We start from the raw sequence: 211,119 nt of genomic DNA, 5'->3' as shown, positions 1-211,119 counted from the left end.
ATGTATGGTTTGGGAGTATGTATCTTTTTGTGTATATGGAATGAAATTTGTGTGTACATTATGGTTGTCTCTCTGGTGTGTGTCCCTGTGTGTGTAGTTATGGTTGTCTCTCTGGTATATATCCCTCTCTGTGTGTGAGATGTGTGTGTCATTACGGTTATCTCCCTGGTGTGTGGTTGTGTTTCTCGGTGTGCGAGAAGTGTATGTTGTTATAGTTGTCTCTCTGGTGTAAATCTGTGTGTGGTTGTGTGTCCAACGGTGTCATTACAGCTGTCTCCCTGGTGTATCTCCATGTGTGTGAGAAGTGTATGTTGTCATAGTTGTCTCTCTGGTGTATATCTGTGTGTATGGTTGTGTGTCTGGGAGTGTGGCATTACAGCTGTCTCCCTTGTATGTCCATGTATGTGTGTAGTTGTGTGGGGTGTGTATGTGTGTGTGTGAGATGTGTAGTTGTCTCCCTGGTGCATAGCTGTGTGTGGGGTTCTGCGTCCAGGTTTGTGGCACTACAGCTGTCTCCCTGGTGTATGTCTGTGTCTGTGTGTAGTTGTGTGGTGTGTATGATGTGTAGTTGTCTCCTTGGTGTATAGCTGTGTGTGTGTTTCTGTGTCTAGGTGTGTGGTATTAGGCCTGTCTCCCTTGTGTATGTTGGTATATGTGTATATTTGTGTGGTGTGTGTGTGAGAGAGATGTGTATGCTGGTATAGTTGTCTCCCTGGCATGTAGCTGTGTGTGGTTGTGTGTCCGGGTGTGTGGCATTCGGGCTGTCTCCTTGGTTTGTGTCCGTGATAGTTGTGTGGTGTGTGTGTGAGAGAGAGATGTGGATGTTGTGTGGTGTGGTGTGTGTGTGTGAGAGAGATTTGGATGCTGGTATCGTTGTCTCCCTGTGTGCCTCTCATTACGGCCGTCTCCCTGCAGTGCTCCGCTGGGTCCCCTCTCGGGGGCGAGGGAAGTGGAGGCTCCGGCTCCCGGCCCCGGGCCCGTGTCGCGACCGGCGAGTGCGGCAGGCTCCCCGCTCCCCCGCCCCGCCGGCGGTGCCGCAGTGCCGTGCGCTGCCTCTGGGGCCGGCCAGGGGGCGCTGGCTGCTGCTCGCCGAGGCGGCCTCGGCCGCGGAGAGAGCTCGCCCGGGCTGGCTTGGCGTGAGGGCGGGCGCCGGCCTCTCCAGCGCTCGCTCGCTGTGTGTGCGGGGCCCGCCCAGGAGCGGCGGCGAGCGGAGCCGGGCCCGGGGGATCCCTTCAGCCATGCAGACCCGGCGGCGCCTGCTGCCTCCCGAGGTGAGTGAGCCGGCCCGCGCCCTCCACCCCGAAGGCCCGGGCATCCCGCTCCCCAGGCCCCTGCTGCCCGATGTCAGGCCCTGGCGGCCGCCCAGGGCGGGGGCTGGCTACCGGGGGCAGCCCCCTCACCTCGCGGGAGCGGCGCGGTCCCTAGCGTGTCGTGAACGGGGACCAGGGCTGGGGACTCGACGGAGCCAGGAGACCCCCTCCACCTGGGGCAGCCAGAGGGGAGAGACCCCCCCACCCACCGAGGAAGAGGTCAGGGACGACTCCTCAGCGACCCCCCAGCCCCGGGTCCCCCCTCCCCAGCCTGCGGCTGAGGGTGCTCGAGCCCCCCAGCCCCGGGACCCCCGCCTGCGGCTGAGGGTGCTCGAGTCCCCCAGCCCCGGGACCCCCCTCCCCCGCCTGCGGCTGAGGGTGCTCGAGCCCCCCACTCCCCTTTTCTGAGCACCCAGCCTTCGGATCCCAGAGAGGAGGGAAAGAGCCCTCTAGAGTGCAGTTAGGCTCCCTCTAGAGTGCTGCTTGTGCCTTCTAGTATGTTGTTCCTCCCTGAACCCCCAGCCCTGGGATCCCTGCATCTCTTTGCTCTGTATCTGGCATGGTAGCAGCCCCACTTGTAAGGGATGCTGTTTATGTGACTCAGTTTTTTTGTGAAACCCCAGAATTGGGGGGGGGGTGAAACAAACCCCTGTTTGCCCCTAAGGTGCCTCTCTCAGACCCTAGACCTAAATCCTAAAGGGGAGGTTTGTAACTAGTATCTTTAGTACTATGCTTGAGATGTCTTTATTGGTTGTGAACATTATTATTTCATGGTGGTGATGTGAAGCATGTCACTTCTGCTAGGGCAGTGGTGATGGGGAGGAAAGGGTATGTTTTATAACATCTACAGTTATATTAAACCATAGACTCATAGGACTGCAAGGGACCTCGAGAGGTCATCTAGTCCAGTCCCCTGCACTCAAGGCAGGACTAAGTATTATCTAGACCATCCGTGACAGGTGTTTGTCCAACCTGCTCTTAAAAATCCCCAATGATGGAGATTATACAACCTCCCTAGGTAATTTATTCCAGTGCTTAATCACTCTGACAGGAAGTCTTTCCTAATGTCCAACCTAAACCGCCCTTGCTGTAATTTAAGCCCATTGCTTCTTGTCCTATCCTCAGAGGTTAAGAAGAACAATTTTTCTCCCTCCTCCTTGTAACAGCCTTTTATGTACTTGAAAACAGTTATCATGTCCCCTCTCAGTCTTCTCTTTTCCAGACTAAACAAACCCAATTTTTTCAATCTTCCCTCATAGGTCATGTTTTCTAGACCTTTAATCATTTTTGTTGCTCTTCTCTGGACTTTCTCCAATTTGTTCACATCTTTCCTGAAATGTGGTGCCCAGAACTGGACACAGTACTCTAGCTGAGGCCTAATCAGTGCGGAGTAGAGCGGAAGAATTACTTCTCGTGTCTTGCTTACAATACACCTGCTAATACATTCCAGAATGATGTTTGCTTTTTTTGCATTTAGTTTGTAATCCACTATGACACCCAGATCCCTTTCTGCAGTACTCCTTCCTAGGCAGTGATTTCCCATTTTGTATGTGTGCAACTGATTGTTCCTTCCTAAGTGGAGTACTTCGCATTTGTCCTTATTGAGTTTCATTCTGTTTACTTCAAACCATTTCTCCAGTTTGTCCAGATCATTTTGAATTTTAATCCTATCCTCCAAAGCATTTGCAACCCCTCTCAGCTTGGTATACTCCGCAAACTTTATAAGTGTACTCTCTATGCCATTATCTAAATCAGTGGTTCTCAAACTTTTGTACTGGTGACCCCTTTCGCATATCAAGCCTCTGAGTGTGACCCCCCTTATAAAAGAAAAACACTTCTAAATATATTTAACACCATTATAAATGCTGATGGCAAAGTGGGGTTTGGAGTGAAGGCTGACAGCTCGCGACCCCCCATGTAATAACCTCGTGACCCCCTGAGGGGGTTGACCCCCAGTTGGAGAACCCCTGATCTAAATAATTGATGAAGATATTGAACAGAACCGGACCCTGCGGGACCCCACTCGTTATGCCCTTCCAGCATGACTGTGAACCACTGATAACTACTCTCTGGGAACGATTTTCCAACCAATTATGCACCCACATTATAGTAGCTCCATCTAGATTGCATTTCCCTAGTTTGTTTATGAGAAGGTCCTGAGAGACAGTATCAAAAGCCTTACTAAAGTCAAGATATGACCACATCTACCGCTCCCCCCAATCACCCCCATCCATGATTGTGTCCAACAATAAAAATAATCAGCTCCCCAATATTTCAGGTTTTGTCAGTTGTGTACTAATCCTTTGGTCATAAACAGGTCTAGATGATGCATTGTGTCTGAAGGACTGTTTTTAACATGCTAGCCAGCTTGGAAACGAGTACCAGATGGGAATTAATAGACGTTCAATTTTAGAGTTAACTCTCTTGTTTATCTCTTTATTTAAAAAGTTTTACAATTATTTTTTAACAAATCTGAGCCTTCCAGGGATTTCATTATTAGGTATACTTTTATTCAAATGTTTCTGTTAGAGATGGACCAAAATGTGAAACTTCAAATCCAACCACCTTCCAATTTGGGTGGTTGTAGTGCTTGTTTAGAATTCTTAGATGAACCTTCCTTCCCCTAAGATTTTGATTCCAGATTGGATTCAAAACAGGAAGGGGCCTACTCGAGTGAGTAGGGGAGAGATGTAAGTTATGCTGTAATAAAAGCTGTTCTGATGGTTGGGAAAGTTTTATTGTTTAGAAAGTGTTTTTAGACATAGTAATTGAATTTTAGTGACAGGTTGTTTTCGGTTGTGTGGAATGCACCTAGGCTGTAGGTATGCCTGACAGATAATTCAGTGATCAAAAGAGTATGAAAAATGTATAGATACATAAAAATGTAAATGTTTATAAGTTCTGGTTCACATGTGTCGATTTTATGAGATATCAGCCCAAGATAGAGGAAATGGTATCCAATCCAAACCTGGACCCAGATTCAATCTCCAAACCAAGCCCTCATCTAAATCTAATACATAACTAGCTCTAAACACTGCCTGGCTCTCTAATTTCCATATTTTAGATTGGCAGATTCAACTTCTTTAAACCTATGTTGTAGGGTTCAGTACTATGTCAGGTACAAATTAAATACATTTGTTTTTAATTTGGCACAATTTAATTTGGCACAAGAGCTCTCCGGCCAGCAAAAAACTTCCACCCTGCATCAAGTGGCAGTGGTTTTGTCGGCAGGAAAGCGCTCCTGCCGACAAAGCGCTGTTCACACTGGTGCTTTTCATCAGTAAAACTTTCCTCATTCGGGGGTGTGTATTTTTTTTTTAACACCCCTGAACGACAAAAGTTTTGCTGATGAAGTGCCAGTGTAGGCAAACCCTTAGCAAATACTGATTTCTGTCTTTCTAATGGGTCTTGTTGATTTCTGTCTTTCTATTAGGTCTTATTTATTTACTTATTAATGCTCCAGTATCTTCAAAGATGCTAGCACAGCTCTGGGTCTGCACAAAAGGGCAAAGCATTTAATGTATACGCTAACTATACATTATTGTTTTTTCAGTGAAGTGGCAGATAGGGACACCCATCCCTCCAACATCCCTGGATACGTGGTCATTTCCCATCAGATAACTTTGTTAGGTCAGATTTGTGCCAATGATGCTTGTGAGTTCTTGTATTAAAAGAAGTGCACTTACTGCACCAATTAAACTTTGCAGCATTATTTGTGTTTCACATTTTCCTGGTCTTAACGTGGCATTCAAGAAGTATCACCACTTTATGTTTCAGTGTTTTGAGTTAATATAGAATAATGAAAGTGTTTCTGTATGACTTACTTGAAACATTTAATGGAAACATGAAATGAACCCTTTATTCATTTTGCAAATGTTCTTTCAAAGTACAGTATTTATATTTGCTCTAAATTTTAAATGTTTCTTTTGGTGAATAATAAAAAATGAATTTACATTACAGAATTCATAGCAAGATTATCAGTGGAGGTCTGGTGATGATTTATTTATTTTTCTACAAGTAGTATGATATACTTACACTGAACATTACCAACTCTTTTAAGAAGCAGATCAAAGAGCTTTTCAGATCCCATAATAGCAGTTCTGTCCATGAATGACTCTGTAACTATTAGAGAGGCTTTCCGTTTTGCAGATTTAGTGTTGTCATGTCGAAACTGCTTTGAACTCAATACACATGTTCACCTACCTGTTTTTGCTTTAAGTACTGTATGATCTAACAATTGATTTGGGGTCGGTAGGATAAAAGCTAATTCAGATGTAGTTATGAATCCAGAATGTGGGTATACACAGTGATTGCAAATATAAGGTGAAATAACAAGTTTGTATGTTCACCAAGAAATATATTAAACAAAATCAGTTGGCCAATCTGATTGCTAGATGGCTCAGAGGTGTCAATAAACAAAAATTTAAATTAAGACTTAATGGCACTGTCAGGTTAAAAATAGTTCACAAAAATATATTTCCTTAAATATTAGTAACAAAGCTCAGATTCTAAAAAGTAAAAATTTTAATCAGCTAATTTTATGTTTGCTACTGTTTACTTTTTACATTCCACTCAGCAATTTAAACCGGTCTATCTCACTTTTGTTTCTACTCAGTTTCACTTTTCTGGTTCTCATGTGCTCATTGTTCCATTAGCAGGGTTGCAAATACTACTGGGGAATGTTTAAGGAAGATACAGAGCTGGGGGTCTTCTATTCCAGCCTCTGCCCAGACTTTTTCTTGCCATGGGCAAGTCACTTAACTTTTGAGTGTCTTAAATTTGCCTGTCACAGGTTCAGGTTATCTGCACCTTTTTGGTCCCACCTTTTTGGCCTGCTCAAGGAATGCTCTAGCTTTCACCCCTGTCTGGGTAGGGACCCTTGTCCTATTCCCAATTCCTTCTGACTAGAGATTTTAGGCTGCAGCCTCCTGCTCCTTCATGTGATTCTCCCCAAGCATATCACACAAACATCCAGCCCCCTGCTCCTTTATTTCTTTCCAAAGACAATGGCGTGGTCTTTACAAATGACCAGACAGTCTTTGTAAGCAGACTGTATGTATTCAGGGATGAAGAGCATACAGAGAAAATGTATACACACTGCAAATGTACATGCACAGCAAATATACCATAAACCACGCATTTTCCACATAGGCAATCTGGCAGGCCAATGCCCTTCAAACCTTTTGTCCAGGGTTGGGTCCCTTTCGTAGTCAAAAGGTCATGTCTGTTTGTTGGATCAGAAAGAAGATCCCTAAATCTAGTTAAACTCAACCTTTTATACCAAAAACCTTTCTTTGTTTCCTTGGGCCTCTGGAATCTGTTTGGCTCAGAAATGCAAACCACCTTAGGGTAGTACTACTTCGGAGTTATTTACAATCTCAGAAACTGTAGTGATCACCCCCAACTGTTTTTAGTTCCAGGAGCAGTTGTGGTAACCCTCCTCCCATAGAGCTGAATACAATTCCTACTCCACAATGATAGACAGAACATTCCCAAAATTAATACTGTGTGGTCCCCAAAAATGCTGTATGTAGTTGCAATATCTGTGACAGTCGCTATCGGTTAAATAGGGATAATACTAAACTTACCCTTTTTGGGACTGTCACAAGTGCTGGTCTCATATGATGACGACCCGTTGCTGGGGGGTGTGTGTGCAAAGGGTCACATGACACTCCCCAAAGTGCCTGGGCGGGGCCAGAGCTGGAAGGGAAGAGGCGGGTCCAGAGCCACACTGCATGGTGCAGCTGTCAGCAGCTGCATTCTCCCAGGCAGCCTCCAGCCTCAGCAGGCTGTGTGGCCAGAGGCTGCTTGGGAGATGCCAGGGGACTGGAGCAGAGCACCCCTCCCCCCACGCCAGGTAATGTGGGATGGGAAGAGGACGGGGAGCGCGCAGGGCCGCTGGGCTGGGGGTGGAGTGGGGGACGAGTCATGTGGGGGGTGGGGTGGAGTCACATGAAGGGGTCACGTGGGGGTGGGGATGAGTCATGTGGGGGTCATGTGGGGAGGTCACGTGCCCCCCTTTAGCTGGTGCCCCCTTTGTGTCCCTCCTACTAGTCACCTGCTAAATTAACTAGTGTTTCTAATTTTTAGTGGCTTTTGGATAGATGACAATGTACAGTCTTGCCTACACTGGAGAATTGACAAAGAAATCCCCACTACTTCCGCTGGACTAGTGGTGGAACGAGTGGGAGCCCCGATGTAGACAAGGCTCTGGTGGTTCGACCTGTAAACCACCATTTTAGTTCTAATCAAATGGTGGTAAAAATGGGTCTGGTTGCTGGAGCCTTACCTATGCTAGGACTCCTACTAGTTCTAACCCCAGCTCTGCTGAATTGGTAGGATTTTTTGTCAACAATTTCCCCAGTGTTGACAAAGCCTTGAAATGGCAGTACTGTTTTAATCTAATTTAATCTAATCTGATTTTTAAGAAATCATTACATTTCTATTAATAGTTTGTAAAATCATTTTTAAACAATCTAAATATTGTCTAAAGTACCTGAGTGTGCCTTTGAAGTAATTTATTCATAAAATGTACAATATTTGATGTATGATACTATTAAACACACTTTAATCCAGTACATAAACCCTCTTTTAATTCATTGATTTGATGTCACAACTATAAATACTGAAATTTTCAGGAGAAGAAAAAAAATCACATTAAACAATTTAACTTTTAAAAACTGGTGCAATTTAAAAAGTATTCTAGGAACTAATTGTTATAGTGCAATGATTTATTTTTTTAAATGCCTGTTTTATCACACAACAGCATATGCATTACGGCCGCTAAATGGACATTTCATCTGTACTGTGATCGAGTGAGTGACAGCTTTACTCTTCACATATTAATCTTTATCTGGTTTTGGTGTCTAATTTATACACAGCCTTAGCACATCAGAACAGAAATGCTGTTCCCTAATACAACAAAAATAGGTACTATATCATAGTTTTCAGACTTTGTTTTGTATTTGGGCTGGTCTTAACTATGGGGAGATCCACCTGCTGGCTGCTGCAATTGTTGCAGCAGGGATCGATTTAGCGGGTCTAGTGAAGACCCGCTAAATCAACAGCAGAGCGCTCTCCAGTCGACCCCTGGTAATCCAGCTCTCTGAAAAGAGTAAGGGAAGTTGACAGGAGAGTGTCTCCCGTCGACGCAGTGCAATGAAGACACCGGGGTAAGTTGATCTAAGCTACGTCGATTCCAGCTACGTTATTCATGTAGCTTGAGTAGCATAAGTTAGGTTGACTTACCCCCATAGTGAAGACAAGCCCTCAGTCGTTCCAAACCATGCCATATAATAAATTGCCACTGCTCCCACTTTTAGGCCAGCTTGATAATCCAGCAGGGCACAGTAGCTGGTCTTGTATCACAAAATTACACTGTGGATGGGATGGAGCTTAATTCATCATTAGTGTATATTGGATGCTTCTTCGCTGTTTGGTGCACTCAGCATATAAAAATACACTTACACAAATATAAAAATGCACATCTGTTAAACTACAGTATTTGCAGGTCACTTTAAATAGCACGTACGGAAATGGGCTAAATGTCAGATTGTAATTCTGAAATTCTTATCAATGCGTTTGTTTTTGTATAAGTGGTGAAAGGTGAATGAAAAGTCAGTTTGCTTTACACATTGTACTGTACTTTTTTGACGCTATAACTGTTTTTAAATGTAAAGTGTCGCTTAATATTGAACATCAATATACACATGTATTTGTAATTAATAATACATGACTATCGTTGATATTTGAATAACATACTTTTCTATGTATCATACTTTCCTAGCTTGCAAAGTCTTCAATTAATTTGTTACCTGTAAAATATATTTGCAGTTTTCTTCCTCAGTTGATATAGTTCCCCCCCCCACCCCTTTTTGGAAAAGATCTATATTAATGCACAAGGAATAGAAACTGATTTTGGAGACTGATGTAGAAGAAACTGGTATAAATTAAATGTCCCTTGTTCACTGAATTTTTTTTCTTGCTAGTCCTTTGTTTTTCCGTAGCTGTATTTTCATCTCTGCTGGTCAGCGTCACTTCTCTACAGATGCATTTGTACATCCTTTTTTGCCTTTTAAGTGAACATGTAAAGAAGATCTTTTTTTGTTGCTTACAAAACTTGTATTAAGTAGAGGTCATGAGTACTCGGTTGCTTGAGTGAAGTGTAAGATATGTGAGTGTCAGACCTGGGCCTTTCTGGATACTGTGTGTGAGTGATTAAATGTTGTAAATCCTATTACCCAGAGTAATGTGCATGGTTAATGTAATGCTCCTCATCTGATACCTTAATGATCAACTAGGAACCCAGATTGAAGATTGTAGTTGAAGTGGCTTGAAGAATTGGCTTCTCTTATCACTTGGAAGTGTGGTAGGCACACTGTGTTGACAATTTCATCTGTGTTAGCTGTAATGTTTTGATTGGGATCTTACCAGGAGTGTTTGAGGCACAGAACTTCACATGCCCTGGAAAGCAGGGGCAAGAAAATAGGTGAGTGTTGGAGAAATGAATACGGGAAAAAGGGAGCGAGACTGGGAAATCGATAAGGAGATTAGTCCTTTTTTTTTTTTTATACAATGCCTAAAGTCTGCAAAGTACTTTACAGACAGATAATATAGATACAGTCTCTGCTCTGAGTAGGTTAAAATCTAAGGTCCTGATCCTATGAAGGGAACTGCCATTGTCTGGAGCCCTAATTATTTTGGGGGGAATCTGAAAGAGGAAATCACTTTGCAGGATCGGGACCTAATTGTATTCATGAAGCAGCAAAAGAGAGCAAACAGTGATAGGAAGCACGTGGGTTAAAATAATCTCTCCCACCTTGACCTGCTTGTTTGGTTCACCTATTATGTCTTGTCTCTTAGATTGTAAGCGCTTTGGAGCAAAGCCTTTTGTATAAGTTTGTACAGTGTTTATCACAGTGGGCTCCAGCCTGCTTAGTCCCAGAGCTGCCACAAATGATAAATAAATAATTAGGTCATGCAATTACTCAGGTTTGTTACAATCTTGACTTTATTATTCTACTGCCTTTATGCGTGTACATAAATATATAATGTTCAAACGATTATATCTAAACATATAAGTTTATTTATTTACTTGAGTTTTGGTTTAGAGGGAGACTTGAGAAAAGGGCACAGATAGAAGTGGAGTAAGAAAATGCAGACTGGAAGAAGCAACAAAGGAAGGAAAGATATGGGCATTAACAGACATGGATGAAAATGTTTGAGAAGGAAAACTGGACAAAGATACTGAGAGAAAGTAGTTCAGAAATTGACTACTATTGCATCTGAAATTCAAAGGTTTTGATAGTGATTGTGAAAACTCAGTAGTAAAGGGGGATTTCAACTATCCCCATATTGACTGGGTACATGTCACCTCAGGACGGGATGCAGAGATAAAGTTTCTTGACACCTTAAATGACTGCTTCTTGGAGCAGCTAGTCCTGGAACCCATAAGAGGAAAGGCAATTCTTGATTTAGTCCTAACTGCAGCACAGGACCTGGGCCAAGATTTGAATATAGCTGGACCACTTGGTAATAGAGACCATAATATAATTAAATTTAACATCCCTGTGGTGGGGAAAACTCCACAGCAGCCCAACACCATAGCATTTAATTTCAGAAAGGGGAACGACACAAAAATGAGGAGGTTAGTTAAACAGAAATTAAAAGGTACAGTGCCAAAAGTGAAATCCCTGCAAGGTGCATGGAAACTTTTTAAAGGCACCATAATAGAGCCTCAACTTAAATGTATACCCCAAAATTAAAAAACATATTAAGAGAACCAAAAAACTGCCATCGTGGCTAAACAACAAAGTAAAAGAAGCAGTGAGAGGCAAAAAGGCATCCTTTAAAAAGTGGAAGTTAAATCCTAGTGAGGAAAATAGAAAGCAGCATAAATTCTGGCAAATGAAGTATAATAATATAACTAGGAAGGCTAGAAAAGCATTTGAAAAACAGCTAGCCAAAGACTCAAAAAGTAATAGCAAAAATTTTTTTAAGTACATCAGAAGCAGGAAGCCTGCTAAACAACCAGTGGGGCCACTGGATGATTGAGATGCTAAATGAGCACTCAAGGGTGATAAGGCCATGGCGGAGAAACTAATGAATTCTTTGTGTTGGTCTTCACAGCTGAGGATGTGAGAGAGAGACCCAAACCTGAGCCATTCTTTTTAGGTGACAAATCTGACTGTCCCAGATTGAGGTGTCATTAGAGGAGGTTTTGGAACAACTTGATAAACTAAACAGTAATAAGTCACCAGGACCGGATGGTATCACCCAAGAGTTCTGAAGGAACTCAAATGTGAAATTGCAGAACTACTAACAGTATTCTGTAACCTATCATTTAAATCAGCTTCTGTACCAAATGACTAGAGGATAGCTAATGTGATGCAATTTTTAAAAAGGGCTCCAGAGGTGATCCCATCAATTACAGGCCAGTAAGTCTGACTTCAGTACCGGGCAAACTGGTTGAAACTATAGTAAAGAACAGAATTGTCAGACACATTAGATGAGCATAATTTGTTGAGGAAGAGTCAACATGGTTTTTATAAAGTGAAATCATGCCTCACCAATCTACTAGAATTCTTTGAGGGGATCAACAAGCATGTGGACAAGAGGGATCCTGTGTATATAGTGTACTTAGATTTTCAGACAGCCTTTGACCGGGTCCCTCACCAAAAGCTCTTAAGTAAAGTAAGCTGTCATGGGATAAGAGGGGAGGTCCTCTCTTGTATAGGTAACTGGTTAAAAGACAGGAAACAAAGGGTAGGAATAAGTGGTCAGTTTTCAGAATGGAGAGAGGTAAATAGTGGGGTCCACCAGTTGTCTGTACTGGGACCAGTCCTATTCAACATATTCATAAATGATCTGGAAAAACGGGTAAACAGTGAGGTGGCAAAATTTGCAGATGATACAAAACTACTCAAGATAGTTAAGTCCAAAGCAGATTGTGAATAGCTGTAAAGGGATCTCACAAAACTGGGCGACTGGGCAACAAAATGGCAGATGAAATTCAACGTTGATAAATGCAAAGTAATGCACATATAAAAAAATGATGGAATCTAAATTAGCTGTTATCACTCGAGAGAGATCTTGGAGTCATTATGGATAGTTCTCTGAAAACGTCCACTCAATGTGCAGCGGCAGTCAAAAAAGCAAACAGAACGTTGGGACTCATTTAGAAAGGGATAGATGATAAGACAGAAAATATCATATTGCCTCTATATAAATTCATGGTATGCCCACATCTTGAATACTGCAGATGTGGTTGCCCCAGCTCAAAAAAGATGTATTGGAATTGGAAAAGGTTCAGAAAAGGGCAACAAAAATGATATAGGGGTATAGAATGGCTTCCATATGAGGAGAGATTAATAAGACTGGGACTTTTCAGCTTGGAAAAGAGACGGCTAAGGGGGGATATGTTAGAGGTCTATAAAATCATGACAGGTGTGGAAAAAGTAAATAAGGAAGTGTTATTAACACAAGAACTAGGGGTCACCAAATGATATTAATAGGCAGCAGGTTTAAAACAAACAATAGGAAGTATTTCTTCACACAGCACACAGTCAACCTGTGGAACTCTTTGCCAGAAGATGTTGTGAAGGCCAAGACTATAACAGTGTTCAAAAAAGAACTAGATAAATTCATGGAGGATAGGTCCATCAATGGCTATTAGCCAAGATGAGCAGGGGTGGTGTCCAGAACCTCTGTTTGCAAGAAGCTGGGAGTGAGTGACAGGGAATGGATCACTAGATGATTACCTACTCTGTTCGTTCCCTGTGGGGCACCTGGCATTGGCCACTGTTGGAAGACAGGATACTGGGCTAGATTGACCTTTGGTCTGACCCAGTATGGCTGTTTTAATGTTCTTATTAGAATCTTCACTATAATATAGAGAGCTGCCAAAAATAGGCACATTTTTGGACAACCTGGTTTTTGATAATTACTATTTTTTTTCAGAATTTTTAAATAGCTCGTTCTTGTCAACTGCTGGAAATGGCCTACCTTGATTATCACTACAAAAGGTCCCCCCCCGCCCCCGCTCTCCTGCTGGTATTAGCTCATCTTAAGTGATCACTCTCCTTACATTGTGTATGGTAACACCCATTGTTTCATGTTCTCTGTGTATATAAATCTCCCCATTGTATTTTCCACTGAATGCATCCGATGAAGTGAGCTGTAGCTCACGAAAGCTTATGCTAAAATAAATTTGTTAGTCTCTAAAGTGCCACAAGTACTCCTTTTCTTTTTGCGAATACAGACTAACATGGCTGCTACTCTGAAAGAAGTATCTTGATTCTCACTTACACTTGGGTGCCTTTACACCACTCTAGCAGTGAGAAGGAGCCTTAAAATGAATCTAAATGTAATTTACTCAACTCTAAGGCCTCTTAACACTGCCAAGCTGGTGTAAAGGTAAATGAGAGTCAAGTATACAGAAATAGCAGTGGAGTCAATTCCAGCCCATAACAGTAGAACATTACAGTTCTTGTACTGAGTTGCTAATTGCTGAAGACATATTACACAGCAGGACTTAATAATGCAGTTAGATAAAGAACATGTACGTTTAGTAATGAACTTCATAAAAACTGACAAGAAACAACAGTGACTAACATTCATGATATCATGCAGGTGAACATAAATCAATATAATGTAAATATGATAAAAGTACAAAGACTGCCATATAAGGGCAAATACCATTGTCACGGGATAGTAAGTTCTTCCTGATCCTTCCAAGGATATTTTAGGTCAAAAGGTATTATGAGAGAAATCTCCATAGGTACCTTATTTACTTTTGGTGTCTGATATGAAAATACCAGATTTCAGTAGTTTTAACTATTTGATCATCTATAATTCATAGATTATATAGCACTAACAGAGAGGGGAAGTGGATAGGGTGATCAAGATAGTAATAAATGATTGTTGTACAGATACACATTTAGCAAAGGTGACCACAGTATTGTTCAAAAGTGAAAATAGCTAAGTGTGGTGATGAAAATGATTTTAATATTTGATAGACTACTATTCAGCATACTTAAATGGAATGTAGATGTGAAGGCTTACCTTCTGTACAGAATTTTCTTTTTCTGAAAACTCTATAAAGAGCAGTTAGGTGGCTAATTAAATAGAATTGAGGTGATTTTCCTCTGTGGTTAATACATCTTGAAACTTGGTGGACCTATAAATAAGTAATAGCAAGTGATCTTTTTTTCTTCAAGTTGCATGTTGTTCACATTTGACTTTTACTATAAGATACATTATCAGGTCTTCATGGGTTTTATAATGGGGATTGTTCTTTGGCAGTCCCCAAAGCTTAGTCAGTGAATCTAGTGGACCAGTCTTCATGAGGTAGTTTCCAGTTTTGCACTTATTTCCCCAAATATAAGGGATACCTGTGAATTTCTGAATGGCCTTTGCCATATTTTTGAGGAGTCATTCTCTTTTCCTTTACATAGAAGCTGAGAGAGCTAATTATAATCAATTACAGGAGTTGTCACAGTAGATGATTGATTCCTATTGAGATGTGGGGCATTGTGCTTGATATAAATTTACTCTTCAAGCCTGTTAGGCTTTAGGCTTTCTTCCACAGTGACGTATTCTAATAGTCAATCACTTGCCTTTCCGAAGAACAGACAAACATGCAAAATAAATTGTCCCATCTTAAAACAATTTGTCCCAAACTCTTATTTGATATGTTTTATTCTAGCCTTTATTAGGGAAATGTGGTCTATGTGAAATTGCTATAAGGTGGGTGCACAACCGGTTGAAAGACCATACTCAAAGAGTAGTTATCAATGGTTTGCTGTCAAACTGGAAGGATGTATCTGGTGGGGTCTCATAGGGGTCAGTCCTGGATCTGGTACTATTCAAGATTTCCATTAATGATTTGGATAATGGAGTGGAGAGTATGCTTATGAAATTTGCAGATTACACCGAGAGGGGAGGGTTTGCAAGCACATTGGAGGACAGGATTAAAATTCAAAATGGCCTCAATAAATTGGAGAACTGGTGTGAAATCAACAAGATGAAATTCAATATAGAGAAGTGCAAAGTACTTCAGAAGGAAAAATCAGATGCACAGCTGTAAAATGGGGAATAACTGGCTAGGTGGTAGCACTGCTAAAGAGGATCTGGGAGTTACTGTGGAGCATGATTGAATGTGAGTCAACAAGGTGATGCAGTTGTAGAAAAGGCTAATATAATTCTGGGGTTTGTTAACAGGGTTGTCAGATGTAAGATATGGGATGTAACTGTTCTGCTCTGCTTGGCACTAGTGAGGTCTCAGCTGGAGGGCTATGTCCGGTTCTGGGCATCACACTTTAGGAAAGATGTGGATAAATTGGAGAAAGTCCAGAGGAGAGCAACAAAAAGGATAAAAGGTTTAGAAAACTTGATCTATGAGGAAAGGTTAAAAAAAACGGGGCATGTTTATTCTTGAGGAAAGAAGGTGTGTGTGTGGGGGGGGGGGTTCTGATAATCTTTAAATATGTTAACATATACTGTGATAAAGAGGATGGTGATCAATTGTTCTTTATGTCCACTGTAGGTAGGGCAAGAAGTCATGAGCTTAATCTGTAGCAAAGGAGATTTAGGTTAGAGATTAAGAAAAACTTTCTAACTATAAGCGTAGTTAAACTCTGGAATAGGGCTCCAAGGCAGGTTGTGGAATCCATATCACTGGAGGTTTTGAAGAGCCAGTTTTACTGTCAGGGATGGTCTAGATTTTCTTGATCCTGTCTCAGCCCAGGGGGGTGGACATGATGACTTTCAGAAGTACGTTTTTGTAATTCTGTGATTAGTGTCAAATTTGAAATAATTACTGTCAATTATATTATGCTCTAATTGCTGATTTAAAAAACAAACCAAATATAACTTATATTAATTACATGTTCTATGGAATGGGTCCATGACTAAATTCAGAAGAATGAATCAAGTTTAAATTAGAAAAGCATGAAATATAGAATACATGAGATTTCTGTGTTACAGTATTTCAAACTGGGACATGTGAAATGCTAGCTTGAATTTAGACTGCATAACGTATTTGGAGAGAGCTTTATCACATCATATCAAGGCCTATAGGTTGGGTTTCAGCGCCAACCAAAACTGCTCTTTTGTCAGCCAAAAGAGGTTGCATAAGAACGGCATGTAGTTTTCCCCTCCCGCTGCGTTTTGAAGGCCCTGTCTCCACAGCATTCTGAACATGTGTAGGTTTTTTGACCTGAGTATTTTCTGTGTCAAGAAAATAAATTTTCCTCCCTCTAAAGTAGAAAAGGGGTTTGTCTGCAGTGTTGGGCAATAGGATTTGTCCACTACTGTAAGCATTGCCATAGAGTAGGTGTCTTTTACCATCGGACAAGGATTGATAGTGTTGTTTTATTTTTCTTCTGCCCTTGCTGGTTTGACTGGGAAGCCATATACAATGTTTCTTTGAGGCGGCTGTTGTTAGGTATACTCTGCTGCTGCTCTGACATGAGTGAATGTCTTTCCCTATTGGAGACTCAGCAGGAGACAAGAATGAAAATAACAGCCTAAAAACAGCATGGGGGAAAAAAATCTACAGGAAAAATGCAAATATCAGTGGAAAAGCTAGAGGTTCTTTCATTCCTTCTTAGTGAGAATTCATCTTTCCTTTGCAAAATCACTTAGACAAAGATAGAACTAAACAGAACGAACAGAAGTTCATTGGCTAATCTTTTATAGGCAAAGAGAAGAAAGAATACAAGTTACAGTGGCTACTGCACACGGTCAGTGGAAAACCTGAAACACAACTATCTAATCTTGGGTTACTCCACACTGAGTAGCAGGAGTAATGGAGAATTTTAGAAGATGAAAAATCCAAGGATACTTGGTATTTCTGATGCTGTTGATGGGGAGGAACCATTAGAAAAGTTTTCATCTCTTTTTTAAATTAACTGAATTTAATCCCCTACTTACTGCTCTTAATAAAGTATTTCATAACCCAAATAAAAGATGAAACCATGGGCTCAACTCTTCTGATATTGACTCCAGCCTAATCTGTGGAGGGGGGGGGAATATCTGATAAACAAAGTCTGACAGATGAAAGGGATCATAGACTTTTTTTTCCCTCAGGCACTTCCAGATCAACACACAACATTGCTATCCCAATTTTCTACATTGTTTTCCAACAGATTAAGACTGGAAAAGGTTAAAAAATTGTTGGGGGTTTTGAAATGTAAAGGTTAAAAAATAATTGTATTTTGATGATGTGAGGGTGTTTTTAGTGTCTCAGTTGTGTGCTAAGGCTGTTATGTCTAGTATAGAGGTATGTGGTTCCAATGATGTTACAGAAAATTTTTTACATCCAGAACACACACACCAATTTCTTCTTAAAATACAGAGCTATGGTAGGTGCTTTTGGAGGTTTAATACGGCAATACTAATATTTTACCTGATGGGTTTTTTTAGGCTAAGTATTTTTTTCTCTTACTTTAATAAGTACCAGTGTTGTTTTTGTTTGGGAGTGTGTGTGTGTGTATGTGTGTGGGGAGGGGGAGAGGTTTGTGTAATAGACAGAATTTTAAAAGTATTTCTTTTCCTTTCTGTCTAATCGCATGATTACAGTTTTGCAATGACAATAAAAATATTTTTAAAATGCCAACCCATGTTCAGGATGTAGTTTTAAAGTCCCTCGCCACAGCAGAGATTTTAATGCGTATGGTGCAGCTATTACTGCTGTCACATGTCTCAGACATTTTGTCAGACCTGCCGTTACTTTTGTTTGGCATACACTAGATAGCAACAGCCCTGTTCTTTATCTCTGCAACGGATTAATAACTCTCTGATTGTGAATTTTACTCATGAAAGACAACAGACTGACAGCATTGAAAACTGAAGTCTTCTATTTATCCACAGAGCATAGATAGAGCCTGTGTACCATCAATACAAGTTTCACCATGCAGTTATATCAAGGCTGGATTGGGGATACCAAATATAGAGGGAGACTCCATTCATTAATTTGCTTTTCCACTGAGACTGACAGTTTTGGATTTTTTCGTAATATAGACACATGTCCACTTGAAATGGGGCTAAGACATCTAGTTCATAGGCTACCAAAGAACCATAATGAAGTAGTAACTCCTTGTCTTTAGCAACCTTGAACTGGTGACCTAAAGGTAAAACACTCTGATTCCAATTATTAGCCTTCTTGGCCATCAGTTATCTGAATGCCGGTACCACAGATCAAACCAACTCTCACTAAGTGTTTATAATTATCATTCAGGTGAACCGTTCAAGTGATTGGCATAATTGATATCATTTATTTGAAATGTCTGGCCTGAAATTCATTACCCTGGTTATAGTATTGTTTAATTTTAAGATTTCTAATTATGTCCTGTGACAGGGTCAAGCCAGATGGCTACAAGAGAGTGCTAGAAGGCAGATATATTAGCCCCAGGTTAAGTAGGTCCGTTTTCCCTGGGTAAGGTAACAGGGAAGGTTCCAGAACAATCAGGAACTTTCTGGAAACAATTAAGGCAGACAGGCTGATTAGAACACCTGCAGCCAATTTAGGGATCTGGAGCAAAAAAAATTGGGGATTGGTCCTGCTTTGAGCAGGGGGTTGGACTAGATGATCTCCTGAGGTCCCTTCCAACTCTGATATTCTGTGATTGGATAAAGAAGCAGCCAGAATCAGTTAAGACAGGCAGGCTAAGCAGGGCACCTGGGTTTTTAAAAAAGGAGCTCACTTCAGTTTGTGGTGTGTGTGTGAGGAGCTGGGAGCAAGAGGAGCAAGAAGCTGAGAGTGAGAAGGCATACTACTAGAAGACTGAGATGTACAAGCATTACCAGACATCAGGAGGAAGACATCATCTCTCCTGTGGTGAGAATAAAGAAAGTGTTGGGAGGAGGCCATGGGGAAGTAGCCCAGGGAGTTGTAGCTGTCATGCAGCTGTTACAGGAGCCACTGTAGACAACAGCAATCCACAGGGCCCTGGGCTGGAACCCGGAGTAGAGGGCGGGCCCGGGTTCCCCCCATCCCTCCAGCCCCCCAACTCCCTACTTGATACTGGAGGAGTTGACCCGGACTGTGGGTTCCACCAGAGGGGGAGGTCTCTGGCCTGTTCCCCGATCCACTAGGTGGATCAGCAAAGACTGCGGGGCTTGTTCTTCTTCCTTTTCCCCATGCTGGCCGGTGATGAGGCTAACTGAGTGCACGGCAGATTTGAGCCATGAAAGTGGCCAAACTGAGGGCTGCCGTGAACCTCTGAGGCGAGCAAATCCGCCAATAAGCACAGGACCCACCTAGGCAGAGGAGGAACTTTGTCACAGTCCCTATTAAGCAAAACCATCCATTTTTATTATAACATCTGTGACTCATGTAACTGATAAAGCTTTAAGTGTTTTAATCACTGATCGTTGATAAACTGTGCATTGCATGTTGGTTAGTCTCTCTAGTATTTTCAACCAGTGGTTCCAGAATGAGGAGAGAAGGAAATTAAGACACCAGAATTACAAAGTATGGAAAGGCTGGCAGAATTTTTTTTTAAATTTTTTTTTATTTCAACAAATATTTATCATTTTAAAGCATTTTAAAATATTTTTATTGGGTTTAAATTTTCACAGTTGTGTGCAATTAATGGCTGTAAGCAATTTTTTTTCCAATTTTTGTCAATTTAAAATTTCACAGTTATGGGAAATTGTGTGGGTAAGACAATTATTTAATGAAGTAGATGCTGAAGTTCAAAAAGGTAAAGCTTTGTAACCATTAAAATACAAACTGTCAACGTCACATGTCAAAATATACAAACTAGATATCCTTAATTCAAACAGTTAGTTCTCAAGCAGCATTTTTCTTTCTTTGCCTATCTGTAAATTTCAATAATTATCAATGGAAATATTTTTTCATTGATCTGTGTGTGTACGGTGAAATTGACATGTACTGATTAAAAATTGAATCCTTCCAAGCCTACGTATGGTTTTTATCTATACTAACACCACTTTAGTAGATAGTATACTGTAGATAGTATACTATAGATAGTATACTTATCTATACTAACACCACTTTATACTGATCTAGCAGTGTACAGGTGCCTTGAAGTGGATGCACATGTAATTCATGTCCATTTTAAGACATCTTTACACTGTCAGAACAGCATGAAGGGGACTTAGGCCTTGTGTATACTATGCAGTTTTGTCGACAAGTCAGGATTCGTCAACAAAACAGCAGATGTGTACACACTACTATGCTCCTCCTGCTGATTTAACTCTCGTGGTACGCCGACATAATAAAACCACCTTGATGAATGGTATGGAGCTTTTTGCAACGAAGTTAGAGTGACACTGTGTCAGTGTAGACACTGCACTTGTTTATGTCGCCCCAAGTGTCCCACAATGCCCATCATGACCGCTCTGGTAAGCAGTTTCTACTCTGCTACCCTGCAGGCAGGTACGCAGGCATGGGCCCCTCTCCCTTTAAAGCCCTGGGAATTTAACTCCTGTTTACTTGGTGTGAACAGCTCACGTTGCATCTTCCCAGTTGACTGTGCCGGCTTTCCAGAGCAAAAAGTCTCCCAAGTGGAGTACAATGGACTTGCTGGATCTGTGGGGAGAGGAGGCTGTGCAGTCGCAGCTCCGATTCAGCCATAGGAACTTTGACATCTGCAAGCAGATTGCTTGTGGCATGGATGAGAAGGGGCACAAAGGGGAAACGCAGCAGTGCCGAACTAAGATAAAGTAGCTGAGGCAGGTGTACCAGAAGGCAAGGGAGGCCAACCGTTACTCTGGTGCGGTGCCGAAAACATGCTGCTTTTACAAGGAAGTGCACGCCATCCTCTGTGGCGACCTCACCTCCACCCACAAGAGCTCCGTGGATACTTCATGGGGACTGGAGGCTGCGGCCAGCGGAGTCAACCCTGAGGATGAAGTGGTGGATGAGGAGGTCGAGTTGGAGGAGGATGTGGGACAGGCAATAGGCTTGTTTGGTGCCATGGCAAGCCAGGATCTCTTTTTGATTCCAGAGGGGCTAGCCAGTTCCAGCAGTCCAGGTCAGGTGTGCCTGAAGCAGAGAGGGGAGCTCCGGTAAGTACTCTTTTTTTCTTTGATAATGCACGATTACATCAGGTAGAGGTGTCCTTTATTTTGTTACATGGTGCGTGTGGGAGAAGGGATTGAATTTAACAACACTAGGTACTGTTTGCATCTGCTTTGCCTTCCCCTGTGCAGCTACGCAATGGGGGCCCTGCGGAAAAGTTTGTTAATGCACACCGAGATCTCCCGGGAAGCCTCCATAGAGATCTCTAGGAAACTTTCCTGCAAATACTCTGCAATCCTCTGCCGAAGGCTCCTTGGCACAGCTGCTTTGTTTCTTCCCCCATTGTAGGAAACTGTTGCGTCAATCAGCAGTTATTTCTGAAGGAACCAAAGCAGCACACAGGCGAGCAGCATACAGAGCAGGTCTTAAGCCACATGCATGCAGGAGATGCACCCTTGTGTCTTCGGTTACCTTCAGTAGTGTGATTTCAGCTTCGATCGCCCCCACCGGTGGAAAATGGTGCCAATATTAAGAATAGTGTCCCCTGGTGCTTGTACTGATCCCCTTCTGAAACCACCCAGACCCTGTCTCATCTTGCACACCCCCACCCCCGGCCAAACTCACCATGTTTAGTGCTCTCGCCATGCTGCATGCTTGCCAACAGAAGGTGAGAAAGAGGTGTATGTAACTTTTATGATTCAAGACCGAGAGTGCACATGTGATACTGACTGTGTGTATTGTTTCTTTTGTTTCTGCAGATGTACCCTTGAGGGCCAGCTCCTACACACCATTGGAGTGCCTCCATCAGATAAGGAGGTGAACAAGGAGGAGTAAGGAGGACATGTTTCGGTAATTGCTACAATTGTCAGATCAGGTTGATAGCAAGCACAAAGTGTGGAGAGAGACAAGAAACTACAAAGGGATAGCCAGGAGAGGAGACAGGGTCAGGAGTGGATAATAAAACTCATGGAGGACCAAACAGAGATGCTGAGGTCCCTGATTGCGCTGCAGGCAGAACACACACGTGCTCGACTCTCACTGCAGTCCATGCAGAGCTGCATTCCTTGCCCTCCCACATTCCTCTCACATTTCCAGTCTGTGTCAGTACCCCTTGCACTCCACCCCGGGACATTTTCCATAAAGACAGCTAGACTTACATGCAGCTCTGAGATCCTCACTTCAGTGATCGTTGCTCACTGTCATGTCCCCTGTAAGAAATGTTAATCTGTGTATTATTGTTTAATAAAAATTGAGTCTTACAAAGACAGTGATTCTTCATTTGTGACCTACACAGGGTGGTTGCAACAGAAATCCAATCACAGTGGCAATCGCCACAATTGCAGGCTACAATGAATGCTCAGGCAGGAATCATTACAGGGGTCATTTAAGGTGGCAAGTAAACAATGCCTGGTTCAATTAATTACAGAAAGACACATTACTGGGGCTCATTATCAAGATGCTGCTTCAAAACCTCCCTGATTTGAATAGTCCCACACTGAGCCCCTCTAATAGCTGTGGGGTCTGGCTGCTCAAAATCAGCTGCCGGGCGATCCACCTCAATGCTCTGTCTCTGCGGTCACTTTTCCCCCTTGACTTCACAAATGGTAGAGCACAGCAGGCTGCTATGATCATGGGAATATTTTTCTCATTGAGGTCTAACCTGCCAAAAAGACAGCGCCAGCGACCCTTTAATCTGCCAAGCGTACATTCTGCGGTGATTTTGCACCTGCTGAGCCTGATGAAGCGCTCCTTATTGCTGTCAAGCTTTCTGGTGTAAGGCTTCATAAACCTTGGGAATAAGGGGCAGGTTGGATCTCCAAGGATCACTATGGACATTTCCACATCCCCCACTGGAATCTTCTGGTTTGGAAAGAAAGTCCCTGCTTGCAGCTTTCTGTACAGATCAGTGTTCCTGAAGATGGGTGCGTCATTCCTTTTCCCTGACTATCCTGTGTTGATGTCAGTGAAATATTTGTGGTGATACACAAGCACCTGTAATACCATAGAGAAGTACCCCTTTCTATTGATGTACTCCGTTGCAAGGTGGTCTGGTGCCAAAATTGGCATATATGTGCCATTTATTGCCCTGCTGCAGTTAGGGAATCCCACTTCCGCAAAGCTAGCATATTTTACACACATTGCCAAGAGTCATGGTCTTCGTAGCAGCATGAAATTAATGGCCCAGCACACTTGCGTTAACGCAGCCCCAACGGTGGACTTCCCAACTCCGAATGATTTGCGACCAAGCAGTAGCATTCTGGAGTCGCCAGCTTCCACACTGTGATCGCCATATTCTTCTCCACCGAGAGGGCAGCTCTCGTTTTGGTGTCTTCGCGAAGCAGTGCTGGGGCGAGCTCTGCACACAGTTCCAGGAAGGTGGCTTTCCACATCTGAAAGTTCTGCAGCCACTGCTTATCATCCCAGACCTCCATAACGATGTGATCCCACCACTTAGTGCTTGTTTCCCGTGACCAAAATCGACAGTCCACCATGTGCAGCTGCTCTGTGAATGCCAAAAGTAATCTGGTGTTGTTTCTTTCCATGGCACATAGCAGGTCCGGCACCTCTGATTCCTCTTTAGATAGGTACCTCATGATTAACTGTATTACCATCTGCGATATGTTAAGGAAAGTGACCACAACATTAGAGAGCAGTGCAGGATCCATCCTTTCAGACGGAGATGGCGGGCACACAGTGTATTGGGGTCATTGAAAAATGCTGTAAAACACTGTCGGAAGCCCATAGAATGCTGGGATGGAAAACAGTACATCATGGGACATTGAGCCCACACCCATGATGTGCTGTGATCCACTCCGCCTTCCCACAACTCCTAGTGGCAGAAGGTGGCAAGTAGCATAGTGGGATAGCTACCCACAGTGCACTGCTCTTACTGTTGATGCTAGAGTACGAACTGTGGACACGCTCTGCTGACAGAGGGAGCATAGTGTGAACATGCAGTAGCAATGTTGCTATAGCACTTTCTGATTGTCGGCATGACTTTCGTTGACAAAACTCTGTAGTGTAGAAAAGGCCTGAGTCTCCTTTCATCTCCTCCCCCTGCTGTCTCGAGGCCCCTGTTTACTACTTATATATAAATTGAGGTAAAACATACATTCCTTTGTTTAGGATAGACCTGTTCAACAACTTTTGCCTAGGCAGGGTGTGTGGTTTTGAACATGTGCTAATAACATCATAAAGGGGTATTTCATAACTTTACATATAACGTTGCTACATACATTTCACCATGATGTTATTGACCAGTGAGGAGTTAGTTTTCAAATGATATCTCACAAGGCATATTTTGTACAAAGATTATTACAGTTGTGGATAGGGTGTGAATACAGGGGTGCTTATTGTCACAGACTCCTATCGTAGTAGTGCAGGAGACAAAATGCATCCGGTCATTAGCAAATCAGTGAACATGCCTTAAAATGCTCAAAGTAAACAAACTGGAACTTTGAGGTTTTTTCCTTCTTTTTCAGTTATAGTGATCTTGGGTTTTACTAGGCACACCATTCTGAGATGGAAGTATTATTCTCCCACTCCTCGCAGCTGATGGTGTCCCTTCTAAGCAGAGGTTGATATTTGTGCAGAACTTAAGAGCATTGACCATTAAAGCTCGTGAATATTGTCTGTGATTTTATTTTAATCTATTTCCCCTTTAACTCTCTCTATTAGAAGAGATCCTTTTTTATTATCCTCATTTTTTCTCTTTTAAAAAATAAAAGCAGAAAAAACCCCTACATTTTTATCTATTTTCTGAAATGGCTCTCTCTATATAAATAAATTGCATTTATATTTGTAAATGTGCACTGATTTTTGTGTTGACCTTTGTGGATGTTCCAGTGTGTGTGGTGTAAACAAAGGAGCATTTTGGACTCCAGGGTAATATTCTAAGAATTTTCTTTGGAGGCTGGTGGCAATCCTTTGGTTGTGTTTCCTTCTCCAGGTTGAACAATTAGGAAAAAGTTAAATTTGGTATACAGGAAAAGGGACCAAAGAAAGTAGATTAGTTTTACTGTTTTCACATTTTATTCTTATAGCTATTGCCCTGCATGCCCCAAATATTTCCTCTGTGGGAGACTTGTTTGCTTCAGGGGATTGGTAACAGAATATATATATTTTTTTCACTTATAGGTTGTTGGTTCTAATCCAGTTCTTATTGGTAGTGATCAAAATCTGTTGCTATCAGATAGCAGTTTGGTGGCCCATGTGAAATGCATTTGGTGACCAGGGTTTGGTTGACACATAGCATGAACAGAATTGTTATTAAGTGGGTCCCACTTTTCAAAATCTCAGCAGAGAGACCAAGAATTGAATGGGCCATGGAGGCTGAACTATCCTTTCGCCATCTACAGGGTGATCCCTTCAGGTCAGGGAGGGGCCATGGTAATGTAGTGGGGAAGCTTGCACTGCTGTCTGTACCTCATCTGTCTGCAGAGAACCTTTCATGCTCATGGAATTCACCCACACCCTCACTTCTGTATGTGTATTATTGCCAATTTTACATATCAAGTGATAACACAGAATAGAAGTTCATTTCTTTTTCCACAAGTTTTTGACTGTCTCCTTAACGTAAGGAGGCAGGAATATGCTTGGAAGTGCTAGTACAATTAGCAGGCAGGAATGGTACTACCAGCATATGATGCTGTGTGATTTTATTCCAGCCTTTTAAATACCACTGTTGTGTTTGCAACTGTTCAATTCCTTAGCTTCCTGGAATTATTATTGTGGCATATTTCTGAAGAGAACAATAAACAACCCTGGGAAAATAGTACTGCAACACTGAACATTGTGTTGGTCCATGGAGAGTAATATTTTTTTAAGCTCTTTCCATTTCACTGGAGTTTTGTAAGAATCTTTTCAAGCTGTGTCAAAGCATTAATAAACATATTACATGTTAGGCAATTGAAATGCATTAGAAACAATGTCAACACACTTTAAAATATGAGTTTAGTTTAATTGAGTCCTTGTTCTATTTGAGGCTCGTCTTGGCAGTTGGTGATGCACTTCTGGTTGTGCTCCCAGTGTGCACAGATAGGTTATACGCTTGTGTTTACGACTACCTGCAGCCACATGAAAATGAAAACATGATGCTATCGAAGATGTTCTATTCAGCAGAGTAAAATACTTTTTCTTGGGATGCTTGTCCTGTTACATGACCCCCACTGTTAAGGGGTGATGCCATGTTGTGGTGGTAGATTAAAACCCTTTAGGAAATTGAGAGAGACTGGGATTGTAGGAATAATTTGGCATAAAAGCAGTTGTTTGGCAGTAAAGAAATCAGCAGGAAGCCATTGGGTGGAGTTTCAAGAATTCTGAGTGTGAGAGTCATGAGTTGTTAAGTATCAAATCTACTAGCTTTTATTCTTGGAAAGCTTAATGTAATATAAAGTAATTAACTTTATAGTAGGTCCATAAATTGGCATTACAGTCAAGGTCATCAAGGATACAAGGACGACTGCAGTTGGTGCTTCATTCTATAGGCCTTTTTAAAAGAAGAATAATTGTAAGCAGGTAGCAACATATCCTTTATCACTGGTCTCTTCAGTCAGAATATTTCTGCTATTGCCCTACAAAGCACATAGATCCCTGAATTAAAAGCTGCAAATACAAACTAAATCATTTGGAGATTTGCAGCATTTGCTGAATGTGCTTGTGCTAGCTGCAACAAACTTCCTGTATTGCGAAAACATGGTTCATGACAGAATTACCAATCTTAAAGTCTGCTTTTATTTTTTCTTTTCAGAATCAAATAGAACATACTGATTCAGCAGAACTGGCTGATTGTGCAGCAGTCATCATGAATAGGCACAGGGTCATCGGTTTCTTAACACATGTATAAGATAAAAAGGTAAGAAGCAAGTAAGCGCTGTTGTTAATACAGTTATTATATAATGCTATACTTTGTTAATACTGTTATTAGATAGTATTATGTAGATTATGATCAAGAAATAGATTACTTTAAAATGAATTAAGAATCTATATGGGGTACAAACTCGGTTGTATGAACTAGATGATTTAATTATTTCAGACTTGCATTTTCCTTTTCTTTTTATTGGGATTAAGTTTATTTTAGAATAAGGGTTTGTTGTTTTTTTTCGCAGCCCCAAATCTGTCTCCCTCAGGCTGTGCTGAGGGCAGATTTCATCATCAGGGACAGACATATCTGTTGCTTAGCTCTCTTAACAAGCTATTCATTACGCTTGAAGTGCTTGATTCCTCCTTCTTCCCAGGAGAAAATTAAAAAGGTCACTACTATGTGCTGGAATAGAATGCAGACTTGACCAGCACTGCTAGGGGTTGAAGCAAGTCCTCAGGAGCATTGGATCTAACACATTACTTACCTGAGTTGATGTGCAATCCCCTGTAATCATGCTGTCAAACAATGACAGTGCCTGGAATCTGAAACAGACAGGATAAAAGAGCAACTTATATATATATTTTTTCATCTGATCACAGACATTGCAATTTTCACCTCAGGAATGTTCCAATTATATTTGTTATAAGGTCTATTGTAAATCATTCTAGTATTGTCTGGTAAAGTTTAGTGAAATTTGTATGTTCACAATTAATCACTGAGAAGGAATGGTCTGAGCACAGGACGGGGAGACAAGAATTCCTGTATTCTTATCCTGGTCCTTTTATATTGGGTTTTTAGGCAAGTTGTCTCATCAGATTGCCTTATTTTCCCATCTGTTAAACATGGATAACAACATTTACATACCTTCCTTATTATACAGGTATAGTAAGGTGTCAGTGCCCATAAAGCCCTTTGAAGATCAAAAATATTATGTAACTCCAAAGTGGTGATGTTGCTTTCCATCAGTAAAGTTCTGTCACCATTTCCATCAACACACTTCCCCCCCCCCCCCCAGGGCTAGGTAACTCTGCCATATAAAATTTGTTCTGAGACTTATTTGAGAAGTTGGAATAAAAGTGTCATCCACATAGTATATTAATATAAATTATTTTAATATCATGATATAAATCAGCTTACTATGTAAGTTACAGAGGAATAAAAAAGGCAGTGCTTTAAAATATTCTTGTTAAATATGAGTCTTCAGGGAGCCGGGAGGCAAAAATGGTTGCTTAGATCTGGAGCTCCTGCTCAATCCCACTAAAGCCCACCAACATCCGCTGTTGTAAAGCCATAGTTTTTGTCTCTGGGTGGTTCATCCTACAGCACACCAGATCAGTGTGCAAGGGTGGGCTATCCTCCAGGATTGGGGAAGGTGAAACTAGAGTCTCTACTTTAGAAGACAATATGGGCTCGTAGAGATCACTACAGACCAACCACTAAGTGTGATCCCAAAGGTATAAAGTAGAATCAACCATCTGGAGAGCCAATCCAGAAGAAATAATTTGAGTGGTTGTGTTCCCTTTGGAATTGGAAAAGGACAGGCCAGTAAATTTTTTTCTAAGCCTCTACTTGAGATCCTTTCCTTTCTCCCTGATACGGATCTGGACATAGAAAGTGCCCACTGCTCAAGCCCTTAGCACCTAAGCCCACAACTAATGCGAAACTCATGGTGTTTATATTAAAATTCCTAAAATACAATGTGAAAGAATCCATCCTTGAAAAAGGAAACCTGATGTGGAAGGGGCATAAAATGATTTTTCCTGACTACAGCTAGGCCATAGTTGGAAAAAAGCCTGTTCAGTACAGTAAGGAACCCATCTTGCCTGTGTGTCAAGCCAGGTGAAGCCACTGGACACTCAGACTCAGATCAACATACCACATCCTGCTGAGCAAGAGCCTCGACCAGCTTGGCTCCAGAGGAGACAGTAGCTATATCCTGTCCTCTCACTGGGACACCGAGGGTGATTGATTTGCCTAACAAACTGGGGTTGGTCAGCTATCAATCTGGTTTTCCCGATTTCCATTTTGAATAGTTATGGGGTTTTGTTTTACTGGTTTTGTGGTTCAGGATAGTGGTGGTAGGGGTTGCTGTCTCATCTTACTGATAGTGTTTTAAGAACAGTATACTAGTATTGTATTTAGTTTAAATTGCAGATGGTAATGTCAGGTGATATACCAAGAGATGAGAGCAGTATTTCAGTTCTTATTGACCTTTAAGTAGCCAGCTATCAAAGGGCCATACACTGGATTTTGGATCCACTTGCCTATAGGAGGTGGTTTGGATTGGTTGTTCTTCTTTCCCACCTGCCCTCTTTTTTTCTAGTGGACACCCAAGCAGATATCTGTCTTGTAGGATTCTAACCTTCAATGCATAGTTATGTTATTTTAGCTCAGAAACACTATTTAAAGCGTATTCAGGCATGTTCACACCTCCTCGCCCCCCCCCCCCCACCTTTTGCAATGCTGAGGGAGGGACCTTGGGAATATTTATTTATTTTGCATTCAGTGTGGGTCAGAGGGATTTGTTCATTTGGGCTGCCCCTCTCTAACAGACTTTTTTGTCTCACTCTGACTCGAGAGTGTTGCTCTCTCACACCTTTGTTTTTCTTACAGCCACCCGCCCTACCTCCTCTAAATTCTCTTACTCAGCACTTAACCTCTTGCTACTCTATCATCTTTTCTCCCTTCTCTTCATCTAAACATCTTATGAATTCCCTTAAATAACCTTCATCTTGGATTCTTCTCACCCTGCCTGTACCTCTGAGTCTTGATGGGCACAGCATAAGATTCATGTGGGGTTGCTTCCCCTTGTGAGTACCTATGGCTAATCTACTTACATGTTTCTTGGGATATAAAAGGAATTGGTAACCCTCTAAAAAGAAAAAAATGTTATATCTCATTTAAAATTGAAAGTTAATATAATACTCCTCCAGGAAACCCACCTAATTGAGTCTGAGGCTGAAAAGCTGAAAAAAGGCGGGATTGTTGATGGCATTTTAGTAATTACTTGGCCAAGTCTAGAGGCGTGTCAGTTCTATTAAGAACCCCCCCCCCCCCAAAAAAAAAACAACAAAAAACAAAACCCAAACAAAAAAAAACCAGCACACACAAATCCCATCATCTGCTCGACATGGAGGGAAGACTCCTAATGGTTAAAGTGCATATGTCTGATCTTACAGACACTCTTGTAAACGTCTACGCCCCAACAAAGATGATTCCTCCTTTTTCAATCAATTATTTTCTAGATTGACTCCTCCCTAGAAAATTTTATTGTAGCGAGGGACTTCACTGAAGTGTTAGACCTGCTTTTGGACAGATCAAGGACACCTCCAGTGTGCTCAATCCTCTGCTGGCCACACCATTATTGCCCAGAGGGAGGAACTGGGTTTAAAGGACATATGGAGGCTACAGCACCCTACACCTTTTTCTCACCCCCATGTTCCACACACTCACTGATCCGTTATTTTTTGGTAGTGGGTGTCTTGGTCAGCTCTGTTGTTAACAAAATAAAAGTAATTATGATTTCTGATCATGCCCCTGGGGCATGCTCTTACCTAATGAAAAACTACGGGCTACCAGGAGATGGCAGTTAAACTCTTTACTACTAAACACACAATTTAAGAAGTTTGTGGAGGATGAAATAAAAGTTTTCTTTGAGACTGATGACAACCCCTTAATTTCCTGAGTGTTCTTGTGGGACACTTTCAAGACATAGTTAAGATGCACGATAACATCCTCCTTCTCCCATTAAAGGACACACATGCAGGCTGAGCTGGTGAATTTAATGGAAAGGCTGATTCCCCCTCTTCAGACAAACACTTCAAGGTGGCAAATCTCAGATATGATATTAATAAATTAACCTTAGCTCAGGCTGAATTTGCTCTGTATAGACTAAGGCTGAGTCTGCACTGCATGCTTCTTTGTGCCACATGCAGTGTTCCTACCCAGGTAGCCTCCCTAGCACAGGTATAAATAGTAGTGTAGACTATGAAGTGCGGCTTAGGCAAGTAAAGACACGCCTGAAGGGTGCGGGCACGTACTTGAGTACATACCCTATACTGCTCTCTACTCAACCAACCTGTGCCTCCCTGTCTACACTGCTACTTTTAGCAATGTAGTGCCCTGCTGCTGAAGCCTTTTTCCTATGGCAGGAAAAGACTCTGGCAGCAGGGAAAGGCTTTGGCGGGGGAGAAGCAGTGGGGAAAGGCTCCAGCAGCTCCCCACTGCTGGAGCCCTCCCCCACCTCAGGCAAAAACTCCACCAGTGGGAAAGGCTAGGCCAGCTCCCTACTGTTGCACCCTTTCTCTGCAGCAGGGAAAGACTCTGACAGCTGCCTGCTGCTGAAATCCCCTGTCACAGGGAAAAACTCCAGCTGCAGGGAAAGGCTCTGGGAGGTGTGAGGCAGGTTCTGGCAGCTCCCGCAGCTGTAGGGTGTAGTGTCCTGCTGCCTCCCTGTTGCTCAGCCTTTCCCTATGCCCTCCCAGTGTCTGAGCCTTTCTCCTTTGGAGCGAAAGGCTCTAGCAGGAAGGAGCTGCTGAAGCCTTTCCCCGCTGCTTCCCCGCTTGCCAGAGCTTTCACTGATGGGTGCAGCTACACACTATCATGTGGACACTGTGCGCTTTTCACTGTGGTGTGTTGCTACATGTACACTACGCACCACTGGTGGTGGTGTATAGTATCAGCATAGCCTAAAACAGACATTCTGGGAAACTATTTGTGCATAGACTTAGAGTGAATTCACTAAAAGCTAAAATCCCCTCAGTTTGCTCTAGTCAGGGCCAGACACTGATCAAAAAACCGTTAACAAACAATTCTCCAAATTCTACCAGTGCTTGTATTTAGAGGAAGATACCCCGATAACCAGTTACTAGAAGAATATATCCAAAATCTGCAGCTCCCCCAGCTACCAGAAGAACAACAATTTGGCTCGATTCTCAGTTACATACCTCTGAGATTTGGCCACCCTAGGCAACATGAAATCAGGCAAGCCCCTGACTCTAGACTCTAGGGCAGTATGAAGAATTTTTGTTTTTTTTGGTTTTTCTGACAGTCAATGTATGTTTGTCTTATGCATATGGTAACTGGCGCATTACTTATATATACACATCTGTGATGCTCCCCCGAGGTACCCAGGGTTGTGAGGCACCTCACTACTACCTTCCTTTAGCATGAAGCAGTCTTGTCTACGCCTGCTGTGGATCAGCTCCCTGAACCCACCAGTCTCTGGCAATACAAGCACTATGTTCCAGGCCTCCGCAGGCCTCACTCTTTCTGTACAGGTAGCAATAGGCATACGGCAACCCCTCAGGGCTGGTCTACGCTACCACTTAAATTGGTGTAACTTAAGTCACTCAGGGGCGAGAAAAAGACAGCCCCCCTGAGCGATGTAAGTTACATCGACTTAATCGCTGTCCATGCTGCGCTATGTCGGTGGGAGACCCTCTCCACTTATCCAGTGAACAGTCACTGAATTACCAGGCCTGCTGTTCCCAAAGGAATAGTATGCACCAGCTTGTAAGAGTCCACTCAGGATCAGTACTTTGCTTAACACCACAGCACTTAGGTATGGTTACTATGAAAACAAGAATAAGTTTATTATCAAAAAACAGAGAATCAAGTGATAGGAAGTAAGAATATTATTGGAAAAAAATGGTTGCATATAAAACAAAAACCTAAGGTGCTTTCTAGAGACTAAATTTATCAAACAGATTAACTTCCTGTCTAAAGAAGTTTATCTCACTCAAATTTCACTCCAGCATTTTCAGTCAAGCCCAGTTGAGACCCCTTTTTCATGAAGCAAAATTGCTGTCCTTTTACTTCTTCAGAGAAGAGTGGAAGGGTGTCTGTCCCCCAAATTTAGTGGAGCAAGCCTCTGATGTGTACCTCTGGATTGGGTCTCTTCCCTCTCACCCCACTATTTTTCTGCTCCTGTTAGTTTCTTTCTGAAGTCCCCACTCCTTCATTTGCATTCAGTTCAGACTGGTGACAGGAGATCCATTGTGAACTTTACAATATGTAATTCACGTAGAAACACCCAGCTAGTTAAACAATTCTTGTGTGACAAGATACCTGTTTTTCACTTTTGCTGGTGACTAGTCCTTAGACACAGACCTCATAATTTTCAGTGTTTATACATAACTCCTTACACAACATCTGTACCTGCATTTCACAATGATGATGCTGACTGGGGTGACACCTTTTTATCTGAGGCCTCACATGACACTCATAGGTGAAATAAAATGCACATATCGGACTCAGGAGATTCCTGTGACCTGTATGGACCTCCTCTGTGCCACTTGCCAGGCACTAATTGGTTCCTTGGTCACAACATCGTATATAAACCATCATATATAAACATTTTTGTGCAGGCAACTTAATCTGTAAATAGTTGTAAGCGTTCATTGTTTTGTTGCATTTTTGGGTCAAGTTGCACAATTCTTTATGGTACTCAGAATATTCAGTTTTCATAGACAGATTAGCCTCTCTTCTTCAAGGAAGATTTAGATTTGAAATAGCATAGAGATGGACTTGGGCTTGGGTGCCATGACAGAGTGAACATTTATATATGATCTGTAAATATTGGAGATCTCTTCAGTCTGCCACACTGTTTGTTTATACCTGAGCGTTCATAAGCTCTAAAGAGCAGAGAAGCCTTGTAGATGCTGAGTAATGCATGCCATGATACAAACATTTGGTAAGTTGATAAATAAAACATGCTGGTTTTTTATTTGTTTATACAAAAAAACATGACCCAGTGGTGTGACTGGAAGTTGTCTAATTGACATAAAACATTATTTCATTGGCTTTACACTGTCAAAAATAAGTGATTTGGTGGTTTCAGCGTACATCACAAAACCATCACCTATGTAACAGTCTTCAGTCAGGAGAAACCCAGGACTGGAATATTAAGTGTTATTGGCCAGAAATTGAGGTATATTTGGTGGGATTATTCACAAAGCTCTCTTTAAGCAGTGTGCCTGGCTTTGGCCATTGTAATCAATAATACTTTCATAAGTACCACAATTCAAATTTAGCCTAAATCAGTTCATAAAGTGAGGAAGAAAGACAACAAAAAGAAACGTAAGGTTGGCTGAAAGAGAGGCCCAGCATTTGGTGGTTCAGAAATTGACAGGCACAAACGTTGATGACTACCTGGATGCAAAAAGTAAAAATGTTGTATTTTTAGCTGCACTTCTTGCTACTTCATAATACATTGCTTATAATTAGTTATTCTTGCTATATTTTTACACAGTGGACTTTCTGAGCTGTTTCTGGAATATCAGGTCTGCTTTTCAGTGACTCAGTAAACTGTCCTTTCTTCAATGCAATGGTCATTGAATTCAGTTTGTTGTTCAGTCTTGATTTATTATACTTTTTCATCAACAAATAAAATGCATCTCTGTTGAGCTATTGAAGATTATTCTGGTTAAAACATTTAAGTTTCTGCCCTCTTCAAAATAATGATTGAAAGGACCAGCTTTGAGCCAGAAAACCCTGCCCTACTGATTCAGTGACAGTCCTTACCTTAGACCTTAGTCTATCCTGTGCTTTGCTGCATATTGGGCTTCCCACATTTGCCATTCTTGCCTTCTCTCCAAATCTTCCCATTTCATGTTGAGGTGCTTGATGCCACTCAGAACTGTTCGTTTCCCTGTTATTCGCGGTCTTCCTCTCTTCCTTGCGTTTTCTGGCTTCCATTCAACGGTGGTATTTGGTAAGATTTATTTTTCCATTCTCCATACATGTCCCAGCCACTGATGTCGTCTTTTGTAGATTATTTGTGAGAGGGTGCCTTCATTCATCTTCCTATCTCTATATGTTATTCCCAATATTCTTCTCTGACATTTGTGATGAAATGCATCCAGCTTTTGCGTATCTTTCTTGGTAAGTTGCCATGTCACAGTGCTATATGTTGTGATGACAATAACAATTGCTTTGTACACGTTCAGTTTTGTCTTCGGGGATATGTTTTTGAGTTGCCAGATGTTTTTGAGTCTTCCAAATGCAGCATTTGCCTTCCTGATTCTTCTTCTTCTTTCCTCAGAACTAGTACCATCTTGGCTGATGGTACTTCCAAGATATGTAAAATTGTCCACCTCCTCCAATTTCTCTTCTTCAATTTTGATTTCTGTCCCTATAGTCCCCATTAACATGACTTTACATTTCTTTGCATTATATCTCAAACCTCTCTTCTCCATTACTACTTTTACTTGGTTTGTACATTTTTGTAGTCCATTGGCATCTTCACTAATAAGAGCGATGTCGTCAGCAAAGTCTAGATCAAATAGTCTTGACTTGTTCCATTTTAGGCCATATGTATCACTGTCGCATTGTTTTAGTCCATAGTCAATGCGTAGCATAAACAAAAAAGGAGACAGGACGCACCACTGCCTTATACCTGTCTTGATGCTGAATGGCTTACTCAATCCATTTTCCATTTTAATGCAGCATTTTGAGTTGGTGTAGAATGCCTTCATAATGTTTTTGTTGGAATTCCAGATTGTTCCACAATTTTCCACATTGTTTCACTGTTTACACTATCGAATGCCTTTTGAAAGTCCACAAAATTGATGGCAAGACTGCCTTGGAATTCAATTGTGCTCTCAATAAGTCATCTCAGGGTGCAGTAAGGTGCAGTTATTAATCATCTTAATCAGGTTATACCAACTCTTTCAAATATCAGGATGGCCTATAAGGCGGAAAAGAAAACAAGGTAAACAAAGATAGGGGAAAATGTTATACAGCAATAAATTTAAAAAAAAAAAGTACAGTGACTTAGTCACATAACTTACTTCGATTTTAATGGAAACATGTAGCTGAACATATTGCAGTTACCCCATTGGCCTGATCCACTTTGTTTAATATGAGCTAGGATACTGTTACTTACCAAAGGAAACAATAAGGTGCTATCTAGCAACATAAGGATCTATCCTTCCAGTCCTCATTTGCACAAATACTGACTACTCATGTAAGTAGTCCCATTGAGCTCAGTGGGATTGCTTACATGACTAAGGATTTGCAAGATTGAGATTCTTTTTCTGGAACAACTAGGTTAAAAATGTTGTTGGGGGTCTTCTCTTCCTTAGTCTTCTTTCGGCCTCAGTTTTCTAAAGAGAGTTGTGTGTGCACTTCCCTGTCTTTTTCCTCAAATCCTATAAATATTCATAAAGGTATGGGTCTTTATTGCCATGGGGCACTACACGGAAATCATATGATCAGCAGTCCAGAACTGCTCTACAGTTATGAATGATCTTCTTAAATGTTATATTATCCTCTAAAATAAGGGATGAGGGGGAAAAACCAACTCCACTTAAATTCTGACCCTGGTACGCATTCCCATTAATTGGGTGCGAGGCAGTCAGCAAGCAACAAAGGTGTATGTTTCTGTTTGTTTATGAAGTGGGTTCAGTTTAAGGGTAAAGATTTTTTTTTTACTAAACTACAATTCTAAACCACGGAGACCATAGCTGCCAGATCATTGTAGCATGCTATATTAGACCCTTGTGTGTTTTCACTTCCAGTCCTTAATCCCTGGCCATGCAGGAGAGAAATATTCAATCCCAGGCAGGCTCCGATACTTTGGGAGATTTGGACAGGGCATTGGGGAAAGAGAAGCACGGGCATCCATTGTTTATATAAACGCTAAGCCTCCTCCTGTGTCAAGAAAAGGGCATTAAGGGCACTAGCTGTGGTTTTGGCTCTTTTTTTTTTTTTTTTTCTTGAAGGGAGATGGGAAGAACAGGGTCATTTGTTTTATAAATAATAATTGCTGATTTTATACTTCAGCATTTCCAGCAGACTTTTTCTGGTAAATAGCAGCTAGGGATAGGCATCAGTTAGCTTATTTAAAGGGACTGCGTCAGTTTAACTAACTGTTGAAAACAAACACATTTTTAATACTTGATACTAATACTGCCTTGGATTATTAAGTGAAATAATTACAATGTTTCAGTGTGCTTGTCTCTTCTGATGCTCTTTGTTTACTTTGTATATTTCAGCATGGACAATGAAAATCAATGAAGTCAGATTCATTTTTGTATATTCAATTTCAGTGGCTGGTTCTTAGTGCTTCAAGCCATTTTGGGCTTCAAACTTCTTAGTAGAATGTGTATTTGTTTACAAACAACTCTTTGCATTTGGATTTATGGAGGGGAAATGTGGAAACATTTCTATTTGTCTTAGGATGGACCAAATTTAAATCAGCAGTTTCCCATTAAAAATATTAAAATATACAGTTTTTTTCCATAAAGTTTATAAAGTAATTATTTTAAAACATTAACTGTACTGTGTTGTGTAAGACTATCAGGGTAGTGGATATAAAGTGTTAGGAGTAGTCGTTTTGTGGGCTTGATTTATTATTGATGTATAGACAGTTCCATGCATTTGCTGAAGATGTAAAATTTTGTATTGGATATTGTTTTGTAATATTTGTAAAGCACCTGTAATTTGAGAGAGACTAAAATCAATAAAAACAGTGCCATTTAAAGTGAATTGCTTTCTTTAGTTGTGTGACCTTGTTCTTCAGCTTGTTCTTTGCTGTCACTTCAGCCAATATAAATCATGTGATGGGCAAAACTCAGGCCTGATTAGGGAGGGAAAAATAATCTAATTTAAATCTTAATTATACCAATGCAGATATATTTGAGTGCATACTAAACTCCAGTTTTCAGGAATCTTAAGATGAGCCCTAAAAATGTACTCTGTACTGAAAAATGACCTGAATGAGTGATCAGATTTGATTTTTTCTTAAGCCAGAAACATTTTTCTGCATGTGGCATTAATGTACAGAAACCTAAAGAGATGTTTCACTCTTTAAAAATGTTTTCAAAGCCATGTAATCAGTGTAGTGTGTGTCTTCCTCCTTCCGCCTCAAAAACCAGTAGGTCAATGATTGTTGGTATCTCTAATTACAAAAATCAGTGCTTGTCGTCCAGTTCACTTGAATGGTCTTACAAAAAAGTTTATATATTTATGCTAGAGAATTCCTTTATGGATGCCCTTTTTATGTTTTAAGAAGCAGAAAAAAATTTGAATGGAGTGGTTTCAAACAGCATCATGGTTCACATTGTTACTGAGCACAGGAATCCTGTCTGATGCTTTTCAAACTGCTCAATCCTACAAGTGCCCGGTACTTTTGGGCAGAATCTAATTGACCTCAGTGGGACTTTGCCGAGGAAGTAACTATTCTCAGGTGTGTAACTGTTTGCCAGATTGGGCCCTTGCCAAAATTCTAAATTAAATACAAACAGTGTAGATGTGAAATGTACAGTATAATACTTTGAATAAAATAACAATCTTGATGTAGTTAATTTTGGTTGATCATCTTTAGAAGGCTTTGTGGAAGAAGCCTATTTTTAAGCAGGAATATGTATTAAGAAGGTGGTGTTTTGGTGGTAAAGGTAGGTGTTTCGAGAGTTTGGTGGGGTGCTCTGAGTGAAGGCATCAAAATGAGAGGGAGAAAAAGATGCAAGAGAACCACTAAAGCTTTGCAGGCTGTTTTGTTTCTAAAGTGCACTAATTTAGTGTTTTGTGTGTTTAGGGGAGAAACAGCTAATTTAAAAAATGCAAATGCTGTATACTGCAATCATTTATTTGAATGAAAAATGTTATGAAGGCTTTTGAGTGCATGGACTTAGGTGTGCCTGGCAGCCTAATAATCTGCTGATTTGCAGTAAGTGTCTGTAGGGACCCATGAATACAAGCTGTCCCAGTCTGCTATGTAAACCTGGCATTTTAGAAAATCTCTAAATCCATACAATAGACTTTAGATGCTTGGAGAAAGCCATATGGTACCAAATGAAAAATGCTGAACTTTTCTCAAACTCTTGAAAGCAAAGCTTCACTTAAAGGTGCTATTCTGTAAATCACTCAGCTTGTTGCCTGTATGCCTGGTGATTGTAAATGATATGGTTAGTCATCTAGCTGTATGCCTTGCGGATGTATGCCTAAGTGGATGATCACACAGTACCAGACACAGTACAGTACCCCTGGGCAGATTTGGGAGGGCTAAGGCCAGGGATCTAGCCTTATCTTTGAATTTCCTATCAAGACCACTTAACATTTTGATGTAGTGGTTTTGCATGAATTGAGATTTTGCTGAATTTTTATTTAAATTTTTTTAGAGTGAACCCACCCAGCAGTATAGTCTCCACATTTCACTATATCATAATCTGGAGAGGACTGTTCTCTGGATTCTGTGTCTGTTTTAAGTACAGTTTTCTCATTGAGAAACTAAGGAGAGAAAACATAATTAGTGTTAATGCCTGACCCTGAATAGTTTATTTTGCTGCTATATAAATAGCCATCTAACCCAAGTTAATTATGGCTTGCAAATATTTAGGTTTTTGCTGGGCACAGTTGGGGTCGGGGTGGGGGGCACAGAGGAGCAGATGTGTCTCCCTGACTGGAGTTGGTTCTGTGCTGGCCCTGAAATACTTTAGGCTGCTCTAAAGTACACTGCTGACTATAGCCCCCAAAGGAGCCATCTGCCAGTATAAAATATTTGGAATGCAGTAGTGTCGTTTCTGTGTTCCCTCCCATCCCAGTTAATTGCCAACTTGGGAGTTGGTGTAGCTACACTCACTCTACGCCAGTTGGGGACTTCCCCATGCCAGGTGAGATCAGGCTGCTCTCTACCCCCTTTGGATCGCATCAGTGAATCTGGTCCCTGTTTTTTAACATGAGCTTGTGATGGGGCCTAATACAATTCATAACTTCAATAATACTTAACTGATTTTCTTTAAAATGGCTTTGTTTTGTAGATATCACTGAGACTTAAAAATAAAACATTTCCATTGTATTATATATTGATAAATAATTTGTAATCAGATGTTAAGGTATAAACACAAGGAGGCAAAGTTAAGGTTGAGCTTAAAAACATTAAATCTGCATATCCTCACGTTTGAATGCTCGATTTCTCATCCTTAATTTTGCATTATTGCTGGTTGACCTGCTAATATGTTTAAACACAACAGTCTTTGTCCACACTAAAGGAAAAATTGTGTTTAACACTGTGCTAGTTAAAATGTGTTAGTCAATACATTTTCTAACATTATACATTTTCCTGGTGTAAACAAGGTAGGGTGCATGGGTAAGGTGAAGTGTCACTTCAGATTGCAACCCTGCTGTAATTAGTTCCCCGATTCAGTTGTATCTGTAGCATGGACAGACCCTAAACCTTGCAGCTGGCTGTTCTGCATGAAGCCAGAATCTAACTCTCATGCCCTATGTGTATGTCTGTACTGCGGTTAAATAGCTGCGATTGGCTCATGCCAGCTGACTTAGAATCATAGAATCCTAGAATAACAGAGTTGGAAGGGACCTCTGGAGGCCATCTAGTCCAACCCCCTACCCAGAGCAGGACCAATCCCAACTAAATCATCCCAGCCAGGGCTTTCTCAAGCCTGACCTTAAAAACTTCTAAGGAAGGGGATTCCACCACCTCCCTAGGTAACGCATTCCAGTGTTTCACCACCCTCCTAATGAAAAAGTTTTTCCTAATATCCAACCTAAATCTCCCCCACTGCAACTTGAGACCATTACTCCTTGTCCTGTCATCTGCTATCACTGAGAATAGTCTAGATCCATCCTCTTTGGATCTACCTTTCAGGTAGTTAAAAGCAGCTATCAAATCCCCCCTCATTCTTCTCTTCCATAGACTAAACAATCCCAGTTCCCTCAGCCTCTCCTCATAAGTCATGTGTTCCGGACCCCTAATCATTTTTGTTTGACTTAAGCTATGGCTACGCTGGCACTTTACAGCGCTGCAACTTTCTTGCTCAGGGGTGTGAAAAAACACCCCCCTAAGCGCAGCAAGTTACAGCGCTGTAAAGCGCCAGTGTAAACAGTGCCCCAGCGCTGGGAGCCGTGCTCCCAGTGCTCTAAGCTAATCCTCTCGTGGAGGTGGAGTACCAGGAGCGCTCCCGCGGCAGCACTTTGAAGTTTCGAGTGTAGCCATGCCCTAAGGCTTGGGCTGAGGAGCTGTTTAACTGTGATGTACATATTTGGACTTGGACTGTGTAGACATACCCTGACTGTTTTTCCCCTCTTCACACAGTGTTGAAAACAAGTCATGAGGAGAATAAGACCTTTTCTCTCCCTTTTGTTTCAGATGATTTCCAAGGAACAGGTTAAATCAAAGGTCCCATATACAGTAGGCATGCTATGGCATGCACTCTGTAACAGAGAAAATGTCTGTGCTGGGAATTTAAATGTTTTCAGAACTAGATCAGCGCATCTCAGTGCTGGCAACCATTGTTAGCAAAAAGATCATCTTCCTTGTTCTGCCAGAGCTAAAGTGTCACTTGACTGGTTATGTTTCCTTGAAGAAATGTCCTTAATGACTCAGTTTAGCTATCCTTCCCATGATGTTTTCCTTTCCACCCTGAGATTGTCTTTTAATGGGGGTGTTTACCTTATGTTGTTAGGAATCAGTAGAATCTACTCAGCAATTGTGTCAGAGCATTTCACATTTATTCATACAATACCTCTGGGAGGAAGGGGGCTAAGTAATTAAGTTTTATCTGTATTTTATGTATAGGGAAACAGAGGCATGGACATATTAAATTACTGGTCCAAAGCCATATAGCTAGTCCAGTGGCAGAATGAGACTAAAATACTGAACTTCAGACTATCAGTTGAGTGTCTCGTTCATTAGATGGTGTTGCTTTTCCATTGTTCCAGGCCTGTGTGTTGAATGTGGGAGTTCTCACATCTACAGCAGACATGGTAGTAATTTAAGTATTACAGAAATCCCATCAAACTGATGCTTACCGTTGAAAGTGAGTCTCACCTTTCTGAGGGTCTTTTGGGGGAGCCTCATAGATGCAGCAATATGGGGAAGCTTGCACCTTTGATATCAGAAACTTGTACCGGGTTAAATGTTTATCTTACTAGCTTTGATAGTTCCATTTAAGTGCTGGGGTAGAAAGCAGTGTTAACTTATTCCTTGAAATTGAAATATTAAGAAGGTCCTTGAAACACCTAGTTATGCTACCAGTAATGAGCCATGTTGGCAAAAGTGTATGATTATAGTGTGATGTTTGATTTACTGATGATGTGCTGAAAAATATCTCCGCTCATCAGTTAAGATGGAAATGCTGTCAATAACTAAGAGTAGAAGATTCCTCCTCTTGAATTTATCATTGTATTGTGGTGGGAAAAATCTGGGAAGTTTGGAACATGGGAAAAAGGGGCACTGCCTTCTTGCCACCCCTACAGAAAAATCTCTCTCTCCCATTTAGATTTCATGAAACATTTTATTTTTGTATCTCTGAAAGACAGTCTTGCATATTATGCCTTGTAAGTGGTGTGGTGTGGAATGAAGTGTACTATGAAATGACTTAACACTTGCAGACTCAAATGGCTTAGTATTCTTTCCATTCATCTGATTAGAATAGTTTCAGCTGCTCTGACAGCCAGCATATGAAAATGAAACCTCCTCTCCCAAATGTTAACAACATTGTAGCTTCAGCCACCTGGCCCACATCAACAAATTCTACATGTAAATTTGCTTTGTCAATATGCTGGTTTTTAGTGTCTTACATTTCAGATCTGCTCTTAGATAGTTAATTATTTTAAAAAAATCTGGACTTTTCTTAAAATTTAAAGCATATATGTTTTGACATTATTTGTAAACTTTGAAGGCTGCCAAGTTTTAAAAAAATTCCAGTTTATCCTGATGGGGAAGCAACTAATTAGGATTAGGTTAATTCAAGTGCAGAAGTAATTTGGATCATCAGAAAAAGCCCTCAATTTGTGTGTGCAATATGTTAAATTGATCTACATTTTGAATATATTTGAGGGAATATTCTCCTGGTAAATAAAGGGAGTGGATAATGGAATATTGCTAACGGAATCTTGAATACCTCTTGGTAATCTGGTCTCTGTTTGACAGGTTCAGACAAGGAACTGGGTGGTATTTTCTGACAAATGGAGAACTATTTCCAAGCGGAGGCATATAACCTCGATAAGGTTTTAGATGAATTTGAACAAAATGAAGGTGAGTGACTTTGTAAAAAGGTTGTAGATGCATGTGTTTGACGTTACACAGAGAAAACCATAGGTGGGGCAGCGTAGTGTAACATCCTTTTAATTTTCATGAATTACAAACTGATCTCATTACTTGCAAAGCCACCTGTGAATTTTACATAGTTTTCCTTAGCAGAGGACAGCATCTCATAATAGTTTTCTGTTTACCTGTATTATCAATAGTAAGGTGCTTTATATTTAACTGTTGATGTAGTAAATTTTTAAAGGGATATTGTTAGAATTGTAGCTTGTGTTAAAGAAAAGAGTTTTACAAAACCTAATAGGAATAGAAATATTGATGAGACTTGTTTTTAACAATTCTATGAAAACAGTTATTTAAACATTCTTCTTCAATATTGGGAGAACCAAGCACCCTGACAAAAATGCCACCACACACAAATCCTAGAGTGAAGACGATCATATTCTAAGTATAAAATCTCTGTGTGCTCTAATTTCCTCCCTCTTACTGTGGAGGCAACCAAGGATTTTGTGTGTTGTGTCCCCTCCCCCTTTCTACTTAATGTATCAATCAATCAATCAATCAATTTAGAATTGCCTGTTAAGAATAGAACTGGACAACTGACTGGTCGTATAGCCCTAAAGATGTTATTTGCCAGAAACTCTGTGCAATTACATCATTAAATGTTGATCTTGGATTCTTAAGTATTAGAAAGTGGTCTTTTGCTATTGTGCCCGTATTCAGACATCTATGCATTTCTGGTTTAGGAATAGTTTTGTTATACAAAAAGATTATAGGAACCATGGATGGTTAACTATCCTATAAAGTAGAGCTGGGGGAGTTGTGTCACTGTGATGGATTATAATATAGTCATTATTTAAACTATTAATTTTTCAGATGATGCCGTTTCACCTACATTATTGGGTGCAAAGTGGAATCAGGTTCTAGATCCCCCTTCTCATCGGCTGTCATGTAATCCAGCTTTGTCCAGCGTGCATGAAGCTTCAATTCCTAATGAGTGTCAACAGAGATTAAAGTCTTTCTCCCTGACCCATTCAACCACCACCCCAACAGAAGGAGAGGGGGATCATTGTGCTAATGGAATGGATCTTAGTGTAAATCCAGAGACCCCAGCTGTGTGGATTGATGATCAGGCAAAAGCAGATGATCATTTAATGAAGAGAAATAGTGATCAGGATGATCGGTGTAATGCTATGGAAACAGGAGAAAAGAAATGTGGACATCCAGCCTGCTTGCCAGAAGAGAGAAATGTTCTGGTAGTGGCAGTCATGCATAACCGCGACAGAAGGACTCTACAAAGTGGCAATTTGCTGGATTGTAAAAATTACAGCACTCCGTCCTTAATGGACACTATTAGCTTTACACTGGATAATGAAAACCGACAGAATGATCAGTCTGGTGTTACTGTAAATGGATCCACTGAAAAAGATACAGATACAGAAAAGCAAGGAGTACAGTTAGATCGGCTATATGCTGAGGCTGACTCTGTTAGCCATTTGATTAATACTTCATCTGATAGTCTGTCCAATGCATGCCTCCCCCATCGATTAAAGGATGATTTTAATATTAATAGAGACTCTCTGTTCTCAGAGTCTACAATTGCAGGGATTAATGCAGTGACCTTATTGCAGAGACCAGTTGATGGTACAAAGAAACCACAAGAGAGTTGTGCATCAGTTGAGGATTTTACTAGCAAAGTAATTACTCAAAGAAAAGATCTGGAAGCTAAAAATTCTTCTCCTAGTTCAAGTAATGGAAGCTTCATGATAGATGAAACTGTAGAGGAACAAACATCTCAACTGTATCAATCTGGGCTACCTGTGCTCTCTCAAACTTGTCAGCCTAATATGTCTGAAAGTGGCAATTACAGTGAATGCTTTGAAGAATGTATTACTTCTGAGGATGGTAGTGGTATGGAAAGTGAAGTCGGTGAATGTGACAAAATTCTCAGCACAACTGAATTGCTCAGTGGAGCAGAGTGTTTCCCTGAATCTCAGGAGATGACTAATTGGGAATTGACTAAACTGAATAATAAGCAAACTCATGGAGAGAATGAAAGACTTTTGCAGATGAAAGAGCCTGAGGAGGCTTGTAGTAACAGTGGGAAAGATGGAGATGGGATGATGGAAGCAGGCATGGACATAAAGGGGATTTATATAGATGAGCTTGAAGGGTCCAGTATCTCTGATGTTATGGGTACATCAGCAGCAAGCTCTCTGTCTAATGGTTGTGATTCCTATGGAATGCAGAACCCAATTGTTGCTCATATTCCAAAGACTTTACCCTCCAAGGAAGACTCAGTGACAGAGGAAAAGGAGATAGAGGAGAGCAAGTCAGAATGTTACACTAATGTTTATGAACAAAGAGGAAATGAGGCTGCTGATGGGAGTAGTCTCATTGTAAACAGCACTGGTGACCAAATGAAGAAAAATTACTTACATAATCTCTGCAGTCAGGTACCATCTCTGCAAGGGCAAACATTACCAAAACCAGTAACTAATCTGCAACCTATCAGTGTTCCATTTGGTGGTGCAAGACCCAAACAACCTACAAATCTTAAATTGCAAATTCCAAAGCCATTATCGGACCATTTACAAAACGACCTTGTTCCCCCAAACTCTGGAGGTAATACTAAAAATAAAAATGATGTCTTTGGTAAAGCAAAAATAGGGGAAACCTTGGCAGCTGATATGTTTCCTGATGAGACATCATTAAATGTCTCTATTGCTGATACCACTGGGGAACATTTAGAAGAGTATGAGTCTGGGGTCTCTAGTAGTCCGTGCCTTGCAGTAGCCCCAGATAGTCCAGATAATGATCTCAGAGCTGGTCAGTTTGGAGCTCCCACTAGAAAGCCATTTACTACTTTAGGTGAGGAGGCTCCAGTTTGGGTTCCAGATTCTCAAGCACCAAACTGCATGAAATGTGAGGCCAGATTTACATTCACCAAAAGGAGGCATCATTGCAGAGCATGTGGGAAGGTAAGTTCATATTCAGTGACAAAGCCTTGTGTTCCCTTCTTTGTAGTCTCTCTCTCTCTCTCACACTCACACACACACACGTGTGCATGCACGCTCCACTGGCTACTATTGCCTGACATCTGTCTAAAGCAGTGGTTCTCAAAGCCGGTCTGCCGCTTGTTCAGGGAAAGCCCCTGGTGGGCCAGACCGGTTTGTTTACCTGCTGCGTCCGCAGGTTCGGCCGATAGCGGCTCCCACTGGCCATGGTTCGCCGCTCCAGGCCAATGGGGGCTGCCGGAAGCGGTGCGGGTCAGGGGATGTGCTGGCCTTCCTTCCCGCAGCCCCTATTGGCCTGGAGCGGCGAACCGCGGCCAGTGGGAGCCGCGATCGGCCGAACCTGTGGACACGGCGGGTAAACAAACTGGTCCGGCCCGCCAGGGGCTTTCCCTGAGCAAGCAGCGGACCGGCTTTGAGAACCACTGGTCTAAAGCACAGTAGCATACTCCATTTGATTTGGTTAGTTTCTTTTTAAAAAGTCCCTAGACTCTCAGCTATTCATTGTTCACATTACTTTAATAGAGAATAACTATTGGTTATTCATGATGATAAGAAAGATTATCCTTTAAAAGCAGTTTGTTAGTTTATTGTAGCCATTAACAGATATTGAATTCATGTCGGACTGCTATAAAATAACTAAGTGCAGGAAACTAATTTTCAAAAATCACTGCATCAATAATTTCCATTAATGACACTGAAACTTGTTGACGGGGATGGGAAGTGAGCTACTGAACTGCCAGTTTTTCTGCTGGTTAACATAGCTGACTATCTTCATTCTTTTATCTCCCGTTTACTCGCTTTGCACATGCTACCTACAGTATTTACCAAAATATATCCTTGCTTTTGAAAAAGTGTATTGACTATAATAAGATTTTCCCAAATTTGATGGATAGGTGAGTTTTGATATGGTTATTAAGAGGAATTGTGTAGGAAGGTCAATTAAATGTAATTTTTAAATGTATTTTTATTGTATGAGGAATGTTTCTTTGAATATTATAACTAAGTTTATTTCTTAGTAAGAACTTATTTTTATGTATACACCATATCAGTTAGATAGGACTGCATTAGTTTAAATGCAAATATGGCTTTTTTGTGATAAAACAGCTCATAAAATATTTGTACATATTTTGTTGTTGAAGTATAAGTAAATGGCACACACCACTGCAAACAGAAATCTAAAATTATTTGATCAGTGTGACTGGTTCCCCCTGGGGTGGCACCTGGAACTGGGGTACCACTGAGCCCCCTGATGCACCAGCCTGGGCTCCCTCTCACACTGTACTGCTGTGACAAGCCAGCACTTTCAGCACTCCAGACAGCACTTTCACCAGCATACACACAGGTATGGACACACCCAGCTGCAGTTACAAGCAGGCTCTCTGACCAGCCCCTGCATGGGAAAGCTACTCCCAGCTCCTCAGGCATGCACCCCCTCTGGAGTATAAACCCAAAATTATACCGCCTTGGACTGCACAGGGAACCTTACAGCTTAAGCTCATAAAATTCGCCCACTCCCTCAATGTGGAGAGGAATATGCAACAGCCTTTTGCCCCTGAGTTATGATTTCCACACACTGGTTTAGATAAAGCTAACTACAAAAGATGGATTTTAAGTGAGTATAAGTGATAGCAAACAGATCAAAACAGATTACCTAGCAAATAAACAACAACCGCAAACTAAGTTTAATATACTAAATAGATTGGATATGAATAGCAGATTGTAACCCTAAAATGATACAAGCAGGCTGCAGATTCTTAAGGGGCAAGCTGCGCTTGCTTTAGAGCTTGGAATTCCCAGATGTTTCATTCACAGGCTAAAAATCCCTTTAGTTTGGGTCCAGCACTTCCCCCAGTTCAGTCTTTGTTCCTCAGGTGTTTCCAGGGGTTTTCTTGTGTGGGGAGTGAAGAACACCCAACGATGTCACTCCCTGCCTTATATAGCTTTTGCATATGGTGGGAACCCTTTGTTTCAAAGCTTGGTTCCCTGACCGGTCTGTGGAAAAACGCTGACATTCCAAGGTGGGGTCTAGAGATGTGGTCACATCACATGTCGTTGTAGAGTCACAGCAGCCATTACTTAGAAGCTGTCTTTAGTGTTCTTAGGAAGGCTCCCCAGGTAGGAGATAAGCTTCTCCTAAGGCCTGTTGTTTTTTCCTAATGGCTCATTGACCTGAATAGGCCCTTCCCCACCCAGCTATCTAGACTGAAAGCATCTTGTCCAGTGGGTGTTACCCAGATGTAACTACATTTGAAATACAGATACATAGTTACATAGCTAATATTCATAACTTCAGATACAAAAATGATACATGCTACAAATAGGATAATCATATTCAGCAGATCATAACCTTTTCTATGACATGTCACATGACATATCTTGCATAAAATAAATCATAATTATCAATTATTTCATAATCATATCATAATATCACTATGAAGAATATGGGGTGCAGTGTCACAATCAGATTATTCAAAGTAACTTTAAAAATACTAGGCTGGTAAACATTCATGAATTACTTTAAAAATAAGATGAAAATGCAACATTAATGCATTTTAAAAATAAACGTATTAAAGTAAATTTGGTTCATTTAGGGTCCAGTCCAAATCCCTGTGAAGTCAACTGACTTCTCTGGGCTTTGGATCAGATCTTTAGCTGCCAGAATAGCATAGGGAAGCAGAATGACATGAACAGAGGACCTAAAATAATCAAATTCAGCGAACATAGATTCATATCTGTCTGCTCCAGGAAGGAGGCTTGCAGAAAATATTAAGCGTCCCATATAGCTGTCTAGGTATGACATTTGTCTTTCTTAACAACTAAAATACATAACACTGAATCTGTTCTCCTGGCAATTGTCCAATTAAGTGAAAGGACTGTTCATCAGATTACCAGTAAGTGGGTTGTGTTCACATTCATATTTTTGCATTTGTTCCATGTTTTCTTTATTTTGAGATTTGAAGAAAAATTCTTCTCATGATAGGTCTGACTGGTTTAAGCACTCATTTGGAATAAACACATACTCTTACTAATACAAATAATATTTAAATCCACCAATATTAGAATATGCAATAAATTATTAAAAATAAGTAATAAGTAGTCACTATCTACTTGTACCATATAGTTTAAATCCCTAAATTTAGTGCATCTTTCAATTATTGATGTATTTAAATGTCCAATCCTACTCCCGCCAAAATCAATGAGAATTTTTAATCCATGTCAGTGGAAACAGGATAAGACCTCTCACTGGTATTGGATTTTAGCTGTCACTTATTTAAAGGGTCACTGTCAAATAGCTAGGCCATACTTTAGTTTTTTGTGAGTTTACCAAATGACTACAAGCTTTGGGGATGTTTTGTTTTAAAGAGAAGCAGCTCTTTGGTTTGAAATGAATCATTCTCCTCGAAACCCAAGTTTTATAAGTGGTGTTGATGCCCTTTGGTCCCTGCTGTTCTCTGCTTGTGGCACACTGTCATTTAGTCTTCTGAAGGCTATAATGTTTTGGTCTAATTCTGGTAGTTGGGTTTGATGTGTGGTAGCTGTGTGGTATTTAGTGGCTTGTGATATACAGGAGGCCAGAATAGATGATCTGGTGTCCCTTCTAGCCTTAAACTCTGAGACTAGTTTACTGTTGCTGAATGAGAAACAAAAAGTGATAATGACTGAAGGGTAAACAGAAATACTTAGCTAAATAGACCTCATAAGGGGCAAAAATAATGTACATTTTTAAAATGTTCAGTGTTAATAATCTAAGAGATTCTTAATCTGAATTGTAACACAACAGTTTCTCTTAAAACTAACCGTTGTGGCAAAAAGTCCTAAGAATAAAAACTGCATTTAAAAATAGTTGGATGGCGCCTGGAGAAAGTGTTGCTGTTTTAATTTGTGTAGTAATTGACAAAATCAGTGTGAGCCACTGAACATCAGGGGAGATGGTAGAAATTAAATATGCATGTTTACCAAACTTTGTTTTAAACTTAAGAACCTGAAAAGTGATGATATATTTTAGGAGAAACTATTGATTTTAATTGTTAATATTTTGTATATGTATTTTCCATTGCCATCTGTAGTGGTCACCTGTGATATCCTTGTGTAGAACAAGTGGAGTATTTGTATGTGACTGTTCTGTTCTGTTCTGTAGGCCAAACTAGTGATTCTCCTTGCACTAAGAAGTAAAACAAAAACAAACATAAAATCTTGTAACTGCACTGTGCAAACTTGCTGAATTTTAAACAAGCTGCTATTTTCTGCTATGTGAAATACTAATTGCTTGACCGTTGCTTTCAGATATACTGTATATATATATATTGCTGAAAAACAGGAAAGCACACTTCACTTTCACCTTAAATGTTGTTTATATTTGATTATATATAACACCTGCACTCTACCCTACTACAAAGTTAAAGATGCCAATGAGAACAGGTGTTAACGTTTTGTCATTCTACTATTTATTTCTGTTTAGTATTTAGATCATAGAAATCATTGTGCCTGAAAAGCTTTGTTAAATGCAGAATGTAATCTTCTTCAAAAAGTCCTGAATTAGAAATTAATTAGTTTAGTCCTTTGGTCTGTGGTTGAGGACATTGATTTTTCCATGTTCTGTAATTGTCTTCCTAGTTTAAATCTGAACTGAATTTTCCAGTGGATAGGCTTCCCTGAGAATTGAAATGAAGCAGAATATTTTAAAATAAATTACTCCGAAACCAGTGCTGGTAATATTACTTTAAAAGCTGGTAAAGTATAGCAGACATAATTAGAAAAGGAAATTTTACAATTTACACACCATTAGATGAGATCATCCAGGCAACAGAATTGTTATTCCAGCTCTCATCATTTGTATGCTAAAATCTTGTCTCAGGCTTGAGCCTCATCTCTACGTTACAAACTACAACAAAGTTACAGGACCTATTTAAAAAATGGCTGCCCCTAGTTACAACATGGCCAACATTTTTAGTGCACACTGAACCAAACTGTGTCACTTTAACTGGGCTAGGAGGTAGACAGACACTATTATGTTTAACTGTTGGAACAGAGTACCTTGACTCATTTGTAGTGTAGATGGGGCTTTGTATTTAGTTTTAATATGTGCAAGATTTAGAAATGTTGTAGTTGGGGTAGGGAAAAAGTATAGGATTACATGAAGATCTATGAAGATTAAAAGAAAGATATACTGTTAATTATACATATGAAAACCAAATAAAATTGAAACTACTTTGGGTTGAAATCCAAAATTCTGACTTGACTTTCAGAGAGTGTTTACAGTATAGTATCTGATGTGTCTAAATTTCATATGCTTTAAGCTGTTTTTCTGCATGAAACGTGCACTCATCAGTGGCTTCATATGCCACCTGAACAAAAGCCCTGGGACACATAGGGGAAAACATTGACTTTTTATTTAAATACACATTGTAAACCTTAAGATAGACTGGCCAGAATCTTGTCTGTACTGGAGAATTTGGGCATTATAGGCACCATTGCATTGCCACATCTGTAAAGTACCTCATGTCTCCATACAAATGTTTGTAATGGTGCACAGGTATTACAGTTGTTGTTACAATTGCACTTTCTTGTAGCATGCTGCCCAGAATCACTGAGCTGTTAGTCCTGGAGCAGGTGGAAAGTGCTGGCAGTGCAGCTGCAGCATTCTCATTGGTCCTTCCAGCACAAGTCATGCAGAGTTCCCCTTTAGCAACCAGTGTGGTGTGGAATGAGTCTTGTACTCCTGATTACTTTCTTGTTGCAGCTTCAATAATTCTGCACATATGAGTTTTCTCTTTTATAAAATGCAATGCAGTGATCATAAGGCTTTTCTTCTTTGAAAATATGTAATACTGATGTTTAATTTTACACAATTTCTTGCTATTTTATATATTGAAAAATACTAATTTATACATTTTGGCACTGCATCTAACAGTGGATTATTGTTCCCCCAAACTCTACTTTTGGGAGGGACTTATGTGGGAACTGTGGGATAGGTACCCATAATGCATGGATACTGCAGGAATTGAGAGGTGTACTTTGTACCAACGGGTTAATAGGTAGCCAGGGCTTAATAGGTAGCCAAGATGGCTGGTGAGGACACACTTTTACGGTGATTCATTTGAACTACTGAGAGTTACAACAGTGCAGGTCTCAAGTGTAGAGACAAAATGGATGTCCTTTCTTCTGAAATGTATTTCACAGTTCCCCATCCAGTTTTGGCTTCGATTTAAGTGACCAGAGAAACTGCCTGAGCACTTTCCCAGTGTTGTGTTTTAAACATGATTCATTCCAGAGAGCTGTAAAGGTGGCCTCTATTAATTTCCAATCCCTCAATTCACTGACGGATTACATATATGATTTTCCTGATCCATTAGCCATTATCTCAAACCTGCATTTTTAAATTACTCCTGTGGGGAGTGGGTACATTTATATTGTTGCAGATAGCACTTACTCCAGTAGGATTTAATGAGACTGATACTAGGTCATTTGATCTTAATCAATTTCACTGTGACACTGTTGAAGGATTATTGATAGTTTGCCTCCTAATTTTGCACTTTCTAATGTATTCAGTATCTGAATCAATCTATTTAAATTACTCTTATCATGAAACATTGAGTGATTCAGTGTGTTTTTTCTTTTGCTCCAGGTTTTCTGTGCAGCATGCTGCAGTCTGAAATGCAAGTTGCTGTACATGGACAGAAAAGAAGCCAGAGTGTGTGTAATCTGCCATTCAGTACTAATGAATGGTAAGGAGAAAAATAGGGACTAAATGCAAAGTTCTACTGGTTTTGTGTTGGTCAGTGGCTGATGTATGCCTAGCCTATTGAAAACACTATATTCTTACTGGCAAATATTTAAAAATGCAAAGGCTCTAAAGAACTCAACTTGCAATCCTTGTGAGACTTGGGGACTCTTGTACCACACGTAATTAGTGAAACCTAAAAAGCAGGTAAGGTTGCAGAAAGATTAAGAGCTTATTTCATAAAGCACCCTGCTTGGATTTCAGAAAATTTGTTTTGTATGGAGGAAAGTATGGAAGCTTGCTCTGCTTGTTTTCTTAACAAATGGCTGATCTGTTACACGCTCCTACAGGAGACCAAAGGGAAGAAACCCACATTTGTGTCCCTTTCTAGACTACATACTATAGGGAAATCATGAAAGAATCTTAGTCCACAAGAGGATGCTGCTTCATTTCTTATTAGCTGACCTATTAAATAACATCACTATTGTTAACTCCTTCGTGTCAGAGAAGGCGGCCTGGTCTAAAGGACTGAGTTCAGGAAAAACTCCTGAGGCATAGGCACAGCTAAATAACTCTTGTGTTTTGATCTTGGATCCAGGCAAATTACTGGCAGAACATGAGCTCTGAGGGAGATGCTGGGACCAAAAGGGCTAATGCAATCCTTGGATGTATAAACAGGACTATTGAATAGAAGGGGGGCGGTTTATATTATCTCTGTATGTGACACTAGTACTACTACAACTGGAATACTGTGTCCATTTCTGGTGTCCACAATTCAAGGAGGATGTTGAAAAATTGAAGAGGGTTCAAAGAAGAGCCATGAAAACAATTAAAGGATTGGAAAATATTCCTTATAGTGAGAGACTCAAGGAACTCAATTAAGTTTATCAAAAAAGAAGGCTAAGGGGTGTGTGACAGGGTCGGGCCGGATAGCTACAGGAGAGTAATAGAAGGCAGATATATTAGACCCAGGTTAAGTAGGTCCCTTTTCCCTGGGTAAGGTAACAGGGAAGGTTCCAGAACAATCAGGAACCTTCTGGAGACAATGAAGACAGACAGGCTGATTGGAACACTTGTAGCCAATCAGGAAGCTGCTAGAATCAATTAAGGCAGGCACCTGGGTTTAAAAAGGAGCTCACTTCAGTTTGTGGCGCATGTAAGGAGCTGGGAGCAAGAGGCGCTAGGAGCTGAGAGTGAGAATGCATACTGTTGGAGGACTGAGGAGTACAAGCATTATCAGACACCAGGAGGAAGGTCCTATGGGGAGGATAAAGAAGGGAGGAGGCCATGGGGAAGTAGCTCGGGGAGTTGTAGCTGTCGCACAGCTGTTCCAGGAGGCACTCTAGACAGCTGCATTCTACAGGGCCCTGGGCTGGAACCCAGAGTAGAGGGCGGGCCCGGGTTCCCCCCAAACCTCCCAACTCCTGGTCACACACAGGAGGAGTCGACCTGGACTGTAGGTTCACAAAAACGGCCAAACTGAGGGCTGCCGTGAAACTCCAAGGCGAGCAAATCCGCCAATAAGCGCAAGACCCACCAAGGTAGAGGAGGAACTTTGTCACAGGTGCTTTAAGCACAGTCTAAAGATATTGACAAATGTGTACACTAATTGGATAATAGGCTCTTCACTCTTAAGAGTCATAATTGTAACAGGATCCAATGGCTGGAACTTGAAGATAGCCAAATTCAGACTAGAAATAAGATTCAGTTTTTCAACGGTTAGGGTGATTAACCATGGTAAGATGTTCCAGACGATGATTGTGAGATGATTGTAAGATGATTGTGGTGAATTCTTCATCATGACACATTTTAGAATCAAATTTGGATGTTTTTCTAAAAGAAATCCCATAGTTTAAACAGGAATTAATTTAGGGAAGTATTATGTCCTGTGTTATGCAGGAGGACAGACTGGATGATCACAGTGGAGGTACCTTCTGGCTTTATAATCTTTCAGTCTCTGAAATTACTTAGGCCAAGTTTTCAGAAGTGTCCACTAATTTTGGGATGCCTTGATTTTTGTGTTCCCTATTGACACTTCATCTTAGAGCTTGATTTTTCACAGGACCTGAATACACTTGGAGGTCCCATTGACTTCAGCTGGAGCTGTGAATGCTCAAGTGTGGCATTCAAAATTTTTGGGCAGATTCCATAGCTGTTAAATGGGAATAATTTTTATCTCTCTCAAAGGAGTGTTAAAGATTAATTAATGTTTGTGAAGCAATTTGAAAAAATATAAAGTGCTAAATATCAACATCTTCCACTGGAGGCTATAAGCAGCATGGTAAGAAATTGTAGTTTACAGTAACTAGGAATTAAAGGTAGGCACAAATATGACATTGGTTTTTGATGAATTATCAGACATGTAGATGAACACAATATATTGAGGGATGAGTCAACGTGGCTTTTGTAAAGGGAAATCATGCCTTACAAATGTATTAGAATTCTTTGAGGGGGTTAACAATTGTGTGGACAAAGGTGATCCAGTTGATATAGTATACATGGATTTTCAGAAAGCCTTTGACAAGGTGCCACACCAAAAGCTCTTAAGCAAAGTAAGCATGGGATAAGATGGAAGGTCCTCTCATCGATCAGTAACTGGTTAAAAGATAGGAAACAAAGGGTAGGAATAAAGGGTCACTTTTCACAGTGGAGAAAGGTAAAGAACTGGGTTTCCTAAGGATCTGTACTGAGACCAGTGCTGCTTAACATATTAATAAATGAGCTGGAAAAGGTGGGTAACAGTGAGGTTGCAAAGTTGGCAGACAATACAAAATTACTCAGGATAGTTAAGTCCAAAGCTGACTGTGAAGAGTTAAAAAGGGATCTCATAAAACTGTGAGACTGGGTAACAAAATTATAGATGAAATTCAATGTTGATAAGTGCAAAGTAATGCAAATTGGAAAACATAATTCCAACTATACATACAAAATAACGGGGTCTAAATTAGCTGTTACCACCTGTAGCAGGGTGCTGTAAGGCCCTCTTGGCTCCTGCCCCTGCTGTGCTGACAAAGTCACTCGGAGACCCTGGGGTTCAGTAACCACTGGTGTTTGTTAAAGGTTTTGCTTCCACCACCTTTTCACCACCACACACAGCTTGGGTTCTAGTGTCTGCACCCAGGAGGGAAGAGCTATCGCTGTGCTTCCACTCCCTCGCTCCCACCCCCGGCTTCCTTCCTCCCAGCCTTTTATACTTCCCCAGGCTAATTGGACAGGCAGCTGTCTCCCATTCACCAATTAGGTGCAGGTTTTCTCTAGCCAGCTCCAATTTATTTCCATCCAGGAATAGTGTGACAGAGGGCTGAGTCAGCAGTTCTTGCCCAACACCCTGTCACACACATCCCCCCCCTTCTCCAGCCACCAGGTTCGTCCATCCAAGTCCTCTTCGCCCCCCTACTGGGCGGGGCCATATGGGAAATCCTCCCTCATCTTTCTGGTGACCCACTGGGTCTGTCTTGTGGGGTTCAGCCATTCCTAACCCGCAGAAGCCACATAGCGTGGGGGGTAGACGCTCTCATAGCTCTGCTGCCACCCACAGGTCCTCTCACCATTCACACCCCCAGAGGTGCCCCCCTTCCTTTCTCCCTTTGCCTCTGACAGGGGTTCAGGGTTGATCCCAGCTTTCCCCTGGACACCCAAGACTTCAGGTTCCCAAAAACCGTCAAGTGGGGCCTGGGTCTCATCTTCCGCGGGTCCCCTTACAGGGAGTTCTGTTAGGCCCTTCAGCTCCACTGAGGGCCATGGGACAGATACCTCCTCTATTCTTTCCTTCTCCTGTCCTTCCTGACTTGGGCTCTGTTTTCTAGGGTTTTCTGCTTCAGAGATCCCTTCCCTCTTCCTCAAGGAGTCTCCCCGTGCCTTTCCTATAATGGGCTTTCTCCCCTGACCTCCTTTCTCTCTTAGGCAGGGGTCTGAGTCAATGCCCACCACCACTGGGTACGGCAGGCCCTCTACTACCCAGACCCGTTTCCAGCAGAACCTGTCCTGGACCTCAAGGGGCACCTGGGCCATTGGGCACTGCGCCTCATCCCCATGGATGCTCTCCAAATTCACTTTGGCACCGGGAATCATAGAACTGGAAGGGACCTCAAGAGGTCTTCTATTCCAGTCCCCTGCACTCAAGGCAGGACTAAGTATTATCTAGACTATCCGTGACAGGTGTTTGTCCAACCTGCTCTTAAAAATCCCCAATAATGGAGATTCCACAACCTTCCTAGACAAATTATTCCAGTGCTTAACCACCCTGACAGTTAGGAAGTTTTTTCTAATGTCCAACCTAAACCTCCCTGGCTGCAATTTAAGCCCATTGCTTCTTGTCCTATCCTCAGAGGTTGAGAAGAACAATTTTTCTCCCTCCTTCTTGTAACAACCTTTTATATGCTTGAAAACTGTTATGTCCCCTCTCAGTCTTCTCTTTTCCAGACTAAATAAACCCATTTTTTTCAGTCTTCCCTCATAGGTCATGTTTTCTAGACCTTTAATCATTTTTGTTGCTCTTCTCTGGACTTTCTCCAATTTGTCCACATCTTTCCTGAAATGTGGCGCCCAGAACTGGACACAATACTCCAGTTGAGGCCTAATCAGCATGGAGAAGAGCAGAAGAATTACTTCTCGTGTCTTGCTTATGATACTCCTGCTAATACATCCCAGAATGATGTTTGCTTTTTTTGCAACAGCGTTACACTGTTGACTCATATTTAGCTTGTGATCCACTATGACCCCCAGATCCCTTTCCGCAGTACTCCTTCCAAGGCAGTGATTTCCCATTTTGTATGTGTGCAACTGATTGTTCCTTCCTAAGTGGAGTACTTTGCATTTGTCCGTATTGAATTTCATTCTGTTTACTTCAGACCATTTCTCCAGTTTGTCCAGATCATTTTGAATTTTAATCCTATCCTCCAAAGCACTTGCAACCTCTCTCAGCTTGGTATCGTTCACAAGCTTTATAAGTGTACTCTGTATGCCATTATCTAAATCATTGATGAAGATATTGAACAGAACTGGACCCAGAACCGATCCCTGCGGGACCCCATTCATTATGCCCTTCCAGCATGACTGTGAACGAGTGATAACTACTGTCTGGGAACGATTTTCCAACCAGTTATGCAGCCACCTTGTAGTAGCTCCATCTATGTTGTATTTCCCTAGTTTGTTTATGAGAAGGTGATGCAAGACAGTATCAAAAGCCTTACTAAAGTCAAGATATACCACATCTAACGCTTCCCCCCATCCCCAAGGCTTGTTACCCTGTCAAAGAAAGCTATCAGGTTGGATTGACATGATTTGTTCTTGACAAATCCATGCTGACTGTTATTTATCACCTTATTATCTTCTAGGTGTTTGCAAATTGAGTGCTTAATTATTTGCTCCATTATCTTTCCGGGTACAGAAGTTAAGCTGACTGGTTTGTAATTCCCTAGGGTTGTCCTTATTTCCCATTTTATAGATGGGCACTATATTTGTCCTTTTCTAGTCTTCTGGAATCTCTCCAGTCTTCCATGACTTTTCAAAGATAATCGCTATTGGCTCAGATATCTCAGAATCACCCGTTGCGGCTTCACCAGCCCGCTCCTTACAAGAGAGCAGTCCGAGGCAGTATCCACCAGACCCCACTGGGGTCTCCTCCCCACCCTCACGGGAATGGTGGACAGTTTCCGCCCCTTCCCCTACCCTCCAGAGTTGGTCCACCCACAAAACTCTGTGAAGCCACATTCCATGTCCAGGCAGTCCCCCTTTTTATGTCCTGGTTGCCCACATTGCCAGCAGACGAGCGGCCTGGTCCCAGTGGGAGCTCCCCAGTTGTTCTCCTGTTTTTTCTCCAGACCCTTTCCAGTCGAGGGTTCCCTGGATTTTCTCCTGGTTTCTTCTTCTTTGTATGGGTGTCCCTCTTTCCTGGAGAAGTCTGCCTCCACATACTCCTCTGTCAGTTTTACTGCTGCCTCTACCGTATTGGGTTGGTGGTGTCTCACCCATACCCTTTGTTCTTGGGGAGGCCATGTAAAAACTGTCCTAGGATGAGCGCCTCCATGATCTCTCCCACTGTCTGGGTGTCAGGTCTCAGACATCGGGTGGCCCAGTCCATTAACTACTGGGTGAATGCCTGGGACTGCCCACCTTGCCGCCCAGAACCTCTGGAGGTACTTCTCGGCGGACAGTCCACCCGATCTAGGACGGCTGCTTTTACTGTGTCGTAGCTCCTGGCCTGTTCCTCACTCAGGGCCATATAGGCCACTTGGGCTTTGCTGGCCAGGTAGGGGGCCAGCCGCAGGGCCCAGGTTGTCTTCTCCCATCCTGCCCCACAGGTCACCCAATAAAATCATTAGGTAGCAGGTTTAAAACCAACATAAGGAAGTACTTCACACGATGCAGTCAACCTGTGGAACTTGGTGCCAAGAGATGTTGTGAAGCCCAAAAGTATAATTGGATTCAAAAAAAGAATTACTGAAGATAATTTCCTGGAGGATAGGTCCAGCAATGGCTATTAGCCAAGATGGTCAGGGATGCAGCCCCCTGCTTTGGGTGTCCCTAAGCCTCTGACTGCCAGAAGCTGGGATAGAGGATGGATCAGTCAATAATTGCCCAGTTCTGTTCATTTCCTCTGAAGCATCTGGAACTGGCTCCTGTCAAAAGACAGGATAGTGGACTAGGTGGAGCATTGGTCTGACCCAGTAGGGCTGTTCTTATGACAAAGGTGCTGAGAAATGTTACATTTTAGATAGAGACATTAATACATTTCAGAATGTACTGAACAAGAACAATGAAGTATGCATGATTTTGGCTAGAGACCGCTGGCTCCATTTGGTTGTGAGTAGGATTTGTTTTTGTTTTGGAGAAGGGAGGAACCTGAAAATATTTTAGTTGAAACCAAATGTTCTTGTAAAGAGGTATAACAAAATTGATCACGTTACAATGATTTCCTTTTAAAAGCTTTTCTGTCCTGTTGCCAGCACTGATACACATCAGTGGTAGACAATGGTGACACCACTACTTGTTTTATTTTAGGGAAAGCATTGCCTGCATAATAGCATGTATCTGCCTCTGGGCCAACTTGTCATCTGTGTTTCTGTCCATCTGCAGTGCTTTGTAATGATGTTTTCCTTTTACTAGTCAATTGCCTGTCAGTTCATTTGACCAGATCTAATTTCACCTGATCCAATCAGTTTCCTTGCAGTTCCAGATTTTTGTTATTCAGAGCAGTGGGTTAGTCATTCTTTGCACTTGTATAGATTATACTTTAGATGTAGTTATTTCACTTGGTTGCTGAATTGGATTTTCATTTCACTATTTTTTGTTTGATAGTGCTTATCCATGGACAGAGTATGTGCTTAATTACAGTTCTGGATGCCATCTTTGTCTGAGAAGGTGTTCCTAGTTGATAGCTATTTCTGAACTGACACAGGCTGTCATGAAGTGAAGGAGAGAAGATTTGAAACAAAACTGCTCTGGGTATCCCAAGAAGGGGATCCTAAGGATATCTGTTTCCTTTGGTTTAAGTCTCCCTCCTATATGTCCAGACTCTGTATTGACACTGAATTGCTTTTTCAAAATAGTTGAATCTGCCCTACCTTTCTCGTCAAATTGAAATGTCTTAAAGGGCTCAAAATCCTTTCACTGGCTCTGCATTGTGTTTGTAGGTTGATGCAAGAAAGAGCTATTTTTCTTTATGTTCTGTTTGCTTTTCTGTAGTTAAAGATGTTCATATATATTTATTTGAAGATGCAGTGTGCTCTTCTGCATGTGTGAATCACATGATTATCTTGTACAGTTGCACACCTTTTTATGTGCTTTTGACAATATAGACAACCCAATAAATAGCTCAGTTGAGATCTAGTTCTGCAGTGTTCTCTGACTAAAAGAGAAGAGCTTGTTCTCTGACTAATGTTGACTTAAAAGTTGTGTGTGATGTGTTTAAACTAAAAATCATGTGGGGTTTTTTGGGTTGAGTTCAAGTTCAGGTCATGCCTTCAAAGATTCACAGCACACAGACTTCTTCATACCTTGAAAAATAAGGTGTTAATGTAGACTGGTTTATTCTGGATATAAAAAAATACAATGTACTGTACTCATGTGCAAAAGTAAATCTGTTGCCTTGGTGTTGTGTAACCTAGATTGTAAAATCTTCACGGTAAAGGGTGAGGCTTTTGTCTGTCTGTAGAGCACCGTGTGACTCTATGATATTGTATACATAAATATTGATTTTTCAGATCCTCTAAGGAGACGACAAAACGACGGACAAGGAACTAAGTGCCACTAACACCAAAATATATAGCTAACAATTTTGGAATACGCTTCCATGTGAGCTGAGGTTCTTATCACAAAACACCAATACTCTTTCTTCAATTTTGTTCTTTAATCACAATCTCACTGTATAAGTCCTCTCTGTTTTTAACCAAAGTAAGAAGAGATTGGCCAGGGTAGGTGGAAAAGCCCAGAGCTATTGTAGCTGTGAATTTAACCATCATCATGGAGTGTTGTGTACTTAGATGTCTATTCACATTTCTTGTTTTCTGTTTGCTTTAGCTCAAGCCTGGGAGAACATGATGAGTGCCTCAAGCCAGAGTCCTAACCCTAACAATCCTGCTGAATACTGTTCTACTATCCCTCCCTTGCAGCAAGCTCAGGCCTCAGGAGCCCTGAGCTCTCCACCTCCCACTGTGATGGTACCTGTGGGAGTTTTAAAGCACCCTGGAGCAGAAAGTAAGAAAACGCTTTCATTCTTTCTTCTAAACAAGCTTTGATTAAATGTTAATGTGAATCCCTGGTAACACACCCCTTTCAAACCTTGCAGCTAAGGACACTTGTCATGTTGTGGGTGGGATCAAAGGGAAGGAGAAATGCAGACAGGAAATATATGTACAAATGTAATTTCCAAACACATGGAGATGATTGTTCCTAATCATGCTGGCAGATATTTCTCTAAAGTACTCAGTGTGTAGGAATTATATCCGAGAGCCCTATATATGCAATAAAGTTTTTTTTTCTTGTACTCATTAAGTAGATATGTCTTATTTTCTTAGTCTAGGGAATCTTGCACAGATACCATCTTACCACTTGTTGTTCCTCCCATCTCTACTGGTTAATATAGTACTATCACCCACTGACCCTGGTGCCCTTCTGCCACCGTTTGAATTTGTATTCAGTATTTGCCTAATAATGTTAATATGGATTCGCCATATCCCTGCTATCATTGCTACTTTTTACATTAGAACTAAACACCTTCACTTTTCTTGAGCGAAACTTCCAGTTCATGTTGCTGCAAGATTTTGAACTCTGTTTTTCTCTCTAGTGGCTCAACCCAGAGAACAAAGACGTGTTTGGTTTGCTGATGGGATATTACCTAATGGAGAAGTTGCTGATGCAGCAAAATTGACAGTGGCTGGGACAACTCCTGTAGGCACCCTAGCAGTGTCACATGATCCAGCCAAGCCTGTGACCAACAGCACTCTATCAGCAGAGGTGAGGAAACATTGTGCTGTTTGTTGTTTAGAACAGCATGGTCACGTTGTCCTGGATGGTACGTTCAGTTCTATGGCAATTTAAGTGAGACTGATATGTGAAGTCTGTTGATTTAAGATTCTCTTTTAGTAATATGTATGGCTTATGTCCAGGCTGATTTTGAGGTTTGCAGAGTCCTGAAGCTGGCTATATATTTTGGAATGAGCCATTGAATTGCATATGCCATTATGCAGTAGCATTTTAGAGCTCTAATCCAGTATCAGGCCAGTACTATTCAAGGAGTTTTCCAAGCTTTGGGTATATGGCCTGTCTGTATGCATAAAGGGCAGGGCTTAAATTCAGCTGGAGCTGTCCAGAATGGCGCTCCGGTAAATATTTTCAAAATCATGGGCAGAAGCTTGGTGTAACCGTAGCTGGTTTGTTTCTGTTTTGTTTGTACACGTGTTTATAGAGAGAGGAGGTGCTGGGTCTGTCTTAGTCTGTGTCAATGTCATGTACCAAGGGTTAACTTATATCCACTCTATAGAATTATCAGAGGTATATCTCTTTCACCTACATCTAGCAATCTAAGGGTGAAGTCTACCCAGCTCTTGCTTTTTTTAGAAAATGTTGTCCTTTCTTATTGTTTCCTTTTTGTAGACTGATAACACTTCTGGATTCTCGGGAAGTATAACTCAGGTTGGCAGTCCAGTTGGCAGTGCGATGAACCTGATCCCTGAAGATGGTCTTCCTCCAATTCTGATCTCCACTGGAGTAAAAGGAGGTGAGAGCAGTAGGGGTAAATGGACACTTATTTGTGGCATTCACTGGTGGCAGTTTAACAATTTAGGCTGCCACATATAGATAGAAAGTGGAATCCTGGATATAGCCTAAAGATATTAACGATGAATACTAATGTGTAGTTAACTGACTTGGCCGTAGATAGTGCTTACAAGCACCTGTAGAAAACATCGTTCAGACAATGAAATTACTATTAAAAGTAAAATACAAAGCAAAAAAGAAAATTTAAATTGAGCCCAGAAGTATGTGCTAATTTCCTCATTAATCAGGCTATGGGGAACATTCAACACAGAGATACATTTTAATTAGTCATATAAATATTCATGTTTCCACTCTGTGAAATTTTCTTGGAACTTCTGTTTGGTTGAAGGTATCCGAAAATACAAAATTCAATGACATCATAAATACCATTGGTTGTGATGAGACTTCTCATATTTGTGAGTATCTTAAGTGAACCAGGAAGTTCTTAGGAGAGCGTTAGCATGTATTAGAGACCTTAGCTCAATTTTCACTTTTTGGTAGTTTCCCTTTAAAATTTGTGGTTAGTTCAGCATATTTCTAATTAGACGGTAAGTAACTTTATCTCGGATATTGTTAAAAAAATAAGCATACTTTCATTTTCAAAACCAGTCTGCCCCAATCTGTATTAGCTATTCGTGAAGCTGCCTAATTATTGAACCTCTGTAACAGAGAGAAACTAGTAACCTAGCTTTACTTAATTAAATTGCAGTATACTTTTCAGCACGCAAGCCAAATCTCACAAGCCCAACAATTTTACATGGATATCTTCAGTAAATCATACTTTGTGTGTGCTTGAATTAATTCAAATGTCATTGTACCTGGTTTGACTTACAACATTTTAACTACCAAGTGGACATTTAAATCACATTTACAAATATTTAAAATATACTTTTCACATTAGTAAGATGAACTTTCTCTCTAGATGTTTATAGGTGGCAGGATAACAAACACCCTTCCAAATTTCCCTTATTTCTTTATAATGCCACATTGCTGACACATTGGCAGGAGCACAGATTACTTCACCAGTTTGGGTCTTTATATTTAAACACTCCATTCATATGGATCTAATCAAAGAAAGTGTCTGTAGTTTGAGTATCTTACTGAATACATTTGAGACGCAGGATTCGAACCTTCTGTCCAGAGTCTTGTATGTTTTTGTGAAATGTGGTTTCTCATGATGCTCCTTCCTATGCGGTTGTACTGTAGGCTGTTGCACTTCGATTGTAAATTCCGTGACTGAAGCTCCTAGGTGCTACCACAATATAAATACTAAGTGTTAACTTTTTTTTTAAGCATTTTACATTGTAGTCTACACTAACACGTGTTTCTAAAAGGAAGTCAAAGGTTTGATTTTTCAAGTTGCTACTGCTATTGATACAAATTAGTTGATAAAAATTAAGGCTGGAATTTTCAAAGGGGCTTGTGGGAGTCAGGTGCTCAAATCATTGAAATTTGAAAATCTCTGCCCAACAAGTATCAGAACAAAATACATTTTTAAATGTCAGGTAAAATGTAAGTGAATCAAAGTGTATACATTAGAGTGATGTCATTGCTTCGCTGATTACATTGCTGGGTAGATTACTGTCCAAATAAGCAAATGACTTCATGATGCGTTTCTTTCTTATAGACTATGCTGTAGAAGAAAGACCATCTCAGATCTCTGTGATGCAGCAGCTGGAAGATGGCAGCCCTGACCCTCTTGTGTTTGTTTTAAATGCAAATTTGCTGTCCATGGTTAAAATTGTGAATTGTAAGTTATTTTTTATTGAATAAGAGGGGGGCAAAAAGATTGTCTACATACTCCTGGTTGAAAACACAGCATTTGATATTTACTACCCACAATCTGTGAATTGCTGCATGGAAGGAAAATGTACTATATTTTTATTCCTATTAAATTATAAAACGCACCTATCCCATGCTCTAGGTTGGATTAGTCCAGTTTGTATTTTTGTATAAAATTATCTGTACATGCGCCTGGAGCATCCTACATACCCATCCAACCCAGCAGGGGTCACTTTTATTCACCAATCCTCCCCTAATTGTTAATCCACTTGAACCCTTCTCAAATCCTGGGAAAAGAGATAAATCTTTCAGTGATGCTCTGAAAACCAGCAGGACTGTGGCTCTGTCAGACCAAGGGGTGAAGTGAGATCCCCGGTCAGACAGTCCTCGCTGAAAACCACCTGGCCTCTCAGGTCATCTTGTCTACATTCTGGAGAGGGTATGAGTGGGGAGGCTTTTAGTTTAAGTGCCTCAGTTGGTCTCCACTTTTATTTCAAAATAAAAAGCAGGACACTTTTGTAGCAACACATTTTTAGGGTCAAAATGCTCATACAAAAGATAAAAATGCACTTTTAAAAATGTGCGCTGGTTTTGCTACTCTCTGCATCTGACGCAACAGCAACATGTTGATCTTTCTTGGAACATGTCCTACATCCCCCATTCCCAAACCTCGAAGCGGTGTAGTGGCCCAGTGGACCATGCTATGCACCATCCGATTAGCCACCCCCCTGATTCCTCTACCCTCATCCACATTCCACCCCTATTTTGGAATGCAGACACCCGGTGTGTTGATCTGCTCTATTGTGTTCAGGCATGTTTGTGTGCAAGATTTGGGTCCTAGAGCCTTAGGTATCCAAGTAGCAAGTGCCAGAGTTATGCAATGTTAGAGTAATTGATTTTTTTAAAATATGCTGTCTTCCTATAGTGAAGTTTGGGCATGGCAACAGACGTTGAGTGGAAATCTACTTTTTCCAGCCTGAGTCATGTTTTCCTCTCTGCAGATGTGAACAGAAAGTGCTGGTGTTTCACTACAAAGGGAATGCATGCAGTGGGGCAGTCGGAGATAGTGATTCTCCTGCAGTGTTTACCTGATGAGAAGTGTTTGCCGAAGGATATCTTTAATCATTTTGTACAACTTTATCGGGACGCCTTGGCAGGTGGGAATGATTTCTATTTGAAATCTGTAGTAGGTGACTTCAATAAATAAAATGAATGGACTAGAGAATTGCTTTGATAAAATTGAGAATTTATTTTTATTTAAAAGTAGAAAACTTAGTGATCAAAGTTGGTAGTGGTCTGAGTTCACTTCAGTTATTAGTATTCAGTATTAGTATGATATTCACTAAGGTAAATGGGAGTGCAGTAAATAAAACAATATATCTAAGCTCTAATTGGAGAAGAGGGTAGCATTGCAGTAGCAACAATTATATTGAAGGGGAAGTGCTTTCTTTCTAAGCCCCTTTTGCCAGCTGTCTGTAATTTTCAGAAAATTGTACTTGGATAGAATTTTTTCTTGCATTTTTCGGCTCAAAGGTGACTCTCTAAGGTAAAATTCTTTTTAGCCCTTACTAAGTTCTGAAAGTGTGAAAGTGTCTAGGGGAGGGCAGGGGAAATGCTTCTGGGCCATGCATGCACACGTGAGAGGGAGTAAGGTGAATAAAGGCCCATCATATGCTATTATAGCATTAGGGCTTGAGAAGTCTCCATAAAATAGCTCTGCAGTCTGTAAAGAGGGATTCTTCCATGCATTTGTCCAGTGCCTGGTCTGGTATGCCAGGTGCTGTCCTCAGAATTTGGGCAAGGGTTACATAAATTTGAAGTTGGTAGCTCTAGTTTTTACAGTACCTAGCACAGTGGGCTCCAGACTGGGGCTCTTGGGCACTGCAGTAATACAAATAATAAATAATATAATAATTTCACTTTGCAGTCAGAATTTTTTAACACATGGAAATAAAATGCAAGAAATCGTTAATGAAGCATTGTAGTTATGGTAAATGCACTAAAATGATCAATATTATGATTTCCTATAGTAATTGTAAGTTGGCCACATTACAGCCTAAAAAATGAGTTCATAAAGTAATGTTATGTATATATGTAAGGCATGGATGAATTACAGTTGCTGTAGGAATCATACCAGAATTTCCTGTCTTTGATAGGTATAGAATCCCAACCATGAAGTTGTATTAACATATTTTTTTGTACCTAATTTAGATATTACTGGGCAAACGGGCTGTCACTTTAACAACTGCCAGTCATAAGAATCCAAAAAGCATTGGTCATAAAGAAAAAAATGATGGTATAAAATATCCAGATATGTTAATTTATTTTGTACTCCAGATTAGTCCTCTAGAGGAGAAATCGTATTGCACACAGGGATTTATATTAAAAATTCATATACATGTACAGATCATCTATTGCACGTTCTGCACAAAGTATTGTGAATAATCATCCAACCAAAGCTCTCTTTGAATGATCGATTGAATCCAACTGTTAAGTGAGATAATGAAAAAGAGGTCTCAAAATATTTGTCTTTGTACAACAAAGGCCATCTTGTCCAGTGAAGGTGCTTGATACAAAATGTACCATTGTCACATGGCCTCACTGGTTTCAGATATGGTGGGAATAAATAATTTCCAAATCTGACTTAACCAACAACACAGAGTCGTTGTTGTCTTCTATGATGGTGTGTATATTGCAGTGCTGTGGTGTACAATTACACTACGGAGATACATAATTCATAACTTCTGCATAATGTATTCTGAGTCCTATTTTTAACACTCTGCTGGTAGTAATTTGATGTACTACATCGCAGTGCTAAGAGAGAGGTAGTGCTTGCTGTTTTACAATTTTTAATCAGAAACCAAACTCCCGCACTTAGAGTTCCCAGTTTTTGAGGTAGTTTTGAAAATACATAGTGCTGTATTTCAGACCTGTAGTAGAAACAAATTGTATCTTGAGTAGTTGTATGATATAAAAATGATTCTCACTCAGGCTTTCATAAATCATGGCATGCAGGATAAATTCCCACAGCAGCATATTATGCATTCTTTACATATCCATCTTTTCTCTCCCAAAGTCATGTACCTATGAGAGAAATAAAATATGCACACATAAATATAGGATTCTTGCAGACTTGACTTTCCTCTGTCTGCTTTCCTTTCTATTCACCAAGAGGAAAAAAAAGTGAGGTGCCATGAGAATTTCTCGTGTGACTGTAAATTCTTGGGTGGTGTTAACAAGCATGCTGGTTATTACAGACATGTCCAAGTTTCCAATTTTGCCCATTTTATCAGAGGTGCTGCACCCCTGATGTTTATCAGTCTGTGAGAGTGGATTTGCAATGAATGAGAATTTATTATAGAAATTAGAGACTGCTTGAAAACCTGCTTAGCAATTTTATTTCTTGATTATAATATATGTATTTGAATTGGTGTTGCAGCCAGGGAACAGAAGTATTTTTTTGTTTTTTGAAGAAAGTTTGCTGCAGAAGGTAAATAGGGAGGAGTGTAACCATACTGGTTATCAATAAAGTGTCTTGAACAGCTAGGATACAGAAATTGGTTACTTAGTTTTTGTCACTGAAAATATGTGATAATTATTTTTGCTAGATTTAGGTAAGTAACAAGAGATGTGCACACACCTTTGGTGAATTTTCAGGAAACAAAATTAAATATATGTGCTTGCTCTTCCATCTCAGTTCTTCACTTTTCAACTCCACCTTCATGGAAGTAAAAATCTTAAGTGTTGTTTTTCTATCTATCTATCTATCTATCTATCTATCTATCTATCTATCTATCTATCTATCTATCTATCTATCTATCTATCGGTAAAGTTGCATAAAACCATATCTAGTGCAGTGTTGATGCTAGTTTGAATTTTCTGCTTTGAAACTGCAATGATTTTCTTCATAAAGCATGTCAATTCACTGTCAAGCTGGGGTCTGTTAGGTGTATAAAGAGTTTTTAATTGCAAAATTGCAGATATTTTGAAGAAAAGATACGGGGTTTCAGTATGGATTGCATCCGTAGAAAATATATTTTAAAATGCAGGGCTCTTAAACCAAGTGTAATTGCTGTTCCATCCTCTCCTCCCCATCATTTTGTTTCCCCTCTGGCCCCTAAAGGCTTTGTTTGTTTTCAAGCTCCCTGCTGAAGTGTTGCTTTTCTTGTTTTGAAATGGTAGGCTAATGCTTTTCTGTTGTAGTAGTAATCCCATGATGATGTCTTTGTGTTGGATATAAGCCCAGCAGGAAGTCCAGCAAGTTGAGAAACGAGAACTTTGTCCATGTCAGTGGCTTCTTTGAAGCAGTCAGACATGCTAATTGAAAGCTGCTCGATACGCCTTAGTACACTAGCTTATCTTTTGATGGAATATAGTAAGTACTTGCATTTTAATATTGACTAATGTAAATCTGGCAACAGGTTATTTAGTTCCACTGCCTAAACACATTATAGGTTTGCGTAAGGTTTTGTTTAATTTTTATTACATTTTTCATTAAACGAGCATGCAGCATTAAGAGGAGCAACATAGAAGCCAAATACAAAGTTCATATAAAGAGATGTACATATAAAACCTGGATAAATGAGAGAGGTTTCATAGACCTTCACTTCCTGAGTGTAATGCACAGAGATGAATGCAAAACATACGTTACTTAGGCAAAGAGACAAAACCTAGGGAAGATGGTCGTACCATGGCATGGAGAAAAGATGAGAAAATTGTGAATTGGTCGCTGAAACCTACTTTTACCAACCTTAACCAAGGACAGTAGTAGGTAGTAAAGCATCAGTGCTTCTAGACAACATCACTACTTCATCCTGAATTAGTTGCTGTTATCCCATGTGATTGGCCTAAGCATGTCTCAGTAAAGGACTGCCAGGCACAGAAAAAATCTAGTGTGTTCAGCTTTATATTTGTTTTCTCAAACTTGGCATCTTCTAAAGCATGTTGCACCAAAGTGTTAGCTATATGGTTCTCATGTGTATGTATTTGGCCCTCACTGCCATGCTCTCTGGTTTGTCTCTCACTTTTCCAAGAAGAGAGAGTGAAATTTTTTGTAGAAATTCAGCTGGCCTGGTTTCCCCCAAGTATTATTGATTCAGTTCTATTGCTGCAGGATTAGGTTGCACAACTTTCCACCTTTACGGAATGGCATTTAATCTTAGGCAGTCCTTGATGGTGATTACTGTTCATGATGAAATGAGGGATGAGTGTGCAATGGAGGCAGCTCCCACTCCACTTAATTGCATATCAACATATTAAGAAATGGTGCTGGGACCAATTCTCTGACGTGGAATTCATCAAATTATATGTATCAAAGGGGTAGCCGTGTTAGTCTATATCCACAAAAACAATGAGGAGTCCAGTGGCACCTTAAAGACTAACAGATTTATTTGGGCATAAGCTTTTGTGGGTAAAAAACTCCACTTCTTACCCATGAAAGTTTATGCCCAAATAAATCTGTTAGTCTTTAAAGTGCCACTGGACTCCTCATCAAATGATATGGAAAACATCAAGAATTTTAATAAGCTCCACCCATATGGTTTAACTGAGCACTGAGCAGGGACGTCTTATTTTGTATGTTATAAGGATAAGGGTACATGAGAATATACTGGCACCTAAAAATCTGTTTGTAAATAACAAGGTAGAGAACTCGAGTTAGAAGCCGGTCTGTCCTCAGTAAAATATGGAAATAGCTGAAACTGGAAAGTTGTTTAAAGCAAGGAATGAAGAAACATGGTGGTCCTTTCCCTCCCCTTTCCTGGTATAAATTAATTTAACTGATGAGGTCAAAAAGTATTGTCTGATAAATATACAAAATTTTTTGCTCATTAAGCGAAGAAGTCCCAGTGAAGAACTAAAGACAGTCAGGGAATAGGCCTTCAGGAGGAAAGTGACACCAATGGACTGGCATGTGATGATTTTTTTAAAAAAAGAAATCTATAGAGCTGCTTGGGATTTAAGGTCAAGGGTAATCCAGTATAACAGAGTACTTAGTTGGTATTGAACTTCTGCAAAGCTGCTTTAGATGCATCATGCACACCTATGGCAATGTATAAATAAGATTAATCTTATTACATCACACGTATGTGGCAACTACTAGCAAAGGCACCTTTCTCTGTATTTTGGAACTACTCTAGGTTTCTTTCTTTTTACAAGGAAGTTATAACATAGTCTACGTTAAATTATATGCTTTTGAGAAGGATAGCGTAGCTGAGGTTCCTTTATTTAGAATTGCATTTTGGCTAGAAGCTTCTGAAATAACTAAGTGTTGTGTGCAGAGTAAATAATAGGATATGGCTGTGGTTTATGGTAGCAGGGTATTGGATGATTGAGTTGCCGTTTCCACTCTTGCTGGGTTTATAACCTGACTTTCAATTTGGGTTGGGATGAAAATTGTCCTGTAGGCAGCCAAAGTATGCATCCCTCAAGCTGTCGCCTTCAGAAGGCTGGTGCCTTTCACTTCTGGTTCAATACTTGGCTTCAGTCATAAATGGAAATGTTTGGTCTCTTCATCATCTCTGTTGGACAGTAGTCCATGTCACAGAACTGTAGAATACTATATAGCTTTATTTTCCTATTGTCTTTTGGTACAAACAGTACATGAGAGAGATGTATAGAATTAAATAGTTACACTTAAAGTAATTCAAAGACTCATATATTTTAAGGCTAGAAGATACTATTATGATGCTGTAATCTGACTGAAGAACTTCACCCATAATTTTTGCATTGGGCTCATAACATCTATTTGAATAATAGTAGAGGAGAAAAGATAGGCAAGGAAGAAGATGTTTTCCGTGATTTGGAAATGGGCAGAGAGCCAAGACAGATACTAGAAAGCTGTTTCAGAGGAAAGAGAAAGCTCTTTCATGGGCATTCACTATTTAAACTTGGCACCTAAACGCATGATTGGTGCACTAGAGCCCCCATCTGCTGCTTCCTTTGTTCCTTCTGGTGCAGTGAATCAACAGACAGAGAGAGGAGAGGGAGGGCGTGGGGTCCATTGGAGTGTCTGCCCCTTCTATTTATAGTCCTATCCTCTAAGAGGCATTTCCAGCAGGGAGCATGGTGCCTGGGATACTGTGTGGACAGGAATGCCATGCTGCTGCTTTGCTAAAAATGTAGATTTTCTACCCATGCCCCTTTTCCTGCCAATGAATAGCTACTTAGCAGGTAATGGTCCATTGACCTTGTTTACACCTGGCTGAGGCATAAGCCTGCGCCTTTCTCTCTGAAGAACTGGTTTGGCCACTCCCCAGACTTGGAAGATGTTTATGGCCTTGTCTACACTAGTGGGGTAAATCAAACTAAGTTACGCTACTCCAGCTATGTGAATAACATAACTGGAGTCAACGTAGCTTAGGTCGACATACCGTGGTGTCTTCACTGCAGTGCGTCAACAGGAGACGCTCTCCCGTCAACTTACCTTACTCTTCTTGGGGAGCTGGTGTACCGGAGTCAACCGGAGAGTGCCCTGCTGTTGATTTAGCGGGTCTTCACTAAACCTGCTAAATTGACACGTGCTGCATTGATTGCAGCAGTGTCTCCCTGGTAGTGAAGACAAGCCCTTAGTAACACCATACAGTGGAATCGTATAAGTTTACATACATTGTTGCTACACATATTTTACCAGGACAATAATGATCAGCACATTTTGAGTTTTCAAATGATACCTCACAAGGCATACTTTGTATAAAGATTATTACAATAGTGTGCAAGGGGTAAATACAGGGGTACAGTTTGTCACAGTATGCTTAACTGGTTAGAGTGTTTTTACTTTTTAACCTTTGAGAGTTCTTTTTTAAATGGGGTGAAAGTTTCTAGACGATAGAATTTGCAGTAATTTCACAATGTAGATTTCTAACACATCCGTGTGCGTAAAACTCAAATTTAACTTGAAGACATGATCCTACTGAGTGACTCCTGTGAGACGCTGTGCGCCTTCAACTTGCATTGGGGAAATGAGTGCTCAGCACCTTGCAGGATTAGGACCCGTGTTAAAAAAAGAGAGCCAGTAAAGCAACATTAATAACAATGTTCACAGTTTCTGAATTTTGGTCCAAAAAAGGTTAAATCACACTGAAAAAAGCAAGAGTTGCATTGAAGGTGGGTTTGCCTTTCTGCTTTCCCCCTCCAGAATTCCAAATGGATCGGTACAGGGATATACCAAGGACTGAACACTTCTTGCTTGTTCATAAGTCCTGTCCCTTGGAAACATTGCCATTTCAGAATCAGCCGCAACAGATTGTCATCTCCTATGCAAAGAGTTAGGATACCTGTACTTAGCTGCAGGAGGCAGTGAGATGAGGCTTCTGTTTACAGACATGCCCTACGAATAAGCTATAAGCCCAAACTCCTAGGGACCTATAGAAAAAGGAACATATGATGATTGTGCTGGCCTGGGAGAGCTGCAGAGACAGTGCCCTTGGTCCATGAGGGCAAGAGAGGAACATCTTGTGTCGCCCTCAGGTGAGACTCTCGGAGCAGAACCATGTCCAGCCCTGACTTCAGAGAGAATCAGTGTGACTTGGAGCCTTCGGAAGTGAGTTGATCCAGGGACTTCCTCCAAACTACTGTTGGTTATAACCCTTCCTTTGCCAGATAAAATTGTAGTAGCGTTATGTATTTTTCACGCACTGTAATTTGTAGTCATTTGAAAATGGCTTTAGGCTGTTTCATAACAAAATCAAGAAGCCTTGTAACTGGCTGCCACATCTACCGTTCTGAGTGTCGATATAGCTACTTCGATGTGACTGAGATTTTACTAACTTAAGACCCAGTGTTCCTCTCAACTGTGTGGCATGGAGCAAAGCATTAGTAACTGCTTTAAAATGAACATGAATGTTGCCTTAAATTAACAGTCATCAATGAGGGGACTGTGGGCTTCGGAGGTGCAGACAGCTGTAGCAGAGGTGTGGAGACCGAGATCAATGCCTGCACAGCGATCTCGCGTAGCAGACTCGCTGACACTTGTGGAGGAAATTCAGCAGCAACTACTGCTTTTTAGAGGGCCGTTCACTTCCCCTTGACACTCTCTCTGTTCCTCTCTCAGAAGGGAGGGAATGTACACATGTAGGACACCCAGCAGTAGCACACTTATCAAGTTGGCCATGCTACTGGAATAAAGGAAGCCCTGGAATAGTTGCAGAAGAGCTGGCCTTCTGCATGGATGCCTCCAGACCAGTGGTTCTCAACCTATGGGCCGCTTGTGGACCAATCAGCACACAGCTGCGGCCCATGTGACATCCTCAAGGCCATTTGGGTAATATATATATTGTGTGGATGTGACCCACATAACATACAGAGAGCTGCATATGCAGCCCACAATGGTAAATAGGTTGAGAACCACTGCTCCAGATCGAAGGGATTGGTGCCAAGATTCCTCGTGGGTCTCCAGAGATGGCATGAAGGCCAGACCACAGTCCCCTCCATGAAGTGTGATCTCCTCTCCCTAAGAGCAGCATGTGTTGCCTTTGTAAATCCTAAATTAATAAAACACGAATTCTGACATTCAGTAAGAATGCAAAATGTTATCAGATGTCTCCATACATTATTTAAACCTTGTTGTGCCCTTCAGTAAAGGGAAGCACATTAGTGTATTTTGTGTACACGAGCTGTGTGTGTTACTACTTGATGTTTTAATCAAAGCTTTGTTTAAATGTTGCATAGCTAGTTATATTCTTACAACAGAAAGGCCAAGGATTAAATGAGCCAGGGAGACTGAACTTCTCTCCCCTCAGGTGGTGGTCACCCCAGTCAATGGAGTTGAAGTACATGTGGAAACATTTTCTTGTGCTTTCACAATCCTTGCTGTACCTATTTTGTAGATAGAGGTCAGTCTCAAGGCTGCCGGCACCTTTCATCAACACTTGCATCCACTTACTCTCTGTTTAAAAAAGGGGGAAAGAATTTTGTGTTTGCCAAAATGAATGACTAGGATGCATCTCATGATTGGTGGATAGTAATAACATTTTGTTAAATGTTTTCTTAATTATCTAATCAACTTTAGTTCATAAAATGATTCCGTCAGTAAAATTTTTGCTTATTAGGGTCAAAGAATACAATTTTGATTTAGAATTAGTGATATTTCTCCTGTATCCGTCTCAGCTGCAATTTACATAAACTAAACTAAACACTTTTATGTAATTCTTCAGCTGACCCAGATCTTCAGAATGTTTATGTGGGTACTGTATCCGTTTGTGTAAAATTAAAAAAAATAGACATTACTGATTTGGCCAAATGTGCTGTTTTGCCACAAAACTCTCTTCCTTTTACAAGTAACAGCATCTGAGGACCTGATTCATTAAACAAATGTGTCCAGTTTCTGCATTGGAGATTCCATGTAAGGTCATGAAAGAACTGAAAACAGATTTTCTGTTAGGGGTTTTCATAGCCTGAGGCACCGTGGAAGCCAAACTTTCAGTGGATCCCTAATCTCAGTGTAATACACCTCTTGAATTGCACATCAATAACAAAACTGAAAGCAAGCTCATTCATACTTGAGGTGCATATCAAAGTAACTGTCTTTTTCTCTAAGTATGACTAGATAGCATAGTAAACATGTAATCTATCCCCTGATGTGCATATAAAAATTGAGAGTAAGGGTGTTGGTGCCTATGTAGCTGTGTGCACAATCCCTGATTTACACACATGAATGGACCTAAATCAGGCAAGTACCAAAATGAATGTATGCTCTTTTATGTATGTGCTCCTACAAATCTGGCCTCATAAACGTTTCAAGACTCATGGTTGCACATGTCACAAGTGGATATTAAGTGGAGTAGAATTGCTTTTATTTTTCTAAGACCCCATCTGCACTAGAAAATTAGGTTGGTTTAACTACATCGGTCAACAGTGTGAAAAATCCACACCCCTTAGTGGCATAGTTAAACAGACCTGAATCCCTTTCTAGACAGCGCTAGGTCTACAGAAGAATTCTTCTGGCGGCCTACTTACTGCCTCTTGGGAGGTGGATTACCTACGCTGAAGGGAGAATCCATCCCGTTGGCATAGATAGTGAAGCGCTGCAGCTGTGCCACTCTAGCATTTTAAGTACAGACAAGCCCTACGTTTTTAAACTTTAAGACCTAGTTATATCATACTGACCTCTAAGATGCTTGGGAAACCCAAAATGAGGGACACCACTGATGCAGCAGAGCACAAAGCTTGACATGATGTGGGAATCGCTTATTGAATGTGTAAAACTTTTCTAAACTTGGTTTTAAGGATTGGTATAATTTGCAATGGTGGAACAAATCTGTTGCCTCCCCAATATTTTTGGATGCATCTGTAGTCTGGGGTGGAAATTCCAGCACAGAGATACTGTAGAATAAGGGGTAACTTGAATGTTCTTGGGTAGCAAGTATTTTCATTCTGTAATGTGACTAATGGGAGTTAACTAAGGATGTAATTCCAGGAAGAAAAGTGTGTGTTTAATCTTATTTTTCTCTTTTAAAACAAGTTAGTAAATTTTTTGGTGCAGACTTTAGTGCAGTAAAATAATGAACTTCATGGTTCCTAGGTAATGTCGTGGGCAGCTTGGGACACTCCTTTTTCAGCCAGAGTTTTCTTGGCAGTAAGGAACATGGTGGATTTTTATATGTGACATCTACATATCAGTCACTGCAGGACCTGGTGCTCCCAACTCCGCCCTACTTGTTTGGTATTCTCGTTCAGAAATGGGAGACTCCCTGGGCTAAAGTGTTCCCCATCCGACTGATGCTGAGACTTGGAGCTGAATACAGACGTAAGTAGCCTGTGTTCTCTTAACTCTAGTAACCTGTGTCTGTGTTTGGGTGACATTTCTGAGTGCTGTGGTTATGTACATCAGATATATAGGAATAGTGATTGTGGGGAATGTGCCCCACTAACCACAACCCCAGTGATTGTGCCTGTAGATAGATACTTTACTAAGTCAGTCATATGACCTAAAACTTTTTAGCTACAATTAAAACTATTAACCAGCTAACAATTAACTGAGGTCCTGGTAACACAACCTGTGACCTAAAATAGAAGAACAGTACATGGTAAGTCTGATGCAGTTGTTCTATTTAGGGCAAAAAGCTGCTTTTGATACTGTGAAATTCATTACATGCTTAGTGAAATGGAGGCTTCTCTTTAGTTTTTAGGTTTCTCAACCATGCTCATCTAAAAAATGGTAATATATATGCAGGTGAAACTAACTTACAGTACTTTATAAAAAGGCAGTACCAGCTGATGACAGCAGGCTACAGAGAGTTCTTTAGTTGGACAAAGTCTAAAACTGGCATAAAATATTCCCAGAATGGCACTGTCCATATTTGGATCTAAAAGAAGTCATGTTAACTCCTAATTGGCTACCGGAAAAGCAAAGGGCTTTCTGCACTATTCATCTGCTGCCTGGTTGGTAGGTCGGTTTAAAGCTGACTTGCTGTGAAAAATACATTTTAGATTCTTCTTTGTGCACCAGTACTGTAATTTCCCATAGCATTAGTAAAATATAGTATTAGTAAAATATATTTCACAGGCTTGCCAAACAATGATATTAAAATTTAAGTTGGTGTCACTGAGAGTCAAAAAACATCCACTGGAAAGTTTCACAGGCTTTGTAGATCTTTTCTAATCACATAAAAATTAGGACTGTATCACGATTAATTGCACTGTTAAATAATAATAGAATACCATTTATTTAAATATTTTGGATGTTTTCTACATTTTCCAATATATTGATTTCAATTACCACACAGAATACAAAGTGTACAGTGCTCACTTTATATTTATTTTTTATTACAAATATTTACACTGTAAAAAACTAAAAATAGTGTTTTTCAATTCACCTAATACAAGTACTGTAGCACAATCTCTTTATCATGAAAGTTGAACTTACAAATGTAGAATTATGTAAAAAAAATAAAACCTCATTCAAAAACAAAACAATGTAAATCTTTAGAGCCGACAAGTCCACTCAGTCCTACTTGTTCAGCCAACTGCTAAGACAAACAAGTTTGTTTACAGAAATGCTGCCCACTTCTTGTTTACAATGTCACCTGAAAGTGAGAACAGGCATTTGCATGGCACTGTTGTAGCCTGCATCGCAAGATATTTACATGCCTGATGCGCCAAAGATTCATATGTCCTTTCATGCTTCAACCATCATTCCAGAGGACATGCGTCCATGCTGATGAGGAGTTTTGCTCAATAACAATCCAAAGCAGTGCGGCTTGACATATGTTCATTTTCATCATCTGAGTCAGATGCCACCAGCAAAACGATGATTTTCTTTTTTGATGGTTTGTATTCTGTAGTTTCTGCATTGGATGTTGCTCTTTTAAGACTTCTGAAAGCTTGTTCCACACCTCGTCCCTCTCAGATTTTGGAAGGCACTTCAGATGCTTAAACCTTGTGTCGAGTGTTGTAACTATCTTTACAAATCTCACATTGGTACCTTGTTTGCGTTTTGTCAAATTTGCAGTGAAAGTGTTATTAAAATGAACATGTGCTGGGTCATCATCCACGACTGCTATAACAGAGCAAGAGGCATATAATTTTCCCCAAGGAGTTCAGTCACAAATTATTTAATGCATTATTTTTTTAACGAGTGTCATCAGCGTGGAAGATCTCTGGAATGGTGGCCAAAGCATGAAGGGGCATACGAATGTGTAGCATATCTGACTTGTAAATACCTTGCAATGCTGGCTACAAAAGTGCCATGCAAATGGCTGTTCTCACTTTCAGTTGACATTGTAAATAAGAAGCGGGCAATATATCTCCCATAAATATAAACAAACTTGTTTCTCTTAGAGATTGGCTGAACAAGAAGTAGGGCTGAGCGGACTTGTCGGCTCTAACGTTTTACATTGTTTTGTTTGAGTGCAGTTATGTAACAAAAAAAAACTACATTTGTAAGTAGATGAAGTGATTGCACGACAGTACTTGTCTGAGGTGAATTGAAAAATACTATTTCTTTTGTTTATCATTTTTACAGTGCAAATATTTGTAATAAGAACAATATAAAGTGAGCCCTGTACATTTTGTATTCTGTGTTGCAATTGAAATCAATATATTTGAAAATGTAGAAAACATCCAAAAATATTTAATAAATTTCAGTTGGTATTCTATTGTTTAACAGTGCAATTTAAAAGCAATACATTTTTTTAATCGCGTGAGTTAACTGCGATTAATTGACAGCCCGAATAAAAATATGTATTATTGAGTTATAATAGGAAGCAAGCAACAGAATTTAATGAAAAATGGTGACATTTTTAGGTGATTATTAAAACATTAATAAAGATCACTAATTTCGGCATTCATTGTTTGGTTGGGGGGTGTGTGCGTGTAATTAGTTTAACTTTTATGTGTATCATAACTAAGATTTTCCAAAGTGGCTGCTGAATGTTAGGGTTACAGTCCAACTCTGAACACTTAAACACATGATCTGATATTCAAAGCTGCTGTGCCGCACAGGCTGTCATGGATTTCAGTAGCTTTGAGTGCACAGTACTTTAGAAAATAAGGGCACTTATTTAGGTGCCTAAATAAGTATTTAAGAGCCTTACTTTAGACATCCATTTTGGAAATCTTGGCATAATTTATATTTAGTTCATTTTTCGTCAGAAATCTGCTGCAATATAATATAACATGACCGAGCAAATCCCTGTGCATGTTGAGTTGTATCATAGATAAAATTTCATAGATATGGATAAATATGCCAGGCAATGCAGATATTTTGCTGCCATTGGCATGTCAGAAATGTACTTTTAGTCCTTCTACTGAAATTTTCCTATATGAAGAGGCTTAGATTCAGTCCGTTTTTTACATAACCTTTCAATAGGCAAGTTTGAATCTGATTATTCATTTTTAAAAATTTTCCTAGTTTATCCATGCCCACTTTTCAGCGTCAGATTTCGTAAGCCATTGTTTGGGGAGACTGGACACACAATTATGAATCTTCTTGCAGTAAGTGATGAGTGGGGTTTTTGTTTGTTTGTTCTATCTGTATATATGGAAGAAAAGGGGAGTGTTGTACTATGATTATTTTAATTTATTTGTATAGTAACTAACTTTCAAAACACTATGATAAGGAAATACTGGTATTGTGTTATTTGGGTGGTGTCCTATTGTCTAATCTAGATATCAGACAGCAACTTTTGATGATGCAAAAAATATTAATAATTGCCCAAATCAAAACTCTGGGTCTTAAACAGCTGTGTATTTTTGGATCTGGATCTAAATTTAGCTGCTCAGACCACTCTTCAAAAATGTAGTCATAATTCTGTGATTATAGAAAGTTCCAGCTGGAGCTAACTTGTTAATTCTAAAGTGTCGGGAACATGACTTACTCTCACTCCCGCTGAATCTGAGGTCTCTGTCTAATCTAGCAGAATGCAGAGAAAATTTTCCTATATAGAGTAATATAGAGTCAGGAGAATATTAAGTTTTATGCATTATACTTCTATTTAATAGTTCTGTACCTTCGTCTCTTTCTGAAAGGAGAGCTACTGTGTATCACTAATGACTATGTTGTTTCACTTCTTTGTTCCTCTAAAACACAAGGACTTCAGAAATTACCAGTATACGTTGCCAGTGGTCCAAGGTTTAGTGGTTGATATGGAAGTGAGAAAAACCAGCATCAAAATCCCCAGCAACAGATATAATGAGGTAATACTTAGAGTAAATATATATGTTTAGTCTAGTACAATTTAAAGATAAGAGGGATTGGGTCCAAAGGAATTTATTGTGTTTGCCACTGCCAGTGAAAACTGCCTCAGAATTAAACTATAAATGTATTACGTATATATTTTTATATATGAATTGCCTACAGAAATGAGTTATGCACAGATCAATTCAATGTGGCATTAGTTAAAAATAATGGATAGTTGCTCTTATACAGAGGTTATTACTTTTAAATATACTTCAAATGCAGTTAATTGAAAATCTGGGGTTAGAGAGTTGCACATACTATTCTGATTTGAGTAAATGAATCTGTTAAATAACACATGCTGTATGGGTGTAAAGCCTGGAAAAAATGAACTTTCTCCAAGTACATGTTGGGTGTTCATAGTGTTTGTGAAAGTATATGTTGGATCTTTGTTGATTTTAATGCAAAATATATCTCTGTACATTTGAAATAAGAGTTCGATTTAATTGCATGAGAAAAGCTTCAGCTGTCTTTTAGACTTAGTTGATGTTGACAGTCAAACTGCTGAGTGACCATCATTGTTGAGTGATCTGAACAATATTGGGGACCAAAGAATGGAAAAGTGATAATTCAGTGGTGACATATTTAAAGGGCTAGTGACAAATGATCTCCTTGAGGTTTTAAAGGAAATCAGTAGCAGAGACAGGAGTCAGTCTTATGCTTTCTAACTATGATATAGCACCAAATAAGAATGGAATACAGAATAGGAGAGAAATGGATTTTGATACTAAATGTTTCTTGCCAAATAGAGATGGAGCATCAATTGGAGAAAAGCATGTATTTGTACTAATTCTTTCAAAGAGAAATTATCTGTCCAGGTAGATTCCTGCAAGCACTAGGGAGGTTTGCAAACAGAAAATTTCGTATAGATACAACATATGAATCTGGGCACTAGACTAGGATTAGCCCTTTGATATCCTGCTGATAGATCACTTGAAAAAAATACCTGAACAAACAGCTTCTGGGTTATGGATATAAGGGGATCACCAAATTTGAATTTTTGAGGAAAAACTAATAGGGGTTGCTCAGGACCAGTCCCTCCACAGTTCTGTTAAAACAGAGCAGATATCAAGATTCCACAAGCACTGCAGAACTTATCTGATGAAGTGAAGTCTTGAAATTGTAGGATACAATGTGGTTCATAATAAAGTTAAAAATTGATTTTGGAGTCAAACTAGAATTGTCTATTTCTCTGGAGGGAAGCCCTGAATTCAGTGGATTATTGAACAAAATATATGGAAGAACTTAGTTTAAAAATAATTTCTAGACTAACCTCTCTTAGTTTAAATGTATAATGGTTGAAATATGACTAAATTTGAGAGTTTGAGCTATACAATTATTTGAACCAATGTAAAATAGGAACAGATAACTCCTGGAAGGTAAGAAAGTCAAATTCAATTTCAAAAGGTATTGTTAATATAAAGTAACCATTGCAATTTTGAACACACAACTCAAGAAATGCTAGGGTTCAAATTCTCAAATAATATTAACTTTGTCAACTATATATATATTAAATTTAATTTGAATTTTGTCTAATTAATAATCCAAAATGTAACTGTTGCTACAATGCTAAATTTTGCAGTTCTTGACCTCTTGTGTTTACATTTGTAACATTAATGTTGTAAATAGAGCTATATGCTTTATGCATTTAATCCTTTTTTCTTCAAGGATGGGGTGGGGGCAACCGGAGTCCACCACCCAGTCTCTGGAGGGGCTAGGATCTCTGAGGATACTTCTCCTGACACATGCATCGATGTAGCAAGGAATGCCTTGATGCATCAAGAGGATGCATTGAATGTAAACCTTTTAGCCCCAATGGGATGCTGGGTGGAGACCTGAGGAAAGGGGAGTATGTGGAGGGGAGGGGCACTTACACTGCATCAGTAAGAGGGATATAGTATTATACTCATTTTACAGATTGGGAAACTGAGACAGCAGCTAAATGACAAGCCCACAGGCATACAGGGGGCCATGACAGAGCCAGGAGTAGAATTGAGGAGCTTCTAGCTCCCAGTTCTGTATTCAGACCATACTGGCTCTCAAGAAGTAATATGTATTCCTTTAAGAGAACAAGCAATTGCCTTATAAGAGTTGTGCCTAAAACGTATCACTTTTTCAGACTCGAAGAGACCTTATCAAGGTGTTTCCTGTGTAGAATGGCATTTTTAAAAGCTCTTATAGCATCAGAGCAGATGCTGCATTTTGTATAAGGTTTCATATAACAGCATTTCATATCAGGTTTTCCATACAAAATGCTTTCCAACGTGCTTTAGAGTGGTAATAATAGCAAGGGAGAGTGAAAATATGTATATAGGCAATGGGAAGAGCTATTTTTAGATGAGATTTGAAAAGATGGAGTTACTGAGGCAGAAAGATACAGGAAGGCTAGTAACTGAATTATAAGGTGTATTAATTCTTGAATGCCATTGTGAAGGGGAAAAAAGTCCCCATTTCAGCCGGTATGGATCTAAATCTATTGTACTTGAAGATTGTATATGCAATACAGAATATATGGTAGTTAATTTCAGTATGGTTTAACCTTTTGTCCAGTGTTTGTGTATTTGTTATCTTCAGTTTTGTACTCTTTGCTAACTGTGCTAAACTGAACCTTGCGGAAATGCCTGTCGTAAAAAGGTGTATCAGCACCTCTGTATTAGGTTGGGTTCAGTTTTCTGTTTGAAGCAGGGATTCAGCCTCTTGTTTATGTGAAGAATACAATGTATCTTCCTCAAAATTTACAGCACTGAAAAAATTGAATTTTCTGGAGAGTCTCAATCTGTTTTTAAACATGAGACTTTTGAGAACATTTTTTTTCACCCCTGTTCTAACTGAAGACTGGTTTGTATCATTCAGACTGTCCAGTTAAAACGATTGAAATCTCATGCATGGGCTATATTTGGAGAAATGTGCTTGTAATTAAGCAAAGTTATTAACAATTACTTTATCCTGTCTTTACCTTTACACTCATCATTTTCCAGTACTCAAAATGATGGTCATTTCCTCTCACTTTCACTGGGACTTAAGAAATCCAGTTGCATTGAAGTTATTCCTGCCCTCTGTACAGATGCCTGTCATTTCACTAATGCCTTGCCATGTGAAAGTGAGGCTGCTATGTTGTTTCTAATGGGACTGAGGGCAAACGGTACCCTTGGTAAAGGTGGCTCCCATTTCACTAAAGTCTTACCTTTGGAACATGAGGTAATGAAACACACTACAGTAATACAAAATCTTAACTGTGATCTCATATCTCCCCCCCCAAAACACACCACACTTAACCTGTGCATATATGTGAGTGCTGAATATTTGCTGACATTGTAAGTAAGGTTTTGTGTGGTACTGAGTGGGAGATTAATGTGTTGTGTGTAATGGGCTTCCTTTTCACTTGGAGACAGAAGACAGTGTGTAGTGTCTGGTGCTGTCAGTGAAAATGTGAGCACAAGGCTACTGTTAAGAAGTGTCCCATAACGTGATATTTTCCTTGCTTTTTGGGGTTTCATTGAGAGGAAGTTATAATTAATCTTATATGCAGTAGTGTTTTAGCTATGTCGGTCCCAAGATATTAGAGACACAAGGGGTGAGGTAATGTCTTTTATTGGACTAACTTCTGTTGTCGAGACAAGCTTTTGAGTTTACAGAGTTTACACACTCCAAACCTGAAGAAGTGCTCTGTGAGAGCTTGAAAGCTTGTTTCTCTCATGAACAAAAGTTGGTCCAATAAAAGAGATTACCTCACCCACCTTGTCTCCACAATTAATCTTACATGCTTACGCTCCTAAATTCCATTCACTTTCAGTGAGATTTAGGCACTCTTGAAAATGGGCCATAGGTGCTTCTGAAAATTTTATGGTGTGAGGGTTGTCGCTAAGTTTGCTAGTCTTTGCAAAGGTGTCACAGTTGGATACATTCTAATAAGATTCTTCAACCAGATTAAACCACACAAGCCACTGTTTATGCTAATAATCCATGTGCAGGATTTAAGGCTAAATGAAAGTGATAAACTTTCTTTTTGTTTGCAGATGATGAAAGCCATGAACAAATCTAATGAGCATGTTCTAGCTGGGGGAGCATGCTTCAATGAGAAAGCAGACTCTCACCTAGTGTGTGTCCAGAATGATGATGGGAACTACCAGACGCAGGCCATCAGTATTCATAATCAGCCAAGAAAGGGTGAGATGGGCCTGATCTAAGGGAGCAGATGGAGGCTTTTCCCACCCAGAGCACCTTGCATGACTTTCTTTTGTGTATTGTGCTGCCATTAAAGCATATTACTTTGTAAATATGCCAAAACAGGTTTTGTCTTTAATTCATGGACCTTCTGAAATTAATATTTTGCACAGAAACCAGTTATTGTATGATTAGAGAGCTCCTAGGACTTGATGGGGGCGTGGCTTCCATACATGCAGCATAATGGGAAGGCCCAATGCAAATGTGTGAATAATAAGAAAGTGCCCTATTTGCCTCTGGATTACCCTGCCCATCCTCCTTGCACTCCTTTTCAATGTCCACAGTTTAGTCTGGTGTTTGAAGTATTGCGTACTGTTGATGTGGATTTTTCAGATCACACCTCTCTATGGTTACTGTTGGTGTTCAGTATTTGTCCAGCTGAGATGTGAGTTGGCAGCTTGCCAGGAGTTCAAGGGCCTCACATAACTGACATAAAATAAAGCAGGTTTTTATACCCCTCAGGGACGTAGTTATACCAATGTACATTTGTAATGCAGATCTGGCCTTTATGTACCTAACCCCTCCTCACCGAGAGCTGCAAGAGCTTTCTGTGTGTATGTTAATTAGACCATTTGATTTTCAGGCTTTATTTTTTGTTAAGACCAGGTGAAATGATGCAATAGCAACTTAGCATTTTAAGAATTAAAATGTTAGGGCTTTTTTTTTAACCAGACTTCATGTCAGAGTTGATAATCTTATGTTAGAAGCTCTATGATGTCTCCAAATGAGTACAAAAAAAGATACGTTTCTAACCTTGAACATTCATGATCTTCACTCACAATTTCAGCATATGTGTTGGCATGTCGGTTCCTTTAGGGCTGGCACTAATTTCTAAGTAGTATCTTCTGTACATAGAGCATGGGAGGATGGATTTCAAGGAACTCCTTTGTTGTATTGGAAACACAATGGCCATTCCAAGGGCTTTTGCTTTTAAGCTGTCTTGTAGCTAGTTTAGAAAATTTGAGCCACTCCCCTTCTGACTGGTCAGTAGTACAATGTCATCAGCAAAAAGCCCAAGTAAGATTGTTTCTAGTCGCATGAGGACTTTTTAAAGGTCATAATGTGCATGTTTACCCCTAAAATAGACCCCTCATTCTTAGTGAAAAAGAAACTAATTAAATATTAACATTCTTTAAGGTTGGCAAAAATTGTCATCAAGTTTAGAATATCATCAGACAAGGGCACCCTTGCTGCCCAAGGATCTGATACACACTGGAATCATAATAACTTTGTGCTACATAATTCCTTATTTAGGTTATTAGCTTTTCTGTGGATGATACAGCTACAATACCTGATTCTTGCATAAGGCATTGCTTTGACAAGAGCCTCTCTAAAATCAGTTTTGTTATTGCAGTGACTGGTGCCAGCTTCTTTGTGTTCAGTGGAGCTTTAAAATCCTCTTCGGGCTACCTTGCCAAGTCCAGCATTGTAGAAGGTAAGGAATGAACAGCTTGCTCAAAGTACATTGCTTCCCTCCTGATAACTATATTTGAGCAGTGTGCACAGCTTAGTTCTTGTGCCCTGGGTATTTGAGAATCACTCTGGTTACTCAGTGTTATCTCACTCTTTAGCTAAACACAGTTTTCCATTATGGCCTGTAACTTAATTTAACTGAGAAAATGAGAATAACTAGTCCAGATGCCCTGGGACACCAGTACAAGAAAATTAGGGTAGATATGAAATACTTGGCTCCTGTGCTGGGGATCAGAGCTTACAATCCTTGACTGAAGTAGAAAATTGCAAGCATAAAAAACTTGGAGTTTATCTCCATAGCAAGAGATGAAGCCTTGCTGTGCATTAGCCTGTTCATTTAATAGCCTTGCAGTGGGCAAGCTTATAAATTTCTGAGGTTTGTATCCTAGTACATCGTCAGGTGACAGCGTGAAAGGTCAGGGTTGTCCAGACTGGGTTATGTCCCCATAGTTCATTCTTCCTTTGCCAACAGAGTCCGATGATGGAGCTGATTCTCCAGTTTGTGCGCTCTCTCCTATATTTTTTGGGGAGTGTCATGGCTTTTAAAAGTGCCACATTAAAACAAGGCTGAGTATATGTTGTTTTGGTACATTCTTTACTTAAACCAGAAATTATTTGTTTTTAGTTCAGGATGCAGAGTTGGAAACTCATCAGGTGGGGAGTTGGAATACCTCAAGGAATTAGTAACTTGCTGTTTTATGGAACTGTTCATTACCAAGTTACTTGTGCAAACACCGTTTATTCAGGCTGGTAATATCCAAAAGCTGTGACTTATTTTTGTTTAACAGCCTGTGTGAAGTGAGTTGCTGGCCGTGGTGGGATTCCTGGTGGGCAAGTGTCCACATCACAAAAAACCCTGTTACTGCTGGAGTCCTTCTTGCTAATCTCATTGGAGGTCAAATATTTGAATGATCATGATCGTTTACCTCTCATATCTTGAGGTGCGATCTCCAGAACAGGGGTGCAGTGCAGTGGCAGGGCTGTGTGCGTAAACTCATCGTTGCCATTGCTAAGGTTGAATCTGTTCTGTAAGTAGACTTCAGCTTCCACTGGCACGTCCTCCAGGCCACGTTCATAAATGTTACATGGGAATGCTACTAAACCAACAGCTTTCTATAGCGTTATTACTTATGGTCTTTCAAATAGATATTGCACGTTGACATTGAATCGAACAGGAAGAATGGTTTTAGCTCTGTTCTGAATGTTCTTTCTTAAATGTGGCTGTTGGTTGTTTCTGATGATGATGAGTATTGCTTCCTTAGATGGTGTAATGGTCCAGATAACTGCTGAGAACATGGACTCCTTGAGGCAGGCTCTGAGAGAGATGAAAGACTTCTCTATTACTTGTGGCAAAGTAGATGCTGAAGAGCCTCAGGAACATGTTCATATTCAGTGGGTGGAAGATGACAAAAACTTTAACAAGGGGTGAGTAGATGAATAATCCCTTGACACTTCTACAGTGTTTATTTGGCTCTGTTTTGTCTGCTGCTGTGGGTCTCTATAGCTTACTAACAGCATGTTCTATCCATGAAGAAAAATCCACATGCTTTGTGATTTTTAGAGTGCTCCAAGTTTCTCAGATGACATTTGTGACAAGATAAAGGAAGAGTAATCAGTGATTGACTTTTTGCAAAATAAGTCTTTATCATATATGTTTGTTAAAACTCTGAGGAGCTGATCCTGAAAGATAAAGAGTGACTTCCTCAAGTCAGTATGGATTGAAGGGGCTTAGCCCCTTGCAAAGTTGCACCATTAGTTTGAGAGATCAGACTTTTGTATCGTTATTAAAATGGGGCGGAGGTAAATAGAACTTCAGTGCATCAGTTTAGAAAGTTATCAAGGCTACAGAAAGATTTCTGCTATTGCAAATTTCCAGTTATTTTAAACCATTATACTGGTTATAAAAGGCCGTCTAGCTGCTAATTTTTGAGTGCTGAATCTTGCACGCTAGGAAAGTTTCTTATTCCTTCCACTAAGCTCACATTCAGTAGTGGTGTAGGTAAAATCTGATACATGCTGGACAGCAGCAGTGAATCTATAACCTTGAATCTGGAACCTTGACAATCAATGCAAGATGGCGAGTACATGGCAATTTAAGCATGCAATGTGATGGGTGAGGTTGAAAACTCGAAGAAACATAGATAGTAGCAGCAGCCTAGAAAAGGAGACTGTTCTTAAGATAAAGACATTTCACACGTGTTTGGGACTGTTTGTGAAGTCCCACAGAAGTGGCCATTTCAGGGCATTAGTTAGGCTGCTTGTTCTGTTAAATTCAGCGTAAATAACATTTTAGACATGACTGAATTGTACTGTTTGATTTGATATTTATAAATAAATAAAATTCCAGCCACTGTGTAATAAATCTACATAGGTTTCTGCATGTTCCATATGTGGAGAGCTCATCAATCCCTTGTGAGGTCACAGCTCAAATATGAGGCTATTGCAGACCTAAGGCAAGCTACCTCTGTACTCCCCAGCCTCAACTCCACCTAGTCTAGTAGGGTTTCAAGTCTAGATACTGTATCTGATTTCCTGTGTGCTATGGCAGAAGGCACTGCACTTTTCAGCTGTCTCCATTGTAATTATCTGGGGTAAACTCTCAACACAGCAGGAAGACAATTTCAAAAAGCCTGACTACTGCTGAGATCCATGCACTAGTTCACACCACCACAATTGGAATTAGCAATGATATTCAGTAGCATTGTGTTTGGTACATTGAAAGAGATCTTTCTCTGGAGAGCTCCCTTCTGGGATAGTTAGTGTTTGTCCCTTTTAGCAAATGTGGCTAGTCACTGTATGGCAGTTTAAACTGCAGAGTGCTCACTTTTGAAATAACCTGCAGTGGGGTCACTTTGAGAATCCAGGAAGGTCAAAATAAGTGCCCTTTACAACCCTTATATGAGGTTTTCCTTTACAATGTCCTCTGTTCTGCAAATCTACTCAGATGGCCAAATTTGAAATCAGCTTTTATATGATGGCATTTAGTGTTTGGAGGCATTCTGCTAACTTAAAACTGTTTTTCCCTTCCTCTTTCTAGTGTTATAAGCCCCATTGATGGCAAATCCATGGAGTCTATCACCAGTGTGAAGATATTTCATGGCTCAGAGTATAAAGCAAATGGAAAGGTCATTAGGTGGACAGAGGTAAGAAAACAAACCTAATCTGCACATAAAACAGGAGTCTTGGTACTTTGTGACTAAGGAGCTATAGAACTTAGCCCCCTTCTGCAGAATGCCTCCCTTTGACGAGAAACCAACTCTACTTGCTCTGCCCACCAAACTGAAAGCAGTAAGATTTATGGGGAAACAACAGTGGCCTTTTCCATAGGGATGTAAATATCCATTAAAAAAGTTAACTGTTTAAACAATTAAAATGATGTTGTTTAATTGTTTAACTGATTAAAGGGGAAAGGGGTGGAACTGGTGTGCCTGGGGCTGCCACGGCTAGGGGTGCTTTGGCTGGCCGGCGCAAGCCCGGGGATGGGGGTTAATGACACATGCTTCCAGTTAATTGTTTCGTATTTTATATCCCTACTTTGCACCTGCCAGGAAGTCTTCAGTGACTGCGTAATGTACAAGTGGCAATGTCATGCCATTGAAATGTGTCTTGAGGTGCTACAGAGCCCTGGAAATAAGTAACCACACATCACTGGCCATCCCATCTAGTGCACTTTTACTGAATTTTGGGAGAATCTGCATTCAAGTTGAGGGCTGGGGAAAGTGCTGTAGCTTTCCATTATCTAAAGGGCACAAGCCTGTGTATTTGTATTTAAAGTTCTAATCAGCAAGAGCCATTTACTTTAATGGAGACAAAATCCCAAACAGTTTTTAAATATCATTTCTTTTGAGCTGCAAGCTGCATTTATCCATTCCGTGTGGTGCAAACTGTCAGTGCCAAGGAACTCAAATCTGCTTTTATAAAGGACTGGGTTTTTTGTAATTCTCAAACTTAATCTTGCTCTTTATTGACCTATTAACAGTTTGGGGATGGAGCAACTTCAGTGCTGAAATGGCAGCAAAAACACAACTGGAAAAGATCACTCTTAGTGGATTAATTGTATGAAAAGTTAAAAACAAGGTGCCATAGTATAAATGACTTGGGTTATTTGTTTTGTCATCCAGCATTGGCCATGGTGGTATTCGACTTACAGGACTGACCTGGAGCTATGGCTTTTGTCAGCACAGAAGTGTTAATGTTAAATGGTTCTTTGCAAACTGTTTCAATTAATTTGCTATTGTTAGCTGAAGGGAAACCAGGCTAGTTTTAGCTGTGCCACTTGTCATACATGTATTCTATTCCCAACATTCAAGGTGATTTGAGGGAATGTTGCAATGTTTAGTTAATAACTGTATAAAAAATTCTGGCTTTTTTCAGATTGCGGGGGTTTCTACCATAACACAGTATTTATTCTGAAGTCATTTTAATAACAACATGCTTCAAAAATGATAGTGTAATTTTCTGAAGTGGAAGGGATGTTTAGTTTACTTATAAGGTTTTAAAAGTCTTTTTTTATCTAAGGCAAGGGTGTGGAAATGCATACACGCAGAAGCCCTTATACTACTAGGGTGTATTGTGAATTTCCATAACAGGGATTTTAGATTCAGTTGGAGCACACCCTTTTATACAAAGTCCCTAGAGCACTTTGGGATCAATCTAGGAGTGAGAGATCAGGACCATTCCAGTCTATATCCTTATAACTCTTAAACCCCTTTATCCCCAGTTATCAAACCGGACTGATGGGGACTCATGCTGATGAAGATTTGAGTTACTTTAAATCCTGTAAACGGAACCAAATGTGAAACTTCACCTATAAATAGTTATTTGACAGCCCCTGTGTTAAGTTGTTACAGATTCTAGTGAGCACCCCTTCCTGGTCACCCATGAGGACTGCTGTGAGGTGAATCCAAGTCTCTGTGCTCTGGAGCCTGAACAGAGTCCAGCTAGTGCCCCCAATCTCAGGACCCTCAGGTGCAGACCTTCTATCTGGGGAGCAGCTCCTCTTTGAGTCTTCAGAAAGTCCCCAGATAGTGTGAAGGGCTGATCAAAACCTTTTTGCTTCATGTAACATTTTTCTAAGGCAGCAGTGTCCTTAAGTAGCTGTATTAATTGACAGTCTTTTATATTCTTTTTACACTCAGTCTGATGCTGCTCTTTTTTGTAAAAGCTGGTTGGTAGGTCATGTTGATCACTCCCTTTTTTTTGTTCAGGTGTTTTTTCTGGAGAATGATGACCAACATAATGGTCTAAGTGACCCAGCAGATCATAGCAGACTGACTGAGAATGTGGCCAAGGCTTTCTGCTTAGCTCTCTGTCCTCACCTTAAGTTACTGAAGGAAGATGGAATGACTAAGCTAGGTCTGCGTGTTACACTTGACTCGGATCAAGTAAGTTGTGAACAGTTTCTACTAGTTTAAGTTGTCAGTCATCTCGTTTTGGTGGTGTGGAGAGGGGGAGCTGAAAAGGGGACATGAGAGTTCAACCATTATATTGCTTGATTCTGGAGCCTAGGAATTGGCAACATTAAATGCTACTCTATTAGCACTTAATGCTGCAAAATCAATTTTTTTCTAGAGGAAGAGGGTGGTTTTTTTCTTTCCTGTATTCATGTAACTGTAACATGTAATTTTGACCTGTCAGTCCTTGTCCTCAAAGGAAACCCGCACAACACTTTCAAAAGATGAGCCTGGAACTTAAATTCATATCTGCTAGACACCAAAAAATCATGGTCTCTATAAGGAGACTGGTTTTATGGCTCCTCAAGGCTTACAACCACCATTTGTAACATACTAACCCTGCTTTGTCCAATGACTGCAGAGGCGTTAATTGCCTCCTCCATTTCAAGTGTTTTCTTGCATATGTGTTAACCATTTATCCTTAAGAATCTATCCCATCGTGCATTTCGCTATGACCCTCTGGTTACCTTTCCCAGACCCGAAGAGCCCTGTGAAGGCGTGTCTCTTCCAACCATAGAAGTTGGTCCAATAAAAAGATATTACCTCACCCACTTTGTGTATCTTTGGGGCATTTTTTGTTAGTTCACATTAGGTAGTGCTTTCTGCTTCTGATATCCATGCTAGAGCCCCTTAAATCAGTAGCTGAACTCTCAAAGCAATTGTATCACGCGCAGTATGGTCAGAGATCCTGGTGGAATAGCTCCTCTCTTAAATCTTTCACTTTGTATCTTTTAGGTTGGCTATCAAGCTGGGAGTAATGGACAGCCACTGCCCTCTCAATACATGAATGACCTGGACAGTGCCTTAGTTCCAGTGATTCATGGAGGAGCATGTCAGTTGAGTGAGGGGCCAGTCATAATGGAGCTCATCTTTTATATTCTGGAAAACATCTCATAAGAGGACTTCATTTTCTGTTCAGACCTGTTCCAGCAGCAGTTGTATCTGAATCATTTGCACTTTAAAACTGGAAGATTAAGCTTTTGTTAACACTATTGGGGGGGGGAGTTGTTCCATAATTCTAAATCTTCTATGCATTGTCAACAAACAGGATCAGGGCAGCTTCTATACTACAAAATGTCTATGCTATCCTTGCAGCTCATACAGTTCTGTTACTGTTTAGAAAAATAATGCTCATATTTAAAGACTTAATTACAGTCATGTATTCTAAATGCTCAAACGGGTGCAAAGATCACTGGGGCGTAAATAAAAGATGAAATGTCAAATTTGTACTGTTTGTAGATGGACATGTAAGAAGAAACAATCAAGACCTCCATTCTGACCTCATCATAATACCATTTGTGGTTATTCTGTAGACATTAAAAAGTAATGTTTACATTATTTTGACCAGATTATTGGTTGAAGTACATCAGACACTTTGGGCTATGCCTAGGGAGATGCATGGGAAGGTTACCTAGCCAAAAAATATGGCATATGAAGATGACCATTCATTCAGTCTGAGTGAAAGTAAGGGCATATCTCTGACAGTAGTATATAATTTAAACTTGCAGTTTTGTGTGTATATTAGGTTAGTATACTTACTTTCCCCTACTTGTTACAAAAATTGTCACCTCAGATTTCTATAAGCTAGAAAAACTTTGCCATTCTGTATTTTGTTTACGAATCTATATGAATGTCAATGGTATACACCTGGCACGGGTAAAAGAAAAGTTAACCCTAAAGTGCGGTTATGGTATTCCAGTTCCCTCAGTAGGTCCTGCTTTATTAAAAAAAAAAAAAACAACCCCCAGGGCACTTTCATAAGTCTCCTCATTGGTGTAGACTATAGCGTAACACTAGTTTCATGTAATACAATTTGAACTTAACACTTCATATTAACAGCACCATGTAAAGCTTACCCCCATAACAAAAGCACAAAGTGGCTGTTGTTGCATGTTGTGCTAAAAAAAGAGGCTTTTGGTTCAGCTCAGAAAACTTGCACTTGGCCTCACCTACAAATGAAGGGCAGTTGACAGGGGAAGCAGCTGCTCACTTCTGCTACACAGCATTAGGAAAAGCTAATAAGAATGTGGTTCCACATTCTTACTAAATCAAATTTCCATCCATAGAAAATGGCTAGTAAGTGGAAAGAGCTGAAAGCAGGAGTAATGAGCTAGTTTAGCCATGTTAGGACCCTCTTCTTGGAGATAATAGGCAAGTCCAACAAAACAACAGTAAAGTGTTTTTTTGGGAGGGGATAAGAGGAGACAAGCACTGTTAAAGTAGTATTTTAGTGAGGACATCAGTCAATCCTGATTTGAAACTAATTTGCACTGTGGAAAGTGTAGTGTTTGCAGCAGACCAAAGGAACAGCAGAGTTAAGCTGATATGGTGCTTTAAGCAAGCAAATAGACAGCAGCAGCTGGGAGAAGGGAAAACTATACAATGTATTTTACAGAAAGGTACAATAGCTGCATAGGTGCTGAATGGAATCGTGAATAAATGGCTACTGCTTTTTTAAAAACAGTACAACTATCCACATACAGTCTAGAAAATTCCAGCTGCCACCTCAAGACATGTTCAGAAGGAAGAGTTGTAGAACTAGGTCCAACTGAATTAGTAAAATCAATCACTGGCAGGGAGAGCACTTAATCTGACTTTTCATTTGTGTTTATATTAAAATGAACCTTACCTCTGTCATTTGGTAATAGGTGGCTATGATCAAAGTTTAAGTTCCTACACAGCAATCCAAGAGGCTTCCTGCATTTTCATTTGTTTTGCTATAACAAAATGTAATTAAGTTTGACTTGAGTTACTTTTAAATTCCCTACAACACATTTTGTTTTTGCATACTCCTGAGTGTTGATATACATGTCTACAGAGTAAGGAAAGCTCTTTTGATTGACAACTACAATAAAATCCTACTGCTGGAAACTCTATTCCAGCTTTGCACAGCAGAAGTGTCAGTTACTTTAGTTCCATTAAGTTATGCTTATTGAGGCTAAAAAACCAATCTTCTCTTCCTTACCCCTAGGAGTCACTTAGGTTTGGGTTATGGTTGTGCAAAACACTATTGACTGGTGACTGACTTGTTTGCTTCAATCATAGCCTTTTAAATGACCTTAAAATTACCATATTGTTAAGAAAATGAGTACCTGTTTTAGAAAAAAATTGTACTTTTAAACTTCAGTTAGTCAACACTGCAAAAAACTGCATATTATATTTTTATTTTCAACATGTAGTTTTGTATATTAAATTTATTGAAATTAAAAACTAAATACTGTATTGTTTTCATCCCGTCAGGAAGCAGAAGTGCTGCTGTAGGTTGGAGAGTTGTCTATGAACTTGATCCAACGGACCATATGCTGCAGGCATATCCTCCTTTTACTATCAATAATTTCTTCAGGCTCATGTAGTTTAAGAACACACATCAAGCAGTTTTGATACCATATCATTTTATGTATAGTTCATAAAAAATTCTGCGAACAGCCATGATCCAGTTTTCTACACAAATAAGAGTGGCTATTTTTCAATCAACTAGTAAGTAGTCTAGTGAAACACTCCAATCCTTCAGAAAACCCTGTGATCTTAAACAGGCCATATCAGGCTTTACGGATTCCCAAGCATTAAGAAAATGAAGGCACACACAGCAGGCTGAGTTGGAACAAAGGGGGGGGCAGGGGGGGACAACATGGCAGGCAACTGATAACCAATTCAAAACCCAGATCTGCAACCCTATTCTAAAAAAATCCTCGTATCCTATTGTTACCTTAAGCCAAGAGTGCTGCAAGAGCATGCAGAGGAGATGGGCTACGCTGCTGCTAAAGCTCTGCTTAAAGTGAACTATTTTCTTCATCCCAGGACACTTATAGGAGGAGCATGGTGATCTTCGGAAGGGCCGGAGGGTGATCGTAAGAGGACGGAGTAGGTGGTATTCAACGCATAAGAGCCTATATGCCTGAAAAAGAGTTGCTTCTAGCACAAGCTAGCCATGCCGGGAGCACAAGGTCTCCTTTGCAAATTAATTACCTTGCACTGCTCCAGTGAATTTTTTGAAGAGCAAACTGTTAAAGGTTTTACACACCACTATGAAACAGTCCCTCCAGAGGATAGTTGTGATGAGTTTATATACCATTTGTCTGGTGCTAACGTTAGTAGTCCCATCTTAAGGCAATTCAATCCATTTTGCATAGATCAGTTCCATTTTTCCCACTAGTAGTGAGTTTCCAGGGCCTTACAATACTTGCCTTATAAAACTTAACACACAGTAAGTTACCAAAATAAAGACATGTCCATTAGTGCATTCATCTAACATCTTTGGTGCTCGCGGGTAGCAGCGTCTTTCTATGTACAAACTCGATTCTGCAGCTTTTAGCATTCCTGGATCTGGAAAAAAAACAAAAACCCACCATGTCTTGCTACAGTGCTAAGTAAGTATCCCACAATTAAGATCACATACTGTTGACATTGTTCTGTCTGATGGCTAACTAGCAGCCTTGATAGAAATCCCAGGCAAAACTCTTCATTAAGTTGCAATTAAAGTGATTGAAGATATGATATAGCAATGTGTTAAATTATAGGTGACCAAAAGTTAGTGCTCTCAGCACCTCATGGCTAGTAATGTCACTGCTTCAAGGGTGTGGGCAAATACATCAGCCCTGGAGTATCTTAAGAGGTCACAGCCATGCAGCCAAACTTTGTACAGAAGAGCTCACTGTTGGCCTCTTCGGGTGTGTCAACACTGCAAAGAAAAACGTGTGGTGCTGAGTCTCAAAGCCCAGGTCAACTGATGGATGGCTAAAACTAGCAGTACATACATTCCTGTTTGGGTTGGAATCCGGTTTCTGAAATCTGATGAGGGGGAAGCGTCTAGGAGCCCGAGTTCCAGCCCGAGCAGGAACATCTACATGTCTATTTTTAGCCCCAGAGACTGAGCATGAATCAGTTGACCCAGGCTTTGAGACTCAGTGCCATAGGTTTTTCTTTGCAGTTGTAGACATACTCTTAACTCAGTACTGAATCACTTAGTGTGATTTTCAGTGCTCCAAATTTGGACCAAAGCACTAGACATCATCCAGATGTTTCAAATAATATTTAAAGTCTTTGGTAGCTAGGACATGACAAATCAGGATAATATTCACCTACTTCACAGAGGTGCCATCTAAGCTTAATTACTATTTGTACTGCAAAATGAGATATGCCAAGAAAGGCGCCATGACAGCTGGAGAGAGAGGGGGGCCTGAGACTGCTCTGAACTCTAGGCACCCAAGGGAAGGGAGAGGGAGTACTGTGCATATACTTACATCATCAACTTTCTACTAGGACTGAGTGCTTTGGAGCAGCTTTTTTGTTCTATGTTTGTACAGTGTGGTCCACAAATGGGCTCCTAGGTGCTGTCACAATATAAATTAGTAATATCTGCTCAAAAAGAGCCATCCAATTTTTTTCTCCACAAGTACTGATGTCTTGCAGGAGCACTGCTAAGCTTTATACCCATACACTGATAGGAAAGAGAGAACCTCCAGTGATTCACACAACAGGGTTGAGTACTGAGTAACCACTCTCCTAGGGGTTCATGAGCACAGCCCAAAGCTGAGAGAGCCAGGACAGTTTTAAGAACTATGGTTTCAGACAATCCATACAACTGGTACATCAGAACGTTTTGAAGAAAAAGAGATCAGTTTGACGTTGACTTTTTAGACGTATAGTTTGGTGTATACTTACACACAAAATCTACACTTAAGAATGTTCAAGTTAATGCAAGAACTCCACAGACAGGAAGTGCCAGGTGTATAGTTGCCCAGGGAATCTTAATCCAGCTCCCCTGTACATTCAATTCGTACACTGAATGAGATAGGGGCACTGTGGAAAAACTGTATGTGATCATGTAATTAAATTATGCACAAGGCGGATGAATTAAGATTCCACAGGCAGCTGTACAGCTGGCATTTCCTAACTTTCAGCTTCTTGATTTGCAATCTCAACCTTCCTTAGAGTAGATTTTTTTTGTATGTAAATTTATTCTAAAACAAAAAGTAAAAAAAGATGATACCTCACAGGGGGAAGAGATGCTATCTAAGCTGGATCCAAAGTGGTGGATAGGAAGAGGGGAAGCTTAGTTTGATTCTTCCCCTATTCTCTACTGCTACAGCTGTTTTGCCAGCAGCCAGGTGTTCCCTCTACAGTGTGTGCATGGACCCAATTCCTCAGAATGTTCAAGTTGTTATTTTGGCATGATACTAGTATTTCCTGAAGAATGCAAGTAACAGAAGGGAAATGGCAACTTCAACAGTTTATACCACAGCTAAACCTAAATGAAATTTACTAGACAAAGAAAAGGAATTTTTCTAGCCCAAGGCCTTTCTTCCTGCTAAATTTCTAAGGTCTTATGCAAACAATAAGAGTATTAGGAAAAAAAGATCAAAATAATCTTTTATAAATGAAAGTGTTAAGCAATGTAAGTTCAGGAATTGCTACCAGTTCCCACTATGATATTTCACATCCAATTGATTGAGATTAGCATAGGGAATATGATCAGATTTTGAATAGAAATAACAAACATTTAAAACATCACTAGAAATATAGCGAAGATCCATCTAGGAACCTGAGCCACACAGGTAGGTCACTGACCATGTAAGACATTCTATTTCATGCAGAAATTGTTAGTGGCCCTCAACTTCTAGCCAGAAGCACAGACAGAAGAAAGGAGTGTTCATACCTTAGGATAACTAATGTTCAAGGACCAACCAGTTTTCCGTAATTGTTTGAAGATCTTGACCACTGAGTGGCTCCCTGAGTCTCACTTTCACCTCTAGCTTCCCTCCGGTGGGCTTCCTACCATCCAGAATCTGAAAGCACCACAAAAATAAGATTGCTCTCTCACACACACACACGCGCGCATGCAAAAAGGAAGAATGACACTGCAGTGTCTTGTGGCAATCTCACTGAAAAGGGCAGCTGTTTTATGCCTCCCATGTGGTTATACAGGATTAATACAAATGTGCTAGAACACTGACATTCAACAGAATGATCAACAGGGCTGGGTCAGTTTGTATTAGAGAAAGGACTTTCATAATAGCCGAAGTTCTCTGAAAAATAAATGGATTTAACCTTTTTTAGATTCTTATATTTACCAAGACACAAAAGGGATGTGTGTCTAGTTGTACACACTACAGGGTATGTCTGGTATTTTATTTGCAGACAGTATTAAGGCTAGGTCTACACTACAGAGTTTTGTTGACAAAAGTTATGCTGCTTTAATTAAACAGCTGTTGCCTGTCCACACTATACTCCTTGTGTCAGCAGAGTGCATCCTCACTAGCAGCTCTTGCATCAACCCAGAGAGCAGTGCACTGTGGATAGCTATCCCACGGCAACTGGTCACAGGATGCTTTGGGAAGGGTTTGCTTTGGCAATGCCTCATGAGGCAGGTACAGCATCACCTGAGGCAGGTTTCTCAATCCCACTGATTCACAGTCATCCTAGATTACCACCTGCTTTTCCACTGAAGTATATGTGGGGGTGGGTTGGGGGGGGAAGAGGAGGAGAAGAGTGAGTGAGTGAGTGTGTGTGCAGAGCCAGAAACCGTGTGTGTTGGGGAAGTGCGTGAAAGATTGTGTGTATGTGTGGGGGGGTGTAGATGTGAGAAAGACAGAGTGGGTGTTGGGGAAGTGTGTCAGCATGCTGTCTCTAAGTTCAGACAGCAGCTTGAGCAACCAATTCTGGGGGACGGGGACACCTCCCTCCCACATCAGCCCCTGGCTCTGCACAGCAGTCTCTCCGGCCCCCTTTCTCCCTGAGCAGCAGGTCACCCTGCCTGCCGATTCCACATTAATGGTTCTGTGATTCCTTCTGAGTTCTCCCACAGCTTCCATGGCTACCAGGAGCGGCATCCTCAGCAGCTCTGTGAGCTCTCCACGCTGAGGAATGTCAGAACTTCCCGGAGCTTCGAAAGGTGGAGATGTGCATGCCTGCAGGGCAGCGGAGTTCAAAACAGTGAGCAGAGCGGTCACGATGGGCATTATGGGATACTGGGGGAGGCCAGTTATGGCAACATAACGAATGGCTGCATCTACACTGACACTTTGTCGCATTAACTTTGCTGCAAAAAATTTTATGCCTCTCATCCAGGTTGTTTTATTTTGTCGGCAAAAGCTACACCTGCATGCTCTAGCATTTTGTTATTGCTACATCAACAGAAGAACAAAGCATACCTCAATGATCTCTCTAATTTCACATTCTGATTCCAGTTTGTCCAGTTTCAAATGTGCTGTTCCCACTTGCTTGTCACTTCTGAAAAGGCCCCTGTTTTAAAGAAAGTTGCCTTAGTGGAAGAAGGACAGGGACAAATGGTATGAGGTCATGCCCCCTTTCATCAAAGTTTTAGGATCGTGACAGTAAGGGCCTGGCTACCCAGCTGTACTAAAATGGAGGAACAAAGGATTAAAGACTTTAATCAATTAAAATAGGAGAATTAGAAAAAAAGAAAAGGGGTGAAAACTCGGAAAGTAATGGACTAAATAAAAGAAACCAAGTCTTGGCAGTACTAATGACAGCACCCTTCATCACTATGCAGGAGAGTCACACTTTAGAATAGCCTTACGACTCCCACTCTCCCCGACTGTCCTGGATACCCCATAATCAATCAAGATCTTTTGGGGGGGGTGGGGGAGAGAGAAAATCAGCTGGACAGAAGGGAACTATCTCCCACACAGGATGTGCCAATGAAACTTCTACAAGACATTACTTATTAGAGCTGGTTGAAAAAAAAGTTGACAAAAGTTTTCCATTGGAAAATGAAGTTTCATCAAAATCTAAATGTTTTGTGGGAAGTGTCAATTTCAACAAAATTTGACAGAAGAAAATGAAAAGCAATGGACTTTCTTGTTTCATTACTGTCAAAACCCTGTTTCAATAAGGTGATAGAAATGTTTTGTTTCAAACTTTATCCTTTCAATTCATTTCAAAAATATTAAAACATTAATTTCATTCTATTAAATATCTAATAGTTTAAACATTATTGAAACCTTTTTGAAATTAAAACACTTTTTTTCAAAATTTCCATTTTGTGGAAAATTTTAACATTTTGTTTCGATTCAGAATTAAAACAATTCTGAAGTGTCAGTTTCCCACATAATGTAAATTCCATTTTCCAACCAGCTCTATTATTTACATAGCACTGTGTCTTTGTATGGCATTTTACAGAGCATGGCACTTACAAGCAACGAGTAGCCAGAGAGAGTCTGGAGCTAATGCAGTCCTCCGAGGAACGGTCAGAGGGCAACCCAGGTTCAGAGACCACACCACATTCTGATACCTGCCTGGCTCAGATGGCAGTGAAATACTTTGAGACAGGCACATATTGACTGTCAAGGCTAGAAACCTGCAAAACCTGGAAATCCTGGACGCCCCATCATCTCAGGCATTGGCACTCTGACAGCAGGATTGTCTAGCTATGTAGACTGCCTCCTCAGGCCTTACGCTACCAGCACTCCCAGCTATCTTCGAGACACCACTGACTTCCTGAGGAAACTACAATCCATCGGTATCTTCCTGAAAACACCATCCTAGCCACTATGGATGTAGAAGCCTTCCACACAAAGATGGACTACAAGCCATCAGGAACAGTATCCCCGATAATGTCACGGCAAACCTGGTGGCTGAACTTTGTGACTTTGTCCTCATCCATAACTATTTCACATTTGGGGACAATGTATACCTTCAAATCAGCAGCACTGCTATGGGTACCCGCATGGCCCCACAGTATGCCAACATTTTTATGGATGACTTAGAACAACGCTTCCTCAGCTCTCGTCCCCTAATGCCCCTACTCTCCTTGCGCTACATTGATGACATCTTCATCATCTGGACCATGGAAAAGAAGCCCTTGAGGAATTCCACCATGATTTCAACAATTTCCATCCCACCATCAACCTCAGCCTGGACCAGTCCACACGAGATCCACTTCCCGGACACTACGGTGCTCATAAGCGATGGTCACATAAACACCACCCTATACCGGAACCCTACTGACCGCTAAGCCTACCTACATGCCTCTAGCTTTCATCCAGACCACACCACACGATCCATTGTCTACAGCCAAGCTCTACGATACAACCTGCATTTGCTCCAACCCCTCAGACAGAGACAAACACTTACAAGAGTTCTATCAAGCATTCTTACAACTGCAATACCCACCTGCTGAAGTGAAGAAACAGACTGACAGAGCCAGAAGAGTTCCCAGAAGTCACCTACTACAGGACAGGCCCAACAAAGATAATAACAGAACACCACTAGCCGTCACCTTCAGCCCCCAACTAAAACCTCTCCAACACATCATCAAGGATCTACAACCTATCCTGAAGGACGACCCATCACTCTCACAGATCTTGGGAGACAGGCCAGTCCTTGCTTCCAGACAGCCCCCCAACGTGAAGCAAATACTCACCAGCAACCACACAGCACACAACAGAACCACTAACCCAGGAACCTATCCTTGCAACAAAGCCCGTTGCCAACTGTGTCCACATATCTATTCAGGGGACACTATCATAGGGCCTAATCACATCAGCCACACTATCAGAGGCTTGTTCACCTGCACATCTACCAATGTGATATATGCCATCATGTGCCAGCAATGCCCCTCTGCCATGTACATTGGCCAAACTGGACAGTCTCTACGTAAAAGAATAAATGGACACAAATCAGACATCAAGGATTATAACATTCAAAAACCAGTCAGAGAACACTTCAATCTCTTTGGTCACTTGATTGCAGACCTAAAAGTGGCAATTCTTCAACAAAAAAACTTCAAAAACAGACTCCAGCGAGAGACTGCTGAATCGGAATTAATTTGCAAACTGGATACAATTAAGTTAGGCTTGAAAAAAGACTGGGAGGGGATGGGTCATTACACAAAGTAAAACTACTTCCCCATGTTTATTCCCCGCCCCTGCTGTTCCTCAGACATTCTTGTCAACTGCTGGAAATGGCCCACCTTGATTATCACTACAAAAAGTTTTTTACCCCCTGCTCTCCTACGTGATCACTCATTACAGTGTGTATGATAACACCCATTGTTTCATGTTTTCTGTGTATAAAAATCTCCCCACTGTATTTTCCACTGAATGCATCCGATCAAGTGAGCTGTAGCTCACGAAAGCTTATGTTCAAATAAATGTGTTAGTCTCTAAGGTGCCATAAGTCCTCCTTTTCTTTTTGTGGATACAGACTAACATGGCTGCTACTCTGAAACCAGTCAAAAAAGGCTAGAAAAGTAATTTTATGGAGCTTAGTAACACACAATTCAAGATTATGATGGCAACCAGTGTATGTTGGGCTGACTAATGGTTCCAAAGAACATGGTATTGGGAGAATGATTAGAAAAATTCTCTTCAGTTTCTTACAGCTGAACAGTTTTGTAATCAGTGACCTGTCTTTCCAAAGCATTAGCCTCAAGCCCCATGATCAAGCCACTTTGTAAAATCTTGAGTGGCCTTTATTTTTCAGTTTTTCCACTGAATGCATCCAATGAAGTGAGTTGTAGCTCACGAAAGCTTATGCTCAAATAAATTTGTTAGTCTCTAAGGTGCTACAAGTGCTCCTTTTCTTTTTGCGAATACAGACTAACACGGCTGCTACTCTGAAACCTTTATTTTATATAAATTTATCTTGATACATCTCACTTGTAATATCTGAACCTTGGCCAAGTTGACACTGCAGATATAATTGTAAGTTTCCTCCAGGATGCTGAGTATTTATTATCCTCTTTCAAATGTCCACATGACTCTAGCACATTTCTTTCCATTTCCAGATGAATAGTTTTAACCGCACCAGATATGCCCTGTTGCTGTACATCCTTCTCTGCTGGGAGCATGAAGGGAGATTCCAGTATATCTGAAGAGGTTTGAGAACTGCCAGGCCAAAAATGGTGACCAGAATTGTTGTTCCTTTGTGACCACCTTTACCATTTCCACTATCAGCAGAGTGGGAGGCATAAATGAGATCCTCCTGAGATAAGATTTCCATAGTCTGATTCAGTGCAATTACTGGCTGGAAGGGAAGCAGGAAATTCTGCAAGGTCCCACTGAAAGGTATCCATGCATGAGATCAACATGCCCAGGGGCTGAGTTAGGGATTTTAGCACAGAAAGCGGGGGAAGTGGAAATTTGTGTTTGACAAATCAAAGGCGCTATCTTCTGCTTTCTCTCTTCTAGATAAAGACTATCCTGGTAAACAATCCATAGATGCTGGAGATTTGTGAAGGCTGTAGTTGGATCTTCCCCCTTCTTTATTTCAGAGCCAGGCTCATGAAGAGATATAATGAAAGTTGCTATACCCTGCTATGATTTGGGATGAGGATCTGACGAGATGGTGTGACAAAGCAGGACTGTTCTTAATGTTTCCTCTGAATATTGTGGGGGTGCCTCAGTTTCCCCTATGCAGTTCTTAAGTATCTAGGTAGTGGGATAAGGGTGTATGATCGTTGCAGAGCCCTAGAGGGCAGGTGTGTGCAGGGGTCTGGACACAGAGAATGGCTGACACCCTGTTTCCTGGCAACTGATGGCCTGGCCCTTCCCCCCTGCAAGGTGAGAGCTAAAGGGTTGGAGAACAAAGGAATCAGGTGCCCTCCTGGCCTGGGAAACGGACAAAGCCCAGAGGAGGGTGGGTGGGGCTGGAGAGAGTTTCAGTTTGGGGCTGGCTGGGGACATGGAGTGAAGTGCAGACGGGGTTCTCTGGCTCACTGCCCCCCAAAATGGACCCAGCTGAGGGGTCCTGTACTCTGCACCTACAAGCTCTGGTTTAGATCATGTTCCTGTCGTCTAATAAACCTTCTGTTTTACTGGCTGCCTGAGAGTCACGTCTGACTGCGGAGTTGGGGGGCAGGACCCTCTGGCTTCCCCAGGACCCCGCCTGTGCGGACTCGCCGTGGGAAGCGCATGGAGGGGCAGAGGATGCTGAATGCTCTGAGGTCAGACCCAGGAAGGTGGAAGCTGTGAGAGCTGTGTGTCCTGAAGACAGTCTGCTCACAGAAAGGAGACTTCCCCAGAGTCCTGACTGGCTTTGCAGGGAGCAGTTCCAGAGCATTGCCCAGGGACTCCGTGACAGATGGTCATCCAGAAAATCGGTAGATGTGGGTCCCTTTCTTTTGGAGGGAAGCTATTGGGACAACTGGGATCTTCATAAATACATGTGGATGTTGTAAGTCTGAAACGTGAGTGCTCTGTATTGAAAAGTGTTTCCTGTTTAAGGAAAACCCAGAAGGCATCTCCACTGATGACAACTCATCATTAAATCTGAGGGAGATTTATCATTACATACTGAAGATATTGAGCATTGGAAGGATGTTACTGTAATGTCTGTCGGTTTGTTTCAGAAATGTGAAATCCCGTATGCCTTGCATGGCTGTTTCTCTTCTGTAACACTAAAATACTTGATTGTGCGCCACAATTTGTTGTTTCTCCATGGAACAGGATCTATCATTCCGAAATGTAAGGTCTACTATACATTCATTTTCTGAGGCTATAAGGGCTGTTTCTTAAATTAGAGGGAAAGAGCAGACTTGGGCCAAGATTTAAAAAAAAAAAAAAAAAAGTTGAAAGATAGGATGATAAGTACTTCTAAAAATCAGACCATTTAATTCAGGTGCCTATGGGATTGGGAGCCTAATTTTAGGCACACATTTTTTAAAACTGTGGCCTTGTTCCTGGGAGAAGAAGGTAGATCTACTGAATGTACTCCTCTGATTGTCTAAAGTACCCATTTCTCCTCCATGGCTGATTCTTGGGTCTAACCTCCCAGATAGCAGGGGCCAGATTCTGCATGGCACCTTATGAAAGGTGCAACACAGAAGGCACAGCCACTGCAGTGGTGTAAAAGGGCTTCGGTAGGGCCAGAAAGTGGCCCAATATGTCCTCAAACTTTGGGAAGCCAAAGTCCTGTGGAGGTTTCTAAGTTAGATGGTTTCTATAGAAGCCTATTATGTATCTTCCAACTCCCCAAAATGTCTGCCTCTGCCTCTTCCTAGTGTATGATATCTATGCTGGTCCTTGGAACAGTGGTAACCTTAAAGAGAATATCCACTGAGGTAACATGGACTGAAATCTCTGATTGGAATGAGAGGAATGTGGGGCTTTTTCCACCTTGTCCAAAGCCTCTGTGTCTACTTTATCTATACGCTCCCCAAACAGCCTGTACCACTGGAATACAGAAGACATCATCTGATGTTGGAAGCAATTTTGCTACGCATATGTTATGTTGTGCCCCTGGGTGGGTTGTCAGCAGCAGAGACTGAACCTGGGACCTTTGGCTCTTAAAGCAGGAACCTCTATTGTTTAAGCTAAAGGACCCAGGTCTGTTACCCAAGGCTGTAGCAGGCTGATGAACCTCCATATGTAACCCAGCCACCACTAGATGGAACAGTGCACCACACTGAATGGGTGTGGGCTACACACAGATGGAGCAACAGATGCTGCCAGGCTACTGCACTGGAAACCTTGGAACATGCAGCAAATTGTAATCAGGTGAAGCATCTGAAAGCTATTGCTAGGGAAATTTAATTTAAAATGTATTTCATTTTATTGTGAAGCCATCAGGGCACATTTCTGTAAGCTTGCCCATCCAAGCAAGAGTAGCTCTGGCAAAACAAGAGGATGCAGTCAGTGCTGCCAGAACCAGAGGCCCCGATGATCCAATTTTCCTGTCTCTGGGTTCCTTTGGCAGGAGCTCTCTCTCCGATGGTGCAACTGAGACCTTCACTGATGAAGCTCCACTGATGTGACAGAGTCCTATAGGAGCATGTAGAATTGTGAAGTTACCTGTTAGAGTGTTTCACCTTGCTAGGAAATTTCCTGTGTGTTAGTCACATCCTCATCATAAGCCAGGTGAAGAGGAATTAGAGAACTCTCCTTCAGCGGCTTTTGGTGTTTTTTTCTTTTGTTCATGAACCTTTAAAGTTAAGCAGCAACTTTTTAGCTCTAATTATTTTTTGTTTCAACACAAGAGCCTGCAAAGACAGACCCCATCTCTGCTTAATTCTGGGGAGTCCACAGCTGAGAATATGAAGTGTCTCACTCCAGGCCATGGCTTCAGAAGTTTCATTGGCTCAGAACCAATTTTAACAGTATACTGCATCTGTCTTCTGGTTCCAGGCAGAGCATGAAACATTTTCACTCAATTTGTCCACATTCCACCATTTCTAAAGTAGATACATTCAAATACGGAGCATACCCACAGTAAATATATTCATTTACATGGCACTGTAATTGTACACAGCCCGGCATATTAGGAGTGTGATGCCAAAAAATATAGTAAGAGGATCTCTTGCACACAGGCTGAAAAGTTTATAAGCAAGAGTTGTGAGTGGGCTTTAGGATTGGAATACATTGGGGAATGGGCAGGGTCCAAATGAATGTTTTGAAAGAAAGTGAAAGTGCCACACTTCAGTAAAGATCTGGATAAACTGAAGAAAAGTCCAAAGAAAAGCAATAAAAATGATAAAAGGTTTAAAAAATGTGACCTATGAGGAAAATTTTTAAAAAACAGGGCATGTTTATTCTTGAGAAGAGAAGATGGGGGGGGGGGGCACACCTGATAACAGTCTTCAAATATTTTGAGGGCTGTAATCAATTGTTTTCCATGTGCACTGAAGGTAGGACAAGAAGTAATGGGCTTAATCTGCAGCAAGGGAGGCTTAGGTTAGGAAGTTTTTCCTAAAATCTAACTATAAGGGTAGTTAGGTTCTGGAATAGCTTCCAAGGGAGGTTTTGGAATCCCCCTCACTGTAGGTTTTTAAGAACAGGTTGGACAAAACTGTCACAGATGGTCTAGGTTTACTTTGTTTTCCCCCAGCGTAGGAGGCTGGAATACATGACCTCTTGAGGTCTCTTCCACCCCTACATTTCTATGATTCTAAGAGCTATGAGGGATACTTTCCCTCTGGAAAGGCTTTTAGACTTCAAAGGGTGCTTTGAAGGCAATGAGACAGCCTGATGTATAGGACAACAAGGAGTTGATCCCTGGGCCAAATCATTGAGAGAGAAGAGACCAAAGGAATAGTGTCTGCAGGTGTTTCTTACAAAAACAACAACGTTACCACTTCATCATCGTTGAGGGCAAGGGGGAGGTAGGCCCATACTCTCAAAAAGTAGAGAAGAATGAGAAGCAGAGCAAGACACAGAAGACAGAGGAGGTGCCAGTATCTGAATAAGGAGCTGGCACCTTCTTCAGTAGCTCAGGCATTGTGGGTAAGCTGCTGACAGAAGAGATGTTCCACAGCCTTCTTACGTGACTTGATAAAGACCTTATCTACATGCTGCTGGAATATTCAATCTTTGCCCCTGGAATCTGCCTGGAGAAAGCTGAGCAATGGCATTTCTTGCCCCCCTCCTTTCCCTGTCTGCCATTTCTGAGGAGTACAGGGAAGGTGTTGCCTCATAAACCCCTCCTGAGAAACCCAAACAGATTTTTGTAGGTACCAGTTATGAGGAGAATAAATCTCAAAACCAATCAACACAACCAGAGGAATTTAGTTTAAAATCTTTTACAAATCTTGTTAAAGGCTCTGGGTCAGGCTTAGAATGAAATTAATAGGCAGCAGGTTTAAAAACAAACTGAAGGAAGTACTTCTTCACACAATGCACAGTCAACCTGTAGAACTCTTGCCAGGGGATGTTGTGAAGGCCAACATTATAACACAGTTCAACAAAGAACTAGATAAGTTCCTGGAAGATAGGTTCATTAATGGCTATTAAGGGATGCAACACCGTGCTCTGTGTCCCCCAGCCTCTGTTTGCCAGAAGCTGGGAATGGACAATGGGGATGGATCACTTGACTGCCTGTTCTGCTCATTCGCTCAGAAGCGCCTGGCATTGGCCATTGCCAGAAGACAGGATACTGGGCTAGATGGACCATTGGTCTGACTCAGCATGGCCATTCTTATGTTCTCTGCTGCAGAGGGACACCAGAGTTTGTCAGCTGCACATGCCTGGAAGTTCAGAGCTCTGGAGAGTTCTTCTCAAGAAGTATTTTAAGCCTGACCCAGAGCCACATAGCTCCAGCTGCTAAGGGGATGAGAAATACTCCTTGAGAAGACCATCAGGATATGCAGTGGACAAGAAAAGTTAAGAAAAAGTGAACTTTTTCAGCAAAGACGACTGTGAGGTACCCCAACACTAAAATCTTGAAACAACAACAGTGACAGTTGAATAGTCAGTGGTGATGTAGAAGAGGGGAGAGGGCTCAGGGGTGGAAGAGGACAAGAATCAAACCTGCCTTCATTAGTGACATAAATGGAAGATTTAGATTTAAACAAAATAAGCTTTTTAAAAAAGTTAATATTTTTCTTGTTCATAAATTAACTTTTCTAAACTGAAAGCGATCTCAGAACAGTTCTGTATGTGCCAGGAAGAGAAAAAGAACTGCACAAATACACAGCCATTGAGATGGACAAAGGCCCATTATCCAACATCTTAGCTTAATAATGAGTCATAATTTACCTCAGAATTAATAAATCTAAATCACTCCAGTACTAATGGAGTCAAAATGAGCCCAGAGGTAGGACTTTTTTCTCTACACATTTTTAATTGTTAACTTCCTTTTTATCTGCTCTCTGTCTAGATATTTCTAAGGTGCCCCATCACTGTATTATCTGAGCTACTTGTTTATAGCAAGAAGAAAGGTGCATCTCATGTGTCACTGAGACGGAGCCTTGTCTAGTGGTTAAGCACAGGACATGGAGTTAGATTTGGATTCTCTTCATGTCTCTATCCTGGAATAGCTGTGACCTTTGGAAAGCCATTCATGCTGTGCCTCAGTTTCCACATAAGATTGAGGTAGGTGCTGTAAGGTTTAATTCACTAGTAATGGCTGGGAAGTGCTCTGAGATCCTCAGATACAGGCACTACAGACGTGCAAAGTATTATTATAATTTGCAATTATTTATCATCCCTTTTACTATTAGTGCTTTGCCAATAGATTATTAGATGTTTGTGTGTGGATGAAAGAGATAGACCAGCAAGAGCCAAGTTTGATCATCTACTCAGTTTGAGACTTGGATACAACAGACTCTCAATAATCCACAGATCTGATGGTTTCACTCTACATCTCAAAGATCTTGTAGCAGAAAGCTGCAGTGAGGTGCCATATCACCCAGATTTCATTACTTTATAAAGTTAGCCCACACAACATTTTGTAGAGTGCACTGAATGATCACAAATAGTTCAAACCAGGCAGCACTTATTAAAGTAACATGAATGAAATACATTTTGATGCTGTATCTTTTATTTCTTAAACTGCATTGGTCAGTGCTTGTTAACTGGTAGAATGCAGTAATTGACAACTCAGTGAACATTAGTGAGGTTTTACTGTGTTTTGTAACGGAAGTCAGGGTGCTCAGACACTCTTTGATGGTAATCCGGAGACATGGTAGCATGAAAATGGACAGCTGTTTATTGCTCAACTGAAGAAAGGAAGGCAAATTAAAGGAGTGTCATTCCTAAATTACAAACACTGCAAACAATTCTGTCATTTTGTTACCCCACAAGTTCACCGCTACTGGGTCAGGATGGAGAATAAAAGCCACTGACTTACCCTTTGTGAAATATTTCAAACTTAATTCCCTTGGTCTGAATCACTCTTCGGAAGCCTCTGTGATTTCGGTTAATGGTCAACTTGAACAGCTGATCATATTCTAGAAACAGGAGGGAAAGAAATGTGAGAATTGTAAAAATCATCAAATTAAGTGACTAGATCTTCTTCAGTGATGGACACATTGCATTCAGAACTTTCAGCCTACTGCAACTTGGCCCATATAACACCACTTCACACTTACATAGCAACTTCCATCTCAGAAGGCCAAGGCGGTTTCAAATGTTAATGAATTAAACCCCACAATACCCCTCATTATCACCACCCCCACTTTACATATCTGAAGAAAAGATTAAGTGATTTTCTCAAGGTCACACAGCAAATGTTTCACCAGCATAATCATCATCAGGGTAGTTATGAACCACCAGAGATAGAAACAAGGGGACAGATTCCAATCTCAGCTACACTGATGCAAATCCAGAGTATATGACTAAGAAATAGGGATCTGGCTTTTCTAACATGATTTGTGTAGCTGCCATATTGAAAACTAGAAACAAAATGCTTTCAAACCTCAGGGGAAAAAAACCAGCCTGGAATCCTAACTTCAAAGTTTATTACTCCCAATTATAAACTAGTGTTTTGGAAACTAAATGCAATTTAAATGGCATGTGGTGGGGGGGAGGGGGGAAAAAAGGGTAAAAAGAATGCTACAAATTTAAAATTGACCTGCAAAGGAAGAGGAATTGGGCTTGTAACTTGTTTTCCTTCTTTATTATATATAAAGAAAGCCTGAAGGGATCTTTTAAAAAAAAATTCCTCCCATTTTTTTAAAATATGAGAAATAAGGTCTAGGCTGGAAGATTCTATGATCATTATTTAATTTAAATGGTAAATGAACACTGTGGATAAAGGAAACCTTTGTTAAAGATTAAGTGCCTCTACCCCTTCAATTAAGGTCAGAGCTCACAATACACATGCTTCTGAAACATCTAGCAAGCAGGTCCTCCTGCACAAATCTAGGAAGACCAGACTTGACATTCCTGCTATTTTAAAAAGGTAAAAACGAGTAGGGGAAAACCCCACAAAACCTGGTTTGGAAAAAACAAAGTAGCAAAAAGGAACACAATCCCAATTTTTAAAAAGTCCTTTGCTAGTCATCTTTAAGATCTGCTATGTTGTGAAGGCAACATTTCTAACATTAACCGATCAATAAAAATGATTAACAAGATCAGTCAGGCTCATCCAGTCACTACCCTTGGAACAAATGATCAGAAAGGAAATAAAGTGTGATCTCTGAAGATTCGTAAGTGAATTATTTATTTTTATTTATTATTTATTTACTTAATTTTTTGTTTTACTGGTGTCTCGCCTAACAGGGCTACTATAGTACTCTGAACCTATTGGATGCAGCAAAGGCTCAGTGGTACTGAGCAACAGGACCATTTGATTAAGAAGTGACATGAACAATGGCTCCCTGCACTGGGTGAGAGAGTGGGGATAAAAAGTTAAACTCCTACATGAGCTGGATTTACCCTAACAAGGCCTCTGGTAATTGAAGAGAAAAGCACAGTCTGCTCTTCTAGCATGGCTTAGAGAGTGGGGGACTAGCCTGTACTCCAAAGTGGTTTTAAGGTGCAGTGTTTCACTCCCACCCCCAGAACAGGTACCAACCTGGAGAATTGGTATTTTTAATTACTGCCGTTTTACTTTTCTGAGCTTGCTCCTATTAAAAAAAAAAGAAAAAGAAAAAGCAACATTTACATAAAGCCACCAACCTGTGTTGCAAATACTGCTCATATGAAGCAGCAAACTTTTTTTTTTTTTTTTTAAACTTAAATGAAGAGCTTGAGTTGCCTGGCACCATAGCAAAGCTTTTTGGTGAAAATGGAGAGAGCTGACCCCAGTTCTCTCTGATAAAAAGATTCCAATAAAGTTAAAAGGTATAGGGTATAAAATTGTAATGTGACCCTTCCTAATGTATGAACAGAGACTTGTCCAGCCACAAGGAAAGAAATCAGTATGTTCTCCACTACGGAAATGAAGATGGTGAGATGGTCAAATGGCTGGACATGCAATGATAAGAAATGAAATGAGGTTGTGAGGGGCCTAATATGGGGTCACCCCAACTGAAGACAAGTTGAGGGAGGCAAGGCTACGTTGGTACGGACATGTCCAGTGGAGACCTGAGAGTTGTACTGGAAGGATGGCCCTTGCAATGATCGTGGATGGAAGATGACCAAGGGGAAAGACTTGGTACACGGACCAGATATCAGCAAACATCAGAAGAGACCAATTTGCACATCCAAAACTCATGATTGTACACCTAGTTCGTAAGTAGGCTATACAAGATTCTGACCCCCCCCCCCCAGGTACTGGCAAGGAAGAAGAAGAAGGAAGAGCCTGAGTTATATGAGGTTATCCAGGGTAAAAAGGGGCATGGGCACATTTATGATTCCAATATTTGTATTTCATTGCGGGTAACAAAATTTAACTTTAGATATAGAACTAGCCAAAAGCAAATATTAAACACAAGTGCTACAGAGAAGTTATATGGCCACACCTGATTCAACACACTCATCATAAAACTAATTGGTGCTGCTATGATACATGATAATCTAGGCACATTCTTCTAGGCTATAATGCTATTCCTTCTACTTGAGCTGAAATAAGAAGCAGCTTTTGGGGCTGTACAAGGAGTCCAACACAAATCATTCAGGGAATTTGCCAACTATTATTCTTCCTGACAATCACTCTGCCACCAAAATGAATTAACTTTTAACCCAAAGCAGAGTATCAGCTAAATGTCCTTGTTCACTCTCCAGAGAATGTGACCTAATTATCATAGCTACTTTGAAAAATTGATTCCAGCTATGAAGGAGAAATAGGTATATTTAAAGTTTTGGCTAAGACGTAGTGATCTGGCTTTTTTATCACTGAAAATGAGAGATTAAAAACAGCTATACTGGCTTTATATGTATTCCTTATAAAATTACACATACGCATACTGATTTTGTTCTATTATGCTGATGTAAATCAAATGGAGTGACTCCAGATTGACACCCATGTAACTCAGATCAGAATATGGACCAGCCCAAGTTTCCTTTTTTGCACCAGGTTTTTCCGCAGGTAATTCAATAGACTTCAATAGAGTTACTACAAGTGTACCATGGGGTAAGAATCAGGTCCTGCATATTTAAAGAACCCCGGGGGGCTATAATCACATGCTGATGAGAGATAGAAAATTAGGGCTAAATGTTCTACAATGCTATAGAAATATTGCGCCGGGAAGTCAGTGATGGAAGCCCTGGTACATCTTATGGTATACATGTAGAGTCCCCTTAGCACAGACTGCTGCACTCAGAAACTGGAGGAGAGGTATAGCACCATGCACTGAGGATGGAGTGACAGACTTCACTTTTCATTTCCTGGTTTGCCTCACATTTTTGTAAAGACAGATAACTGACTTCCTATCTGTGTCAGCTTCTTTGGGGCCATCCCACCGCACGGGATGAACTGTATATACCACCATACAATCCACAAGATCACACACTGTCACCGTTAAACACACACAAACATGTTGCAAAAAATCAATCCTGAATGCAAGGTGCAGTCTGTGTGCAAAGTAACAGTATTTTAACAGCAATGGTATTTTAAAAACAGGTTAGACAAACATCTGTCAAGGATGGTCTAGGTATACTTAATTCTGCCTCAGCGTAGGGCATGGACTAGAGCTCTCTTGTGAGCCCTTTCAGCTCTGCATTTCTATGATTCTATTCCCAGGGATTCTCATCAAGATAGCTGGAAAGGAGGGGCTGGCACCAACAGTCTTCCAAAGAAAGAGGACAAAATAAATCTGAAACCATTTTGGTGTCAGTATTCAAAGGTATGTGTCGGGGAGTGGGGGGAGGGAAGGGGGGAAGAGACTGTCAAGGAAAGGAAATTATTCAAGGTCCAATAACATTTACATCTTTAGGGAGAGGGAGAACCTGAACAGTTAAGTCTCAGAAGGCCCCATTTCAATGTTTCAATGACAAAAATAGCCTGAATTCTACTAGCAATTATATAAACACAAACAAAATCATCTGAGAAAAGGTTACTTATATGGGCCAGATCCTGTCCTCAAGAAATCTGAGGATCTCCCACTGACCACAGTGGGAGTCACATGCATTTATATGAGGGCAGAGTTTTTTGTCCATTTCTAAAACAAGCATCTAAAAACAAGCATTTTAAAAAAACAGGTTTGCTTTTAGGCTTGCAACTCAGTTATAATTCATAGCAAGCATTTACAACTTGTCAACTCCTGAAAGTAATAGGCCCGCACCACCTCTAAGTTAAATCTGGCTCTATAAGATAACATTGCTAAGTAATGCAGGGTTTTGGATTGAGGAACAGCAAAGGCCTGAACACACACTCACCGTATTAGGGTAATGAAATTCAAATTTCACAAATGCATCCAAATCATTTGGTGTCACACCTGTGCAAGACAACAGTCAAACAGTCAATCCAGGGATTTTCAAAAGCACCCAATTGACTTTTAATAGGACTCATGGACCTAAATCACTTGGATGTTTTTGAAAACCCCATCCACTGGAACAGTGGCAATCAAAGGCAAACATTCTGCTAATGCTCTAGTTGGTTCTGAGTACATACATAAACAGCAATTAAACCCCTATAATAAATAAAGGGCCTAAGAATAATTTGTGTTGCTATAAGGCTGGGATGCTCTTGAACATCTCCTGCTGATTGGCTGACGAGAGAGTAAAAGCAATCAAGCCATCTCAGAGCTATACAAAATGTTTATAACAAAACCTGAAGCCTTGTGAAATTTGAACCTAGGCCCAGTTTCGAGCAAAGCTGGGACAACTTAGGGTTCTGCCTTCAAAGCAGAAGAAACTCTGCAATTTACATTGAGTTTTGTTTCAGTTTTTTGGAACTGAACTGAAACTTGGGGGCCTGAGCTAATATGGACTGAAATTAAAAAGCTTTCAAAAGCTCTAAGTCAGCTAGCGTTGCCAACTTTCTAATCGCACAAAAACAACACCCTAGCCCGACCCCTTCCCTGAGGCCCTGTCCCCCACTCACTACGTTCCCCCTCCCTCGGTGGCTCGTTCTCCATCACCCTCACTCACTTTCACGGGGCTGGGGCAGGAGGTTGGAGTGTGGAAGGTTGTGAGGGCTCTAACTGGGGGTGTGGGCTCCAGGGTGGGGCCAGAAATGAGAGTTCAGGGTGTGGGAGGGGGCTGCAGGTTGAGGCAGGGAGTTGGAGCGCAGGGGGGTGAGGGCTCCGGGGATGAGGGGTTTGGGGTATAGGAGGGGGTTCTGGGTTTCGATGGGGGGCTCAGGGCTAGGGCAGGAGGTTGGGGGTTAGGGTGCAGGCTTACCTAGGGTGACTCCCTGTCAGCAGCACAGCAGGAGGGGCTAAGACAGGCTTTCTGCCTACCCTGACTCCTCGCTGCGCCCCAGAAGTGGCCAGCAGGTCCAGCTCCTAGGTGGAGGCGTGCCGGCGGCTCTGTGTGCTGCTTTCACCCGCAGGCATCGCCTCCGCAGTTCCCATTGGCCACAGTTCCTAGACAATGGGAGTGCGGAGCTGGTGCTCAGGGCAGGGATAGCATGCGGACCCCCCTGCCCCGCCTAGGAGCTGGACCTGCTGGCCTTTTCCGGGGCGCAGCTCGGAGCCAGAAAAGGTACGGACTAGCCTGCCTTATCTCCGCAGCACTGCCGACTGGACTTTTAACAACCCAGTTGGTGCTGACCGGAGCCACTACGGTCCCTTTTCGACTAGGTGTTCCAGTTGAAAACCAAACATCTGGTCACCCTAACGTCACAGTATTATCCCTAGGGCAAAGAAATCTTATTCCCCACCACTGACCTCCCTATGGTCTCAGAGAAAGGCTAGAGATCAGAGTGTGTTTCCTGATCCTTACCTGGGGGAGCTGGCAGGTTTATTCCCCTGACAATGATAAGATGCATTTCCGTACTGTTGAGTTCAGAAAATATTCTGGAGAGGGAGAGAAAGAAGAGATACAAAAACACAGGTTCAGTCCAACAGCCTGGCATTTCCCAACCCACTGTCAGGCCAGGATTCCACTGCTGTAGTTCAGAGACATGACACTTGGCAAACATGAAGGGGAATGAGAGTCCTGGAGAAAAGCCTATTTCTACATAAATCTCAACCCAAGAACTGGAGTGGAGAAGGAAGGCAAAGTAGAAACAGGCAAAGGCTATTTTTGGTTCTGTGCTGGATCTGGGTTACAGATAGCATTGTGAAGGATGCCAAAGACAGGCCTCAAAGACATCAGTTCTGGGGGGGAAAAAACATGGTTAAAGCAGGGAGGGTTGGGGGAAGATGCAACTGGATTTGTCTTTGCAATAAAGAGACCTAAAAGTGAAGTTGAGAAAGAGCTATTTAATAAATCTGAAGAATCCTTAAATTTTTGGGAGTCTTTTCTTAGGAATGTGGAGCAGTTCGGAGTGCCTACCTCTTGTTTGCTCTGATGAGAGTTAAAGCCCTCTATCCCCTGTACATAGAGACTAGAAATGAGTATCCCATCCCAGTCTGCTGATGACACCCTTTGACTTTTTGTACCTTATTATTTTAAAGGTTCTCTCCTCAAAGTGATGGCTGGGGGGATCCATCCCCTGGGCCTGTGCAAGCTGCAGAATCTCCAGGTCCTTTTTACATGCTTCTGCCAGTTTTTCAAACCTGTAAAGCAGTGGTGGTCAGCAAACAGTATTTCACTGAGTACAAGATACAGACTGATTCACTCAGCTCCACCACCTAACACCACAAGTAAATCAGTGGCCAACGGCCCACAAACACCAATCTCCTTTTGTACTTGAAAGCATGGCAGCCCCTGCTCTGGGTAGACCACATGACGGGATAAATACAGATGGTGGCAGCAGACTTACCGGGCTGTTTCAGTTATGTTTCCCAGATGCATGAACTGCCTGGAATACTGCAAACATTTCTATTAACAGAAAAAATAAAGTAACAATGATTATCCCATGAGACACATCTCTGAAGAAAGATTTCAGACTGAGGACCTGCATGTTACACAGAAGAAAAGAGAAGGTTACTCACGCTGTGCAGTAACTGAGGTTCTTTGAGATGTGTCCCTCTATGGGTACTCCACTTGTAGATGCAGCAGTGCCCCCCTGCGCCTGGGATCGGAGATTTTCATCAGTAGTGCCTATTGGATTGCACAGGCGCACCTCCCTCTCTCACACTGTGCGTAGGACGTATATATAGTGCTGTGCGGTCTGATCACCCCGAGTTCCTTCTCTGCCGCAGAGCTTATGTTTTCGGCTCCGAAGCAGAGGGCAGGAGGGCAGGTAGTGGAACTCCCACAGGGACACACATCTCAAAGGCCCTCAGTTATTGCACAGAGCGAGTAACCTTCTCTTCTTCTTCAAGTGGGTGCTCCACTTACTTGCAGGTGACTAGAAAGCAGTGCCCCTAATGAATATGCCTTGCATCCAAATAGATCTTGAGGTTTCCTATCTCCATCTGGATTGTCAGAACGGGATTGGAACTGATGGCCTCTCTCTTGCACCACACTGACCACCAGAGAATTTGGGATGGGGTGCGAAAATAAGAATTCCGAATCCTTCACAGGAACATAATATTTCCTCTTGGCACATTTGTAGGTTGGAGGAATAGACACTGGGGTCTGCCACAAAACCTTTGTGGGGGGTGGAGAAGAGCCTCAATGATCGCAGTGCGATCTTGGGAGAAGAGGATGTGTGAAGTATATCCAGCAGTTTATGCTGCTGGTCTTTAACCTCCTCCAATGGGATCTGTAAAGATTCTGCAACCTTGTGGAATAACTTCTGAAAGTGTCTGAAGTTGTCGGCAGATGTGGGTGGTAGGGGCATGATAGCCTCGTCAGGTGAGGATGAAAAATGTAAGGTTGGTGGAGCCTCCTCCTGTTCTTCCTGTTCAGTTGGTGCCGGCGGTAGTTCAACCTCTTAAAGGTGAGAGACCGATGGAGAAGGGAGAGGTGTAGGTCTCCGTTCATGCTCCCTGGTAAGGTTCCCGAACTGCGCCCTGTACACGGCTCAAGGGTCATAATACGGCCAGTTCGGTGGGAGTGTCACATGTGGCTGCATCCATAGTGGCCACTGCCAGGCTTGAGGACCAGCGGGAGATTGTGCATAGTGAGGATGGGCAGCTGCGAGTTACCCTGTAGTCAAGGAAACAATAGAGCCCTGGCCTCTTTCTCATCACTAGGGAAGGGAGGTGCCATTCTTGGTGGAGAGAGGGAGGAGCAGCATGAGTCTGGAGAGGAAGGTGGAAGTGGGGGCGGTCACACTGCATAAGAGGAGACTCAAGAGTGTCAGAGACCAACAGGTGCGTCGGGTATCTGAAGTCTTGTGGAGGGGGAAGAAGCATCATCGCTGCTGATGGAAGACACGGTGCCGAAGGAAAGTGTATGTCCCTGAGACATTGGTAGATGGCACTGGCCTAGCCTCCAGCGCCACTGGTTTGCTCAGTGCTACTGACTAGATCGGTGCCAACGATTTTGCTAGTGCCGAGGTTTTACTTGGTGCCTAGAGTATTGTCGGTGCCAGAAACGCCATTGGTGCAGGAGCTCCTGAGGGTGGCTCGGCTTGGTCCCCCTAGAGCTGGGAAATGGTGCCAAGGGCTGTAGTCTGCTTGGTTAAGACCGTTTAGACCATTTCTTTGAGCTGGAGGTACTCAGACGAGCACTGGAGCTATGTCCCCCATCAGATGAGTCTGAGGTAACAGACCTCACCGGGGACAGTGTTCTGGTGGGCTGTGCCTCAGACTGTGAGGAGGAAACCTGTTTCTTGACATCCAAATGAGCAAGGGATGACTTTCTCTTCAGGCGACAGGGAGAGTGAGGATCGGCAGATGACCTGGCAGAGCATGAAGGCCTCTCTGGGGAAGAGTCTGGGCCTGGGTTCAATGCCAGCCAAAGCAAATTCTCCATAAGGAAGAGTTTCAATCTAATGTCCTGGTCCCTTCTGGCCCTGGGTGTCAGGCCAGCGCAATGGGAACACTTTTGCGGGACATGTCTGTGACGTTACACCCCACATTCTCCATAGAAATCTTGCTATAATATGAATATGGCGTAACTAAAATATGTTTTATGCAAGATGGGTCATGTGAGGTATCACTGAAAAGGTTATGATCTACTAAATGTGTTTATCCAATTTGTACGCACGTATCGTTTCTGTATCTGACGTTAGGAGTATTGACTATGTAACAATTACAATTGCGTGTGTACTTGGGGATTGCCCACCAGACAGTAGGCAATCATCCTGAATGAGCCACTTAAGGACAATAGAATTTTGAAGATACTAATCTCCCACCTTCCAGAGGAGCTTCCTAAGATGTTGCTTTGATACTGCACGGTCATCTGATGATGTCACCTGGTACAGAATACCACCTTGGACACTGCTGGTATTTTTCCACTGGAAACAAAGGGTTCCTGCCTTATGTAAATTCTATTTAAGGCTGGGGAGTAAGGCAATCAGGACTCTTCTCCACTGCCTCCCCACACAAGAAGGAATATTGCTAAAAACACCTGAAGGGAAAGGCAGTGGCCGAGTCCAGGTTGAGACAGAGGTCCAGTCTGTAAAGAGAAATAACTGGACCTCTAAGCTACAGAAACTCTGCAACCTGCCTAAAACAACTTTTAGGGCGAGAAATTACATTTTGTAACCTATTTCTTGAGCGTATTAAGCTTAATTTGCGTGTTTTGTTTTATTTGCTCATTAATCTGCTTTGTTCTGATGTTTGCTATCCCTTTAATCACTTAAAATTTACCTTTTGTAGTTAATAAACTTATTTTTGTTTATTATAAAACCCAGTTTGTACAATTCATACGCAAAAAGCTGTGCATCTCTCTCTCTCCACATTAAGGGAGGGGGCGATTTTTAGGAGTTTGCACTGTGCAGATCTCTCTATACAGAGCAAGACAATATTATTTTGGGCTTACACTCCAAAGGAGGTGTGCACAGGAGTGTCGAGTAAATCCCCAAGCTGAGTCTTCGCACACAGAGCTGATTTCAGTCTGTGTCTGCAGCTGGGTGTGGCCTTACGTGTGTGTGTGTGTGTGTGCTAGAGAAGGTTTGAGGGCCTGGCACAGCTAGGGCGGCGTGAGGAAACCCAGACTGGGTGGAACCAGCGGAACCCCAAAACATCAGGTGGCACCCCAGATGGGGGGTTCAACCCGTCACAATGTCCCTCTCCCAGACAGTGGATACACTGAGTGTGGCCAGCCGTTACAGAGAAGGCTGCCCAGCAAGAAATGCACCTCTTAAACCTGGGGTATCTGGGCATAAGGGTGGAGGGAAAGGCTTCCCAGTCGGGAAGGACGGGAAGCAGGGAAAACCAGAAACTCAAACTATTAAAGAACTGTAAAGGTAAAGACAAAATAAATAATAATTAAAAACAAATTTTTTTTTGATAGAAGAGGAAAGGAGAAGAAGAAGAAAACACCACAACTGCTGCGAATTCCGTCCCAGACCAGAAGTGGTAGAGAGGGAACTGGGAGCGGTTGGATTGCACAGCACTATATATATGTCCCACGCACAGCACAATAGGGGGGAGGTGTGCACACATGCAGTCCGATGGCACTGCTGATGAATATCTCTGATCCCAGCCACAGAGGGTGCTGCCGCACCTACAAGTAGAGCACCCATAGGGACATCACTCATAGAACACCTCCCAGTTTGTCTAAATCTCTACAGGTGATTTCACCACCACCACCACCCGCTTCTTTTTAAAAAAATACAAAACCAAATATAGTGTTTGCTTAGTTTCCACTGCCTTCTCTCACTTTTTCCTCTAATAGTTTTAGACATGGCATTCACCCAAGGATTAACCTTGCCCTAAGGATTAAGGCTAATGTTTTCAAACTTGGGTGTCCAAAATTAAGACACCTAAACCAATGGCAGCAGTGCACAGCACAAGGGCTCCCACTGACTTCAAATGGAAGTACCTCTGAAAACCAGGCCATTGATTTAGGTGCCTAACTATAAACACCATATTTGAAAATGCTTATATAAAATAGTATTTTTAAATAGGAGCTGAAAATCCTACCGAAACAACGATGGGATCATGATCACAGCAGCAGCAAAAGCCAAAGAAACACTATAAAGCATACAAAGCATTTCTTCCGTCACTGGATTCTTAACACATAATGATGCACTGAAAGGAAAAGGTAGTTACCTCATGCTGGTCCTTTAGCAGTTTTATAAGCTTAGCGTACACCTCTTCTACCTTCTGAGAGAGTCTGATATCGTCATGGTGGATGAAGATGAAGTCACTCTCATCATCTGTAAGGGGTGATGGTAGCTGCACAATACCACACAACATGGCACATCAGAGCTCCTTGCAGGAACACGGAAGCAGAACAAAAGCAGCAAGAGGGGATGGGAGAAGTGTGAGCAGATCAGGGAAGGTGGGTGCGGACAGTGGTAAAGTGATATGGCATCTCTCACTCTAGGTCACTGGTTCCAAGTCATCTGTTAGTCGCCACCATGTGATGACTGCCCATGCAATACGAACTGGTGGTCTCAGTTCAGCTGTTAAGATTACAGTTATTTGTCTCATAGTGGCATCTTTGAGGCCAGGGAGCAAATGGGTCATGGAGCCTAAACTCCCCACTCCCCCACAGAGGTGGTTCCGTCAGGCCAGGATCAGGCACTCTGGGGCTATAGGGGAGGAGTAGGAAGAACAGCACTATGACTGGAGCTTGCACTGCCATCGCCTGTTTTGTAGCTATGTGGAAAACATCAGGCTCTAGAGCTGTCAACCTGGCACCTTTCACCAGCACTGAATTCACATGAGAAACATTAAGTTTTAAAGCACTCTTAGATTTATGCAAGCAACAGGACATTTGAGATTCCCAAGGAGCAAAGCAGAACACTTTGTTTATAGTCTTTACTAACCTTGGAAATATCAACAGATTTGCCACTTTTTGCCAGCTCAATCTTTGGGTCCAAGTTCTTTGCTGTCTTGAGATACAGCTTGGCTTGTTCAAGGTCATTCTTCTGCTTTGCTTTGATCGCTGCCTTCAAGTATTGCTTCTTCCTGTTCTCCAGAAATTCCAGTTGTTCACTTGCTAAAAAGGAACAGCTATGTAAAACACTTATCTGACATAACCATGTCAATGCACCATGTTCATTTTGTTTGATTTATACCAAGGAAAGAGTTAAAGCCCAGGTACCAGCTGAAAACACTTGCCTGTGTGTTTGATATGCAATAGTCACACCATGGGTAGTTCCATTTGTATACTAGTACAAAAATAATACTCATTTCCATTTCTATGGCACCTTCCATCAAGGAATCCTAAGGCAATTTACAAACCAACAAACTTTTGTTTAAAGCACCACAATAAACCTGTGAGACAGGTACAAATTATGTCCCCATTTTACAGAAGGGGAAACAGGTTAAATGACTCGTGGAAGGTTACTGAAGAGCTGTGAAAGTCAGCTGCAGAAATGGATTTAAAACTTGAGCTGACTCCCAGTTCCATGTTCTATCTTCTAAAAAACACCTGATCATTGAATGATTCGTTATCTGTATATGTGCACGCAATACATTGTGTACTTTCTTTATACACATACTTTTTTTCTCTCTCAACTTACCAGAGAAAGCAAACACATTGACCTCAATGACAAAAGAGCAATTACTTCATTGGAAGGCACACCGAGACCACAACCGTCATAGCTCATCCCCTCTTCCTGCCTTTTTATACCCCACTGTTACTACTTCTTGGGTCACCTCCCACCCATCCCTGAACAGCTGGTACAGTTTTAAGACTCAGAAAGGATTGATTTACACCATCCGTGCACCAAATCCTACTTTCTCCATACTTTTCTTGGTATAGAAGGAAGAAGCGTGCAGTGGGTCGACTACCTCTGTTTCCCTAGATTCTTATACTGTGCTCACCTATTGCAGTATCCAAATGCAATTACACAAGCTATGCACTTGCAGGAGGTAGTTTTCTCAGCATACAAATACACAGAGTAAGCTGATAGCACTATTAACAGCAGAAAGAATATACTGACTTTTAGTCCCATCTTCATAGTGGAGCTGGCAGCATCACTGTTGTGTGCAATTTGCCCAGTCATCCAAATCCAAACTGATCAGACAATGTTGCTTGCCCTGGTTTTAACTGAGCCAAAGCAGCCAGAACACAGTTTGCTCAGTGGGGTTTAGAGAAGAAAAACATATCTTCATGCAGGCTCTGCAGAGAGTGGACTGAGCAAAACCTTGCTATCCCTCTGCACCACCATCTTTCATAGTGGGTGCCTTTGCATTGCAGGCCTTAAATGAAGCTGCCTTTTCCAAATGCATCATCCTGCAAGAGGAGAAGAGACATACCAGCTCAGGGATGCTCCAGCTTTGTTCCACTGAAGGTCACTTTGGTATGGGAGCCTAAAGCCAGTTAATATACACAGCAAGATAAGCATGGCATGGTGTCACATCATCTCTTACACGTGAAGTATGGCACTGTATGACTTTGGGGGCCTCACTTGGCTTGTGCAGGGCACACGTTGGTTACCCTGATCTAGTTTTACCAAAGCAAGATACTGGCACCTCCTGCAGGGTAAATCTGTCCAGGCTCCTGGTACTCTTTTTTACTTTAGAACAATTAGAGCACTGAGGAGAGACTTGTGGGCACACGCTACGTAACAACAGTCAGCTGGGCTGGAGAGACCAGGTATTATCTTAATATTTTAATGAAAGGGAGAGGCGCCTCAATTCCATAACTGACAAATTACATCTGAGGTACTCCATTTATACATTTAAATGATCATTAACATCGCAGCTGTAGCAGCAAAAATGGGGAAGCCAAATCTAAAGCAGATTTGCAGATTTTAAGGCTTGGGAGACCATACATACTGATAATCTAGCCTGATCGCCTGCATAACACATGCCACAGAATTTCACTCAGAAGAGAGGATGGTGTGAGCTAGCCACGATGGCATTCAGGAACACATCCTCACTCTCAAAAAGTTCTCCATTACACAAGTGGCCAGAGGGGCTCTGTGAAAGTTGTGCTTTGGTTTGAAGAATTTTCCAAATGTAGAATGAGAAAAGAAGACTAGGCTTATGGTTAAGGCTCACTATTGGCAATCAAGAAGCCTGGATCCCATTCCCAGTAAGCCACAAGCTTACTGTGCAGCTTTCGGCATGTCAAAACTTAACCACTTTGCCTCTGTTTCCCCAACAGTAAAATCAATATTGTACAGACAGGTATTTACTGACCTGACAGGAAGGTAATAAGGATTAATTCTTTACAGTTTGTGAGCCACTCTGAAATCCTCAAATGGAAAGAAGTAGAGAAATACTATGTATTAGCCACTGTGAGACACAACACTGCTCTCAATCAGCCAGCTGTCTGGACTAGCAAGCTCAACAAGCTTTTGTGAATTCATTTTGAGTTCCATAGTCAACAGGGATGCCTCAGCTAAGCATTATGAATCAATAAATTTACTGCATCAGAATTAATGAACCCATCCATCTTTCTAGTCACCTACTTTGCCTCCTGGAAACAACACTGCATAAGTGATTCGGATTTGCCCCGCAACAAGCACATGGAGTGGTGCTCCTGTTGAAGTGAACCAGAGTCACACGTTCATGTCTACAGGCAGTATTTTTTCCTAAAACTCGACGAAAACATTAGGAATGTTTGGTCCAAATGGATTGGTGGGAGTGACCATCTCTTCATCCTTACCGGCTAAAGGGAGATGGTCGTTCGATACAGCTTTGTCTGGTTCTCTTACAGGGGTGGATGGCGACGTGGCTTTTTTCACACTCTCAGAAGAGTGCTCTTCCTGGGCTACAGCAGATGGCACCATAATTGGCTTTACAACTTGTGTTGGCTTCTGAGGCAGCTGAGCAGGCTTTTTGGCAACTGGGGCCTGTGTGGGAGATTCACTCTAGCATGGCAAAAGGAACTAAATGTTAAACGTATAAAATCTAATACAAGGCTCCAGCAACTCAAAATATTAATGGCATAGTCCACTGTATCAGACTTCTGCTGATACACTGAGAGTAGCAAAGGACCCCAGCCAGACACTTTAACTCAGTCTAAAAGTGATGTCATGCCAGGTTTGGCTGCTTGCTTGGACAAGGAACAGATTAAACATGGTGCTAATTCGGAAGAGAGGCAAAGAAAGGCAGGAACAGAAAATTGTCAAGATAGTTTTCACCATCTAAAATTACACTCCACTTGAAAATATGAAACACATTGGTCAGTAACAACCTGAGTGGAAAGAACCAACCCAAAATCTTATGGTAGGTGTAGATTGCTAGACAGCATGTAAACCCCATATAAAATTCTGAGCCATCAAGAGGCAACTTTTGAGTGCTAAAGGGCTGTACAGGTGGAATAGCCACCACAGAGGCAGTTGTTTTGAAGACAAAACCCACATTTAAACGGATACAGGGAAACAGACATAAGGAAAAAAGGCAAGCCAAATTATAGCCCTATAAATCCCTTTAAAACAATTCAAGGTCTTTCATGTAGGATGAACTCTTTGCAATTCTCACCTCATCAAAAGATCACCCCTCCTTTACGCTCCCAGCTGATTCTTACTGTCCCCCCCCACCCCAAAAGACCAGAATCCTGTACTGTTCCAGCTTCCAGAAGAAAGGTATTTTATTGCAATACCACACCCAGCTGGAAATCCAATAGCTTCTTCTCCACACAAAAGAAGATATGTTTTTTAAAAAAATTAGACATATTGGTAAGTAATTCAAACCTCCACCTCTTCATCTTCTCTCTCCTCCATGTTAGCCAGATGGTTGGCGCTTTCCAGCACAGCAGCTATTGTACTGTTGCCATCTGTGGGTGTCACACCGGGAATGGGGGGGAATCCTGAGGAGGAAGGAGATATGGTTCAAAACAACCAAATAAAACAAACCCTGAATTCTGTAACTTTTGCCCTTTCCAGGGATGTAAGTCTTTCTCTCTGTCATCATCCCTTCAGGATCAGTGCTTGGAAAAGCTCAACAGTTCTGAAAGTATTTATCATCATCCACCAATTTAACCCCTGGGAAAGTCTTTCCCACATAACTTTAGAAGTCAATGCCTCATGAATCACAAAAGGCAGAGACAAAGGCTATGCACTATCTGAAAACTGATATTTTCACTTTCCCAGTGGTATTACACATTCCTAACAATGATATTTCACAAACTATTGGACTGTTAGACATGCACCGATTTCTCAGTTTAGCTGCTTTTTTGACACATGATTAAGCCTAAATAGCTAATCCTGATTTGTGTAATCTTCAATGCCTGTTACGCCTTGTTTCCCCAATAACTATTACTGTGTGCGCTCCACTGGAACATCACAGCAATTCTACATCCCACTGCAGCTCAGCAGTCTCAGCAAGAGCAGCACCACAGTAGTTAAGAAATGTTAAACCCATTACAATTTTTTTGACCATTTTCTGTCCTTTTGAAGGGGAGTGAATGGCTTTGATAATGGGAGACAGTCTTTAATTTCTAAGGCCTTGTCTACACTGCCACTTACAGCGCTGAAACTTTCTTAACTCGGGGTGTGAAAAAACATCCCCCTGAGCGATGCAAGTTTCAGCACTGTAAAGTGGCAGCGTAGATAGTGCTGCTGCACTCCCAGCACTGGTAGCTATTCCTCTCATGGAGGTGGTTTCATTACAGCACTGGGAGAGCTCTCCAGTCACCAGTTCAAATCTAGCCTGGGTCAGTAGTGACCAGAGTTACCACTATAAGATAGCTGTTTGGTGGCATTCACATTGCTAAAACCATCCTTGTTAGTAGTCTCAGCAACCAGGCCAAGGACGGTCTGTGACCAAACTGCTCTCACCCCAGAGATGGCTACTCCAGGGGAGAGGGCAGGTTTGAGGTATACTGCAGAGCAGCCTGTGCAGCACCTGATCCATGACTAAACAGAGGATTTCTGTCTCTAAAGCTGATGTCATGTCTGGCCCCTTTCGAAGTTCAGATGCAGTGAAATGAACACAAATATCCTCCAGACCTAACACAACATTGCTGGCTTCAGTGGGTGTTCATGTGTAAGTCACATATGCCCTTAAAAACCTGGTTTGGAAAATATTTACATAGCCAAGATGTGTGAAGAAGTTTAGGAATTATGTTACTTTCCCACTGGTTTATAGACACAGCAGTTTCTCCTTAAAGGCACGGACATTTAACAGGAAACAGGCCATGTTTTACAAGTTATGGTTGTTTGTATTTTTTTAAACACATTAAACCATCACAGTCACCTAAAAAACTTGGCACAGGGATTAAAATAGATTACCGTGCCACGTACATCCCCTGGAAAAAGAGAGCTGGGCATGGTGATCGAAGGAGCGATATCATGGTGTTCAGATACAGTGATGAACATGGCAGGATATGGAATTGCCAGGATAGAGGACATAGAACAGCTGAAGTTAGAGACAGAGAATTCCTATTAGGCCCTCTTATCCATCCCCTTATGAATGCAGGATCATTCCTTACAGTATAGAAAACCGAAAAAAGGAAGTGTGGCTAGTTCTGAGTTCTATTCCTGGCCCTCACTGACTTTTAACGTGACCATGCCAGGTCACTTTGCCTCTTTGTGTCTTAATTTCCCCAACTGACCGTGGGGAACAACAACATTGAGCTTCCTCATAGGTATGACCCTACCAAATTTATGTACATGAAAAATGCATCATGGACCATGAAATCTTGTCTCCCACCATGAAATCTGGTCTTTTGTGTGCTTTTACCCTATACTATAGAGATTTCATGAGGGAGGCCAGTGTTTCTCAAATTGGGGGTCCTGACCCAAAAGGGAGCTGAAGGGGGGGCTGCAAGGTTATTCTAGGGGGGTCATGGTATTGCCACCCTGACTTCTGCACTGTCTTCAGAGCTGGGCAGCTGCAGAATGGCAGCTGTTGGCCAGGAGCCCAGATCTGAAGGCAGTGCCCCGCCGGCAGCAGAACAGAAGTAAGCGTGGCAATACCATATGATGTCACCCTCACTTCTGCACTGCTGCCTTCAGAGCTGGATGGCTGGACAGTGGTAGCTGCTGACTGAGGGCCCAGCTCAGCAGGCAGCAGCGCAGAAGTAAGGGTGGCAATACCACACCAGGCCATCCTTCCTTCTGTGCTGCTGCCGGCAGCTGCTTTGCCTTCAGAGCCGGGCTCCTGGCCAGCAATCACTGCTTTCCTGCTGCCCAACTCTGAAAGCAGCACCACCACAAAGAGCAACAGCAGAAGTAAGGTTAGCAGTAGTGCAACACCCCCTACAATAACCTTGTGAAACCCCCACAACTCCTTTTTGGGTCAGGACCCCTACAATTACAACACCCTGAAATTTCAGATTTAAATAGCTGAAATCATGAAATTTACAATTTTTAAAATCCCATGACCATGAAACTGACCAAAACGGACAGTGAATTTGGTAGGACCCTACTCACAGGGATGCTGCAAGGTATATTTAATAGGTGTAAATAGACTTATGCCTACTGTAGAACTGGAAGTTACCTGCTAGAACATCTCCAGAGATTTCACAACTCCCTGCAAATAAACTAAAGAGCAAATATTCCCAGTGCTTCCCCTCCCCCAAACTGGGCTGGCGGATGGGGCAGGGAAGTGACCACTCAAGCGCTTGCCTATTGTTAAATCATGCTCTCCAACTTGTCTGAGTAGGACCAGCTGGAGCACTGTTCAAATGTTCACACTTCCTTACAGACAAGGTCAATAGCCAAGAATATGCAACCATGTGAAAAAGTTAACAAGTGTAATAAGCAGTTCTACAGTGTATTCTTCAGTGCTGTCACTCAGCCAAGCCAGTCTTCTCACTGTGAAACAGGAGGAGGAGCTCAATGGGCTTCTGAAACAATACTACCAGAAGTCCTCTGGGTCCTAACAAATAAGGGAAATGTTGGTGATAGGGTGTTTCATATACACACTTACCAGGGGGAACTGGTAATTCAGCAAAATTCACTTTTCTCCCTGCTTTATGGGCTCTTATGGCATCTTGGTATTGCTGTAATCAGAGATGCTGGTTAGGCATAGGCTGGACTTTGCTATTGTTAAGTTAGCAGTCATTTCATGCTCAAACTAGGAGAAACACTGATGCAGAATGTAAGGTACTTTGCTATAAAGTCACATGCTGCTTTCCAAGTTTTGTGCACTGCAGGTTTTCTATACAAACATGAATCTTTGCTGCACCTGTTGCCAGGACCGGCATGGGCCTTGAAGGGCTGCAGAAATCACAAATGCAGACAGTGAGCAAAATAAGTGTCTCTCTCATCTTTCTTCCTAGTGGCCTCTCCACTCCCTAGACCAGTGGTCCCCAAACTGTGGGGCTGTCAGGGCTCCCTCCCCACTCTGAACTCTAGGGTACAGATGTGGGGACCCGCATGAAAGACCCCCTAAGCTCATTTCTACCAGCTTAGGTTAAAAATTTCCCCAAGGCACAAATCCTTCCTTGTCCTTGGATGAGTACTGCTGCCACCACCAAGTGAGTGAGACAAAGATTCAAGAAAAGGACCATTTGGAGTTCCTGTTTCCCCAAAATGTTCCTCCAAACCCCTTCACCCCTTTTCCTGGGGAGGCTTGAGAATAATCTACCAACCAGATAGGTAAACAAGGTGAGCACAGACCAGACCCTTGGGTTTTTAGGACACTAAAACCCAATCAGATTCTTAAAAAAACAGAACTTTATTATAAAGAAAAAAAAGTTAAAGAAGCACTTCTGTAAAATCATGATGGAAGGTAATTTTACAGGGTAATAAGACGTAAAACACAGAGGATTCCCACCTAGGCAAAACTTCAAAGTTACAAAAAACAGGGATAAACCTCCCTCTTAGCACAGGGAAAATTCACAAGCTAAAACAAAAGATAATCTAACGCATTCCTTGCTATTACTTACTATTTCTGTAATATTAGATGTAACATTTCAGTAGGAGCTGGATTACTTGCTTGGTCTCCCTCTGTCTCGAACACACACAGAGCACAAAACAAAGCCTTCCACCCGCCCCAGATTTGAAAGTATCTTCTTTCCCCATTGGTCCTTCTGGTCAGGTGCCAGCTAGGTTAATTGAACTGATTAACCCCTTACAGGTAAGGGGATTCTGTATCTCTGGCCAAGAGGGATTTTATTTTACTGTATACATAAAGGTTGTTATCCTTCCCTTTATATTTATGATAGAGGCGCACCCTGAACATTCAGGGGGGTGTACAGGGGGCCCAGGTCAGTCCCCATGTTGGGGGCAGGGAAGCAGTGGCCCCCAGCTCTGCTCCTGCCCCCACCCCCCAAGCTGCATCCCTGTCCCCCAGTCGCGGCCCCGCTCCACCCTCGTTCAGAATGGCCCTCTCTGTCTCCTGGCCAGCTCCACCTCCTAGCCCCAGCTCCTCCCCCATCCCCAGTTCTGCCCTCATTCCCTCTCTGCCTCCAGGTCAGCTCCACCTCTAGCCTCAGCTCCTCCCCCACATCCCCAGCTCTTCCCCCAGCTCTGCCTTCAGCCCAAGCTCCTCTGCTGAGGAAGCCTTGACTGTGCAATAATGGAGCAGTGTCCGCAAAGAGATTCCATTATTGGTCAGGGGGGCATGACAGTAACTGGCCAAGGCAATGAGCCTTTTCCTCACACTCCACCAGTAAACAAACAAAAGACATTTCTCTGCGGAAGCGTGTCCGCAAAAAACCTCAGAACTCCAGGGACTGGATAATCAGAGAAAATTTTTCAGACTAGTCTTTTTTTTGTGAGCCTCCAATTCTGCACTAATGATTGTACCCACAACAGAGGTCCCTTAGATGTCTATGTCCCTGTGTTCAAGCCCACAGAAATGGAAGAATAGTGTCCGAGTACCCAACCTTTAACATCCCTCAATTTCAACAGTTTCACACATTAACTGCTTGTGTCCCACGGAGCCTAGTACAAATTGCTTGATACACATTAGACACCATCCCATTAAAACCATTTAGGGGACTGGTACTCCTGCCTTCTGCAGTGGCACACAAGAAACAGCATCAAAAAGGTTACACTGTATTGAAAGTCTATTATGCAGCCAGAAGGGATGGCTGAGGAGTCTAAACATTATGTTTTAAAGATCCACGCCTCCTTAGACACTCAGCCTCCAGTCAGTTATGTCAGCACTACATTCTATAGGCAGTTTACAAGGCAGGAATTCTCTGGATGAGAACTTAAAGACCAAGGTTCTACATGGAGGAGTAAAACGCCATATCCACGTAGGGGTTTGCACAAGGGTCTCTGGACAAAAGGTCTCCATCCCCCCACTGTTCTGCCTTGAAGCACTGAATTTCAATGGGGTTGTATATGCACAGTTTATAGAATATTTAATTGATAGAGGTGCTGTGCAGGAAGGAGCAGAAGGTTAACTATTTTAGCTCATTCCAGCTGGCTGGACAATATACATAAATGATTTCAAATACTTTAATGCTTTGCTAGCCAGCTCCAGAGGAATGAGCTCAAGCAGCTTTGCTGAAGCCAAGCTACTTACTGTGCTTCCCTTTTACCTTGGCTATCCTCTCATGCATCCTGCCTTTCCGATCATCCCCACTTGCTTTGGCCTGTGCTGCTGCAGATCTGTATTTCTCCAACCTCTGCTGCAAAGCTTCCAGCACAGTTTTCGGCTGCTGAGCAGACACTGAAATACAGACAATGAAATGCCACATGATTGAGACTTCAGAACATGTGCCAGCTGCCTCCATTCCCTGCCTTCCCCAACCTCCTGCAGAGCCATTGACACAGAACTGAAATCCTATCAAGGGCTACTTTTATTACATAAAAGCACCACAGAGCTTTATTATTGACTAAGTGTTATTAAACCTTTTTCTTCATAAAGAAGAAGTTATTCACTTGTGCAGTAACGATAGCTCTTTGAGATGTCTCCCCCCTGGGTGCTCTACTGTAGGCGTAATTGCACCCCTGTGCTGCTGATTGGAGAATGTTGGTAGCAGTGGCCATAGGTCTGCACATGACTCTCTCTCCTCGTGCCCTGCAATGAGGCTAGCCAGCATGCACGAACTAACCCTCTTCAGCTCCTTCTCTACCACAGAGTCATTGATAAGTACTCTGAAGTAGAGGAGAGGCAGATGGGTTGTGGAGCACCCACAGGGGGACACATCTCGAAGAACCATTGTTACAGCACAAGGTGAGTAACAACTTCTTCTTCTTTGAGCAGTGTTCCTATAAGTGCTCCACTGTAGGTGACTCCTATGCAGTACCTGTATGGAGGGCTGGGACTTCAGAGTTGGGTCAGTTACAGATGACAGTACTGTGGAGCCAAAGACGACATTGGAGGCAGAGTCCGCAGTGATCGCATAATGTTCTGCGAAGGTGTGGACTGATGCCCATGTCGCCACTCTACAGATCTCTGAGATAGGGACATTCTTGAAGAAGGCAACAGATGAGGAGATGACCTTGTGGAGTGTGTACAAATAGTATCTGGAGGGGTCATATTGCTAACTTGTCTGATATAGTTAAAGACCCACTTGGAAAGCCTTTAGGCTGATATTACCAAGCCGTTGGATCTTTCCGCAACAGAGAGGAAAAATCTGGGGGACTTCCTGAAGGCCTTCATTCTGTCCAGATGGAAGGCTAGGGCACCTCTGACATCTCAGATATGTAATACAGCCTCTCTGTTGTCTCAGTGAGGCTTAGGATAGAAGGTTGGAAGATGAATCAATTGGTTTATGTGAAACAGAGAGGTTACCTCAGGAATGAATTTTGGATGTGGTCTGAGCGTAACCTTGTCCCAAAACAATAAGATATAGAGGGAACGTGCCATCAGAACTGCTATTTCTCCTATTCTCCTTCCTATCAGGAAGGCTGTTTTCACTGAGAGGTAAGTAAGCAAACAAGTGGCCATGGGTTCGAAGGGATGCCTGGTCACTCCTTTCAGTACCAGGTTTAAGTCCTATGTGGGAGTGGGAAGCCAAGTTTGCGGAAAGAAGTTTACTATACCATTGAGGAACCTTTTGGAGGTTGGGTATGACAGAACTGAGTACCCCTCTACTGGATGGTTAAAGGCTGTTAAAGCCACTAAGTGGACTCTAAGACAGCCCATAGACAGCCCCAGTCTTTTTAGGGCCAGTGCATAATCTAAGATGTGTGGAAAGGTCATGGATGTCAGGGAACCATTTGTTGGAATGTACACCAAATCCAAAAGCTGGACCATTTTTGCAGTTAAGTACGCTCTGTTGAGGATTTTCTGCTGTTTAATAATACCTCTTGCACTTCCATTGAACAGGTGCTCTCTAGGTATTTGAACCAAGAAGGAGCCATGCCTTGAGGTGGAGAATCACCAGGTTGGGATGTAGAGTACGTTCTCTATTCTGTAAGAGGAGTCACAGAGTGAGTGGGAGAGAGATTGGTGGGCGTGTTGCAAGCTGTGACACATAAGGATACCAGGTCTGTCTCAGCCACGAAGGAGCGATTAGACTGACATGTTCCCTTTCTTTCTATTTTCGGTAGGACCTTCGATAGCAGGGGAAAGAGAGGGAAGGCATAAAGGAGGTCCCTGTTTCAAGGGAGGAGGAGAGCATTGCCTATGGAGTATTGTCCTATCCCTGCTCTGGAAGGGGTAGCTTGAACACTTCTTGCTCAGGGAAGTGGTGAACAAGTCTGTAGTCAGTGTCCCGCAATGCCTGAATAGCTCGTGAAGTACTAATGAATCTAGTTCCCACTCGTGGTCATGTGGGAATTTGTGACTAAGGCCATCCACCATCGAGTTCCGTGTACCTGGGAGGTAGGCCGTTGACAGCATGACGTCGTGGGAGATACACCAGTTCCACAGTCTCATCGCTTCCTCACAGAGGGAAGGAGACCCAACTCTCCCTCATCGATTTATGTAGAACATACAGGCAACATTGTCTATTAATACTTTCACGTGTGACCATTTGATCAGCAGGAGGAAGTAGATACAGGTATTCCTGACCCCGCTTAGCTTGAGGAGGCTGATGTGATATCTCAGTGGGTGACCATTTTCCTTGGGTCGTAAGGTCATTTAGATGTGTGCTCCACCCTATGAGCGATGCATTGGTTGCGAGAAGCAACAACGGAGTTTTTGCGCAAAGGGGATCCATTTGCAAATGCTGGCTGGGTCTTTCCACTGGTCTAGGGAGATTTTGACCCTGGTGGGTAGTGACAGGGGTTTGTCTAATCTGTTTCTGTTTGGTCGGTGAACTACATCTGAAGGCACCGCATGTGAAGTCTGGTGTGAGGTATTACCACTGTGCCCGCTGCCATACGCCCTAAGAGTTGTAGAAAATGTCTGGCTAACATTTGTGGGGTGTTTTGAATGGTCTCTGTGAGCGTAGTCAGAGAGACCGACCTGTGCTGAGGTAGGAGGGCTCTGGCCTATAGTGTGTCAAGGTTGGCCCCTATAAACTCCAGGTGCCGCACTAGAGTGAGGGTTGATTTCTGAGCACTGATCTGCAGGCCCAGCTCTGTAAACAAGCGAATTGTGGTTTTGGTGATTCAGTGAGCCTCTTGGAGAGGCTGAGCTCTGAGGAGGCAATCGTCTAGGTAAGGGTAGATCATGATCCCTGGTGCATAAATAGGTGGCCACTACTGAGAGAACCTTGGAAAATACTCTCGGGGCTGATGATAACCCAAAGGGGAGCACCATGTACTGGCCGTGGTCTTGTCCCAGAGTGAATCTGAGAAATCGTCTGAGAGTTGGTAGGATTGAGATGTGAAAACATGCATCCTGAAGATTGAGGGCTGAAAACCAGTCTCCCCATTCCAAAGCTGGAATGATGTTGCTAAAGTGAGAATTTTGAATTTCTGAGCTGTGACAAACTTGTTGAGAGTGCTGAGGTCTAATATGGGTCTCCAGCCCCCCTTTCTCTGGGTATTAGGGAATACTGAGAGTAGAACTCTCTGCCTCATGGATGTTGAGGTACTGTTTCTATGGCTCCCAACTGGAGGAGACTGTCTACCTCTTGTTGTAGAAAACTCTCGTGAGAAGGGTCCCTGAAGAGGGACAGGAAAAGGTGTTGTGGAGGGGGCAGAGAGGTAAAATGGAGAGCGTACCTATAGCCATCTCTAGGACCCATCAGTCTGATGTTATGTACTCCCAGGTGCTGCGGAAAGCTGCCAGATGGTGGCCAAATGGGTGGGTAGTGATGGTTGGTTGTAACAGTTGCAGAGAGTGGTTTGCTGGCACCTTGACCAACATATCAAAATTGGTGTTTGGACATGAATGGCTGGGAAAAGGAAGATTGCTGACCATATGATTTATGTCTTGAGAATTTAATTTTCTTCCTGTGCAGCTTGTAGTATCATTTAGCTGGCTACTGGCATGTGAAAAGATTATGTTGGGGCTGCAGACTAAATTTCTTTTTTTGTCCCAATGTGTAGGTGCCCAGTGAATGGAGAGTGGCCCAAAAATTCTTCGAAGTATGAAGGGAGGCATTGGTTTTCTCCGCGAAGAGCTTACTGCCCAGAAGATCTTCAACAGTTACCTGCACCTCCTTTGTGAAACCCGACAAATGGAGGCAAGAGGCACGCTGCATCACCACTGCCATGGAGATGGATCTGGCTGCAGTATCGGCAGCATTGAGGACAGACTGTATCGTTATCTTTGCTTCTAGCTACCCCTCTTGAATGATGGCCTTAAATTGGTTGCGATGCGACTAGGGCAGCTGCTCAGTTAAATTGTTCAGTTTTGAGTAGTTTGTGGAATCATATTTCGCCATGAGGGCTTGGTAGTTGGTGATTCAAAACTGAAACGTGACTGAGGAGTACACCTTCCTTCCAAAGTGGTCCAGATGCTGCCAGTCCCTATCATAGGGAGCGGACCTCATGTGGTATCGATGGCCACGAGAATTAATAGCATCCACCATGATGCGGTAGGGTAGAGGGTGGAAGAAGAGGAACTTTTCTTCTCTCACTGGGACATAGAACTTTTTGTCTGATCTCTTGCAAGTCGGTGCAACTGATACTGGGGTCTACCATATGGTTCTCGCAGGGTCGAGAAGAGCCTTATTGATAGGGAGGGCAACTTTTGAGGAGGAAGATCAGAGGAGGATGTCCAGAAGCTTGTGGTGTGTGTCCTTGACTTCCTTCAGCAGTATCGGCAGAGAGTCAGCCACTCTCTTTGTGTGATCCTGGAATAGGCGAAAATTATCCAGCAAGGATTGTGAGGGAGGCATGACAGCCTCATCTCGGGAAGAGGAGGATATAGTTTTTGGGGTCACTGTCTCCTCAGCATCACACACACACTCCTCCAGGACTTCTTCTGGGGCCTCCGGAGCCCTGGACACCGTGTCGAAGAAGTGCGTCTTGGGGACTCACGGGTGGGACTGGAAACCTGAGACGCACGGGGGCAGTATGCAGCCCAGCAATTCCAGTAGAGCCACTGGGGTGGCATCGAGCTCCGTGATGGCGCCCATGCATGGCCGTTTGAGGATGATGATAGTGGGGTCCTTCTGAGGATATGCTTGGGGGCCCTGCTGGTATTGGGCACCCTAGGGGGCTTGGGAGGAGTACTAAAATATTCCCTCCTCCAGTTCACTATCCGAGTCCACACTAGAGATCGGTGGAACATGGCAAGGCAGCACAGAAGACTCCCATACTGGACGAAGGCTAGGTGTGGAGATCCTTGTACCGAAGAGAGGAGACTCGACTCTGGCACATCAGTTACACGGAGATCCCTCGAGTGCTGGAACTGTGGTGGTGCCAACCATCTCGATGCCACTGGCAGTGCCAGGGGTGGATGGAGATATTGTCCACACCGGTTGTTCAAGTACTGGTTGTTCAAGAAGCATTGTACCAATGGGGCATCACGGTACCAGTGGTGCCTTGGAGTGTTTGCTCCTGTCCTCCTTCTCAGGTATCACTGACTTGGTGCCTGTGCTAATTGAGTCTGTGGGCATGTCAATGGTACCTGCCGCAATAGTCTTTCTTGAGCTGTGGATACTGGGCTTGGCCCATTTCAGTGCTGACAGTACTGAGGATACAAGCATGCTGGGGATCGTTTGCAGCTAGCTTGCGGCTCACTGTGGGGACTTCCCACTCTTTTTTCAACTTATGAGAGCATCAGCGGCTGATTTCTTCACCCCATAGCCCTTGGATTTGCCCGGAGACTCTTGGTGTGGGTCTGGAGAAGGTCTGAGAGCCACCTCCATGAACATAATCTTCTGCCTCAGCTCTCTGTCCTTGCGAGACCGAGGTCTAAGATGCTGGCAGAGAGCACAATTTTAAGGGACATGTCCTTCACTGAGGCAACGAATGTACCATGAGTGTGTGTCTGCGACAGTGATAGCCTCATTGCATGAGAGGCACTTCTTGAAGCCTGGAGAACCAGACATACCCCACTGGGGGAAGGGCCTCCAACAAGAAGGGTGGGAAGGAAAAAAAGTAAACCATATATATATTTATTTTAGAAGATAAGGTAAAAAATAAAGAAACTACTACTAAAAATTAAGCTGTAGGCTGCAAAGAAAAGGATGAGATAAACGTCACTAATGGACAGCTAACAGCTCTGTCTCTAGCCGGGGCGGTTGAGAAGCAACTGAGGGGGTTAGCCCGTGTGCACTCGCTACCCTCATGGCAGGGCACGAGGAGAGACAGCACGTGTGTGGGCCTAATGGATATTGCTACTGAAATTCTCCAATCAGCAGCTTAGGGATGCAAGTACACCTACAGGTTTCAGAGTAGCAGCCGTGTTAGTCTGTATTCGCAAAAAGAAAAGGAGTACTTGTGGCACCTTAGAGACTAACAAATTTATTTGAGCATAAGCTTTTGTGAGCTACGAAAGCTTATGCTCAAATAAATTTGTTAGTCTCTAAGGTGCCACAAGTACTCCTTTTCTTTTTGCGAGTATACCTACAGTAGAACATCCATAGAAACACTACTCATAGGAACACTACTCAAAGTAGAAAGACCATTTATTATGTACTGCCATTATCCATTCCAGTATTCATGTATAATTTGGATCAGCATCCAAATATAATATAAGAATATGACTTACTACAGAGAAGTCCTGCTTTACAAATCCTACCTGAGGTTTCATGGCCCTGAGGCTTGAACGTTGTGAGGGGCTGGGAATTTTCAACGGGAACAGACGCCATCTGGTTTGATGGAGCCTGCGAATTTTTCAGGCTTTCAAGATCTGTGAGGGAAGAGGCAATTTTCAAGTCTACATTAGGTAGGAATCTTTGGCATATAGGAGAGAATGTATGAACAATCTTGGTAATTTGCTAACAATTCTAGGACTTACGGCCAGAGAAGGATAGATAAATAACCCCACCTGTTAAGATATTCCAGCCCTGGCAGTGCTCAACACTGGATGCTTTAAAAGGCAATCTCCCACATCACCTCTCCAAATGTTGTATTTACTTATATAATATTATACTATGGGGAAAAATATTCGTCTGATCCCAGCCAGTGATCATTTTATGTCCTAAGGATTTATACCCCTTATAAAATGTTTATCCTAGCTAGTGTAACTACACTTTTTCATAATTAAAGCTATGTCCAATTATGTTTCTGAATCTTACTAAGCTGCCTCAACAACATCCTACATCAGTGAGTTCTACAGGTCAAGCGTTGGGGGAGTATTGTTTTTATCTAGTTTAAGTCTGCTGCAGGACTGGAATTTATTTTAACACCAATGTTTGTTCCAGGATCAGAAATTTCTACTAGTCCTAAAAGTATGGGTCATGGTCCATCTACATGTCTGTAACTGTCAGGTCATGTGATAGACTTTAAAAATGACACCATTCTGATTAGCATCTTGTCCTCCTCATTTCTCCTTCCACTAACCATTTTAGCTGCTGCTATCTCTGAATTTACAAGAATCAGAAAATTACACCTGATATCAACTGGAACCTGTAATTCCCAGAAGCATGCAGATGAAGATGAAATCAGTGAATGAAGTCACTGAAGATGAAACCAGAATGTAGAAGTTTTAAAAGGAGAGGCACTCTATCTTACAACCTGTCACTTAAATCAGAGTTTCTATTACTCTAGTTTGTGGAGCAGCTTCTGTCACAATGGAAAAACATATGTTATACTACAAGGATTGATGGTTCCTGATAAGTGTAGGCTCATCAAAAACATTCAGATTTCTACAGGCTTTTTGTTTATTATTAAATAAAGATGTTCAAAACACACCCTGCTCACAAGCCTCTCTGCATCCCTATGGTGCTTCGTATCTTTATTTGATGCGAATACAACTTATGACACCAGAATTGGAGACATCCAGCAGGAGAGAACCAAATCTCAAAATGAACTAGACAAATTTAAGGGAAGGAAAGGGATGAAGAGGGTTGGAAGAAACAAAGAGAGAATCAGTTCTAAGAAATGTAAATTCCTATTTCCCAGGGTGGGGTGGGGTGTGTGAAAGACATACAAAATGGAGAAGGCATAATCAAGAAGCTACACCCACTGCACTATAGCAAGTTCAACACCATCTTGACTCCTTTATCTTACCCCAGTAATGCTATTTCATATAGCCATGAACTGGAGATGATGCAGGGAATGCGTGGAATCAGGACTGGGGGGCAGGGAAGATGTTCACAAGAGGATCTTTGGTCCACAATCTGGAGTCCAAAAACCACTGTCTTAAACCATTGGGAAGCTGGGATTCTCAGCACTCATTTCTAACCCAGATGGTTCAAAAGAGTGACTTTAAAATGGGCGCTGACCCTTCAGTTCACTATGCCCATTTGTTATTAGATAACAGGAGAGGTTTAACAGGCGGCTCCATCTAAAAAACTCTTCTGCTCTTACCTTGTGGAGCTGGGGGCATATCCTGGAGGTCTACTGGCTGTCCACTATCCAGTGCTTCTAAGACCATTGTAAATTTCTAAAACAAACAGAAAAACAAAGCCAAAGAAGACTTATCTTGTGTGTTCAGAAACCATCCATGATCATTTGAAGCAGCCATGTGAACACAGGGATCATTTGCCAGGATTCAGATCCCTAACACAGAAGCTTCGTTTGTGAAAACATACCTTGCCAGTCTTCATATATTCTTTTGCCTTCTCTAGATCTCCTTGCTGTTTGGCTTTCAGAGCTGCTAATTTATATTCTTTCTGTCTTGTAACCAGCAGTGTTCGTGTGCTCATGTTAAGGGAATCTACAGAAGAATGAAATCAAGACTTCTACAGGCACCTGATATCTGCATCCTTTGACATTCACATACATCCAAAGATTCATTATTTCCTTATTGCTTTCACTCACACATCCACATTATGTACAATAGCTTCTTTATCCAGGGGCATCCCCAGAAGTCCTGCCAACCATGGCAATTCCAGCAACAATGACTGAAAACACCACTGTGCAATTCCACAGTGCCTTTCATTAAGATCACAAAGCTCTTTACAAACAGTGAATTTTTCCTCACAGCTCCTCTGCAAGGCAGGGAAGCATTACCATCATTAATTGGCCGAGGAAGTGAGGCAGAGAGACCACAATGAGAGACGTGAACAGACACCTCAGAAGAGGAAGGAACCTTTAGGATGTCTTCACCCTGTGACTATAGCACATCTTTAGAGTGAAATCTGGGAGTCAGGACTCCAAAGTTCTATTCCTGACTGCAACCGACTCAACTGTGTGACCCTGAGCAAGTCATGAACTCTGTGCCTCAGTATCCTATTTGTAAAGCACTTTGATATGCTCAAGTAAAAGGTGCTACAGAAGCGCAATGTATTATTGAGTCATAACCTGGCTGGGAAGATGTGTGCTCCAAGGAAAAGCTGGCATGTTGAAATTACCTACCATCTTGTAATGTGGCACCCATTTCCAGGACAGAAGTAGCTGCAGCATAACCTTGTAAAGAGGCTGGCCCCGGAGACAACTTTATATCATTGACAGGCTGTAGCTCATGGTCTGCAGAGGATTCCACTTTCTCCTTGGGTATTACTTTGGCTGGATCACCTAAATTTTCTGGCACAGCTCCTGTGGCTCGAGGCATATTAGCAGAGCTTCTCCCTGATGCTACAGTGGGTGGCATTTCTTCCTCATTAATCTTTTTGCCCTTCTTCATTGCAGCCAGCATAGTTTCCAGCGTCTAGCAAAAATTGAGGAGTGAAGTCAACAGGTACTGGCATTTCCATCACATACACAGCTTGTGTACAATCACCACAACTCAGCAAACTCATATCCTTATTTACAATAGGACCCACCACGTCATTCTTTATGGAGAGCTACTAGACATCTCTGCCCATTCGTATTTCCTCCTCCTATTTTTTTTGGTCACATGGGAGTCTTAGCCCTGCTGAAAGATGCCTGATTGACACAGCAACAGTTTTTCTCTATAGAGCAAGTAATACAAGCTTCCTCCATTCTACCCTGTCAGTATATCACAACATACATGATGGTAGAGGATCCTACCTCTAGGAATGAGAAGACAGGTCAGTCTCTATGGCCCAATCAATCTTTTGTGGCTCAGACTTCCAAAAGGTGAGCCATTCAGTGCCAACTATGGAACTAAATTTTGTAGTAAGTCTAGGTATATTTTAAACACAGCCTTCAGTGTGGTATCTTAGTGCAAGTGCAGATCTCTGTCCAGCAGATCTGGAATGAGATCACCAAATTAATTTCACATGGCCCAGGCAGCCATCAGATGGTAACAGACAAAACTGGATTTGAACCAGCTTTTGAAAGGTGAAAGGCCCCTGCTCTTATTTCCAAAATCATGAGCTACACAGTCCCTTTGCTAAGTAACAAAGCCCAATTTCAGCTGAGTTCTTTAACCCAACACCAAACATTATCCCCATTATAGGGGCTACTTAACACCTAGGTTAGGCAACAAAGCCAGAAAAGTAACATGGACTTCACAGCAGAACATACATTTATGAGAAAGTTATGTGGAACTGTGTCAAAACAGCCTAATTAAAATCAAAATATATTAGATCTACGATTTCCCTCCTACCCACTAGCCCAGTAACCCTCTCAAAGAAGGAAATTAGGTTGGTTTGGCATGATTTGACAAATCCATGCAGGCTATAACCCTATTATCATTCAGGTGCTTACAACTTGATTGTTTAATAATTTGTTCCCGTATCTTTCCAGATGTTGAAGTCTGGCGGACTGGTCTTTAATTTCCTGGGTCCTCTTTGTTCCCCTGTTTAAAAAAAGATAGGTACTGTGTCTGCCCTTTTCCAGTCCTCTGGGACCTCACCCATCCTCCATGAGTTCTCAAAGTGCTAATGGTTCTGAGATTGCTTCAGATGGCTCCTTAAGTACCCTAGGATGAATTTCATCAGGCCTTGCAGACCTGAATAACTCTAACTTATCTAAATATTTTTTAGCCTGTTTCTTCCCAGTTTTGGCTTGCATTCCTTCTCTTTTGTTGTCACTATTGTGTTGAGAACCCGGTCACCATTAATCTTTTTAGTGAAGACTGAAGCAAAATAGGCATTAAACACCTCAGCCTTCTTGATGCCACCAGTTATGAGCACTCCTTCCCCACTAGATAGAGGGCCTACATTTTCCTTTGTCTTCCTCTTGTGCCTAATGTCATTTATAGAATGTCACCTTATTGCCGTGTATGACACTGTATGGAATATAAGTGACCATTTGTAATATTACTGATAGCAATATTATAAATAGGGTCCTACCAAATTCACGGTCCATTTTGGTCAATTTTACAGTTATAGGATTTTAAAAATCATAAATTTCATGATTTCAGCTATTTAAATCTGAAATTTCACAGTGCTGTAATTGTAGGGGTCCTGATCCAAAAAAGGGTGGTGGTGGTGGTGGGGGGGGGGACGACAAGATTATTGTAAGGTGGGTTGCGGTACTGCTACCCTTACTTCTGCACTGCTGCTGGTGGTAGCGCTGCCTTCAGAGCTGGGCAGCTGGAGAGTGCTGGCTGCTGGACGGGAGCCCAGCTCTGAAGGCAGAGCCACCACCAGCAGCAGCACAGAAGTAAGGATAGCAGGGTATGGTATTGACATGCTTACTTCTGCGCTGCTGCCTGCTGATCTGGGCCCTCAGTCAGCAGCTCCTGCTCTCCGGCCACCCAGTTCTGAAGGCAGCGCAGAAGAAAGGGTGGCAATACCATGACACCCCCTCCCCCAAATAACTTTGCAACCCCCCTGAAATTCCCTTTTGGGTCAGGGCCCCCAATTTGAGAAATGCTGGTCTCCCCCATAAAATCTGTATAGTACACGATAAACACACAAAAGATCAGACTTCACAAGAGACCAGATTTCAGGGTCCATGACGCGTTTTTCATGGCCGTGAATTTGGTAGGGCCCTAATTATAAAATTGCTATAAATCTTACAAAATATGCCATGTATCAGTGGAAAAGTTATGATTTGCTAAATATGACAATCATGTTTATATGTAATGAATCCAACATACCTTGAGGCCTCTTTCGTACCGTCGTGCTTTGCCACTCTCATCTGCCTCCTTTGCATTAGAGATTGCTGCCTTATAGTTAGCGATTCTGTCCTCTATCATCCGCTGCAATTCACTGGAAACAGCAGGAGATGTGATCTCAAAAAAAAGCGGGGGGCGGGGGGGAGGGGGGAGAGAAGAAGGCACATTATTTACTTTCCCAAACTACACATGCTTCACCTTACCACTGAAAAGTAAGTATATCCCTTCTGTACAAAGTAACACACGCACACAGACTGGGCTCAGGAATCAAGACAGCAGGGATGAAATGGAAAATTTCTCAGAAACAGAAGGGCACTTGTACTGCACTAATGTTTCCTGGATCCATCTCTGGGCTTCCTATCAAAGGAGCAATAGAGAGAATTGGGTGGAGTAGTTTAGGAAACTTACAGCCACAGGGTTACTGGAGACTGGGTGGTTAGGACTAAATGAGGGAGAACAGTGATGCCTCTCAGACATCATGTGCCCAGGTGGGCTGGGTGTTATTTTGGGGTGGGAATGTTTGTTTTCTTCACCATGTTAACTTTACACCTTTCCAGGATTCTCACAACTTGGCTTCAATACAAGATCTCCTCTTTCTACCTCCTCTTGTAAGCTGGAAAGTCTGCAGTCTGAGATTTGCCCAGTGAAACAAGCAACAAAAGTAAACACTTACCATTCACTACTTATAAGCACTGTGTTGTCAAATTGACCTGTCAGCTGGCTCCTGATGTAATTATTGCCATTATCTCTACACAGACCTACTCTTGCCCTATTTATTAATGTGCACAATGCACGGAAGTCCTGAAATCTGTATTGTATGACAACAGAAGAAAAGCAACAACTGAACAAAGAACCTGCCTGGATAGACAAATTCAATAGAGAAACAGATTCTGAAATTCTACATAACTCAGCACCACTGACAGCCTGCTTAGGAGAGGCCTCAGGATTAAAACAGCAACAGTTACTGCAGGTTAGGATTCAGATACACTGATAAAAGGTTCGGCGTGGGGCAGAGGGGCAAAAAACATTGGGATGGTAGATAGTTGGGATGCTGGAGATCAGGACTGAGGTTTCTGTGCGTGGTGTACTGTAGAGCCCTGCAACCTGAACTGCACCCAACGGACCCAGCTATGGAGTATCAGGTCCAGGTAGGGTGGGAAAACAAACAGAACCTCTTGGTGTGGAACAGGCACAGGGCTAGCAGTCACCATCTCGCTGCTTATTTGATTATAGGATATTACAGGCCATGTGAGGGAGACAGTATGGTCTAGTGGATAGAGCTCTCAACTGAGACTCAGGAGATCTGGATGCCATTCCCAGCGCTGCCCCGGCCTGCTGGGTGATATTGGGCAAGTCATTTCCCCTCTCTGTGCCATCTGTAAAATGATAATCATACTGACCTCCATTGTAAAGCACTTTGAGATCTACTAATGAAGAGCACTATCCTTGCAACAAAGCCCGTTGCCACTGTGCCCACATATCTGTTCAGGGGACACCATCATAGGGCCTAACCACATCAGCCACACTATCAGAGGCTCATTCACCTGCACATCTACCAATGTGATATATGCCATCATGTGCCAGCAATGCCCCTCTGCCATGTACATTGGCCAAACTGGACAGTCTCTACGTAAAAGAATAAATGGACACAAATCAGATGTCAAGAATTATAACATTCATAAACCAGTCGGAGAACACTTCAATCTCTCTGGACACTCGATTTCTGATCTCAAAGTGACTATCCTTCAACAAAAAACTTTGAAAACAGACTCCAGTGAGAGACTGCTGAATTGGAATTAATTTGCAAATTGGATACAACTAACTTAGGCTTGAATAGAGACTGGGAGTGGTTGAGTCATTATACTAAGTGAAACTATTTCCCCTTGTTTATTCCCCCCCCCTCTCCCCCCACTGTTCCTCAGACGTTCTTGTTAACTCCTGGAAATGTGCTGGAAATGGCCCACCTTGATTATCACTTCAAAAGGTTTTCTCTCCCCCCACCCCACTCTCCTGCTCGTAATAGCTCATCTTAAGTGATCACTCTCACAGAATCATAGAATATCAGGGTTAGAAGGGACCTCAGGAGGTCATCTAGTCCAACCCCCTGCTCAAAGCAGGACCAATCCCCAATTAAATCATCCCAGCCTGGGCTTTCTCAAGCCTGACCTTAAAAACTTCTAAGGACGGAGATTCTACCACCTCCCTAGGTAACGCATTCCAGTGTTTCACCACCCTCCTAGTGAAAAAGTTTTTCCTAATATCCAACCTAAACCTCCCCCACTGCAACTTGAGACCATTACTCCTTGTCCTGTCATCTTCTACCACTGAGAATAGTCTAGAACCATCCTCTTTGGAACCACCTTTCAGGTAGTTGAAAGCAGCTATCAAATCTCCCCTCATTCTTCTCTTCTGCAGACTAAACAATCCCAGTTCCCTCAGCCTCTCCTCATAAGTCATGTGTTCCAGTCCCCTAATCATTTTTGTTGCCCTTCGCTGGACTCTCTCCAATTTTTCCACATCCTTCTTGTAGAGTGGGGCCCAAAACTGGACACACTACTCCAGATGAGGCCTCACCAATGTCGAATAGAGGGGAATGATCACGTCCCTCGATCTGCTGGCTATGCCCCTACTTATACATCCCAAAATGCCACTGGCCTTCTTACAATGTATATTTCACCTTACAATGTATATTTTTTCATGGTCTGTGTGTATATATAAAATCTCCTCACTATACTTCCCACTTTATGCATCCAATGAAGTGAGCTGTAGCTCACAAAAGCTTATGCTCAAATAAATTGGTTAGTCTCTAAGGTGCCACAAGTCCTCCTTTTCTTTTTGCGAATACAGACTAACACGGCTGTTACTCTGAAACCTATATAAGAACTAGGTATTACTACTATTATGTGTAGTGTAGCATAGCAGAACTGCTTGGAGTTTCAAGACTCATAACAAGAATGCTACAAAGGGGATTAAGGAGCAATAGCAGAGCTGTAAGCTGTACAAAGGAAGTCTGCACACATCACCCTAAGAACAATGCAAGATGAAATCTAACTATATCAATATAGTGTCAGCTCCCACCAGGAAACATACAGATGTACAAAATAAGACAGAATATAAAGTGAGCTTGTCATCTTATAAATTGCATAATGAGAATGAATCAGTGGAACTCCAAGTCAACCACACATCTCTTTCTTACCTCTGCCTGCATTTCAGGTTGCTGCTGTATTACTGGTGGAGCTGCTGGAACCTCCATCGCTACCGTTTCATTCTCACCACTTCCTGTTTCGTCTTGCTTGCCCAGAACCTCCTGCAACTCTGCCTACAGCAAGAATCAGTGAGGTGGTTACTGTAAAGCATGCTCTGCTTTCGGCACCACGTGAACAGATATTGCAGGAACTAAAGCACCTCCCCACTGCCAGAGTGAAAAGAATGATTCAGGTCCTGAAGCCTTTTACCCAAGGCAATGTTTCAGTGTAGCTTATCTACCAATTTGTGTCAAGGGTAACACACCTCCATGGGACACTGACAAGTGATAATCAACAGGGGTGAGAAAGCTGGTCTAGAGAAAGCATGTACCTCCTGGCTCCAGAACCCAGAGTTAAACCTCAAACAGTCTTTGATGTCCCTGAACTTCTCCTGCCTTACCTAATTTCAATTTGTTTTGCAGCTGCCTCCACATACTCTGGTTCTGGCCATGAGTGGAAATGCTCAGGCACAATATGAAGGCAATTCCTGGGGAAGCTCACAGTCCAACATACAGTGCTACGGTCTCTTACACAACCCTTTTGTTGGGTAGTTCTCTGTTTGAGGACTGAAGAACATGCAGTAGCTAAGAGAAGGATCTTTTTTCGGCAGTTGTCTAAATCCCATCTTCAAACCTCCAAATAGTCACCCTTCACTAATGACCGTAATAAGTGTAGTTTCGTGCCCCCTCCATACAATCCAGTCACACACAACACAAAAATCATTTTAACTCAATGATACGGTTATTAGGCCCTGGCCACACTCAGAGCAAAAGTGTCCTAGCCATAACTAAGTAGAATGATTGCTAAAAGGCTGTGGACTGTGATTTTCCTCTCCCCCCCACCTCCTCCAAGAACCATATTCACACACACACACTTGTAGTCAGGTACTGGTCTCATCTTGGTATGGACAGGGTCCGACCATTCAAAAATGTTTAAATCAGCTGTAAGTTTTCCATGTCTTAATTTCCCTTTAAAAAGTTGAGAGGCTTTGTTGCTCACAGAACTTACTCCATGATAGTCTGAATTCCACTGGCAGAAAGTACATACCAAAAGGTCCGTATCCTCCTCCAAACCTTCATCCTCCTCCTTCTCTTCCTCTTCATTCAGGTCCTTCATGCACTCCGCAGCCATCTTTTCAATATGATCCATGGGCAGAGGGGCTGGAGAAGGCAACCAAGAAGAGACAAGCCAAGAGGATCTAGCATACTGTTGGATGGTGCAAACCTAAATTATGAGTATACTGTTTGGAAACTAACTGTGAGTTCACTTGTCACTTCTCCCTTTCAACTACAGGCTGTTTTTGTTTCTAGTCAGCAAGACAGTAAAGCTGGTGAAGTAATTCCCAGGCCTTTTTTGGCTGAAGCCCTACCACTTGCAATTGATCAGTGCCTTCTGCTCCACCTCCTTTGTCCTGTCACTCCACCTCCTGGTACATTTTCTGTCTATTACTTTGTTTTCCTCTCTCTGTTCTATGCTTCTTCCTTTTTTCCCTTTCTGTGTATTTCCCTGGTTTTGATTTATTTTGTCGTCTCTGCTCTCTTCCTCTGGTCCACCCACCTCTGCTCCACTTGACCACATGTTCTCCCTCCTCTGTTGCATTTTCACTACACTGTGTTGCAGATTGTCTGAAGGAAAATGTGCTGTTTAGTGCCACCTATAGAAATATGTGGGTGAGGGGGATGAGGGAGAGAACATGCAGTCTAAAGCTCCCCACAGCAGATCAGGAGTTCAGGCATACAACTTGATAATTCTGTAGCTTTGACAACTGGCAGGAATTTCAGTTACACATGAGAGAGCTTTTCTTTTTCTTTTAAGAGTAAACTGAATCATGGAGACTATTATTGTCAACAGTACTTATGGTCAAAAGGAATTTTATTTCTAGAAAATTTAGTCTTCCTCCACAAGAACAAGGGGTCTGTGTACCCTGAAATGTGCCTCTACTCTACTTCCCTTGTTATATCTAGTGCATTTTTCTTGCCCAGTTGTGTTTAATAACATTCTCCAGAGGATAGCGAACATGCAGATTTCCACAGGGATAGGCAGAAGTTTGTATGCTAGAAATTGCAACCTGACCAGATTCTCTCCGTGCTCCATAAAACACATGCTCACCCTCTGTGCTCTCATTTGCACTACAGAAACAGATTCAAACTATTCATTTTCCTTGTCCCCTTGTCAAATAACGGCCTCTGCAACCCAGAGTCAGTAGGAAGTAAAAGAGAGGCAAGGTGGGTGAGGTAATATCTTTTATTGGACCAATTTCTATTGGTGAAAGACACATGCTTTCACCACAGAAGTTGGTCCAATAAAAAAAGATATAATCTCACCCACCTTGTCTTTCTAGTATCCTGGGACCAGCATGGCTAAAACAACACTGCAAACGGAGGTAAAAATACATTTTAAAACTTTTCCTAAGCATTTACAATATTGGAAACAGCCAGATTTACAACTATGAAGGAGCAAGGTATAAAATATTCAGGTAAGACAACTTGAGATGCCTGGATCCTACCTCACGCTTGTTATACCCTGGTGTAACTCCATTTACTCCTGACTTACACCCACATGGGACATAGCAGAATCAAGCCTTACATAAGAATATGAGTTGCTTAGAGCAACTTGTAACTTAAAACAAATGAAACTAGCTGCTGCCACTTGAACGTGCACCCTTAACTGTACTTATTAAGCCACAGGTTTCAGAAGCTATGCCTCCAGTGAGGGGTTGACTTAACCGAGCTTGAGTGAGAGCAGCCACACCGAGAAATAATGCGTGAGCTGCACAGTAATTGTTTTAGTAGTTGACATGTTGTGCTAACTGGAGTTGTGTTCCATATTTCTTGATGGGCCAGCCAACTTGAGTTAAAAGCATCACCACACTCCAGTTAAGGGTTTTTGTACATGGATGGGACTTGAGTTAGGTGTAACACTGGTATTATAACTCAAGTTAACTCTGCAGTGAAGACAAACTCTTAGTAGCCTTCATGCAACATGATCCCCTCTCGGCTCATGATGCACAAAGTATCCATACCATAGATCCTCAACATTACACTTCCTAATACATTCACCTTCAGACATTTCTCTATTTAAATTTTCTTCCAAATCCTGAAATATTTTTTACTATTTGTATTGCAGTAGAACCTAATGGCCCCAACTGAGATCAGGGCCTCATTGTGCTAGGTGCTGTTCATAAACAAAGCAAGAAACAATCACTACAGAGAGTTTACTGAGTAAATAGACCAGAGACAAAGTGTGGGGAAAAGAAATAAATTCAATTTTATAGGTGAAGAACTGAGTCACAGAGAGTTTTAGGCCCAATCATGCAAAAAGAACCACATAGGTGACCCCTGCACACAGGTGTAAAACATTTAAATCAATGGGTCTATGAGCAATTTCAGGGGTCCACTTGGGACCTCAGTGACTAGGCCAAGATCACCAGAATTCCCTGGCAGAGTGTGGAACTGAACCTAAATCTCGAGTCCTAGTTCACTTCTTTACTCAAAAAATCATCTGTCTTCTCTGTTTAAACTGTGCACATATCAATCAATTCCAGGCAGCTCTCATCTGCAGAGGACAGATAAAACCACCAGAGTCCAGCAGGAGAACTGAAAAAATAATAATTCACTACTAACCCAATACCAGATACACAATGAGCAACACAAACCTTTTGCTTGCTACCAAAGCGAAAAGTGTGGACAACATCTCAGAACGGTAAACAGATTCTGTTTGTTTCTTTAAGATTGACAAAGAATCTTTGCCACCAGACAGGCTTTCCCCTTCAGCTTCGTAGCACTAACAAATGGCCCCATAATTCATAGCATACAAAATAAGTGCTGCAAACCAAAACACGCTGCCATTGGGGAAGGCTTCCCCTCTTCAATCCATAGGAGTGCCACAAGCCAAGCTGAATATTGGAATTTAGATCTGTCACACCAGTCAGAGAATGTTGCCCCTTATTCCCCCTCTGCCTACCCAAGATGCTACTGGTCTGATCATCTTCCTCTCTTATTGTCTGAGCAAGTTCTCTTCTTATCTCCTCACTGGCCACTGGTCCCCTCCTCTTCTACTTCTGTTTAAGCTTCCAATTCTAATCCTCTTGTTGAAAACTCTACCCAACTCCTCCCCTACTTAACCCTCTGATCTCACCTCCACCTATGCTCATTCTGCCTTCTGTCCAACCATCTCTCCTAATTGCTCCATTTTGTATTCTATGTTCATTCCCAAATATGTGCCTTCTTCCCCACCACCGCCTACACCTTGTTTAAACTAGTCTTATTCTTCCTCCTGCACAGACATGGGTCAGATTCTGCCCTTGGTTATACAAGTGAAAATAACAGTAGGATTTCACCTATAGCCTTAATTCCAGAAAAACAGGGATGCAATGCTCAAGCAATGCCACTGCTGACAAATGTGCTGCTCACACCTGAGGAAAACATTTGATACCTTCAGTGGGCATAACGAATACTGACTCATAAAACCTTACAGAGATGTTGAGGATTAACCTTCATTCTACAGATGGGGAAAAGTGAAAAAAAAAAAGTTAAGTGACTTCATGAGCTCCAAAGAAAGAGTCTGTGTCAGAGATGGAAGTAGAACTCAGAAGTTCCTGGTTCCCAGACTTATGCTCAAACAATCAGACCTTACCTATACGTTATACAGGCAATAGTGACAAAAAGATAAAAATTAAAACCCAGTGTGGCTGAAAGTACCCACAGGAAACTCAGAGAGAGAAACAGTGGATTTGATGACACAAAGGGCATTTATCTCCTCATACACAGATCTAGAACACATTCCCTTAGTCTCAGGGTATTATCAGGATTACTGATGAAGACCTTTATTTAATGCTTTCTAAAAGTCATTAGTTATAAGAGCTAGAAAGGAGAAGTCAGTTATAGGATTCTTTAATTCAATCAACAGGATTTTTTATTTGATGGCCAGTTTTTAAAAAAATATACAATTAAAAGAAAGATTTAAAAAGGGAACAGGCTGAAGAAACAGCTGCATCAGCTTATTTCAAATACTTTAAAATCTTCTGCATTCATTACTCTTAAAGGGTAACTATTACCTTGAAATCTAGTCAGTATCAATATGAATTAAATTTAGTTTCAGGTACTACACACTTGCCTCTGAGTCTTCCTACCAATTACTATTGTGATTTTACAATCACATTTTCCTGTGTATTTATAAATTTTCCTCTCCTTTGTTGTTATGTGAAAGTACCGCACAAACAGCATAGGAAAATGACAGTACAAGAAACAATTAAACGGATTATACGCAAATGCTGTCAAATACACCAAGTAAACAAACTCTCAGGTTTCCAGACTTCATTTAAGGTCAGAAAGGCCCATTTTAATAATCTAGTCTAACCTCCTGCATAACACATTGCAAAGAATTTTACCCAGTAATTCCTACATCATGTCAATAACTTCTCGCTGAGCTACAGCATATTTTCTAGAAAGAACCCAGTCTTGATGTAAAGATTGCAAGTGATCGACAGTCCACCACACCTCTTGGTAATTATCCTGTTCCCTCACTGTTAAAAAAAACTGCACCTTATTTCCAGTCTCAGTTTGTATAGCTTCAACTTCCAGCCACTTGATCTTGGTATGCCTTTGTATGCTAAATTAAAGAGCCCTCTACTCTCAAAAATCTTCTCTCTATGTAAGTGAAACACCCTATGCCCCATGTTCACCATTTTTATATGATTATGATATATTCTGTATAAGGTATGCCTTGTGAGGTATCATTTGAAAACTCAATCTGCTGATTATTATTTTCTGGTTGAAATGTGTGTAACACTGCATGTAAAATTATGAGATTTTGCTATATAATTGTTACTGAAATATGTTGTACTTCTGGGTAACACCCACAAACCAATTTCTCAGAGACAAAGAAACATCAGCATGCCAGCAAGGTGCTAAAGGACCATTACCTGCTTAACTGGCTATTCACCAGCAGGGGAGAAGGTATAAACAAGAAATTTACTTTTCATCCCAGAGACCGTTGGAATCCCAGGTATACAGGGATCTGTTTGTCTATACACTGCCATGGGGTAATCCTCAGAGAGGAGGAGGATATAAAAATAAGGAGACAGTGACCTCCACATCACGCCTCTCTTCCTCTCACCTCTCTGCCCATGGCATCAACAAATAATCTGAAGAATGCTGAACTGGCGCAAGGGTCCCTAGCTGAAAGGAAATCCTACATGTGTATTCTTACAATGTATGGTGAGAGAGACATTTTGCTTTTACGTTCATTTAGGTATTAGCTTGTGGTTTTATCTTTTTATTTCTTTTGTAATCAATTCTGCTTTTATGCCATATCACTTCAAATCTATCTTTTTCCAGTTAATAAACTTGTTTTACTGTTTTATCTAAACCTGCATGCTTGGATTGAAGTGTTTGGGAATCTCTACTTAGGATGACAAGGTTGTTGCATAATCATTACCCAGTGTTGGAATGATGTACTTACTGTGAGGTTACACTGTCCAGAAAAATACTGAGCAGTGCAAGACACACATTTCTGGGGAACAAAGCTGGGGCTAAGACTGTGAGGGTGTGGCCCTGTATGTAATTCATGGATGGCTGGGAGAGCATTCATGTATTCAGCTGGGAGTGATTTTACATACTAAAGGCTGTGTGAGCAGGTCAGGAGTGGCTCTTCTGACTGCAAAGCAGTGTAAAAGGCACCCCAGGCTAGAGAACTAAGGGGACACAGCTGTTCAACAGTCCAGATTGTACCCTGGGGAATGTCACAGAAGGTATTTAAATACCATGATCAAGTCACCTCTTAATATACTCTTTGAGCATCTCAGGGGCGTGCCCAGGAATTTAAATTTAAATACTTTTGGAGGGGCAGGTTAAACACACACAAATGAAAGGTTCGTGTGACCCTACCTCCCATTTCTTGGGACACCTCTGGCAGGGACACCCTGAAGCAAGGAGGAAGCAGCTCTCTCTGCAGCAGTACTCTCTGTGTTCCTGCAGCCTGGGCAGGGAGGAAGCAGCAGGGCAGCTGGCTGCAGGGTCCTCCCCCAACCCCTACAGCTGCAGCCTGCTGGTTCTCTTTCCCTGCTTCTGGAGTCCCAGTGCTGCTGCCTGCTTTACAGACGCCTGCTGAGGTGAGTCAGGGGCTGAAGGCAGAGGCAACATGTGGGACTCCAACAGCAGGGAAGGAGAAGCAGCAGGCTGTAGCTGTAAGGATAGGGAGAGGAGGAGCTCAGCCGGCAGCCAAACCCCCTGCTGCTTCCTCCCTCTCTGGGCTGCAGGAATACATGCAGATTTTTGTGGGGGCCAGTGCCCCTGCTTCCTCCCCTTGTGCACACCCCGACTACACTTTAAATCCTTCACTGTAAAGCAGACAATACAGAAAAATATTTCTCTAATCTCTGATTTCAGAGTAACAGCCGTGTTAGTCTGTATTCGCAAAAAGAAAAGGAGGACTTGTGGCACCTTAGAGACTAACCAATTTATTTGAGCATGAGCTTTCGTGAGCTACAGCTCAGTGAGCTGTAGCTCACGAAAGCTCATGCTCAAATAAATTGGTTAGTCTCTAAGGTGCCACAAGTCCTCCTTTTCTTTTTTCTAATCTCTGAGTTACATAGTAATCTTAGGTGTTACAAGTAACAACCGTAGGGGGAAAAAAATCCAGAAGGAAGTATGATTTGTAAAATCATGTCCCTTTTATTTACATAAATAACACAGCTCTTCAGGCAGCAAGAACCAGGAGCAATGACTTACTTTTCCGTTTGGGGTTTGACTTCCCTTCTGTCACCTTCTCTCCTGTGATAGCAGCAAGCTCCGCTTCTAGATCCTCATCACCACCACCATCCTCTATATCCAGCAACATTGCTTCAGGATTGAAATCTACAAAGAGCCCCAGCTGGAACCAAAGGAAAATATTCTAGTAAGAACAGAGAAGTCACTCAATCACATCATATCACCTGGGTTATTTAAACATCTCAGTGCATTCTGAATTCAAAGATAACATGGGTTCTGGCTAGGAGTTTTTAACCACAATCCCCTGTAATTTTGGCTAGCTATATAACACAGACAAGATATACACATAACTGAAACCAGATACACCTCTTTTGAGAAGCAGAGAATAAATCCCCTCTCAGACCTTGTCAAGGTTCCTTCCCCACTCTCAACTCTAGGGTACAGATGTGGGGACCTGCATGAAAGACCCCCTAAGCTTATTCTTACCAGCTTAGGTTAAAAACTTCCCCAAGGTACAAACTTTCCTTGTCCTTGAACCGTATGCTGCCACCACCAAGTGTTTTAAACAAAGAACAGGGAAAGAGCCCACTTAGAGACGTCTTGTTCCCAAAATATCCCCCCAAGCCCTACACCCCCTTTCCCGGAGAAGGCTTGATAAGAATCCTCACCAAATTGTACAGGTGAACACAGACCCAAACCCTTGGATCTTAAGAACAATGAAAAAGCAATCAGGTTCTTAAAAGAAGAATTTTAATTAAAGAAAAGGTAAAAGAATCACCTCTGTAAAATCAGGATGGTAAATACCTTACAGGGTAATCAGATTCCAAATATAGAGAATCCCTCTAGGCCAAACTTAAATTACAAAAAGATACAAAAACAGGAATATACATTCCATCCAACACAGCTTATTTTACCAGCCATAAAACAAAAGGAAATCTAACGCATTTCTAGCTAGATTACTTACTAACTTTACAGGAGTTGTAAGTCTGCATTCCTGATCTGTTCCTGGCAAAAGCATCCCAGACAGACAGACCAACCCTTTGTCCCCCCCCTCCAGATTTGAAAGTATCTTGTCCTCTCATTGGTCATTTTGGGTCAGGTGCCAGCTAGGTTACCTTAGCTTCTTAACCCTTTACAGGTGAAAGGGTTTTGCCTCTGGCCAGGAGGGATTTTATAGCACTGTATACAGAAAGGTGTTTACCGTTCCCTTTATATTTACGACAGGCCTGCACTTAATCAACCTGAATCCTTATAAATAGGTCTAACTGGTATTTGAAATAACAAGGTAAAAGAAATTTTCTGCTTAGCAAGTCTTAACAGAAGCTACGAAATATATTTGATTATTCCTCCTCATATTACCCAGGTATTCTAAACTTGGGCACAGCTAAGATTTCATCTTGAACTTTCATACATATCCACACATTTCACCTCAAAAGGTCCCATATCACTTTGTAAACTATATACAAAAAGGAATCATTTCATCCACTGACGTGCAGCCACCTCTGGTGTAGAATCAGCAACAGTTTAACACTGTACTGCACCAATACACAGCTGCTTAGAACAGGAAGCAAATACTATTATAGGCAACGGAAACTACAGGTTGAATTGAGTAGGAAGAATATTATATAAATTAGCATTTGACTAAAACACTGTGGTAAACTCCCCTACTGTTGCAAAAAGTGCCAAAGGACTTTAACAAACAAGGGTGAGGACTTCTGTTTTCTCCATCTAAAAGATGGAACCTTCATAAGTACAGTAATCCAGGACACTGCAACACTTGTCCAGTACTGACTCCGAAATGTCAACCACTGAAATACCAAATGTTTCCCATCATAGTTTTGTCCCACAGAACTTAGAAGAGTTGACGAGTCACAGCCCAAAATGATAAGGACAAAAAAAGGTTTACTGTTGCTTAGCTTTTACCTAAAACTACATAAAGAAATTCTACTGTAAGCAAAAATAATGCTGCACAATCCAAAGTGCAGCCTTCTTGAAGAATGTATCATTATATGTGATGCATAAACAATGAAGCGTATCATTTGTTTCTATGACTTTTATAGATACAGAAAAATGTATTACTTTGATAAGGTGAAAGAGGTAATATCTTTTATTCAACCAAGAAGACAATCATAGGCCTCGTATATATGTTAGGTCGAGATAAGCAGTCTTGTGTTGACTTATTAGCACATGTTTACATGTGTAAACATGTGTTTAAAGTGTCCTGTTATGCCGACATAGTAACCCCAGTTCTTTGAGTGGTGTTAAACCAAAGTCGATGCAAGTTAAGCCGACAGTCAAAAACTGGCATAATTACATCACTTGTGCATGTTCACACAATGCTCCTTCTGTCGGCAGAGCGTGTCCACTATTGATGCTGTAGCATCGAAAGTGAGAGCAGTGCACTGTGGGCCCGCCAACCACTAGTTGTGGGAAGGCGGAGTGGATCATAGTGCATCATGAATGCGGGCTCAACATCCCATGATGCAGTTTTTTCTGTCCCAGCATTCCATGGGCTTCCAACTACATTTTGCAGCATTTTTCAACAGCCCCTGTTTACTGTGCACATACTATCCCTGTTTGAAAGGATGGATCTTCCACTGCTTTCTACAGTTGTGGTCACTGTTATGAACACATTGCAGCTGGTCATGTAGAATATCATGAGCACCCAATCTGAACAGGAATCTCAGAGTTGTCTGACCTGCTGTGTACCATGGAAAGAAACAATACCAGATTACTTTTGGTATTCGTGAAGCAACGGAACACAGTGGACCATCACTTTTGGGTGCAGGAAACAAGCACTAAGTGGTGGGATCACATCTTTATGCAGGTCTCGGATGACAAGCAGTGACAGCAGAACTTCTGGAGGCAGACGCCACCTTCCTGGAACTGTGTGCGGAGCTCGACCCAGCAATGCGGTGCAAGGACACCAAAATGAGAGCTGCCCTCTCGGTGGAGAAGAGCGTGGCAATCACTGTGTGGAAGTCAGTGACTCCAGACTGCTACCAGTTAGTCACAAATCAGTATGGAGTCAGGAAGTTCACCGTTGGGGCTGCATTAACATAAGTGTACAAGGCCCTTAATCGCCTTCTGCTACAAAGGACTGTGACTCTTGGCAATGTGCGTGAAATATTGGATGGCTTTGCAGCAATGGGATTCCCTAACTGTGGAGGGGCAATAGATGGAACACATACTCCCATTTTGGCACCGGACCACCTTGCAATGGAGTACATCAATAGAAAGGGGTATTTCTCTATGGTACTGAAGGTCTTCCACTGACATGAACGCGGGGTGGTCCGGGAAGTGCATGATGCATGTATTTTCAGGAACACTGGTCTGTACAAAAAGCTGCAAGCAGAGACTTTCTTTCCAGACTAGAAGATTCCAGTGGAGGATGTTGAAATGCCCATAGTGATCCTGGGAGACCCAGCACGCCCCTTATTCCCTTGGCTCATGAAGCCTTGCACAGGAAACTTGGATAGCAGCAAGGTGTATCCATGGGGCTCTTGGCAGCGGAGGTGAATTTGTCGCCAATGATAGCGTCCAGCTCCTTATAGAAGTGGTAGGTCTTTGGCACGACACCAGAGCAACAGTTGGCCTCCCTTGCCTTCTGGTATGCCTGCCTCAGCTCCTTTATGTTTTCACGGCACTGATGTGTGTCCCTTATCCAACAAGCCACGAGAAATCTGATTGTAGGTATCAAAGTTCCTACAGCTGGAGCAGAGCTGGAACTGCACAGCCTCCTCTCCCCATAGTGCCAGCAGATCCAACAGCTCAGGTGTGCTCCAAGTGAGAGAGCACTTGCTGCGTGGAGGTGCCATGGTCAGCTGGGAGGATGCGATGTGAGCTCTCCATGCAGAGCAAACAGGAAGTGGAATTTCAAAAATTCCTGGACCTTCAAAGAGGGAGGAGCAGATGCCTGTGTACTTGGGTGCAGGGCAGCGGAGTTCAAACCGCTGACCAGAGCATTCAGAATTGGCATTATTGTGGGACACCTCCTGGAGGCCATTGACAGTGTCATAACAAAGCGTGGTGTCTACAATGATATTTTGTCAATGTAACTTTTCCGCAAAAACCTCTCGTCAAGGTGGTTTTATTTTGTTGGCAAAGCAGGAGAGTTTTGTCGGCAGAAGGAGTACTGCAGTGCGTACACCTCCACTATTTTGTCGACAAAACTGTGTAGTGCAGACAAGGCGCTAGAGCAGAGGTTCTCAAACTGTGGTACACAGACCACTGGCTCCATTCAGGTGGTCCATGTAGTTCCCTCTAAGGTGCGCGCCTGGGTGGCCGCACGAGAGAATGAAGGGCCACACATCTAATTAGTGTGGGTGCCTGGACCCTGGAGAAGATGCACATGTAAGATGAGGTGGTGGCCTTGGGGGGAATGGGGTAGGTGGAAGGGGGCAGTGGGATGAGAAGAGGGGGTGGGGGCAATTTGGGACGTGCAGGGCTGCGATGGCCAGAGAAAGAAGTGACCTTCCCCAGCTCCAGGGCTGCGGCTGCAGTGGTGGGGAGAGATCCCCCTCTTTCCCAGCCCCAGCTTGGGAGCTGCCATTGCAGGGGAGAGAGGGTACATCTATCGCATTAGAAAGGTCAGACTACTGATATTAAAATATGAGTTGTGTGCTTTTATTTGTAGAACAAAAAAAAGTTAATTATTATTAAGGTTTTTTTTTATATAGTGCTTTTATCCAACGCGCTTTACGATAGTTAGCTAATGGTACAAACAACATTCGGAAAGATCATTAAGTGGTCTGCCGAGACCCTCAGCAATTTTCAAGTGGTCCGCGAAAAAGAAAGTTTGAGAACCACTGCCCTAGAGGATGAAGCACAAGATTGAATGCCCATATTTACTAATCCTGTCTCTGCCTCTGATTCACTGCATGTTGCTGGAAAAGTAATCATACCTCTCAATGCCTCAGTTTCTCCCCTTCCCCCCATACCATTCCCACCACCTGTAAAATGGGGATAATGCTGCTTCCCACCGCTCAAGGAAGCGGGAGGAGATTAGCAAATGTTTATACAGTGCTTTGAAGATGCAAAGCGCTATATAATATTATGTACCTTTTACAAATGGGTAAACTGAGGCCAAAGTATATGTGATTTGCCCACCGTCCCACAGCAAGTTAGTTGTGAAGCCAGCAACAGAATCTAGGGGTATATCTACACAGCAATTAAACACCCGCTGCTAGCCCAGGTCAGCTGACTGGGGCTCAGGGCTGTAAAACTGTGGTGTACACATTCAGGCATGGGCTGGAGCCCGAGCTCTAGGACCCTGTGAGGGGGGAGGTTCCCTGAGCCCAAATGTCTACACCACAATTTTACAGCCATTAGCTGCCCATTTACTGCCCATTAGCTGACACAAGCCAGTCACAGGGTGTTTAATTGCTGTGTACACACACCCTAGGAGTTCTGGCTCCAACTTCCTTGTTGTGTGCAGTAAACCACACTTCTGTTGAAGTCAATGAATATCAAACAAGTGCTTTAAATAGGAAGGAAGGAAAAGAGGGGAGACAAGGACAAGACTGAACCAGGAAGAAATGCAGCAAGCACACTGTAAAGCACAAATGAGCTCTACAGAACATGCTCATTTATAGCTGGAAAAGACACTGGAGAAGATATTGTAGGAAACAATCTTACATTTGCCACGATATGAACTGGATGATTTAAATATGCTTTTCCTATTTTTGATCCTATAGGACTGATCAGGTCCTTTGATTTACTGGTTATCCATTTACAATTTATTTCTTTTAAATCTTCTTTCCTTCTTTTGATCTTTGTATTTTTTCTTTGTCCAAGAGAAATAAATAAAATGCATATATTTTAATTTAGACATTGAAACTCTATTGCTAAAGTAATGGTAGCATTACGAATACACTGACATGCACATAGCGAGAAAAGACATAAGTATTGCTAACGTGGTGGGGAAAAGCACCTAATCTCAGCTCCTATGCACTTAGCGCTCTGACTCCAACTAATCTGAATTCATTTAGGAATGGACGGAGAATTGATCAGCCGTACCATTTTTTCTCTACTAAAAATACATTAGCTCCTGTTCCAGTAACCCCCCATTTTCGCTATTTTCTCAAGTCCAGTCTACCTTTCAAGTGTAGACAAACCAAAGCCAAGGTCTCCCAGTTTTGCCTTGATACTCTCTTTTTTCCTATTTCATCTCCACATTTGCTTCCCCTCTCCTGAGTACAACTCAAGCTTCTTTTCATTTTCAAAGCCTTCATAATTTCATTCCCTGCCTGTGTCTCATTACTCATTTCTGGATGCACCCCTTCTTAGAAAGGATACTCTCCTGACTCCGCACTTTGGCTTCTTCTTTGTACTTCTGACACTGTCACACTATACCCAAGGTTTGCACAGTTCAACAAAGCCAAGCATTCCTAAAATTATAACTATCCCACAAAGCGTTCCACCTATAAGGACTCCTCCCACGCTTTGTTCTGTAGGGCACTACCTTCTGATATTTTAAGATTAAAATTTCCTCACAGCACAATCCACTTATCACATATAGTTACTCAAATGTACACGGACCTGCTGTAAACAGCCGCAGACAAACACCTATCTGGACTCAATACCCCTGGATAGAAGTCATAAATACAACAGTGGAGCACAGGCAATGCCAGTCCACAAACAACCACAGAACAGAGAGAACTAAGTTAAAACTACTTGTCTAAGTAGTGGCAGGATTTACTCTTCTCCAAGAGGATCACCCAGTGCCACTAAGATAGTCATTAACCATTCTGATTTTCACAGGTCTGTCCTTGATAGATGTTATAAAAATTCTGAATGTTAGCTTGAGCAGGACCGTATTATAATCAGGTTGCAAGGCAAAGTTCACAATGTTGTGACAGGATGAACTTGGTCTTGTGGCAAGTCTGTATTTTTAATGCCTTAATCAGCATGGTATATGGATGTCAGTCTCTGCTACTAGAAGATAAACTAACTAGGGTGGGGAAAGCAGGGGACAACTAATTGTATAGAAAGGTTTGTAGGATGCCCTGCAACTCTGGAATCATGTTAGCCCAAGGAAGAATCACAAAGCAGGACCCCAAGTGTGCAAGCTTTTAACCAGACTATAGTGTGAGAAAGGAGGTTTCTATACCTGCTTTGCAGCAGCAGCTCCCTGGCCCTTTGCCTGGGGACTTTTCCTGGGTCTTCTCCCAAGCATGTCGGCTCATGAATCTCAAACAACTCTACCTTTAATGGACACAAAAAGAACCCCACACATACATAGGTTAAGACATTGACATCCAACTGAGATACATGACAGAAGCCTATAAGCCAACCTAACCCAGTTGGAAAGCTGGGCACAGCAGCCTGTAGCCCCACAGGTTACAGCTCCACACCAAAGACTCCACCCTGTAAGCACCCCCCAGGGTCACCATACCCAACCCCGTAACCCCCCTCCCCAGATTACTATATCCACTCCGCAGATCAAGGACACCAGTCTGTAACCACCAACCCAGGATTACTATACCCACCCGCCCAGACCAGGTTACCACCCTGTAATCCCCACACCAGGGATACTACACCCACCCTGCAGACCAGAGACACCACCCTGTAACACCCTGCAAATTACTAAACCCCTCCCAAGATCTGGAGCCGGGCACAGGAGCCTGTCCCCCCTCCCTCCAGGTTCTCCCCCCCCCCCGGGCCGGGTACAGGAACCTGTCCCCTCTCGCCCCCGGTTCTCCCCACCCCCACCCAAGCCGGGTACAGGAACCTGTCCCCCCCCGCCCGGAGCCGGGCACAGGAACCCCTCGCCCCCGGGTTCTCCCCCCGAGCCGGGCCCAGGAACCCGTCCCTCCGGGGTCCCTCCCCGGAAGCCGTTCCCAGGAGCCGGCCTCCCGCGCGAGGTCCTTCCCCGCTCCCAGACCTGGAGCCCGGCACCGCGGCTAGCGCTCCCTGCCAGGGCCAGGTGGGAGCCGGGTGGAGACAAGCAGCGGGCAACGCCATGTAAATAACCGACTCCCTCCCCCGCGAGGCGGGGCAACGGGGCCTGGGCCGGCTGCGGGGTGGGGACAGAGGCGACACCCGGCCTCCGCCCCCGCACACGGCGTGACTGGCCTACCCTGCCCGGCACGCCCGGCCCCAGGAGACCCTCAGGAGGCGCGTGCCCGCCGCCACTCCACAAGAGGACGCGGCTCCAACCTCAACGCACGCGCAGGCGCAAAGCTGAAGGGGCTGGGGCCAAGAATGAGAGAGGGGCGGGGTTACGAGAAAGGGGCGGAGCAGAGATGGGGGGGCCATAAGGAGGGGTCAGGTGGGGTGGAGTTTTAGAGGGGCCATAGGGTTTTGCAATATGGTCTTGGAGTGAAGTTTGGAGGAGTGGATCCAGCACAGGGAGAGCGGTAAGTGGCTAGGTAGAACCAAACCCAGGCCCCTGAACACTGGTTCAGGGGCAGAGGGAAGCATGGAGCAAAGAGTAGGGCCTAAACAACCACTGGGATGGCCAGGGGAGGGATAGTTATTGCCATAGTTTAGCCTGAGATAGTTAGTTTCCCTTAGAACTATTTTCCAGTCTTTGCCAGCAAGTCCTAGTCATACCTTTTGCAGCAGATGACAGTTCCCTGCAGTTAAAGTCATGGCCAGCCAGCAACTACACTAGTTTTCTTAAGCAACTACGTATGGATTTGGTGCCTGACACCCAAGCTTAACATTGGCCTAAAGGTCACTGAACCAGGGACAGCACCTCTGTAAAGGGCAAAGCAGACAGTCAGTGATTCACAAATACTGGTCCTGTGTATACCTTGGATTCTCTCTCCCACCCCACCCCCGTTTTGTTTTGTTTTAAATTAAAGCTGTTTCTAACATTTGATTGTGAAGATAGTTCACAGTTGGAAGGCTAAGTAGACACTGAATTTTCTAGAGTCTGAAAAAAAAAAAAAACTTTGAGGTGTGAACAATCATTCTTCATTCATCTCACTGGACTTATTAGTTTTCAGAGTTATTTAAAGCCAATTTTATTAACTATTTCACTGCTGATAATTTTAGCAGAAATATGCAACTATGGTGGTTTATTCCATCCTAAACTGCTATCCCCCAACTTCATGTGCCAAAAGTTCTAAATATGCCTACCTAATTACCAAAACCTTCAGATTTACCTCCACAGTCCACAATGCAGTTGTGTTAAACACCACAATCAGTGGCAAATTTGAAAATTTAGACACAGAATAAAAACAAAATATTGTACTGTTTTATTCTTTAAATCATGACATCCATATTTACATTTTCCCTAAGGCTGCTTTGAAGTTCCAGTCTGCCACAGAAACTGGGGTCTTGCTATGAAATGTATATCCAGTCTGCCACAATATTTTGGGTTATGAGTTACTGTAGAAACTGATGAGTTCCTAGCTCTCAACTAGTGTCGATTCCATAAAAACCTCATTGTGAGGTAAACCCTCTATCTGTACAGTAAGCCATTCCCACATTTTCTAAACTGAAGTCACTTATTACAACCTTGAACTATTTTTGCAGCATGTTTCACGCTAATAAATCATTTTAAAGTGATTAAAATGTTATTTAAAAATAGCAGATCAAGATGTCTTCAGTAATTTTGGTAATTTTTTTCTCAAGTACAATTTCACACTGAAAACACAATTTAACCAAACCTCTGTCAGCTGTCTTCAGGCAAATCCTCTGAAACTCTTCTTTGTAACAGATAAATATGCTTAAATTCAAAGTGAAACGTAAAGCTCATTCTTCTATGAAAATAGAAATTTCCACTGGCATTTTTATTTCCGATAGCAAACACTCATGCTCCCCCCACCTCTTTTGGCCTTGCCTACAGCTCTGTATACTTTCACTGCACATACGGCTATGTTTTAGTCATAGGTATTTTTAGTAAGTCATGGACAGGTCACGGCCCGTAAAAATTCACGGCCCATGACCTGACAATGATTTATAATGTATAACCCTAACTAAAACTTGCGCTGGGGGCTGCAGGTGCTCTGGAGGGAAGGCACGGGGGTGCCACAGGGTGGACGGCAGTGTGAGTGCTGGGGGGGGGGGGGGGGGAGGAAGGATAGCAGCACATGGTTTGGGGCCCCTGCTGGTGCTGGGGTATGGGGGAGGGTTGGCGGGGCTGACAGGCTCCCTACCTGGCTCTGCGCAGCTCCTTGGAAGCGACTGGCATGTCCCTGCAGCTCCTAGGGGGAGGGAACGCCAGGGGGGCTTTGCACACTGCCCCCTCCATGAGCGCTGGCTCCGCAGCTCCCATTGACCAGGAACCGCAGCCAATGGGAGCTGCAGGGGCAGTGCCTGCAGGCAGGGGCAGGGCAGAGCCCCCTAGCCCCTCCGCCTAGGAGCTGCAGGGACATGCCAGCCACTTCCAGGGAGCCCCCTGAGGTAAGCACCTCCCCGCACCCCAACCCCCTGCCCCAGGCCCCCTCCCACAAACAAACTACTACTGCTGCTGCTGGGATGGGGAGGGTTGGGTGCGCAGTGGCCCAAGACTGCCCCAGCAGCATCTGGTGTGGCTGGCCCAGGGGCTGCCTAAGCTTCTCAGGCAGCCCTGGAGCCAGCCACACTGGCCGCTACAGAAGCCACGGAGATCACAGAAAGTCATGGAATCCAGCCTTACACGCAGCCTTACACATAAGCAACAGATGAGAAATTTAAGTTTAGAACATGTTTGAAAAGTGTTAATCAGGTCTCATGTATCCAGTTGAAATTTTAGAGGGAAAATTACCTAAACTGCAGTTTAGTAAAGATACCCCTACTCTTGCAAAAAGTGCTTTAGCATCTTTACAACCACAAGTGGTCAAAATCTCAGTTTTCACATCTTTCCAGGGCTTATTTGAAAGAGGGCACCTTCCACTCTGTTTCATGGCACTCTTTCAAGTACTGGCTCAGAGGAGAGAGTGCCACCTACTAAACATATCACTTACTGCAGCACCGAAAAACATTCAAAACAAGTGATTTAAATGCAAAGGTATAAAACACTTAGTAAGGAATTCTTTATTATACAAAAAAGTGCTTTAATAGATTAAAAATTTAAGCAAAGAGTTTAAAAACAATGGTTTCTGGTATGTTCAATTTTTATCAACACAACTTTTTAAAACCAGTCTTTTTAAAAGTTTAACAATATTTAAAATATTTACACCTACAAATATACACAAAACCTCTGTTGCCTTATTCCTGCTTGAGTGCATACATGACATCATCTTGGCTGATATTCAGGCGCACCCGCACGTGCAGGTATTTATTACTGGACTCTACCAGCAAGAAACGGCAGGCACCAAGTCTTGAGCAAATTGCCATAATTTCTGATACCGTAGGAATTTGCAGACCTTCAATCCTACACAGTGCTACATGCTGATGATAGATCTAGAGGAACAAGATACAACTCAATTTAGTCACTATATTAGATTGGAACAGGAAACAGAAGAGGTGGAAAAGATAGGGTTTCTACTCTCAACCTCTATGGAAGGGGAGAAACAAACAATTGAATCTGTTTGCAGTGAAGATGACAAACATGCTGTTGAACACAGAACATTAGGACTATGTCAATGAAATAAGAAATTGTAACTCAGCTAAGTTTCCTCTATGACCCAACCATACAAATACATACAATAAATTAGGATGCCAGCATCTATGTTTTTTTGTTCTATCAAGACCTTTCCATTCTGATCTTCCTTAGCTTTTGTGAATGGGGTTATATCAATTACATATATTATCTTTGCTTCTATGATTTGTTTCAATAGATTTACACTTTGAAAATAGTCAAATAATTAAGACAAAAGCTAATGTCCAAGTTATAAAAAAACCAGTAAATGTACCTGTTGAACTGTTGCTTCCTCAAGCCCTGACCTGCGAAACTCTGCTATAATTGCTTTCAGGAACATTTGCTCATGCAATGAAGCATTCCTGAAAGAGAATAGGAAAATCTTACTACCAATCTTGCTCGACCAAATCTAGGACTTCACTGACTCGTAGGAGGTGGTTTGAGTGGTAGGAAATATCTGATAAGGCCTTGCTGAAAAACATTATACATTTTTTCCCTTTTCTGCCTCAGAAAGTAAGATTATTTAGGTCATCGCCCTGCCAACATACTCTCGTGTCACATTTCACCCCATATATTGTAACACAAAGCTTTACAAGTTATTTAGAAACATTTCATGCAGTTTAATCATCATGCCACTATTTACAAGCACTCACATACTATGGTGATGGGACCATGTATAGGTACCTAGATAGGCAGAGTGCAATTACTTTAATATGGCAGATCTGTGGAATTAAAAAATTCCAGCACCTAATGATATTTGTATTTGTCCTTCTGGTGAACAAGTCTGTATCTCAGCAAATAAAATACTGGAGCATGTGTAACGCTCAGTATGTTATGAATGATTTACATTTGTGAATTAAGAATTTCACGTTCTAGTTTTGACCTAAAATAAATATTTAAAGCACAGTTCTACTCTGAAAAAATGACACCTTCTTACTGAAGGCATCTCTTCCATGTGTGCCTTCAAGTCATATATGCTTGCTTTACTGACTAAAATAAAATATACTCTTTTTCTCCCATTAACCTCTGCAGAACTGAAGCTGAGCCAGATTCTCTCCTTTCTTGGGTTTCATGAACAGTTTTCTAAATTCATGTCAGTTACAACCTGTGCAAATGCACTGAAGGCAATTGTGTTCCACAAATTTAACCGAGAGACTAATTTGGCCTGCAGAATTTCCTGATTCTCAAGAAAGAATCCAGTTTAAATGGGAATCAGAATCCTTGCATTCTTCCCAGATCTGTCACTTGCCACAACAAAGCACTTATTCTGTACCTTCATCTGGAAAAGAGGAATGCTTCCTACCCTCCTAAAGGTGCTGTGAAACAAAGTTTGTAAAGTGCTTGATATAAGTGCAGATATTACATATTCTCCCAGATAAACAAAAACTATATAATTGGGCTCGAGATTGGGGCAGAAATATGGGAAGATACCTCTAAACTGCAATTTTACCTGATTGAATTTATATAAGGGGATGAAAACATTTCATCTATAGCTTTCATTACATGGGCCATGCTAACCAATCCAGAAGTACTTTTCTGGCTTGAGAACTCGCAGATCTCAGTGGACCTTCTACAGATATCAAGACAACGCCTTGCATCACCAGATAATGCTGCTACCTGAAAAGGAAAAGCATCACATCAACAGTAGTACCTTCCCAGCAGCTGAGAAACAGCAACAAGAATTGACAGGGTTCTTTTAAAATCAGCAGAGCTGTGCCACTGTAGACAGCCATTCCTAGAGATCCTTGTTTTAAAAATGTAACTTTTATTGATCAAACCCAAAAATCCAATCTGGTCATTACATCAATTGCTGTAAAGATACATGTATAACAAGTTCTACATATAAGGCGGGATTTTTAAAAACCTCTCTGCATTGGCTCAACTCTGCACCTATCAAAGTTAATGATAAAACTCCCACCAACTTCAATGGGAGTAGAGTTAGGTCAACGCTGGGAATTTTTGAAAATCTTACCCATAATCTGTATTCTAATCAATTTTCAACCAGAAAAAAATCATACCATGAGCAATACACACAGGTGTTTATCACTCACTAATGCTTGGTCTTCTCATCTGTTGTTTCTAACAGACTGCAGGAGAACATTGCAAAAGGCTTTTCCCAAATATATAGCTTGGGGATTTTCAAAAGTGCCTGATATTTCATGCCCAACACCCACTGAAAATCCCTTAAGTGCTTTTGAAAATCCCATCTGTAGTTTACATTTTAACACAGGAAAGAATTTGCGTGAGAGAAATATAGTAGTGGCCTAATTTTCAAAGGTGCTCAACACTTACAGCTCCCCTTGTTATCAACAGGAGACAAGCCAGCAATACTTTTGAAAATCTGGCCATATTGTTCTTATAGAGTGATCTCTTAAAAAAAAAAAAAAAAAAAAAAAAAAAAAAAAAATCACACTGACCAGAAGACCCGTTGCAGATTACTGACTAATCTGCAAAACTAACATTATTAATCTTACCAAAATCTAAGCTAGTTCATAAAATGTTTTTTTTTTAATTTTGACAATTATTTGTGAGAATATTTCATAGCATACTAATTTATGTTTTGCAATAGCAATGAAGTCAGGAAAAGGCACCTCACTTTTAAATCCATGTCAAGAAGTAAGTTACAATTGTGGTTTTTTAAAGAGAATTATTGGTTTGCAATTAACAGTGAGAATTAGTGAGCTAATGTGTATCTCAAAGAAGGTTGTAATGATCAATATTAACAACATACAATAACAGACATTTTAAACTATTTATACATCTTAATTTGGAGTGTTATTGACTTCAATATATTTGTACAATTTTGTACACTAAATTAAATATTAATCAGTTAATGGGCCCCTATCACAAGGAGTGTATCGATCTGGAAGCACAACAGGTTCCAAATAAGAGAGACAGAATGGTGAGGACTACTTTGGAGCCTGATCATCTCATTGAAGAAAGTGGATCTCGATATTTCCATCATCATTATCAGACTAATTTTTGCAATGCCACACAGTAATTCACATTATGCCAAATACTGGAGAAAGATATCACCACTTTATATTATCAGGATCCTACTGCAATGCTCCTAGTCTTCATTACTGTGTGACATTACTGAACCAAGAGGGAACAGGCAAGCAGATTGCTCCAGCATCACACCTTACAGCACTGCTCTGCACACCAGTCTGTTGAGGGCACAGTGCCAGCATCCTCCTCCACCCGTTGGAATGAAATGTCCAACCATGGAGATGGGTCTGCTCTCCATTACTGACTACAGTCTATTATGCTCCTCTGACACTAACCCCCTCACTTAATGGTGCAACACAGATAACCCAGTCCTGTTCTGTGTTTACCTTTCTGGAAACTAGCTGGATTGCATCCTCTTCAAATGCTTTTATGTGGTTCAGCCTGGATGAGATAATCTGCTGTAACTGTTTGTAGGTGTAGGGCTGGAAGGACATTCTGGTGAGACCCTATAGAGAACAAATGAGTAAGAATTATTTACCTGTTAACACACAGTATGGATTTATTGATGCTGTGTAATTTCACAGCAAGGAGTGCTTGTCTAAATCATTTCTTGACTCTTAAGGAAAAAGTGTCCCCTCCTCACCAATTAAAACTCTTAAGGTATGTCATGTCTACACAGCAAAGAAAAACTCATGGCTAGCCCATGCCAGCCAACTCGGGGTCGTGGGGCTTGGACTGTGGGATTATTTCATTGCTGTGTAGACTTTGAGCTTAGGCTGGAGCCTGAGCTCCATAGAGGGTCCTAGAGCTCGGGCTCCAGCCAGAGCCCGAAGTCTACACAGCAATGAAATAGCCCCACAGCCCAAACCCCGCAATCCTGAGTTGGCTGGCATGGCCAACCACGGGTTTTTATTTGCTGTGTAAGCATACCCTTAGAGGCTGTTCTATGTCCCCTTCACACACATTGGGGCCTGCGCATTAATGGCTTCCAAAATAGCTCATTGTCAATCTTCTCACAAGCATGGCTTGCTATGGATAACTTTTTCAACTTCTGCAGTGGGAGCAGTCTCTCCATTCATCCCCCAAGACCAGTTCAAAACTTTCATCATTGCTGCACCATACACAGCAAATGCAAAAGAAAAAGGTGCACCCATTTAAGTGAAAGCCATTGAAACTCTCCAGGGAAGCTGACAGCATGGCCTGCCCCCACTGCAATGGACCTGAGGAGAAGGAGCACCTACTTTCAAAATGCAGGTTTCCAGCACAGGAACTATGGGCCATCAGGCTGCCCCAGTAAAGGAAGCTTTTAAATGTGACCCATGTGTCTCAGAATCACTCAAGGAGAGGCTCTACTCTATGTAAAAATAGCCATTTCTCACTTAACATATATACCTGCATGTGTACATAAACATGCAAAGTCTTAACTACTGACTTTAATGACTAAAGTACTCCTTTCAGAGTAGCAGCCGTGTTAGTCTGTATTGGCAAAAAGAAAAGGAGTACTTGTGGCACCTTATGCTCAAATAAAATACTCCTGTTATCCCTGGACAGTTAGTTCTGTTCTGGCTCAGGCATCAATGGAATTAACTAAATGTCAATTGTTGGGCCAAACTGTGCCTTTGGTTGCACCTGTGCAACCTACTGCCTTCAATGTTCCACAAGACAACAGAATTTAGAACTACCCAGAATCTTTATTTCTATTGATTATACATGAGACAAAAAGTAATCAGATCCCAGGTTAAGTTTGCAGGCCTGGCATTTAGAAAAAATAATTTTACTTGTAAACTGAGATCTGAAAGTCACCGACGGAATCAATCTGCAATCCTGGTCCAATTTTAACAAGCCACTTTTCTGAACAGCATTGAAAATATGGTTAGGAAAATATAATTTGTTACACACTGGATCAGACCATGTCCAATATTCTGTCCCAAAGTATGCAACACCTTATACTTCAGAGAAAGGCAATAAGCCATTGTGCAATGATGTGATGGGGATGAGTAGCAAAGGAATTCTCTCTGACCCTGGGGCAATCAGTTTACCCAGTGAAGTATGACATGTGATTATCCAAATCCTAACATGCATAACTGCAAATTTTATAGGTTTCAGAGTAACAGCCGTGTTAGTCTGTATTCGCAAAAAGAAAAGGAGTACTTGTGGCACCTTAGAGACTAACCAATTTATTTGAGCATAAGCTTTCGTGAGCTACAGCTCACTTCATCGGATGAAAGCTTACGAAGCTTAGCTCAAATACGAAATACGAAAGCTTATGCTCAAATAAATTGGTTAGTCTCTAAGGTGCCACAAGTACTCCTTTTCTTTTTGCAAATTTTATAAAGTCATCTGGCTCCAATTTCCCTAATTCATCCTGACACGAAAGAATACAGAGGGCTCCTGTCATAAACATAACGGGAAGGGTAAACACCTTTAAAATTCCTCCTGGCCAGAGGAAAAACCCTTTCACCTGTAAAGGGTTAAGAAGCTAGGATAACCTCGCTGGCACCTGACCAAAATGACCAATGAGGAGACAAGATACTTTCAAAGCTGGAGGGGGGGAGAAACAAAGGGTCTGGGTCTGTCTATGTGATGCTTTTGCTGGGGACAGAACAGGAATGGAGTCTTAGAACTTAGTAAGTAATCTAGCTAGATATGCGTTAGATTATGATTTCTTTAAATGGCTGAGAAAATAAGCTGTGCTGAATGGAATGGATATTCCTGTTTTTGTGTCTTTTTGTAACTTAAGGTTTTGCCTAGAGGGATTCTCTATGTTTTGAATCTAATTACCCTGTAAGGTATTTACCATCCTGATTTTACAGAGGTGATTCTTTTTACTTTTTCTTCTATTAAAATTCTTCTTTTAAGAAACGGAATGCTTTTTCATTGTTCTTAAGATCAAAGGGTTTGGATCTGTGTTTACCTATGCAAATTGGTGAGGATTTTTATTCAAGCCTTCCCCAGGAAAGGGGGTGTAAAGGTAAGGGAGGATTTTGGGGGGAAAGATGTTTCCAAACGGGCTCTTTCCTAATAATAATAATACCGGTTAGACGTTTGGTGGTGGCAGCGAAAGTCCAAGGGCAAAGGGTAAAATAGTTTGTACCTTGGGAAAGTTTTAACCTAAGCTGGTAAAAGTAAGCTTAGGAGGTTTTCATGCAGGTCCCCACATCTGTACCCTAGCGTTCAGGGTAGGGAAGGAACCTTGACAGCTCCCCTTCTTGATATAGCCTCTAATTAGCGAGCTGGTTCCTGCACTTCCTTTCTTTGGATCCAGAACATTCATCATCCACCCTTTCCCCCCTTGAGAGAAGGGACTAAAAAGGCAATATTTTAGGTTTACTTCTGTAATGTTGCTCACCCTCTGCCTCTTCCCAATCACACTGGACTGCAACTAAATGTCCCCATATCACCTCTCAGCATAGCAACAAAGCTGGCAGGACATACCAGCCTGCTAGCTACTCTGTTCATCATGATCCTCTCCGGCAAATCCATGGTGTTAGCAATGGCCAGGATGATCAGCTTGGCTTGCTTTTGGGTTGGCCAGTCAAATAGATTGTACATCACATCCTGCTTTCGGGTCCACAGGAGGTCAAGCTGGACCCAGAAGAGAAAGGAGACAGATGTTAATTGGAGAGGAAGGATGGTCTTGTGGTTAAGACACCTGATAAAGACTCAGGAGAGGTAGGTTCAATATCTGGCCCTGCCACAGACTTCCTATATAATCTGGGTCATTTCACATCTCTGTCTCATAAGAACATAAGAATGGCCGTACTGGATCAGACCAATGCTCCATATAGCCCAGTATATCTGTCCTCTGACAGTGGCCGCTGCCAGATGCTTCACAGAGAGCAAATAGAACAGCGCAATTTATCGAGTGATCCATCCTCTGTTGTCCAGTCACAGCTTCTAACAGTTAAAGGTTTAAGAACACCCAGAGCATGCTGTTGCATCCCTGACCACCTTGGCTAATAGCAGTTGATGGACCTATCCTCCATGATCTTATCTAATTCTTTTTTGAACCACTTATACTTTTGGCCTTCACAACACCCCCGGCAACGAGTTCCACAGGTTGATTGTGCGTTGTGTGAAAAAGTACTTCTTTATGTTTGTTTTAAACCTGCCGCCTATTAATTTTATTGGGTGACCCCTGGTTTGTGTTATCTGAAGGGGTGAACAACACTTCCTTATTCACTTTCTCCAAATCATTCAGAGGACCACAAAAATCACATTATATCCACCCTCAGTCATCTCTTTTCCAAGCTGAACAGTCCCAGTGTTTTTAATCTCTCCTCAGATGGTAGCTGCTCCATACGCCTAATTAATTTTGCTGCCTTCTCTTTACTTTTTCCAATTCTAATATATCTTTTTGAGATGGTGCAACAAGAACTGCAAGCAGAATTCAAGATGGGAGCATATCATGGATTTATATAGTGGCATTATTATATTTTCTGTCTTATCTATCCATTTTCTAATGGTTCCTAGTTTTTTTTGACTACTGCTGCATACTGAGCAGATGTTTTCAGATAACTATCTAGAATGATTTCAAAATCTCTTTCTTGAATGGTAACAGATAGACCCCATCATTTTGTTGTGATTATGTTTTCCAATGTACATTATTTTGCATTTATCAACATTGAATTTCATTTGCCATTTTATTGCCCAGTAACCCAATTTTGAGGTCTCCCCTTGTAACTTCACAGTCTGCTTTGGACATATCTATCTTGAATAATTTTGTATCATCGGCAAACTTTGCCACCTCACTGTTTACCCCTTTTTCCAGATCAATTATGAATATGTTAAACAGCACAGATCCCAGTACAGATCCTTGGGGGACCCCGTCATTTACCTCTCTCCCCTGTGAAAACTGACCATTTATTCCTACCCTTTGTTTCCTATCTTTTAACCAGTTACTGATCTATGAGAGGACAACCACTCATATTCATGGCTGCTTACTTTGCTTAAGAGCCTTTGGAGAGGGATCTTGTCAGATTGTCTCATTTCATCATCTGTAACACGGGGATACTACTACTTCCATTCTTCCACCCTTTATCTGTCTCATCTATTTAGACTTTAAGCTCTTCAGGGAAGGGACTGTCTTTTACTAAGAACTTGTACTTTGAATTCAGTCTCAGCTGGAATCGCTAGGTGCTGCTGTAATACTAATTCTACTATTACTAATAGGTTTATAAGACAAGATGCTTGTGCATCTGAGTAAGATCCCAGCACCGAGTGTGGTCTATTAGTTTTTCATTACTACACATAGAATGCATTTGCAAAAAGTTTCCAAATAGAAGGTTTGCAAACTAGAACACAGTGTCCCCATAACATTACTGAATTTGCTTTCGCAGTAAGAAGAAAACACCCAGACAACAGGCAGCCTCTATTGTAGCTGAATCACAGTCTATTTTAAGGGCTTTACAGACTGTAACTAACTCCTTAAATTGTACCTAGAAGCGAACCGGAAGCCAACACAGAGGAGAGTTATAATGTGCTCTCATTGGTCTAACCTACTAAGGCAGCAGAAAGGCTCATTCTGTACATTCAGTTTCACAGGATTGCCCAAAAGATTCATTTTGGTGCCTTGAATCTCCCACTGTCTCCTAATTTTAAAACACATACAGGCCATTTGATAATCCCCCTTGCATTCTCATCTAGCCCCCAAAATATCCACTCCCTGTGATATTAGAGTAAAGGGGGTGTGGGACCCTTCTCCTCACCTCATCCACTATCAGCACTGTGGTCTTCCTTTTTGGCCCTGGTGTGCTGAATAGCTTTGCCAACAGCTCTGCAGCATGGGTTGCTGTCACCTTCTGACCGGTCAGTAGCTGAATGAGATTAAACAGTACACAAGATTAATCAGTCTATAGTCCAATACCTAGGGGTCTAATTCTTAGTCTGTTTGACATCTGTCTACTGCACATCACCAAGTAGCTGAACACTACACACACACACAAGTTAACCCGACAGAACTGGGCTCAGGAGCCCTCAAAAAGACAAATCACTCTACCAAAAACTGGACATAAAGGAAAAGACAAGGAATCAGGAAAGACCTAGTTAAAAGGAAGGTAATAATGGTCACGGGTGACTTGTTCAAATAGAGAGATCTTGCAACAAACCCTTGAAGATAGTCTTAGAAATATTTAAGCAGGCACACTTAGAGGGCTTCACAGAGACCCTGAAATAAGAAAGCCCTGCTGCCAGCCCAAACCAGTTGCAAGAATAACTTGTCTGACTCCAGCAATCTCGGGTCCATATTAAAGAATTTATTATAGCCAAAAAGACCTTGGACTAAATACTCTTCTGTCTAATCTTTCTCCAAGTTTACTTCTGAATTGATCTATAAAGCAAGAGGTAATAATGTAAACTGCTGTCCATATTATAGCTTTTCCTTTGCAGCTCTTGAGGCACATAGGAATCAGTGTGACCATTTCAGAACTACATCACATACATAACAGTCAGATAGCCACAAGTTCAGAATCATGCGGGTACAGGAAAACCAGGTAAACATGACTGTTTAGGAAGGGGCATATAAAGTACATTCTTCTCCCTTCCACACATTATAAGCCAGGGCACTACGAATTCCATGACTGCAGAACTGTGCTCCAGAATATCAGCTTTCATTTTAAAAAAGTGTTTCTAGGACTGAGGATTGCAAAGATAACCTTGAAAACACAGAATGTAAATTGATGCATTATTTTCTTCCTCAATCTGAAGACAGCCTGAAACAACAATTGAGAGGTGTGCACACTCCCTTGGTTATCTGAGTCAGGTCCCATGGACTCCATGATTCCACAGCTATGGAATTTTGCATTTTCCCAAGATGCCATGGAATTCAGTATTTTTGCCACAGCATGGGGCCTGAAGATCTGTTTTCTCACTCCCTGATCTCTGCCAAAACCTGCTGGTAGCTGCCTGTTGCTTTCCTCACAAAGGAGAGTCAAATGGATTACAGTGATTGTTCCCTGCACTGTTCCATGGAGCCATATAGCAGCAGGTCAGGGAACCAGAGTGGGACAAGCTTTCAGCCAGGGAAGTAGCTGGAACCAGAAATGTATGTTGACAGGCTGAGCTGCCTGGAGAGCAGTGCAGCCGTCAAGGCCAGGGGAACCAGAGAGATGAGTAGTTTACGTTGGCTACAAGCTCCCTTTGCCTGGAACCCAGGGGAGAGGAAGGATGTTCTAAGCTGGGATGCCTGCATAACATCACAAATGGTGGGGCTGACAGAGACCAGCCTTATGGAAAGCAGTGAAAATGCCCTATTGTCAACACTAATCATTGCTGAAAATAAGCCTTGACCTATTTTACACCAGTGAGCGTTTTCTACAACGATCCATACTTGTGTGTGTTTTTGTCAGAGTTGGGAGGATGGATATCTTATGGCAAAAAAGTACCTTGGAATGGAGTGGTGCTTGCCATGGAACGTGGTTTCATTGTGCTGCAGAGCAAAGGGCCATGGCTACAGCAGCCCTTTCCTGCACTCCTCCCCCCACAACAAATACCTCTCTTACATTAGCATAGAAACATTTGTAGCTCAGCCAATACCACCAGCCACCAGGGCAAATGCAACCTTGAACTTTAATTAGGAACAGGAATCTTGCAAGAGAAGGAACTGATGTTTCAGAAAATTTGTAATGGAACACAGAATCTTTCATTTCTAGGTCACTGGTTTGACTGCCTAGACTGACAGAGGCCATGAGTTGTTACCATTGATGGCTATTTAGTGGTCTCAGTCCAGTTCTTAGAAGACTGGTATCTACACAATAAAAATACTTTCCCTCTCAACTGGCAGCATTTGTGGCAGCTTCAAGAGAAATACTAAGGATTAACTTGTCTGGGAGATTGAAAATACTGTATGTTCCACAGAGGCAGTCCCTCTTTGTCAGGGCTGAAGCATGGTGGCTATCAGGTCTGTCACCCTTTAGGTAACTATTCTGTTGGTAGAGTGGGCTCTTGTATTGTCAGCTCAGCAACTTTCAGACACACAGGCAAGCATGCACAAATAGTTATGGGGGGGGAAAAAATCAGGAATCTACTTTGTAATTTTTTTTAAAGGAATTGATGTTATAAAACCTGATTTCCTTGGTGCTGCCGCCTTGGTGAAGTTCAGTACATCAGAGTACTCAAGGAACAATCTCTGCAGCCTTAATAGTAGGAATCTCCAAAATGAGATCACTTTACAATCCTGTCCTAGGAGAAAAGCATGCTGTTCCTTGAGAGGACTGCTGGGATGTGTTAGTTAGAGTTATGGCTCACATAAGGCTGGGTATAGGGATCTGAGAAAGAAAAGTGACTGGAGTTCAATTTCCATTCATATCAGGGATATGTCAGAGAGGCCTTGCTCACCTGTAATATTTGCACATAGGCCTGGTGAGGGTCAGTCAGTTTCATGCCATTGATTTCTATGAACTGGAAGGATGGTAGCTCATCATTTTCTACTGCTTCTTGGAGACAACGAATTACTTCATGAACAGTTGCTGTTTTGCCTGTTCCAGGAACCCCAGAAATGTACATACACCTGAAACAGGAGAGGATCCATTCATGATCTCAGTGATCTGCACACAGGATTGGGAGCTGGGAACTCCCAAATTCTAAACCCAGCTTTGAAAATGACTCTCTTCGGTTGCCTTGGGCAAGTCCCTAAACTTCAGTTTTTCTATCTGCACATTGGGGATAACATTTGCCTGCCTCACAGCAGGGTCATAAAGATTATATGCTGAGTTATTACTACTTCTATAGAACAGGCAAAAAAAAAATTATCTTTCCCAGCGCATCTGAAATTGACTAGATATCTCAGTCTTTAGTTAAAATCTGAGTAAGCAGAGAGACTGCATGAGAGTTTTTTTTATCAAGTAGAGCCAAAAGCAAAACACTGCTAGGATTATATGAATTTCAACAAACTGGGAATAATTTATTCAGAAAGATTAGAAGACAGACTACTGCTGCTCTTCTGCCACAGACAAACATGATCTGGGTGAGTTACTGCCTCCTTTCCTTTCCCAAATTGCATTTCAGTGGAATAAAATTTCTCTCTATTTACCCAAACAGCCTGCTGAAGTGCTTATAGGTGCCTCTGACCAACCTCCCAACTGTATACAGAAGTAGGCCATCAGACAACTCACCCTCCTGTTCCATCAATAAGTTTGCTTTCTACAAAATTATAGATATCCTGGAACTCCTCTTCTCGGCAAGGCAAGGAACCTGGGATGGTGGAAACGTGCAGCCTTTGATTGAAACAAAAAAGAAAACACACTAGTCAAGATTTAAGAGTTTTCAAAGCTCCAACTTGCAGAAAGGCAAGTGGGAAGAATCCCCCTCTTCCTACACACACAAATACATATAGATACCTGGAATCTGCCTTACACTGTAAGAGTGCTTGGTTTATTTTTTGTTTTTGTTTTAAAAGGAATCATAAATCTTAAAGTCTTTTAGAAAGTGACCTTAACCTAGCCTTCACATATGTTCTCCAAAAGCTTCCAGATGCCACATGCTCTAATCTTCGCAAGCAAACAGCACGAATGTGCAAAAGTCAGGAAAATTAATCTACTGCTTGTCCAGACAAATTTACAAAAACCACAAAAAGGAAAGAATGAAGGAATAGAAGAACCTGATAACAGGAAGTATTAGGGGTGAGACAGTCAAGTAAAGGGAAGGAGTTGAGAGAAAGACACGGCCAATCCTACAAGCATTTATTTCAACGGAGCATGTAGGACTAAAAACTAAAAACTAGTGGTTTTTTTCCACTAATGGGAGCCAGTACATAAGTGCCCTGCAGAAGGTAGGAGAGACCCATTGATTCTCTAGCATTGTGCAGAGTAAAATAAATATTGCTACCAATTTCTGTAGCTCAGGGATCTTAGTAATGAATATTGTTGAGAAGCAAAAAGGAAAATGTTGGAAGAAAATTTACATATCCAGAAACCTAAACTTAGTATGCATAGACCAGTCTAAATGTTTTTAATCCTGAAGAGTATTCCTGCCCTTAGTCTCTGAACCAAGGATGCTTCTGCTGTTGCCAGTTCTTGAGGAAAGCCTTAGCTTGGAAATTGCATGTGTGCCTTTACCCCATAGGAATAAAGCAAAGGTAGCATTTCCTTGGTGTTACCTCTTGTTCCTCATTTCTCTGCTGAAGTAACAGGATAATCCCTCTGCTATACTTTACCTTAATCGGGCCTCTTCTAGCACATTGGCTGGTTTCTCTGTTGCTTGGTTTCGAATGGGAATTCTGGGAGTAGCATTTCGGGGCGTCTTGGGGGTTCTTGGCTCAGACTGCAGAGAAAAGTCAAAATCTTCAAACACTAGAAGTAGGTTCTGTATAGTATTAGACGTATTTATATTAGAGACCATCTTCTGTCTACATTTGCAAAAGATTGTTTATGCTCAAAGATCATTTGAGGATTTCAGGGTGTGAAAGTGAGGAGAGAGCTGGACTTTATTAAGGATATCTGACAAAGATTTAGACATAAAATTTGGGCTTTTTTTTTTTAAGGGGGATATTTGAACCCCCCAATTAAAAAAATCCCATGAAACTTAAAAAGAAAAGGAGTACTTGTGGCACCTTAGAGACTAACCAATTTATTTGAGCATAAGCTTTCGTATTTCGTATTTGAGCTAAGCTTCGTAAGCTTTCATCCGATGAAATGAGCTGTAGCTCACGAAAGCTTATGCTCAAATAAATTGGTTAGTCTCTAAGGTGCCACAAGTACTCCTTTTCTTTTTGCGAATACAAACTAACACGGCTGTTACTCTGAAACATGAAACTTTTAAGCATCTGAAGAGTTTTTAAATTTAAACAATCCCCCTTGTGATGCTGTAAAACCACAAGAACCAGAGAGACTGAATAGGCAGTGACTCTCATGTCTAATTTCAGTGTCCAACTGAAAAACAAAGCAAACAAACAGCACCTCAATTATTTGTATTACCATAGTGCCTAGAAGAACCAGTCACCAATCAGGACCCCACAGTTAGGCACTGTATAAACACAGAAGACCATCAATGGTGACATAGATTTAAATAGTTTCAGTTTTAATAGTTTAAGGTGGGATTCTTCAAGTATTCTGTACATCACTTTTTCAAAGAAAGATTCTTTCATGGACCACCTCCCTACTAAACATCTCAATTCCTCCTCACCCCTTGGTTCTTGATTTTTTATTCTATCTACCATCAGCCAGGGACCTGGGTCCTGATCCACAGTTTGAGAAACACTGCTTTCAGGCATTAGTAACAAAGGACTTCATTTCTATTGTGTTTCAGGAAGCAGAGGCATAATCCACAAGATAGGACAACATGCACATCTATAATTTATCTTTCATCTCCAGTCCAAAACAACATTTCCCCCCCTAAGGCTGGCCTTTTCTGATTTATAGTGGCACAATATACATAATTCAGCAGGTACCTTACTTCGCACACTGAGCCACCTTGCTCCAGATGATTCGTTCACCTTGGTATACATGCATGAAACACTCAGATGAAACAAATGGCTTAGTTAGAACTAACAAACCCAGAGCAAATGTTTTTCAGGCCAATGGCCTGCAGGAATCTTACAGCATTTCTGGGGGTCTTAGCAGGGGTGGTATCAGAGGGTTTCCTCGAAGATATTGGGGTGCTCAGTGTGGTGCTTGATCTTGTTTTCCTTTTGGGTGTAGAGGGCACCATGCTCTCTTCTTCCTCACTGCTACTGGAATCAGAGCAGTCTGTGCTAGGCAGGTAGTCATCTTCCTGATCCTGCTCAGATATATTTAAAAAACTAAAAAAGAAAAACAGACTGAGGATTTGGAAAAACCAAACAAGGAATATCTAATGACAATATAAAAACAGCTGCACAATGTTTCAGTCACCTGGGAATAATTATTGATAAGAGAAGATTTTTTGTTGTTGTTTTATTTCTCTAATTATTATGGCAATGAGCAAGCAAAGATTTTGTACCTGCCCTTGTATATTTTCCATGGTCATTACGCTAGGCTGGTTTAAGAAAAGTCAGTTTGCTGATCATCAAGTGTAACTATCGTGTTATTAAGTCCTGCATACTCTATACTCATTTTTGTTGCTCTGGAGCTGCATTTGAACTTCTTGCTATTACCACTCTGCTTCTGGATGCTCAAGTGTCAGTATTTAAAGACTTGTAATAGCAGGTAACATCATCTGGGCTGTTTCTGTTGTCAGTGTCTGGGACAGAACTCTGTATACACTACAGAGTAGCTTGCTAATACTGATCATAGATACCCGAACAAGTGGGCAATATACAGACTCAGTCCTGGCCCACAGAGAGCCTACTTCCGATTCACCAGACCCAGAGTTTGACAGACTTCCCAACATGGGGAATAGCATATTGGCTTAGTCAGGCTTTGTGAGAAGAGATCTATTCACTAGTGAAGGCAGCCATTGGCTAACATTAATAGGGTCATCTGACTGCCCCATATGGATGGCAGTTCTATAGTACTAATTAATGTGAAGCACTTGCATCTGTGCTCTTTATTGCTCCTTTGATGATGTGTAAAGACAGCCTCAATTCACTCCTCTCCCTTCCAGTTTATTTTTAACCTTAGAAAGACCGTATTCACTCCAGATGCTTCAAGCAGAGTTTTTACACCAACATGCAAAAAGTGACCTCACAAAGCCCACTTGGGACCGCTATTATCATTTTACATGGACAGTGTTCAAATATTATGGTGATGGGCTGCAATATAAAATCCTAAAATAGAACCAAATCTTTTTGTGTTTATTTGCAAGTTAAAACAGAAGATACAGTCCACACCATATTTATTTTATCTGTATATTTAAAGGCAAACTGTAAAGTAAAATTTAGTTTGTGCCCCTTCCTACTCTTCTTTTCTGACGTGTGAAGATGACCTCACTGTTTCCAAATACATATATTCACTTCCCTCCTTCCCCTCCCCATTGGTAATATCAGGAACATCAGGTTCTTTCTCCTCTCAGGACAGCTAATGTAAGGCCAGTCTGCACTACATCACTTAACTATGATTTTGTAACCACTTAATGGCACCATCAACTGTTCACACGGCAGAAGTCTTGCTATCTCAGTTGTACACATACAAACCTACTATGCTGTCTAACCCTTAATTCACTGGATTCTGGGAAAACAGTGCATGGTGGATGCACATACAGAGCAGCAGCATCTGCATATGGGGTAGGGCACTAGATAGGTGGGAAGGAGGAGGACTTGTCAAACTGGGTACACAGGCAGAGAGAGAGTGCTGTTTGAACTTCAAAAAAGCATGCTGAACTGGTAGCGCTCCAGGGGTGAACACTGTTAGCCCTCAGTTACTAAACAAGTTTTTTATATGAAGCGTGAACATAAACCTATTTAGAGACCACTGGCCTGGTAACTACCAGGTTACAAACTAAACTAAAAGTTGCACCATGGACAGGACCTTGGACTCAAGACCCTTCTCCCACTCAGATGAGAACTAGAAAAACTGTCACTCAGGCTTCAGCCGTTGGTGATGTCACCATTTCACTTCACCTCTCAAAGAATCCACCAGCAAGAAGAGTGGAAACATCAAATCCCAATTATCAAGTAAAACAATATGCAGAAAGCATTTTTGGGAAAAAAAACAAATGAGTGTCTTAATACATCACAGAACAACAGTAATGGGTAAAAACAATGTTTCTTGTTTTTTACTTGCAGTTTACTTTAATTAAAGGATGAAAGTATATGCTTTAATTTGAAAATGCAGCAGAAGGATTCTGAATTGTTTTCTTGAGAACAATTTGCTTCGCAATCACACAAACTATTTCCTTGCATGAATGAGATTCATTTGATTTGCATTTCAGCATTAAACTAGGTGAACACTCAGAGCTGAAAGCCACTAATGGCAATCTGACTCAGACACAATGGAGAAAACTTACTGGAGTTGCTCTGCAATGCGAGCAGTAGTCTTCTGCACACATTTCCTATGAGAACGTGGGATCACCACTGGACTCCTGGTCTTCAGCTCTTGCTCCTCAGCTAAACTAGAGAAAGAACAAAGCTATTTGTATCTAGTCTTTATGTCAAGTGACCGAAAAATCACTCTTTGAATAAGTGAACATAAGACATGTGAACATCATTTGAATATCAGGATTTACTTTGGGTCGCTTTTAGAATTGCTCTTGGAAGTAGCTGCTTGTTTGGTTGTTCTTCTGCATTCCCTGGTTCTCTCCTCAGTTTCCTCCTCTTCATTTCTACTGTTCAAATGCCTGATGAAAAAAAAGGGATATCTACCTATAGCATTACAAATACAACCTGCCCATTAGATGGGCCATATTGTGGTGAATTGCTCACTTTAATTCATTGCAGATACCTCTTTATTCTTTTAGATTTCTTAATTGCACTACATTGCAGACTCTGAGTGTACAACACAGCAAACATTTAACAGCACACCAACAGTGTGTGACCAAGAGACTTTAGATCACAATTCCATCAAATGTCAGGTTTCAGAGTAGCAGCCGTGTTAGTCTGTATTCACAAAAAGAGAAAGACTACTTGTGGCACCTTAGAGACTAACAAATTTAGTTCCATCAAATGTTTGCTCCATATTAACACTTCTTTAAAGAGGACATGTAAAGAAAAATGTGTCCCTTTTTGCATTTTTATGATGTACAATATAAAGAAGACCTGAATTTTTTCCTGCTTGTTGTGATTTTTAGCGATTATGCTGATAATTAAATTTGCTCAGTGTATTTTCTAAGATTTGTGTGTGGGAATTTCCTTTTTTTTTTTTTTTTTTAATTTGCCACAAAATTAAATAGATTAGCACAAAGTCTGGAGAAGGACTCATATGACAAATTTTATGAGGCCCAATATAGCTTGGCTATCTTTGAGCAGATCTATATATATGTGTGTGTAGCTTACACACATGGGGTGATATGAGAGCTGTGTGGTATATATTCATCAAGTGAAGGGAAACTGATGAGGAGAAGAAGAGACTTTTGACTATGATGGCAGTGTATAGACTTGTGAGGGTCAACATGACTAGACCACCTCCCCTTTCTGCATCCCTATCATATCTGCCCTGGACCCCTACACTTCTCACTCTAACATCCTGACTTGTGTAGCCCACAACCCCATTTTCCAAACCCCTTACATTCCTCCCCCTCCATGTACCCTTTTGCTTTGGAAGCTCCTCCATAACCCAGGTCCATGGAGCCTCTTGTAATTATTAAAGCTTTTCTACATCAGTAGCAGGCAAAGCATTTGAGCATATTCTGGGATTTCACAGACTGTCAGTACTCTCCTATGATCGGAAAACTGTTCAAAGTGGGATTTCTTTAAAATAAAAATTGAGTAGGAGGGCAGGGAATAATGGGAGCAAAATAAAATATAAAACATGGTAAAGCTTTCCCCACTACTCCAAGCAGATAGAGGAAATAGCAACCAATTTGGAAAAGAAAATGAAAGCTAAAAAGTCTTCCCAAAATCCCAGTATTAAAAGTGTTAGGTTGAAAATAAGTATTTTTGGAAGGGCACTGAATACTGAGTTACCACCACTCATATCCAATATTTTGTCTCTCAGGGTGTGGTTTTTTTTGGATTCCCCCAATTTGCTGTAAAGAACATCTACTGTTAACCAGTAACATCTTTGCAGGAAGCACCTGCTCTTTCCTTCAGGATCTTTGATAATATCTTGCTTCAAGACAATGATTTATTTTAAAAAAAGGGAAACAAGATACAAAGAACAGGGGTGCCAATCAAAGATGCATTAGAACAATGCTGCCACTTACCATGTGTCATCATCTTTCCCATCAAGATTCATGGCTTTCAGGCTGGAATCTTGGCCCCTTCTGTAGGGAGATATCCTTATTGTTTCAGCTAGCTTAGTCCAGTCTCCCCTGATACTCAGTGGTGAGTCTGGCTCACCATTGGTGCGAGATATTTTTGGAGGGGAGCCCAAAATCTCAGTGAATGTCACCTTTCTCTTGGTAGCTGATGGTTCCAGGGCCTCTAAAGCATCACAGTCATCACCCAAGAGTTCTAAAACATCGCATCCTGTGAGTTTGTTTCTAGATTTCGTAGGACCTAAAAACCAAACACCATAACAAAAGGTCACCAAGTTTTAATATGACTGATTTGGTTAACTCTTAGCTGCCAAGCCACTCGTGGCATATAATCTAACTGCTTTTTAGGGTTACATGATGGAGGATGAATAATTGAACTACTTAATATGAAAAACATTTCCTTTGTGAGAAGATGGAACACAGATTTAGGGTCTGAATTTTCAAGCCCCATATTCCCCCTTTCCCAAGTATAAGCTCATCTGAGCGTTAGTTTGCATGTGAACATCCAGATGTATGTGTATTCTTGATTGCACACATACGCAGCTAAACAGTCTCTTATCTAGTCAGGCCATAATTAAAGTAGCCACCTAAATGTACGCTTAACCAGTAGACTGGAATAATCTGACCCTCAGTGTCTACTGAAGTACCCATCTACTCTTCATAACAGGAGACAGACATCAGACCAGGGAAATTACCAACAATGTATATGTGCTGGTTGATCCATTGCCCCACACTCCCGCTTGACAGATGATGTACATATTTTACAATCACCAACACAGCAGGAACACTGCATGATTTACAGCAACCTCAAACCAGTACCTTTGAAATTAAAGGGATCTAACTCTTAGTACTCCTACAGACAGTTTATCATCCCCTTTAAATAATGACCCCAATTTACAAAGGTCATTAAATCAAAAATACTATGCTTACCAGACCAACTAATTTTCACTGCACTCTTTTTTGTTTTGCAACTTCTGTATTAAAAAACAACTAGAGCTTTATAATTCTATCCACACCTATATCATTCCTGAGCCAAAGCATTCTTCTGCTCTTGAAAAATGACATGAAAATTGCACCTTCTTAGTTAGCAGATTTGCTCCCCCACACCTGAACTGAGACATCCTATTTGCTACAGTAATTAAAATATGTTTACACTACTGCTTATTTGTTATCCATGCGTAGCCAACACAGCTGAGAGAGGAGGGAGCTGAATGTAATTCCTTCCCGTGCAAAAAAACCTGCTTATAAAAGTTTATTAAAGTTATAAAACTGTTTACAAAGATTCCAATTATTCGAACGTCTGCAAATCTATGCAAGACTCTAGGGAAGGCACAAGGACATTACTAAGAACAAAAGCTGGCCTACAGAACTTTTATCATTGGTAATGATATGAGAGAAGGAAAGAACCCAGCTTGACTCAGATCCCAGACTGAGTTTCCAGGACTGCCAGTTGGAAATAAGTTTTGCTTGTAAACTAAGCACATTTGATATAGAATCGTTGAGACACAAACATGGAATCCCACAATGGACCACCACACTAACTTCAGCACTGGCTAATCCTTCCCCACTTCGAGAAACTTTTTCTAATACTTCCTAACTAAGCAGCAGTCACTGAAATTTATTAAATGGATTCCCCAGGCGACATCCCATTAAAGCACGTGGATCAAATTGGGCTGATTTCTGGCAGCTTGGCAAACCAGCACTTTTCTGTCACACATGGATTTTGTGCTGCACTATATCATCTTTCATTTAAAATGCAGATTACATCTCTACCCCTATTGTTGCAAATGTAACTATTATTACACGAACAGAATGCAATTCAATGCAACGGCTGAGCCTTTGGACTACCTGAAATAATAGCAACATGCAAGATAAATAGATAAAGTTTGTTCCTCTGTGGGGCATTAACTCTGAAGCCTAAAGAGGCTAGTTTAAGTGTCAGTGTTTACTATTTCACTGATCAAAGAACACAAGAAGAGGGACGATCATTCCAAAGATCTCCCCCAATGTATTGAGTACAGTCCCTGGTGATTGGGGCTTAGGGTGAGGGTGGAGCAGGGGAGTGTGCTATTACTTCTTCCTCCTTCAATTCAACCCCTGAGAGTGGTCCGCCAATTGTGTTAATCACAGCTAAGTGGCTGGGTCACATACAGGGACTGAAGCCAGGGTCTCTGTATCTAAGAGAACAAACCTCTACTGCTTGAGTTAAAGATCCAGGTCCATTAACTTAGAGGTGGCAGTAGTCTTCAACCACTGCACCTGGTCTAGAAACTAGAAGGGGACAAAGAGCCATATTGCATTCGCACGGGTTACATCTACTAGAAAACCAGACTACCTTTTCGGATTATTTATTTTCTTCTTTATGTGACATCCTTTGCCCAACGATAACCTCCTTCAGTGCAAAATTCCCTGCAGTATTTACTCAGCAAATCTGTCATGACAGGCAGTAATAAAGATCTCCAATACACCTCAAAATACACCTCCAATACAGCTCAAAAGGCCAGCTACTAAGGGGACGATGATCAATAGTCAACTGCATAGAAAGGGGTAGCCATCCTCAATGTGCTGATCCCACACTGGTCAGCATCTTATATCTGTTCCTTATGACATATTCAGTGGCTGGATCAGCTATGAAGCAGGTAGAGATGGGACTCTTGCTCTTGATGCTGCTACTACCCAAAACAAGAACCCACTTGCTGAAAGACTGTACTCCCTATAAGCCCCCTTTACCACATTCCCAAGTGAAAAGACCTGGCAGTGAGATCACAGCAGCTAGAGGAAGGCCAGGCCCACAGGAGTTACTCAGAGAGCTGCTTCTCCCTGTACTATGGATAAACACAAGACTTCAGTCTCCAGGTCCAGCAACTCTGCTATTAGGTTTACTACTAGTTGCCAAATTACTAGTAAAACCAAAAGTATTGCATTGGATAAAGTATTGCTGTGTACATACTGTTTAGCTGTAACTTCTTCCTTGCTCCTGGGGTGTTAATGCCATTTGCCACCCTTTGGGAATGTCTCTCCTTAGACAGGGAGGACTTGGAAGCAGAGTGTCTTGATTCTATTTCCATCTGAATGTTCTTGGTTTTCATGGTACTCCGAGTGACTCTGTTAGTCTCTGTTTTCAAGGAGCAAATGAAGTCCGAAGAAAACACCTGGCAGTCAGTTAAAGGGCTTGGGCTGCCAACTCTTTTCTTTTTCTCAGCTTCTTTCAGCTCAGACAATAAGCCAGGGGACAGAGGCTTAAAGCATTTCCCATCCCAAGATTCCTTTACAAAGAATATCTGTTTTCCGTTTGACCTAACAGGCACCGCCTCCTCTGGGGCCAAAGGTATCACCTATAAATGGAGAAAAATATCAAGTCACCCTTTAGTATCTGCTGTTTGCTTAGTTCTTTGTTATTTTTCCTAATCACGTATCTTAACATTTTATCCCATGACTGTGCTATTGGTACATCTGTAATGAAGAATTACAGAGGACACTGTTGTTAGACCATATTAAGTATTCTACTCCTGGGGGAATTCTGCACCAAAAAAATAAAATTAAAAAATATTAAAAATTCTGCACCAAAATATTAAAAATTCTGCACTCAATATTTGAAAATTCTGCATATTTCATTTGTCAAAACAACATAATACAGTCATGCCAGTTTCAATTGTTTTGGTAATTTAATTCAAAATATCTGTCAACAAGTATGTCTGTAACAATACACAGCAAAAAAAAGATTCTGGTAATTTTTTTTTTTTTGACAGATTCCTTACTAGGCATATTAATACAGAACATTGAGTTATTTATTTAAACTATAATACAGAACTGTATTTCCTGCACCTGTCAGGAGTAATGCATAGGCTTAGGTGAGTCAGGGGAAACAGAGGAGCTGAGGGAGAAGGAAGGAGCCTAGGAGTGGAGGGTGTTGAGTGGAGTGGGTGGGTGGGTGGGTGAAGGTTTTTTATTTTTGGGGGGGGGGGGGGTGAGAGAGAGAGAGAGAGATTCTTAGGGAGTTGGGAAACCTCCCCCAAGCAGACCCTGGCTGACCCCAAGCCTCTCCCATTCAGTCAGGCACAGCTGCCCCCTCCCCTCCCCACAGGTCTCTGCATCCCCCCTCCCCCATGCTCAACGCTGTCACCCCACTAGCTCCTGAGACCATGCCCCAGTCTGTCCCCCCGTTAGCCGTTCTGAACCCCAGTCTGTGACCACCCCCAGCAGCCGTGTGCGCCCCACTCTGTTCTAACCTGGCTCCGCGGGCAGGGTGCTGTGATGAACTTCTACTCCTGGAGGAATTCTGCAGCACTAGACATTTTATTTTATTTATTTATTGGGGGGGGAGGAATTCTTTCTGCCCCAGAAGTGCTACAGTTCTGCCTCTGGTGGCCAAAAGGCAGCACTTAGGCAAAATATATTTTTTGTGGAAAAATATAAAATTATGCGGGACAGAGGAATTCTGTGCGTCCGCAGATGTGCAGAATTCCCCCAGGAGTATAAGTATTAATGATTCCCAACATCCCTACAGAGGAATTCAAGATAGGTTTCATGAGGGCAAATAAGTGGTTCCATCCTTGCTTCCGGCTTTCCAAAGTTCTTCCATCCCCTCCTTTCCTGCATGCAGAGCGTGACCTGAGTACACACCTTCACGTTTTTAATGATGGTCTCCACATTTATGTCAGTGTCATATCCAGGTCCTTTATCCAAAAATATCTCCTGGGGAGAAACCTCTCTTTGCAGCAGTTTCCGTTTATTGAGTGGTAGCTCTGTAATACGAGAGAACCATTGAACAACTGCATGCTTTTCTTGAGAGCCTACAGCAGAGGGAAATAGGGAAAAATTGAATCAGCATTGAATCAACTAAAACTCTAGTTTTAGTTATAGCATTATTATTCATTATTTGTATTATAGCAGGCCAAAAGGCTCCAACTGAGATCAAAGCCACATTGTGTTAGGCACTGTACATACACATAGTAAGAAAGAGCCTTCTATCCCCAAGCATATAGTCAAAGACCTAGTCTATGCTACGAGTTTAGGTCGAATTTAGCAGCGTTATCTCGATTTAACCCTGCACCCGTCCACACGATAAAGCCCTTTTTTTCGACTTAAAGGGCTCTTAAAATTGATTTCTTTACTCCACCCCCGATGAGAGGATTAGCGCTGAAATCGGCCTGGCCAGGTCGAATTTGGGGTACTGTGGACACAATTCAACGGTATTGGCCTCCGGGAGCTATCCCAGAGTGCTCAGTTGTGACCGCCCTGGACAGTGCTCTCAACTCAGATGCACTGGCCAGGTATACAGGAAAAGGCCCACGAACTTTTGAATCTCATTTCCTGTTTGGCCAGCGTGGCGAGCTCACCTGCACAGGCCACCATGCAGAGCTCATCATCACAGGAGACCATGCAGTCCCAGAATCGCCGAAGAGCTCCAGCATGGACCAAACGGGAGGTATGGGATCTGATCGCTGTATGGGGAGAGGAATCCGTGCTGGCACAACTCCGTTCGAAAAGACGAAATGCCAAAATATTTGAAAAAATCTCCAATGGCATGAAGGACAGAGGCTATAACAGGGACCTGCAGCAGTGCTGCATGAAAATTAAGGAGCTCAGGCGAACCTACCAAATGTTTGAAACCATTCCCACATGTTATGAAGGTTAAAGAAGCCAAAAGACTGTGGTTTACCATGGCTGCTGCAAGCCGAATTCTGCTGCCCGGCCCTGCGTGAGTAATCCCTCACACCAACCGGCATACCCTCAATAAGAGCCAAAATGTGACCTTGTAACGAAAGTACATGTGCTATGTAATGTTAACAGCAAGGTTTACTGTGAAAGTGTACCCATTGTTCTATAAAATGTGTCTTTTTAACTACCACGCTCCCTTTTTTTTCCTCCACCAGCTGCATATCTTTCTCCTTCCCAGAGGCTGGTGAAGATTAGAAGGCGAAAAAAACGCACTTGTGATGAAATGTTCTCTGACCTCATGCTGTCCTCCCACACTGACAGAACACAGCAAAATACGTGGAGGCAGACAATCTCAGAGTGCAGGAAAACACAATATGACCGCGAGGAGAGGTGGCAGGCTGAAGATGGTAGGTGGCGTCAGCTTGCTGAAAGAAGGCAGGAGTCAATTCTCAGGCTGCTGGAGGATCAAACTCATGTGCTCCAGCGTATGGTTGAGCTGCAGGAAAGGCAGCAGGAGCACAGACCGCCGCTACAGCCCCTGTGTAACCAACCGCCCTCCTTCCCAAGTTCCATAACCTCCTCACCCAGATGCCCAAGAACGCGGTGGGGGGGCCTCCGGCCATCCAGCCACTCCACTCCAGAGGATTGCTCAAGCAACAGAAGGCTGGCATTCAATAAGTTTTAAAGTGCTGTGTGGCCTTGTCCTTCCCTCCTCCACCACCCCTCCCAGGCTACCTTGGCAGTTATCCCCCTATTTGTGTGATGAATAAATAAAGAATGCACGAACATGAAGAAACAATGACTTTATTGCCTCTGCAAGCGGTGATTGAAGAGGGGAGGGGAGGGTGCTTAGCTTACAGGAAAGTAGAGTGAAATCGGGGGGGTTGGGAGGGGTCCATCAAGAAGAAACAAACAGAACTTTCACACCGTAGCCTGGACATTCCTGAAACTGGTTTTCAAAGCTTCTCTGATGTGCACCGCACCCTCCTGTACTCTTCTAACCGCCCTGGTGTCTGGCTGCGCGTAATCAGTGGCCAGGTGATTTGCCTCAACCTCCCACCCCGCCATAAACGTCTCCCCCTTACTCTCACAGATACTGTGGAGCTCACAGCAAGCAGTAATAACAATGGGAATATTGGTTTTGCTGAGGTCTAACCGAGTCAGTAAACTCCGCCATCGTGCTTTTAAACACCCAAATGCACATTCTACCACCATTCTGCACTTGCTCAGCCTCTAGTTGAACAGCTCCTGACTACTGTCCAGGGTGCCTGTGTACGGCTTCATGAGCCAGGGCATTAAGGGGTAGGCTAGGTCCCCAAGGATAACTATAGACATTTCAACATCCCCAACAGTTATTTTCTGGTCTGGAAAGTAAGTCCCTTGCTGCAGCTGTTGAAACAGACCAGAGTTCCTGAAGATGCGAGCGTCATGTACCTTTTCCGGCCATCCCACGTTGATGTTGGTAAAACGTCCTGTGTGATCCACCAGTGCTTGCAGCACCATTGAAAAGTACCCCTTGCCAGTTATGTACTCGCTGCCTTGGTGCTCCAGTGCCAAGACAGAGATATGGGTTCTGTCTATCGCCCCACCACAGTTAGGGAATCCCATTGCAGCAAAGCCATTCACTATGACCTGCACATTTCCCAGAGTCACTACCCTTGATATCAGCAGCTCAGTGATAGCACTGGCTACTTGCATCACAGCAGCCCCCACATTAGATTTGCCCCCTCCAAATTGATTCCCGACTGACCGGTAGCTGTCTGGCATTGCAAGCTTCCACAGGGCTATCGCCACTCACTTCTCAACTGTGAGGGCTGCTCTCATCTTGGTATTCTTGCGCTTCAGGGCAGGGAAAAGCAAGTCACAAAGTTCCATGAAAGTGCCCTTATGCATGCGAAAGTTTCGCAGCCACTGGAAATCGTCCCAGACCTGCAACACTATGCAGTCTCACCACTCTGTGCTTGTTTCCCGGGCCCAAAATCAGAGTTCCACACCATGAACCTGCCCAACTGACACCATGATGTGCACATTGCAGGGGCCCCTACTTTGTGAGAAGTCTAAGTCCATGTCCTCATCAGTCTCGTCACGGTGCTGCAGTTGCCTCCTCCTCGCCTGGTTTCGCTTTTCTTGCAGGTTGTGGTTCTGCATATCCTGCTGGATAACGCGCGCAGTGTTTATAGTGCTCATAATTGCTGCGGTGATCTGAGCGGGCTCCATGTTCCCAGTGCTATGGCATCTCGCTGAAAAGTGGTGCGAAACGATTGTCTGCCGTTGCTCTGACGGAGGGAGGGGCGATTGACAACATGGCTTACAGGGTTGGCTTACAGGGAATTAAAATCAACGAAGGGGGTGGCTTTGCATCAAGGAGAAACAGAACGGCCCCCCTCAAGGATAGAACTCAAAACCCTGGGTTTAGCAGGCTGTTGATTTCATGGAGGGAGGGAAGAAAGGAGGAGAAAATGAATACAAAACAAATCTGGTCTATTTCTTGTTTTGATCCACTTCATCTATCTTTATACATCTTGCTGGCAGCAGACAGTGCAGTATGACTGCTGGCCATTGTCATCTCCTGGGTGCTCATTAGAAGATGGTGCAGTATGACTGCCGGCAGGACTGAATCGCCATGAGACGAAACTTAAAAGGGAAATGACCTGGCTGAGTCACTCCCATGTTTGCCCAGGCGCCCCTGACCGACCTCACTGAGGTTGGCTGAAAGAGCACCCTGGAGTACGGCGACGATGGCTACCAGTCATACTGCACTGACTGCTGCCAAAAGGCACTGAGCTGCTGCTGTGTAGCAATGCAGTACTGCATCTGCCAGCACCCAGGAGACATACGGTGACGCTGAGCTGAGCTGGCTCCATGCTTGCCATGGTATGGCGTCTGCACAGGTAACCCAGGAAAAAAGGCGCGAAATGATTGTCTGCCATTGCTTTCACCGAGAGAGGGAGGGAAGGGGGTGCCTGACGATATGTACCCAGAACCACCCGCGACAATGTTTTTGCCCCATCAGGCATTGGGATTTCCACCCAGAATTCAAATGGGCAGCGGAGACTGCGGGAACTGCGGGATAGCTACCCACAGTGCAACGCTCCGGAAGTTGCCGGTTGCCTCAGTACTGTGGATGCACTCCGCCAACTAAATGCACTTAGAGCATTTGTGTGGGGACACACATAATCGACTGTATAAAAACGCTTTCTACAAAACCAACTTCTATAAATTCGACCTAATTTCGTAGTGTAGATACACCCTAAGTAGGCCAGACAGAGAGAGGGAGAAAGAAAGTACTATTATCCTCATTTTCCAGACTGGAAATTGAGGAACATAGAAATTAATTAACTTGCACAAGATCATACAGGGAGTCTTTGGCAGAGATAGGAATTGAATCCAGAATGCCTAGGTCCCAGCCCAGTGCCTTAACTCCAAGATCATCCTTCCGCTCAATTACTAATAGCCACAGTCATTCTAGCTAGAGAAAAATAGAAGGCATATAAATCCTTGTGCTACAGTGCATAAGGCTATCTTACCTGAAAAAGGTTAAGAAGAAATTCACGTTATGAACCGCTATTCCACAAGTGTTCACTATAGGGTTTGTTGCAGCTTTGTCTAAAAACTTCAGGTCACAATCAGTGAAAGGATATAAAACTAAATGGATTACTGGTCTATTTCAGTATGGCAATTCTTATGTGTCTATTCTACTGTGAAGCTGACAGGCCTACACATAAAAATTGAAACCCAAAATTGTGATTTTAGAAGGAAAATACTTTTTTACTGTGAGTTAAAGTCTACCCTTTCTCTCAGATTGTGTGTGTGTCAAAAAAATGCTGTTCAAAATTGACCTGCTGCTGAGTACCAAAATATAAAGAAGTTATAAGCATCTCTCTATAAAACACAAACCCTCCCTCTCTGGGCATGGCTGAATGAACATCTGATTGGTGTATTTCTATGATTTCAGTTCCAATCTTTTTCTAGCTTTGTATTTTTGAAGTTATTTTTGTATTGGGAGTTTAGGATGGTTGAGATAATGTCTGTGGACTATGACCTCAAATGTCCCAAAATACTTATTAACCTGTCAGTATATTTTTGGACCTGTGGACTTTCTGAGCCCAAAGTTACAGGGATGGGGAAGTTCTTCATTTGCATGAAGGTGACCTAATCAGACCCCACTGGGTGATGCCAGTGATGTTGGGAGTGCCCCATTTTGATTCACTAAGAAGCTCCTGAGAAGGTTTCCAAAAAGGAGGAACCAACTACATCACCATGTTCAAAAATTGAATGAAAGGAAGAAGTCTCATTACTGGTCTCTAGCTATGCAATGCCACAATGCCTGACAAAGAAGTGGTGACACTGGCAAACCATCTAACCTGTGTACAACCCATAACAACTTAACAAGAGGCATTACAATTGTATCAGGACAATTCACTTGTATGTGAATATCAAAGAAACGTACTAGACCAGCAATCAGTAACCCATTCATTTGTAATAATAGAAATCAAGGGTAGATGCTAAATGTGTTTGTCTGGGTACCTGTACCCTGTTAGAAGTTTACCAAATTAGATTTTAGATATTAAATCCTTTTCATGTCTTAATTACCTTACATTATGTATGCAACTGTGTTCAGTTAACCTTAAGATCAAAGATGTGAGACACTGCAGGAAATTAATAATATTATCTAATTGTCCTCAGCTTATCTATCCTTATTATAATGAGTGACCGGCTGTTGCCTTATGGTGTAACTAGATTACCTGGTATGCACAGGAAATTGAATGTTAACTTCAAAGTGGTGGGTCAGTGTGTCCTCAACAAGGAAGAATCCTCAGTCACATGCTGTGCTCAAAACACTTGACAGCCTGACAGCCAGCTATAAAAGTGAAACCTCCGGCCTGGTCCTGCATCTCTAGTCTGCTGAATTTTAAACAGGGAAAGTTTAAGCCATGGGATTGAGATCTTCCAAGTAGTTATTTGGAATACCCTGGAAAATGCATGGAAAGACTCTAGCAGACTTTACATTTAAACTGCATTTGTATTCTAATCTTTTGGGATGATTCCAGAGATTTTTGCAAGCCAGCAGATTCATCCATCACTGCCACAAATCTGATATAAGGACCTTGCAGGCATTTGTAATGTATATACTCTTTTTTTCTTTTATTAATAAATCTTAAGTTAGTTTACTAAGGATAGGCTGACAGCATGATGTTTGGGTAAGATCTGAGATACATACTGACCTAGGGATAAGTGTCTGATCCTTTGGGATTAGTAGAACCTCACATATGGCGAATTGGGTTTTCAGGAACCTCTCACTATATTAGACCTGTTTACCTAGATGGGAGCCAAGGGCTGTAATGCCTAAAGGGGACTGTGTTTGCCTTCTTGTTAACCTGTATGTTGCTGCAGGAGCTCTTTTGATACTGGTTTGGTGAGACTAATTATAGAATAAACCTCCAATTTTGGGGGATTGTCTGCCCTGTTTCTTGCAGTCTGCCCTGAGTATGACATTCTCAGTGTGGCCTATCCCAGGCATCCAGTCTCAAAGACCTATGCTACCTCCACTCTTCTGGCTGGCCACCAAGGCGTAGGAGTCCAACATACAACATCTATATCCTCATTGTCTAAATGACCACAAACGCATATATTTCATGGGTTACGAACTGTATACTTAATCCTGAGAAATGTTATTTGTCATTGAAATATTATATGTAACAAGATGTCCCATCCTGAGTTATATTGGAATGGTCATAAATATAAAGGGAAGGCTAACCACCTTTAAATCCCTCCTGGCCAGAAGAAAAACCCTTTCACCTGTAAAGGGTTAAGAAGCTAAAGATAACCTCGCTGGCACCTGACCAAAATGACCAATGAGGAGACAAGATACTTTCAAAGCTGGAGGGGGGTAAAACAAAGGGTTCTCTCTGTCTGTGTGTTGCTTTTGCCGGGACCAGAGCAGGAATGCAGGCCAGAACTTCTGTAAAGAGTTAATAAGCAATCTAGTTAGATATGTGTTAGATTCTGTTTTGTTTAAATGGCTGATAAAATAAGTTGTGCTGAAGGGAATGTATATTCCTGTTTTTGTGTCTTTTTGTAACTTAAGGTTTTGCCTAGAGGGATTCTCTATGTTTTGAATATGATTACTCTGTAAGGTATTTACCATCCTGATTTTACAGAGGTGATTCTTTTACTTTTTCTTCAATTAAAATTCTTCTTTTAAGAACCTGATTGCTTTTTCCTTATTCTTAAGATCCAAGGGTTTGGGTCTGTGTTCACCTATGCAAATTGGTGAAGATTTTTATCAAGTCTTCCCCAGGAAAGGGGGTGTAGGGCTTGGGGGGATTTTGGGGAGAAAGACGTTTCCAAGTGGGCCCTTTCCCGGTTATATTTGTTAGATGCTTGGTGGTGGCAGCAATAAAGTCCAGGGACAAAAGGTAAAATAGTTTGTACCTTGGGGAAGTTTTAACCTAAGCTGGTAAAAATAAGCTTAGGGGGTTTTTCATGCAGGTCCCCACATCTGTACCCTAGAGTTCAGAGTGGGGAAGGAACCTTGACAGGAATATTTTATTGTATCTATGCTGGAGTGAGGGGAGAGAGATCAGCTACTACTTAACCACCAATAATTTGGGAAAGCTGTCAATTAATTAAAATGATGATGTTTTTGTTTTAAATGACTTAGGTCCTGAGTTGCGTTCTGGCACTGACTTACAATGTAGCTTTGGGCAAGTCATTTAGCTTCTCTCTGCCTCAATATATCTCATGTAATACCTATTTGACAGTGGTGAAGAAGTTTAGTTAGTGTTCATAAAGTGGCTTAAGATCCCCAGATAGAAGGCACAATGGAACTATTATAATGAAAATACTTGCTCTTACCATCTTCATATAGTTTCAGGAGTTTTGCCACAAAAGGTTGATCCGCATTCTCCCCTTCTACTAAAACAAATTCTCCAAGTAGTATACACATTTCTGTTAGACTTCTTTCTGATTTAATCAAGACCCCCCTAGAAAATGGAGGTACATATAGATTAACAAATTCATTTCATATTCTTTACAGATCAGAGACTATCAGGTTAAGTCAGTCAGTCAGATTTGGGTCTTGTTCTCGCCCTCTTGCCAGATCTCCTTGCAAAGTCCATGCATATGTCTCCTCCTCAAATGCTTCAATTCTTTTCACCCACAACAGCAACTAATGTAGGTAGGTCAGAATCCATGAGTAACCGGACAGCTAGCTAGCTTTCATGCAAGCCATGGAGTTACATCAGTGATACTACCAAGAATTATCAGAAACAAGCCCCCGCCCCATCCCATCCACCCCCCCCCTTTTTTTTTTAAAAGAGTCACAGACTTACATTTTTATAACCCCTTTTATCCCAAAGAATACAAAGTGCTTTACAAACTCAAGCCCACACACAAGAGTCACTTACCTCCACCAGTGAAATGCAGAAAATACAACAGCACAGAGCATATATATAAACTGTTTAGGTTGGAGTGTTGAATACCTTATCCAGTTGCCCAGATGTCTAATTTACAATGCAAGAGCTTTGTGGCCAGAGTCTTGTTTGATGTTTACAATATCATACATGGCAATAGCACTGAGCCTTATTTGAGATGACGGTTTTCATAAGATATTGCTTATGCTTATTCCAACCCTGTTACATATACCTGACACAAGTGCTAGTAATACAGGTAGTTGTTACTACAGCACTTTTGTCCATGATTACTCCCTAAAAATATGGCATGTTTCTTTAGGAGTCTCTGTCTCAGTCTAAAATAAATATTATTTACCTATATTGAAAGGTCTTCAATTGCTGGTCTGAGCTCTTTGCTCTTCCAACCCATGAGTAGATGCGCTTGCACTGCTGTCTTGTATTCATGATTTCTGCGGCGAGATTTTAAAACGTATCAAATTAATTTTGCTGGTGAATGCAAGTAGTGTTGTCTAATGCCAAAGCAACAAACTGGAGTCAGTATTACTGGATTCTTAATTCCTAGCTCTGCCACTGATTCACTGAGTTATCTTGGGCAAGTCACTGGACCTCTCTATGCCCAAGCTTCTCCAGCTGTCAACTGAAATTATTACACATTTCAGAGGTGTTAAGAGAATTAGAAAAAAATATTTAAACTGGGTGGCTAAAGTTAAGCACCTAGATAAAGAAGTCTGATTTTAAAAAGTGCTGAGCTTCCAGTGATTTCCATGGGACAGAGTGCTTAGCACGTTTGAAAAAAATCAAGCCTCTTATTAAGGTGCCTAACATTAGGCCCTAAGTTTGAACATTTTGTCCTTAACATTTTATAAAGCACTCTGAGCATTCCAGTGAAAGGCATTCTGAAAATGCCAAATATTTATTTTTACAGCCCAGTATTTTATGTAGTAGGGCTCAATACCCATGTGGTAAAATTGTAGAACCACGTGATAACTGCACCTGAGAATGCCCAACTTGCACTCTCTCCACTAACACATCTCCACCAGGACCACTTCTAACGTTCAAAACCTCTGAGCCACTCACACAAATCCTAATGTGTGATTTCTCCCCTCTGATTATACTGGTTCAAGGTTCAGAACCAGTAATAGTCATTTCTGTACCCCACACTAGCACATGAAGGTGGGAAAAACTCTCCTTTCCCCCCAACCAGCAATGTCCTACTGAGAAAACTCAGCCTCTCTGGTACTGGAAAGAGAGAGGATGCAGAGATTTTTAATAGCAGACTGTCCTTGGACCCTGCACTGGGGCCTCTATTTTTCATATCAGCAGCTGGCTAACAGTGATCTGATAAATATGAAGCACCCTTGTAGCTGCTGGAAATGAGATATACGTGTTTGTCTTTTCACCCCTCTCCAAAGTCACTGCCAGGATTGAAGGTCCTTCTTCTGTCTCTCACCAAGATCCTCCTGACTGTTGCAAGCAGGCAGTGAGATAAGGACCATCTAGTCCTCCCAAACTCCCTTTTCTATATCTTCCTCCCCCACAAATAACTCCAATGCCTGCTTCTGCTGATGGCTCAGCTTTTTCCCAAGAGCAGTAGAAAAATCACATGATTATTATTTATGGACTTGTTGTTGGGCATAGTCCTTGACAGCAGCAAAGAGGACAAACATAAATCTAGTCAATTTCAAAAGAGTTTAAAATAGTTTAAGGTATTACAATGGCCTGAGTACCACCACGATTTATGCTTTTTACAACCACATTAGATTGTGAGCTCTTCCTGTCTGGGATCTATCTCCCTATATCTGTATAGCATCTAGGACAATGGGCCCATTTGAAATGTTTTTCTTTCTGTTACTGTGTCAAAGACCCACACAAACACAAGAGGAAACTGAAATTTATACAAAAAGAGCTGCCAGGCCAGAAGGGATCATCTGATCATCTCGTGGCCACTAAACCCCACACATTTACACATGTATTGAATCCAATAACCAGGATTAAACTGCAGTATTATAACCCTCAGGAGACTGAACTATTGTGTGCCACATGCAAAAAACAGAAGAGACTGAGGTGTACCAGTGCCCAAGACTCCTGCAATGGCAAAGAATTGATATGCTGAGATATACCCAGAGCCCTGAAAAGAATATTTTCTCTAGTCTGTTTCAAACAACACTTAAGATTACTGTAACAATAGAAGATAAAACATTTTCAGACTCATCCCTTCAAACTCTGCAGAAATTGATGGTGTGGGTCCACCAACCACCAGAAATTGATATATTTAAAGTCTTCTGTTCAAAAAAGGCTGGTTTTGGTCCAGATCCCACAATTTGCTGCACTCATGCAGACTAAAGTACCAGTAAAATCTTTTCAAGCACAAGAAGATTTTTAAAGTAGTTTTTTTCTGAAATACACTATTCACAGAACCCTGACAGTATGGTGCACTTAAAGGTTTTATTTACACCCAAGGTCTGTGACCCATAACCATCATCCCCAGGTTATTTAGGGTATAGCTACAATTTAAGTGCTGCAGCTGCACCACTGTAGCATAGAAACATACTACAGCAACAGAAGGGTTTTTTTTCCTGTAGTTGTAGTAAATCCACCACCTTGAGAGACAGGGGCTAGGTCAACAGAATAATTTAGGCCTTGTCTACACTTAAAATTTATATCTATATAGCTACGTCTCTCAGAGGCATGAAGAATTCACACCCCAGTGTTGTAGCTATGCCAACCTATCCCCCAGTGTAGCAGCTAGATCATGAAAGAACGCTTCCATCAACTAGCTACTGCCATTTGGGGAGGTGGACTACTTATAGCAATGGAAAAAACCCTTCCTTCACTGAGTGGAAACTCTATGGCGCTATAGGGCAGTACAAGGCTTAAATTCAGTTGTGTGGGACGGGGTCTTGGGGCTTTAGCCCCATGGGGGGGGAGGAGGAGGAGGAGTTCCGGTAAATATTTTCAAACCCAGAGCAGAAGCCCAGATGCACCCCCCACTCCACCTCCCGGGCGAGGCTAAAGCCATGAGATCCCTGCCCCTGAAGCCTGGGGCCCCGAATGTGTGGGGGAGGGGGGGAGGAGGTGTGAGAGGCTCCAGGAAATAATCTCTGAGAATTTAAACCCTGACGCTGCGAATGTACCACTGTAGTGCCCATAGTGTAGACGTGGCCTTAGTTTGCAGCAAACTGTGGCGTAAATCTAGGCACCCATGCCCTAAGTGTCCACATGGAGATCAGTTCCTTAATGCGCTTTGATCTGCCCTGCTTTGAAACTGGAGTCGATTAAAATGCACCAGGGAACTTTTGCAGCACAGCAGCACGCTCCACATGGACACTTAGGGCACAGCAGGTTAGATCTAAACGCTTGCCTAGACAAGCCGCGAGCGAATGCTAGGCAAAATTCCAACAAGTAAGGATTTGTCCGCACTGGAAAATTAATCCGGATTAAGGGTGGGCGTGAATTTAAAGCACAATAATTCTAGAGTAACGCTACGTGTAGACAAGGCCAAAGTCACAGCTACTGTAGCCAAGGAACCAAGGAGGTGTCAGACTGGCGTGGGGACCTGCCTAGGCCATTGCCCCCCACTACTGAGACCCCCAGGCAGAGGCTCCCTAGGGACCCTATAGCTGAGGGAAACAAAGGGAGGGAGGAAACAGGAGCAGCGCTCCACGGGGTTTCTACCAACCGCCACCGCGGAGAGAGGTCAACAAGCCGGGCCTGCTCCGGCCGCTCCCAGGGCTCTCCCCCCGAGCCTTCCTACAACGGGGGACCCCGCGCAGCATCCCCCGCTCCTCACCTGCTCAGCCCCAGGCCGGCTCGGTGGCTCGCGATCACCGACTCACAGGATAGAATTTCGCGCCAAACCCAGCTGCAAGCTCCGCCCACCCCCCGCGCGCGGGAGCGAGCGCGCCCTGCCGCCATCTTGGTTCCGGGCGCAATGAAGCTGGTAGCGGGCGGGTTGCCCGAAGCTAAGATGGCAGCCGGCGAGCAACAACAAGACAAACTCCTCCCCTCCCCCGCGCCGCGAGACAGACCCGGCAGTGAAGCGAGGGATCTCGGCGGAAGCGGAGTCGTTCTCCCCGGAAGCGGAAGAACGTGAGCGCCTTGGTGTTCAAGTCCGTTCGTTCCTCTTTCCTCTCGGTCCGGCCATGGCGAACCGGACGGTGAAGGACGCGCACAGCATCCACGGCACCAACCCGCAGTACTTGGTGGAGAAGATCATCCGCACCCGCATCTATGAGTCCAAGTACTGGAAGGAGGAGTGTTTCGGCCTCACGGGTAGGGGGGCCGGGCTGGGCTGGGCTGGGCTGGGGGGGGGGTCGCGGGGGAGGAAGCTGGGCTGGAAGGGCCAGGTGTCGTCGGCCCTGTCCGCATCCGCGAGCCCAAGCGCTGGAGGGGGCTCTTGCGCGGGGTCGGCATGTTGGGCCCCTGATGGGGGCGCAGGCGGTGACCCAGGCTGGCAGAATCCTTCCTGGCGCTTACCAGCCCGGGCACTGAGTCCTCTCAACCCCCCCCCCCCCGCCCCCGCTCTGGTGAGGACCCAGAGGCCTGTTCCCCACCCCCCGCCCCGGGCAGCGTGAGTCCCCCAAATCCCCCTCCTGTGCTCTGCCCCGAGCCCCGCTAGGGCTCTAGAAGGGGTGATGATATTCGTTAAGAGCTGGCAACGTGCTTAGCTCTCGTTTAAAGCCTGTAAGCTTTGGGTGGTTCAGCTGTTTCCTTTCGTAACCCCCTGCTCTAGCTGAGCTGGTGGTGGATAAAGCCATGGAACTGAGATATGTTGGTGGCGTTTATGGTGGAAACATCAAGCCTACACCATTCCTCTGCTTGACCCTGAAAATGCTGCAGATCCAGCCTGAAAAGGACATCATTGTTGAGTTTATAAAGAACGAGGATTTCAAGTAAGCAGATGTTGTTTTTCCTTTAGCTGTCATATCAGAGACACAAACTGAAAGCAAACAGGAAAAGAATGGGTAATATAAATAAAGCAGCTTGGAGTGCCAGGCTTGGCTGCAGTAGGGAGCCAGTTGATAGTCTTTCTCCCATGCATTGTTCATAGTAGAGTCCTCTGGACAAATCATGCATTTCTCCATGCCTGCTTTCCAAAAATGTGCTCCACACCATGCAAGTTTCCCTGTCACAACTACTCATCTCAGTGACACCATTTCTCCTTTCTACCATTACACGCACTTGTGTTTAAGGTGATCAGATTCACCTGTTTCCTCTAGCATAGTGATAGTCAGACCTCAGTGTTTCAGGAGCCAAGTTAGTGATCAGCATTACCTAAAAGAGCCACAGTAGTGTGAATTCATTGTTTCATTTACTACAGTATATATATTCATATGTAAACAGTATGACAGGAAACATTTAATTTATATATTCTCACAGTAAAATGACTGACCCAAGTATTATTATATTATCAACTGGAATTGGTTAATACTTAAATCAATGTTTTAATATCATGTGCTGCAAAGAGCCACAGGAGAGGCATTTAAGACTCAGTCTGAGTATCACTGGTCTAGCATTTCCTTCAGCTGTGAGACTGATAATGTAGTCCCTGCATGTGCAAAATCCACACAGGGGCTTGTGGGATTGGATACTAAATGAGAAAAATTGAGCAGTCTCCCATATTGTGTTTATTGTACTAAATCAGTCTTCCTCTGAGAAAGACGTAGAGTTTTAGATTATCTGTGCAGAATGATCAGATTTGTAAACTACTATGTGACATTTTGTGTTCCAGATATGTCAGAATGCTTGGTGCATTGTATATGAGATTGACGGGCACTGCCATTGACTGCTACAAGTACCTTGAACCACTGTACAATGACTACCGAAAAATAAAAAGTCAAAACAGAAATGGGGGTATGTATGAATTCCTTATGTAACCAGCGTTAGGTACTGCAGCATAGACTGCCTTTTATCAGGAATCTAGACGTCTGCAATGCTAATTGTATACTTTATCAACATAGGCTAAAGTATGTGGGGGAAGAGTATCTCTCTGGTATATTGCTTTTGTATTTATTCACTGATCACTACTGTTCATTCACTGATCCTGGACATGCTACATTGCCTAGGCAGTATTAAATCAGCTGCCTTGATTCTGTGTACGTGTCTTCAACTTGTTTGTCTGTAACAATGGAATTGATTTTCAGTAGACAAGGGAAGAGAGGTATGACGGGAGCACAGAATTGGACTTCAGGAACTTTGGAATTTTAGCTCTGCCATGATCTCCTTATCTATAAAATAGTTTTAATAATCTTCCCAGTCCTTGGGACTTTGAGGATTAGTTTTATACAGCACTTTACATGGAATGACTCACAAATGTTAAATGCGAGTAACTAGGGTAAAGGTGACTGCTCTAAATACTAATTATTTTTCTTCCAGAATTTGAGCTGATGCATGTGGATGAGTTTATTGATGAACTCCTTCACAGTGAACGTGTGTGTGATATCATTTTGCCTCGACTGCAGGTATGTAGGCTGGTAATCAATGCCTTGTTAATGATAGCACATTAGGAGCTTTCTAAATTACCAGCTTTAAGGGCCTGTCAAGTGCAAAGTCAGTCTGATTTTGATGTACTGTATGTTCGTATTTGGATTATATAAGATGAAAACTTGGTGTTTCTCTTAGAAACGTTATGTTCTGGAAGAAGCGGAACAACTGGAGACTCGGGTTAGTGCTTTAGAAGAAGATATGGATGATGTAGAGTCCAGTGAGGAGGAGGAGGAGGAAGATGAGAAGGTTTGTGAATTATCCCACAGTTTTTGTTATTTTAAAGAGATATTTACTTTTGGTGCTGAAATCTCTTATGCAGTAAAGTGCTCTCAGATGATTCTAACTGATGTGGAGAGGCCTGACCTTTACCTGTAGTCCTCACATGAGTGGAGAAGAAATCTTCATGTACCATGCCAATGGAAATTTTCTTGGTCATAAAATAGCAGCAAAATACTCTATTCTTCAGGCTTATTCTTTGCTGAACTCTACTAACTTGAATCTACTCTTTCCTATTTAAATGGATTCCTATAAAAAAATTATCAACTTATGATGGTCAGATTTTTTTAGTTTGTCCATTTTGATATACTTTTTTTGAGGGTAAGAGAGAAGCAAGATATGGGTTGCCTTAATTTCAATGTATTTGTATACCACACAATCATCAAAGCCAGGCAGTTTCATTTTATTTAAAGTACTTCGTTTGAGTAGAAGCTACTGATCTTGGAATGGTTGCTTGGTCATCCTGGTTCATAACTAATATGAAGGTCAGGGGATTCATACAAAATTGTATATTTTTGCAATGCTTTCAGCTGGAGAGGGCACCTTCCCCTGATCATCGCAGAAGAGGCTACAGAGACCTAGATAAACCCCGCAGATCTCCAGCTCTGCGATACAGGAGGAGTCGAAGCAGGTCTCCAAGAAGGTGATGTATTTAAACCATCTTCTTTTGTTATAAACAGTTTCACCCAAAATAATATTTATCTGGTGATGTTTGCAAAGCATTAAAACTGTTAGTGAGTTGTGCGAATGCTTCACCAAAGTTCTGAAAAATCCATCCACTCTATTTTTTCCTTTTTAATTCACAGGCGAAGCAGATCTCCAAAGAGGAGAAGGTAGGAGAGTTATTGCTTTAAAACTGCATTATAAAAATTGTTTAAAATTCAGTTGTCTAACAGTCTTCTTCCTACTAGCCCCTCCCCACGGCGGGAGAGACATCGCAGCAAAAGCCCAAGGCGACACCGGAGCAGGTCCAGGGAGAGGCGCCACAGATCAAGATCTAAATCTCCAGGTACTCTAGTGCTTCTTATTAGCGACTTATGGCAAGCGTGTCAGCAATGTACCTGGTAGTGGAAAAATCTAGTTCCTGCTGTCAGTTAGTATATATGTTTAGCTTATTAAATGGCTCAAGTTGTATAGTTATATTTTGCAAACTGGTTTAATATGTGAGATTGCAATGTAAGTTTGTTGATTTTTCAAATAGCTTTACCACTAACTCAGTATCTATGAAGAAATTTTAACGTTAACTGCCCACTGAGGACAAGCATTCAGCTAGTCTTTGACATTTTACATAGGGTATTGACACAGACTGTGTTAATGGAAATGGAGGATTAATCCTGTAATTGTTCTGCTCATGATTACCACACAAAAGTAATTTACCTTTTATCTCAACAGGGCATCATCGTAGCCACCGACACAGAAGCCATTCTAAGTCACCTGAAAGGTATAGGCTAGCTGTCTTATTTCTTAAAGATGTCCGTTCATGTGAAAGTGTCCCTCCAAACAAATACGGGGGCTTCTTTCTTTACAATGAACCTGAATTTTGAGATTTTTCACACCACTTTTGGGGGTACTGACTTCTCGTATCACCTTTCTCCTATCATTGGTCTTTTAAAGCCAAGACAGCTTGTGGGGCAGCTTTCTATATTAAGCATGGAGTGATGCATTCTCAGTGCCAGTACTGGAATTATAGTAATGTTGTTTGTCCTGCATAAAACAATGTACAGTTTCCGTTGTCTCAGATTATCTTTAACACATAATGACATAAGTAATTTTGTTGCTGTTTCAGATCTAAGAAAAGCCATAAGAAGAGTCGGCGAGGGAATGAATAATGGACTAAATCCACTAGGCAGTTTAGGGACCTTGAACTATAATGTTTGTAGATAGTGACCTATTTACGTTATGGAACAGCAGGATATGTACTGGCTGCTTTGGCAGTCAGATTTTTTTTAAAATCTTCCTTCCAACCACCCATTTATCCCCTTCTTGTACAAGAGAGCTTTTTTTTTTTTTTTAAAGGCAGGAAAACTTTTAATGTACACTATTCGTTTATCCTCCTAGTAGAAAGCATTTCTTAGTGGGAGGATGGTTGTTGTTTTTAAATGGCTTTCTTGAAAGCCAGTGTAAAATATCATAAGAGCAAGATCGAGTTGTTTAAAATACTTTGTACATTTTTTTAAAATTATTAAATGCTCTTGTTCCTAAATGCCACTTGCTGTTCCTATATTACTTTGTTTGCATTCATTTACACAAACACTGCCAAATGAATTGAAAGAACATTTCTATAAATATTTTTATCGTATTAATCAGCTATTTGGTAAATGTCCTTCATGAGACAAACTATCAGATGTGTAGCAATGTTACTTGTTTGTATGTTACATTTTTGGTGATAGTAGGTCTGTATGTGTTGTAAGCAAAGTATATCAGTAACCATTCAACGCTGAATACACATTTAACAGGCAGGTGGAGTCAAAGTGGCTGCAGCATGCAGAGCTCAGAGTTGCAACCCTCATCTCTTATTTACTAGGAAATTCTAGTTATTAAAAACCCCTCAGTGTTCTAGCCTAACAAATCGCATTGCTTTTTTTATACTTAAACCATTTTTATCGTAACACGTTAAATAAATCAAGCATACAAACAGCTAGTACACTTCTAATACTAGCTTCCAACTCAGGAAATTGGGCAAGGGTTAGCTCAAATGGGCAACTCAGTCTAATATAGTAATTGACTACAGTTATGTGCATAAACTGTTCATATCATTTGGATCAAAGTTTAGAGAAACAGTTTCAAGTGTATAGTTGGAGTATACAGTCCTTTCTCCCACTGATGATCTGAGTGGCACAAAGTTTTGAGTAGAACAACTTGAGGTTTGAATAGTAACTGAAGTCTTAGTTGTCATTTATTTGGTACGTGACTGTCACATTCAGCATCACTGGGAGGAAAAGCTTCACTGCATGATCCATCCTTTATTCTTCCTCTGTGTCTGTTTTTCCTTTTACACTTTCTTCCCAGTCGCTGCACTAAAATTAGCCGTAATTAAGTAGCTAATGGTTATATTATGAGCCCTCTGCTTAAGAATTAACACCTAATGAAATTGAGGGGTTGTGGGTGCATTTACTGTTAGAGCCATTGTTTCAGACTGTCCTTGTGCAGACTCAGGGAGAAAACACTGCATCAGTTCCTAGCGTTTATATTTGGAAGGTTTGTTCATAACCATGAAGCTTATAGCAGTTAACAAAAAGCATAGAATCTGAAGCAATTGCATCAGCCATGTAAGCCAGAACCACACAAAACAGGATGGGTTGACCCCCTTGACCACTTAAGCTGTGTCTTAATTGCAGTTAAGCTGGGCTTTTGTCTCTAATTCTCCCCTCCGCACACAAACGTGTCAGCTGAGTTTGGTGGTGTTTTCAACCCAAGTTAGTTGGCTCACTTGGGGCTATAGGCTAATGCCTGCATGAGACTGTTGCTTGGACTAGTAACCCACACACACAACAGTGAGGACACAGGTTAAACTTATCAAGTGTAGATAAGTATGTTTCATTGAACAGCAGAGGTCACTCAAACCAAAGCAGGTACCTTTTGGAACAGTGAAATCCACAATAAATGAAGTAAATAAAAATTGAACTATGGCTGGTAAGAAATCAACAAATTCCATGAAAAGTTATTCTTTATGTATAACAAAAGGTAGGACATGAGGAGGGAGACTATCAAATTACACATGCAGTCAAGGATCAGGCTCATTACAGATGAGATAAATAATTTCTTTACATTGCAGATGACAGTGGAGAGACAAACTCTTCAGATAACAAGGTATCAGCAGAGACTGAAGAATAAAGTAGTACTGAAACAGGCTGATAAATTAAATAGCAACAAATCACTAGGACCGGTCACTCAAGTGCTGAATGAAGTGGCTGAGCTGCTAATAAATATGCACTCATTAAAATCAGTGACTGGAGAGCAGAGCCTGTTCTGCTTAAAAACACTTTAGCAACTCTTAAAAAATAAAAAGGCTTTAGGGGTGACTTTACAGACCACTGAGCCTTACATGAGTAACAAGGGAGGTAGTTACTACTCAATGCACAGCAGTGTTCAAACACAAACAAAATGTTGATGTATGAAGGACTGAAAGATGAGAATATGCCATCTAAATCAACAGAGCATCTTCACTAGGAATGCTGAGTTCAGGTTTGGTCACTGTCTTAAAAACGAGATAGGAGGAGATAAAACAGAAGTCAGAGTCGTCATATAAAGGCCATAAAAATATTCCTCTGTGAACTGAAATTGAAAAGACGAGGACTGGTAAATCAAATGTTGTTTATTGTCTAGTTTTACAAGAAGAAGGGTTTATCCAATGAAACTAAACAGCAATGCATTTTAAACTGAAAGGATTTTTTTAAACAACCAGTGCAATAAAGTGTCAAAGTCTAAGAGCTTAGCAGAGTTCAAAAGGGTTTTATATGATTAATGAGAATACCCATTGTTAGAGAGGATTTTTTTTTTAAAGATGCTTATGTTTCAGGGCATAAGCCTGTCACTAACAGAAGGAGGAAGAAACTTCCACGAAGGCCAGGTTATTCCATAAGTCTTACAGAGATTCGGGCACCTTTTTCTGAAGCATCTGGTACTAGCCACTGTTGAAATATTGATATTGAAATAGGTGGAGTCCTGGTATGATCCAGTGGGGGAAATTTCTGTGTTCCTAGCAGCATCTGCCTCATTAACTATCAGCAGGAAGAGGGGAGTGACTAAGCCCATAGCTGTTTAATAAATCTGAATGAGAACAATGAGAAATCTGTACTGTCACCATTTCTGTTTATCTTTAATAAGAGGTTAGCAACTAAAAAGCTGAACGAGGATGTTGTTCCAAAGCCAAGGGGGCAAGAGCTGAAACATTAGCTTAGACTACCTTAAAAACAAAAATTCAGAGGAAGGATATGTGATTTTCATCATTTTAAAAGTGTTATATGCTCTTACAAATAAACATGGCTATAAAATTAACACATCAACTGACACTAACCAATTGATTCAATGAGGTGAGCTAGGGTTACCTAAAAGATCCCTATATAGAAAAATGTCTAAATCATCTTGGGCAAAAGACTGTGCAATAGATGGGGCTTAAAAATGTACCCCGAGGTCCACAAATATAGGCTTTGTTGGACCAGTGGCAAGTGAATTCCAGAATCTGAGGCCCCTTACTGAGTAGCCTGTCATTTAAATCTAGAACCTGTTAGCCCAAGCAAATCTCAAGTGTTGGCAAGAGGGAGTCTAAAGAATAGCCAGAAAGAGACTGACAGTCCAAATCAACGTCTTGCATTGGAATCAGAAGCAAACTGAAAACCACAGTAGACAAGTATGCTGGCAGGCTGCTCCTTGTTTGAATCCGCCACCACCAGCAAATTGAGCAGCAATGTTTTGCACTAGCTGAAGTTTCTATGTTGTCTTCAGTTGCAGCCACAAGTAGAACATGTGGCCAAAATCGATGATGAAGGCAACAAATACATCAATAACTGTGGCAAGGTTACTCACCAAATGCAGATGGAAAACGCTACTTTGTCTAAAAGCAGTTGGGGATCCAGAAGGCCACATTGGATTGCATCCCCTATTAACAAATAGAAACAAGTGTCCTCTGGAGGATTCCCCATGCTTACTATGATCAGCTCTGTCTTGTCCAAATGGAATTTCAGGCATTTATCCCTCACCTAGACCCCATTCCTAGTCAGATACAAAGATGGAGAGTTTGAGTATCATCAGTGAACTGAGCCTTTATTCTAATCGGTCCACACATCCTAATACTGAATTTGTTACAAATCCAAAGACAAACTAACAGCATACATACATAACATTAAGCACCTCTCATGACAGTCACCCTTTTCATCTCATGCCCTATCCCTTTGCTATCTCTTGTTATAGATGTGTGTAGACAGGTCATATTGTCTGTGACTCACTCGTGCCTTTAGTGCTATATACAAAATGGTGAGGGCACCATCTTTTCATCCTCCTTCCAACTGGATTAGTGACCAACCCTAAAAAGGAGCAGATAACAACTGAACTTTCACACAAAAGAGAGCTCTTCGTACTAAAGAGCTATGCTCCATGCTCAACTCAGAGAAAAGATATCCTGTCAAGCACTACACCACCTGTGCCAGTTGGGGCCTGGCACCACATCAGTGATACCTCATGGTCAACAAACTCAAAGGGAGCTAATTTTTAAAAGAATGTCTACTACATCTCTCAATCATTCCGTCAATATTTTTAATGATATGAAACTACAGCTCTTTGGGAGACTGGTGAGCTTCACATCCCAAAGCTTTCTCAAGGCCAAGGGCAGAATTAGTGCAGTTGTTGGTCATGTAGGGAACAATAATCTCTTTGGAAGGAATTTTTTCCACTCAAAAAGAGTATCTTGTGATGATTTTTCTAGATTTCATAGATTGATCCAAATCTGCTACTATAATCTGGAAAACGACCTTCAGCCCATG

At 41.9% G+C, this 211,119-nt stretch overlaps 4 protein-coding genes across 8 annotated transcripts; 2 read left to right on the top strand and 2 right to left on the bottom strand.

Moving 5' to 3' along the window:
- The first annotated feature begins 1,101 nt into the window (after window positions 1-1,101).
- On the top strand, window positions 1,102-94,873 carry ZFYVE9 (zinc finger FYVE-type containing 9). Its single transcript, XM_074961739.1, has 19 exons — window positions 1,102-1,271; window positions 27,050-27,154; window positions 43,059-43,163; window positions 44,049-46,153; window positions 52,815-52,914; window positions 61,431-61,607; window positions 62,197-62,366; window positions 63,006-63,129; window positions 64,795-64,917; window positions 65,951-66,106; window positions 76,468-76,692; window positions 79,798-79,880; window positions 80,478-80,582; window positions 84,639-84,789; window positions 86,201-86,281; window positions 87,582-87,744; window positions 89,357-89,462; window positions 91,527-91,703; window positions 92,508-94,873. The coding sequence occupies exons 3-19, from the start codon at window positions 43,094-43,096 to the stop codon at window positions 92,667-92,669; spliced, it is 4,278 nt and encodes a 1,425-aa protein (XP_074817840.1). The 5' UTR covers window positions 1,102-1,271; window positions 27,050-27,154; window positions 43,059-43,093; the 3' UTR covers window positions 92,670-94,873.
- Window positions 94,874-95,005: 132 nt separating this feature from the next.
- CC2D1B (coiled-coil and C2 domain containing 1B) lies at window positions 95,006-162,760 on the bottom strand. 5 transcript variants are annotated; one of them, XR_012640605.1, is made up of 26 exons: window positions 162,654-162,760; window positions 161,685-161,779; window positions 154,595-154,736; window positions 147,912-148,024; window positions 146,816-146,938; window positions 143,602-143,736; window positions 141,006-141,297; window positions 140,240-140,364; window positions 140,016-140,091; window positions 138,283-138,393; window positions 131,789-131,919; window positions 129,223-129,295; window positions 126,042-126,157; window positions 125,012-125,216; window positions 122,217-122,389; window positions 121,495-121,620; window positions 117,204-117,262; window positions 116,881-116,997; window positions 116,219-116,292; window positions 114,710-114,768; window positions 111,966-112,017; window positions 110,298-110,397; window positions 99,923-100,013; window positions 98,428-98,557; window positions 97,762-97,958; window positions 95,006-96,095 (listed from the first exon to the last, which is right to left on the bottom strand). XR_012640605.1 is itself a non-coding variant. In XM_074961736.1 (25 exons), the coding sequence occupies exons 2-24, from the start codon at window positions 161,748-161,750 to the stop codon at window positions 98,438-98,440; spliced, it is 2,679 nt and encodes an 892-aa protein (XP_074817837.1). In that variant the 5' UTR covers window positions 161,751-161,779; window positions 162,654-162,760; the 3' UTR covers window positions 95,006-96,095; window positions 98,428-98,437. The 5 variants fall into 5 exon arrangements, 3 of the variants coding, with proteins under 3 accessions (XP_074817837.1, XP_074817839.1, XP_074817838.1); XM_074961736.1 differs by lacking the exon at window positions 97,762-97,958; XM_074961738.1 differs by lacking the exon at window positions 97,762-97,958 and having other exon boundaries at window positions 126,048-126,157.
- Window positions 162,761-165,650: 2,890 nt separating this feature from the next.
- ORC1 (origin recognition complex subunit 1) lies at window positions 165,651-201,805 on the bottom strand. The gene is made up of 18 exons (XM_074962313.1): window positions 201,669-201,805; window positions 198,234-198,327; window positions 197,322-197,449; window positions 189,426-189,595; window positions 187,753-188,137; window positions 184,749-185,043; window positions 183,114-183,224; window positions 182,895-182,999; window positions 180,570-180,771; window positions 179,188-179,294; window positions 178,148-178,249; window positions 177,372-177,543; window positions 174,746-174,853; window positions 172,473-172,622; window positions 169,424-169,543; window positions 167,539-167,705; window positions 166,363-166,450; window positions 165,651-165,910 (listed from the first exon to the last, which is right to left on the bottom strand). Exons 2-18 carry the CDS (start codon window positions 198,320-198,322, stop codon window positions 165,716-165,718), a joined length of 2,694 nt encoding a protein of 897 aa, XP_074818414.1. The 5' UTR covers window positions 198,323-198,327; window positions 201,669-201,805; the 3' UTR covers window positions 165,651-165,715.
- Window positions 201,806-201,953: 148 nt separating this feature from the next.
- PRPF38A (pre-mRNA processing factor 38A) lies at window positions 201,954-206,806 on the top strand. The gene is made up of 10 exons (XM_074962312.1): window positions 201,954-202,150; window positions 202,611-202,770; window positions 203,610-203,731; window positions 204,254-204,339; window positions 204,500-204,610; window positions 205,171-205,283; window positions 205,447-205,473; window positions 205,552-205,649; window positions 206,033-206,081; window positions 206,427-206,806. Exons 1-10 carry the CDS (start codon window positions 202,021-202,023, stop codon window positions 206,467-206,469), a joined length of 939 nt encoding a protein of 312 aa, XP_074818413.1. The 5' UTR covers window positions 201,954-202,020; the 3' UTR covers window positions 206,470-206,806.
- Window positions 206,807-211,119: the final 4,313 nt, after the last annotated feature.

Source organism: Natator depressus, chromosome 8 (genome assembly GCF_965152275.1).
Source record: "Natator depressus isolate rNatDep1 chromosome 8, rNatDep2.hap1, whole genome shotgun sequence".
Taxonomy (NCBI): domain Eukaryota; kingdom Metazoa; phylum Chordata; order Testudines; family Cheloniidae; genus Natator; species Natator depressus.
This window is presented reverse-complemented; position numbering and strand designations above follow the sequence as displayed.

Bases quoted from the DNA above. Each gene is read 5' to 3' on its own strand.
- CC2D1B (XM_074961736.1), bottom strand. From the start codon at position 161,750: ATGCTTGGGAGAAGACCCAGGAAAAGTCCCCAGGCAAAGGGCCAGGGA. The intron at 148,025-154,594 runs GTAAGTCATTGC...TGCCTTCTCCAG, and splicing joins GTCAAACCCCAAACGGAAAA to CCCCTCTGCCCATGGATCAT. The intron at 140,092-140,239 runs GTATGTTTTCAC...TGTTTGTTTTAG, and splicing joins AATATATGAAGACTGGCAAG to AAATTTACAATGGTCTTAGA.
- ORC1 (XM_074962313.1), bottom strand. From the start codon at position 198,322: ATGAATACAAGACAGCAGTGCAAGCGCATCTACTCATGGGTTGGAAGA. The intron at 188,138-189,425 runs GTGTGTACTCAG...CTCCATTTATAG, and splicing joins CCATCATTAAAAACGTGAAG to GTGATACCTTTGGCCCCAGA. The intron at 166,451-167,538 runs GTAAAATTGCAG...ATTCTCTTTCAG, and splicing joins CCTTATATAAATTCAATCAG to GAATGCTTCATTGCATGAGC.
- ZFYVE9 (XM_074961739.1), top strand. From the start codon at position 43,094: ATGGAGAACTATTTCCAAGCGGAGGCATATAACCTCGATAAGGTTTTA. The intron at 76,693-79,797 runs GTAAGTAGCCTG...AAATTTTCCTAG, and splicing joins ACTTGGAGCTGAATACAGAC to TTTATCCATGCCCACTTTTC. The intron at 91,704-92,507 runs GTAAGTTGTGAA...TGTATCTTTTAG, and splicing joins TTACACTTGACTCGGATCAA to GTTGGCTATCAAGCTGGGAG.
- PRPF38A (XM_074962312.1), top strand. From the start codon at position 202,021: ATGGCGAACCGGACGGTGAAGGACGCGCACAGCATCCACGGCACCAAC. The intron at 205,284-205,446 runs GTGATGTATTTA...TTTAATTCACAG, and splicing joins CGAAGCAGGTCTCCAAGAAG to GCGAAGCAGATCTCCAAAGA. The intron at 205,474-205,551 runs GTAGGAGAGTTA...TCTTCCTACTAG, and splicing joins AGATCTCCAAAGAGGAGAAG to CCCCTCCCCACGGCGGGAGA.